General features: G+C 48.8%; 1 protein-coding gene, 1 long non-coding RNA gene and 1 pseudogene across 12 annotated transcripts; all 3 read left to right on the top strand.

Moving 5' to 3' along the window:
• The first annotated feature begins 2,025 nt into the window (after nt 1-2,025).
• Nucleotides 2,026-6,246, top strand: LOC143694448 (uncharacterized). Its single transcript, XR_013182932.1, has 3 exons — nt 2,026-2,296; nt 5,206-5,307; nt 6,045-6,246. It is a non-coding gene; the product is annotated as an uncharacterized LOC143694448 (long non-coding RNA).
• A 73,267-nt stretch (nt 6,247-79,513) lies between these two features.
• HDAC4 (histone deacetylase 4) lies at nt 79,514-263,039 on the top strand. Of its 11 annotated transcripts, none has more exons than XM_077180995.1 (27): nt 79,514-79,648; nt 105,180-105,429; nt 151,660-151,731; nt 175,225-175,469; nt 188,628-188,778; nt 191,684-191,804; nt 196,829-196,950; nt 204,939-205,079; nt 206,923-207,035; nt 210,399-210,515; nt 211,164-211,362; nt 213,872-214,101; nt 220,029-220,286; nt 222,177-222,363; nt 229,673-229,806; nt 231,109-231,229; nt 234,509-234,555; nt 240,314-240,421; nt 240,716-240,771; nt 241,266-241,353; nt 242,218-242,337; nt 244,279-244,376; nt 250,408-250,526; nt 252,097-252,230; nt 255,846-255,930; nt 256,985-257,126; nt 257,574-263,039. In XM_077180995.1, the coding sequence occupies exons 2-27, from the start codon at nt 105,408-105,410 to the stop codon at nt 257,611-257,613; spliced, it is 3,270 nt and encodes a 1,089-aa protein (XP_077037110.1). In that variant the 5' UTR covers nt 79,514-79,648; nt 105,180-105,407; the 3' UTR covers nt 257,614-263,039. The 11 variants fall into 11 exon arrangements, with proteins under 11 accessions (XP_077037110.1, XP_077037111.1, XP_077037112.1 ...); XM_077180996.1 differs by lacking the exon at nt 79,514-79,648 and adding an exon at nt 80,084-80,218; XM_077180997.1 differs by lacking the exons at nt 79,514-79,648; nt 105,180-105,429 and adding an exon at nt 117,803-117,826.
• Nucleotides 261,813-263,114, top strand: LOC129133375 (uncharacterized; annotated as a pseudogene).
• Nucleotides 263,115-283,705: the final 20,591 nt, after the last annotated feature.

Below are 283,705 nucleotides of genomic sequence, written 5' to 3'. Positions count from 1 at the left end.
AGGGTTTGGAGCAACCTGGTCCAGTGGAAGGTGTCCCTGCCCATGGCAGGGAGGAGAATGGGAAGAGTTTTAAGGTACTTTCCAAACCATTCCTTGATTCCAACAACCTTCAGTGCTACTTGGAGCTGTCATTCAGGGGAAATCACTCCATGAATCCATGTGTGGTCTTCCTGGGAATTTGGACTTGGATTCAGACCTTTTTACACAGAGATCACTGGAAATCCTTGACGGTTGAGGGTTTGGGGGTTTTTTTTGTGTATGTGTGTGTGAGAACCTCCCCACTCACAGCACCAACCTGGACTTTCATTTAGAAAGGCCAAAAGAATATCAAAACCCCAAAGCTCTGAACAAATTTTTATTTTTCAAAGCTTAAATGCTTGGTGCCTGCCAAGCACTAAACTGAAAGGTTTGCTGCCAAAATATCCTTTTCCAAAAACCTTCTTTTTAAAGTTCCTGCTTGCGAAAGAAAGAAAGAAAGAAAGAAAGAAAGAAAGAAAGAAAGAAAGAAAGAAAGAAAGAAAAGAAAGGAAATAAAAGAGGGAGTCTTGCTCAAGCAATTTTAGAGGAATAGCTCTAAAATAAGTGGCTTTCCCAGGATCAAAGGCAGAGCCATTTTGCTGAAGGTGAGAATGGAGTGAGCCATGCAAGAGGACAATTCTGGGCACCAACAATCCGATTGCTGATCCTTGAAGTGTGCATGTGCAGCTGGCTTTTGCTTTCCCAGCTGATCCTGCTGAAATTAGGGAAAAGCAGTGCTGGGTTAACAGTTGGACTCAAAGATCTTAGAGGTCTTTTCCAGCCTTAAGGATTCTGTGAATCTTTTGAGCTGAGGAGAGCACCAGGATCTGTTTTAATCCCCAGTGGCCAATGCAGCCCTGGCTGGTGAGGGGAATGTGACACCCGTGCTGCAGATGTCTCAAGGAACTCCTGATGCTGCCTCTCCCTCCCTTCCCAAGCCTGTGGCAGCACCTTTCCTGGGATGTGAGGGAATTTATTTTGGAGGCAGAGAGGAGAGGAAAACTGACTTGTCAGGAAACTTGGCTGGAGTTGTTTGAGTGAGGCTGACTGGAAAACAGCTGTGTGTGCATGGAGCAGAGACTGCACCCCTGCACTGCCAGGGTAGGCTGGCAGGAAAGCCCTTTTGATTTTTCTTTTTGGTTTTGTTTTGTTTGTTTGTTTGTTTTGGAGGGTTTTTTGGTTGTTTTTTAAATTTTTTTTAAGAAACAGAAATACAAGACCTGATTGGTAGCCTGGGAGGAGAAACCTGAGGTATCTGAGGGCCTGGACTCATGGGAGCATCCCAAAACACTCGTCAGGCCCTTGAGGTGTCTGTTACCCCACCAAATGCCAGTCCTCGTGAAGCTGATTCAGAACAAAGCTGCAGAGCAGGTGTTGGAAGGGTCAGGTGAGTAGGGCAGAAGTGACCTGCACTTAAAACCACTCCCCTTTGTTATGAATGTATAAATAAAATGATGTAAACCCAAACTGCCCAGCCACGCCAAGACCTTTGCTTGGCAAAGCCTTTGCCTTACTTTTGATGTTAGATGAACATCTAGTAAGCTTAATTAAAGTTTAATTAGTGTAAGTGGGGTAAATGTGGTAGGTCAGCAGGCACAGCAGATGTTAAGATACTGTTGGCAATAATCAACCTGACCATAAAAAAAAGGGATAATTCCCTTCTTAAAACAATAAATACCTCTAAGTGACTGGTTTAGACATGTCATCTCTCAAGGGTAATTTTTTTTTTTTACTTTCTTTCCCCAGGCAATACTGACCAATCAGTTGAGAGCAAATCCTGTTTCTTCTCATCAGTGAAAAGAAAAAAAAACCCAGTTTTTGTCCTTTACTGTGCTCTGGAATTTCACCCCAAACATTTTCTGGAGTCCAGGCACATGCCACAGGGAGGTGTCTCACTGCTTTCTGCTCTTCTCTTCAGTTGAGAGCCACTCGGTGAGGGCTGTGGCTGCACAGCCCAGCTGAGTTTATTAAAGATCTGATAAAAAAATTTAAAGACTTTCAGTGAAATTCAGGAGTGCATCACCAGTCTGGCTGGCCACTATTGCTTAGGATATCCTTGGCAGCTATGGGTGATGTTTCCTCAACTTTGAAAGGGAATTTGGATGTGATTTGGGTATTTTGGCATGCAAGTATCTGTGTTTATCTGTGGTGATCCCTGTTTTTTGTCTGTTGGGTGCTGGTGGGAGCACAACTGGGCCATCGAGCCCTGCGGATGAACCTTGACCTGTTCTGGGATGTGCTCTTGGATCAGGAACCCCACTCTTGCCACAAGGCTCTGGTAAGCCACAGCATCTCACAGTCAGCTCCAGCAAAGATTCTCCAGCTCCTTTCTTATTTTTATCAGTCTCAATTGGATCATCCCTAAAAATAATCTGCAATGCAAGATACTGCAGTGCTGAATTCCCCAGCGGAGCCAGGGGAACGTGTCCAGAGGCTTCCTTGGATCAAAGCCTCAGAGAGGGACCAGGGGCAAGAGCCAGCCTAAAGTTCAGGGGTATCCTTCAGATCCAGAGGGTAGCAGCATAAAAAAAAGCTGCTGTTCTCCTGAGACTTTGTTGGGCACTGGAAGAAGCTGCAGGGAACGTGGAATTCCCCCCGGGATTGGATCGTGGCTGGGAAAATGGAGAGGAGCAGCAAGAATTTAGGGCAATGGTCTCAGACACAGCAGGCTCAGGTGCTGTGTGTCAGACAAGAATTGCACTGCCCAGAGCCTGCTCCTGGAGCTCCCATGGGTCAGACAAGAATTGCACTGCCCAGAGCCTGCTCCTGGAGCTGCTGGAGCTTCTGTGTGGAGCCACTGGCACTGAGCACTGAAAGCCTGGAAAGATACACCAGCAAACTGCTAATGAGGGTGAATATGTGTTTTTGGTTTGTTAGAGAAGTCTCAAATGAAGGGAAATCTCAGTTCTCAGATACAGAGAAGGGAAGACACTGTTCTGGGCTGGATGGAGATCTTGTCCAAGTTGAGTGGTTCTGTGATTGTATGAAATGGATGGAGGATGGGCTCTGGGCTTTTCCAAAGTGTTCCCAAACCCAAGCACAATGAACTTCTCCTGCCAGCTGGAGCTACAGGGGGATGTGTGCACTCCCACAGCAGTTTCTGAGGAATACCATGGACAGGGAATGGTGGGGAAGCAATGAGCTGGTCTCTGGGGTGCTGCAAGGGCTTCAGAGCAGAATGCAGAGGGGGAGATGAAGCAGAGCCACAATGCAGAGGCTTCTCCTGCAAAACCAGGCCTGGCTCTCCCCTCTGGGCCAGGGCTGCTGTGACTGCAGTGCAGGGCTCACCATGAGCTCCCAGGCACCACAGCAGCCACTTCATGGTGTAGGGGAGAGCAGGACATGGGATCTGGCCCTTCCTCAGCAGGACATTCAGCAGTCCTGGCTGGGACACTTGGCTCCATTTGCTGCCCAGGTATCACCCCCTCTTTCCATTTGGCTGAGGGAACATTTAAGTATTATTATTTTTAAACAGGGCAGTTTTGACAACATGAACTGATGCATCCTTGTGGGCACATGAGCAAGCTGAGGCATTTTCTGTGAACACAGACCATTGCTCTTTTACTGCTGCTTATTGTTGCCACCTGCTTCAAACTCTGATGGGGACAGTGCTTTATTTTTTTCCTTTTTTAAAATGAGCTGTTCAGTCCTCTGATTTCTAAGATTCTAAGAAACTTTAAGCAAAGTTAAAGCTTTGAGGTCAAATTAAACATTTGACTTTGAGCCAAACAAACTTTGTTTTTCAAAATCTAACTAAGGAATAGAAACATTCAGTTTAGGATTAGCCTAAATATTTTTTTTCTTTTTTTTTTCCAGGTGTTTTTTCTTTTCTTCCTCTTTGTAAAAATGATGGGGGAAAGCTCTGCCCTGGGGTAGTGCAGCTCCCTTTCCTGTTGTTCCATCCTGTTGGGATGAGTGTCCTGAGAAAGGAACAGAGCTGGGCAAGGCTCTGGAGCTCAAGGGATAGGACAAGAGGGAATGGCCCCAGGTTTTGCCTGGTGAGGTTTAGAGTGGAAACTGGGGAAAATCTCACCACTGAAAGGTCAGGTATTGGACCAGGCTGCCCAGAGGCACCAATGCTGTAAATGTTCAAAAGGTGTGTGGATGTGGAGCTCAGAGAAATGCTTTTGTGCTCTTGAATTCACAGTTAGACTTGATGATCTTCCCAACCTTAATGATTCTATGATTCTTTTGGTTAAAAGGAGGTGGAAACACAAACAACAAAGGATTAATCTGCTGTTTGCAGTGCTGGGTGTGCTCTGCTTTGGGGACAGCTCTCCCCTCCCCTCCTTCCCCAAATGAAAACTCCAATCTGTGCTTGCCGCATTTTAGTTTTGCTCCATTTTGACCCTAAAAAAGTGTGTTGAAAAGCATTTCTTTGCAGCTAGGGAGCCACTTCCAGATGTGTTTATCCTGAATGTCCTTATCCTGTGTGCCATTTGGTCATGCTGAGCTCAAGAGGGAGCTTGCCCTGGACCCAGCTCAGAGGATATTGCTGCAGGAGCCACTGCTCCAAGCAAAGCGCTGTGAAAACATCCAGGAGATGTCCATTCCTGCCCTAATCCCTGAAATGTGTCCCTCGTAAACACAGCCAAATAATTTGGGTGCTTTCTGTGTGCAGAGTGGAGAGAGCTGCTGTGGGAACTTTGAGAGCTTGAGTGTCTTGTTTTGCATGTAAGTTCTCAGCACTGAAGTGCATAAATAGAGGGCTTTGCATCTCATAATTTATAATTCAGCCCAAGAAATGCACTAATACCCTTATCAGAATTGGGAACGTCGCTCAAAGCACAAAAGCACAAATCACTGAGGAACAGGCAGACATTAAGGGCTGCTGTTCTCCCTATGTCTGGAATAACAGCCAAGAATCAGTGAGATTTTCTCCTAAACAAATGTTTCACTGTTGTGTGTGTGAATAAATACAATTTCTCTCTCTCTTTTTCTTTTCTTTTCTTTTCTTTTCTTTTCTTTTCTTTTCTTTTCTTTTCTTTTCTTTTCTTTTCTTTTCTTTTCTTTTCTTTTCTTTTCTTTTCTTTTCTTTCTTTTCTCTTTTCTTTCTCTTCTCTTCTCTTCTCTTCTCTTCTCTTCTCTTCTCTTCTCTTCTCTTCTCTTCTCTTCTCTTCTCTTCTCTTCTCTTCTCTTCTCTTTTTTCTTTTTTCTTTTTTCTTTTTTCTTTTTTCTTTTCAACAGGCCAGGGAAGGAAAGGAAAAGCTGAAGTGCCTGAGGTGCAGGGAAGCATTTTGCTCTCTTCCCTCCCTTTGCTTAGTGCCACCTGTGTTTCCCCACTGCAGGGTAAGAGCAGGAGGGCTGAGGTTTTGGGATGGGCATGCCTGCAATAGGGGAGGAATTTCTTCACTGCTGTCTCTGGTAGTGGGACCTCTGGTTCTGGTGTAGGTTTGGTGGCCAGGCAGTGAAATCAGGAGGTTTGGGGAGATAAACCCACCTCATCCTGGTGGGAAGGGGCTGGGAGCAACCCAGGCTAGCTGGAACTGGATGGCCTTTAGGGTGCCTTGCAATCCATGAGATTCCTCTGGCAGGGAAAGAGGTGGTGGGGAAGCTTCTCTGTGAGCAGCACATGATGGTTTTGAGTGCCCCCTAAAGCAATTCAGCTCAGAGTGGAAAAGAAAAAAAACCCATTTGGGAATGCTGATGCATTTTCAGGGTTTCTGTAGTCACAATATACCCTGGGAAGCATGGCACTCACCCATGGTTCATTTACAATCCCTGGGTGGTGCAGAAAACAGGAGCTGCCCTTCAGAACCCCACTAATGGACCTTCTCCTCCAGTGCCCCGGTGCTGACACAGCCCAGCTTCACGGGGAAAGCTGTAAAGCTGCTGCCATGATCCCCCTGCTGGAGCCAAAGGCAGCTGGAAGGCACTGGAGAGGCTCTCAGCGACCCCAGGGTGCTGTGAAGTGGGGGCCCAGGCCATTGAACCTCCATGGGGACAGGCAAGGAGAGGGAAAATGCGCGGGAGTAGGACTGCAAGTCCTCACTGAAATTGTTTGTGCTCTTATTCCTAATCTCCAGCATCACTGGACGTGATCCCTCTGGAGGTGCTGCCAGACCATTGAGTGCTCCATCCCTGCCCTCAGACACCCTCTTCCTGGAGGAAAGTCGGCAGCTTTGGGTTTATTCCATCTTTTCACCCATGCCAAAGCCTATTTAATATCAGGTTTGCTGTGGGTTTGTTTGGGTTTGGTCCCACAAACGCCTCTGGGGCAGGTCAATGCATCTCCCAAGCCACCCCTTGGCTGTGCCTTTGGAGTTTGCAAAATCTCTGTTGTTCTGCTTGAATATCCCTCCCCACTTCAGTCCCAAATGGTGGGAAGCATCAGGGAACATTATTGACAAACAGTAGATGTCTGGTGGAGACCCTGGTGATTTTCCTGGTACAAAAGGGTGCTGCATCCTCTGTGATAATTCCCCTTTTTTTTCCCCTCCTTGTTGACTTTGTGGTTTTGTGATTTATTTGTGGGCTGGCAGGCATCCACAGCCCTGCAGGAAATGGATGTCTGCTCTTGTGTTTGGGGGGGCCATATAAATGTGTTATTTTCCCACTACATTAATTACAGACCTTTCTCCCTGACTGGAGCAGCTCCATGGTTCCTGTGCCCTTTTGGTTTGTTCTCCCCAGCCCAGGCTGAGAGTATTTATAGAGAACCCCAGCTCTGACATCCTCAGCTGAGCTGGGGGAAAGTTAAAGAACTTGGCCACAAAAACTGTAGAGGGGAAACTCTGGCCTTTTTTTACTTGACAGTAACTCCAGGACAGCAGCACGGCCGAGTTTTCCCTGGCTATTCCTTCTGCTGACATTTTCCTCAAGGATAAAAGTGGTTTGCCCTAAGAAAACAACCCCTCTTGCTATGGAAAAGAAATTGTAGGGCAATTTACTTTGGAATAGCTGTGCTACCTAATTCCTGGCTCCTGGAGAGAGACCCAGCTAGACTTGGAGCAAAGAAAGGAAACCCGAGGCAAAATTCAGTGTGGTTGAATCAGGTTTTGCTGGAGGAAAGGCTGGACAAGCCTCCCTGGGGCCCTGGCACAGGGTGCCCAGAGAAGCTGTGGCTGCCCTGGATCCCTGAAAGTGTCCAAGGCCAGGCTGGATGGGGTTTGGAGCAGCCTGGGATAGTGGAAGGTGTCACTGGAATGTCAGGGGGTGAAACTGGATGAGCTTTGAGTCCCTTTCAACCCAAACCAGTCTGGGATTCTATGGTCTGGGACAGCAGTGGAGTAAAAAAATCATAATTTCCAGCAGATTGAATGTACCTATGGTGTCCTTTGGCATGTAACGTGGGTTCTCCATGGATTCCTGACAAAACAGGAATGTCCTGCTATGATTTTTCTTGTTTTTATCCTGCCAGAAGTGAGAGTGAAGGATGAGGGATGTCTGCAAGGACAGGACAAAAACCTGAGCCAGCTTGGTGGCATGAAACCAGGAGGGAGATGAGAATCTGTGATGGGGGACATGCAGGGATGCAGAATTCTGGGATGTCACCTCCTGTCTGGAGTCATTGCCTGGTTGTGCTGCTGCTCTGGCTCTGCTGTGACACATCTCATCCTTTCTGGGGCCAGGAATGTTCCACCTACAAAGTTTCTCCCAGGGGTCCCAGCAAACCTTTGAGGTAAATCCATCCAGATCCACATAAAATTAAGCATCTTACTGTGTTTGTCCTGCCTCATCTTCTTTAAGCCTTGAGCACCTTCCATGACCTCTCTCACATTTCACTTTCAGAGCGCAGCCCACGTGTGGGCCACGAGCTGCACGGGTCGGTGTGGGCTTGTGCAGGGCTGTTGTTGCATTCCTGTGGCTGAGGCAGTGGCTTGGGGCTGGGACAGAGCCCTCAGGAGCCAGCTTTTCTTGGGAAAGCACCCACCTGACCATGAGCACAGCGTGGCTGGGCCTGGACATGCAGGCTGCTGTTACCTCTGCACCTGGTCTGGCCTTACTGAGTGGTGGAAACTCTCCTGGTGAGGGAAGGATGCCCTGGTGAAATCTATTTCATAGAATCCCAGAATGGGATTGGCGTGGAAGGGACTTTAAACTCCTCCAGTTCCACCCCCCACCATGGGCAGGGACACCTTCCACTATGCCAAGCTGATCCAAGCCTCATCCAGCCTGGCCTTGGACACTTTCAGGGATCCAGGGGCAGCCACAGCTTCTCTGGGCACTCTGTGCTAGGGCCTCACTGCCTTTATACTAAAGAATTTCCCTCTAAATCACTTCCCCATGACCTGAGTTTAGGCTCTAAACACAAACACCATTAGCAGCAGCAGGCTCTGTGCTCTTCACTCCCTGCCCTGCTCTAAAAGCAGCAGCCCCAGCAGCAAACATCCCTCCCTCCATGCTCCCACTGCTGAGCCAGAGGAGCTGCACCCCCTGCCCTCACACCATGAAAATCTCATCCACTCCCTTTTCCATTTGGCCAGTTTGGGAGTTTATTCACCATTAAAGCCTTTCCTTTCACACGGTTTCACAAGGGTAGGGATTTATTTGGGCACGAATTCACTGCCCTTGTGGGTGACAAGGAGGTGCTGCTGTGATGCTGACACAGCCAAACACCACTCTGGGCCCTGCAGGGGGGAAGGGGATTCAGGACAGGTGTAAAAGTGGGCCAGGAATGACATAAAACAGAGGAGGACAAGTGTGCTCTACTTCCAGAGGCTGAGGGAAGGTGCTGAGCAGGAACTGCAGCAGGACATCAGGGTGGTGGAGGGAGCCAGAGGAACGTCCCATGTTTTGTCTTCTCTGCAGGGAGCTCAGGGCCAGCAGGGATTGGCCAGGAACTGGGTCAGGATGAAGAGGGATGAAGCAAACAGCACTGAAATGCTCCAGCAGGGCCCCTTTGCCCCCTGCCAAGCCTGTGCCCGTGCTCCAGCAGCCTCCTGCCAGCCCCTTGGAGAGCTGGGTGAGGGCACACAGGGCTGTGTGGGGCACAGCTGCACCCTCTGGGCGCTTCCCAGCTGAGTGCCCCACAGTAGCATCTCCATCCTGGCTGGGGCATCCCCTGTGCCCCTCCAGTGTCTTTGGCATTCCCCTTGGCACGGCTGCTGGAGGGGAGGAAACATCCACGTGGCCACCTTGGCTGGGAGATGAGTCAAGAGAGCCCCTCAACCAGAGCTGCTGCTGGTGTTTGGTCACAGCTGCTCTGGGCACCCCATGCCAGGGCCTGCCCACCCTGCCAGGGAACAATTCCTAATTCCCAATATCCCATCCAGCCCTGCCCTCTGGCAGTGGGAGCCATTCCCTGTGTCCTGTCCCTCCATGCCTTGTCCCCAGTCCCTCTACAGCTCTCCTGGAGCCCCTTCAGGGACTCTGAGCTCTCCCTGGAGTCTTCTCCTCTCCAGGTGAGCACCCCCAGCTCTCCCAGCCTGGCTCCCTGAGCATCCTCATGGTCTTCTCTGGACCCTGCTCCAAAGCTGTTGGTACCAGCCACAAAATAGAGGAAATATGGCACTGGATTGCCCGGGGCTCCCATCAGGTCTGGCAATCTGTTCTTTCTTAAGTGGGGGAGAAGAAAAAGAAAGCACACACACACACACTGAGAGCTACATGCTGAAGTGTTTTCCTCCTGAAGAGCCCTTCCTCCCGGGAGCAGAGCAGGAGTCAAGCAGTGCTGTGCCTCCTCCAGCAGGCACTCAGCCCTCCACCTCCATGCTCAAGGGTTCCTGGCAGCCAGGGCTGCTGGGGAGAGCGTGGGGAGGGCACTGCCACCCTCCCAGCCGGGATCAGGGCTGGGCAGCAGAGCTGTCTGTCAGGGGCACGCCCTCCACTCGGAGCCAGAAATGCCATGGAGAATTAGGGCTGGAGGCTTGGAGTGCAATGGGAAGCTACTGCTGTTCCTAGGCAGGCTGTGACTACCCAGCCTTGCTAATCAGATTTCAGGGGATGCTCAGCTGGCTCTTGCTGTAGGGAGCTTGGGGTGTGTTTTGGTGGCAGGGTCTGTGTTCCAGTAGGGAAGGAGGATGCTCCTGATTCAATGCCCAGAGCGCTGGTTTTGTTGGTGGAACGGGTGAAAAGGCCATTTGGAAAGCTGTGCATCCCCACCATGGCTCTCTGCAGGTCATTTGAAGCACTCCAGGCAAGGCTGGGTGCCCTCTGAGGGTGCCCAAAGCCAGCCTTACCCTGGCAGCTCTGCTGGCCAGCCATGGGCACTTGGGCACTCTGAGCCTCAGCCTTGGTGCCAGCAGGAAAACCAACCACATCCAGCACCAGCATTCCATCTTCACCCAGCTGCCTTCAGCCCTGCCCCCCGTTCCCTAAGCACCCTTCTGATCCCAGGAACTGCAGTTCAGGGATCAGTCCTTGAGCTGAGGGAACTGGGGATCCTTCACATCAGGCTTTAATTAGCAAAGGCTCCTGTCATTTTTTTTTTCTTTTTTTTTTTTTTTTGGGTTTTTTGTTGCTGGGTTTGCTCCGTGGCGATTCCAGCGAGGAATAAAAGTTTACTTGCATTCCCCAGCGCTCGGGGAAAGCAGCTTCCGTCAGCACTGCCTGTGCTCTCGGCTGTGCTGGATATGGCAGGGCTATTTTTAGAAGCCAGGGTTGCCATGGCAACCCAGTGTATTTTTTCTGTTAAATATAGCAGCTGTTGCAGGGAACTCTTGTCCTTCTGGATGTAAAGGCTGTGTTTCTGCCCTCTGACAGAGCTCAGGGTATTAGAGGCAGATGAGAGAGGATGATTAAATAAGTGGAAGCCCAGAAGAAACCGTGGATCTGTAATTATATGGAGGGGTTTGGGATGCAGCCGTGTGTGTGTGTGTGTGCAGCTTCTGCATTGAAAATGGTGTGGGGACAGGGATAGGGGAGCTTTTCCTTGTGGGGCTCCGTGAAAGCACCCTGCCTCTCTCTCTCCAGCTGCCCAGCCTGCCTGGCTTTGGCTGGTCTGGTCTCTGCCCCTTCCAGGAGCCAGCCTGGGCCTGGCTGGGAGGAGATGTGGGAGTGCCATACGAGGGGAGGAAGGAGCCTTTTTTGGGGAAAAAACCAGTTTTATTCCTACCTGCACCTCAGGAGCCTGAAGCAGAGGTGTGGGCAGCAGGGTTGGGGCCTGGAGCTGCCTCCATCTCCTGCTGGTGATGGACACCTCAGTGGAAGCAGTGGGAGAGGTGCAGGTCCCATCTCCTGCAGGGCTGGGCCAGGGCTGCAGTGAGGGAATGCTGTGGGACTGTGTTGCATCCTAAAGCAGTAACATTCCCCAGCTTTGGGGTTCAGTGGGGAGCAAGCTGACTCTGCTTCTTTATTTTTTAATTTGCTGGGTCCCTGTAAGGTGCCAACACATCCCATCAAAGGGCTGGTTTCCATCTCCTGGGAGGAGGGAGGAGGAGAGGGGTGGGGAGCTCGATTGCTCCAGAGCCAAGGGCAGTTTGTCAGCTGGGAGATGGAGATTTTTTTTTTTTTAATTAACTAGTCTTTGCCCCATTAAATGAAGAAAGAAACCAGAGCACAGCAGATAAGAGCAGGGGCTTGGGATCACTGAAAGTTTCCTTAAAAAGTGGATGCAATGACAAAGAACCAAATTTAAACCAGCTTGAGTTTAAAGTATCTGCGGAGGTCACTGTGACCAAGGCTTTGAACAGGAATAACACATTCCTGGGAGCCTTATCTGCTCCCTGAGCTATCGTGAGTGGCATCTATTGCTGGGGATGTTATTGCTTTTCTGAATTTAATAGCAGAAGCAGTGCTTAAGCAAGCAGAAAGCTGCAGGGGAAGAGCTGCCTCTGTGGCCATCGGGGGCTGCAGTTCACCCCAGGCCTGGTCCCCTGCAGGGTGGTTTGGAGGGATGGGGCATTTTGAAGAGTCGGGGGTTTAGGAGGATGGAGGATGGAGTCAGATGCTGCCTGTCCCCCTGAGGCTGGAACCTGCTTGAGCATCCTCTAGCCGAGGGCATAAATACAGGGCTCATCCCTGAGGAGGCGCTGCCCGTAACAAAGGAAGGAAAGGCTGCCACATCGCATTTGAACATTTCCTTGCATCCTTCAGGGAATGGGTTGACAGGGGCTTGTGGCCCAGAAAATGTAGCTGGCAGCTGGGAGGGAGGTTCAGGGCAATAATTTCAGATGCTGCTTTGGTTTAAATCCAGCAGGGGTGGAGGGAGGGCAGTGGAGTGAGCACAGCTCCAGAAGCTGTTTGTACATGGAATGGTTTGGGTTGGAAGGGCCTCTAAAGACCACACAGTTCCACCCCCTGGCATGGGCAGGGACACCTCCCTCTATCCCAGGGTGCTCCAAGCCACATTAGCCACATCCCCAGTGTCAGGCAGGTGGGTCACAGGCTCCATCTCCTCTCTGTGCCCACGGGACACCAGTCATCCCACCAGTTCCACTCTGCTGGTGCCAGAGGTGGAGTTTCCCCAGGAATGGGTATTTATTAAAACTCCTGCCACTGCTTATAAGTTCACTTCCCTGTGTATTCAGGGATGATGGGGGTGTTTATGCTCCCTGCTTTCCCTGGGCTGATTTATGGGTTTATTGTCATCCCTGCATTGTGTGGCTGCCTCTCTCCAGGCACCGTGGGGCAGGCAGCAGTCCTGGGAGGGTTTCCCTTTCTCCCTGAGCGTTGGCTGCTCCATCCCTCAGCCATTTGCAGGGGCTTGTGTGAGGGAGGACCATGGCAGCATCACACTCCACCTGGGACAGCGGAAGGGGATTTGAATGAGATGGGATTTAAGGTCTCTTCCAAGCCGAACTGGATTCTGGGATTCTGGGATTCTCTGGTCCTGTGATCCAGCCCTGAAGCACTGAAGGCTGCAGCCAGACACAAAGCTCATCCATGAGGATGAGGAAGGGAGCTTGGAGCAGCCAATGCAGCAAAGAGATGCATCAGCACCTGCTCCCAGCTGCAGGAGAAGGAAGGAGTGCTGGGAGTTCCCTCCCCACAAGTGCAGAGGTAAGAGGAGACAGGATCTCAAAATCTCCAGAAATGTGTCCCAGATCCCCCTGACACCAGGTCTGTACCGAACTGGGAAGAACATAGTGAGGATGATACTCCCACCCACCATCCCTGCCAGAGTCACTGCAAGGGCTCTTCTGGAAGTTCTGTTCTGACATGGGGTTTTTCCATATCATTTTTTCTCCTGGGGAACAAGTGAATACCAGAGGAATCTCTGTTTGTTGTACCCTGGAAGCCGACAGTTCTGCTCTCCCCTTTCCAAGCTCGGCTCGTGTTTTCCAAGCTCAGGGGGTTTGCCAGTCCAGCCTCAGCACCTTGTGCAGCAGTAGCAGATCTGGGGAAACTCTCTCAGAGAGGAGTGTCCATGGTAGTGCTGATTCAAGGGGAAAGTCCACAGTTTCTCTGAGAGAATTTCTGGGCACCAAGGAAACAGGGAGCAAGTCCAGGCTGTGGACTCTCCATCCCTGGCCAGGTTGGATGGGGTTGGAACCATCTGGGATAATGGAAGGTGTGCCTCCCTATGGCAGGGGGTTGGACAAGATGATGTCTTAAGATCCTTTCCAACCTAAACTACTAAACTATTCCATGATTTTATGATTTCCAGTTAGTCCCAAAGGTGTCCATTGTCCCCACAGGAATGTGAGTTTGACCCAAAGCCATGGCAGGAGCTGAGGAAGCAGCAGGATGAGTTTCCTGTAGGATTGTAGCCCTGTTGGCTTTCAACCCACCCTAAACCCCAGGCATGGAGACCCTGTTGTCTGTTGTGCTGCTGCCTCTGGCTTAATTAGGGGTTTCAATTATTTTTATTTTTTAGTTTTAGCCCCCCAAACCTTCCCTGAGCTCCTTCTAGGGGGAGATGCAGGAAATGCATGTTTCCCTTTGCTGCGGTGTGAGCAGCCCCACCAGCCCAGACAGTGCAGGGGCCAAAGGCCAAAACCTCTCCTCCTCCAACCCAGAGCTCCTCCAAGGCAGCTGCACCTCTGGAGGAGAGGCAGGAGCAGCTGGAGCAGAGGCAGGGCCAGCTGAGATGATGCCATGAGGATTATTTCATGTTCCTGTTGAAGGGGAGCCCCTTCCCTCCTTGAGGGGCAGCAGCTCCAAACACTTGCCAGGCCTGGACAGCCCCAGGAAGGACGAGATGTCCCCAAGGAAAGGCCCAAGGAGATAAAACCAGGGGGGGTTGGACTGGAACAGATTTGGCCAAGGGTAGGTGCTACCCCAGGATGGTCTGTTGGGAAGATCAGGATGGATGTGGATAGCAGCATCTCCCCTCCCTGCAGAGAGTTTTCCATGTTCAAAGCAAAACCTGTTGTTTTGTCAGGTTGTTGAAGATTTTTCTGTTTTTTTTTTTTTTGGGGGGGGGGAGTGTTTCTGAAGGAGTTGTTTTATTTTTGAGGGGGTTTTGGGGTGGGGTTTGGTTTCATTTTGCTTTTGTTTGTTTGTTTCTAGAGTTTTGGGGTTTTTTTGTGTTTTGTTTTGGGGGGTTGGGTTTTTTTGTTTCATTTTTTTGGGGGGGGTTTGAGGGTGAGTTTGTTTGGGGATATTTTCAGGGGATTTATTTTTGGAGGTGTTGGTTTTAAATTTTTTTTTTTGGAAGGGCTGAGTTTCTTGGGGGTGATTTGACTGTTTTTAATTTGATTTTTTTTTTTTTTTGCTTGTTCCTTTGCAAGTACTGTATTTTGAGGGGGCTAAAGTTTTGTTTTTTTTTTTTTTTTTTTTGTGGGGGGAGAATTGGGGTTTTTAAAAATTATTTGTTTTGTCTGGAGGAGCAGGCTTTTTGTTTGTTTGTTTGCTTTGGTTGGTTGGTTTGGGTTTGTTTCTCTCCTGATGAATGCAGGCATGCAGCTCTGCCCCTTCAGGCAGTGGGGTTTGGCAGGGATGCAGTGATGGGATATCTCACCCCCTCTCCCTGTGTCTCCAGAGGATCCTTCCCCTCCTGCTCTTTGTTTGCTCCATGTATAAAGGGCTGGGGAAAGGAGGATACCAGGCAGAGGTAATTATTAACTCTAATTATAACTGGGAGAGTGACCCTCTTTGGGCTGGACTGGAAAGGCCCCCAAAACCATCAACCTTTTTTCCTTCTCCTCCCTGGAATTCAGCTCAAGTACCCCTTTCTGTGGTCAGGATGTGCCTCCTCCATGCCATCTTTGGAGTCCCAGGTGCTGTTTGAGCTCCTCCACAGCCTCACCCCTGCATCCATGGGGGACATGGAGAGGAAACCTCAGCTGGGGCAGGATGTGCCTGGGCCATTTCCTTTCTGGCAGCAGTGGGAGAAAAGAGAGCTTCCAAAACCTATAAATCAACCATCTCTGAAATGGTGTGGGATTAAGGAAAAGGTGCAGAATAAAATTGTTACCTCAGGGGAAAGAAGCAGATAATTTCATTTGCCTGGGAAAATGATGTCTCCATCAGTTGTCTTCAGGAGACTCTAAAAAGAATTGAAGGAGGGCTCAGAGTGTGCAGTTATTGTGGAATTTTGGAATCCCACACTGGTTTGGGTGGCAAGGGACCTCAAAGCCTGTCCCATTCCAACTGCTGCCATGGGCAGGGACACCTTCCACTATCCCAGGTTGCTCCAAGCCCCCTTCAACCTGGCCAGGGATCCAGGGGCATCAATGACCAAGTTGGCTTCTCTGGGGTCAGCATGGGTGGAAGAAAGGTCCCAGCTGTGCACTGGCACGGAGGGATCTTTTATTTATCAACAAAGCCATGGGATGTGAATTTCTCCAGTGCCTTCGCTGAGCTGTCACATGGAAATTGAGCTGCTATTAAGCAGCTTTGGGCTGCAGCCAGTTCATTAGAGCAAACTTTCATTCAATTATCATTACTCATATTATTTTTATTATGATGCCTCTCCTGCTCTGTTGTAAATTGGAGGGTTTTCCTGGGGCTCCTGTTGGACTTTTCTGAGTTGTCTCAAAACTGGGTGGCAAATTTCTGTGAGCTCTGAAATGAGGCTGACCTGGAGATGGCCAAAAGCAGGATTTGGCCAAATCTCCAGCACCATGGAGAAACAAGGATGACCATCTCCCTGCACCCTGGAGATGACCCTCCCTCACCCACTGTTTCTTCCTTCTTCATCCCTGTTTTCTTCCATGCCTGACTTCACTACCAGCCCCGATGATATTTCCTGTAAAAGCCCAAAACTCTAATTTGAAGAGTGGGAGAGGGGAAGGCGCAGCCATCCAGCAGAGCTGCAGCGAGCTAGCGCTAAATCGAGCTCTAATTGCTCATTTAAACTAATTAATTTCCCAAACCCGAGGAATTTTGAAAGGGTGCTTAGGAGCCTCGCCCTCCCTTCTCCCAGGCACGCAGTCAGGGCGTGGGGAGCCCCACGACCGCTTTTGGTGCAGCCTCCTCCGAGGTGCTGATGGCAATTCCCCCGGGATGGGAGCATCCCTTTCCCCCCAGCTGGTGGAAAACCAGCGCGCTCAGCGCTGCAGGGCTGGGGCTCCAGGAGGGAGCAAACATCCCCGGTGCTGACACGGCAATAAAACCGGTGCGTCTGCAGGAGAGGAGAGCAGAGCAGAGGAGTCAGCAGCAGATGCGCCCCTGCAGAACTGCTGCCGTGATGAATGCTCTGCCCAGAGTCTGCTAATCCCTTTTTCTCTGGCTCCCAGGCCTCCTTAATTGTGCTGCCTGTGATTAAGGAGCTCTTTGAAGGCAGCGCTGGGAGTTGTTTGCTCCACGTGGGAACAGCTGGCCCTTTGGCTCTGGGCACAGAGGACATGGGGACAGGGGTGTCCAGGGTGCTCTGGTGACCCCAAAAAGGTTCAGGAGGGTCAGGGGGCTTGGTGGAGATCCACCTGGATGATCCCAAGATAGACAAATTCCCAGGGAGCTGCTTCTTTCCTGATGGTGCTTCCTCCCCAAGCCCCTAGGGAAGCACATGGATGTGGGGAGGAGAGGAGTGCCTGCTTGGGTGAGGTGTTGCATCTGACATCTCCCCATGGGCTCAGGGCAGGTGGGTGCTGCTTTCCAGCCTCCATGAGCTGCCCTCAGACGCTTTCTGAAGGATGCTGAAGCCTTGGTCTGCAGGAGGGATGCAAAAACAGCCCCAAGAAGACTTTGAGAGCGTCCGAGGGATTTTGCCAAAGTGCAGATTAGAAGGGGATTTAGAACCATGGAATTACAGACTGGTTTGGGATGGGAGAGACTTGAAAGCCCATCTGGTTCCACCCCTTGCCATGGGCAGGGACACCTTCCACCAGAGCAGGTTGCTCCAAGCCCTGTCCAACCAAGGGCAGGATCCCAGCCCCAGGCTGACAGTCTGTGCCATCCCTGCCCACCCTGGAGCTCGTTCCCAGGTTTCTGGAGGTGGAGGAGCAGGTCCTGTAGATGGAGTGCAGAGATTGCCTGAATATTCATGGATCGGCGGGCAAGCTGCAGCGGGCCCTTGTTACAAACTGCTACCCAAACTGCTTACATCCATCAATGAGGGAAATAAATAAACAGATGCTTGTTAATTGACTTAATTACCCACCAGCAAACAGGAGACTGGGAGCACATCAATTAAAAAAAATGTTTCAAGAAGTGTCTCATAGTAATTCTTTTCCATGTGCAAACCACACTGGTCTCCTCTGCCTGTAATGAACCCTTCCCAAGACAAGGAATGGATTTTCATTATGCAGGAAGGAGGGGTCACATTCTGAAAATGAGGGTTGTGGCTTGAAATGAGCCCTAAATTCATGCCCTCTTCCCAAAACCAGGGCTTTTGCACAAAGCCATGCAAATAACCATCCTTGAGCAAGAGAAATCCAGCAGCTAAGGTAATCCTTGTTTTCCAGCTGGGAGCAGGCATGAAGGAGAAGGAGGTAGGGCTGGGAAACTCTTAGAGATTTTTTTTTTTCCCTTCTCTTTTGTAAAGATCTCCAAGAAGAATGGAAAATTGAAAAACTGAAGACTTGTTCCTCTCACTGCCATGTGGATGTGGGATGACTGATGTCTCCTGACAGGGCTGATGCTCAATATCCACAACTGAGTGTTGAGCCAGCAGGATGGGATGGATAAACAAGAAGGACTGCCCCAGCCAGAGACCTGTGGCCAAATCCATTACTTTTTTGTCCCAGGGTGGATGCAGAAGGTCCTGTGCCAACCCTGGAGCAATCACAGAGGAGTTTGGGTTGGAAGGGACCTTAAAGCTCACCCCATTCCCTGTCCCTGCCATGGAAAGGGGCATCTTCCACTGGACCAGGGTTCTCCAAGCCCAGTGCTGCCACACCTGCAGCCCCTCCAGCCCTGCTCTTGCCCTTTTCCAGCTTCCTTTCCCAGCACTTTGCCCTGTTCTCGCTCTGCCAGGGCGGCTGTTGGGAAAAACCAGTGTGGGCTCCCTTGGGACTGCTGGCAGTCGTTCTGCAGGGCTGTTATCTGTGGATCTTGATTAATGAGAGCCCCCAGGGCAGGCAGGTTGTGAAAGAAGCCCCATGATCGTGGCCCTGGCTGCCTCCCTGACGTCAGTGTGACGCAGGGCACCCAGGGCAGCACGGGCCCTTGGGTGCAACCAAAAAGAAAATAAAGAATGAAGGGGTGGAGTGAGAGGCAATAAGAGATGAAAGGAGATTGTCTTATCAGCCAGAGCTGGCAGCTGGAGTGAATTTCCTCTCCCCAGTGCAGACTCTGCAGTGTGGGTGATGTTCCCTGCATCCAGCCCCTGCCGTGGGCTCCGGGGTGGCTGCAGGAGAAGGGGGCACTGGGCAGGTGCTGCACCAGCTGTGGGGCTCCCCTTGCTCAGACCCGATGGCACGGTGGTTTTAAATCCTGCAGGGATGGTGCTATGCCCTGGACCTTTTATCCCAGCCTCCTGATGTGTCTGGTTGGGTTTTTACTTGGTGCTCGCAGCCACTGCTGAATGCAGGTGACACTGGGGACAAGGCCTCTGAGCAGCACTGCCAAGGTCTCCAAGCAGGACGGGTGGCAGCTGGATTTGGGATCAGCCCCTGCATTAGGCAGCATAGACAGGGATTTACAGGCAGGCTGGATGCTCCTGGCAGGTTGGAGTTGGAGGCTACACTGCAGTTCTTGAGGTGTCCTTCCTTCTCCCGTGCCACAGCCCTTTGCAGCCACAGTGACCACAGCAAGAGGGGAGGGCTGGTGCTCCCCCACCTTCAGCAAAAAAAGTAACATCTTTTAGATCCCTCGGTGATGTTGGGCTCCTTTTGCTGCCCATTTACTTCTGCCTCTTTCCAGAATTAAAAAAAAAAAACAAAAAAAAAAACTTGAAAAAATTAAAAACTCACCAATTTTCCACTGTGCTGCTTTGCAGAAGAGAGGAGGGGAGGGCTGGGAGGGGGAGATGGGACGGAGCTATTTTAGTGCAAACCCATCTGCGTTGCTAATTCTCCATCCAGCCCCAATCATTCCTGGATGTGCCAGGTGGCCCGGCCCAGAGAGCCCCTTCCATGATCCTCCAGCTCCCCATTCCTGCACATCCCTGCTGGCAGTGGGGTGGCTCAGCAGGGCTGTGCCCTGGGGGAGCACACACACGTCCCCCTCCCCGCGGGCACCGCCGGGCCCTCGGCACGTTCCGGAAAGTTCCACGCAATCTGTTTACTCTGGGACATATGCTGTGTGCATGCTGCCTGCAGTCTTGCTGCCTCTAATAACTTTGGGTGTAATTTTCTGCGCTTTGGCGCCTGGGGCGGGCGGTTCTTGACAGCTGTGGGAAGGGGGGTGCAGATGGCCCTGGATGCCACGGAACCGCTCCGGTGCCGCCGGGAAAGGCTCCATAAGGAACTGGAGCGGGGACATGGCTGTTCCACTCTCAGGTGAGCCTGTTTGGGCTGTGATGTTCTGTGTGAGCCAGGTAGGGCTGCCTCCCACAGCAGTGGCTTCTCAGTGTACACATTAGAGCGTATTTACGATGTAAATTAATAAGTGCCATCTGCTTACCTCTGGTGTTATGGGAATGTTGTCTTGTGACTGGCTACAAACAAGACAACATTGAAGAGGTAACACCTGCTGGGACATATTTCTGCCGTTTATTTCCAAACATTGGGAGATTGTTTTGGATGGGAGGGATAGGTACCAGCTCCTCTCGCTGTGTATTAAGTGCTAATGAGTTGTGGGGATTGCCAGGTGACATCCCCCAGGAGCTGGTGAGGATGGAGGAAGCTGCATGCAAGGGCAGAGGGACCTCAGCAAGGACCCTGCACCTCTGCACCTTGTCCTCCACTGATGGAGATTTAAGGAGATGTTTAGCTGGTGAAAATTTGCTGCTTGTCAAATGCAGAGCTCACTACAGGGATATATTGATTCCAGGCAAAAGGGCCCTAGAGGTGAAAAAAAAAAAAAAGAAAAAAAAAAGGAAAGGTCTGTCAAAATATCCCACTTCAGCCTTTGGGGATGGGATGGTCTCAATTTTCATTTCAAAATCACAGCCCACTTTTGAAATGGAAATTATTCTAATGCTGAGGCAGAGATGAAATCTTTCCCTTTTAGCAAAAGAAAATGTTTTGTTTGACTTCAGATACATTTTTTTCCCCCTAGTTTTCCTGGAACAGAAATAAAACCTAATGAAACAGATAACAGAAAAAGAGCTGGGATCCTCAGTGACTGCCAGCTCTCATTTCCACTCAGATGTTCCTGAGCTGACATCCATCCTCCCCTCATCCCTCTTCATTTCCCTCATCCCTTTCTTTTCCTGCAGAACAGCAGCTCACAGGCCTGGGTGTGCAGGATGGGGAGTTCCAATGCAGAGGAAGGATGCTGGTGGGGAAGGAGATCTCCTGCCCAAACCTGCAGAGTTGGAGGAACTCCTCTGGAGATGGAGTCAGGGATTCTTGAGCCTGGGATTTTCCAGAGGAGAGGTGGGAAAAGGAGAATCTGGGTGCAGAGGGGCAGGGGACTCACTGCTGGGGCTGCCAGAGCAAACTGGCAATGGGAAATGTCCAAAACTTTTGTGAAGGCAACCAAAGAGAGGAATAAGTGAATCTGGAGAGGCTTCTGCAGAGAGGTCAAGGCAGGAATGAGTGTCCTGTTCTCCACAGCAAGAGCTTTCCAAGTGACCCTGAAGAGGGGGGTTTGGAGCGTGGAGCAGGCTCCAGGTGCATCCTTGGGGAGGATGGAGAAGCCTAAACAAGCAAGCCACAAGCCACCTCAGGAACATTTCTGCTGGGACACGTTTTCTAACACGTTATTTTTGAGGGTTTTCTTACCAGCTTTGCTAAGCCAGCCTGGCAGCCCCCCTTCCTCAGCCCCAGACCTGCAGGGAGCAGTTTTAACAGGGTGCACCCCAGCAGGGATCTTCTCTCCCCGGGTGCAGGATGGATCACAACCTACCTTGGCTTGGTAGCAGGACTTTCATACTTATTCTGCATTTCCAAAAGGATTTTTTACAAGGAAAAGACAGCGATGGAAATTTTTTTCTGTGTCCCTGTAAGCACAGGGGCAATGGAGGGCTGGGGTGGGGAGACCCTTCAGTGTGGGGCTCCTGTGTTCCTGGGACAGAGCAGAGGAGGCTGGAGCCCTCTAAATGACCCTGCTGCTGTTCAGCTGCCTCTCTGCCCCTTGGCTGCTTTCCACCTCTCCCCAGAATCTGGGGTGCCACGGTCAAGCCCCAACGAGACATCCTGGGTGACTCAGGCTGTTGTCAGTGGCACAGGGCCCAGGGCAGAGCAGCCACCGTGGGTGTTTGCAGTGGGATGGGCAGGGACAGCGGCTCCGGGGGCAGTGCTGGCACATCCCTGCCCCGTGGGATGCCCTGCAGGGATGCTGCTGTGGGGGATGTGGGGGGCAGAGGGACGGTGCCTGGCAGGGAGCTCAGCACGGGGTGGGGTGCTGGAACAGTGGGGTTTGGTGCTCCTCACCCCCAGGGCTGGGCAGCTGCCAGAGGAGCTCTGACCACAGCTGGGTTTCCTGGTAAAAATAACTCCATGGCATGAACCTTGGCAGCAGGAAGAGTGGAGCACATCAGCAAACACCTGCCCAGGCCATGGCAGCACGGAGGGAATGGCTCTGGCTGGCACTGCTAAAACCCTGGGGCGGTTCTGGGGGGCACGGAGTACAATCAGCACTGGGCCGAACTGGTTCCCAGAGGCAACAGCACCAACTGCAGAAGGGGGGAAAGAGGGAAGAGGCCAGGAGCCTTTCCCGAGAGGAGCAGGGGGAGCCGGCCGCTGTGCCCTGGGCAGTGATGCTGTTTGATTTTGTGGTATTTCCTTTGTTTACCCCGAGTCCCAGCAGGATGGGGCCGGGCTGCCTGTGCCGTGTCGCTCGGAGCCCGTTTGCTTTGCCAGGGCGTGGCGGGAGCCAGCCCCGCTCCCCACGGGGCACCGAGGCACTGCTAGCCCCGGCCTGGGACAGGAGGAGCTGCCCGTGCCCTGCTGGTACTTCCACCTCCCCAGCAGGGCTTTTCCTGGGTGCTGCTGGCCGCGCTTCATCTCCCCGCGCTCTCCCAGCTGGAGGATGGAGCCCGGAGCGCTGCAGAGGATGCTCTCCGTGAGGAGGTGACCGCGGAGCGGCCTTGCCAAGCCAGGAGGGGCCGTGCCCACCCTGCCCAGCCAGGGGCACACCCTGCGCACATCCCGGTGCCCCTGGCACAGCCCGGTGCCACCCGCACGCCTCGGGGCGCGGTGGCAGCGCTGGCCGCTCTCGGTGCCCACCGGGCCGTGCCAGGCTCGGTTCCCCGGCCCTGGCAAGGCCCGTGTGGCAGCCCTGGCAGGAGAAGCCGGTAATTTTCCACGATCCCGGCACGGGGAGGCACGGAGCAGGCACTGCAAGCCTGGCCGGGCTCCACGGCGGGTTCACACCTCTCGCTTTCGCAAGACGCGCGCTGATAAAAGCCCGAAAGGCAAAGAAAGGCCATTGCTCTGATTCACCCGGCATGCTGCAAGCTGTCCCGCTTTGTTCCCTCTCCTCTGCCCCATTCCGGGACAGGAGAGGGGGGAATTCACCTTCCCAGGCTGTTCCAGGCGCTGCCACCCTGCTCCTCTCCCAGCGAGCCCAGGAGCTGCACATTGGCTGTGACACCTCCTAAGTGCTCAAGATAGATCACTTAAGAAAGAGTCTTCCATATGGTCCACGGGATTTAATTTTCTTTTTTTTTTTTTTTAACGTATTTTTTTTCTCCCCCTTGCTTCTACAACTGTTACAGGGAGAGATATTTTTCCCCCTGTTTGACATAGATATAATCTTCTTCTGATACACAAATGCCAGATGGCATGGCAAAAAAAAGATAATAAATGTGTCTGCAGCCTCGACAGTTAAGTCTGGGAACCTGGGAAATGGCTGTGGAGGAGCTAGGAGTGGCTGGGCTCAGGGCTGGGTTTTTTTGAGGGGGAGGAGGGGAAGGGGAGGTGGAGCATTTCATGGAAAGTGGTTTGAGGAACCCGGGAATGCTCTGTGACCATCCCGTGCCCAGTCCCTGCCGGGCATCCCGGCCTGGGATTTGAGCTGCTGCCAGTGATGAGCAAACCCAAGGAATCCTGGGTGGTGGAGGGAGGTTGTTCTTAAATTTACCTCTGGGAGGACACTCTGGCACGCAATGAGAAGCAGGGAAGGCAAATTCCATAAACCTGGTGGCCTGATGCAGGACTGTGAGCACAGTCCTGCCTGCTGCAAGGCACTGAGAAGGGTGACAGGGAAAGCCCTTAATTTGGTTAGGAGCACATCACAGCATGTAAATGTCACTTAATGCCACTCTGCACACGTGCTCTTCCTAATTATGGGGATGAGAAATGGCTCTTGTCCTGCCTTGTGCTCTGGGATAACCCTGGAAACATGGCCTGTCACCACAGCGAGGCATTTCCTCCCCAGACCTGTGTTTAATAAACAAATACAAGAGCAGTCAGGTTGGAAAAGGGCAGATGGTTTTTTTTCCCTTTGCTCCAGCTGCTTGGATTTCTCCACACTGGGCTTTGCCTCTTCCCTACTGTCCATGGGGGATGCACACAGGGATCATGCAGGACCTGGAATGGAGTCACCATTCCTTGGAGGGGTTCAAAAAAGGAGTAGATGTGGCACTTGGGGACGTGGTTTATTGGTGAACATGGTGGTGATCGTTCATGGTGGGACTCAAGGCCTTTTCCAACATCAATGGTTCCGTGATCCTGCGGAAGCACACCTGTCACAGGCATCTTTTATGGAAAATCTTTTTTTTAAAGATTTTTTCCTCCTGAGAAGCTGAGAGGCCTCAGGAACAAAATGTAAACATTGGTTATCTGCTGCCGTGGAATGCAACAGGTAGATCTGTGATTGGCCCATGTTAGATGTTTCTAATTAATGGCCAATCACAGCCCAGCTGGCTCAGACAGAGCCAAGCGACAAACCTTTGTTATCATTCTTTGCTATTCTATTCTTAGCCAGCCTTCTGATGAAATCCTTTCTTCTATTCTTTTAGTGTAGTTTTAATGTAATATATATTATAAAATAATAAATCAAGCCTTCTGAAAGATGGAGTCAGATCCTCGTCTCTTCCCCAATCCAAGAACCCTGGTGAGCACTGTCACACACACCCACCATGAACCTGCAGTGTGCACAAACTGGGGACCTCTGAGCCAAAATATCCCCACTGGTGACCCCAAATCCATCATGGAGGGTGGCTCCATGAGTGGTGGGAAAGCCTGTGTGGCTCTGTGTCCATCCTCCACCCATCCATCCAGGAATTGTCCACAGCCTCTGTACGGATAACCAGCCACGCCATCCCCGAGCCAGCTGGGGGCCCGTGCTTGAGGTTGTGCAACTGTTTTTTTTTTTTAAAAGCTTTACCATAAAAATGCAAACTCTGTGAGAGGCCAAAGGGCAAGGGAACCTGCTCCTGCACGAGGAAATCGAGCTGGAATTGCTTTTATGGTGCCTGGTCTGGAATAACTGCCCGTGCTGGCACGCCTCCTTCAGAGCAAGGGCTTGGCCCACGTGTCCCACGGGATGGCTGAGATGGGGACCTGTCCTTTCACCCCCATGCTGGATTTCAGCCTTGGAGGCTCTTGCCCAACAAATGTGAGGGGAAATGGAAATGGGAGTGAAGCACGAGAAGGACACTGCCTGCTTCCCTCCACATTCCTAGTGCCAAGTGCTTTCCTGATCATTTTCCATAAAGCCCTGGGCAGCGCTCAAGCTTTATTTTTAATAGAAAAGGTGGGAGATGGCCACAAATAATAGTTTTCAAGCCTCTGGGCACATAAGCCAGGGAGAAAATATTTTCTGGCTGACCCACAGCTGACAGTGTCTGGGCTTTTCCAGAGGCAGCTGCTGAGGTTTGCCAAGGAGACCTTGGGCAGATGCGCTGCTGACTCAGGACACGTCGGAGCGTGGGTGTTTTATGGGAGCTCTCACAGAGTTAAAGAACAGTGGACACGCAGTGAAAAATGAGTGGCTCTTCTATCAGCTAAGGAGCTGTTGAGACAGCAAAGTGATTATTAGATTTTCCCCCCCAAGGTTTATTAAGTTTGTGCGTGTCTCTGAGATGTTCCTGCTGCTCCTCGCCAGATCTCAGGACATGTCAGCTCTACCAGGGCACTTCCAATTATCCCCTCACCTGCCAGATAAGGGGGTCTCAAACAGGACTTTTAATTTCTTGGGAGGAAAAAAAAAAGCAAAAGGAGAAATGAAGCAGCTCAGCCATTCTGTATTTCAAATGGCCTTTGGATAGCAAAGTGCACAGGAAAGCAGGGGATGCTCCTTCACACCTCACTGCTCTATCCCTGCAGAAAAACAGGAATCAGGAACGCCTGGGACCCTTTCAAGGCTGGGTTTTTTCAGCAATTCTGACAATCTGGAGAAGCTCCCTTCAAAATACACAGGCAGTGGCTCAACAAGTGGCCACCAGCAGTGGGGTTTTGGGGGGAATTCCACTGGGATTTCTCCAGTGTGTGCCCTCCATGCTTCCCCGGGCTTGGTGGCTCTGCCACGTGCAGAAGGGAGCACGGGGAGGTGTGTGCAGCTCTGCTTCATTGACCTGTGTCCAGGGTGACCTGGTGGGCTTCCAGGAGGAGCTCAGGAGTGCCTGAGGCTGGATTTCACACGGCATCTCATTCCTCACAGGAAGGAGGACTCGGTGCCTAACTTCCAGGGAGATCTCCCTAACTGGCCTTGGGTGCCTTTGCAGCCTCTCTGAGCAATCTGGGGGAAAATGTGGCTTTTAACAGCGTGGGGTTTTGCTGCGGGGCAGCTGTGGCTGCTGAGGGGCCGAGACAGATCCAGGTGACTTCAAACATTATCACCCCATCCAGGTGACTTCAAACATTATCACCCCATCCGGGACCAGCCCTGGCAACCTGTCCTGCTCCCACAGCATCAGAGAGCAACACACCGAGGCATCCAAAGGGTTCCCAGCTGGCCTCGGGCTGTGAAAACCCAAAGGATTGATTTTCCTTTGGTTTGCCCTCCTGGTGAATGGAAGCTGTGATGGACTCCGTGGATGTGCAGTGCCATGGGGGTGGGGGCAGCTGGGAGCTGCTGGAGACAAATATTCAGGTGACCACGCATGACAAGAGCGAGAGGGTTTAAATTACAGCAGGAAGGGTTTGGGGCAGACACCAGGAAGGGTTTTTTCCCTGGTAGGAAAAGTGAAGCACCCGTTACAGCTTGGAGCACACTGCTGAAACCAGCAGGCTCTGGAAGGGATGGGGAGGGAGGGGAGGAAGGAGATGGGGATGGATGAGGATGGACACGGGGATGGGGATGGAGGAAAGTGTGGGGATGGAGATAGGGGTGGAGATGGGAAGAGAAAGGGGATGGAGATAGGGATGGGGATAGAGTTGGGGATGGATGGGGAAGTGGAAGAGGATGAAGAATGGGGATGGAGATGAGTTTGGGGATGGAGATAGGGATGGAGATGGAAGTGAATGGGAATGGGGATGAAGATGGAGTTGGGATGGGTGGGGAAGGGGATGAGGATGGAAATAGGAATAGAGATGGGGTTAGGGATGGAGATGGGGACAGATGGGGTTGGGGATGGGGATGGAGATGGAGATGAGGATGGGGTTGGGCTTGATACAGGGCTGGTGGCGGAGATGGGAACAGATGGAGAATGGGGATGTGTGGGCCTGGAGCTGGAAGTGGGCTGGCCATGGGACACAGAAGGGTGGCTGTTGGCCCTGGGGGGAGCCCAGCCCTGCTCCAGCTCCACTGCTCTTCCCACAGGGCCCAAGGCAGCCGCTTCCCTGGCTGGCCAGCCCGGGCCAGCCCCTCCCTGTACACAGGCTGAGTGCTCAGAGCCTGGAGCAAACAAGCCCTACAGAGATATTTGCTATTATTCCTGATTGCGTGGACTCCGGGGCGAGCGATTATCATATTTCCCTGTGATCAAAATGTTAGTGATTATCATAAAGGATGCTTTAGGCTTTGAGACAGATACAGACTCTTTCAACAGCATTTATTTCTGAAGAACCTTCATCTTTGCTCTCTCTCATGACAGCTGGGTTTTGAGTCATGAGCTGGTTGCAATTACTTTGCCTCTGTAATTCCATCTTTCCCACACTCTTCCTGGCTTCAGAGCTGCTGGAGGACGGTCACCTGTGTGGAGCTGTGCATGAAAATTGAATCCCAGCTGCAGGCAAGGCTAGGAGGAAGTGAACGTGGAATATTTCAATTTAAAGTGTGTTTATTGTGCATTCTGTCACTGATTTGATGTAAAAAAAATTTGCATGCAAATGACAGCAGATTTGCATCTCTCCTTTCACTGACTGCAGATGTTGAAAAAAAAATATTTGAGGGTTTTGGTGGTTTTTTTTTTTTTAGTTTTTTATTTTTTTTTTTTTTTTAGTTTTTTTTTTTTTAAGCTTTCAAAACATCTTAGAGGAGATTTTGGTGGCTGCTCTATTGAAGCATCTATGTAAATGTGCTGACCTCTCCTGAAAGGAGCAGGCTGGTGCCAGGGCATGTGCACAGAGACATTTGCTGCAGAACTCTGTGGGCTCTGCCTTTCCAAGATTCCCAGCAGCATTTTGGAGAGATGTGGTGCTGACACCCTTGGACACAGAACAGCGTCTCTCATAAAAAGGGAATTTTCGCATGGAAACATGTGGAAGGATTTTTCTGAGTGGTGGGAGGATTCTGGTTGGGTTTTAGAACAGTTCTAATGGAGTGGAGAGAACTCTGAGCCAGGGTCCAAGGAACGAGGAAGCATCCAGAGAAACTGGGAGGCTTCTTCTTCCATCAGCTGGAGCGGGCACCAAGATCAAGGCAGCCTTGGGCAGCTTTGACTGAAATTGTTCATTTTCCCCTTGAACCAGGCAGGTGCTGGGCACATCTTTGGCAGGACAGGGGTGGGATGGGATGGGATGGGATGGGATGGGATGGGATGGGATGGGATGGGATGGGACCTGCCCACAGGGACCCCAGCTCTGCAGATCTCCCCTGCTTGGAGCAAATGTGCAGCCCCAGCAGGTGGACAGGGCACCATGTGGGTCCTGAAAATCATCCAAGCAGGAGCTGGTTCCATCTCATGATCTCCTGAGAGATGAGATGAGAATTCAGCCTCTTGCTTGACTTGATTTATTCCACTCCTTCCTCTGTGCTCCACGGCATCAAGGACTTGCTTTTTTCCCTTGTCAAGGTATTTTCTGGGCCACGAAAGCCAGAAAAATGACCAAAGGAAAGAGAAACAAACAACACAAGCAGCAAACTCAAACAGGAATCAGGCAGCTAATGAACCAAGCTCTGCTGAGGTTGCTGCAGCTCCACAAAAAATTGGCAAAAAAGTTGCTTTTCCGAAGCTGCCAGATTTAAATAAGATGCTATCTCTGCGTAGGGATTTTTTCTCTTTTTTAAACATTAGCTCTGCATCTGCCTTCAGCTGAGGGCTATAAATAGATTTATACCTCTCTGTGTATATGTACATGGTGTTTTATATAGGTGTGAGTGCCCGGTGAGTGCCTGCACGTGCGTGTGTGTATAAAATATGCACAGGGGCTGGATGGAGCCATCCATCTATCAAGTTATTGGCCTGTCTGGTGCTCATTCGGGAGAGGGTTTAAAAGGAATTGCCTAAATACATAATACATGCTGGCTTTTTTTCCTTTTTAAGAGACGAGTCAAGTCAAATGCTATGGTATAAATTTTTAATACCCCTATGACCTGATTTTTTTCCCCGTCTTGTGCGAGGAAGTTAACAATATGAAATGTCTTTCTGTTGTCTCTAATCATGGGCTGATTTGATAAGCTGTAATTATTATTCATGTTCGAGATCTGCAGCTAGGGAGATGCAGGAGGTGTGGGGACCATTGGGATGTTTAGGTTTATTATTATTTATTACTGCTATGAATAAAAGAATAATGATTTCAGAGATTCTGCCAAGTAGTTCAGGCTGCAAATTTAACTCCTTTAAAAACCCGTTGCAATCCATTTGCATCGATGAGAGCCTCTTTAGCAGGTTTTTTTTGGTTCCTTACTGCTCTGGAGGGGTTGGAAAGCCAGAAAAAATGGAAGGAATTATTTCTGTAGGCCCTACCAAAATGGATTGTGTTTGATGCTTGACCTTGGGCATCCCCCTGCTCACCTTGGCTGGACCCCTTGTGAAATGCCAGCTCATGAATAGAGACCGAGTGCTGGGCACTGGTTTGGACATAAGGGTGTCGGGATGGGTTCTCCTGCACTTCCTCCACATTCAAAATGGGATTTAGCTTGGGGGAGGGAAGGGAAGAGCACTGTGCAGAGAGCTTTGCTGCTTTCAGTCCCAGAACCAGCATGGCACTGTCTGTAGAATAAATCAAATGTGTCTGTGGGCTCCTGACTCATCTTTCCAGTGAGGTAAGGGCTTTGGGCCTTTGGCACCCGTGGGTGGATGGGAGAAAATGCATTGCTTGTTTGTCCCTATTTCCCTCCTGGAATCTGAATTACCTTCAGCCATCACTCTTGCTGCTGTCTCCTTAAGTATAGTCTGCCCTTGAAGGAGGAGTGAACACATTTAAGTAACATCCCTTCAGGAAGAAAAAAAAAAAAAAATTAAAAAGTGGATGGAGGTTCCACGAAAAGATGCTTTCATAAAGCTCATAGTTGTAGGAGCCTCAGCCATGTGATGGCCAGAAATACCAGAAGGAAAAGTTCTGGAGGCCATGGCTTGAAATACACCCAGTCAGGAGCCTGGAATGTCAGGGGGTGAGGGGAGAAGGTCAGGAGCAGCTGCCCACAGCTCCCTGCTGGAACAAAATGCTGAGCACAGCCCTGGCAGGGGCTGGTGTCCTTCACAGAAACCCTGGTGGCCACGTCCTATCCAGAGGTTGGTGGGAATTTTGAAGGTGGGAATAAGGGGCTGGGAGGAGCAGTGAGGCTTTGGGGAGTGGTGTTCCAGAGGGTGGGGACAGTGGTGGCATTTCAGTGCCATTTTCCCTGCTCCCTGTTTCCATTCATTTGCCCATTTCACTGCCATTTTCAGGGGTGGTGTTTCAGTGCCATTTCCCTGCTCCCTGTTTCCATTCAAATGCCCATTTCACTGCCATTTTCCATGGTGGTATTTCAGTGCCATTTCCCTGCTCCCTGTTTCCATTCATTTGCCCATTTCACTGCCATTTTCAGGGGTGGTGTTTCAGTGCCATTTTCCCTGCTCTCTCTTTCCATTCATTTGCCCATTTCACTGCCATTGTCCATGGTAGCATTTCAATGCCATTTCCCTGCTCTCTGTTTCCCTTCAAATGCCCATTTCACTGCCATTTTCCATGGTGGTGTTTCAGTGCCATTTCCCTGCTCTCTCTTTCCATTCATTTGCCCATTTCACTGCCATTTTCCGTGGTGGTGTTTCAGTGCCATTTCCCTGCTCCCTGTTTCCATTCAAATGCCCATTTCACTGCCATTTTCCATGGTAGCATTTCAATGCCATTTCCCTGCTCTCTTTCCATTCATTTGCCCATTTCACTGCCATTTTCCGTGGTGGTGTTTCAGTGCCATTTTCCCTGCTCTCTGTTTCCTGGAGTTGCATCTTCTTTGTAACATACTCAGAGGCAAGGAATGAATCTGAGAACATAAAATTCACAGATCCCTTCCAAACAACCACACAGAGCCCCTGATGCTGCAGCTTTACATCTCCCTGTCTTCAATCACTTTGCACTATAAGGGAGGACTTGAATTTGAGATTGTCCACACCAGCACCACGGATCTCTCCTTTCCAGTGCCAGATTTCACATCTGCCAGCTCTCCAGGCCTCACACATTTTGCCATCCACCTTCTTCTCTGCAACCAGGGCAGAAGTTTGAAGACATGAGCCACAACATATGCCATTGTCTCTTCCCAGAGATGAACAAAGTATATTGTTGTGCTCCAAATGTGATGGTTTTTTCCCCCGTTAAATGTTTTCTAGCTGCATAGACCAACCATCTGTTTCTCTTTCTCCCTTCCATCATTCAATTCTTTGCACATTATTCAAATTAATTATCAATTAAGAACCAGAACGTCTGGATAATCAAATTACAGAATGGTAAGATGGTCAGAGTAACACAGCACCTTATTAAAAGCCTCCAGACAGTTAACAAGACAATAAATTCCTGATCTTTTGTTCTGGAGATGAACCTTCATCCCAGTAAATGAAAACAAAGTGACACGTATCTCTTCTTGGTCATTTATTTATGAATGCAGGGAAGGACTAACCCCCTTCTCATTGCAGATTGCAGATCACAATCTTCTCCTCTCAGATGTCAAACTAACCCAGATAATAAAACAGCTCCAGTCTCGAGACATTCCCCAGGGAGATAAGAAACTTCTCTGTTATTTTTCTTTTTGTGCTAAAGGGAATCTGGTTTAAAAGGCATGAAATTAGCCGTCCTTTAGGCCTGCGGTCCCCCCCAGGGGAGGGGTGCAGTTCTGGGGGTGCAGGCAGGGCAGCAGTGTGGCTGCTGTGCCCTTGGGCAGCTGCAGGAGCAGTTGGGCCGTGGTGCCCCACCCTCTGTGGAGCTGAGGGATAATTTATGAGGCTTGGCAGCAGGGCTGGCACGCAGGGCGAGCCGGGGGAAGAGGAGGGTGGAGGAGAGCTGATTGTGCCCTGTGTGATACCTGAGAGACTCTGGCTCTGGCCATCTGTACAGTCTGATGTGCCTGAGCCTTTCCTGCAGAAATCCCTGTGGCTGCTGGGCCTCCTCTGGCAGGCTGGACCGCGTCGCAAAGGGGGCGGCGCATCCTTAGCCAGGAAAGCAGAGATTACCTGGAATTTAGGCCTGGAAAGCACTGGGAGAATCTGGTTATGAGTCCCAGGGGATGAAGCCCACCTAGCCCACCCCTGGTGACCAGGCTGCCACCTCCAGTCATTGGGCACCTTTCGTTTTCAGCTGTGGTTTCACTCGAGGGCGGGTTTGCAGTGGTACCAAGAGCACAGATGCCCCATCAGCCCTGGAGGAGCGTCCTCAGGGGGCTGCAGCCTTTCTCCCTGAGGCTCTTCATGAACCTCAAGAACTGGAAATTCTTGGCTCAGTGAAGATGGATTTCAGTATAGTATTTAGTCTTCCTGGGTCAAAACAAAACAAGGACAAAATAACAGATGTAACCCCAGATCACATTATATACAGAAATGCCACATCTCGGTGCAATTTCACAGCAAGGATGATCACACTGTCCAACAAGGCTCCATTGCAATTACTGCAAGGAGTCTTTTTCATTGGTGGGGACGGAATTTAGTTGGGCCCCCGGGGCTGAAGCAGCCCAAGGTTGTGCCATTAACACAAACGGGACAGCTCCTGCTGTGACATCTCGTTTTCCTCAGCGCCGTCCCCACCATCCTCTCTCCTCCCTCCTCCAAAGCCCCTGCAGAGAGCATCGTCCCCACGTTGTCCTCGCACGGTCACAAGTAGAGAGGTGGCACATTCCCATGTCAGACCAAACCCCACTGTCCAAGCTGCTGCACCCAGGGAGGGATGCAAATCACGGCGTTGCTGAAAACATATTCCGAGTGGCACGCAGGATCCGTGCCCGCTTTGCCCATTGTGTCAGGAAAACAGAAATGCTTGTCAAAATACCAGCTCGAGTCGGAGCTCGCGGCTTCTGCAGGAATAAAAGAACCATGTTGGCAAGCACAGGACTAGACAGGCAGATGTCCTCCTCTCCACCCACTAGAATTTTATTGGCAATTGAGTTAACAACCTCTTTGCATATGAAAGTAGCGGAGAGGCGCTGCCGCGGCCTCAGCCTCGCTGGCAGGAGACTTGGCTGCAAAACCAGTGAGACATTTGACAAGGAAGCAATATGTTAGCAACATCCCTCCATCCCTGTTATCGGGGCCAAATTGCCATGGCACTTGCAGCCATGTGGAGGCATTAGATGCAAAGTGTTAGACGCCCTGCCATTCTTCCCCGTCATTTTCTCCTTTCTCTTCTCCCTTTTTTTTCAGAGCAGCCTGGTCCTGACACTCCCCTTCGAGTGGCTCTGGAGCCAATCCTGCCTTGTGCTGCTGTATATCCTTGGAAAATAGGCTGCCAGGTGCTGAACACCCACATTTTGAAGGGATGGCTCATGGTAATAAATGGTTCTGTGGGGTTTTTTTGTTTGGTTTCTCTTTGGTTTTTTCCCTTCTTCCCCCCCGCCCCCCCCACCTTTTTAGTTTCCCCCTCCCCTTTTTTAAAATGTGGAAGCAACTGCATTTCCAAGTTTTCCTTTAAGAGGTCGTGTTTCCGAGCTGATGAATGGGAGGAATATACAGACTGGCAAATCTCCTCCCCATATTGAACACTTGGAATTTGTACCCCACAGCAGCTGTCCCCACTCTCTTTTAGATTTACAGGCTCCCAGTCTATCCACAGTGGAAAAACCCTGAGTTTCATGAATCCCTGGTGAAAAGTGCCACCAAATTCCCCATCATTTCCCCAGCTCTGTGCAGTGCCCAGCAGAGCACATAGGTATTTACGTATTTGATGCTGTGTTTGTCTTGTGTTGTCATGGACATTTCCAGCCTGGGATCCAGGAGCACAGGACCAGACATGCACAGCTCGATCCTCCTTTTCTCTGCTGGATAAACTGCAGGCCCTGCCTGGAATCCTCTGTCACCCCTCAGCAAGGGGACACCGAGTCGCTCACTGGGAGGTTTCACACCTGGAGGACCTGGCCTATAGTGTTGTGTCTGCTGTCTCCATATGTTGATTGTTTAAAAGGCTTTTGGGAGCCAGACTGCAGCTCCAAAGTCACACTGGTGGTTTTCAAAATGGCACCTTCCCACTATCCCAGTGTTTTGGAGGAGCTGTGTTAAGAGAAGCTCACTGTCACTCCACCAAGGGGCTTAAACAGTGAGCAACCAAATTCTGGGAATACCAAAAGGTCACTTGGAGCAAGTCTGGCCTAGGAAAAGCATCACCCAGCTGTGGTGCCTCCTGTCATGACCTCAGTTGTCTGCCACGCTGCCTCTCCCAGCATGGAGCACATAAAACACTGGAGCGTTGGGAAGTTTGTGACTTCCCACGACCAGATAAACCTCAGACAAGTTAGTGAACCTCATTTTCCACTTCCCAACCCTTCCTCACAAGCCTGCACACCTCCTCAGGGCCTGCATTCAACCAGAGCCCCCCAGCATCTCCTAGCAAGGGAGTGGCAGCTCTTGGAGAAAAAAGCATAAAAAAGCATTCTGCTCTTTGCTCTCCCCGAGCTCCTCTGCACTCGATTTTCTGTGTGATGATTTATTCCAAGTATCAAAAGGCTCAAGCCTCTCCTGGTAATTCCTTCTGGCCAGGGAATGGGCATCTGCTCCCTTTGATTGTGGGTGGCTCCTCTCGTGCAATGCTCCGTTGGGATGTGCACACCGAGGCCAGAAACGAGGATGAGCTCGTGTTGTTCACCTGAAAAAACCAGCAAGCAGCAGAAAAATAGATAATTACCTGCCTTTTACATGGACAGGGTAATGTGCCTTTTGTAGTGAGTGATTTAATGTAAGGAAGAGTCAACTGCAGCTTTCCAATGAGTGTTAATTGCTCGTTAGTCGTTAGGATGAGACATTTTTGGGTGGTAGGGGATGGAGATACTTGAGGGGAAAATGGCTTATTTGGAAGGGTGGGAAGATTGAAAGTGTGGAAAGAGAAGGGTGAATATGGTGTGATTGGAGCACCAAAAGGGATCATTCCACCCAAAATAAAGCACCTGATTATCAACAATCTTTGCGCGGATCCTTGCTGGAGAACAGCTTTGCACGAACATCTGCTGCCTTCAAAAGGCTCTGAGGTGACACAGCAAAGTCCTGTGGCTTTTGGGGGATGGAAACTTGAAGAATCATTGCTTGCCCTGGAAATCATCCCACACATCCTGATGTGTTCCCTAGGCAGAGCCTTTTCTCTCCTGCTTTTGGGCTTTCACCTCTGCAAACCGTTCCACAGCGGCTTCCAACGCCGAGTGTCCCCCTCTGGAAAAGCACATGCCAGGCTTCTTTTTCTGGGTCAAATCAGCAGGAATCCTCCCGGGGAAGCAATTCCCTCCGTGACATTTGTAAAGGGGAATTCTGCCCTGCAGGAAGGGCTGGCAGGGCGAGCTCTGCACGGCCCAGAGCAGTGAGCCACGGTGGACAGGCCCATCCCAGCTTGGAGATCCAACCCATCCCACCAGGCAGGGGAAGAAGGCATTTCTGCAATAATTGTCTTTTTGTGAAAAATGCCAGTCACTTGGTTTTAAAATTTTGAAAGTTTAATAGTAATAAAATGGTTATAAAAATAGCAATATAAATAGAATAATAAAAGTTTTGGACGATTTGAATTAGGACAATATGAGACAATAGAAACAAAGAGTTACAGATGTCCGGGTACCTTTTTCTGGGTAAAATAAGCCTGAAAAAGGACCCACGTTAACAGAGGACTTACCCTTAAAAACAACAGCCTGTTGCACATTCATACACCTCATCCATGATGCATAAATTCCATTCAAACACAGGATTCTGTCTGGTCAGTGTCATCTTCTTCCTCTGAATCCTGACAGCATTGTCCTGCCCGAGCAAGGTGGGAAGAAGTTCGTTTCTCCTGATAATGGGGCAATAAATTCTCTTTCTCTGAAAGATTTATGTGTCCTGTGGCTGCTATCTCTGTGCAAGTCCTCTCTTTAGAAAAAAAGTATCCTACACAGCATAGTTTCTATTTTAAAATTTGTTATAACCTAAAACTATATTTAACAACACCACTTAAGAGAATTAATACAGCATCACTTCCTAACAGAACACATATAATATTCATTTGAATATTTGTGAAAAGCCAATAATAAAATACGCATTTTTCACATCTTTCAATGCACTTTCCCTCTCTGATGGAGCTCTGGGCCGAGCTCCGTCCCCTTCCATGAGGATCCTGGAGGGAATATGGGGAATGCGCTCCCACCCGGAGCACACACCCAGCACACACCAGAGGCTGCTCAGGAGCTGCCCCAGTGCTTCCCTCTCCTTCCTGACCGACACTGGAGGCTCCATCTCCCTGTCCCAGCCATGATTCAAGAGGAAGGATAGGCCAGGCCTGCACTGGTGTCTCCCATGTGCAGGGAATTGCCCGGAGGTTTGGGGCAATCCCTGGGATCAATAGGATTTGTGGGAGGAAGGGATTGAGAGCACCTGGAGAGGAGAGGGCTCAGAGCCCCTGGCAGGGCCTAAAGGGGCTCCAGGAGAGCTGGAGAGGGACTGGGGACAAGGGATGGAGGGACAGGACACAGGGAATGGCTCCCACTGCCAGAGGGCAGGGCTGGATGGGATATTGGGAATTAGGAATTGTTCCCTGGCAGGGTGGGCAGGCCCTGGCACTGCCCAGAGCAGCTGTGGCTGCCCCTGGATCCCTGGAAGTGCCCAAGGCCAGGCTGGATGCAGCTTGGAGCCACCTGGGACAGTGGAAGGTGTCCCTGCCCACGGCAGGGGTGGCCCTGGATGGGCTTTGAGGTCCCTTCCAACCCAGACCATTCTGTGTTTCTGTGGTTCAGCCTCCATCCATGCTTTTGGTCCCCAAACTGTTTTAAGGCTGAAGCAAACTCTGGCTTGTGGAGTCAGCTTTGCATGTCCTGCATGCTGCAGGGTTGAGAAAGGAGAAAACTCCTCCTCAGATTGTGTCATCCCAGCTCTGGGGCAGCAGCCAGCTGCAGAGACAGGTCATAGATCCTCTCTGCTCAGATAAAACATTAAATGCATTTTTCATCAGGGGAGTGCGTGTGCCCTGCAGCAGGGGGGTGCAGGCTGCTGGGGAGGGGCTGCCCTGCTCCCCCAGCCCTGGGATCCCCCTGTGGGAGCAGAGGCACCCCAGAGCATCCCCAGGCTGCCACCCATCCCTGGGGCAGATCTCCTTCCTGCTGCTTTGATCTCCCCCTGACCTCTGCTGTGGCAGCATGGAAAGCTGATCCTATCGATTGGACGTGGGTTATGATTTTCTGTGGATTGCCCCAAAAGCTGCTAATTGTGCACACAGCTATTTATAGCACCCCAGAGCAGGAGTCAGAAGGCTTTGATGGCATGAGGGGTTTATCTGCACACCCAGCCCCAGAGCTGACACTTCAGCATTTTCTTTTAAGTGATGGCAAGAGGCATTTCAAAGTAGACATTTTCTGCTTGCTTTGAAAGGCCTCTGAAATTTCCCACCTCCTTTCAAAAGGCAAGAGCTCATTTGCTGCTGACCTTCTGGAATTTCTTGCTGTGTGTTTGGGGGGTGGGGGCTGAAGGATAATTTGGGGTCAGACCTGCTCCCGGCTGGGGTTGGGGACACCACATGTTCTGTCCCTCTCCTCATCATGGGCACATAGGAAAAGGTGTCAGGGCTGAAAGGGGAGGTTTGGCAGCTGCTGTGTGACCAATCCCACCCTCCTGCATCCCCAGCCCGGCTTCGGGACATCTGTGCCTGCAGCAGGTGCTGAAGCAGTTGGGGATCAGTGGAGAGAGCCCTGAGCAGGATGCTCCTGCAGCCCAGGTTCCTTTGGTGCCCTCACCATCTCTGCTGGCTCCCAGCAGTGTGGCTGGAATGCAGGTGCCAAACCAACCAGCTAATGTTGCATCTTCTGCTAAAAAACCCATTTGTGCCTCTGCATTTGTTCCTTGCTTGTCCTGTGTGGGGTCCTGTGTCTCCTTGCCTTTGCTGGGAGAGGAAGTCTGTGATTTTAGCTGCTTGGAAAAATAAAAGTCAGTGTTTATTGGAGCTACTGCTGCAGGATTCTGCACCTCCCCGCTCTGGCCCTGGCTGCCTGTGAGCTATCTGTTCCTTTCCTGGCCCTTTTTCTGCCTCTGCTGCAGGTGAAATTAAAAAGGAACTTTGTGACAGTGTTCACAGGGGTTCTTGGATGAGGGAAGAGATGAGAATGTTGACTCCATGTTTCAGGAGGCTTGATTTATTATTTTATGATATATATTACATTAAAAATGGACTAAAAGAATAGGAGAAAAGGTTTCATCAGAAGGCTGGCTAAGAATAGAAAGGAATGATAACAAAAGCTTGTGTCTCGGACAGAGTCTGAGCCAGCTGGGCTGTGATTGGCCATTAATTACAAACATCCACATGAGACCAATCACAGAAACACCTGTTGCCTTCCACAGCAGCAGATAATCAATGTTTACATTTTGTTCCTGAGGCCTCTCAGCTTCTCAGGAGGAAAAATCCTAAGGAAAGGATTTTTCATAAAAGATGTCTGCGACAGAGCACCATCACTTGACTGATGCAGTGTAGCCCTGTGCAGTGTCAGGGGATGTTGCTCCAGCAGCACCAACCCCTCGTGCTGAGCCCCCTGGTTCCAGCATCAGCTCCTGCCTCATCACAGATGCAGCCCACTGACTCCTTCAGTCAAAAGAGAGATTTATTTTTTTCCCTGTGCATTGTATCAAGTGCTTGCTCGCAACAGCCTGGAGCAGTCATTCAGAATATTTTAAGAGTGTCTTTCATGCTGTCTGAAATACCTGGCAGTGCACAAAGGCCCAAAGTGGGAGTAATTGACTGCAGGATTATTCTCTGCTGCCTGAAATAAAAGTGCAGTGTCTGCGAGTGTGACACGGAGCCAGAGCCACGCTGAGAGGCTCGTGGAGCCTTTCGGTGGAAATGAACCAAATTATCCTGGTGCCACCAGGTGCTTCTTGCAGAAATCCCACCTTGGCTGGGACAGCAGGGGCTAGCAGGGGCTTGGAGGCTGGGAGACTGGGATATTCGTAGCAACGTGGCATTTGTCCTGGGGCAGGGGCTCTGGGAGATGGAGCTTTGTTGCAGACATCTTTTTATGAAAAATCCTTTCCTTAGGATTTTTCCTCCTGAGAAGCTGAGAGGCCTCAGGAACAAAATGTAAACATTGATTATCTGCTGCTGTGGAATGCAACAGGTGGATCTGTGATTGGTCCATGTTAGATGTTTCTAATTAATGGCCAATCACAGCCCAGCTGGCTCAGACAGAGAGTCCGAGCCACAAACCTTTGTTATCATTCTTTGCTATTCTATTCTTAGCCAGCCTTCTGATGAAATCCTTTCTTCTATTCTTTTAGGATAGTTTTAATGTAATATATATCATAAAATAATAAATCAAGCCTTCTGAAACATGGAATCAGATCCTTGTCTCTTCCCTCATCCTAAGACCCCTGTGAACACGGTCACAGAGATCTTCACAGGGAAAACCTCCTGGGGGGATCTTGGAGGAGTTCCCATGAACTTCAGAGGCTGCTCTGCCTGTGCCACTCCAGTGGTTGCTGCCTTTCATGCCCAGCATCCTTTAGGACAGTCACCTGCGATCTTCCTGCCCCCTGGAATATGGATCCCAGAGCCCTGGTGCTGTGTCAGGCCATGCCTGTGTCTTGAGGGTACTCAGCCCAGCTTCTCAAACAGCCAGGAGTTGTTTTAGAGGACTCTGTCCTCTCCCAGCCAGATGTGTGTCTCCATCCCTCAGTCACCTCTGAGGATCCTGTTAAATCAGCCCAGGCTCATAAAGGATTACAAAACCCCACTGAAAAGCCAGAGCTCCTTGTAAAATGGGGAAAGGTGCGTGAAAAGGGGTGGGTGTGGTGAGAGAATGAAAGGAGGAGTGTCTGGAGGGGAGAAACCAACACCTCCTCATCAGCAGAGGTGTATCCTTGACCAGGAATCATGGACTGGGCTAGGTTGGAAGGGACAAAAATCTCATCTTGTCCCACCTCTGTGTCCCACACCTTCCACTGGGCCAGGCTGCTCCAAGCCCTGTCCAGCCTGACCTTGTTAGAGTAAAATGTGTCTTTGAACAGTAAAGGGTCAGAGCTGGAGCTGGTGCAGCTGGACATCCATGGGCTCTGCCATTCCACAGGCTCCCAGCTGTGTTTTTTGGGCTCTGCCAGGTTAATTGGCAGATCCAAGGCTCTCCAGGACAATATCCACCAGCACTCATGCAATCAGGACAAGTAAAAGAGTGGGATGAGGGTAAAGAGGGGGGACAATATGGGAGCAGGCATGCCAACCATCCATGGAGATGTTTCCAAGGACAACTCCTTGGGAACAATCTCCACAAGGCACTCTGGAGTTAAAAGTGCATCTGTCAGGTAGCACATCCTTCAGCCTAAGATCCTTCTCTTCTTTTCAGGATTATGCTTTTATTACGTGACTTTAGGGGAAGAAAAATATGTAAATAAGCCAGATGTGACTTCTGTGGCTGGGAAGGAGCCAATACTTGACCCTGTCACTCCATCAAAATGCTTTCACTGATTTTCATTCTGTTCTAGAGGGGGGCACTGATTGCTGCTGCTGACAGATGTGCACAGAAGCTTTCAGCTTCCCTCAGAGCTCCGAGCTCTCCTGAAAGCTGCCCATGAATTATTAAGGCAGGAGATTACCTTAACTGGAATGGATGTGGCTCTTTCCTCAACTGGAATGGATGTGGCTCTTTCCTCCACGCTGAAGTTGGGGCTCACTATGAGGGCCAGGTGGGCTCCCCATGGAGGGTTACAAACCCAAAATGGGAAGGGCTCTCCTTCCTTTTACAGGAAGTTTGCAGCAGCTTTCAGGAGCTTTGGCTCCAGAGTGGATCTGGAGTCTTCGTGCTGCATGTTTCCATTTTTGTGTTTTAAAAAATTCCTCCTTGGCGCTGCTTTTACTTATTTATTTATTTTTCCTTTCCTTAAGGTTCTGGAGTGCCTGTTGATGGATTCCTCCTGGCCATGGCTTTGGGGTTCCTGGGGCAGCACAGCCCCAAAGCATTGCTCCTCCTTGCTCTCCCTGAGTCACAAACCCCTGATCGGAGCAGGGCTGGGATCCTTCTGGCCTCCCTGATGGACCCCTGGAATGAAAGGCAGGAGCAGGGAGGATGGAACAGCAGCAAACCCTGCCAGGGCAGAGTCCAGAATGCATCTCAGAGCCCCCCAGGGCAGCGAAGCCCTCCCTGGTGGGACAGGCAAGGCTCAGCCTGTGCAGGACAGGGACCCATGTGGCTCTGAGGGGCTGGCACTGGCTCAGACCCTGCTGCCCCCTTGCCCCTGGCCAGTGCTGGGGGACATCCACTGCCCCCATCAGCTGCACAGGCTCTGGGGAAATCAGAATGTGTGCTGTGTGCTCCTCTGGGAGCTCTGGAGCTCCCTGCTCACCTTCCAAACCCAAATCCATCACCGGGACAAACATCCGACTGCATTAGGGCAAAGCTGTCCCTTGGGCCTCGTAGGTGCTGATAGGAACATCTCAGCTCCCAGTTTATATTCTCATAAATCTTGAGGAAGGTGATTTTCCTGGTGTGTGGGTTTTTTTTTTTGTTTTTTTTTTTTTTAATCTTCTCTCTGGTTCCCTGCTTTAATTACCAGCCGCAGGCACCGCGCTAACGAGCAGGGCACACTCTCCTTGCCACGGAGCTGCCAGCAGAGCCCAGGCTCAGGGAGCTGCTGAAATTCCTGAAATTCCACTGCAAAGCTTCTCCAGCACCCTGGTTCTGAGCTGCAGGGAGAGCTGAGGGGATGCTAGGCATGCCAGGGTGCTGGGAATTTGTGGAAACCCAGGGCACAGGGAATATTTCTCTGTCTGCTCTGGGGTGCCCTGACCCCCAGGGCAGCACTGACTTTGACCCTCATACATGGAGAAAGTTTCCTAGAGTTCAAGATAGGAACTCTATCACTTTTGGAATTCACAAAAGTGTGAAATAGATTATAGAGAGGAGTGTAGGTGTATCACTTGGTGAGAAATTGAGGTTTTGGGATTTTTAGTATGCTGTGGATGGCAGCAAGATGGAGGGCACAGGGTGTCGTCCTGGGGTTTCTTCTCCATGCTTCTTCTTCCTTCTTCTCCATGGGTTTGGGTGGAATTTTGCAATTGGGCAGAAAAGTCCCCATTGCAGCTCTTTGGGATTGCAGTTATTGGGTTAAAAGGGAAAATAATCCAGTTCTTAATTGGATAGTTTAGTCTTAAAAGACCTTGTAACAAGAGATTGTTGTCCATTTTGTGCCTTCTAATGAAAAGGTGCAGAACTCACAGTACTGAGACTGTTTCACTGATAAGAAATAAGAAACACCTGAGTCTGAACATGAAATACTGTCTCAAGTGCCTTCAATCCAGACCCAGAGAAACCCACAAGTGGAACCCCCACATTCAGCCTTTTTTTGGGCTGTTTTTCTGGATGCTCCCTGTGGGGCCCTTCCAGCCCAGGATATTCTGTGATTCTGTGGTTTCACGTCCCCTGCTGCAGGTGCCTCCTGGGAACTCATCCTCTGGATGCTCCCAGGGATGCAGCTGCTTCCCAAAGCCTGCTTAGGGAGCACTGATAGGCTGAGAAGCACTCTGGGCTGCTTTGCTCTCCATTTAGAGAGGGGGATGTTTGATTGCAAACCCATTTAGGATTTGTTTTCATGGTTTCAGGCTCTTCCTTGGCATTAAAGTGCTCCAAGACTGCAGCCAACCACTAAAATGCAAAAACCACCCATAAGAAAATATACATTAAATGGAGCAAAACAAAAAAACCCCTAAACCCACGACTTGGATAAATTAAGTGAAACACACCATAAAACAATAGGAACTATTATAAATCACACCTAACCAACAAAATCAACATACCAATATCTGGTTTGCCAGCACATACTTCTCTGATAAAAATAAACTGTTCTTGGAATGAACCCCTGCTTTGATTTATATCTCACAGTCCAAGTACACACAAGGAGGATGTAAAATCTGCTAATATAAATACCACTGGTCTCAGGCTTTTATCAGATGCCTTCTACCAGGAAAAAAAAGGCTCTTTTCTTTTCCTGCTCAGGCAATTAGTGTGTTCCTTTGAGCCAAGCTCCCGTGTTTCCTCCTTTTTCAAAGCCATAATCCTGGGTGTGGGCCCCACTGAAAATTACCCCAGCTCTCCGTGCCAGGGAACATCCCTGAGCCCAGCCAGGCTTACAGAGAGGGTGGCAATGAAGCACAGCCACAGCCAGGGGCACAGAGCAGCTGCAGAGGCCCCAGAGGGGGATTGGACCCCCCTTGAAAAGGCTGAACCCCCCAGGGCCGTGCTCAGTCTGTGCCAGCTGGGATTTCTGGGGAGATGCTCGGGAGGCACCTCCTCTCCATAGCCATGGTGGGACCGTGCTGGATGGAAAACCATAATGGAATGGTTTGGCTGGAAGGGACATCAAACCCATCCCATCCCACCCCTACCATGGACAGGGACACCTCCCCCTGTCCCAGGCTGCTCCGAGCCCCAGTGTCCAGCCTGGCCTTGGGCACTGCCAGGGATCCAGGGGCAGCCACAGCTGCTCTGGGCAGTGCCAGGGCCTGCCCACCCTGCCAGGGAACAATTCCTAATTCCCAATATCCAACCTTAACCTCCCTTCAGCTTAAAGCCATTCCCTGTGTCCTGTCACTCCATCCCTGGTCATGGGGGCATGTGGACACACTGCAGGAGACCTCTCCCCATCCCAGTTTTACCCCAGGGCAGGGAATGAGGAGAACATCCTGGAGCTGAGGGTGCCTGTGCTTGCCCCTCACCCTTTGGTGGTGCAGCACAAACGCTGCCTCCTGCAGCTTTCAGAATGCTCCCTCCTTTCCCGCTGATCCTGGGCAAACAACCTGGCATTAATAATTCATTCTGCGGGTTTTGCCTCTGTGGTGCAAATCTAATTATCCCAGCTGTGCACTGGCCAGGCTTTGCAAACAGCACATGGAATAAGCAGGGTTTGATCCCAGAGTTGCCATTTTCCCTTTTCCATTTTCCCTGGGGAGGCAGCTGGGCTGATGGGGCTCTCACCTGCACTGCACAGAGCCAGGCTCCAGCTTCCATTCTCTCTCTGTGCTCACAGTTCTGAACTATTTGTGGAGGGGCCTCAGGGGATAATCTCTGCTCCCAGATGGGAGCTCAGTGGTCAGGAAGGGCTTTGGGCTGGAGCAGTGCTGGAGACCAGGAGAGCCTCGTCCCACAGATACCTCCAGGTGGGATAATTCAGTCTGCAGAGGGCTACACTCACCATGGCATCGTGGATCCGGGAAATAACACACCTGCAGTGCCCTGAAAACCACAGCCCAATGCTGGGGGAGCTGATAGAAAATCCAGCTTTGCCTTCCACTGTCTGCTTGTGCCTTTGGAGGCTGCGCTGCCAGGACATTTGGCATTCCTGTGTCTCCTGAGCTTTCCTCATCCTCCTGCAATTTTGCTGGAGATGCAGCTTTCCTCTACACAAACAAACCAAAAAATATTAATTTTTGTTTGGAAACAAACCAAAAATGTGAATTTTATTCCCTTCCAGCAAATACATTTCTTATTCTAAAGAACACGGGCAACTCGGGGTACACAGGATTCACTTCTCTTTCACCCCTTGCTTACTTGTGCTTGTTTTTCCCGTGGGTTTATGAGCAGCATCCAGCTGTGGCTGGATCAGGGGAAGGGCTGGGATTTACAGCCAGGGAGCGACGTCCCGGGGAAGGACAAACGCCCAGCCCTGCCGGAGGAGGAGGAGGAGGAGGATGGGCCATGGGAGGATCCCTCGCCGGGGTCGGGTTGTTCTGACATTCCTGGGGCAGCGCTCATCCCGCGGCTTTGCTGCCCGAGGAGATGCAGATTTTCCATTTCCCCAGATTTTAATCACTGGCCAACGCTCCAGATCACGATGGCCTGGGACAGACATCTATTTATTTATTTATTTTTCTATTGTTCTGCTGGTTTTTTTGGGTGACCCCCCCTTGTTTGGGGATATTTTGGAGCCCCGTGGTTTTCTGCACAAGATGTACCCCCCGTGCCTGGGTTTGCCAGCGCCAGAGGAGAGGCAAAGCACTGGGGCTGTGTCCAAAAGGAAGAGATGTGAGCACACAAACCCAAACTTCCTGCCACTGCAAAGCTATCAAGAGCCCTTGACTGCTTTGAATCCTGTCCTGATTAGTAATGATGTTTTTAATTGAAATTTCAAGGTTCATTACTGAATGCAGATTAATTAAATTGCAGGGAGAGATAATGAGAAATGTTCCCTTCGGAGCCATAAAGGAGCACACGTGTCCTAGCAGGACTTTCCCAGCCTGATCTACTGCCCATTTCCCCAGAGAGCCTCTCCTGGGGAAGCTGCCATGAGAGGGGCTCCATCCATCCATCCGTCCATCCATCCATCCATCCATCATCCATCATCCATCCATCCATCCATCCATCCATCCATCCATCCATCCATCATCCATCATCCATCCATCCATCCATCCATCCATCCATCCATCATCCATCCATCATCCATCCATCCATCCATCCATCCATCCATCCATCCATCCATCCATCCATTATCCATCATCCACCCATCATCCATCCATCCATCCATCATCTGTCCATCTATCATCCATCCATCATCCATCCATCCATATCCATCCATCCATCCATCATCCATCCATCCATCCATCCATCCATCCATCCATCCATCCATCCATCATCCATCCATCCATCCATCCATCCATCCATCCATCCATCCATCCATCATCCATCCATCAACCATCCATTATCCATCCATCCATCATCCATCCATCCATCCATTATCCATCCATCCATCCATCCATCCATCCATCCATCCATCCATCCATCCATCCCACCATCCATTATCCATTATCCATCCGTCCATCCATCCATCCATCCATCATCCATCCATCATCCATCCATCCATTATCCATCCATCCCTCCATCCATCCATCCATCCACCCATGGACTGAGGGTGCTTGCAGCCCTCAGGTCACCAGGGGGGTGACTCTGCCCCCAATTCCATGGAAGGGGCTTTCTTTTGGGTTTTCCCTTCTGCCTCCTTGGTGAAAAAATCTTGCTGAGCCCTGCTGGGCCTTGGAGAGCTGGATGTCTGCAGGGTTCTTGCTTTCTCAGCCCCAAAAGTTCCAGCCAAATCCTACCATCTGCAAACCTGGCAGGAAAGGTCTGCTGTCCCTCCCTAAAGAACTACAGAGAGCTGGGGAATTTCTTGCCGATGTTTGATGCCCTGGTGGACACCTCTGTGCTCCTGAGGGCAATGGGGGACCTGGAGCAAACCCCAAATCACAGCCAGGCTCGTCAGCATCACCAGAGGAGGGAGTGAGCACCAACAGAGTCTCCATGAGGTCTCCGTGCCTCCTGCACACCACATATCTTCTGGAGAGGTCTGGGAAAATTAGAAAGCTTTAATTGGGCTCATCTGGACCCTGGTGAAATTACTCTCCTGACTGCAGGATGATGGAGCAGATAAAACAGCACTGAAGATATTATTTCCTGGAAGCTTTTCTATTTCTGTCAGCTCTTACTTGCTAGCTCTGCCCTCCCTGGGGGACGAGCTCTGCTTTCACACACTAGTGGGTTTTTATTTTGGCAAAAAAAAAATGTGGGTTTTGGCAGAAAAAAGAGACAGTACATCAATGAAAAGGGGAAACCATTTTTTTTTTCCAAATGCTTCAAAGCTACCAGTTAAGGGTTTCCAAAAAGCTTTGGCGTGGAGAGTAAGTGGATGCTAAAAGAGATGGGAATTGGCTTCTGTCCTGCACAACTTTCATGATTGCTTGAAAAAGCACCCGAGTTTTGTCAGTGTGTTTGTGTAGACCACTCTGCTGGAGACAGGGTTGATTTATCCAGATTTTAACCCAGCAGCTCCTCAGCACTCCTGGGTCCCGCTGGGAGCAGGTTTTGGGGGGAAAAGGCAGGAATCTGTGTGGTTTTGGGTGGGTGAATAGCAGGGTGACCCCATCAGGCCCACGGGCTTTAGGGGAGCTCCACACCCAGCCAGGGATGTGCCAGGGGTTATCTGGCCAAAACCATTTCCCTCCTTCATTCCACATTCTGATTTATTTTTCTGCAGGCTGACTGAGCTCGGGATGCCACAGGGGTGAACTCATCCCCTGGGATGCTGCTGCACCTCCTGCCTGCAGGGAAAACCAAAATCCCAATGTTTCCTGGGTTTTTTCAGCCCCCCTCCAAGCAGCATTTCTTACCTTGCAGGGTTCTGCAGCTGCTCAGTCAATGTTCCAGTGGGAGGGGAATTGGGCAGGGCTGGGGTTTGCCAGCCTGGAGGGGGAGGCTGATTCCTGCCCTGGGAAACCTTGGTGTAAGGTTCCACCTCCCCCATCCAGAAGGAAATTAGGATAGACCCACGTGTGGCAAAGCAAATTCTGGGCAAAAGGCCTGGAAAAGCCCTTCCCAAACCTTGCCTGGGAATAAAAAACTTGCCCAGGTGTCACTGCCCACTGCCACTGGGGGAAAAACCCAAAAGCACCTGGAGCACAGGTGCCAAGGTGTTTTTTTCTGTGTGTTGCCTGAAGAGCTGCAGAGCATCCCTGAATCCTGGGATGCTGCTGAAGCTCCCTGAATCCTGGGATGCTGCTGAAGATGCTGGGATGCTGCTGAAGATGCTGGAAAGCAGGATGCAGCAGGAGCACAGCCTGGGCATGCAAACAGCCAGCCCAGTCCATAACACTTCAGCTGAACAGGAGACTAAATAAAGATGAGCTTGAGAATAAATAAAGATGAAATGGAGGCTAAAATAAAGATGAGCTGGAGGCTGATGCTCCCGTTTGCATTGGGAAAGGTCTTGAGTCTCTTTTAGCTGCCTCATTCAGGGTAAATCCTGCCTCACCAAACCCTGGGCAGTTTTTATCCCCAGGTTTGCCTTGTTTCCAGTAGACCTCCTAATTACAGGGAACAAAAAATTAAATGAGAGGATGGCAGCGAGCAGTGGGTTGGATTTGTCAACAGCTGGCTGTGATGTGGGCTCTAGGACCCAGGGCATTGCTCCAGAAATCATATTTACACTGAAATAAGGACAGGTATAAACTGGGGATAGGGCAAAACCCTGTCTAGCTTGTGTATCCTTAACCCCAAATTTATCAGCCAAGTCTTTTGCTGTTTAAGCAAAGTGGAGTCTTTTCCTGGGGAGGTATTATTGGGATGAAATCCCACTTTATTGGCAAACAGAGTGAAACACCACAGTCCTTCCTTCCACGTGAATTTGGGGTTTGCTTTCTTTAGAAACCCCTGACCTAAATGGTAATTACAGAATTTTGAGAATTGGCTGGAACAAAAAAAAAAAAAAAAAAGAAAAAGGGGAATGTTCTTGCTTGTCCCAGCACATTTTATTTTCCTCCTGAATGCAAGGAAAATGAACGTGGAAAGTCCAAGTCTGGGTTTTGCCTTTTCCCTGTGCCGACATCTGGAAACGCAAATGCACATAAACAATCGATCTCCAAACCCCACAAAACCAGGGCAGATCCCTCACAAATCAACACAGAACATCCTCAGCCTCTGAAAGGAGGGGTTTGGCTTTGAGGGGAGACCCATCCAGTTCCTTTTAAACCTTTTTCTTCCCCCTCTGCCCATGGAAAAGCACTGACACAGGGAGATGTGCAGTGATGGAGAGAGCAGAGAAATTGCCAATTAAATGCTCTTTAAAATTTAATCTGAGCATTAAACCGAGCAGAGAGCTGCACTTAGGGCTCTGCCTGCTGTGAACCTCCTTGTCTGTGGGTCACAGAGGGTCCCAGGGAAGGGTCCCTGCTTTGTAGGGATGGGATGGGATGGTTTGGGATGGGATGGGATGGGATGGGATGGGATGGGATGGGATGGTTTGGGATGGGGTGGATGGGGTGGTTTGGGATGTGATGGTTGGGGATGGGATGGATGGTTGGGATGGATTTGGGTGGGATGGGATGGTTTCCAAGGTCCCTTCCCACCCAAACCACACTGTGATTCCATGGTCCTGTGGAAGCTGCTTTGTGATAACCCAGACACGCCAGGAGGGCAGTCTGGAGACTCGAGCTGGCAGGGAGCAGCTGTGGATATAAAAACAAAGGCTTTTTTTGGAAGCAACAAATCTTCCTTTCCACGAACGTTCTGGGGCAGCCACATCTCATTCATTCCACAACATTCCCAGGAGCTGGGAGCTGCAGGGGTGCGGGCCAGGACACAGCCCCAGCTCCAGGCTGGCAATTCGCTCTTTTCACCCAATTTTTGCGCTGCTGCCTCGGCGGTTTTTAAGCCGCGCCGTTCGCAGTGTTGTTCTCCTGCCATTAGATGTCCCTGTGTCCTACACGGAGCTCAGGCAGGAGGTCACTCCTGGCAGGAGAAGGTCACGGAGCCGGAGCAAGGCAGAGATGTGGTTTAATTGGGGGTGGCAGCTTTTGCCTGCCTGGAAACGCCTTTTCAGCGGGAGAGGCAGCGGAGGAGCCGGGGCACGGATCCTACAGGTGGCTCCACATCCCTGGCACATCCAACAGCAGGAAGGATGGATATCCCAAGCTTTTGGGTTTGCTCTGCTAGAAATGGCTCCCAAAGTATTAAAAAGTCTTTTTTCCCAGCCCACGACTGAAGAAGTCAAGATTTGTCAGTTCTGCTTTTCAAGGTTGTTTGTTTTCTCTTATCTATAAAATTCTTTCTCTGAGATCTGTCCAGCAGGTCAGGTTGTGGCACAGCCACTGCCCTTGGGGTGGTGTTAACTTTTTATACTGAGAACTACGTGTACTTTATTTACAATAATTTTCCAATACCTATCACCTATGTGTCCTGGTTTGAAAAGGAAGTGAGTTTTTTGGTGGTCAAACCAATAGGTGCTGAGATTTGAATATTGGCACCTGGTGTGGCCACTGAGGACATGGATACACCTCTGAGAACACAGGGGGTTAAAAGCAGAGAACCCCCAGGGGAAAGCTCTCTTGGTTCTAGTCTGTGAAAGAGGTCAGACACTATGTTAGACAGTCTGTCTCTGCTCTAAACCAACCCAGAAGTGTCACCATCACAGCAGAAGATGGTGGGCAAGAAGAGGAAGAAGGACAGGACATACCCAGATTTTTTAAATTTTTCTTTATGAACCCCCATTCTAAAGCCCCAAAATTCTACTTTTTCACCCTGTGACAAATTCACTATCATCCTACTCAAACTCTGGTGGCTTGTAAATCTTCACACAAAGTTGGTAATTGTTTCCATGGGCTAAAATTGAAGGTACAGGTGTTTCTGACTCTGTGCCAAGGTCTCTGAGCCTTTTGTTAGGGTCTGGAGTCCTCCAGGGCAGCCAGAGGAATGTCCTGGGTTCTGACACGGAGCTGCAGGTCCTGCCAGCCCACGCCTCTCTGCAGGGCTTTTTTTGATCCACATTTGTAATTGCAGCTTTTTCCCCTTTTGCTTGTTATTAATGTTGTTCGTTTCCTCAAAAATTGCATCTGTTTAGATGTTAATTGAGTTAATTGTTAGCATTCAGCAGCTGGAGCGGCAATTTAGCACCTGCTGATAAAGATGCCGGGTTTGGAGCTGGGTGCCCATGACCGAGCCGGAGGGTGGAGGCTGTGCCAGGAGCGAGGGGATGAGCAGGGAATGGGGCATGGAATGGGGCAGGGGATGAGCAGGGAATGGGGCAGGGGATGGGCAGGGAATGGGGCAGTGATGGGCAGGGAATGGGGCAGGGAATGTGGGAGGGGATGGACTAGGGAATGGGGAGGGGATGGACCAGGGAATGGACCAGGGAATGGGGAGGGGATGGGGCGGGGCAGGGGATGGGGCAGGGAATTGGCAGGGGATGGACCAGGGAATGCTGCAGGCACGGGGCAACTTTAGCACTCAGGGATTGCTGGAGAAGCGCTGGAATTGCAAGAAAAACCCACTGGAGAGAAAATACAGGTGGCCAGCACTGAGTCCATGATGAACACCATCCCTCTCTTAGGGGAGGGAGTGCAGCAGCTTCCCTGTGTTGGGCTGATCGGGTGGAATCAAAAATCTGTCTCGGTGTGGAAAGGCAGGTGCTGCTAAGGAAGGCAGGAGCCTCCCCTGAAATGGAGAATGTAAACCCTCCCCACCCCCCCGAATTGCTATAAATTTGAAATTAAGGGGCTCTCAGGCAAAAAAATATGGGAGCAGAAATAACAGTTCTTTAATAGGGAATAAAATAAAAGGATAAAATAAACAATGCAGTACAGTAGAACAACAGTGACAGAGTCAGAACCCAACCCGACACCCTGTGGGTCAGGGTGTTGGTGGCAGTCCCATTGGAAATGTGGCTGCAGCCCTCCTGCAGTGTCAGGGCTGGTTCTGCTGGAGCAAGGGGGTCCTGTAGAGAAGGATGGATTCTTCCTCTGAAGATCCAGTGGAAGGAGAGGCAGCTGCTGTTCCTCTGGGGAATCCAGTGTAGAAGAAGGAATGGAGCAAAGACAAACTGACAGCACACAGGGGCAGACCTGGTACCAAGGGTTTTCATGTGAGGACTTTTCCACCAGTAAAATTCCCAGGGAATGGAGAGGATGGTGCTGGAGCGCAGCAGCTCAGGGATGAGGGATGGTGATGACCACAGTGAGCAGTATGGCCTGGCTGCAGATTCCCAGATGCTTTTTCCTTCTTTTCTCTCTAAAACCGTGCCATGCCACCGGGCACACGGGGCTCTGGCAGCTGTGGCACCACTCCCTGGTGTTCTGCACCCCATCCCATTGGGTCTGGTGGCCCCAGAGCCACCCAGCAGCTGCCAGAGCACGGCCCCATCCCTCCCCTGCTCTGTTGTCAGGGATGGATTTACAAGAGGGCAGGGAAAACCCTCTCACCCCCAGCAGGAGGGTGAGCACACCCCACCTCACTCCTGCCTGGAAGGGGTTAATCAGGTGCCTCATTACTGACCCAGGCTGTAATCAAATGCCCATGAAAACCTGTTGAATAAAGGTTTAAAGGGAAGGGCAGGGCTGCAGCAAGCCTTTGGGGAGTGTTTTGTGGGGCTGTTAATGCTCCTGGAGCTGCATGAGGCAGAGGTGAGGAGCCCTGTTGGGTTTTAGGATGGAACAGCTCCCTGGGAGGGATGGGACCTGCTGGGGAGGGAGGTGGAGATGGGCTGGTCCAGGGGCTTGCTGGGACAGTGAGGTGTGGGGAGTAGTGTTTGCTCCTTGCTGTCTCAGAGGGTGTTTGCCTGGATCTTGTAATTGGGAACATCCTGCAGTGCTTCTGGGGATTTTTTTGGTTGGTTTTTTTTTTTTTTTTTTTTTTTGGTTGGTTGGTTTGGTTTTGGTGGTTTTTTTTCTTTTTTTCTTTTTTTTGCATTCCAATTAGCTTATTTCTTGGGAATCTGGACTCTGGATCCCTGTACTGTTGCCTGCTGATAGGTGTGGGTGAAATGTGGCTTTCTTGAGGCTTCCAGGAGGCCAAGGAAAAGAGAGCAAGCTCACCCTGGGCCACCATGGTACAACCTCAGCTTTTTTGGTGCCCAGGAGGTGACCCTACAGCCCAGTGCCACGAGGGGTTTGGGTTTTGCTTCCAGGAGCAGGCTGAGCTGCCTTGGCTGTGTTTTCCCACCGAGGGGAAGGCACTGGGCTCCATCTCAGGGCTGGAAGAGCAATTGCTCCTCCCTGGTTCTGTTTCTGGGTGCTGGAACTGGGCATGCTGAGGAGAAGATGGTGGATTTTAATGCTCTGCAGCCCCTGGCATGAAATCCCTGCTTGTGTTTAAATAATCTGTATGTTTGAGGGAAGGATTATGAGTCAGTGGAGGAGGCAGCAGCGCTTTCTGTGTTTCCTGCAGGGAGATGCAGAAGGGAGTCCTTGGGAAAAGCAGCTTGCTGGAGAGCAGGAAGGGCAATGCAGGGATGCTTCCAGCGAGCTCCAAATGTGAGAGAGAGCCAGGAGACAGCTGCTCACAGAGGCAGGGGAAGCAATAATAGCGAGAAATAACATTTAATTACCTCTCATTCCCACCAGTCTGGAGAGGAGAGCTCTGGTGCCTGGTGGAGAAGCGCTCTGGCTGTGCCTGGGTGTTCTCACCCAGGTGCAGAGCCAGCCTGAGGGGCTGGAGCATCCCTGGGCCTGCAGGGTGGGCACTCAGGTCCTGCTGCACCCAGGCACCACCTGAGCAAAGAGGGCTTCAGCGACATCCCTGTCCTGGGGCTTAAAATATTCCAGGAGGGGGGAATGGAGATGGGAAAGTATTGATGGAAGTGTGAGGGATGTATATTCCAGGAGGGGGGAATGGAGATGGGAAAGTACTGATGGAAGTGTGAGGGATGTAACAGGTCTGGCTCCCATGAGGGAGAGGAGGAAACATTCGATTTGCTGGTGCCACCCTGGAGGGCACGGGGCCGGTGTTCAGCCCCAAAATAGAGATTATAAACAGAGATTTTAAACTCCAGGCAGGCTGGATTGACGTGGAACCACAGAATGTCCTGGGTTGGGAAGGACATACAAGGAGCAGGGAGTACCCTGGGTTAGGAAGGGCACAGAAGGAGCAGGGAATGTCCTGGGCTGGGAAGGACACAGAAGGAGCACGGACAGGACACTCAGGTCCCTTGTCCCTGCTCACAGAGCTCCATCAGTGTGTGAGCCTGTGGATGCTGTTCCTTGGGCATCCCACACGGCTCAGCCCCCATTCCCGCTGCTGTCCCTGCCCGGGGGCTGCGGAGGAGCCTTTGGAAGGCTGTGGAGGAGCTTTGGAAGGCTCCTGGCACTCCCTTGTCCTCGGCTGACTCCTGTTCAGCTCATTAGCACCTTGACATTTGCACAGCCTGGATGTTGGGGAGGAACAGAAGGCACATCTGTCTGCGTGCGCCGCTCCGAGGGGAGGAACGCGGCTCCGCGCTGTTTAGAGCAGGCAGATGGGGGAGGAATTAATTTACAAAATTTTTTTTTGAATGAAAACAATTCCAATAGCTCGAGTGCCCTCTCCCTCCCACGTCAGCTGTTTACAAACTGTCGAGTGGAATCTGTCCCACATGTCCCTTGAACCCTACCCAGTAACGCAGGGAAACAGAATTGAAATGCATCATGAAAAACTGATTTTGAAGGGGGGGGAAAAAAGAGAAATAATCCTGCCCACGGAGTTCAAACAACTTGTCTTGCTTCAGCTTATACCAATTTTCATGTGCTTAGACAAATGTCACCAGCGGCAGACTTAATTGACTTCATTTTGATCTTTATCCTCATTAAAGAGGAGCGCCGTTGTTCCTCGATGTTTCTGCACCCGCCCCACCCCGGGAAGGTGCTTGGTGCGAGGCACTGATTAACTCGATTTGTTAAAGACCTGCCGAGTCTGAGGCCATCCAAATGTCACGGTGGGGATAGGGAATCTCCACCATCCTTCCCAGGGCAGCACACTTGGGATCATGGGATGGTTTGGGTTGGAAGTGACCTCGCAGCTCTTCCAGGCAGGGACACATCCACTATCCCAGGGCGCTCCAAGCCCCATTCAGCTGCTGTGGAACACCCATTTGCTCAGGCTTGCCTGGAATTTCTGATCTCTCATTCCTTCTTTTAAATGGAGGGAAGCTAATTGAAGAGAAAGGGCTGCAATTAATATGGTTTCTTGTAATTTTTAATTTTTTTTTTTTATCTTGAGGACATCTCTGGCTCATTAGGGTTGTGTAAGTGTCACTTGCACGATGTCCCTTGAAGCTTTCCAGACTCGGAGTTAACTCTGCCCTCTGGAATTTGGAGATCTGCTGTAGCCAAGCCACATGGTGAAGCACGGAGGAAAAATTTACTTCCCCAGCCCTCCATGCAAGGAGGACAAAGGACAGGCAAACCACTATCCCTGCCCAAAAAATAAATGGGCCAAACTGATGGAGAACCATTTCTATAGGGAGCTGAGGGATTGCATGTGATGGGCACAAACCCTTCTGAGCATGGCAGGGGGTACCTGTAACATCCAATTTCAGGATGCTGCACAACCCTGAAGAGTCTTTGATGGGTTTTGAATGTGTTTGAGGTGGAGCCCATGAAGGTCTCATGGTAGTGACAGGTCAAGGCCACCCCACATGCAGAACGAGCCTTCTCTGAAAGCAGACCCTGGGTGACAAAGCTGCTCCTGTGTCCCCGGGGCAGCTGCAAAGGCCCCTTTCACCCCAGGCTGTTCCAGGGTCACAGGAAAATGCCCAGGGATGGAGATCTCCACTGCATCCCAAGGATGGAGGCACAGGCAGGGCTGCTGGGGCTGACCATGGATCAGTACTGAGCTTCTCCCTCTCCTCAGCATTCTCCTCAGCCAAGCTGCCGGCAGGGCTTGGCTGAGGAGAATGCTTTGATCCCGGGTGAAAGGAGCAGAGCTGAGGGCAGGAACAGCAGCACAGCGAGGAGATGACTTTGGAAGGCTCTGGGATGGCTCCTCTCCGCTTCCCTCTTGCCAGCTGCTCCTGGGCGGTGCCCACAGCAACTGGTGCGGGCCAGGCTGGAGAGACCCTGCAGGCATCCCTGCTGGACTGTGCCAGGCATCCCCATCCCCGCCAGACCATGCCAGGCATCCCCATCCCTGCTGGGCATCCCTGCTGGGCATCCCCATCCCTGCCGTGCTGGGCATTGTGACCACGTTCACAGGGGTTTTCGGACTGGGGAAGAGATGAGGATCTGACTCCATGTTTCAGAAGGCTTGATTTATTATTTTATGATATATATTACATTAAAAATATACTAGAAGAATAGAAGAAAAAGTTTCATCAGAAGGCCAGCTAAGAATAGAATAGCAAAGAATGATAACAAAAGCTTCTGTCTTGGACAGAGAGTCCAAGCCAGCTGGACTGTGATTGGCCATTAACTAGAAACAGCTCTGTGAGACCAATCACAGATCCACCTGTTGCATTCCACAGCAGCAGATAACCATTGTTTACATTTTGTTCCTGAGGCCTCTCAGCTTCTCAGGAGGAAAAATCCTAAGGAAAGGCTTTTCCATAAAAGATGTCTGTGACAGGGCATCCCCATCCCCTCCGGGCCGGGCACCCAGATCCAGGCTCTGCCCGCCCCCGCCTTCTCCCCGGAGCTGTCTGAGCAGCGCTGGTGCCGAGCATCCCGCCGGGAGGAGGTGAGGGAGTTCTCATGCAGCGGGGATGCTGAATGAGAGCCACACCTCTGCCGCCTGTGAATGCGGCGGATTTACAAACCTTCTCCCTTTTTTATTAGCAGCTTCTCCCCATGTAACCAGTTCCTGTGGGCCGGGGTTGAATGAAGAGAAGCTCCTGTTTTAATTTTTGCTGTCAGGAGTAACGGGTAAGTGTAGGAGGAGGAATATTAATCATCCCCAGCAGGCATTCTTCAAACTTAGAAACAGCATAAGGAAGGAGCCCAAATGGTTTAAACATTGTGGGGACCATTTGTATGGGAGTCTCATGCTTGGAAACGTGCAGGGCACTCTTTTCATTTTTTGCTTTCACCCTGATTTAGCTTAAAGGGGAAGTTGTTGCTTTCTCACCTGCTTCCTGCAGCAGGGACCAGGGCCTGATGTGCCTGCAGAGACCAGGGAGGTGTGCAGGGGTCACCAGTGCTGCTGTTAAATTCTCTGTGGCATCAATTAGCTGCTGCTGTTCCAAATTAATTCACTATGTGGATGCAAAAAGAAAAGGAGAGGGAGTATTTTGGGTCTTGCTGTTCTGAATTTCTGCACTGGTGTTGTAGCAGGTGTAGCACTGCCATAGGAAAATGGAGATTTTTCCTTCTTTGGGGTGATTTGAGGCACCACTGGAGGTTCAGAAGGGACCTGAGTTATGCCCCGTGTGTTTTTATGGGTCCATCACTTGAAGACAGGGTGGCTTTAATCCCCTTCTAGGGCTTTGGGAGACCCCCAGCCCTCATTCCCTGCCACACAGGTGGTGTGCAGGCTTGCTCACATCTTACCTGTGATTGAGGAGCTGCTCTCACTGGGAGAACTGTGACATCCTTATGTGACTCTTTCCCTTCCCTTTTTGCTTTTCTCTACCCTATTTTGCTCTTTTTTTTTTGTTTTGTTTTTTTGTTTTTGTAATACAAGAAGTCCCTGGAGAAGGGCACAGGGTGAGTTTTTGCTTTCCTGGAGGCTGCCTGTGTTTTCTACCAGAGCTGGAGCCTTTGCACCTCCAGCTGAAGGCTGAGAGCTGCCTGAGTGTCCCCACTGCGCTGCCCTGGGGCTGGCAGCCACTAAGGACAAAACCCCCCTCAGGCAGGTGGAGGGGCTCTTCCCTGGGGCAGGACAGGAGGCTTTGGGCCTCACCTGCTCTGCTCTGTTTTGTTCATCCCTGCCAGAAGCCTCTCTGGGGTCGGCAGGACCCAATTCCGGGGAATTGCGTGGAATTGTTTCTCTCTCGCGCTGCTCTGCAGCTGAAATTGGTTAAGAGCCTCTGACTGGGAACCAAATTTCCTCTCCATCTCCTTGAGCACCCAGCAAAGACTGCCTGGCAGCCTTCAGTGTGCCTCAACCGTGGGTAAAGAAAGGAGGGATGAGTTGCTCACCGCAGGGCTGGGATCCTGTGATGGATTTTCCCAAACAAAGCGCGGCGGTGCCGGTGCGGTGCTGAGCCGCCTTGTCTCGCCCAGGGAGCTGCCCCAGGGCACACCTCAGCATGCTGGGCTTTCCCAGCATAGTGGGTTCCTGCTCCTTGTGGGGGCTCATCCAAACAGACGTGGTTTTGGGGCCAAGCTGCGTTCTCCCAGCCCAGCCAGCTTCCCTGCATCACTCCCGGCCCCTTCTGGTGAGGCATCCCGAGAGCGGTGCCTGCGGGAGGCTGCAGCATTCCTGGCTCCCAGAGCTTTGGGGCCTGGTTCCACATGTGCAAAATGAGTTTATTCTTCTGCAGCAGCCCGTGTTCCCTCCCAGCCACACAGGGTTTGTTTGGCTAGGGAGCACATCCACCGAGGATGCTGGGGTGGGAGAGCAGGGCAAAGGGAAGAAAAAGCCCTTGTGTGACTGTGGTCAGGCATGGCCTGGCACCGAGAGCTGAAAGAATTGTGGCACCTGGAGCTGGCAAAACTCCCAGATCCCGTTGTCTTGCCCCAAACCGCTCTGCAGGGGGTCGTGGGCCCCCCTGGCCCACGTTTGGTCCCCCCCTGACAGCATCATTCAGCACAGCAGCACGAAGAGCAGCAAGCTGTAATTTGCCGCTGGGGCCGTGTCCCTCAATGAAAGCTTCCTACGTGTCTCTTGGAAGATTATCCTATCAAATCCCCTCCTGCTCTGAAAGGTACGCATTTAAAGCATGACTAACGCCCAGAGATGCTATTATTCCATTTTATTCCGCAGCTTGTGAGTAATGTCTCATTAGAGATGGGGATGCATTCAGAAAAACATCATCTGCCTGCCGGAGCGTGGGCTGCGCCGCACGGGCGCCTCGCGGCACGGGAGCCAGCACGTGGATGGCTCCGGGAGGGGTGGCAGCACCCTGGGAGCGCTGAGGCAGCCCCGGGCTCTGCCTGCTGCCAGGCTGGGCTGGGGCTCTGCTCTGGAGCCCACAGCATCCCAGTTCCAGCTGGGACAGCGAGCCATGAGCCCAGGTTGCGGAGCCGGCGCTGCTGGGCAAGTGGTAAAGGCAGAGGTGTCCAGCTGTGGAGCCAGCGCTGCTGGGCAAAGGGCAAAGGCAGAGGTGTCTGGCTGTGGAGGGGTTTTGTGACCTCCACAAGGTCTGTGCTTCCCTGCTGAGTGCTGTTCTCAAAGCACAGCTTTTTCTGTGGTTGAATCTCGGGTTGGCTGTTGATATTTGCCGCCCCGAGATGCGCAGGATGTCTCTGCTTCAGCAGAGTCCGGACTCTTCACTTTTTGGTCTTGAGGTTGTTTATTAATTCTTATCTATAAAATTTTCTTTCTGCCCAGCCGAGATCTGAACAGTAGGGCAGCCACAGGCACAGCCACCCCGAGGTGGTGTTGTCCTTTTATACTACAAACTACATATATCATATTTAGCCTTAATTCCCAATACCTATCACCTATGTTAGACAGTGCACTTCTACTCTAAACCAATGCCAAAGTGCCAACATCTCTGCAGAAAATGGAGAAGAAGAAAGAAGAAAGGCAAGACACGCCCTGATTCCTCCATCTTATCCCCATAACCCCCATACCAAAAATCCTAAAATCTACACTATCACCCTGTGAATATTTTATTACTACACCATTCAAACCTGCGTGACTTTCACATCCTCATATAAAGCTGGTAACTTGCTCCAAGGGTCAAAATCAAATCCCCAGGTGTTCTGGGCAGCGTGCCAGGGTCTCCGAGTCCCCTGATGGGGTCCTTGGCAACTCTGGACATCCAGAGGGATGTGCTGAGTTCCAACAGTTGAATATCCCCAAATTCTGGCAAAGTTCATCATAATGGGATGAATGGGATCCCGCCAGCGTTCCTGGCTCCCCAGCTGGGGATGTGGGTCAGTCCAGGCTGTGCTGCTCCTCTTGAGGCCACTCAGGTGTAAAAGCTTCTTGTCTAGGGATAGTCACCATTATCCTGCTCTAAAGGAATCCTGTGTATGTGGGAGCTGGCATCCTCTCTTCCATCCCATGGGAAATGCCTGCTGTCCTCTACTCCCTGTATTCCCACTCCTGTGGTGTCACTTTTGGGATGTTCATCACAAGATCAATGGCTGGTTCCACTGTTGGGTGTTTTTGTGTGGCCCACATGTGGGGTCAGGTGGCGCTGACCTTCCCCCAGGACTGGTGCAGCCCAATCCCCTTTTCCTCTGCTTCTACTTGGCATCCCTGCTCCAGCATCCTCACCATCAGCCATCCATCCTTAATAATTCACTTTTTTAGGAAGAAATCCTTCCCTGTGAGGGGGTGAGGCCCTGGCATAGGCTTGTCCCATCCCTGGCAGTGTCCAAGGCCAGGCTGGACGGGGCTTGGAGCACCCTGGGATAGTGGAAGGTGTCCCTGCCCAGGGCAGGGGGTGGAATGGGATGAGCTTTCAGAACCCTCCCAATCCAAACCATTCTGAGATTTATCTGCCTCGTGCCAAAGAAAATGACATTCAATTATTTATTGATGTATTTTTTTCCCAGGCGTTGTTTTTTCCTTCACCTCCTGCTGCGGAGGCTTTGGGGTGGGGTTTGTTGTTTGTTTTTCCCCCCCTCCCCTTTCCTTTTCAGTTTGTATCGACGGATCATTCCTTTCCCTGCTGTTTTTCTCCGTGCCAGGGGAAGCAGCCCGCGCCCCCTGAGGTGTTGTTAAGCTGAAAGGCTGGGAATTGACTGAGGCACGCTTGCACCTCCCACAGCCCTGCAGCCGCTGATGCACGCCCATCAATGGGGAAGGGATGGATAAACCCAGCTCTGCCATCCCCATGGAAGAGGGGATGGATAAACCCAGCTCTGCCATCCCCATGGAGAGGGGATGGATAAACCCAGCTCTGCTATGGCCATGGAGAAGGGGATGGATAAACCCAGCTCTGCATCCCCATGGAAAAAGGGGATGGATAAACCCAGCTCTGCATCCCCATGGAAAAAGGGGATGGATAAACCCAGCTCTGCATCCCCATGGAAAAAGGGGCTGGATAAACCCAGCTCTGCATCCCCATGGAAAAAGGGGATGGATAAACCCAGCTCTGCATCCCCATGGAAAAAGGGGATGGATAAACCCAGCTCTGCCATTCCCATGAAACAGGGGATGGATAAACCCAGCTCTGCCATCCCCACAGAGAAGGGGATGGATAAACCCAGCTCTGCCATCCCCATGGAGAAGGGGATGGATAAACCCAGCTCTGCCATCCCCTCAAAGAAGGGGAAAGATGGGAGGCTGCTCTAGGCATGCAGTTTTCAGAGCTGTTTTCTCTACAGCCCCGGGGTACCAGAGCACCCCCATCCGTATCCAGGTTCTCTGGCTCGTGGAGCTGCTGCAGGTGTGGCTTTGGTGTCCCTCATCCCACCAGGCTGGGGCTCCAAGCCATGCTGGCCTGGTCCTGGTGGCCTGTGGCTCTCCTCCACTTCTTGCAGAGGCTGGAAGGATGGGAAAGAGGCTCCTGGAGGTTCCAGTCTAAGATGCTGAGCTCAGTAACTCATTTTTTGGCTGCAGTGGTGCTCAATAGCATATCCCAGAGTGGAGGATTCCTCCTCCCCTCAGTGGCATGCCAGCTGAGGTGTGTGATCCTGCCCATGAAATGTGGATGTGCTGGTGATGGTCCCACTGACCTGAGGGACAGGAGGTCAGGAATGCTGAACTCCAGGACTTGTGCACCTCCTGTCTGCCTGAAAGCAGCCCCCAAAAACAGAACAAGGGACAGGAACCCACCTGGGACCCTCCATGCCTTGAAAGGGCTGAGCTGGAATCAGATGCTGGGCTCCAGAGGCTTCCCACAGCACTGAGAGGATCAGGCCCTCCTCCCGCTCCTTGGAGGGTTCTCCAGCCCCAGGAATTCCTCTTTTCTGAGGAGAAAGTAGTTGAAACACTGAACAATTAACCACTGTCACTTAGTTTTTAACTTTTTATTTTCCATTTTGTTTTTTTAAGTCTTTTTCTGCCCTGCTCCTGCCTGTGCATCATTTCCCTGTGTGACCTTGAGCTGCTCCCTGTGGGGCTGGGAGCCGATGTCCCACAGAGTGATGGGCCTGGAGCAGGGTGAGAGGGCAGGAGACCTCCTGCTTCTGGTTCAGATCATGCAGTCCACTCTTCAACAGGGCAGCTCTTCCCTTTGAAAGCCATCAGTCCTTGTTTCCCTTCTCAAGTTCAAGGGGATCCCCTCCTCAGGGGGATCTGGGCCTAAGGAGGGATGGTGGGATCCTTCTCCAACTGCCCTGGATCATGGGCAGGTGATCCAAGAGATCTCCATGTGCAGGAATTCTACCCCAAAGCCAACATTTCCAAAGGAATTGCTGCATATTCAGGATTAATCTGAAGTGTTTCTGTCTTACTGACCTGTCTTGGTTTGGAAAGACAGGAGTCTGCTAAGGAAGGCAGGAGCCTCCCCTGAAATGGAGAATGTAAACCCTCCCCACCCCTCCTAATTGCTATACATTTTAAATTAAGGAGCTTTTAAGGAGCAAAAAAAATATGGGGGCAGGAAATAACAGTTCTTTAATAGGAAAAGGAAGAAATAAAAGGATAAAATAAACAGTGCAGTACAGTAGAACAACACTGACAGAGTCAGAGCCCAACCTGACACCCTGTGGGTCAGGCTGTTGGTGGCAGTCCCATTGGAAATGGGGCTGCAGCCCTCCTGCAGTGTCAGGGCTGGTTCTGTTGGAGCAAGGGGGTCCTGTAGAGAAGGATGGATTCTTCCTCTGAAGATCCAGTGGAAGGAGAGACAGCTGCTGTTCCTCTGGGGAATCCCGTGGAGAAAGCCATGCTGGTGTCTCCAAAACCTCTGGATTATATCCGGGTAGCAATGCTTGGCTCCTCCCTCTGGGCGGAGCATCTCCCAATGGGATGTTCTAGTTCTTATCAGCCATGCAGGGACATTCAATAGTCTGTTATCAGCAATGTCCCCTCCCGAGGGAGGTGTGAATGTGGTCACTCAAAGGCAAACTGCCCACTTGACAAAGGTAATCTGCCATGCAGATGGCAATGGAAAACATCTTGCATTGCAATCTTCAACATTATCCCCTTCCCACCTTGGGCCTGGTAAAGCCCAGTACCCTGCAGCCCACTCCAGGCTGTTCTTGCCATGTTGGCTGCTTCAGGTGTGTAAGCCTGGCAATAGCACCCCCTCTCAGCCCATTCCCTTTGGAAAATCCTGCTTTTCCATCCTTCTCCTGCTTGTAGCAAGTTCTGTGTCTGCTTTGTGCTCACACCCTTTTGCAGCAAGAGCTTCTGTGGGAATTCTGTGGTGCTGGGGAGCTGGGCTCTCTCTGCTGCTCTTTTTCTTCTGGTCCTTTAGCCCACAGAATTTATAGGTGTGGAAAAGAGGAGCAGAAACTTCACAGGCCACTCTTTGTGGAACCACAGAATCACTGAGGTTGGGAAAGACTCCTGGGACCCAGTGCAACCATTAAGCTAACACTGTGTGTTTTTACTGCTAGAACTGGTGTGCTCTTGGAGAGAAGAGCATCCTGAAGATCTGTCTGGGACAGGGATGTCTCCAGGGACCTGTGGAGACAACCTCATCTCAATCAGCTCGTGAGAAACCCTTCAGGTGAACAGTAGTTCTGATGGGGCTGAGGGGGAACCCTCTGGTGCTGATGTGGAAATGTTTTGTGGGCTCATTCTGGCTTCAAGGAACCCAAAGACGTTTCCCTGGATGCCCACCTGCTTTCTCCCTTTCTTCTCCTGACTGCCTGCTGGGCAGAGAGGGGGGAATGGTCCCAGTGTGATCTGGGTGTCCATAAAGATAATTTCCACCCCATTTCTACCATCCAATGACAAGAAAACCACCATTGCCCGCTGGAAGGCTTCCAGTGCTCTGATTGACTGAACTTGTTTTAAACCATTACAGATGGTTTAACCCCATGTGGTGCCCTAAATACCCCCTGAAATGTCAGCATCACTGATGGCAGCCCCATCTCCAGGATGGCTTCATGGCAGCCTCCTGGATATGTTATTTTTCCAAGTGGTTTAAGGTAATAACAGTGTAGGAAGTGTTCTGCTGTCAGTGAAACATCAACACAGGCAGCTCTCAGCAGGTAGCTGGTAATAAAAGAATCAATTGCTGGTGGTTCTAACAATCTATGGATTCACTGCTGAACTGCTAAAACCAAAATGCTAATGTGAAATCTGATTTTTTTTCCCTCCCCATATTTTTAGATAGCAGAGTATCTCGCTGTAGTTTTAATTAATTTTTGGGGGGGAGGGAGTTTTCAGCAGCAAATTGAATCTTAGCAAATTCATCTCTTTATCCTTAAGAGGGAAGTACATGGGGGTCCACACAGGTTTGTGTGTGTGTTTTTCTGCTGCTGGAATGATCTGGAAATTACTTCTTTTTTTTTTTTCTTTTTTTTTTTTTTTCTTTGTTTGAGGTCACAAGTTTTTGTGGCCAGAAGCTCTGGTAGAAAATAGCCAGGGCTGGTGGCTGTGGGTTGAACAGCTCTGCTGAGCAGGAGGGACAATGCTCCCTGGTGACTGCCCTGATTTATCCCTCTGTCCCTCCCAGCTGCTGTGGCCAAGCTCCCTGTGCTGGCTGCCTGAGGAAGGAGCTGAGCAGCCCCAGGCTCTCCTGTAATCCCCTTGCCAGGGAAGGCTGTGCCTCAGCTCCGCTGCCTGGCACTGCTGGAGGAGCCTGGCTTCCCAGGGAAAGCAGGGAACTGTCAAGGAATAACTGATCACAGGAGAATCCCTCTTGAAAAAAGCAGAAGCTGGAAATAAATTAACTGGGAGGGAAGTGCTGCTCTGCAGCTCTCAGCTTCTAAAGAGGTTTCTCTGCCTTGCAGCTCCTGTGAGAGCTGTGATTGCTGCAGCTCTGAGCAGGGATTATTTTCCAGCCTGGCCTTGGGCACTGCCAGGGATCCAGGGGCAGCCACAGCTGCTTTGGGAATTCTATTCCAGCCCCTCTCCACCCTCCCAGGGAACAATTCCTAATTCCCAATATCCCATCCATCCCTGCCCTCTGGCAGTGGGAGCCATTCCCTGTGTCCTGTCCCTCCATGCCTTGTCCCCAGTACCTCTCCAGCTCTCCTGGAGCCCCTTCAGGCACTGGAAGGGGCTCTGAGCTCTCCCTGGAGCCTTCTCCTCTCCCAGCCTGCCAGGTTAAAGTTTTGCAGCTCCTTGGTTTGGTCTCAATCCCATCGAAGGGATTGATTTGACTCCTTGTCCCCAAATTCTCAAGCCCTGTCCCTTCCAGCATCATTTCCTGGATTCCCACAGGCAGTCAGCTGCAGCCACTCTGTGAGGGAATTCTGACTTGAATTAAATTTAGTTTGCTATCTTGTTGAGGATAGAAATGGAGCAATTCTCTCAAGGGTGGACAGCTTTATTTTTAGTTTCTTGGCTCCTGAGGTGTGTGCAGCAGCATCTCACCCTGCGGGCAGGGATCACAGCAATCATCTCATCAGAGCAAAAGGGGCTAGTTTTGGTGTTGGTGGAATGGTACCACCTTTCCATCACAATGAAATACAGTCCTGGGGTTCCCAGCAGAGCCTCCTGGTTGGGAATAACTCAGCTGAGTGCAAACAAATCTACACAATGCTCCCCAACACCAGCTAGCTCTTCAAACAGAACCCAAGGCACAGCAGTCCATCACCAAGATACACTGCAGGTATTAGAGCAGCTTCTCACAGGGCTAAAATCATCTTCTGGGGGCATTTGGCTCTCTTCAGTTCTTGAGGGAAGTGCTCCCCTGGCTGAGATAATTCCAGCTCTGTGATCACTGCAGGCAAATGAAGAAATTGGGTTGTGCGGCAAAACATGGAAGGAAAAGAATCAAATGTTGTGCTCTAAGGGGGCAGAATCTGATCTCACTGCAGGAAGCTGTGGTACCCCAGAAAGGTTTTTTAGGCAAGGACCTAACCTGTGACCCCTCAGAGCCTCCAGTGAAAAAGACTGGAAATGTTTTTGGAAGTCCAGGAAGATCAGAACAACTGATCCAGGTGTCGACTCCCTCTCAGAACCAGCCTGGTTTGGTGAGGCCAAACCTCCCTTTACAGGAAGGATGCAGATTCTCCAGGGCTGTGTCCCTGCTCTTCCATGTGCTCTCTCTTTTTAAATGCAAAATTTGGGAAGAAGAACCAAGCTTAGGGTGACCGCTTACAAGTTCAATTATTTCATCTCTAATTTCCTGTACAGGGCACAAATTACTTTGTTAATGAGAAGTAATTGATTCCAGGGACTTTATTGTTTGTTCTAGCTGTCTAAACTCTTTTCCAGAACACTTTGACACACAAGGTTCTCTCCCTGATTGTCCTCCAGCAAGAAAGTTGTGGGGAAAAAAAAAAAATCCCATTTCTCCACAGATTCCTTTTCTCTACCCCAGCAGTTGCCTTGGAGGTCACACCCCTGAGAAACCCTCCTGCCACCAGGGTGGATTTGGGAGCTCTGTTTGGAGGGGCTGTTTTGGAAGCTCTGGCTGCATTAGGGACGCATGCTGGACATTCTCTCCCAGCCTCCTGCCAAGGTTTCCCTTCCTGCCCCATTAGGGCTGGATCCAGAGTTGATCTGTGGAAATGGGAGCTCTGCTCCCTTCCCCTGCCTGCGGGGGATGCTTGGGGACAGGGGATGTTTAATGGGATAAAATGGGATAAAAGCAGGCCTTGTGCTGGCTCCCAGCACGCTGCAGCCTCACAGCCTCTCTTCTAACTGGGCTTTTCCCCCCTCTCTTTTTGTTTTCTAAATGTTTTCACCTTCCATCATTCTCACTGCCTTTGGAGAGTGCTCGCTTTTCTGGCTTCCACAAGTATACACAGAAGTAAATCCACAGTCTGCATGGGAAAAGGGCTTTCTTTGGGTTTGTACTCTGCATCATTGCAGTGATGTGCAGTGGAGGTGCTGTGGTACTGAGAGAAGGAGCCACCACCACCACACAGCTCCTGATTCCCAAGGGAATGTCCCCTGGGGTGCCAGGACACAGGGAATGGCTCCCACTGCCAGAGGGCAGGGATGGATGGGATATTGGGAATGAGGAATTGTTCCCTGGCAGGGTGGGCAGGCCCTGGCACAGGGTGCCCATGGAAGCTGTGGCTGCCCCTGGATCCCTGGCAGTGCCCAAGGCCAGGTTGGACATTGGAGCTTGGAGCAGCCTGGGACAGTGGAAGGTGTCCCTGCCCATGGCAGAGGCAGGGACTGGATGATTTTAGGGTCCCTTCTGGCCCAATCCATTCCATAATTCTGTGATTTCCTTGTGCTGTCCATCCCTTTGCTCACTGTTTGGCAGTGAACTGGGGGCTCCTTTGGATTCTCTTTCTGCTGTGTGGCAACAACAAAGGGAGGGGCTCTGCTAAGCTCAGCCTGGCTTTGTGTTACTGCACCTGGGGCTCTCTTTTATTGCCAGCTCCCATAGTCCTTTGAAGTTTTTTTCTAATTCTCACTAATTTCTGCTACCTTAAGTAATTATTTTTTTCTTTATCTTCTGCAAATTGTTCCAAATACCCCCTTTCCAGATCCTTTAGGCTCTGAGAACAACACATGCCACAGCCCACATTGCCTGGGGATTCCCCTGGGATTCCCTCTGCTGTGAAAAATAACCATTTTATCCCTACCTGTCCCTTCCTGTTTCCTACCAGTTTGGAACTCACTTGAGAACTTTTCTTCTAGTCCCAGGGGAGATTAATTTCCAAGGTGCCCCTGGTGAGGAAGCTTTTGAGGAACCAGAGTACCTGCTACCAAGTAAATTGCCTCTATTCTGCATGCATTGATGGCCACTAAGGATTCCCCAGGAACCACAATTCCAGCTTCCAAAAGAACAGTTTCCTTCCATCCCAGTTTTCTAATTATCTGTAATGTTGTTACACAGCCTCCACTGCTGTGCTCGGTGTTAAACTCAGTGATAAGTAGCTCAGTTAATTCCTCTTTGGATTTTTTAAAATTGGTTTTATTGTGGTGTTTTGTTATTTTATTTTATTTTATTTTATTTTATTTTATTTTATTTTATTTTATTTTATTTTTTAAACTGGCCACTTCCTTCATTCTGAGGCTGACAGCCGCAGAGCTGATGTCTTCTTTATCCTGGGTCATCCCTCATTTACCCTGGTGATGGAAAAGGTGACACCTGGATGTGAAATTATGCTTTCTGCAATACTGAGGGAGAATATTTGACCTGTGAATACTCCAGGTTTATGAGAATCACACAAAACAAGTGTGTTTGACTGGAGACACTTTGTGGTTTCTGGTGTGAGGAGCTGAGGGTGAGCACCGCGAAGCCCTGTCCCTCCGTCTGTCTGATGCTGTGACATAATTTTTGATTTTTAGAGCTACCTTTGCAGACAAGCTGTAATAACCAGCTTTGTAACCCAAGCTGCCTTTGCAGCCTCCAAGAGCTGCACAGAGGTGCTGTCCCAGGGTCCTTCCTGCTGCAGCATGGGAGCTGTTCCTCTGTCTTGGTTTGGAAAGACAGGAGTCTGCTAAGGAAGGCAGGAGCCTCCCCTGAAATGGAGAATGTAAACCCTCCCCACCCCTCTGAATTGCTATAAATTTTAAATTAAGGGGCTCTCAGGCAAAAAAAAATATGGGAGCAGGAAATAACAGTTCTTTAATTGGGAAAGGGAAAATAAAAGGATAAAATAAACAATGCAGTACAGTAGAACAACACTGACAGAGTCAGAGCCCAACCTGACACCCTGTGGGTCAGGGTGTTGGTGGCAGTCCCATTGGAAATGTGGCTGCAGCCCTCCTGCAGTGTCAGGGCTGGTTCTGCTGGAGCAAGGGGGTCCTGTAGAGAAGGATGGATTCTTCCTCTGAAGATCCAGCGGAAGGAGAGGCAGCTGCTGTTCCTCTGGGGAATCCCATGGAGAAAGCCATGCTGGTGTCTCCAAAACCTCTGGATTATATCCGGGTAGCAATGCTTGGCTCCTCCCTCTGGGCGGAGCATCTCCCAATGGGATGTTCTAGTTCTTATCAGCCATGCAGGGACATTCAATAGCTGTTATCAGCAATGTCCCCTCCCAAGGGAGGTATGAATGTGGTCACTCAAAGGCAAACTGCCCACTTGACAAAGGTAATCGGCCATACAGATGGCAATGGAAAACAACTTGCATTGCAATCTTCAACATCCTCTCCCACCAGGAATGGCTTTCAGAGCACACTCTGGCCTGGCTCTGCAAACCCAAATAAGCTGGCCCTGTTCAGAGGTGATTTTTTCCCAGGGCAGTGCAGGAATGCTGTTCAGGTTGCTGAGCTATCTCAGCTTGAGGAGCTGAGTTCTCCTTCAGCCTGCAGCAGGCAGCCTGCCAGGCATTTTGCTTATAAATATTTTCAGCATTTCTTTGTAACCACATATTTTGGGGTGGTTTCCACCCCCCTCTCCTTATTCCCATTGTGTCCCCCACCTCTTTTTCCTTTTTTCCCCCCCATGGAGGACATCTTTTGGTTTCAGGAGAGATCCCACCGAGGGCTACAGCCCAGGAATTCCTGCAATCCTGAGCCACTCTCTTGAGTGTTCCCAGGGCTGGATTCAATTGACAAGAGGCTCTGCAGCCAACCCCCTTGGACTGCACATGTATTTATTTAAATGTCAGTGGCCCACACAAGCTGAATACCTATTAGCTGCAGCATGCCTCAAATCCAAAGCAGAGCTCCAGTTCATATTTATTGTTCAAAGTACAGATCCCTTTATTGTTGTCATTTCAGTCCCCTCGTATTTATGGAATTATTCAGGCAGCTCTGAGAAGTTAACTAGCACTTTGCAGTGTTTCTTTACTGCCAGGGTATAATATCTGTCTGTAATAAATATATAGGTAAGGGATTTCAGAAACAAAACAAAACAGCAACAACATATTGCATGTGAAAACTTTCCTAAGCAAATAAAACATTCCCTGCCAGAGATGCAGAAAAAACACCAGCAAGCTGGTACCATCTGAAGTCAGTTAATGAGCAGGAGATGGGTAATTCCACTCTATTCTTTTAACTGTTGTTCTCTGCCATTCTCCAGGGTTCCTCTGCAAAGCACCCGGGCAGAATGGAAATAAATTGCTAAGGGTTGTAACGAGAGGTTTTTTTAAGGGCTGGTGGGAACTGAGGGTTCTGTAAATCCCTGACAGGAGGGAGCAGCCAGGTGGGACTCAGGTTACAGGAGACAGGACAAGAGGGAACGACCTCAGGTTGTGCCAGAGGAGGTTTGGAGTGGATATAAGGGAATGTTTCTTCATGGGAAGGGTTGCAAAGAGCTGGCACAGGGCAGTGGTGGAGCCACCACTCCTGGAAGTGTTCAGCAGCTGCGTGGATGTGTTCTAGTGGAGAATGTGGTGGTGGTGCTGGGTGGACAGCTGGACTCAGTGATCCCAAATGTCTTTTACAACCTAAATGGTTCTTTTGTGAGCTCAAGGCAGCCAGGCAGGGTGTAAGGGCTGCTCTTCTGGTCTTGGGACTTTCTGGGCATGAATAATATTGGAAATGGCAGTACCTGGTAAAAGCAGTGACAGGGAGGGTTTGCTTCTGCCAGCAAAGCTCATGGTGGCCCTGGGAACAAAGGGAGCAGCTGTGGATAATAGGTGTTTTGGGCATGGTCACCCCTCCACGACATGAGGAGCTTCAGTAGCCTCATTTCTCTAGGCTTGGTTTATCTCTTCTGAAGGAGGAATGTAGACAGAAAACATCTTTTGACTTGATAGCCTAAAAACCTGCCCCACTTCAGTTCTAACAGTTGGCTCAGTGAAGAGGCATCCAGCAAAAACAACTAAAAAAAAAAACAAAAAAAAACAACCAAACAAAAAAATACTCTCTGTAAAAGCAAAGCTGTCTTAAGTCAGTTTTTAATTTCACTGGCACCATTCACCTGTGATCTTTCTTAGTCTGGAATGAGGAGAACGCTTACGTTTGATTTGAGAGAATAACAGTTTAATTAAGGGGAAAGAAAAAAGAAGAACTTTCTGTTTGGCTGGGGCAGTTCTGCTGACGTGAATGAGAGTTACTCCAAGCGGGATTTTGGGCTCAAGTCCAGAAGAGCAAAAATGCTTCTTTAAACCCAACTGTAAGGCTGCTGTTCTGTAAGGGGCTGTCCTGCTGGCTCATTAAAACCCAGGGAAGAGGATGCCTTGGGAGCAGGGATCATTTCCCTGTTGGGCTCAGTCCCATCCAGGCTGGCAGTGAGGGGAAGCTGCCAAGCTCCTGTGGCTCCCTAGTGGCCTGGCCCCTGCTCCCGGTGCTCAGGTGTGTGCATCCCAAAACCAGCCCTTCACCTGGCAGCCTCACCACCAGCCCCAGCACTCTGAGCCCACTGACTCCAGGGAACAACCCTAAAATTCTGGGATGAAGCCTTGAAGCTGCTGCTGAGAAGGGCTGGCAGGGCAGCTGGCTTTGGGGCAGCAGAGGAAATCCAATGGCCAGGGCTGTGGGCTTGGCACCTTGGATGAGTGTCTTGGTTTGGAAAGGCAGGAGTCTGCTAAGGAAGGCAGGAGCCTCCCCTGAAATGGAGAATGTAAACCCTCCCCACCCCTCTGAATTGCTATAAATTCTAAATTAAGGAGCTTTTAGGCAAAAATATGGGAGCAGAAAATAACAGTTCTTCAATAGGAAAGAAAATAAAAGGATAAAATAAACAATGCAGTACAGTAGAACAACACTGACAGAGTCAGAGCCCAACCTGACACCCTGTGGGTCAGGCTGTTGGTGGCAGTCCCATTGGAAATGTGGCTGCAGCCCTCCTGCAGTGTCAGGGCTGGTTCTGCTGGAGCAAGGGGGTCCTGTAGAGAAGGATGGATTCTTCCTCTGAAGATCCAGTGGAAGGAGAGGCAGCTGCTGTTCCTCTGGGGAATCCCGTGGAGAAAGCCATGCTGGTGTCTCCCAAACCTCTGGATTATATCCGGGTAGCAATGCTTGGCTCCTCCCTGTGGGCGGAGCATCTCCCAATGGGATGTTCTAGTTCTTATCAGCCATGCAGGGACATTCAATAGTCTGTTATCAGCAATGTCCCCTCCCAAGGGAGGTGTGAGTGTGGTCACTCAAAGGCAAACTGCCCACTTGACAAAGGTAATCTGCCATACAGATGGGAATGGAAAACAACTTGCATTGCAATCTGGAACAATGAGTGAGGGATTCAGGTCTTGGAAAGTCCATTCCCAAGGGAAAGTTGCCTTGCAGACAGACATGTGAGGAAGTGCAGGGATCACTGCCCCTGGAAGTGTTTAAGCTGTGGCACCTGGAGGATGTGGGTTGGTGGTGTGCTTGCAGTGCTGGGTTCAGGCTTGGACCCAATGATCCTGGAGCTCTTCTCCAACCTTCCTGATCCCATCCTTCCAGGAGCTGCAGGTGCATATCCTGCCAAAGGTGTGACCTCACACTCTGTATTGATTGCATGCTAAAGACTGAGGATGCCTTTGAAAAGGTTTCCAAGTCTGACTTTATGTATGAGGAGAAACCTCAGGAGAGGTTTTTGGGGTGACTTCAGAGATGGATTTACAGACAGTCAGTAACTGAGGCACCCCAAACTGATGGATGCTCTGGGAATTCAACGGGGAAATATGTGAGAGATCTTCAGAGGATTTCTTCTTTCATGATGGTACAGGAGTCCACCTTCCAAAATCCTCAGTCTTGTGGCAAGATCCCTGTGGCCAAGCACGGGAGAATGTGTCAGATCCCTGTCACATCCAAACTATATTTTTGTACCTGTGTTGGACACAGCTCCTTCCTCTGCTCTGATAATTGCAGTTCCAAATTAGTTTTCCAACCTCGTAAATTCTTCTTTTGTTGTGTTAAGGCTTATCCAGCTCCATTTTATTTTTGGCTGGCTGTAGAGCACCAGCCTCCAAGCCAAAACTCGATGGTAAATTGTGACAGTCTCTATCAGGAAAAAGGATAATGATGGCACCCAGGAGTTTTATCAGCCACAGCTGTTGCACTGTTTGCTGGAGAAATTGTTCTTTGAAATATACAACCAAAATAAAGAGCTGAGCATCTGCAGCACTGTGGATAATTTAACAAGTAATCTCCCCTGAAAGACTTGTCTGCCTTTACCAACAGCAAGGTGATAAAAAGTGTTCTTTCCTATGGAGGCAGGCTGAGAGTGCTCACCCTGGAGAGAAGGGAGAAGCTTCTGGAGTGAGCTTAGAGCCCATTTTAGCCTAAAAAGGCTCCAGGAGAGAGGGAGAGAGACTTGGGACAAGGGCCTGCAGTGCCAGCACAAGGGGAAACGCTTCCCACTGAAGCAGGATAGATTTTGATTAGACATGAGGAAGAAATTCTTCCCTGTGAGGGTGGTGAGGCCCTGGCACAGGGTGCCCAGAGAAGCTGTGGCTGGCCCATCCCTGGCAATGCCAAGGCCAGGCTTGGAGCACCCTGGGATAGTGGAAGATGTATCCCTGCCCATGGCAGAGGGTGAAATGGGATGGGATTCTATGATTCCTTTGACCAGCAGGGAAAAAAAGCCCCAACACCTTCTGTGTCCTGTGCAGTTACACACAAGCACATCCCAGTTCTCGCCCACCACACTTGCCAACCACATGATTGCTACTCCTTGGTCTCTGTGTATGAGCAGAACACGTCCTGCCCCTCATCCTGATACAGGACAAAGGCTCTGCTGATAACTCAGCCTTTAATGTGCAACAGGCCACCTGGCAAGCAGCTCCTGCTGAGGATGAGTGGAGGTGCCTGTGCCTCATCTCCTCGGATCACAGTGGGAATGAACATCCCAAACCAATCCCACTGCCAGGCTGTGCACACATCCCATTGCAGCATCACCCCTAGAGGAGCCTGTGGAAACCCTTCCTTTCCCACAAGGAGGGCTACACAGCCCTCATTCTGCAGTGTGGCTGTTATTGATCCATCCATCAGCTCCTCACATTCCAGCTCTGGGCTGCTCCCCATGGCCTTGCTGCTTTTTTAAAAACAACTCTTCCATTTGAGTTGCCATCTCATCCTTGTCAGTCCTGTCCTTGGATCTAGTCTGGGAAACCATGGGGTTTCTGTGATCTGCTCTTTTTCAGAATGGGAACTCTGCCTTTTTTTCTTTCTTTTTTCATTGTGGAAGAAAGCTGGAGGGACCTCCTGGTCTTTTAGAAGGCCTTGTGACCCTGGAAGAGGGAAGTAGCTCTCCTTTCAGCCTGTGTTTTAGAGTCACACAGACATTTCTAGGGCCGCAGAGGTTTTTGACTCCTCTGACCTCTCATTCTCATACATTCTAAAACTTTATTTTTATCATTAATGGGCCAGCACTCACTTCTTGCATTTCTATTAAACAACGTATCAGAGCTGGATTCCAGAGTCCCACCCAGCTATTTAACAGGGTTTGAGTGTAACCCTTCAGACTTTTCAGACATTCCTCTCATTATTTTGATGCCACTGGTGCTATTCCGACACTGCTGCTGGCACATCTTGCTCTGCTCTGGATGCTTTTTAAGAACTCGGTGAAGGTGCTCCTAAGGAACACAAATTTTTAAGATATCATATTTAAGGAGCTTGCATTAGGAAAAAATTCCTTGCTCCTTGGTAAGCAGACAGAGAAAATTTGAGGTGTTTTAGTGCTTTAGTGGATTCCAGTCCAAAACTGTGGTTTTGGTTTTGCCATAGGAAAGGGAAGACAGAAGTTTTGTTAGATGCAAAGCACAGGTGATTTTTAATAGATACTGGTATTCAGGAAATGCTGTGACCCACATGAAATGAGATTAAACAATCCTTAGAGCAGCAAAAAAGAGGAGGGAATAATTGGGAATTTGAAAGGTACATGCAATTTTGTCTGCACACATCATCTATCAGTGCTACTTTAGTGTCAAGTGCTTAAAATGGTGAGATTATCTTGGTACCTTGTTATGAAGGCAGCAATCAAGTGGCTTCTGGACTGCCAAGCTCTAAAACACTTTGGTGCTCGCTGCTGGTTCCTTCAGAACCCACCTAAGCTCAGATCGCGGGAAGATGATTTAAAAGGAAATTCTTTAGTACAAGGGCAGTGAGGCCCTAGTACAGGGTGCCCAGAGCAACTGTGGCTGCCCCTGGATCCCTGGCAGTGCCCAAGGCCAGGCTGGACAGGGCTTGGAGCAGCCTGGGACAGTGGGAGGTGTCCCTGCCCATGGAGGAGGAACCTGGCAGGCAGGAGAGGGATGTGCACTTGGATCCCCTGTACTGTGGTGCTGTGCTCTGAACTCCGAGATGCTGCAGGCTCTGGGCATCTCCATGAACACTGCAGGGACTCTAATCCAGGTTCTGAATGGGACAGTGAGCTGTGGCTCCCTGGTGGGTGGCAGAAGCTCCCTGCAGGCCCTGGTGAGAAGCTGTGTTTAAGAATTGCTCCTGTGCTCAGCGTTCCCTGTGGAGCAGCCCCAGGCAGCTGCATCCAGAGCACTCAGAGCTGAAGCAAGGCCACTCCCCGTGCTGGCCACGGTGGATCCCATCCTGCCACATCGTGAACGTGTTTGCAAGTCCCAGAGAGCCCTGGGTTCCCTTCTGGGGGCTGCAATTGGTGGCTTGGCTTTTTATTCCAGATCTGTCCCACAGTAGATTGGATCCGCGACAGGAAAGACTCCAAGCACGAGCTCTGCCAGCTGCTCCTCGTCTGCAAAATCTGAAAGTTGCTGCTCCTGAAGCCAGGCATTTTTATTTGCATGAGAAAGCTGTAGCTGACTGTAAGATAGTCTGTGATCTGATTTTAAAAGAAAAGGATAAAAATAAGTCTAATTGTGTTCTCGTTCTGCCTCAATTTAGCTGCTGGCCGTTCTCTTTTGTGCTCCCCACATTTCTGGAAAGCTGGTTGACACTTATTTAGGTTGGCACAAACTAAATATAACCAAGTGTGTGTGAAAGAGCATGGACTGGGTCACAGCTTCCAGAGCAGCAGAAAGGAGCATTTTGCTTTAAAATACAAAAATCCAGCTCTTTCCGAGACAGCTCAATGAAACACACACAACCTGAACAAAAAGTGAGTGCTCCATTCAACTCCTGAATGCTGCTGAAATTTTTATTTTTTTTATTTTTTTTTTTTTTTGCCAGCTTTTACAGTCCACAGCCTTCTCATTCAATCCTGAATAATAGCTTTGAATCGGGCTGTAAAAGCTTCCGAAGTTTGAAGTCTTTTGACAAGTTAATTTAGCTGTATGGTAAAAAGTTTTTCCCCCAGATAGAATAAAGCCATCATCTCATGAATGTAGTAGTCAGCCAAGGGAAAGAAAACACCATTAGGATTAGAAATGATGGGCTTTCTGGAGATAGTTTGTGGTTTAGTGTAATCTACTATCAATATTTCAGCAGAAAAATATCCTACTCGTCATTCAGCTACAAGTCAGTCTCTTCACGTAAAACCAACACCCAGGGACCAGGCTGCAAATGTTTTTATTTCTCTTTTTCCTCTTTTTTTTTTTTTTTTTTTCCTCCTTGTCATATTTTTCTTACATTTATTTGGATTTTAATTGTTTTTCACCCTGGACAATGTCTTTTTTTTTGCCTGGTTGAAAGAGACAGAATAGAAAAATGGATCAATATTTCCTTAAAGGCTTCCACTATAGAGAGACACACCCCACATTTTTCTCCTAACAGCTGCCATGGATGGAAATAAATATAATAAACTGATACACAATTCCCTTATTTTTAATATTGAGAATGGGAAAATGAGTGCTGATAAATTAAGCATATCCAACAGTTATTTTAGCCTCGACTTCACAAAGATTCCATATTCATTTTAGACTTATTTCTGCTTTTTATCTCAATTTAAGCCTTAATGTGCTACTAAAATTGACTGAACCAAAAAAAAAAACCCAAAAAAACAAAAACAAAAACAAAAAACCAAACCACCCCAAAAAACAGTTGAGGGGGAAAAGAGATTTCTTCCATACTCTTAATTCTTCAGTTTAATTTGGAGAGATGATGACACCCTAAGAACTTTTGGGCAGTGGTTTGTAATGGCCACAGAATAATTTTTCTCTCTGCAGTAGGAATGATGATCTTTGTGGATCCCTTCCAAGTCAGGATATTCCATAACATAGTTGAGAGCATAGCTGCTAAATAAATAGGTAGTTGATAGAAATCCAGAATAATATTGAAAACAAACTTCAACAAGCAGTTTTATTTTAAAGGTGTATTGTACTCAGTCATTGTAAAATGACTGCCATAACAATCCAGTGTATCTCCATCAGCAAAAATAAAGTGTAAATATGAGAAGAAAGCAAACTTTACATTTGTGACCTCCAATTTGAACTTAACTTGCTTGTTTTTCCCTCCAGGCAGGGGACAGGGACTTGATTTTGCCCAAAACAACAGCAATAACTTGTTTCTCAGAGTTTGGTTCTCACTGCTTCAGGATTTCAGCTCTTCAGGCCCTGAGTGCTGCAGACTTGATGAAGTGTGGGGTGTGCAGACAAGCTGGGAAGCGGCTCCTGCAGCCAAGCACAGGCGTGGGGGGCTCAGAAGTGGAGGAGAACCACCTTGTTCTGGCTCTCAGTGAGCTGTGAAGAGAGGAGAGAATGAGGAGTTCCAGCTGAAGCAAAACTCACCAGCATTGAAAAACCACTACCAACAGAACAAAACTCCATGATAAAAGGTATGCTGGGGAGGAAAACACAGAAGGGGGCAATGTAAATGTAACATTCCCTGTCCCATCAGAGCTGTGCCCTGAGCTGTGTGGGTTTGATGGGGGTTTTCCTTTTGATGGCAAAAAGGAGTAAACCAGTGGAACAGATGGAGAACAGGGAGTGGGAGATAAAGCACAGGAGGGTGATGGGGGGACAGGAAAACCAAGGGAGGTCAGTGATGGAGACTGAATGATCAGGAGGAAGAAGAGGGAGCCATCAGCAGGTTGGAAATTTGTGCCTAGGCTTGACTTTTCTGCAAGGACCCAATGGCACTGCCACTTGGAGTAGATCTTTGGTGTCTGGGCTCCAGAGGAAGTTCCTGCTGGCTCTCTTCCTAACTCTCTCCTCCTTTTTTTTTAGCCTGTGGAGTGGCAGGGTTGGAGTGGAAAGCTGAAGCACCCTCTTTTACTTTCAGCAGCTCCCTGTGACTAGCGAGGGAAATTAGCTGGAGTGTTGTGATGGCTGTTTCCTGCTTGAGAACATAAAAAATGGAATCATTCCTGACAAACAAGGAGTTCAGCTAAAGATGAGGTGGAGGTAGGCGGGAAGTTCTGTAATTGCTTTTTATTTAAATCTTTATGAATTAGCTCTGCCAGGGTGTTGGTTTTTATTTTAGATTTTTATTTTTTGCTCCAACAGGCTTCTGAGTAAGTTTTTCAGCCGCAAATACAGTAAAAACAATCTATATACAGCTATAGCCAAGATGTTGGATTTAACATATAGCAAGAAGCCTTTCCCTTGTGAATCTCTGAGGTCTAATTTCCATGAGCAACGACAAAGGTTTAATTTTCTGCCATTATGCACAGGTTAGCCTAGACTGGGTATTAATAGAGACACGTACTCACACCCACAGCCACAGGTACAGCATCAATCAAAACCTGAAGGTAGAACTTCCACTCCATGGCAACTTCCAGGGCACAGTTCTCTCCTCTCGTTTCCTGTTTCCAAACTGCTCCAGCAGTGCAGCAAGGGAGGGCAGCTGGGTTGGTTGTAAGCCATGTTTAAAGGGTTTGGGACAAAATCCCCCCACTGGGCTGGAGCAGAAATGGGGACCACAGGGGAGGGCACACGCTCACCTGGCTGCCACAGCCACTAGCAGCAGAGTTGTTGCCTTGGCAAATATTGCCCTGCCCTGGTAACCCTCTGGTCCTGAAGGTCTTCCACCCACAGGCACTCAAAAATAATTTGGGAGGTTATTGATGCACATGTTCCTCCACCCATCTGAGCTGGCCCCAGTAAAGAGGGCAGAACAACTCTGGGAAACCTCAGCAGCCAAGGAACAACAAACAAGCCCCAGGAGCCCCAAGAAGCTGCAAATGAAACAAAAAGGGCTTTGGCTTCAGGCAGAAGCACTGCTCTTAATGCCAGTGGTGCTCTCAGGTGTGCATTCCAGGGAAATGTCACCATTTCCTGGGAGCCTGTCAACAGCCTGGAAAAAAAACCCCAAAACTTTAAGGATCTGATCAATGTGCCAAGGATTTTTGTAAGGGTGGCCCTTCCAAAGGAAAACACAGGTGGTAAATATGTCCAAAAAAGTAAAAGGGAAAAGGAGTAGTGTTTATATACGACCACATATATGCAGAATTTGAGAGAGGGACAAAGTTGTTAGCAATTCCCATCAGGTCCCAGAATTTATGTAAATCCAGATGGCTGAATGACAGGAGTTCATTTATTTTTTTTAATTTTGTTTTTTTTTTTCTATAAGGGAAATCTGGAAGTTTTAAAAACAATTCAGCAAGAGCCAATTAATCAAACCCACCAGAAGCGTGCTGGGATGGATGCCTGCGAATAAGGAATGTCATGTTTCAACTTGCCTTAGGCAAGGATGGGAAGAAACTCCTTGGAAGCTTAGCAGGAAATCTCCTTTCCACTATCCCAGGCTGCTCCAAGCCCTGTCCAGCCTGGCCTTGGACACTTACAGGGATCCAAGGGCAGCCACAGCTGCTCTGGGAAACAGAAATAATGGGATAGGATAACACATCGCCGATGGGATGTTCCCATGGGATTGTGTCCCACAGGATGAACTTCTTGCACCCAACACTGCAGGATTTTCCTTCCCATCATTGGGAATGTTTGGGAGCAGGACTCGGGGAGTTTCGGGCACTGCGTGAATCAACAAAATACAAGTGAAGCGAGATGTGTTAGTTGAACGGGGTAATTCCAGGTACAACTCAAGAATCAATCAATCGCTGCGAAAGCAGGGATAGAGGGAAGCATTGCCGGAAAACTCCTTTTTATTTCTTTATTTCCTCTCGGTAATTCAGGCAAATATGTTGAATCATGCCCTGCCCTTTCTGTCGTTCACCCCTCGCCTCAGATGTTCAGTGTTACACGCGATACCTGGCGGAAAACACAGACCGGCCCGTGAGGGAGAGGGATCGCGGCTGCGGAAACCTGGGGCGTAAAAACACCCCAAAGTTCCACGTTTTACCGCAATACCGTCTACACGGCACGGATCGCAGTTGCTGTGGGCTCTGGGGCTGGGGGGTGGTCAGGACAACGATCCCGATTCCCGATCCCGATGGGGCCGCGGGCTGAGGGCCAACATGGCGGCCCCTGTCCCGCCCCCCGGTCACCATGGCGACGGGCCGCGCGCCACGGGGCGTGGCCGGGGGCGCGCGGGGCGGGGCCCGATTGGTCCCCTTCCCCCGCGCGGCTATAAATAACCCGCGCCCGCTGATTGGCCGCGGGGAAAAAATGGTCGCACCACGTGACTCCCCATCTAAAAAAATTTCCAAGATGGCGGAACCCGTCACGGGCTGAGTCCGTCGGTGGCGCGCTCCGCGCCTGGGGGGCCATCGCCGCGCAGCGTCCCCGCCTCGCCCGCCGCCCAGGTCAGTACGCGGCGCTCCGTCGCCGCCGAGCCGCGCCGCCCCCGCCGCCGCGCTTAGGCTGCCCTCGGCGCGGGCCCTTTAAGGCCGCTCGCCTCCCCGCCCGGCGGGCTGGCGGCGCGGCGGGGCCGCTCCCGGGGGCCGCTGGTCGCCGCTGCGCCCCGGCCGTAGGAGGGGGAGGTGACGGGCAGCTGACGCGGCCAATGGTAGGCGCCCGCGCGGTGGTGGCGGGCGGATTTGAGCCGCGCGGCGCCCCAGGCCGCGCGCTGATTGGGCGGTGCTCCGGGCGGGGCGGGGCCGCCGCGCGCCATCGGCCCGGCCCGGCCCGAGCGCGGCGGGCGGGGTGGGCGGGGCGCGGGGGGCGTGACGGGCAGCGCCGCCGCCCACTCAGCGCGCGGGACCCGGTTTTTTGTGAATGGGGCGGGCGGGGCCGCCGCCGTCTGCAGCCCCGCCCCCCCGCCCGCTCGCCCCGCCCCTCCCGGGCGGCCGCGGCTCCGCCTCGTCCCCCCGGCGGCGGCGGCGGCGGCGCTCGGTCCGTGCGGGGCGAGGCGAGGCGAGGCGATGCGGGCAGCGGTGAGTGACCGCCGGGGCGAGCGAGCGAGCGGCGGGCCGCGGGCAGCGCCGCACGGGGGCCCGGCCCCGCGGCTCGGCGGGGCGGGCGCGGCCCTGCGGCGGGGGCGACGCCCGCGGCGGGGCCCTGCGGCGCCCGGGCGGGCCGCGGCCCGGGGTCGGTCCTTGCATCCTCTCCCCCCGCGCCTCCTTCCCTCGTCCTCATCCTGGGAATAACGCGGGACTTGCGGAAAGTTTGCGTCCGGGGCTGCCGGGCTCGGGCCCCGCGGCACTCAGCTCCTCCTGCAAGAAAAGCCCCAAAATGGCTTTTTCTGTGCCCGGGAGGAGCAAACCGGGGGTGCTGCTCTCGGGGAGCCCGGCCGTGGCAATGACGGCTCCCAGGCCCAGGGCTGCAGCCTCGGGGGCAGAACTCCGTTTTTGGGGGTTCCAGGGGGGACACACCACGTGTGCCTCGGTGAAACCTGGAGCCTCGGCTTGCTCGGGGCGAAATGAAGCAGAAACAGGCGAGCTCCGGGGCTGGCGGAGCAGCGCGGCGAGAGGGAGGTGTTGCCCGGCAGCCGCGTGTGGGTTTTGCTGCAGGGATTTATCAGGGGAAGATGCTGCGCGCTCCCCCCAAAAATGCTGCCCGCCGGGGTGTCGGTGACAGCTCGGCGGAGCTGATGGATTTACATAACAATAATTGGACGCTGTCAGTGCTGGGCAGCGGCTGGAGGGGAAGGGAACCTGCCCTTGGCTCAAAGCACTTGCGTAATTGTGTTGTGCGCCCACTCCGCGGCAGGGGAAGGCGCTGGTTTTTGGGGGTTTTGCCTGTCGATAAATTGTTTTGGCATAAATCGGGCTCGTCGCTAACGCCCCGTACGGGAGGATTTCGTGTTCCAGCCTTGCCTCATATTCCGGGCTGGATTACAGCTCCGCAAACGCTCCCAAGGAGTGGGGATGTGTGTCGGGAAGGTGTGGGTGGATTGAGGGTGTGAAAATGCCTTGTAAAAGCCTGGGATGGATGGGGCGTGCGGCGAGGCTTTGGCTCCCTCCCGTCCTGCCGCTTCTCTCCCACCAGGCAGCTCCGAGCCCTGCTCCTTTCCCACAGCCGCATCCCCTTGTCCTCGCAGCGCTGCTCGGAGGCCGGGGAGATGGAGCAAGCGCTGTTCTGGACCACAGCGAGCGAATAATCCCCTGGCCAAGGCGTTTGGATTTGCTGGTATTGTGCCCTGTCAATAAATGGGACTCGTGCTGCATTTATTCCCTGCCCTCAAAGTGCTCCGCTCGCTGCCAAATCTACCTGGAGTTAATTATCCGAATCGTGCTTTTTTTTTTTTTCTTGGTTGTTGTTGTTGTTGTCGTTGCAACGGCAACATTTTTAAAAGCTAAAGAGCTCTGAAGTTTATATAATAATCTGGTTCTTGGCCGGGTTTCCTGGTGGGTTTTTTTTCTCTGTGTGTGTGTGTGTGTGTGTGTAATGCGGTCGGTCGCGGCGCTGAGTTTTAATCGTTTCTGATGTTTCCAGCACCACTGTTGAGAGTTCTCAGCCTAAAAAGCTGCCGCCGTCGCTCCGCAGCCTCGCTGGAAAGAGTTGAGGGCATTGAATTAAAGAAAGCTCAGCTGCTTGTATACAAATATACAGCAATTACAAGGCAACAAAGTTATTGCAGAACCCTGCTGTCGCCATGGCAACACGCTCACTCAATTACATTTGGAAATGTAAAATGCCACCCAGTTAGAGTAAGTTTTAGTGACTGCAGATTTTCTGGGTAAAGTGAAATGTGGAAGATGCAGCTTTCCAGGATTCTCTGCTTTTTCCCCCCTCTGTCCTTGGATGGCGTGTTTTAGCATGTGCATCTGACAGATTCCCGGTGTTGATATTAAGCTGTGCCCTTGGTGGTCTAAACTTAGGGGGAAAAAATATCTTTAAATCTTCACCATTTTAACTTTGCCACCCTGTTTTTTTGTTTGTTTGTTTTGCTTCAGGACTTAGCTTTAGCAAGGAGACAGATTAGAGAAAGCATTTTGAAAATCAGCTCAGAACACCAGAAGAATTTGTCATTTGCTCAGCGGGATGGAGGCGTGGAAGGAAGGCATGAAAAGCTTGTGTTCCCTTGGGAGGAGATGTCTGGTGGGCAGCCTGTGTCTGTTTGCTGCCACCTCCTAAAATCTGCTAAATGGACTATCCTAAAGCAGAGGAGAGCTGCCAGGTGTGAGTTACCGAGTTCTTGGGAAGCCCAGGGAGTTTCCAGGGTGGGACATAACAGGTGGAGGAGACACAGGTCCTGGTGTGGGCCTCCGTAGTGGAAATTAGTTTCACTTTCTTCCTTGCCTTTTGATGATGAATCACCAGGAAAATAAAGAAAGGCCAGGTTGGAGAGGGCTTGGAGCAACCTGGGATGGGGGAAGGTGTCCCTGCCCATAGCAGGGGGGTGGAACTGGATCACCTTTAAGGTCCCTTTTCACCCAAACCATTCCAAGAGTAGATGAAAACACTAAGGATAGTTTCTTGCATAATCTTTATGCTGGTGAAGATGCAAGGCTCTGCTGTGCTTATGTTTCACAGGCAATGTCCCAGTAATGCAGAAAAGATAAAAAACAGCAGTGCAGTAACAACAGGAAAAGGTAAATATGAGAATGAGGGGTTTTTCTTAAACCAGTAGTGATGTGTTTAGAGACACCTGGGGACTGATGAACTCCTGAGGAAGTTACCTGGTAGCAGGACATGATAGGAGATATTTAGGTAGGTGCAGATGGCAGTGGCTTCTCTTGCAGAAACCTGTTTTGCCCAAATCTTTAAGGCCTTGAACTCCAGACTGTCTCCTGAGCCCTTAGAGCATCTGGCCTGAGAAGGTTTGCATGTCCCATGGACCTGTGTTAGCTGAGGGATGATTTTTGTTGGGGGCTTTGCCCAGCTTGTCAGGTTGTTGTGCTTTCAGCACCAGCCCGTGCTGTGCCAGCCTTGTGGTTTGCCCACTCCTGGAGAGCAGCAGCTTGAGCAGAGTGACTGCAGCCCCATGGGCAGTGCCTGTTCTTCTCCTGGCCGTACAATCATGGAATGGTTGCGCTTGGGAGGGACCTTGAAGCCCATCCCATCCCACCCCTGCCATGGCAGGGACATGTCCCTAGTGCTGTCCCAGTGCTCCAAGCCCTGTCCAGCCTGGCCTTGGGCACTGCCAGGGATCCAGGGGCAGCCACAGCTGCTCTGGGCACCCTGTGCCAGGGCCTGCCCACCCTCCTAGGGGAGAATTCCTTCCTGCCATGGGCAGAGGTGGAAGCACAGGAGCTGCCTGTTTATAGCCTGCTGAAAATCTGCAGTTGAGTCTTCAACCTTAAACCCGTGGGGCTGCAGGGGTGAGGAGCAGGACTTGTTCAAAACAAAGGTTAAAGTTGCCTGTGGGTTTAGCTCAGTTTGCTCTCTTTATCTCTCAAATGCTTTGTGCTTTCTGGGGAATAGACTTTTTAAAGCCAGCTTAAGGTGAATCTGTGATCCAGAAACTTGCTGCAGCGCCTGGAACTTGTCCTCAAGGTTCATTTGCAGGTTTCAAATCAGGGGAAGCTGCAGACAGTCTATACCTGGAGTGCCCAAACACCTTGCAAACCAAGTGTTGAGGCTAACTTGCCCATAAATACGTAAGATGGGATAAATCAAATATTTCAGGAGTTTTCCTTTATCTTCCAGGGTTCCCCTTGTTCTGGTGTGCCTCTGTAAGGTCCCTGTAACCAGCTGTCACCCTGGGTCACTGTGGGCTAAGTGATGCTCCCTCCAGGGTTTGAGAACCTGAGTGCTCCCTGCCCAGCTGGGCCAGCTTAATCTTGGGGTTAAAACACTTCTTTGGTGTCCTCCTCCAGCCAAAGAAGTGTTTGTGCACTCCTTGGCATTGTGTATTTATATTTATATACAAAAAAAAAAAAATAATGAACCCCTGCTCTTGGGACTGTATTTCACTTGTCTTGTCCCTGTGGTTGAGTATACACAAAGGAGTTTATTTGCTCAGTGGGATCTGTTGCTGGCCTGTTTCAAATGGCAGAGCTTGTCCCAAACCACAAGGAAATATTAATTGAACATTTTATTGGGCCACTGGTAATGACATCTGTTAAATATTTGCCAAGTATTCTTCTTGCTGGCTTCTTCAGTGGTGTCACATTCTACTTCATTGCTCTGCCAGTTCACCTTTAGCTTGTTTCCAGTTTTCCCATCACTTTCCCATCCTCTTTTTCAATCCTGCTAACAAGTCTACATGGGCTTAGATTTTATCAGAGTCCTGCTGGAACCCTGTGAGTTTGTGCTTTTGTAAGGATGTGTTTCAGTGGGCAGAGAAGCCAGTGGGATTTGTCTTGTCACTGAATTCACCATTGCATTTCAGTTTTGAGCCCCCTTCCCTGATGGCCAGCTTCTCCCTTCCATTTGCCTTTGCTTCCAGCTTCCCTAGTCCAAGCATGCCATGAAAGGAAACAGAGCAGTGCAAGGTTCCCCTCACTTGCTGAGCTTGGGGGAAAAAAGCCCCATAAAAATATGTGTGTTTGCCTCAAATAGCTGAAGCTGACAAACAGCAGAAACACTAATGCTGTCTGCTTTAATGATTAGAAATATGGCAATATTGGTGACCAGTAAAAGGGGTAAACAGTCTTTTAATCTTTTAAAATACTAAAGTAAAAGCTGTGTGTGGTGGGGGAGGAAATGGCTGTTAGCGTTTTGGGTCGATTTAGGTTGTCTCAAATATATATGTGTATATATATATATATATATATATATATGTTATTTTTTTTTATATGTATTTGAGGCGACCTAAATCACCCCAAAATGCCTATATATATATATGAATATATATATATATATAAATATAAATATATATTAACACATAAATATATATATATATTTAATATGTATTTGAGGCAACCTAAATCTCCCCAAAATGCCTATATATATATGAATATATAAATATATATAAATAAACAAATAAATAATTTTTTTAATATGTATTTGAGGCAACCTAAATCACCCAAAATACCTATATATATAAATATAAATATATATAAATAAACAAATAAATAATTTTTTAATATGTATTTGAGGCAACATAAATTGCCCCAAAATGCCTATATATATATATGAATATATAAAAAATCTATAAATAAACAAATAAATAATTTTTATTTAAATATATATATATGAATATATATAAATATATAAATAAGCAAATATATATATGTGTGTGTGTGCGTGTATATATATATATATACACACACACATATATATATATATATATATATACACACACACACATATATATATATATATATATATATATATATATATAGCCTATATTGGATCCTTGGATGAGGGAACTCCTCAGAGCCCTCCTGTAATTATTGGCACTTGCATTTTGATTGTGTTATGCACAAGGCCCAAGTGGGCCAGGTTTACTTTCTCCTGCAGTGGACCGTGTTGATAAGGCAATATATAACAGATGATTCATGAAGTGCTGCTTGTCATTGCCAGGGCTGCTTGAATAGCGAGCAGATTTTGGGCAATGCTTCTTCACCGGAAAGATTTGGGCAGTTTAAACTGAGAGGAGGAGGAGGAGGAGAGAAAAATCTGCACTGTATTTCTGGCTGTCTTAAAGGAGCTGCCTCAGAGCATTTAGAAGAAGTTGCTGGGGGGAGAATGGGTGAAATAAAGGGGGGTAGAGAAGCAGGAAAGCACACGGAGGTTGCATAATGATGTTGAAAAAGGGAACAATTAGAAAAGGACTGTAAAATCTCTTGGAAAGCTTCTGTGGTTTTCCCTTTGCAAGGAATTACAGCTTGGCCTTCCCCTCTGAAAATTCAGCCATTCATTACTGGGCACATCTTGATCAGCTCCATGTTTTTTAGCTCATTTTGTGTTGGATATTACCTCAGAGAAGTTTGATTAAAATGTGCCTCCAAGAGCCATCTCCCAGTGCAGAGGAATGTGTGTTGGCTTGTGGGCCTGGGCACACTCAGCCCTCTGCCCCCCTCATCAGTGGCTGAACCTTTGTTCATCACATAAGAAGCATTTAAACCCCAAAAAGTTGCAATTTGAAAACTGGATCTTTGGCTCATGAGAATCCTTTTTTTTTTTTTTTTTTTTAGTTTGGCCAAAATTAGGCTATCTTAATTTAGTTTGGTTTTCTAATAACAAGCCAGTTATTTCATCTATCTGTGTATCTATCTGCTGGAAGAAGAATTGTGTTTCAGGGGGTTTATTTTCTGCCATTACAGGATAAAATAACATTCAAGGGCTGAGCATCCCAGCCTGGGTTTTGGCAGCCCAGCAATGTGTTGTTTTAAATGTCTTTTTAAGCGTGTCACTCCTTCATTCTGGGGAGCAGTGACATCCAGCTGAACTGAACTCCATGTATCTTTCATGAGCAGTGAAAAACCCTGATATTTCACACGTAGGAAATAATTCACTTTATTAATTTTTCTGGAGAAGTGGTGCTTTAATGAGGTGTCTGTCAGCGAGACTTAATTACAGTTAAATTCTGGGAGCATTAGTACACTGTGTCTTGTTCCCTGTGAAATGAACTTCCATTTGTCACGTGAACATTGGTTTGCTGATAGAATTTGTGTTAACTCCACTTGGAGGAATAGCAGTTACTCATAACTGGGCTGTCACATCCTTCTCCTGCCTGGATTTTCCTGATGTGCTCCAACAGCTTATGATGCATTTGCTCAGGGAAAATCATGCTCAAGTTGGTTTTTGGGGTTGTGTTGACAAAATTTCATCTCCAAGAAAAGGGTCCTCAGTGTGAGCCTGAAATAAGGAATTAATCCTGGTGTGTGCTGTTCCCAAGAAATTCTCAGGAGTGTTTTTCAAGGCATTTGGAAGGTTACATTTCCCTCATGGGAGCTACAGTTACCTAGTCCTTGTTACTGTTTGTGGTGGATTCTGGTAAAATCCTCAATACAGGCGGTTCTCCTGGAGAGCCAAAAACATGGGCTGCCTTTTACTGCAGGTCCATGTGTGTGTGGAATGGTGAGGTTTGCTTCTCTGCTCAAATGATGTGCACAAGAGTGAGGAAAAATTGCATTTTTCACACTTTTATAACAACGAGGCTCGTGCAGACTGGAAGAGTCTGTGAGCTTTGGCCTTGGGAGCTCCGGGCAGGGAGAGGTGGGCAGGTAATGGTGAGTACTGGTTTGGAGGGAGGTGGGCTGAGATGGAAGATGGGCTGTTGGCCTTGACTTTGGATGCAGTGGGTCCAACTGCAGACAGACAGGGATGCAAAGATCATGGAATTCCCAGGGAGCCCTGGAAAGGGAAGAGCTGTGTGCAGCCTGTCTGTCAGGATGGGTCCTGAAGGAAGAATTCATAGGTGAGCCTGAGCTTTCCTGCAGGTTGGGTTGTGTTTTACAGCACTGCATATGTGGGGCTCATCTCTTCCAGTGAAGGCAGTTGTTCCTCCAGCCAGCAGAGATTTGCAATGAAAGGAATTGCTGTCCCCAGTGCTGTGGGTGAGCCAGGAGAGGGGACCTGTGCAGGAGCAGCAGGAGCGAGGTCACCAGGGCAGGGACACCGAGCTGGCCTTGTGTGTCCTCCTGGGAAACCTGCCTTATTTCTCCAGCCTGCTTGGGGAAAAAGGGAGCACAGAATAATGCTTCAGAATAACTCAGAGGATACTGGAGCATGTTTCTTGTGGAGGTCTTGCTGGAGGGGATGAAGGCTGGCACGTTTTTAAAGCTGTGGAGAGGGCAAGAGCACAGTGAGGTGCAGCTTCCTGCTGCCATCCCAGGGAGATGGTGCAGTCTGAGTGTGGTTTGGCTGCTGGAGCATCTTCAGGGGCAGGGAAAGAAACAGACCTAGCTAAGTTAATGGCTGGACTCGATGGTCCTAGAGGTTTTTTCCTACCTTATTCATTCCATGAATGTGGGCAGGGTCTCTGTTGGGTTGTCTTTGCTCCCTGTGCAAAGCAGTTCTTCCTCACTACTTGATGCATGGAAAAAAAATAAATAAAATAAATTACTTTCCATGTGGATTCTGTTGTGCATTTCTCCTACCCAAGACAGATTTCCTGTTTGAGTCAAATAGCAGGGCTTTGGTTGGGAGGAAATGTTCTTTACTTATTTATTTCCACAAGTGATACCTGCTGTCAGATCCTGGTGGAGGCTGAAGGATACATTTGAGTCAGGACTGCCTCTCACAAGATATTGACCTGGATGCATGATCAAAGGAGAAGGGAGAGGACAGGAAAGGAGTGTTTATTCTGATTGTACATGGTAGGTACCTACTGCTTCCTTGGGAGCTGTGTTTGCCTCTCCTTGTCAGGCTTTTCTTCATCCCCTTGTTCATCCCTCTTCAGCCTCGGAAGCTTTGAGGATGGGCTTAATCATAACAGTGAATGAAATATTTAACATTAGGAAAAACACTTCCTGCTTGAAGCTTTGCAAAAACCACCAGCTTGTGACAGGGAAAAGCAATCTGAGGTTTTGTGTTATAAATTATCAAACCTGCAGAAAAGCTGGGGACTTCTGGGTCAGTGGGCAAAAAGGCTTGATGTGATTTCAGGGCAAAGTGTGGCTCTGTCACTGGCTGCTTTATGCCTTGGAGAAGATGGCCTTGTCATTGCAGCCTTGTTCAGGGGGACGTTCTGTGAGCTGTTGAGAGTAGAAAAGACTTTTACTGTGCAATTTTCTGAACCACCCCTGCAGATTTTGGGTGGATTACACAGATAACCTGGTTTTGTTCATCTCAGTTGCTGTGTCTGGGTGTCTCTTACTGCTGTTGCCTCTACTAGGTTGTGTTCTGTCAACAGAAAAAGGTGATGGTGATACCTGCTGGATCTGATTCTATTATTTTATAATTGCACTGGAATAACAAGCCATAGTCAAAAGAAGGCAAGTGTTAGTATTTAGAATGTGAAAACCACCTCTGACCCCAGAAAGCTGATGATAAAACTGGGCAGGAGCCTAACTTTGTACATGGGGCACTTCTCCTTGTCTGTATTGGTGGTTAAAGGCTCTATCCAGCATCTGCTGAAGCCAGCAGGGATCTCCCCTTTGCCTTGAGCTGGCTGTGAGCAGTGACCCCAAACTGCAAACACCCATGGGGACCTGCAAGGGGCAAGCTCTGGGCTCTCCTGGGCCAGCACAGCTCTCTGTCTGGACATTTAGGATAGACATCAGGGGAATTTCTTCCCTGAAAGAGCTGTCAGGCTGTGGAAGGAGCTGCCCAGGGAGTGGCAGAGTCACCATCCCTTGTGCCACTGGTGTGTGCAGCTGGGAGAGCCCCCAGGGGCCAGCAGTGGCCCTGGGTGGCAGCCACAGGGTGACAGCAGCCTTGAGTGGCCACCAAAACCAAGTGTCCTCCTGTCAGCTGACAGCATCAGAGTCACAGCTGAATTCTGTTTGGCACTGAAAGTGTGCTGCTTCTGGGCTTTGCTCTAAAAATGCTGGGCTAAAAATAAACTGCTGTGCAGGGATGCTGGAAGCAGGGGAGCAAATGGAGAACTTGAGCACAGAACAACATAAGGCTTGGCTGGCTGCAGGGATGGGGTCCTGGGGCAGCAGCCAGGCCACGGCAGGACAGTTCTGCCCTGGGGAATGAATGGTTCCCTGGGAAGGGGAGGAGGAAGTGAGGGAGCTGAGAGTGGCAGGTAGACATTGAACTCTTGTGGCTGCCCCACTTCAAAGGGAGCGGGCCATAAAAGCCCCAACAGCGGTTGGGTGAGGAAAATTGCACCTCAGATATGAAATCCTGCCCTGCAACAGCCCAGCCAGGCTGGCCTTGTGCAGGTCCTCTCAGAAACAGCAGTTTGGGCTGCTCAGACAGTGCAGCAAAACAAAAAAACCAAACCCACTCGTGTTTAATGGGGTGTTCAGCTCATTTAAAATGGCAGCAAACCCCAGCAATCTGAGCTGGGCAGGAATGAGAGCATCTCCTTGCAGCAGGCTTGTCACCTTCCTGGAATGGGGATACCCAGCCATTGTGCACTTCCCATGCCTGGATCTTCCCAAGTGCCACTATGAATGACATTCCCCACATTCTTTCCTTAGCTGGAAGGAGCTGATCAGGCCCTGAGGTTGGGAGTCATGCTGAAAGCTCAGAGATAGTTCAGGCTGTAGCTCTTGGTCTCTCTCTTCCCTCTTCCTGAGGGTATTCCTGGAGTGGGATGCCCCAGTCCAAGGAGCTGGATATGGACATCTGATCCTCCTTGCTGCCTTTGTGCTCCAGTAGGAAAAATGTTCAGTGCCTGCATTCGCTGGTGGAATGTCTAAGAGGAGCAACTTAGACTGTATTTAAATAAATAAATAAAAAAAAAGCAGCATATTTTTGGCAATAATTTAGACTTTTGCTGTAAACTGTCTACATTCCCTGGGGGATGAGGTCTCCTTTTGAGAAAATCTGTTCTGGATTCAGCATGTTTGACAATTTCTTTGTGTGACTACCTTCAGGTTTTTGTTTTGGTGGGGTAAATGAGCACAATAATGTGTGTGTGCTTCTAAGTGCTCAGCTTGGGGGTTTATTTCTAATTTTTGTTTCTTTAAAATATCAAAACCCTCTCTTCAGGATACCAGGACTGACAAGGTTTGCGTTCCAGTATTGCAACACAAGGTGTTCTCTGTTTCAGACTGTAAATATTTATCTCTTGTCAAAGCAGAGCAGTTACTATTGGGAACTGATCTGGCATGTGAAAAGGTTTTCCTTAAGGAATTTGTTTCCTTTTATTTACAGTGTTATCGTATATTTAAATTCCAGGGCCTCAGCATATAGCTCTGAGGCTCCTTCCCAGCACTGGCAGCTAAAATGGGAATGATGGCAGCCTGGGGATAGGGATAAGGGAGTTCTGAGCACAGGCTGGAGCCAGAATGTGGCTGTGAAACCCAGGCAAAACCAGGGCAGCTCCTGGTGCTCTCCTGCAGGGCACTGCTGGGGCTGGCTGTGATGGATGGAAGGGGCACAGCCTGAGCTCAGGTGTTCCCTGGGCTCTTCCCTTCTCAGCCCTGCCCATGCCTCTGCTTCTCCTCCTGCCAGCAATCCTGCTTTGTCATAACCTTCCTGCTGCACTGGGAGCCCTCTCCAGCCACCTCCTGTTGGATTGCTCTCTGCTGTGCTTGCCACAGGTTTGGGGATGGGTTCCTGCTCCTGGGAATTCCTGACTGCCTGCAGGTCCTGCTCCTGGAGAGCTGGAGCCTGCTTTCATCTCCCTGCAGCGCCTGGCATGGCTGGGGAAATTGTTCCTGTTGTGTTGTGCCACACGTGGGAGGCTTATTCAGCCTGCAGAGGTCTGGGGTTTATTTTTTACATCTCCCTGGCTTCTGTACATGCTTATTTTTTGATGCTGGTGGTTGCTTGACGTTCTGGATACTCTTGCCTGTGTGCTGGAGTCTCGGAAGAGCAGCCAAGGGCTGTTGAGGAGGGCTGCAGGCTGTGCTGTTTTCCCTCTCTCAGGGAACAGCCTCATGCAATGGAATTGGTTATTGAGGCTGAGCTCAGCCCCTGCCGTGGCAGGGCAGAGCTGCTTTTGCTTTTGTTTAGCAATGTGCAAAATGCATACCTCAGACTAGAGCCAGCACTGGCCTTTGAGCTCATCTCACTGATTCAGAGCTGGTAGGCAGATAAAATGGAGTGAAAATAAGAAATGCTTTCTTTGCCTCTGGTGTTTGAATATACAGCTATTTATTTCATATGTATGTATGTACTTGATATCCATGAGAACAAATCATGTCTATATTTAATATTTTCATACATCTGTATTTCTGCCTGGCGTGTCTGTCCAAGCCCAAGGACAACAGATGGATGTCCAGGGAATGCCTTTATCATCTCCTGAGTTTATCATCGCTATCAGGTCACATCAGCTTCAGTCCTTGCTCTGTAATCTGTCTCCAGGGATGCACACTCAGTACACCCTTTCTTTTTCTCCTCTCTGACATCTCGTGTGAAATTTGCAGTTTGTGGCTTTGGGGCAGCAAGCCCTGTCCTGGTTTAGGGAAGGGTTTGTGACTGGGACTGGATGGATGCAGCTTTTCCAGGCTGGTTTATGGCTTTATGTGGAGTTTTTAATAGCACTTCCAAATCAGACTACTAAAAGGTAAATGGCCAAAGTTATTCATAAACACTGTGATAGTCAGAGTGGAGACTGAATAGAAACCTTTGTTCAGGATTTTCTGGAGTGAGAAGTGAAGCTGTCTTGGTCAAAGGGAGCTGCTCTGTGTGGATTCAGTGCCAGGCTTATCTCTCTTGTTTAATGCGATATATTTGAGCAGAATCAAAGTTGGTTCTGAGTGTTACTGGCAGAAATGGCAGCCTATTTGCATATTTACTGGCTTCTGGGAGTCTAGATATGTCAGCAGCCTCTGCTCCTTTTCACTCGATCTTATCTCCCCATTCCATTTCAGGAAAGAATTCCTGCAATCTCCTTCCCCCCGCCCCAGCCCTGAAGTGTGCTTTGCATGCCGAGTGCTCTGAGCTAATGGGACTCTGTTTGCTCTGCAGTGGCCCTGCCGTTTGCTTCAATGGAAAGCTGGTGCTGAAATGGAAATGTTCAGCTGCCTGACATCCCGAGGAGGTGTTTGTCTGTCGGAGTGTGCCGAGGCTGTGCATGGTTTCCCTCGGAAGGGGCTGGAGGTGGCTGCAGGCATTGGCTGTCAGGCCATTTTTTCCCCTCTGCTGTAATGTAGCTTATTAATCATTATGCTCATAGAAACACAGAATCATTTAGATGGAAAAGTTCTGTAAGATCATCAAATCCAACAGTTCCCCCAGCACTGCCATTAACCCATGTCCCGGGTGCCACATCCACATGGCTTTTAAACCCCAGGGATGGGGACTCCACCACTGCCCAAGGACTGACAGCTCTCTCCACGCAGAAATTTTTCTAAATATCCAACATGAACCTCCCCCATTAACAACCTGAGGCTGTTTCCTCCTGTCCTGTCACTTGTTACCAGGGGAAAAGACCAACTCCAGCTCAGTAGAACCTCCTGTCAGGTACAAGATGGATCCAGATTAAGGCTTACACACAGAGTCTTTGGATTTGTGTTGTTTTCACCTTGTATTCTTTCTCGTTCATTTATTTCAGAGTATCCCGAGCAGCAGGTGATAAGGTGGATGAGGTGAGAGGAGATCCTGCAGAGCTTTGGTGACTAATGGCAGCTTATCTTGAAAGCCCAGCAATTCCTCCTGCTGCAGAAGCTGGAGCTGTTAACCAGAAGTTACAGGAGGAGCTTTAGAAACATGCAAAGGTGCAAAATCCCAAGCTCCAGAAAAGACCCCGAAAGTTGGGCTTTGATGTTTTTAAAGGCTGAAGAGAGACAAAAGCAGGTGTAAATTACTTTGCTTCATTCCCACCCCGAAAGAGGAGGCAGTTGCAGGGAGGAGTGTTCTGTCTGTGCTGTTTGGTGTGAAAAGCCATAAAGGGCTTGGAGGTGTTGGTGGATGAGAAGCTCAGCAGGACCCAGCAGAGTGCTCTGCAGCCCAGAAATCCCAAACCCCCAAACCCTGGGCTGCATCCAAAGAACTGTGACCAGCAGGGAAGGGGGGGTTCTGCCCCTCTCAGGTGAGACCCCACCTGCAGAGCTGCCCCAGCCCTGGGGCTCTCCCAGGGAGGAGCTGGAGAGAGCCCAGAGGAGGCTCCAGAGATGCTCTGAGGGCTGGAGCCAGGCTGGGAGAGCTGGGGGTGCTCACCTGGAGAGGAGAAGGCTCCAGGGAGAGCTCAGAGCCCTTCCAGGGCCTAAAGGGACTCCAGGAGAGCTGGAGAGGGACTGGGGACAAGGCATGGAGGGACAGGACACAGGGAATGGCTCCCACTGCCAGAGGGCAGGGCTGGATGGGATATTGGGAATTAGGAATTGTTCCCTGTGAGGGTGGGCAGGCCCTGGCACTGCCCAGAGCAGCTGTGGCTGCCCCTGGATCCCTGGCAGTGCCCAAGGCCAGGTTGGACACTGGGGCTGGGAGCAGCCTGGGACAGTGGAAGGTGCCCCTGCCATGCCAGGGGTGGAATGGGATGGGCTTTAAGGTCCCTTCAAACCCAAACCCTAAGTTAGGGCTCTAAGGCTTCCTTGAGGACCCAGAGTTGAAATCCCTTTCTGACTGGTGACTGACAGTGTTGTAAAACCCACCTTAAAAAGCCCCCATGGCAGGTACTGTGTCAATCCTTGTCAGTAATATGTCCAACCTTTTTATGGCTTTACAGTCCAGTTTTCTTATTGCCAAGAGCAATTCCAGTTTGCCTTGCTGTGTTCACATCAAACAGGCAAAAAGGGCCATATAAAATGTAAATCCTAAAGTAAATGGAGCTCTTCCTTCACACTGAGTTTAAGAACCACTGTGATGTTGGGAGCAGCACCTGGAAAGTCATTTCCCAAAAGTTTGGTGGCCTTTGTCAAGGTAACCTGCAGGTTACCTTCTTTAAAGGGTTTTCCTCCTCTTTGGTTTTGATGGTGTTATAAAAGAGATAAATAGATAATAAACAACCTGAAACCTCCTGGAGCCTGAGAGGTGCCAGTTGCTCCTTCCTTGCCTTTCTTGCTTGTCAGCTTTTAAGACTGCAATATTTGCCTGAAGATTCTAGTTTTCATTAAAGGGTGATGCTGGTCATGAGAAATGTAACCCTGTTCAGAGGGGTAGAGCAGGGGAACTCACAGGTTTGTGGTGACTGACTTGGTTTCCTATCCTGGCTGTGGATGTGGCTGGAAAATGTTAATTGTGCTTTTAAACTGGAAATGGTGGAACTCCCGTGAATATAAAACTAAATATTTATTTCAGCTTCCTGTGGGGATTCCTGCCCCTTCAGTTATCAGCAGTCTGGGGCTTGGGAGTCTCAGGAGCTTTGGCAGAGGAGCCAGGACTGACTGAGCAGATTTCCCAGGACTGCTCTGTGAGCATCCCTGAGGGATGATCCCAGCAGCAGAGGGATGCTGTCAGTGGTTACAGGTTTTCCCAACAAATAAAAGTAAATTATATTGCACTTTAAAGGCAAAGTTGTGAGTTCTTCCTTTGTTTGGTGCATTATCCTTCATGCTTGTATGTAAAATTTAGATTTAGGTAAAGATCCTTTGAGTAAGATACACAAGGCATGTTTATTGGCTGTAGGAAAACAGGCCTTTTAAAAGGAGAAGTGGCAGAGTGGCATCACACATTGGGGTTTGGATGAGATGCCCTTTCCAACCCAAACCATTCTGGGATTCCATGATCCCCTGCAGTTCATTGGGACTGGGGTCTGGCTGCTTGGGTGGCTGTGGGAAGGGGCAGTGTTTTGGTGCCATTATTGGCATTCAGTGCCAGACAGGAAGGACAAAACATGCAGAGATGTAAACTTTGGAGCTTGTGATGAGGTCCCAGAGCTTTTGTGGGTGAGGCTGTGCTGTGCCCCATGAGCTGGGCACCAGGCAGGGTGGAGGGTGCCCACCTGAGCTCGGCACACATTCCTGCACTGTGGGCTGGGAAGCACAGCCTGGGAATGGGGGGCAGAGTTATGGGATACAGGGGGACAGCAGGGACACTGCTGGGGGGATGTCCTCAAACAAAACAGTGTTTCTGGAGGTGGGCAGTGTTGGAGCCAGTGACTGTAATAAACACTGAGCTGGAGTGGCTCCTCCAGAGAGAGTGCCTGGACACGAGGCTCTGTGAGCAGGGACCCCTGTGCTTGGCAGGAAGGTGAGCTCAGGCTGGGGCCACCAGGTGATGGCAGGCAGCCTCTGGAGCAGGGGGACAGTGCAGGGGAGCTGTGCATGGCACCGTGTGGCTCCTGGCTGCTTCGATGTGCTGGCAGAGGCTGCGCTGCAGAGGAGAGCGCACGGGCTGCTGCGGTCTGTGCCTGTGTCACTGGTTTACAGCAGAGGGCTGAATGTCCACTCCACGGTGATGCAACGTGTTTGTGGAGACCTTGGGGCCATGTTTCTTTCCCAGAGCATGCCAAAGGTCAGCACTGCCAAAGCCATGGGGGCAGTAGGTGGGAATGGCAGCAAGGTTAATATGGGGCACTGGAGAGCAGCACGAAGCTTCTGGATCAAAGTGGCCCTTCCAGAAAAGGACTTGAGGAGATGGAAATGTCTCACCAGACAAAAGAACTGCACGAGCTGGGTGGCAGGCTTGCTTGAGTGTTCAGACTAAATTATTTTCTCTTGGTAATCAGATAGCATTCAATTAAAAAAAAAAAAAAAGAGAGAGAGAGAGAGAACTAGGCTGACCTTAAACAATGTTTGTTCTTTAAAAAAAGTCAATATTCTTTTTCCAAGTTAATGAAAGTAATTAACAGTGATTGATGACACATGTACTCAGCTATTTTATGCTGGGAGACCAGATGGGTTAGGCACAGCTAGTGACCAGTTATTCTGATTCTTTGTCAGAAGGAACAAGAAGTTCAGATGTGGCTGGAACAGCTCAAGTGTGTGAAGAGAAAAGGTAAATGTTTTTCTCTCTGCCTTTGCCTACCTGAGGAGCTGAAAAACAACCTCAGTAGAGAATTGCTTTCAGCCAGTGAGGTGAGCTCCTTCTCTGCTGGCCACACAGCCTCTTCCTGGCACTGAAAATGTTGTTGGGGGGATTCTGGTTAAAAATAATGTGGAATTATGGAATTACAGAAGGGTTTGGGTCAGAAGGGACCTGAAAGACCGTCTAGTTCCACCCCCCTGCCATGGGCAGGGCTGCCCCTCACTGGTTCAGGTTCCAACCTGGCCTCGAATATTCCGTTTTTAATCACCTCTCAGTCAAGCATGTAAAAGGAGTTTTGATTTTTCTGCTCCTGAGTAGGGTGTGCAGTGAGGGTGATCTACAAGGCAGGCATGAAGAAACAGGATAAACCCCCAGTCTGCATTCACCTTCTGTCGAGCACTACTTCCAGCTATCTGATTTGGACTCCTTCAAACGTGGAAACAGTAGGGTGAGGGAAAGACATGGAATTGGGAGAGAAGAGGGCCTCAGCAAAAGCCAAGGCAGTAGATTTTTATAGGTGGCTCTGCCCAATTGGTGCCGACTCCTGCGAGGCTCCGGTAGCAGCTGGAACAGGCTCCCGAGGCAGACTTTTATCCTTTCTCCCTCCCACGCGGATCCATCTGTGAGACTGCTTGTTCTTGCTGCTCTTGCTGAGAAACTGGATTGAGCTCAGAAGCATCCTGCTCTTTCAGACCCTCTGCCAGAGTCTTGCTAGTCAAGGAGGGCTCTGTATTCCTGCAGATTTGCACAGTCCCAGGTTTCAAACAGGCGGTTCTGAATCTGCAGCTCTTCCTGCTCGACTCTCAAAAAAAATAATTTCCGAGCTGTTGGCCACTTTAACCTGGGTGAGCATGAGGTGGCATTTCCAGATTTGCTCTGGATCTTTTGTTCAGAGTTTTGGGGGACACTTGGGAGGGTTTAAGTTCACTCCTCATCCACTTGGTTGTTCCCAAAGTGATTCTGCTTCTCTGTGTGTTTGGGATGCCTGCAGTGGTTTTGACATCAATTCTTGTCAAGGTCTAAAAACTGCTCAGAGATGTGCCCAGTGGTATTGCTGTGTAATCTGTGGAAGCAGAAATCATGTGGATACTCCTGTATGTTCCTAGCAAGGAAGGAGAAAGGGTACAAAACTTTGGTGGTTTTGGGGTGTCCACCAGATTATTTTTCTTTCTAGGCTGTGGAGGCACCTTTGGTTTTCAGAGCAGCTGTAAGTGCTGGTCAGGGTGGTGATTTGCAAAAGTGTCTGTGCAAGGTACCACGAGGGATTTCCTCAGTTTGAAACTTTGTGAGGAAAATGCTACCAGGGCCACGCTCAATAATGTCAGTTTTGTGTTAATTTAACATAGAAATGGGCGAAGGGTGTTTTCACTTTCACCAAGATACCATGTTTTCAGTTTGGGCTGTTGTCTCAGTGCTTGGACTTCCACAAGAGATCAGTCTGAGCACCTGACTTTGAGACACAACTGAAAAGAGCTTGGGAAAAGCAGCTTTACTCAGGGAATCTGTGTGATTCCCTGGAAATCAGCTGTGGAGCGTTCCGTGACTATAAGAAGCAAAAGGCTGGGAAACTCTTGAAAACATTTTCCTTGATTATTTTTGTAGACAATTTCTGTTACATGTAATTAGATTAATTATTTCCACCTAGGTTTTCCACCCTTCCATAGCTGTGGATTAGTTCCATGTTAATAAAGCAGCTCATAATTAGTTAATAGTGTCTTGCCATTTGTCGGAAACAAGATGAACAGCCACAAGTGACTTCAGTGCAGGTGTAGCACTGTTTATATTGCAGGGACTTGCTTGTGGAATAATGGCAGGATTGCTTGTGGAACAGTGGCAGGATTGCTCCCAGGTGCTGTCCAGGAAGGCACTGCAGCTCCTGGGTGAGCTGGGAAGTTGGTTAGTCCTGGAATTTGGTGCACACAGAAAACTTGAACATGTAGGACAAACATGCCCAGACATGGAATCCCTGCTGGTGTCACCACACAGAACCTGTCAGGAGGTCGCAGTGTTTGGTGTGAGCAGCACATTTTCACCGTGTGTGTGAGCTGGAGAGTGGAAGTTGCAGGGAGAGGCAGAAGCACAGTGTTTGTTCAGCTCTGGGCTGTCATGTGAGAGCCTCTTGTGATGGCTGGCTGGGAAAAGTCAGCATTTGCTAAACAAATGCACTGGGGCTGATTCCTTGAAGTGCTGCCGTGTTCCTGAGCTGCTCTGGGTGTTTGAATCACCGTGCTGAGCTTTTGATCTCACATGCAGGCACCTCTGTGCTGCTGCTGCTGCAGGGAAACCATGTGTTTGGCCAAGATGGGATGTATGTCCTGGCAAAGAGGGCTGGACTGGTCAGTCTGGATCCTCCTTGCTGGGGCATGTTTGTACCTGGTGTTCCCTTGGAGAGGAGCTCTTAGAGGTAACAGCTCCACTGGGTTGGGTTTCCTGTTTAATTGTCAGTTCCACAGCTCTAACTGCAGCGAAGGCTTCAGTGCTCACACTGCTTGTGCTCTCTGTCCCCCTTCCATGAGGATTCCTGAGTTTTGTGTCAACATTGCCACTTGCCAGTATTTCCCTTAACTTACTGGCTGCAGGTGTAGAAACTGGAAAGAATCTGATACGTGATTTCAGTGCAATATAGGAAGTTTTAAAGAGCAAAAATTACACTTTGGGAGATAGGGCTGTCACATCTGTGTGGGACAATGCAGGGCTGAGTTGGTTTGGTGACTGCAGGTTGGCGTTCAAATGAGATTTTAAGGTTTTTTAAGGTCTTTAAAAGTTCTTCATTGCCATGTTCTGCAGCAGCATCCAAGAGGATGTACTTTGGGAGGCCTTTCACAACAGGACATGTGCATGGTGACACTTCTCAAGCAGTGACTTGTCTCGTGGGTTTCCTGGTCCCCTTCACTTGGTGTTTGTCCTCTTTCGTAACAAATTTGTCCATTTGCTTTTGGAATCCTGGAAAATTTTTGTTTTTTTTCCAGCACCTCGAATCAGTTTCTCAGTGCAGCTAAGGAGGAGCAGATAAATGCAGAGAGCACAGTGCAAATTGTGCTTTTTCCAAATTGTGGACCCTTTCCTTCCTCCTGGGTCCACTCAGCTTCTCACCCAGCAAAAGCAGGGAGAAAAGTTCTAGCTCTGACAGAAATAGATGGAAAGCTGAATGATCAGTGATTTGTCTGTGTTAATCATGATTCTGCATCACTATGATATCTTTAAGTCACCCCTGTCTGGGCTGCAGGTTTGTTATAATCTGCTTCACCTGCATGAGAAATTTGTACCACACCTCTGATGGTTTTCTTGCCCCTCTGAAACTCTTACAGTGCCTACTTGGAAAAGGAAGAGGAGTGTCTAGATCTGACAAAATCCACATGGTTTTGGAGGAACTGGGCTAACGCAGCAGCAAATTTGCTTCTTTATTGTTATTTTTCATTATTCCATGGTAATCCAGTTGCTTTTCTGGCCACAGTTGAGCATTAAGCTGACAGTAGATTTTACACAGTGTCACCTGCTATTCTCACAGTGTGTGTTTAGAGACAGAAAACTGCTTAGAAACTCCAAACTCTTTGAGGAGGGTGTCTGATGGTGTTTGAAGTTTGCAGATACATTTCCTGGAAGAGGTGTGAGTATTGCTGGAAAAGCAGCACTTGTGGGCAGTGCTTGTGCAACCTGCTCTGGTGGGGCAGATCCAGTGAAGCTGCATTCTGCTGGAGAAGCAGGGCTTGAGGGGATCTTGTCTCAGGGCTCTGGGGGTCCTGGGGACTGCTGCCACTCTTTTTGTCACCTTGTAAAGTGGTGGCTGGGAAATGGAGGTCCCTGGAGGGGAGGTGAGCTCAGGAGGCTGTTTCACACTGGCTCTGCTCTAAATAAAGCAGCCTGGCCTGGTGGAAGGTGTCCCTGCCCATGCCAGGGGTTGGGAGTGGGGTGGGCTTTGAGGTCCCTTCCAGCCCAAGCTGTTCCATCACCCTGGATAAAGCTGCAGTAAATCTCCCTGTGGTCACAGTGAATTGTTTCCAGGCACTTCTGAGCCTCTTCCTTCCCTGCTCTTTCTGTGTGTGGATCCTGTATTGGCAGTATTTTATAAACAAACCCTGAGAAGCAAAGGCAGCTTTCCCCCGCTCTGGTTAAAGCGCAGGATCTGTTGTCAAAGGAGAGCTTGAATCGATGGAGCTCTGAGAGAGGCTGTGCCTTCCTTCAGCTCGGTGTGTTTGTCTAAACCCAGGGCTGTTTGCCTCTAAATCCAGCCAGGAAGGTGATTCTGGGGAAAAAAATAACAATCTAGTTGGAATGGATCTGTGCCAAACAGGAGGATCAGTGGGTGATGCCTTTTGGAAGGGGGTGGTGGTGGTGCTGCTTCCATGGGTGTCCCACCCATGGTGGTGGTTGGGGAGCTTTTGGAGAGCAAACCCCAGGGTGCTGGGTGCTGCTGGAGCAGAGGCAGGAGGTGGAATGCTTTTGTTGCACCGAGGGATGCTGGCAGCAGTGCTGCTGTGTCAGAGAGAGCCGGGCACCACAGCTCCTGGTCCCAGCCTGCAAGCCCAGCCCCAGGCCAAGATTCTTATCAGGGCTGGAGAGCAATGAAAGCTCTGAAAAATGGAGCTCTGTAAATCAAGTTCTCTGGTGGCTGTCATTAGTGGTTGCTGCACATCTGGACTTGTGATGGCACAGAAGCACATCTGGAAGGGGCTGGGAGGAGCAAGGTGAATGTTCATGCTGCCACAGAGTCACAGAACCATAAGGGGTTGGAAGGGACCTAAGAGATCACCTTGTTCCACCCCTGCACCTTCCACTATCCCAGGTTGCTCCAAGCCTCATCCAGCCAGGTCCTGAGCAGTGCCAGGGATGCATCCACAAGCTCCCTGGGCAACCTGTGCCAGGGTCTCACCACCCTCACAGTAAAACATTCTTCCAAATACCTAAACTCCTACTCTTTCCAGTGTGAACCCATTATTCCTTGACCCCTCACTGCAGTTCCTGATGCGGAGTCCCTCTTCAGCTTCCTCAGAGCCCCTTCAGATAATGGAATGTTGCTTTGAGGTGACCAACCATGCAACCTTCTCTTCTCCAGGCTGGACAGCCCCAGCTTTCTCAGTCTGTCTTTGACAGTAGGGGTGCTGCTCCAGGCCTCCTATCAACAAATCAGTCTTGGGACAGAACTGTAAAAAAAAAAAAAAAAAAAAAAGCTTTCTGTGGGGGTAAGAGAAGATCTGGAATTACTTTAAACCCAGGGAAGGCGCCTTGCCACGCTTGGTGGTTTGCTGAGGCTCCCAAGCAGGGAGAAATGAGGTGCTTTGAGCCCCTCAGTCTGTCCTGCAGGAACAGAGGCTCATTTGGGGCTGTGACAAGGAGGTGACAGCACTCTCAGACTGTGGCCACCCTCTGATCCAGGGATGTGATGAGGGTACAGCTGCTGATGCACCAGCCCTTGTGGTTTTAGGGAGCCTCTGCTCTCAGGTGTGCCCTGCTAGAAGCAGGCTGAAACAAGCAGGCTTTAAGTGGTTCCTTGTGCTCCTGTTCCTGAGATTTTTAAAAATCCAGCAGTGACCAGACTGTGAAAATTCTCCTGCAAGGCAGGAAGCTGGATGATGCCAGTGCTGGTTAAATACTGTTTGCCAAACCAGTTCTGCTGGGCACTTTCTGCGGTGCCACCCCTGCCCTGTCCGTGGCCGCTCTCCCGAGCCCTTCCTTTGCTCAGTGCCCAGGGATGTGCCAACCCTGGCACGGTCCCCGTGGCCCTGCCAGCCCTGGCACAGTCCCTGTGGCCCTGCTTGCTGTCTGCCAGGCCAGCTCCTGTGGCCAGCAGGTGATCCTGGGGCTGGTGGCACGCTCTGCCTGGCTGTGCCCATCTCAGCTCCCACTGTAGCCTGAAGCGCACCCCAAAATCCAGCTCAAAAGCTTTTGGTGCACCCCAAAATGCAGCAGGGAGCTTTGCTGTGCCCCATCTGGCCCAGGCAGGGCTCTGGGGTGCCTCCTGTGTGCGGGGTGGCAGTGGCAGATGGCCCTGAGCCAGTCCCTGCCCGTGCCTCTGGAACAATGCTTGGGGTGGACTCGCTGTTCCTCGGGACAGAGGTGATTGCCCTTGTCCTGGGAGGCACTGGAGCACAAGTTAAACAAACTCGGGTTTGTTTTTCTTTTTAATCTTATTTTTTTTCCTAAACGAGATAATTTGCTTGGAAAAGCCTCTAGACCTCCCGATACCCGAGGCACAGGGAGAGAGACGGCGTTTCGCTTCTTTTAATTTAAGGGATGTTTTTCTTGAGATGGTGGCAAAAGGACAAATTTACAGAATTTTTGCAGGTGGAGGCCTGGCATTGGTCTGCATGGAGATCAGTGGCAAGGGCCACCTGAAAATTACACTTTTGGGGGAGGTAATTTAAGACAGGACTGCTGTGTCCTGGAGAGAATCATGGAATCACAGAGTGATTGGAAGGGACCTTAAAACCCATCTCATTCCACCCCCTGCCATGGGCAGGGACACCTCCTACTGTCCCACACTGCTCCAAGCCCCTGGCCTTGAACTCTTCCAGGGGTGGGGCAGAAGTAGGAATGGATTAAACTGGTGGTGCTGTTGAATGGTTTTTGGTGCTATTCATTCAGTCCAGCTTCTTTGGGAAACTTTCACTGTTCATGCTCATATTTGCATTCTTGTGCTGGGAAAATGAGGACAGGGAGATCTGGTAACTCCACTCCAAATCCTTCTTGTCTACAGCTGAGATGGCTTATGCTACAACAGTACCTGCTGGTTTTAATGAAAATAAATTATGTTAGTATCTTGCTAATGCCTGGTCTAAGCTGACCCAGCTCTGTTTAACAGGATGTGCTGATTAATGGGACTGGAACATCTTGAACACTCGGGATGGCAGAGACCTGCAGGGATTGGAAATGACATTTAAGTGATTTTCTCTCGAATTTGACGTGTAACATGGAATGCGTTCCAGGTCTCTAAGAATGCAAGATGGGCAGAGAGGAACTTGGAGAGTGGTGATGCTGAGACACTTGGGCTGCAGAGAAACAGCCAATTAAAGGGGGTTTTTAATGAAGCACAGCAAGGAAGGGACTGTGTTCAAGCAGGCATTTTCCTGCACATCAGGGAAGTAACTTTAGAAAGCCCATCCTGAGCAACTGCGTCGATGCTGAAAGTCTCAGACCTGGTTTTGCTTCTTGGAAAGGAACACTCAGATGTGAGTGTGCTAAGAGCTCTTCCAGGAACAGCCAGCAGTGCCTGAAATGCCGTGGCACTGTGGCCAGAGGGTCCTTGTGCAAGGCAGGAGCAGTCCCCATGGCAGCTCCAGCTGCCATCCCCCGCCCCAGCAGTGCTGCAGGGCACCACTCCTTGGGAGCTGCTGCCAGAGCAGTTTGGGGTGAGCAGAGTCAGCTGGATCTGTGGGGAAGGGCTGGAGCTGGCTGCTGCCAGCAGGGTGACCTCACCCCAGCGCTGGGTGATGCCTGGCCGGGCAGGAGGAGCTCCCCTGGGTACCCAGGAGGGCTGGGCTGCTGGTTTTGGGGTGTTCTGTGGTGCAAAGAAGGGAAGTCACCTGTGGCAGTGGGATACTCTGCATGGAGGGCACAGCTGGGTTCAGTCTGGGTCAGGGGTGCTGGCTGGCAGCTCGTGCCAGTGGCACAGCACAATCCCTGAGACAGCCTGCCTGTAAAACAGGGATGCTCAGGAATCCCAGAATGGTTGGGGTGGAAAGGAACCTCAAAGCCCGTCCCATTCCACCCCTGCCATGGGCAGGGACACCTTCCACTATCCCAGGTTTCTCCAAGGCTGGTGCAACCTGACCTTGGACACTTCCAAGGATGGGAAATACTGGATGTCACTTGGTATAGTGCCAAAAACCCCCTGACCCCCCCCCAAAACTGAACTTGAGCAAGTTCCTTTGGTCTAAGGGTGGCTGGTTAGGTCAGCATGGGTCTCAGGGGGATTTCTCCAAACCAGGGCATCTACTGCTTCTGTATTTCCATATTTTGGGGGCTGGGGCCAGAGTTTGCTGACTCTGTGGGTGATTTCCCCTCTGTTCTCTCTCCCTCCCTCTACTACACAGCCTCAAAATAATTGGGAATGGTGGATTTTTTTTCCCCCTGGGGCAGTATGGAGCTGCTTCTTAGTAATCTGCTGGAGGCTTGGGTAGAGTGGGAGTGGAATTGATTGTGTGGGTTTTTTTTCCTTCCTGCTCCAAGACCACTTCTTGGCACTGAGGAATTTTTCTTTAGACTTCTTTGGGGAACAGATGCGTGAAGTACAGTTACCACTCATACATATGGCTTTTAAAATATGGAAGCTGTTGGACTGAAGTGGCTTCATATGGTGCTGTTGGAGGATGAGAATTAACACGGAATTTTGGGTTTCTGAGACATGAATGTGGCGTTGGGAAGTTGTTTAATTGTTTTTTTAAAAAATAATGTTAAGTATTAATTTGCATCTTTATGGTTATTAATCAATGTAACATTTACAACTCTGAAAATTACTCTCTCTGCAGCCCTTAATGCCTAAAATAGCATTGTAGTTTAATCTCAGGGATAAATAGGTTATATAATGTACAATTTAAATGGCTGTTAATCTTCATTTGCTAACGCAGACATCTTTTTCTTTAATTGCAGGTTCCCATTTTAAAAGCTATTGGAAGACACTCTGCCACCCTCTTGGATTACTTCCCATACGACTCAGCATGTCACTGTGCCCTGGATTTTACAAGGTGGCCATGATTTAATCCCCACTTCCCACTCCTATGTATTGGTGAAGCACTGGAGCTCTTTTGAGCTGCTGTTACTCCCGTGGGAACTGATCTGTCTCCAATCCCTTCTCCCAAGGACTAGACATTGCCAGCAATGAGCTCCCAAAGCCATCCAGGTAAGGGTAAGGCCACTTGGAGTCCCAGCAGTGACCCCAAAACACAGTTTGGTGCATGAACACACCTTTTAATTATGCTGAAATGGTCATCCAGACCCCCTCCCTCCCTTTCCTGCTTCATCTGATACCTGGTATGAAGGTGGAAAGTGCTGTTGGTGTTACCGAGAGTTACAAGGAAGTTTTACTGTTTCAGACTTCTGACTGTTGTAAAATTTGGGTTTCTAATGGTTGCATCAGTGAAAATAGGTATTTTCTGAGTCATTAACCAGACACTTAATTTGTTAAATCCGTGCTGATGAGCCCTAATGACATGGAGTGTACTTCCAAGGAATGGGCATGGTTCTGCTGCTGCCTTTATTGATATTTAAGAAACCTGTTGGACTTTTTAACAGGAAGGAATAGTTTTGCTGGAACAAAAGTCAATTGATCCACCTCAATGCTGTCTGGGGGATTATCCCTAATGTGTCTTGTAAATTGAGGCATGATTCATCACTACCAAATTGTGCATTTCTGTCTGTCAGGAGGATCTGTAGCTGCTCAGTTACCTCCTTTCCAGCTTAAAGGTGCCTCACACATTTGTTTTTAGGGAGTCTGGGGCAACTTTTGTGTTAATTAGAGCTTTGTAAGAGGAATTTTAATTGTGCTTGGGCTGTTTCAGTTTATGGTACAGAACTGGCTGCTGGGAAGCAAATAATCCAACAACAACAGGGCACGTGGAAGGACTTATTTCACTCTGCCTCTGAGAGATTACTCTGTGACTTCAGTTTAATCAGGTTGAGGTTAACAATTAAGGCTGAAGTGCTAAAAGCCAGAGAACAGCCCCAAAGATTTAAGGGGGAAGAAATCCTGCAATAAATAGGGGTGCTGGAGTCTACAGGCAGCAGGGGGAGATCTGACCTTCTCCTCACAACTGGAATGAGTTTATGAGTCTCTAAAATCATCAGAATGATCAAAAAGACAAAAACAAACCTGGCCTCTGCTTCCATAATATAGCAGTGTTAGATGATGAAGTTTGTTGGTACTATGAGGAGTTGAGAAATGTGTGTTTGTATGAATGCAGGTGTTTACTGGAGACACAAATGCAGAGTGATGTTTTTCAGGAGCTCTGTTCTTCAGATAACAGATAATTGTTGTTTCAGTGTTTCCATGACTCAGGAGTGAGGCTGGGCAGCTGTGGCCAGCTGCTTTTCTCTCCTTGTGGTGGTGGGACACCTTAAACACCCACCTGCAGTCCAAACCCAGCCATGGGTGTTTCCTGGCTTCTCAAGGAGCTGCTCTCCTGAGGTTTGGGAAGTGGTGATGTCCTCCTGGTTGGGCTACTGGCAGTGGAAGCCTGATGCTGGTATGCCTTGCTTCCTTTCATAATTCATCACTGAACACTTGTTTCTCCTGCCTCTTTCTGCTGCTTTGGCTCAGTGTTCCTGTAGATCCAAAAATCAGCTTGAGCTTTGTTTTTCTAAGGACCCTTTCTAGAATGGTGCTGAGAAGGGTGGTCTGATCAAAAGCCAGGGTGTGGCAGCTGGGCAGGATGCTGCTGGATACCCACCTTGTGCCCTTCCTGGGTGCTGGGTTCTTACTCTGGTTGTACTTCCAAGGGTTGGGTTGGAATTCTGCAGTATTTTGTGGTGGCTTTTCACCCCTCATGTTCTTGCTGCTCGTTTCTCTTTCAAGAGTCAGTTGTATAATAAGGAGCAGAAATATTTCTCAAGACTTGCCAAAGATGACATCTGGACTTCTCATGTCAGTTATCATAGCCATGTTGATTATACAGCTACAGGTAATTATTCCTAATGATGGGCATTGTTTAAGAGAAGGCTCTGGCTTAACTCAAGAGCCCATTAAGCTTTGCTTCAGTGGGTTCAAGCTTTCTTCTCTAATCTTCTCCAAGGCCAGCACTAATGGGATGTTTTAGGAGCTGTGCCATGAAATTGTTGCGGCATAGATGAATGCAAGTGGTTTGGGTTGGGTTTTTTTCTCTGTGCTTTTTCTGATTTTTCATTTCACTCTGCAAAGCTTTTGTGAGAAGTGTTGGGCACCGAGAGCTTCTCGCCGAACAAGGTGGAAAAACACGGAGAAGATTTAAGCTGGCTAAGAAAAGTGTGACTCCTTCCCCCACCACTGCCTCTTCTTTTGTTATGTTTTGGGCTAAGATTCTGTAGGGAATAAGAAATAGCTTTTGGAGAAGAAGAATACCCAGGTGGGAGAAAACTTCCTGGGAGGCATCACGTGGCCTTTGGCTTTTGGCAGAGGAGTCACCGCCTCTTCCAGCGCTGGAACAAAGCTGGAAAAAAAGACGCTGGAATTGTGCTGCGAAGGCTCAAGTTGCTGCAAAGTATAATTAAGACAATTAGGCTAATTAAGATAACATTTAGGATTATGACAAAGCTTGGGGGGGGGCAAGGGAAAGCATGTTTAGTTTCACTCCTTAACCTGTTCACGTTGGCCACAATTTAGGCTTGCCTTACATAACCTGTGGTGCTCACCTTACCCAGGCTGACTGGGTTGGGAGTAGGTGTGGGGTGTTTTTATAGGGGTTTTTAAATATTTTAGGGTTTTTCCCCCTTCTCTTGTTTACCTTAAATGATTCCTTGCAGTTGTCTTCTACCTCCCCCCTTAATTTTCAGTGGCTTGAGTTTCACTATCGTTCTCTTCTTTAATCAGTAAAGATTGTTCTGCTGATACTAGTTATACATAAAGATTAGTTTTAAAAAACCAAAACACTTAAAGTTAATCACTCAACTGATTTGTATTTGTTTAAAGTTCACTTTCCTTTGTAAAAGCTGAAAATCTCCATGTTCAATGAAGCATTTTGTTTATGAAATGTTATCCTGCAGGAATTAACCAGTCTGAATGCAAATGCTCCATCCTTTCTTCAGAGCCACTCTTGCAGAGATGCAAATTTCAGCTACATTTTGCAGTGCTGAATGTTTGATAATTAGGAATATTGAAGTTTTGAGAATGAGCTGCCTGGCTGATAGGATACAATCTGCAGCAGGGATCATTAGGGCTGAGAGGAGCTCCTGGAGGAAGCAGAGGGTTCCGGGATCACACGGCACCGGGAGAACGAGTTGGGGAGTCACGTACTGTGATTTGCTGGGCAGATAAGGACTTCTGTACGGGGCTTTATCTGCAGCCAGCCACTCTGCTGCCCTCCTCCACAGCTCAGTGAGGCATGGAAAGCCATTTCATGCAGCACACACACACACACACACACACATGAGCTCTCCCCATGAGCATCTCCCAACGTTTTGCACCGCACGATAAATATTTGATGCGTTCTCTTTTTAAAGATTAAGAAGTTTCTGTGGAGATGCATTTCAAGGCGGCTTTAAATGACACTGACCTACTTTCTGGCAGCAATGAGGCTGTCTGGGGAAGTTATCTGGGGGCAAGAGCATCATTTCAAATAAACATAGGGACTGGGGGGGGGTGAGCTCCAGCCCTCCTCTAGAAGGGCTGGGCCGTGGTGGGTGCTTGGTGACCGTGGAAGAACACCTGGACAATGGTGTATGATGGAGGCATGGAATGGTTTGGGTGGGATGGGGCTGTGAAGCCCACTCCATCCATGGGCAGGGACACCTTCCACTATCCCAGGCTGCTCCAGGCCCCCTCCAACCTGGCCTTGGACACTTCCAGAGAGCCTTGCTTCCCCTTACCAGGTGCTCTGGTTTTACTGGATTATTCTAGAGTGGGAATTCAGAGGCCGTTCCCCTGAGCAGCCTGGTCCCCCAGTTTTGGGGGGGGACTTTGGGGTTGGCTGTGGGGTAAACTCAGCAATAAGCTCTGGTTAGAACAGCTGGAACCTCCAGCAGATGGAACTGGCCATGTCTCCATTCACTTTTCTTTCTCCAGCCCACGACAGAACACCTTTTCCACCTTCATTCCTGTTCTTACCCATGTGGGAGCTGAGCCTGTCCTGGATTTCCTCTAGGAACGGTGTCATTTTGAGGTCCTTGAAAGTTTTAAGTCTGCTCCCACTAAACCTGTGAAGTTTTCACTTTCTGGAGCTTCAAATAGTTGGGACTTTCTGTGCAAGGGTTTGATTGTACCCTCAAAAGAGAAGAATAGTTTTGTGCTTCAACTTGGGGTTCAAGCTGAAGTTCCTGCTAGGTCAGTGTCCCTGCCAAGTACATTCCTCTCATTTCTGCTTTTTCTTTAAATGCAGTTCTTGCACTTAGGAATTCTTTAAAAGCCTGTTTCTAAAGTAAGTTTTTTAGCCTGTGATGTTTCCTGCAGTGCAAAGATAAGAAGCAGGTACTTGTGATGAGAAGCTGAGAACTCTGGATTATTTTGAATGAAGTACAGGGTAGGGGAAGGATATAAAAAAGGTTGTACTTTTAAAGTCGGGTGATTCTGCAATAATGTTTGAGATAGTCCTTGGGATCTTGTGTCCCATTTGGAAAGGAGACAGACCTTTTTCTACAAGGTTACTGCATTTTTGTTACTCACTTCTGGTCAAGCCCAGTTTGCCCTGTGTCTCATACTTCCCCAAATTCAATCTGCTACCGGAAGAGTGGGCAAACAATTGCAGCAAGGTTTCTTCTTTCACTGCAGTGTTTAGTGTATCTTTTTCATCCTCTGACATCTGCAGAAACTGCCTTTACAGTCAGAGGATAGCTGGGAGCTGGTGAACGTGGAGTAGCAGGTGCCTGACTGGAGAATGAACAATTGTGGAATTGGTAATTCTCCCATCTTTCAGTAAAGGTTTGCCAGTCCCTTCCTCCTCATAGCTTGCCATGTACCAGAAATTCCCCCCCCCCCCCCCCCCCCACTTTTATTTCTTTATTTTATTATTTCTATTTAGGCCATTAAGCAGGGAAAGCCTTGACACCTGCACTGTTTGAGCTGCCAGGTGGAGTGGTCAAACCACTGAGAAGTGGGGCACACAATTTATTCTTCTGCTAAGAAAACAAAAATTAATACATCAGCAGGTCTTTTAAAGGTTTTGTTTCCATAACCAAAATCAAAGTAGTGTTGTTTCATCAGTTACTGGGAAAATCTAAAGATGCTTTACCTGCAGTGCCCTGCCTTGCTTTGAGGTGCTCAGCAGCTCTTGGGGTCCCCCCTGGGGATTGCTGTCACCCTTTGGCTTGATGGACTCATTTGCTCAGGTGTGGAAGCAGGTTTTTAGCCTTTCAGAAGGATGAGGCTGATATTAAACTTCATACCTATTGAAAAGTGAATTCCATATGGGAATAATTCCAGGGGGGCTTTTCTGAGACCCTCCTGTCTCAGCTGGAAGCCACCCCTGGTGGCAGCAGTGCCTGTGGGAGTTCCCAGGAGCTCCTGAGTGTATTTGGGGTTCAGTGGGGCATTGCTGGTCCTGCTTTGAACCCTGGCAGCACAGGCTTTGCCAGGGAATCCACAGGCCAGACTTAATCTTCTCCGTGTTTGTAGCTGCCCTGCTCCACTTTGATGTTGCAAGAAATGTTTTGGAAGCTTGAGTTGCCAAGAGTGAGGAGGTTCTGCCAGGATGGCTGGGCAGGGTCAGCCCGGGGAGACAGGAGCCTGACCACAGCTACCTGTGGATACCTGGGGAAGGGGGGAAGCACAGGCAGGGTTGTGACAACAGCCATTAAATACACCCTCTCAGCCTCTGCTCATGTGTGATGTGGATTTTTGGGGGGGCCGATGGAGTAAATTTTACTTTTATTTGTTGTTTTGTTGTTTCTTGGGGTTTCTTTTCTGTCATTTTGGTTTTACCAAGGGCTGAACAATCCCAGCACTGAAGAACAACTTCTTTTGCTGACTTAGCTGTGAACAGAGCAGAAGCAAAGTGCCTCTCCTCCAGGAGAGCTGCTTGCAGTAGAGGGGACTGCTGGAAACCCCCTGTGCTCTGTGCGAGGGCTGGGATCAGCAGCGCGTTGGAGAAATCGCAGCCGAATTCAAAGAAATCACCTGTTGCTTTTTTTTTAAAAAATCAATCCTGACCCTTTTGCTATTCTGGAAGCCCTTGTGCTGCCAAACCACATAAATAGCTTTATGGGGCAAATGGTGATGGGAGCTGTGAGCTGCCAGCCTTGGCCTCAGGTGTCTGTTTTGTCCTCCTCTGTGATCCCACCAGGATCAAACCACAGAGCGCAGGGCGAGGGGCCGTGGGCTCTGCGTGCTCCCCGTGGGCTGTGCTGTGGATGCTGAGTTTTTCTGGCAGCTGCTGCTGTCCCTGAACTCCCGTGTGGTGACTCTGTGTCCCGTGTGGTGACTCTTTGTGTCACCTGGGATCAATGGCCCTGGATCAATGCTGGGGCTCGGCAAACGGGAGCGGCCGGAGATGGGAAACGCGGCCCCGGCTGGGTGATCTGCTCAGAGATCTGAGAGCAGCTGGATTTTTGTCTGCTGCTGGAAAGGTGGTTTCAGCAGCTCTGATCAATTGACAATTCTTCAGGCAGGAAACCCTTAAAGCCTGGTGGTGATGTTAAAATAATCCCTTGAGAATTGTATTTTGCTCTTCTGTTTCGGCATTCAAAACTTGCACTTTCTACTCAAGCAAGGCTTAACCCTCTCTGTTAACTGTGACCTTTATTTTATGCTGCCTATAAAGAGAAACAGTTTTAAATGTTTTTTTTAACTCCTGATCTAGAAAATGCTTGAGCTGCTCCTGTGGGAAGACATAAAAGCCTGAACTAGACCAACCCTCTCTTTAATGGTCATAAAATCATCCAAAACAGTAAAAAAGATCATACACCAAACTCCACAAGTCCATCCAAGTACTGAATCCTTGACGTCTGTCGCTTCAGGAAAAATCTCTGCAACTTCCCAGAACTTGCTTTATTCTAACTAAGGTGCCAGTGGTCTCACAGAACCTCTGCCAGGGGAAAGCATGTGATCCTCACAGCTTACCAAACCCAGGAGAAGGGCTCTGGCATCTCTTCCCTGCCAGCAGCAAGAATCTGATTGGCATTAGATGGCTTTTTCCCTTCCTTTTTTTCCTTTCCAGCAGGTGCAAGGCCTGTTCTGCAGGCTCGTAACTCTTGACAGGTTTATCATGATGTCTTCTTGGCAGGTAGGGCTGATGCTATTCCTTCAGCCTGCATTAAAGATTCTTTTCTTTTTCATTTTTTCCCTTCAAAGTGGAGCTCTGTGCAGTAACTCTTTCAAGGAGGTGATGGGACTGTTGCCCCTGGTTTCCTTCTTTTTATCTTAACTGCAGCAGGTAGAGCCAACCTGAAGGGTCACTACACCTTCACCACCACCTCCACCTCCCCCAAATAAACTTGAGACAGGTTGATCTGAGCAAACACAGCACCAAGTTGTGTTGACAGATGTTTGGGAAAGGTGTGATTCATTCCTCTCATGTATTTTATTTTTCACAAGGAAAGTTACGCAGGCAGGTTCTGCTCAGGCACCGCCTGATTCCTGAATCCTTCTGAAGAAGCTGCTCTGTGGAAGTTGCCCTTTTAATTTTTTTTCTTCCTTTCCTCTCTTTTCAGCGGTGTTTGTCATGGGAGACCTCAGCCTGTTGTTTTTAGCAGCTCACCAAAGCGCTTAAGAAGAATTCCTCCTCCTCCACTGATTAATTTCTGGCATGGAGCACAAAATAGCTCTTGCGTCAATAAATCGTCACAGCCCTCGCTTGTCTCTGTCAGCGTAAATACTCTTGGACTCCAGCGTGCCCCCAGGCAGGCCAGAGGTCCCAGTTCTGCAGCTACAGGGTGGTCGAGTCCAAGGGTGCAAGGCTGGGCTGGCAGAGCTGCTGCACTTTGTGCTGCCAGCCCCTTCACCCCCCACCTCTCCTTAACTTCTGGAATTCTGCTCCAGTTATAAAGATATGTATTGTTCTGCAGCTTAGAACTTAATGGGTTTGGGTGCATCTGTTTGATTTACTGGGAAAGCAGGAGTGTGTTTGTGGCTGTGAGCAAGGTTCTGCTCAGTGACTCCTAGCCCTCGTTTCACTGCTTCACCTCCCATCACTTGGGAGGCTCCTTCTCAAGCTGCTTGCTCAGACTCTGTTTTTTTTTTAATTATTTTTTTATTTTACTTTTTTAATTTTATCTTTTTTGACTGGTATTTCTGGTGTTTGCTTTTGTTGGAGAAACGGTGGATAGCAGTTGCACAAAAGAACGTGATGTTTTGGGAGTGATTGCCCAAATCATTGGGCAACAGGGACTTGATCTTTAGATGTTCCAGCCACCAGATGAAAGAGACTTTCTGCAAAGCCATTTGCTGGAACAGCTGTTGTGCAAACAGCGTTCTGAATGCTGCTAGAAATGGGGAGGGGGGTGAGAAACCTGGAAACTGGGTCATCCTCCTGCACTAGGGAAGCTTGAGGGAGCTGCTGGAGAGGCTGGGACCATCCATTGGCAGCTGGAAAGTGGGATGGAAACTGCTGGCTGTCTGCAGAGGTTCCTCCTTGCAGAGTGCCTTGGTGGAACTGCTCTCTGGCCTTTCCTGGAGCACATTCCTCCTCCCACTGCCCCCACAGCTGCCCTGCCTCTAAATGGAGCAGTTGAGCAGACTTGAGAACAAGAATGATCTAGAAGCGTTTCTAAAATTTAGATTTTTTTAAAATATTATTTGTTATTCTCTAATCTACATCAAAATACAAACACAAACTGCTGGTGGAGGGGTGGGGGAAAATTCCTCAATATCCCACCTGTGGGTGAAAACTCTTGGCAGGTATTTTTGCCAGTTTTGAGAAATCAGCTGTAGCTGCTCTAAACCAAACTGTTCCATTATAAACTTCTGCAGGTATTCCTTCTGTCCTTTGAAAAACAACCCATTCTGTGCATGCCAATGGATCAACACTGGAAGGGGGGCCTTGATGGGTTTGGAAGAAATCCCAGAGGTAGAACACCTATTTTGGGGAGAACACTGTCTGCTCAAAGGTGACTTGCATTGCCAGGAAGGAGAGCATGGCTAGCTCTCAGCCTCATGTGGGGATTTGATAAACTCTGTGTTTTCCAGGATTTCTCATCTTGTTCCCTTGGCCTTCCTCCTCCTCTCTGGAGCTGCAAACTAATATTCACGGAGAGATTTATGTGTTTTGGCCAAAATGCAGAATGTGTGCAAAAATGTCCCCGCTACCCTTTTCCCCCATAAGAGCTCGAGGTTTGAGAGTGAAAACGCAGGTTTAAAAGCATTTTTCTGATCAGTTTGTTTATTCCTTGGTCTGTGATGTGCAGGGTGGTGTTGGGGGAGCCCCAAGGGGTTGAGGTTGGAGGAAAAGGCAGCGGGGGTTGTGTCACTGGGGCTCTCTGGCAGCTCCCTGCCCTTGCCTGTGTCGGGGTGCAGGCTGCATGGGCTTTTCCTGCTTTTCTCTTTCTTCTTGTCGATGCCAGGGTGGTGTTTTGGCTCTGCAGTGGGCACAGAGCAGCTCCCCTGATGTGGCTGCTGTGTGTTTGTCCAGGCTCCTTCTGTCTGAACTGTTCAGGGTTTATTCCTTAGGGCTGGGCTGGGGCTGGGCTTTTCCACAGCCTGGTGTTGGGTCAGGGTGCTGGAGCCTGCTGATCTCACACACACACACACACACACACACACTCACTCTCATTTTCCCATCTCAGGTGTCTGTGGTGCCTCTGAACAGAGCATCACGTGGCATGCTGTGGGCAGTGAGTGATGCTGGGGTAAACACAGAGCTGCAGTTTGCTGGGTGAAGCTGTGGCAGCTCAGGGTGTGCTTGGCTTTTTCCCCTCCCCTGGATGTGGGTGCTGGAGAGCTGGAGATCCCCTGTCCCCACTAATCAGGCTGGGACATGGGGTAGTTGTTGGTTCTGGGAGCTCTCTGAGATGCCCATCCCACATTGAGGAGTCTCTGAATTCCTTTGTGCTTGAGGTCAATTTTTTTTTCTTGTAAAGCACTGGAACAGGCTGCTCGGTGCAGTGGTGGAGTTGCCATCCCTGGAAGTGTTCAAAAAAACATGTGGACTCTAAAATGAAATATTTCCTTCCTATTTCAGCTTGTGTTTCATGGTTGGGGCTGCTTTCTTCAGGAGAGGCAGGCAGGAGAGTCCCTTCAGGAGCCACCAGTCCCCAGGGCTGGGTTCTGTAGTCGCAGCAGCCCAGCTCTGCTGTGGGATGAACCCTCCCTCCTGGGGAAGGTGAGCTGGGATAAAGGGGTCTGCTTGTGGTGTCTTGTTTGGCTTTTCAGGCTCCTGAATCCAGAGAGCTCTGCAGAAGGAGCTTGTTTTTATTCAGAAATAATGATACAGTAGTTGGTTTAGGCACATAAACATTTGTGGCTTGAGCAGGCAGAGGTATGATACACACTTGTGTTGGGAGATGAGTTCTGCCTCGCTGGAAACTCCTTTTTCCTCTTGCAAGAAACAACTGTGGGACTAATTCCTTTGAACATTAGAGGGTTTTTCACCCCCCAAAATCTTCACCTGGTTTTATTTTGCAGTAAGAAGCAGTAGGTTGTGTTTAGGAACCGTTGTTGGTGAGATTGTATCTGGCAAAGACACCATCTCACCAACAGCTTTCAAAGATTTGGAAGAAGGCAGAATGCTCAGTATTTGCTCCTTTAATATTTTTGCTTACTGTTTCCCACCAAGCCTGTGTTTCCATCGTGTCTGTGAGCTTCACTAGCTTTGTCACATTTGCAAGTTGTTAATAACATCTTGGTTTGTTAATATATTCTCGGTATTGGCAAATTCTCTGTGATTTATCTGCTTAGATCTGCGTTATTTACCCCTCTGCCTCTTCCAAGTTAATGATTTCCCTGACTAAGGATACCTTTGTGCACAGGGAAAGATGCAGGGAGGAAAAATCCGCCTGGGATGTTTCTCCTCCCTCCTTCTCCTCCCTCCTCCTCCCAAACTGGAACTAGTGGAGGCTGCTGGCCACCTTCACTGGTCATCTGCTGAGTCCTTTAATTGAAGCACTTCTGATTCAGAGCTTCCACATCTCCTGGCTCAGGTCTTGGATGCAGGCAGAGCATTTGAGCTGTGCTGCCTCTGGTCCTCAAATTGTAATTTCAGCTCAAGCCCTTTCTTAGGTGTTGGGACAATGAACTGAAGTGTGTGGGGTGTTTTCCCCTCAGCACTGTGGGGCTCACAAAGCGCTGCTGTGGGTGCAGGATGACAAATGCTGCCACATCTAATGAGGGATCACTCTGAGCATCCCATGCCTTGCTGTGTGGCTTCTTGGAGCCGCTGACCTCTGCTTGGTGCCCTTGGCCGTGCCAGCCCAGCCGCGTGCTGGCAGCTGGGAGATGTTTTGTCTGGCAGCAGGGAAAGCTTGGTGCTGGTGAGAAGAGCTGAGAGGGCAGAACACACGGGATGGGATGTGCTGGGTTTGGTGCCTGGCACGGCTGTGGCAGCTCTTCCCTGGTTACCAGACATGCCAGGAGTGCCAAAAGCTCGGGGGGTGCAGCCCAGATGGGACTGGGACTCGCTGGGCACATGTGGCTCTGGATGAATTGTCCTGTGCTCCAAATGAGTGGCTGTACACGGAGCAGGCACGTGGGCACAGCTCTGCTCTCAGCAGGTGAAGCTGCAGCAGGAAAACACCTCAGGCTCAGGAAGACACAATAGCAGAGCGCAGGGAGCCGGGCTGAGGCTGTGAGGGATGTGGGATCCGTGCTACCGGAGGCTCAGAGGCAAAAATAGCATCATTTATAATAGTACAGGGGAAGGCTCCTGCGCGACGCCTTTGCATTCTGCCAGCCTGTAGTGAATGGAGGAGTAGTTTGCTTACAGATGACAAGCAGGGATGAATAAGCACTTAAAATTTTTGGTGCTGGAGAAACAGCTTTTCCATCTTGGCCCCTGAGCTAGTCAGTCTTGCAGTCCCTTTCCTCAGAGTGTCGCTTGCTCCTTGAAATACAGATGTTGAGAGGCACGGAATTAAAACTCTCTCCGCATCTCTTGGCCTCCCTGTGGGCTTCCCTGTTCTGCCCTTGGCATGCTCTAGGATGTGTTTTGACTGGGCTGTGTGCTGATTTTGGAGAGGACCCCTTTACTGCCTGGCTTGCCCCCAACAGCAGTAGGAGATATCCAAAGCACAACCCATGAACTCCTTCACCAGCTATAAACATGGCATCACCACAGACTAAATCCCTGATGGATTTTAGTGGATGGACAACTGGAGGTGAAATGGAAGAATAAACATATTCATTTGGGTGCTTGAAGAAGAGCAGTGAAGTGTGGATAGGTGTAAAGTTACGTCCTGGAGTAAGGAACTGCTGTCCCTTGAGGTCTCAGTGCTGGGGCTGCTGGCTACAGCAGTGTTCCCTCTGCCCCTTGCTCTTGTCCTATGTGCTTAATTTCCATGGAATTTCCATGGGACACCTTAAGTATTTTAGCTGTTGGAATTTTGTAATGGGAGGTAACATTGTTTGGATGGGGTTTTTTTTTAATTTTTTTGTTTTCTTTTTCCCTTCTTTCTTCTCCTAAACTGCTGCTTTGTGGGCTTTCTAAGGACCTAGTCCAGGGTGGAAACAGAGGGAGAAACACCTCGTGGTAAGGAGTGGAATGCACCTAGTGCTGTGTGTTTCTTCGAAGTCAATACTGTTAATTGCTTTCTTGCTGCTTAATGATAAACTTGTTAAGACGTGGCCAGAAGTGGTTCTCTGGCCAGGAAAATGTCCTTTTTTGCTGTTGTGTTTGCCTGAGCTAGCAGTGGAGAGATACCTGTAGTACCTGAGGAACAGGCCTCATGAAAACTGGTATTTTGGAGCATTTTTCCCCTTGCCTGCCCATGACTAATGCCTGCACCATTTCTGGTGTGCCCCTCTCACCACGGCGCGTGGGTGTGTGCAGATTTGTGTGAGGGCAGTGTGAGGAGAAAAGCCAGCCACGGCCTTGGAAACCAGCAGGCATTGCAGCAATGTCCATCAGGGCTTTTATTATTTTCATATTTGGCTCCAGCTGAAATGTCAGTGACCTCCTGCTCGGAGAGGTCCCATCCACAGGGAGCCCTGGCAGGCGTTTCCCAAACACGGCATGGGGATCTTGTACCCTCTTACAGGACACATTTTGCACCCTTGCATTGCAGTTGAGAGAGGGTCCCAGGCTTACTTCCTTCAAGCATAACTTGTGGTGGTGAGGTTGGCAAGTCCTCATGGGAATTGGCCTCTCCTGAAGGTATGAAACCAGCCTCAGGCTGGGTTGTACCTTAGGAAGCTGAATGTCACCCTGAACAAGTGTCCTGCCTTTTGGCCTCTAAGAAGCAAAACAGAGAGCCCAAAATGGGAACAGAATATAGAATCATGTGTGAGATGAGTTTATAATTCTGGCTATTTTGGTGCTTGCTAATTTGGTGCTTTTGCTGGCCCAAAAGGTGAAGATAAAGAAGGCCAGGCTGGCAATTAAATGTGCAGTGAGAAGCTTGGGGGACACTTAAAGTTTGGGGCTACTTGTTGTTTGCGTGAACTGTGGGAAATACTTTGTGAACAAAATTTTCCACTAATATGGGGTTTGTGAATAAATCAAGATTATTGCAGATAAAATTTCAGAGAGAAGCACCGGAGCAGCATGAGCTCCGTGATTTTCCAGCTCTTGGTGCGTTCATTCCTGTGTGCCAGTGTTTTGGGGAGGGAAAGGGGATTCTTTGGGACCTATGCTCAGCTGAGTCAGCTTTATTAGCGCTGCACGACTTCCTGAATTGCTGCCGAGGAAGGATGTGCTGTTGACTCAGAAGAAAGTCTGTGATGTCTGGGGACAAGGTCAGCGAAGTGGATGCCTGAGTTCCAGCGTGCTCTTGAGGCTGTGAATCACTGTGACAGCTGAAGTGAGTGAAAAGTGCCATTTTCTTTAAAAAAAAAAAAAAAAAAACAACCCCAAATGAGAAGGTGGAGGAAGGCCCCAGAGGTCGTGCTTGGTTAGATAACAGGGCAGGATGGAATTTGTGGTTTGCATCATTAAATTTGGCACTGGCTTCAGCCGAGTGTTTCGCCCGGCTGTAAACTCGTGCGTTCCCTGTGGCTCGCTCCTGTAAACTCCGTCTGCACAGCTGCGAGCTGTGCCGTCGTGTGCAGACTCAATTCCTGAACTGGATCGGGACAGCGGAGGATTTTCTGTACAGAATCTTCTATTAAAAACACGCCCACACTCCCCAATCAGCCTTCCTTTTCCTCTGCAAACTGCTCATTTGTCTCCGAGCGCTCTGTCTGCCTCGAACATGCCTGTGTGTGTGTGGCATAGCTTGAATTTTTATGCCGAGGAATGTAAACACCAAATCCGCACAAGACTTGCTGAAGAACTCCGGGGCTCTGGTGCATCATCTGTTTGTTATGTAACCTGATAGAATGGGAGCGAAATAGAAACCAGATGTCAAGGCAGAGCAATTACAATTTTTCATCTGCGAGCGTTACAGTAAATGCACTTTGTGTTCCTTCCCCCCCTCCCCGAATGTGGGGTTTTATTTGGGAAAGTGCTGCGAGGGACCTTGGAGCTCTCAGCATGGCTCTTCCTTAAAGACTTTGTTATTCTGTACTTGTGTTCCTTAATGTAATTAGAGTCTGTGTGCTACTCCAGATCCATGAGCCAGTGTATTCCCAACTGGAAATGAGCTGGACACAAGTGCTGAGTCCCGGGAGAGCCCCTCTGCATGTCCAGCTCTGTGGGTTACGCGGTCAAGCTGCACTAAATTTAGCATTCCTAGGGAAGCTGCTTTGCTTGTCATGTTTAAATTTGGCAAGAGAATCCCCTCAGAACAGGTTTGGTGCGGGCTCTGCCGGGGATTCCAGAGCTGGAGGAACATCTGGGAGGGGAGCAGATGGGAGCTGCAGTTAGCTCGTTTGCTGCCATTCGCCAAACGACGAGGAGGATAAAAGGGAAAATGGATAATCATTGATTCTCTCTGGTGGGGAAATGGATTCTTCCACTGCTAGTTTATCCCAGAGGTTTATCTCTGCTGCCTTCCATTAAATAAGGCAAGCCCTCGGTTGAGAGAGGCATTGATGCACGTCTGTCTTGGTCTTCATGTGCATCTTCACGAGTTGAGGCGTGTGTGTGATCTCACCGAGTAGGAGCCGATGGGAATTTTCCTCTTCCCTTCCCTCGTGTTTTTCATCCTCCTGTGCTGATATTTGTTCTCTTGCTGCTGAAGATTTATTTCCTTCTGTCCAGTTAAGCTTGGAAGCCCTTGGCAGCAGGTCCTTGCTTGTGGAGTTTGGGCTTGAGTAAGGCCACAGGGGCTGGAGATCCAGTTTTTCTGTGGGAGCAGAACCTGTTTTGGGCATCCCTCTGTTAAGTACAGATAACTTCAAGAAACCCTTAAATGAGCTGTACTTTCCAGATGAAGGAAGAATTAAAGCTTCTTGCTCCTCCTAAAAAGCAAGTTTCTTCCCTTAAAACCAGCAAACAAGGAGAAGAGATCAATGTGAGCGCCTGCTGCCAGACATTCCCAGCAGCATCCAATCCGTGCCACCTCTCCGTTCAAGGACAGCATGGAAAGGGGACTTGGGTGCATGATAGGTGGTCACTGCTCAACTCTGCCAACACGCAGTAGTGACTTCTGTATGCTGCCTCTGGAGTCTGAGCTGAAATTGAAGATTTAACCGTTGGAGACACTTTTCCTCCACATGAAGCGTTTACGGAAAACTTTACAACTGCAAGGAAGCAGCAGAGCCTCTTACATCCATGAAGTCCAGAATCAGCTGTTCCCATTTTGGAATTGCTTCCTTTCCAGCGCTCCTTCTGGAGGAGAGGAGACTCAGGGGGGACCTCATCGCTCTCTACAAGTACCTTACAGGAGGTTGTGATGAAGTGGGGGTTAGAGCAGAGCTCTTCTGTGCCTCAAGTGAAAGGATGAGAGGAGGTGGCCTCTCAGGGGAGGTTCAGATTGGATATTGAATATTGGATAAAGAAAAAAAAAATCACTGAAAGGAGGGTGGTGCAGTTAGTTGCCCCACCAGAAGCTAGTGCAATGGAAACATTCCAGAGGCACCTGGGGGTATCACTGAGGGCAATTATGGTGGCACTGTGTTGGTGTTTGGACTGGATGATCTTGAAGGCCTCTCCAGCCTTGAGGATTCTGTGATTTTTTTTCTAAATGGAGACGATGGTGAGCCCAGATGTGGCCACCATGGAGAAGAACATCCCCTCGGGTTGCTCACGGTGGTGGATGTTTGCCCGGCTCTCTTGCACAGGTGCTGATGCTCTTCTCACTGAGCTTGGGGAGACGTGTGCCGAGCTCCGTGTAAGCACCGCCGTGTCACTGACACCGGCCCTGAGAGCCACGGGAGTGCAGAACGGGAATGCTGGCCAGCGGGCAGGAACGACTCCCTTCAGTGTCAGTCACACAGGGCTGCGTTTGAGAAGGAAAACAGGTCCCTCAAGGAAGCTTTGGGCTCAGCTCCTCTGCTGTGCTGGTCCTGAGCAAGCTCTGTGAGGGTATCCCGGCGTGTGCTGGGGACACAAGTGCTGGCAGGGGCCGTCACGTGTGCCCGGCAGCTCCTACTATAAAAACAGCAGCTCGGCCGCCAGCGACCTTCAGCATGGCTCCCAATGTTCCCCGTGTTATTTTTAACCTGTCTGGGTAAATTTCCAATACAAAGGCCAGTGCCAATCTGATGTGCTCGCTTTTCCAAATCCTTATCTTTTGCTTTCTAGTGCACTGACGCATCAGATGGAACAGCAAGTTTCAAGCTTGGGTAAAGCTTTTATTGTATGGCCACAGCACCAGAGAGAAAGAAATATTTCAGCTCTGTTTTACTGCTAAATACATTTATTTTTCAAGAGATTTTTTTTTTTTTTTAAGATGGGTTTTAACAATTTTTTTTTTTTTTTTTTGAAGAAAAATACTTGAACTGTGGTTTAAAAATAGCTGAAGGCTGTACTTTGATTAGGTTGCTGTGGTACTGACGTCAGCGGGTGACATTTATCTCTGTATGGATTTGTCACCCTGTTGACTAAGGCTGTATTTACACAAATGGGGATATTTCTGTCCGCTGTGGGGGGAACCAGCAACAGCTCTGCCCCAGTTGTGTCCTTGCCCTCCGTATTCCTGAACTCTGCCTGTCTCCTGTGCTGCTTCTTTCTGTGGCGCAGTGGGGATTTTTTGAAGTGTTGGAGGGTAGTTTTAGGTATTCAGGTTGCCAGGAAGGTCCAGGGATGATGATGATGATGGCTCAGTGGAGAAGGACGCTGGCAGAGAGATGCTGAACTAGACTTGGACTTGCTAAAGCATCAGGTATGAGCCAGAGTGGGTCCTGGCTGGATAGCTCCATGAATAGACAGGTAATGGATGTTCTCCAAATAGGAATTATAGAAAATAGGTCCTGAACAAGTGAACTAAATGTGAAAAAGGAAGGAAGTGAGCAGTTTCAACCCAGCACGGTTTCGAGTGCAGTGTATTTCTCTGTCACTTACTGAATGTTTTCATCCAGCTGTAATTCACTTTTTTTTAAGCTTTAATTATTGCTCTTGGGGTTTCCTTGGCCCCAAATCCCACTGTTCCAACTGCAACAGAAAGCACTAAGTTTCCTATAAGGACCCTTGTCTAAGATCTGGTTCCTGGAGCATAAGGTTTCCCAAAAGTAACTTTCCATAGAATACCAGAATGGTTTGGGCTGGAAAGGACCTTAAAGCCCATCCAGTTCCCGGGGCAGGGACACCTTCCACTATCCCAGGCTGCTCCAAGCCTTGTCTAGCCTGGCCTTGGACACTTCCAGGGATCCAGGGCTGCTCTGGTCAAGTTTTCTCAAAGCTGTGCCTGTTTTGGGGGGATGCACTTGGAACGCCTTTTAATTTAACCCTGACAGCAAGACAATAATAAAGGGAAACCTCTAGAAACAAACGTAATTAAAGGCTGATACAAATTAACTTGCAGACTGTCTCAATTTGTCACACTATTCCAGTCTGTTTTCCAAGGAATCGTGGGTTTAAATCCGTGAGCCTTGTCAGCTCTGCAGGGAGGAGGCAGCTGATGCTGGCTGGCTTCAGGAAGGCATGAAATGTGTTTGTGTCTTCTGGAGCTGTGAATTAACTGTGGGACTCCTACGTGATGGGCAGCCAATCATGGATTTGGCAGATTAATCACACTGACTTGTGCAGAGCGTTTACCTGGCCCTCATCCCGTGGCAGGAGGGAAAGGAGCACTAATTAACATCCTGGACACAGAGCCTGCAGACACAGGAGTACATTTTGGTGCTGGTTTCAGGCAGCTGGTAATGTATGTGTGGAATAGATTTTCCCCAAATTTCATAGTGGATGAAGCCTGTGGAGTGAAATGCCATTTTCTCTGCTGCTAACCCGTCTGTATTTTGGACTTTTTAACAAAATAGCAATTCTGTGGGCTGCACTCACCTGCAGGTTGGCTGCCGCTGCTGGAGCATGGCACAGAGTATGCTGATTGTTTCACATCTCACCCCAAGGCAGCTGCTCCTCTGTAATCTTCCCTTAAAAAGAGAAGGGAGCTGGGAGGAGCTGCTGTCCGGTGGCGTCCATGCTGGGAGGGAGGCCTTGCTTTCATCCCCTGCCACTGTCCCCCCAAATTCCAGCTTTTCCAGTGTCTTGCCTCATAAATGTCTGGATGAAGACTGTAAGGTCAGCCAATAGTACAAGAGTTTGATAAATGGGAATTTCTACTGGTGTTAGATATGCTTGCATGTCCAAAACACATATTGAATATGGATATTTATGCACAAATGTACCAATGCATATGTGCATTTCCCGTGCAGAAAGCAGCATCTGGGTGACATCCCTGTCTGTGGCAGGGAGTTTGGAATGAGATGATCCTAAAGGTCCTTTCCAACCCACAGCACTGTGTGATTCCATGAGCTTGTCTCCATCCCCAGAGAGGGCCAGCAGCCAGCAGTGAGGACAGTACTGGTTAAACACAATATTTTGCATTCACTTGGCCAGAGTTGACTTGAGCTTGCCTTATTTGTATCTAAAGGAATGAAAAAAGGTCTCCTGTGCACTTCTGGTTAAGATGTGAGGAGGAAAATGCCTTCTCACCTGCTGAGGCTGGAGCAGGATGTGTGTGGAGTGTGATAGCCTGGAGGTGGAAGGGTTTATGACTCTTGGGGAAGGCTCTTGCAGGCTCAGAGGTGTAGTAATGGATATGTAGGGATGGGTGTAGTAATGGGTGTGTAGGGATACCTGTTGGGGTAGGTCTGCTGTTTTGGTGCTGGCTGAACTCCTCTGGGTTTTAAAGCAGCTGCTCAGGTGAAACCTTGGGATCCCTAATGTGATACACTGCTGCCTCAACTGGAAGAGATGAGCTTTCTCTAGCAATGCTCAGCATTAACTTCTGCAGTTGCGACAGAGCTCGGAGCATTGCTCAACAGCCCGGCAGCCCTTTAGGTGAGCGCTGCTTTTGCAATGCACAGCCAGCAGAATTAACCTGGGTACATCACTGGGGGGAAAACAAAGGCTTGCTGGTGGTTTTCCCCCTCTTTTCCAGTGGCTTCTGCTGTAGATGAAAGCGAGTTTCAGGGCCCCGAGCTCTGAGTGTACAGTAAGCAGGCTGCAGCCTTGGCTCTCTCTCCTCCAGTTTGTCATTAAATTTTAAAATGGAAAAGCGATAAGGAATCTCTGTGCAGGGAACATTCCTCATACCATAGAGTTAAACTGCAGCTTTTGGGTCCTGCTCTGAAAATCTGATTAACCTGAAAGAGATGAGGTGTGCCCTGGATGATGCCAGATAAAGGAAAGTGCTCACACGTGTGGTTATTGCTTCTCTGCCTGTTTATAGCTGCTTCCCAGTCTTTATTTGCTCCGATAGAATTGTTGGAGAATGCTGTGGGGCAGGAGCAAATAACTACTGAAATAGAAGGGAATAGCCTTCAGAGAAATTGGACTTTCCCAAAACAGAAGCTGGATACAGAGCTTCCATAGAAATCATCCGAAAGGCTCGTGCAGATAGCTTAAACCAGGATTTATGGTGAGTGAAACGGAGAGAATTGGCTTTAGGCTTTTTTAAACAGCAGAAGAATAGCGTGGAAGGAGATTATGGCTCTCCTCTGCCTGCATCCAGCTGCATGTGACGGCTTTTGCAGCTGTATTTTTGGAACATCTTTCCCGAGCTCACCTAGAATGCCCAGCTCGAGGCGTCGCAGCTGCTGCCAGCTCTGCTGCCTGCGAGCAGCTGCTGTATTGACAGGCATGTTTTTACCCCGGGAGATGCCGGCGGTGTGGAAATGAGCGAGAAACAACTGTTTATATAATCCGCCCGTACAGATCAATTCCTGGGAAAACAAGCTGCTCCCTGTGTGCAGCAGCGGCAGCAGCAGCGGCAGCACACACCTTGAGCTGCTATAAATAGCTCCAGTGCCTCTTCCAAGGGCCAGCTCCAGGGCCTTTGTGTTCTGCTGGGGTGGAAAACTGCTCAGTAAACTGGCAGAGATTCCCACTGCGGAGAAAGCAGGGGCTCAGAGTCTCCCTGCTCCTCAGGGATTTTGATGGGAAAGTGCCCTTTCCCTACCTGGCTCTCTGCTGTACTGAATTTCAGGGAATTATGGAATAGTCTGGGTGGGAAGGGACATTAAAACTTATCCCATTCCTCACCCTGCCATGGGTAGGGACACCTTCCACTGGACCAGGCTGCTCCAAGCCCCATACAACCTGGCCTGGGACAATTCCAGGGATCCAGGGGCAGCCACAGCTTCCATAGGCACCCTGTGCCAGGGCCTGCCCACCCTCACAGGGATGGATTTCTCCCCAGTATCTCATCAAAACCTGCCCTCCTTCAGCTTAAAGCCATCCCCTCTTGTCCTGTCCCTCCATGCCTTGTCCCCAGTCCCTCTCCAGCTCTCCTGGAGCCCCTTTAGGCCCTGGAGAGGGCTTGGAGCTCTCCCTGGAGCCTTCTCCTCTCCAGGTGAGCACCCCCAGCTCTCTCCTTCCCCTAAATGCCAAATTGGTATCCAAGTGATGTAAGTGATTGATCAGCCCAAGCTCTTCAGGCATCATATCCCTGATGTATCTGGAAAGTTCTGTGCAGTTTTACAGTAAATATCTGGACTTGGTGATTCTTTGAGTCCCAGTCAAAGCCCCAGGAGCATGACTGGGGTCAGCTCTGCAGACAGCTCCTCGGTGCTGGCAATGTTTGCTTTATTTGGGTGAACGACATGTTTTTAATCAGCCAGAGCAGCACAAGATGAACAAACAAACCGGTACAGAGCGTTTCAGGCACACACAGCAGAGCAGAGCAGAGCCGAGGCACTGCAGCCTTGAGCCACGGCATTTGTGGTGATCCCTGCCTCATCCCATGTTCCTCTCGTGGTCTGGTCACTCATTACACAGGCAGTGAAGTTCTGTTCCTTGATCATGCCCTCAGCTGGAGTTCCAGCTCCTTGGAGCCAGGGGAAAACTCTGCTCACTGTGTCAAGGACTCTGCTTTTGCTGACCTCCTGTAAATTAGGATTTGTGGTTTTTACCATAATGGAGCTTTTTACCTGAGTGTTTCCATTGGAGGTGGACAGGGGAGTCCTGGGAGGGCTTTGCTGTGCTGCAGGAGAACTTCCTTGGGTGACTTCTCTCTGCAGCAATACTCTGAGAGCTTAGCAAAACCAAATTTTATTTCCACAATCATAATTCCTTACTCTTTCTCTCTTCCTTTTCCTTTCTCTTCTCTAATGCTGGACAAAGGGGCTCAAGCAAAATCTTTTAGGGATTTTGCATTTTTAGTTTTTTTCTGAAGCATTTCAACCAACTCTCCTGCTTAAAATTTCTAAAAGGAGGCAAAAAGCCAACCCATATTTCTGCTGCAGACTTTATAACTGAAAATCACCCACATGAGCTCTTCCAGACGTGTGAGCACAGTTCCTTGGGCCAGTGTCTTTCACCTGGTTTGCAGTTCTGAGATGTCCAGTGTGGGATTAGATCCCTCAGTGCTGCCTTTGCTGTTTAACCACCTCTTAATGTTAATTAAGGTGGTGCTGTGGAACACCCCATAAAAGATCTGTACCCTGAATAGGTTTCTCATATTTACAGAGGACATGATTTATTGTCTGGAATTCTAAAATGTGGCTGTTACATAGACTGGTCCTGTGGAATCCCAGAGTGGTTTGGCTTGGGAGGGACCTTAAAGCTCATCCCATTCCACCTCTGCCATGGGCAGGGACACCTTCCACTGGACCAGGGGGCTCCAAATCCCATCCAGCCTGGCCTTGGACACTTCGAGAGATCCAGAGGCAGCCACAGTTTCCCTGGGAAGCCTGTGCCAGTGCCTCACCACCCAATCCCATTGGGCAGCACGGATCCTGAATTAGCTTGATATTTTTAGGATTTCACACAATCCAAGTCCTATCATTAGAAGAAGCATCTGAATAGATGAAAGATTCTTATAAAAACATTTCTTTAGGGAACATTGTGTTCAGGAAGATTTTAAAAACCATACCAGGTTGAAGGGATGCCTGGCAGGATGAAACATTCGGGAGCTGCTGCTTCCACTTGGAAAATTATGGAAGGATTATTGGGTACCAAACAGCAAACTAGTTCAGTGGCCTAAAGCCATTTAACTTCTAAAACTTTTGGTTTTTCAAAATTCTTTTTAAATGACTTAATTCTTTTTTTAACAGAGTATAATTTGAGGCGATTCTTCATCAATTTGAAGTTTTTGAATGCTTACATCTCAAAGTTTCACACTGTTGAAGAATACAGGATATGTAAAATATTGATAGGCTAAGGGGTTTAAGCTAGAAGAGGTTCAGTTCAGATCAGATATAAAAAAGAAGGGTTTTTTACTTTGAGGCTGGGCAGGCCCTGGCACAGGGTGCCCAGAGCAGCTGTGGCTGCCCCTGGATCCCTGCAAATGCCCAAGGCCAGGTTGGACACTGGGGCTTGGAGCCACCTGGGATAGTGGAAGGTGTCCCTGCCCTGGAATGACATGAGCTTTAAGGTCCCTTCCAACCCAGTCATTCTGGGATTCCATGCAAACAAGCTGGACAGTGGTTATTCTTGATGATGAAAAATCTGTGGCTGTGGTTGTGCACAGTGTGAAAATTCTCATGTGAAATACTAGGAAAAGCTGAAATACAAAGAGGTGATGGAATTGCTTTGAGATAATTTTTTGGTCTCTTTTCTTGAGGTGTCAGTGTGTGCATTAAGCATTCTGTGCAGCTGGGAAAAATGTTTTGTTTTTAATTTTAGCCCTGCTAATAAAGTCTTGTCATGTATGTCAATGAAGCAGAAAGAAAATTACTCCAGAGCTAGCTGTAGGTTGTCATTAAAACTGATTTCCTGCATTAAGCCAAAAAACAAGGCAAGATTTCATTTCTGGACTTCCTAAAGATGTTCATCACATTGACAGTTTCCTAAGCCCCAAACCCTGAGAGCTATAGAAATTCATCCTGTATATGAAAGTATTTGCTCTTGTCTGTCACCTTGTCCTGATCTTCACATGTTGATCTCCTGCTGCCCTCTCTATTTTTAAAATAATTTGCTTCAGCTTCCAGCTGTTGACTCTTGCAGGCAGCTGCTTGTAGGGTTCTGCCTGCAGAATCCCTTTCTGAAATAAGGATAAGAAGTGATCTGTTGTTTGGAGAGCACAGCTGAAGGCACATCCTGCCAGATTCCTGGGCAGCAGTGCCGGGGGGAAAACTCCTGCCATGACTGCATGGGCCCTTCTAAACTCCAGGAGGGTTTTGTTTTTGAGTTGTATTTAGGTTTTTTTTCCAATGATGACTAAGCCAGAACCTGAGGAGGGGTGACAACTGCAGTGCTGTGGGATTAAACTTTGTGTGCTTCAGTCTTTCGTGGTAATGTGTTTCTGAGAAATCTCTCCTTGTGTTCTGCTCCCCCTCCCTCTGTGTTTTCACCCTCAGGAGTTAGTTCTGAAATGCTGGAGCTGATGGAATCACTTCTCCTTAGGCTGCTTCAGCTGCAGCAGTGCAGAGATGCTGAAGGCATTTTTGAACCAGGTGGAAGGGTTGTGTGGCACTGGAAGGAAGCTCTTTTAGGCTTTGCCCTTCATTTAAAATCTCTTCTCTGCAGTGGAGTAGCACTGGTTCCTAGAAGCACAGAATCTCCAGAGCTGGGAGGGACCCCCAAGCATCATCCAGCCCAAGGCCTGAGATGCAAAGCCAAGCCTACTGCAGGGGCAGTGTCCCAGGAGGGGGGTCTGGAGTGCACTGAACAGAGATGTTGGTGTGGATCTACCCTGCCTCTGGTTCTCTCTGCTTGGAGTCTGCTTTCTCCCAGGGTCCTGGAGGCTGCTGCCAGCTTGGTTTAGGGTTTATCTCCATCTAACCACAAGGCAGAAGTGGGTGGAGGTGAGCCTTGTGGAGCTGGGAGGGAGGACACTTCCATCGCTCATCCCTAAGGGAGCTGCTTTCCCTGGGTCACTGTGGGGCAGCTGGGATGAGAGGTGAGGGGCTGGGAAATCCTGGTGGTGCTGGGAGAGGCTTCAAAACACCAGGAGCCAGAGGGCTGTGAGTGATGCATGGATCTGGGCAGCTCTTTGGGAAGCTCAGGTGCAAACATGAACTTGTTCCAGCAAAGCCAGCTCAGAATCCAGAGGCTTTGGATTGCTGTGCTAGCAGAGCTGAAGGCTGAGGACCAGAGGTTTGGTGCAAGCCACTGGGCAGATCTTGATACCATTTTCCACCCCTAATCCATTGAAATCCACTTTTCCACCCCAAGGTGTTCCTTGGATTGATGAGTGGCCTCAGAAGTCATGGATGTTGGAATTTTCTTACCTACAGTCATGTTTGCCTTGAAATGGTTTGTGAGAAAATTAGTATGACACAATGTCTTCAGTTTGTTTGGTGGTGTTGGCAGGAACTTTGTACATTCTCTTTTGTCTCCTAATTGTTTGCAGGAACGTAATGGTGTCATTTTCATGAGTTAATTATGGTAGAAGTTTGTTTGCTGTCTTTGTGTGTGGTGTGAGAGCTGCAGCAGCACAGCACCAGCCTGCTGCTGGTGGCAGGGACCCTCCTGTGGCCCAGCAGCTCTTCCTTCCCCCAATTCCCACTTTTTTCCAGCTAGGAGAACGAGGTGTTTGTGATCCGTGCCGTGTCTCTTTGTGAAAAACGCCAATCACTTGTTTTTGAAATTTTAAAAGTTTAATAGTAATAAAATGGCTATAAAATAGTAATATAATTAGAATAATAAAAATTTGGACTATTAGGATTTAGGACAATATGAGACAATAAGAACAAAGAGTTATGGACAGTCTGGGTACCTTTTTCTGGGCAAAATAAGCCCGAAAAAGGACCCACGTTAACAGAGGATTAACCCTTAAAAGCAACAGCCTGTTGCATATTCATACACCTCATCCATGATGCATAAATTCCATTCAAACACAGGATTCTGTCTGGGCAGTGTCAACTTCTTCCTCTGAATCCTGACAGCATCTTCAGGGCTAAGCAAGGTGGGAAGAAGTTCATTTCTTCTGATAGTGGAGCAATAAATTCTCTTTCTCTGAAAGATTCAGGTGTCCTGTGGCTGCTATCTCGCTGCGAGTCCTTTTTTTAGAAAAGTATCTTACATAGCATAGTTTCTATTTTAACATTATGTTATAACCTAAAACTATATTTAACACTACTAAAAAAATTAATACAGCATCACTTTCTGACATAACACATATAATATTCATTTTCATATTTACAAAAAGCCAATCATAAAATACGCATTTTTCACATCTTGAATTCGTAAATCTTTTAGGAGTGAGATTCACAAAGTATGGCAGGATCCTTACAGTGTGCTCCAGGGTGATCCTGAGATCCCAGCATTACCCACACCCGTGGCTGCCCTGTGCAGAGCTTTGTGAAGTGCAGCCAGCACAAGAGCTGCGGTTCAGGGCTCTTTCTCAAGGCCCCCTTTTAAAATGGGGGAAAACTTTTTTTGTTCCGGCCCCAAAGCAGCCTGGCCCTGCTCTTGAGAAGCTCAGGTGATAGGAAAAGAGGAAGGAAAGTGGGGAGAGAGGGAGTAGGCTGGGCTTGGCCATGGAAAGGTCACACTGCAGGAGTGGGGTGGAGTGTGCCCATGGGTTATCCCTCAGCCCCGCCGGGATTGTGCCGTATTTGACACACCAATCTTCCCTGCCGAGCTGCGGGGAGGTACAGCGAGCTGCTAACTACACATTTGTGTCCCAAGATTTATTACAACCTGGGAAAATGCAGAATGTCTGTGGTGCGAGGGGAGGAAGAGGAGGAATGACGCCTCCCTTCCCTGAGGGGCCCGGTTTGAGCGCGGCCCTGCAGCGCTGAGGGTCGGAGCCATCGGCCAGTTCACCCCGTGCTGGTTTTGTGCTCTGAGGCTCGGAGCCATGGGCCAGTTCAGCCCGTGCTGGTTTTGTGCTCTGAGGGTCGGAGCCATCGGCCAGTTCAGCCCGTGCTGGTTTTGTGCGCTGAGGGTCGGAGCCATCGGCCAGTTCACCCCGTGCTGGTTTTGTGCGCTGAGGGTCGGAGCCATCGGCCAGTTCAGCCCGTGCTGGTTTTGTGCTTTGAGGGTCGGAGCACATCGGAGAGTTCACCCCGTGCTGGTTTTGTGCTTTGAGGGTCGGAGCCATGGGCCAGTTCGGCCCGTGCTGGTTTTGTGCTTTGAGGGTCGGAGCCATGGGCCAGTTTGGCCCGTGCTGGTTTTGTGCTCTGAGGGTCGGAGCACATCGGAGAGTTCACCCCGTGCTTGGTTTTGTGCTCTGAGGATCGGAGCCATCGGCCAGTTCAGCCCGTGCTGGTTTTGTGCTTTGAGGGTCGGAGCCATCGGCCAGTTCAGCCCGTGCTGGTTTTGTGCTTTGAGGGTCGGAGCCATCGGCCAGTTCAGCCCGTGCTGGTTTTGTGCTTTGAGGGTCGGAGCCATCGGCCAGTTCAGCCCGTGCTGGTTTTGTGCTCTGAGGCTCGGAGCACATTGGAGAGTTCACCCCGTGCTGGTTTTGTGCTCTGAGGATCGGAGCACATCGGAGAGTTCACCCCGTGCTTGGTTTTGTGCTCTGAGGATCGGAGCCATCGGCCAGTTCAGCCCGTGCTGCTTTTGTGCTTTGAGGGTCGGAGCACATCGGAGAGTTCACCCCGTGCTGGTTTTGTGCTCTGACAGCGATGAATCACCCGCTCAGCTCCTGATTTGCGTCAATCAAACCACATTTAAGGGCGCCTTTGTTCGCAGCCTGGAACGCCAGGCCGGGGCAGCGCTGCTCCAGCGGCTCCTCTCCGGCAGCCCGGGCTCAGCTCCGGGGACAGAGCCCCTGCTTTAAGGGAGAGGTGGGGACTTGCTGTTCTTTCCCTTCCAGCCCTCTCCCGCTGGATGCTGGGTGTATAAATTCGTCTTGGAATGCATCTTCTCTTCAAGAGGCTGATCCGTGAGCTCCCGGTGTGGAAGCACGGGGCTTCTGCCCAAGGTTGCTGTGATGAGTGTTTTTGTGTGAAGGGATGCAGGTTTATCTTTGTATTTCATTACTTGTGGGTTTCAGTTTCTTGTTTTTTCTTAATAAGAATTTCAGTCGAATTAGAGTTTCTCTAGGAGTGTTTGGACGATGCTCTCAGGCACAGAGTGGGATTCTTGGGGTTGTCCTGTGCAGGGTCAGGCGCCGGACTGGATGATCCCTGCAGGGTGTCTTCCAACTCAATAAATTCTGTGATTGTTACAGAATCCTCTTTCTGACCTAGAAACTGTGACTGCCATGGGATCACGAGCCAGGCAGAGGCAGTGCTGAAATGCAGCTCCCAGCTCCAGGGGGATTGCAAGCCCCGAAATAAATCCCCTTGGCAAACTCAGCCCTGGGGTGGGACACAACTTGGTGCTGCTGCTGCTGTGCAGGAGGGCTTTTGGAGAGGTGCTAAAAACCCCAAAAAACAGCCAAACCCCACAAAAGTCTTATCTGCTCTTCACTTCAAATCTCTGGTACCTTAGAGAGGTCTCCAAGCTGGATACAGAACTGTTCTGGGAGCTGGCTGGGTTTTTCTGGGCTCCCTTTGAGCCTGCCTGGTGAGGGCTGCCTTGGGGAGATGGTGCTTCTCTTGTGGTGTGCAAAGTCCACTGGAAATCCTTCTCCTTTTCCACTTCTAAGTATCCTCTTTCACCCGTAGGTGAGTGTGACCACATTGCCTCCTCTCCTCTTTCCTCCCAGCCTTCAGGGCTGGTAGCTGAGGTCCTGCCCTGCTCCCATGTCCCTGTCCAGGCATTCCCTGCTCTCCCTTGTCCTAAATGCACCCCTGACCCAGTTCATTCCCAAACCATTTCCCTGCCTCTTCCTCTCTCCATGCTTTCAGCCCATTGAAGTCTCTTCTCCTGCTTCCCGTCCCCCTCTGGCACGAGTCCTTGTGCTCATCAAAACATTGATCTCATGGGCTGTAGTCTTGCCAGCATAATAAGGCCACTGCTCTTCCAAGCACTTTTTTTTCCCCTCCCCTTACAAACACAGAAACAATTTTTATTTTTATTTTCTTCGTTCAGCTTGCTCTCACTATTTTTCAGGCTGAAATTAGAGGATTAATTCCTGCTTTCCTGCTGACAGTTGTGAAAACGAGCTAATTTCCAAGTGTCAGGATGCTGATCCTTCTCTCATTCAGTTCCCAAAGAAGGTAATAAAAGAACTATAAGAATAAATCGCTGTAGCAGATGCAGCACATGGGCATATGGTGGTCTATTAATTCCCCATGTTCCACCCAGCTTTTAAAATAAATCAATAAATGTTGATAAAACACTAGAGAGCATGCAGGGTTTTTCCCCTCCACCCATCTTTTCCTGCTCTGGACTCTCCGATCGTTAATTTTGGCAGGTTTTGGACAACCTCAGAGTTTCCCCATGGAAATGAGCACTCACAGGCCTGCCTCCCTCATTCTCCACACTTGGGGATCTTGTTCCCAGCTGGTTTTACTCCTTGGAGGCAATCCCTGGCACAGGCTGTCCACAGGGCAGTGGTGGAGTCCCCATCCCTGGAGGGATTTAAAAGACAAGTGGATGTGGCACCTGGGGACATGATTTAGTGATGGCCTTGGCAATGCTGAGGGAACAGTTGGATTTGATGATCACAGAGGACTTTTGTTGATTTTATGGCTCTATCAAATAGATCTTTTCTCTGTTTGGAATTTTCTACTGATCCTTGTCCCTGTTTAAAGGTGTGTCAGAGGTGTTTAGGAGCCCCTTAGGGAGCTGCCCTTCCTCAGCCTGGCTTCCACAGCTGCTCTGGGCACCCTGTGCCAGGGCCTGCCCACCCTGCCAGGGAACAATTCCTAATTCCCAATATCCCATCCAGCCCTGCCCTCCTCCAGCTTAAGGCTGTTCCCCCCTTGTCCTGTCGCTCTGTGCCCCTGTGAAATTCTCCTTTCCTTGCTGTGGATCCAGAACAAGCTGAAAAGGCAGGAGGGAGAATGCTTTTTCCATCCTCAGCTAAAGGAAGGCTTTTGGCAGAAATGCAGTGGAAATTAAAGTTCAATCTTTCTATTAGCTTGACTTAAGTGGAAATTGTTAAATACTCTGGGATGCTGTCATTCTCGAACTTAGGGCTACACTTGGAAGTTTTCTGGGGACGTTTCTGCTTTTTTCTTTCACCATTTTCTGGGTCCTTGATTTACTCCTCAACTTTTTTAAGCTCTTCACAACAAAAAGTCTTCCTGTTGGGTTTTTCATTATTCTTTCACTCTTCTAAGTGCTACTTGTGAGCTCCAACCTGTCAATATTAACACAGAATCCATAGGCCAGGACCTTCTGTTTTATGCTGGTTTAGTGAGTGATGTTCCCTTTTACTTGAGAACTGCAGATGCTTCAAGAAGCCTTTTACCCTTTGGCAGCAGAGCTGCTGGAGTGCTCTTGGCGGGCAGGCTAGAGCCTGGCTCCTTGCTCTTCCCAGGGATCAGACAGACAAAAACTGGTGAAAAATCAAATGATAAAATCTCAGGATATCCTGAGTTCGAGGGAACCACAAGGATCATCCAGTCCAGCTCCTGGCCCTGCAGAGGACACCCCAACAATCCCACCCTGTGCCTGAGAGTGTTCCCCAAATGCTCCTTGAACTCTGGATAAGGTATGTATGACTAGAATTTCCAGCTGGGATTTTGAGTTGCAATGAAAATGGTTTATTTCTGAGAATCTGTGCAAAGGTTCTCTGTCCTTTGGAAATATAAAGTCAGCTTTCACTGACTTGTTCCTGGTACTTAAAAATATGGCTTTTAATTTGTATTAGATTAGGTGGAGGGGGTTGTTTATTATTATTACTATTTTGTTTTAATTAATACTTTTGCTGGCCTGCAGGCACAGTTGTTTTGCTTCAATCAGAAAGTTACTGCAGAGGCAGAAATGAGATGCAGGAGCAAGATGGGGAAGGGAAGGCTTCTGACAAGAGAGCTGGAGAGGGACTTCTCACAAAGCCATGGAGTGATGGGATGGGGGGGATTGGCCTTAAGCTGAAGGAGGGCTGGTTTTGATGAGATATTGAGGAGAAATCCTTCCTTGTGAGGGTGGGCAGGCCCTGGCACAGGGTGCCCAGAGCAGCTGTGGCTGCCTCTGGATCCCTGGAAATGTCCAAGGCCAGTTAGATGGGGCTTGGAGCAGCCTGGGACAGTGGAAGGTGTCCCTTCCAGTGGGTGGAACACCAGCTCCACACTGGTGCTGTGTCTCCTTAAGAGGGAAGATCCCTAAACTGTGGGTAAACAAGAGCTCCTTGGATCTGTGTGTTTCCAAACTGCAGGTTCAAAGTCCTTTGTGGTGGTTTTATACAGCATCTACTTCTGAGGAGAGATGATGATTTTGTGTGTGCAGAATAAAACCAACCAGTTTGTGTTTCTAATGGTGTCCACAGAGGAAAACCAGCTTTGCCTCAGGTGCTTTTGCTCATGGTTTTTGATGTGTGTTTAGGGAACCTGGCCTAAGGTGCTGCCCCAGGTGGGGGCTGGCTCAGCTCCCCCTCTCTGGGAGCCACACTGGAATCCTGGGGTCACTTCTGAACCCCTCGTGACAAGAGGGACACTGAGGGGCTGGAGCATGTCCAGGGCAGGGAACAGAGCTGGGGAAGGGGCTGGAGCCCCAGGAGGGGCTGAAGGAGCTGGGAAGGGGCTCAGCCTGGAGCAAAGGAGGCTCAGGGGGCCCTTGTGGCTCTGCACAGCTCCTGCCAGGAGGGGACAGCTGGGGGGTCGGGCTGTGCTCCAGGGAACAGGGACAGGAGCAGACGGAACGGCCTCAGGCTGGGCCAGAGGAGGTTTAGGATATTGGAAATTAGGAGAAATTTCTTCCCTGAAAGGGTGATCAGGTTTCCCAGGGCAGTGATGGAGTCACCATGCCTGGGAGTGAGAGGGTGTGTGGATGTGGCACTTGGGGGCATGTTTTGGGGCCTGTTCTGAAAACCCCCATTTCTGTGCCCCCATCCTGGTGCCTTTTTTGCTCTGCCTTTCCCCCACTAGCTGAGGCACAGTGCAGGGCTGGTGTCCCCAGCACCTGTGGCCATGGAGCTGCCTGTGCAGTCACAGCTCCACGTCCTGCAAAGCTCATCCTACCCATGAACAGCCAGGGCTTGTTTGAGTAGAAATGAAGTGAATCAAGGAGAGACCAGGCTGGAGGACACCAAAGAAACTCAAAACAGCCCCCCAAACTCCCCTCTCTTCTCCATCTCCTTCCAAGCGTGGAGGGAACAATTCCAACTGTCTGAACTAATCTCTAATCCCACACATCTCTTTGGAACTCCACTTAGCCCCAGATGATGGAATTTGTGGTGGTAATCACAATTTAAAAAGCAGGACAATAGCCTGGCAGCCTGTTGATAGTTTGTTCTCTTCTTGGCACACTACAGTTTTTAATTTCTTGAGGTGAAAAAATCAGCCATCCTTTCAAGACTTCAAGGTGCTGCTTCTGCTTCCTGCTGTGTTTTTTCAGGACTGAGAGAACTGTGTGCACAGCATATCCCAAACTGCTGGAGAAAGCCCCATGCCCTATTCTGCTGCCTGGTTTTTGGAAGGACAGGGGAAAGCAGGAGCAGCTGGTCCCTGGGTGATCCCCCCTCTGGTGGGACAAAGCTCTGCTGGTGGCTCTCACTTCTTTGGCTGCTTTGCTCAAAGCCTGTGGGTACTGTGAAGTCTCCCTTTCACAGGCAGAGCTTCCCAAGCCAAGCTGAAACCCCGAAGCAGGACTAGGAAGATGTTGTTTTAACCAGCTGTGTCCCATTTTCTTACTTTTTTTTCACCTTTCCTAAAGTTTGTGCTGCCCATCTCCCTACTCACGGTAATTCCACATCCTCTGCCCTGGGAGCTGCCTCTTTTGCAGTCAGTTCTCAATTCCTTATCCTCTTTTTACCTTTCCTGCTGGGTTTTGGTGGCTAACACTGATCAATGGATTTTATTGATGGTGGACAAGACAGATGGAGTGTGCATAGCAGGAGTATTCTAGGAAATAAAATTGCTAAAAGCAGAGGAGATGCTTCTGATCTGTAACAGTCTGGTACAAGCACATTGGTGTCTTGTGCTGGAAATGTCAAAAGGTGATGAAATAGAAAATATTTTGGATCTCAGCCATTCATTATAAATGGCAGATGAATTTGTTTTGAGGCAAAGTTATTCCAGACTGTGCATGTGGCACTTGGGGACATGGTTTAGTGGTAGAGTTGGCAGCGTTAGGGGAATGGTTGGGCTTGGTCTTAGAGGTTTTTTTCCAGCTTCAATGATTCCATGATTTGGTCGGAGACCAGTGACTGGCAGGGTGGCAGGTCTGGGGTAGGAGGTCTGGAAAAGTGGCTTGGGGATTGCTGCCATTCCTTGAACTCAGCCTTTCCTCTTGGTGCCCGTTATTTTCCATGTTAAAAATGAGACACATCAGAAGGGGGAATTTGGGCACGGGTGTTCTGTGGCACTGAAGGGCATTTAGGACTGAGGAAGCCAAAGTCTGTGGTACCTTCACGAGCCAAGGAATTCAAACACAAATGAGGACGATCATTGTTATCCAGAGCTGGTCATCCTCATCCAAGAGCCTGTTTCTGCTCTCATATGGTCTCATAGGATGGGAGTGCTGGCAAATCACAGAATCATGGGATGGTTTTGGTTGGGAGGGACCTTAAAACTCTTCCAGGTCCACCATCTTCCACTATCCCAGGCTGCTCCAAGCCCCAAAGTCCAACCTGGCCTTGGACACTTCCAGGGATTCAGGGGCAGCCACAGCTGCTCTGGGCACCCTGTGCCAGGGCCTGCCCACCCTGCCAGGGAACAATTCCTAATTCCCAATCTCCCATCCATCCCTGTCTCTGGCAGTGGGAGCCATTCCCTGTGTCCACTCCCTCCAAGCCTTGTTAAAATCCAGAGCTTTGGGGTTTGTGCCTGTGTTGTAAGTGGTGGATGTGTTAGGAAAAGCGTGCCTGCCTCCCTCTGGGGGCTGGATGGGAGAGGAGGATCTGCTCCAGGCTGGGCTTCCCACAGCCTGGGAACACACTGAGGCTCTGTGTGGAGCTGAGACAGCTGGGTGGAAGGGATCCACATAAATCAAGGATACCAGGAGAACAAGCACGGCATCTGCAGCACAAAGGGAAGGCAGAAGCATGAGGCTGGATATGTGGTGGGACACTTTTGGAAGTGCCTGGCTTTCCTTCCTTCAGTTGGAAATCCAGCTGCTGGGCTGCATTTTTTTTTCCTGCTGCATTCTTCATTTGGAGCATTGTTTGTGCTACCCTTGAACAGTGACTGCCGAAGCTTCTTCACTTGTGTGGGCAGCCCTGGAAGTCTGTTTTCCATCTTTCAGAAGATTCCAGCTAGTTAGGGTTCCTTTGTCAATCAATTTTCTCTTGTTTACCAGGGTATTAGGAAGCTGGAATAGAAGCAGTGTGTGTTTTGCCTTAGGAAACATCAGCAGCCCAGTCACCATTCCAGAAATTCCTCTCAACTCTTTTTTTTTTTCCCTGTCTGTAGCAAAGCTCACAAGGATTGTGAACGCTGTAAATGTAAATTTGAAAAGGTCAAACCTCATGTATGCTGGAGACAGGAGTAGAGGACGACAGCGATGCAGGGGTACAGTGAATTTCAAACTGTGGCTTGAGAACAAGATGTTCAAAAAAACCTGTCCAAGGACATGCCTTGGGTATCGAGGAGGAGTTTGAGGGAAAGCAGTCAGGATTTATTTGTGTTACTTGGTGGCTTCCTAACATGCAGCAGAGAGGGATCAAACCACAGGGTGAGGCTGGAAATCAGGAAAAGGTTCTTTCCCCAGAGGGTGCTGGCACTGCCCAGGCTCCCCAGGGAATGGGCACAGCCCTGGGGCTGACAGAGCTCTTAGGGGTGCACAGGGTGGAACTGTTGGGGGGTCTGTGCAGGACTAGGGGTGGACTCCATGGTCCTTGTGGGTTCCTTTCAGGATGTCCTCTGGCTCTTTGAAAGGCTTTGGATTGGAGAGTCTTTGTGTAGAGCTGCAGCTCTGCCTTGATGCATTTCCAATACCAGGAGTGAACACCCCTAGCCAGCGCCGAGGGAATCTTATCTGCATTGACAAATGTCAAGTGTTTTCAGCTGCTCCTTTGCTCGTGGTGCACAAAGGATGAACGATTCCTGCTGGCTGGGTGTTGGGGGGGGGTGAGGGGATTGAAATGTGGGCCAGGATTGATTTTTTTTGGGGGAGGCCATTGATTGGCACTGCTGGCTTGATGGGAATGTCAGCACAGCAGTGCCTGCGGCCAGCAAAAGGCAGGGGATGGATTCTCCATCAGTGGCTGGAGGAAGGCAACCCAGAAGTAGCTGTTGGTGTAAAACACTGGAGGATGCAGCCAAAACTAATGGAGGTATTTGCTATTTAGCACATTTGTAGTCACTGTGGTTTCTTATTTTAAACAACATCCAGATAGGACAATATGTTCAGGCTCACAATGTGCACTGATTCTAGGGAATGGGAAAACTGAGCCTCCTTTTCTCCAGGTCCAGCACATTTGGGTTTATTATGTGGAGCCCATATTCCCTGTTTGCTGATCATATTTTCAATGTTTTTCCCCTCCCATGATAAGCAGGGACCTCTTGGCTGCAGAAGCTCTAAAGGAATTCTGATGGATTTCTGGGAGTTGCCAGCTGAATTTTGGTTGGGGCACACAGAGGGCTATGGAAAGCATGGCTTTAAGGTGAGAAATGGGAGATAAATAAAACCAGATTAAGAAAAAAAGCCCTGAAAACAAAACCCAAAATCATCCCTTTTTTGCCTGACTACTTCTGACTAAATGGTGCCTTAAGGAGTAACTGAAGTAGTAAACCCAAGTGTCTTAATTTAGACTTTTCTACTTGCAGTGATGAAGCAAAACCCAACATAATGACACAAAAATGAGTTCAAATGAACTGGAACAACCTGGGCTAGTGGAAGGTGTCCCTGCCCATGGCAGGGAGGTTGGAACTGGATGAGCTTTCATGTCCCTCCCAGCCCAAACCACCTACTCACAATTACATCTGGAGACCTCTGCTGAGTACTTTTTAGAACATCTATTTCCTTTTGTAACACACAAAAAGTATTTCATCATGCTGATTGTTCACTCAGAGGGATCCTCAGGGACTCAGAGGTCCCCTGGGTGTTGCAGCTCCTGAGGTTCCTGATTCCCTGTGAAGGCTGTCTCCAGACAGACCTGGAGTGATCCACTTGTGGAAGTGAAGCTCATGAGGTGGTTTGGTGCTGTTCAGCCCCCTGTGAAGGCTGCACCTTGAGGTTAAAAGTTCTGTGCCCTAAAGGAACAGACAACAATACTCATTAAAATGCCTTTTAGTTTGTTTTCGCCTCTTTGTCACATTATTTTGAACATCAAGTCCAGCGTTGAGGTCGCACTCAGGGATGAGGTTTAGCAGTGGTACTGAGTTGATGGTTGGACTCAATGATCTTGGAGGGTTTTTCCAACCTTTTCTGCAATTCCATGATTTTGGGTTGGCCTTGTGTTAAGACAGACTTGCTTCTCCTTGGCTTGGAAACAGGAGTTGCTCCTCTACGCACCAGGAATTAGAAATATCCATTTTCAAAATGTGCCGTTCTCGTGTTACTGTGTTTAATGCAATTTAAAATGCTTTTACTAAAGCAAATCCATATTACTGGAATTATCTACTATTACTAGATTAGATCGCCATGGAATAATGATCCATTGTGGTAAGGAAAGCCCATTATGCATTGCAGGAGCATTTCAGCTGCTGTGAACCCCTCATGTGCCACAGAACCAGAATAAAGGGAATTGTTGAGTGCGAGGGAGTTGGGGATTGTGCCTTTCTGGTGGCAGTGGTGAGATTTTCCTCTGTTGGAGCTTTCTGCTGCTTTCCATCATCAGGCTGAATCAAGGGAGGTGCTGAGGGTGGGTGCTGGGAGCTGTCCTCTAGCTTGGGATTTGGTGGTCTCCATCCAGAGTTCTCTGTAGAAAGTGTCCAGCTTCTTCTTCATGGCTCTAGTTGAAGGGTAGTAATTCCCACAGAAATACGTAGTTTGTGTATTTTACAGTAAAACAGTGCTTTTGGTGAATGACTCCATGTTCTTATCTTTAGTTAAAAGTCACCCTTGGTGCTTGGAACTTTTGGGGGGTTTGTTTCTTTTGAGGGTGAAGAGCCAGTGGTGAAGTTTGGATTATGGTTGCTCTGGAGATGATTGGTTTTAACTGCATGATCAGTTTAATTGCTGTTTGTGTACTTCCAGGATTGTTGAACTGATGATTTTGATTTTGACCAAGCCCTATCTCCAGTTTTGTTTTGAGCACCCTGAATTAGCATGTTGGGACAGGATTTTGATTTCTGGGTGCCAATAGTTTTTGGTCCAAACTTTGTGCACAAACTTACTCAATTTTTATGTGCACCTGCTTGAAATCTGAGCAAAGCAAGGAGAAAACTTGTCCTCCTCCCTTTTTGAGAGTGAGAGTGGCATTCAAACATGTCATTATTGTCTCTAGCAGGCGTGGGGTGACTTGCAGTTCAGGCTGCTCTAAGCACGGTCATGTGGTATTTTCTAGGGTCCCCCGTGGTTGGAAGGAATGAATTTGACTCTGTATTCTTGAGGGCTAATTTATTGTTTTATGATATGATATGATATGATATGATATGATATGATATGATATGATATGATATTATATTATATTATATTATATTAAAGGATGCTGTACTAAAACTATACTAAAGAACAGAGAAAGGATACTCAGAGAAGGCTACAAAGAATGATAATGAATCTCGAGACTCTCTCCAGAGTCTGACACAGCTTGACTGTGATTGGTCATTAAGTCAAAACAATTCACATGAAGCCTATCAAACAACCACCTGCTGGATAAAAATCTCCAAACCACATTCCAAAGCAGCAAAACACAGGAGAAGCAAATGAGATAATATTGTTTTCCTTTTTCTCTGAGGCTTCTCAGCTTCCCAGGAGAAGAAATCCTGGGCAATGAGGATTTTTCAGAAAATATGACAGTTACACGGTCAGCTGGTCTGTGATCCATAAAAGGTTGGACCAAAAGGATTTTTCTCTGATGAGCCACAGATGTTCTGCTGTTACAGGCTTGGATGTGATATTGTGTGTGAAGATGAGTTTTCCATCTGAAAGATGGTGGGTGTAGCAGAAAGGGTGATGGAGCACTGGGAAAGGTTGGGGCTGAAAGCCTTGGGAGCCTGACAGCCATTGCTCCATCAAACCCAAGGCCTGATCTGTTTGCTGACCATCCTGTTTCCATGTCTCCATATTTATTTTCCTCAATGAAAAATCCCCCCCTTTTTTTCCCTCTGCTCTTTCCAATTCTACCATGTGCTCAGGCAGCTCCCAAGGCCAGAAGGCATCTGCTTAGTCCTGAAATCCTGCATGGTTCCTGTTGCCAGCAGTGTCCAGGGAGGCCTCCAAGCCTCAGTTTCCTTTGCCTCAGTTCTCCCTGCAGTCTCTGCTGCATCCAGGAATTTTTCCTGGGTTAGCATGAGTGTGGTGGGTTGTTGAATAAGTGTCCTCATGTCCCTTTTCTGCACTGGAAAGGATCAGAACCTTTGGATGCAGCCTGCATTTGAAATAGTTCATAGAATCACAGAATCTCCAGAGCTGGAAGGGACCCACAAGGATCACAAAGCCCAACCCCACAGACACCAGCAATCCCACTCTGGGCATCCCTGGGAATGGTGTTCAAACACTCCTGGAGCTCTGGCAGCCTCAGGGCTGTGCCCATTCCCTGGGGAGCCTGGGCAGTGCCAGCACCCTCTGGGGGAAGAACCTTTTCCTGAGGTCCATCCTAAGCCTCCCCAGCATCATCCCTTGTGTGGAACAACCTTATTTAGCTCGTGTGCTAGCCAGGCATGGGGCTGAAGGGCAATCCATGCTCTTTGCTTCCCATCACATACAGTTTGTTCCCTTCTGGAAGGAGGGAAGCCTTTTCTTCCCATGGCATCTCATTAGCTTGAACATCATGTCCTGTGAGCGTGTGGGCAGGAGCTGGAGCCTCATTTGAAGCTGTGGAAGAGCCAGGCTATCTTTCAGCTGGATTTCTTCCTGACAGTTTATTCATCCAGAGAGAAGGGAAAATTAAGCAGGCTACTGAACCTTCTCTCCTGCCTTGAAAATGTGCTTCGCCTCTCTCCCACTGCTGACAATTGCAGATAATTTCAAGGTGTTTTTCCCTACCCCCCTTCTCTTGCTTCATTCTTGTATCAGCAATCAGTTGTGAAAAACCTGCTGGAACATTTGGATCAGAGGGGCATTCTGTCTGTGGATCTGTGGCTCTGCAGTGGGGATCTGTGTGTGCTGAATAGTGGGTGATTGGGGAGTGGCTGGGTGCCAGCAGCACCTCTCCTGCTGAATGCTCAGGGAATCCTGGGGAGTTGGCTTTTTTTACTGTGCTGAAGTTCACAGGACCTGTCTCAGCAGATTAAACACCTCACTTTGATAGTGCTGATCTCCTGGAGAAACATTTAACTGGGAGGGTGGAATCCTGCCTTTATCCTGTTCGCCTCCCAAGAAGGATGGAAAATTTTATCCACTTTTGTTAAAAGGCTGCATTACGAGTTAAAACCAAAAGATCCCAGCACCACACAGGGAACAGGAACATTTTGCAGAATGGCTCTGGAAAGAGCCTGTTGGTTGAACATAATATTCCAGAGTGAAGTTAAATGCTTGGACTATGCTAATTTCTTGAGGACAGTCACCTTTTCAGATGGATTGCACCCTGCAGATGGTGGCAGATTGTGCCCTCCTCCACTCCTGCCAGGAGCGTGTGCTCACTGACAGAATCAAAGCAGCAAAAGGATGAAGCTCTCCAGAAGAGTTGATGAATCTCTTGCCTTTAAAATTGAAGTGCTTTGTGCCAGGGAAAATATCTATGAATATATTTATAGTCATGAACAGCGGAGTCTGGGCTCCTTCGTTGCAAGTGGGAAAATTGCTGTTCCACCAAGTCTGTGAAAGTGGAATCTACTTTTAGATGCTTTGAAATGGGAGTCTGTTTTTTTTTTTAATCTGGGTTTTAAAAATATCTGAAGTCCAAATTTTAGAAATCTGTACATAATTGACATGAAGATGATATATACAGACAATCTAAGCTGGCAGGTGTTATGGAATCACAGAATCCAGAGGGGTGTGGGTGGCAAGGGACCTTAGAGCTTATCCAGTGCCACCCCCTGCCATGGCAGGGACACCTTCCACTGTCCCAGGTGGCTCCAAGCCCCAGTGTCCAGCCTGGCCTTGGGCACTGCCAGGGATTCAGGGGCAGCCACAGCTGCTCTGGGCACCCCGTGCCAGGGCCTGCCCACCCTCCCAGGGAACAATTCCTAATTCCCAATATCCCATCCATCCCTGCCCTCTGGCAGTGGGAGCCATTCCCTGTGTCCTGTCCCTCCATGCCTTGTCCCCAGTCCCTCTCCAGCTCTCCTGGAGCCCCTTTAGGCACTGGAAGTGGCTTTGAGCTCTCCCTGGAGCCTTCTCTTCCTCAGCTCTCCCAGCCTAGCTCCAGAGCAGAGGGGCTCCAGCCCTTGTGATAAGGAAATGATGTCAGGAACAGGTAGATGGGGATGTTTTTCCTGCTGCCTGGTGTGATCCTGGTGGCTCTCTATGGAACAGAGCTGGGATAAAGGGGATGTGATGTGCTGATCCTGCAGGCAGCACCTCACCTGGGACTGATGTGACATCGGGACACGGTGGGTCCTGCACATCCCACCTGGAGTCTCGCAGTGCCTTGGGGAGCCCTGAGCTGTGTGTTGGGGTTTGCCCTGCACTGGGCAGGAGGAGCTGTCACCGTGCACAGGAGAGAGCCTGAAATAGAGCTGGCTCTGGGACACAGCCCCATCCATGCCTGGGAATGGCAGCGGGGGCGGTGCCTGCCGGGGAAAGCGGAGCTCAGCCTTTGCCGGCCCAGGAGAGCGGCCGGGGCTGGAGCGGAGCAGGCAGGGCTGGAGTGCGGCTCTGTCCCTCGGGAATGGTCCGGACTCTGCGCTGCCCCCGCAGCGCTGCCGGACGCTGTGTGCCAGGTGCGTGGGGGCATTCCCTGGGTTCCCCTCCCTCCTGAGCCATCCTCGGTGCCCAGGGTGCCGCAGGTGATCTCTGGGTGTTGTTACCTTTAGGGCTGTGGAAGAAAAAGCTCGGATTTTTCGGATTTGTGTTTGGTTGAGTCCTGTTCGTCCTCCCAGGGCTGCTTAGAGGAGATAGCCAGGATAGTTAGGAGTGTAGGGTTTAATGAGGGTGAGGTTATGGAGAGCAGTGGATTGAAGGGAGTTTTATGACAGTGGATAGGAGGAGGCTAATTCACTAATTTTACCTGGCTTTCCGTAGTTGCTTCCTATGGGCCAAACGAGCCGATTTCAAAACCAGCTACGGTAAAATGGAATGCAAACCAGCATTAAATACGTGGGGGGTTTTTTTCACTTGGAAGAAAAAATAGGCACAAAAAATGTTGCATTCATTCTCTTCCTTTAAGATGTTTTATTTTTCCTTCCCTGCATTCTTTGTTGGGGGGCAGTGGGAAGGCTGGCTGGGGGGGGTTCTGGCTTTCCTTGCCCGAGGGGAAGAGAAGCAAATCTCCTGGAATGGGCAGCTCCTCCTTCTTGCTGTAATGGTGCCAGGGAGCCTTAACCTCTTTGATGGGTTACTTCGAGCCTCTGCTCACTTGCATTTGCATGTCAAGGATTATTTTATTCCCCTGCATTTCCAAAGTGACACATCTCCTCAGTTTTGTGAGGATGAAGTCATCGGAGTCTGCTGAGGAGGCTGAAGATTGTCATGTTTAGGAGGAGTTGCTTTATCCTCCCACTGCAAAGAATTAAGGAAAATAATGGCATAGGAAGTGGAACACAATGCTTCCAGGGTTTAGCATTTGAGAAGTGGTGTCTTGTCATTTGGATATCAGTCTGTCAACGCCTTGAGGACCACAGCTTCCTGTTTAAACACTTCTTAGGTATTTTGGCTTCTAGGATAACTTCCTGGTAATAAATTAAATGTTGCTTTTTGTGTTAACAGCTGCTGAGCATTAGAGTCCCAGGAGAGTTTGGGTTGGAAGGGACCTTCAAGACCATTGCATTTCCAAGCCTCTGCCATGGCCAGGGTGCTACTCACTGGATCAGGTTGCTCAGAGCTCCATCCAGCCTGGCCTTGAACTTTTTTATTTTTCCTTTTATGCTTTTACATTGATACTAACCAAACTGTGACCTGCTGGGTTTATATTTGCAAGGTCCAGGGTAAGAGAGCAGTACCAAACTCTTGTAAATGTTATGCCTGGATATTTTCAGGTTCTTGTGAGGTATTTGTGTGGATTCTAATGGAAAAGAAAGCTTGAACCCCATCCTGGTTCTCTTTAGTGAGGTGCTGGGTGCTGGGGTGGGCTCCTGGCTTTGGTGGAACCCCCCCACTGACATCTGGGCTCTGAAATGTCCCTGGAGCAGTCAGGATTGTCAAGGGCATGAGGGAGGTTTGCTATTCCACATGTACCAGCCTCTTCCAGAACTGAGGAAGCTACCAGCCTGACCTACTTCCTACTCCATCCAAAGCAAGGAGTCAGAATGAAAGCAGATTAAATATATATGCACACCAGACCATCCTGGTGGTGGTGATGCATGATGTCACCCACTGGCTAGGCAAGGTGGCTCACTTCAGTAATAATCCTAATAATGAAAGAATTACCCCATATGAACGGGATTGGATTAACTTTCATCCGAAGGGGTGTTTTGATAACTCAGACAGATCCGTCCCTTTTTCTCTTGTCTCCCCTCCTCCTGTCCCCCATTCTGCCCCTGTGTGGCTGCAGTGGTTTTGATTTCACCATCCACCTTTAAAGCAGGAGTAAATAGTGCTTAAAGCCTGGCTTTGCTGTTTGGAGTTCCAGGGGCTGGGTTTTTACAGCACTCACAGTCGGTTCCAGCTGAAGCCATAATTGGTATTTCGGCCTGAGAGCTGCTGTAAATCTCTGAGAAGGGAAGAGAAGGATGCTCTCATTTTGTTAGGCTGCCTCTCTTTCGGATGCAGAGTGCATCTTCCAGCTCTCTGGGCTAATTAAAATGCCATTACAGTACATGTGGTGCTACAATACAGTCTAGGGAGACTTCCAAAAATAGATCCTTGAGTGCAGACAAATTAGAGAGGAAATATGCACTGAGCATTTTCTCATAGGTTTAAAGAGAAATAATCCATTTGCTGTCCTAATTGCTTTCTTGTAAATGTTGAAAGATTTTTTTCCCCCCTCTGTAAATTTTGAGTGAGCAGACAAATAAATAACGCATCCATGATAATTAGTGTTCTCATTACTAATATTGTAACTTGTCACACACGCTTGATATGCAAGTCAGGATGTTCCAGTGGCCTGTGCTGAACGGTCAGGGGTGGAGATTTTGTATTCCTCAGCCAGCCTGTTTTAGCTGCCTGGTATCCCAAGGCTCCAAGGGCAGTGCATGATCTGGTTTTTAAATTCAGCCAAACACTCGAGCAGAGCCACCCACGGACCCTCCCCAGATCCTGCCAGGAAGTAAGGCAGAGAAATCCTGTTTGCACATTGTCCTTCCCCCCAGCCCAGCTCGGGTACAACATGCAGGGTGCTTTTTATAGCATGCTGTACTGTGGGTACTGAGAGCAAGGGGAAAGAAACCCCACGTTCCTGTGCCTGGAAGAGATTCATGGAATTGCTGTGGGCTGACACGTGTAATGGAGACTGCACAGAGCTGCTGGGCACTGCCAGGACCAGCCAGGAGCTCCTGTGTGCTGCAGCCTGGGCCTCTCTGCCAGCAGCCTGATGCAAAGGGATGAGGCTTGTGCTGGCTTGTAGAATCCCAGAATGATTTGGGGCCTCAAAGCTCATCCCATTCCACCCCCTGCCACTGTCCCAGGCTGCTCCAAGCCCCATCCAGCCTGGCCTTGGGCACTGCCAGGGATCCAGGGGCAGCCACAGCTGCCAGATCTGGGCACCCTGTGCCAGGGCCTGCCCACCCTCTGAGCAAATTCCCTGCCTGCTCAGAAGCCCCTGGTTGCTGTTGTTCAGTGAGGTGCTGTCCAGAATATTTAGGAGCAAAGGAAACAGAAGTTGGTCGAGTGGTCTCAAACTCACAGAAAACTGCCCATCCTGAGAAAAATCTCTGGGCCACTCTGTTGTCTTCCCTTCATGGAGAACAGGCTGATGCTGGCAAAACTAAGTTCTGCAGTCCCTCCGTCTCATTTTTAAAAATCTTCTCTCTGAGGTTTCTCCTTGGTTGCCCACAATTCATCTTCAGGTATTGAAGCTAAAGCTGTGGCCACTGAGGGATCACCTTCCACGTGCCCCTGCTGGCACATCCAGGAGGGAACTAGGATCCTCTGCATCCTCACTGAATGCAGAGTGCTTGGTTTTGGAAAATCCTTTGGCTTTTCCTTCTCCTGCCCTTGCTTGGCCAGGTGTTTCCCATTTGTACTTGTACTTTTTCCTATCATTATCACAGCAGGGAGGTTTTACTCCTTTGTCACTGCATCCCCCATCCTTTTTTTTTTTTAGTTTTAATTCTGCATTTCAAGCTTCAAAGGGACAAATCTGAGTCACTAATGCTGATTTTCTCTGCCTCTTGCTCCTGCCTTTCTCCCTGTCTCTCCTAAAGTTTTACTTCTACACCTCTGTAGAACTTCTCCTCTACTCTGGGTGTCCTTTAAAGATAATTTTTAGTTGCTCATTGCTATGCTCCAGGAATTCAGGTAGGCCAGGGTGATTTGCATCAGGTTGAAAGATCTGAATAAATGGAAAACTATTTAAATAACCTCTTCGTTCCCAGTTCTGCCCTGCATTTTTAAGCTCATCAGAGTTAATTATAGTCAGGCTGCTTGCAGTTTTCTTTAAGACCTCATTGAATGTTTCATCCTTCCATTTCTCTTCATTTCTTGTCTTTTTTAAGTGGAGAGGTTGGATTTCCTGGTCTTCATCTGGTTTGGTTTTGCCCTGGATGGACTTGATGATCTCAGAGGTCTTTTCCAGTCTTGACAATTCTCTGGTTCTGCTGCTTCATCTTTTCTGAGGGTTTTTATCTGTCATGTTTCTGGTTTATTCTGGACTGAACTTATAAATGTTTTGTCCTTTGTTTTGCTATTTTCAACTTCTTTAAAAGCTGCAAACTCAGCTACTTCCAAACCTGTCCTGGCTATATTTTCTGAATAACTTTAAACAACTCTTTGGAACAGATTAAGATAAAAACCAAAGTGTTCAAGTTTCCATCAATGAATTATGGCTTCATCTTGTTAATTAATGACTAGAAATGCCCATCTGGAAACGAAGCTATACAAAATGTTCCCTGACTCGAGCCATGAATCAGCCAGGCTGGTGTCTGCTTCCCTCCAGGCTCTGTGGACAGAGCACTTTGTCGCAGAGTTTTGGGGAAATCATCAGACTGATTCACAGACAACCAATTGGAGAGGATGTTTCCTTGCCAAATCTGTTTAGTAGCTCAGGACCAATTTGGCCAGCAGAGAGCTGAGGAATATTTTGTAGCTTGTCTGGGCTGTCTCAGTACTCAAACCAAGGCTTGTGAGGAGAGTCAAACCCTGACTGCATGGGTTGACCTCTTTGCAGTGCTCCAGCAGCTCCATGTGCTGAGGGAGGACTCCAGAGATTTAGAGCTTTATTTATTTATTTTCTAAAAATTTTATGGAGCTTTATTTGCACAGTGAAGACAGAACCTTAGTCTTGGATAGCTTGGTTTTGCTTCAAGTGTTTCAGGTGTCAGTGCTTTAAAAGATGTTCCTGAATGTTCTGCTGCGATTAATCTAATCCTCATTTTGAAACAAAGATTGCAAAGCATTGGTTTGTGGGTATCATATATTTTTAATGAGTGGAAAAATGAATGCACTTTATTTCTTACAATTAAACAAGTCTTAAAAATCCCCCAAATTGACCTGGATTTGTTTCACAGAGCACCTGGGTGCTGCTACAGGGCTCTGTTTTGTCCATGGGTTCTTCTCCTATGAAGGAACATCTTTATGTGAAACTGCCCAGCAGAGAAGCTGAGAATACTCTGCTCCCCAGGAAAACTGGGAAGTTTCCTGGGCTGTGCTCTCCACTGACTCTGGAGTGCCTGATGGCTTGATCATATTTTAAATAGTGATGTTTTGCTCTTCCCCTTCTGTCTGGGTATGGTCACTGGAGGTGAACCCAGGCAAGACATGGAGAAATCCCCAGCTGTGCTTTCTCTCCAGAAAAACAGAGAAAGCAGGGAGAAGAAAACAAATATTAACATTTTTCTAACACTGTCCTTTGCCTGAGTGAGATGGGGTGGCTTCTTTGATGTCTCCAGACAGGGTTTGGCTTGATCCTATCAGAGCTGCAGCACAGAAAGGGGTTGGAGGGGAAAAGTGAGACAGACTGGCAAAGGTGGAACAAATAGGTTTGAGATAAATTTTCTGTATCCCAGGGTTCGTAATTACACTGAAAACATAATTTAGCATTTTTTGCTTTGGCTTTTCTGGGAGAGGAATGGGTGACTAGAAACTCAGGTGTGGCAGTCTCCAACACTGGTTAACTCTACCTGGATGCAAGATACAATCTTGGAAATATTTTAAATAGGGAACTGCTTCAGCAAGATGGATTTGTGCATCTCATTTACAAAGTATGTTTTTAATGCCTTTCTGAAATCTAAACTTATGCAAAATGGGGCTTGTTATGCATGTCTCTGCATTTTAATCTCCTGCAGTGATTTGTCAGTTTTCCTTAACATCTCCCTGGCATATTCCAGCCATTCCTCAACTTTGCTCCGTGGGGCTGAGTGTCTGTCTTAGCTCAGTTCCCCCAGCAAGGAAGGAGTCACAGTTGTCTCTGGTAAGGTCTGTGTGCTGACATGCCTATTTCCTCAGCCTGGGATCAGCACCAGTCGTGGACTTAAAGACCAGGAAGCCCTGAGTGTAATTTGGGATAGAGTCTTCTTTATTTTCTGCTTTAGCTGTCCTGGGAATGTTCTCATTTCCATTGATTTGTGCTCCTTGTGTTTCTGCTCTGCATCGATAATTGGTTGCTGATTTTTTTTTCCTGCTTGGAATGGCTAAAAATAGCTCAGCTACCCAAAGTGTTGATGTGATTTTATTTTCTTTTTCCCTCCTCTTTCCAGATGGGCTTTCTGGCAGAGACCAGCCAGTGGAGCTGTTGAATCCACCTCGAGTGAACCACATGCCCAGCTCTGGTAAGGAAAAAACCTCCTATTAAAGCTCATTCCTGTTCTGGGGGGGTGCAGGAAAAGGCTCTGCAGCTCTGCCTTGTGAGTAGGAGAGCAGAATGCAAATGCAGAGTGCTGGAACAGAGTCTGTTAGGACTTGCACACCTCTGCTTTCCCAGGCTGGGAGAGTGGGATTTGGGAATGGAGCACAGCAGCCCTGGGAGTCTTGCAGGGGGCTGAGGGGAGCCCAGCCTGGTGGGAGATGCTTGGTTTGCCTTTGAAGGGAGAGGACAGGAGAACAAAGCAGCATCTGAAGGAGTCCCTTCCCAGCCCAGAAGGAGCTTTTGGAGCTGCTGCTCTCATTAGGGAGAAGGAACAGGGAGCCAAGGCCGGGCTGATCAAAGTGTGCCACGCTGGGCTCTGGGCTGTTTGCTGTTCTGCCTCTCCTAATGATCCTGCCACGGCCTCTCCTGGGGCTTGTCCTCCTCCTCCTCATCCTGGCTGCTCCTTGCCCAGCTGGGAGAGCTCTTAGAGCTCAGGGCTGCAGCTCCACAAGTGATGGAAACCAAAGTTCTGCTCCCAGTAGATGGAATTCTGGGGGAAACAATCTGCTGCTGGCTTTTATGTTTCCCCCTTCTCTCTCCCTGGTACAAGCAGATATTCTTACCAGGGGCGATAGGATATAGCAAACATTATCTACTCTTGCAGGGAGCAGCTCAGATCTTCCAAACCCCCAACTTTCCCTTCTCTGTTGCCTTCCAAAATGCCCTCAGGCCCTTTTCTATTAAGGATGAGATCCTGCAGAAGATCTGAGCACTTCTGGTAATGCCAGTTGGAAAGATGTAAACGAAGTTTATTCAAAACAACTTTGGTACACCGGGAGGGGGAGAACAAAAGTGGGCTGTGACCTAACCTAGATTTTTGTGGACTTGAATGCCTGTTTGGAGAAGGAAACCTTCAAGGAGGTACAGTTGTTGCATTGGGGGGAAAAAGGAAGAGATGGTTGTTTACCAGGCACGGGCATTTGGCTTTGGATCCTGAGAAATCCCTTTCTCCCCTCTGTGTGCTCCCAAACGTGTCTGTCAGGTAAGGGAGGTTCTATTTTCCTAACCCTCAGAGGGATTCTCATTTTAAAGTCACTGTGCTAGCACAGGTCAACTTTCAGGTTTTACTGTGCACCTCAGTCGTGAGCCAGGCTGGGTTTTGTGGCTCTGTGGATCATGGGCCAGCATTGTGGAGGGGATGGGTTTGAATCTTCTATCCCTTTATTTTGGGGTTGGTTTTGTTTGCTGGTTAAGTTTAATGTTTCCTTTTGAGGTATTTCAGGCCAAAGGCTGGTGCTGGTTGAGGGCTTGGGGAACTTGATGGTAGAGTCTGTTCTGGCTGCTTTTCCCCAGGTGAAATGAGGCTGTTTGATGGAGCCAAGCAGGATTTAGGGAGTTCTTGCTGTTTGGACTCCATTTTGAGTGTTTTTAATAACTCACCTTTGTGCTTTTGAGGGAAAAATAAGGCAGAGATCCCTGGGGAGCTGTGCTGGTGTGAAGTGGGTGGGATGAGAGATGGGCAGCGCCTCTTTGGCAAATGGTTCTCCCAGTAATTGAGCTGTGGGAATGGAATTCAGGCTGGGAGAGCTGGGGGTGCTCACCTGGAGAGGAGAAAGCTCCAAGGAGAGCTCAGAGTTCCTAAAGGGGCTCCAGGAGAGCTGGAGAGGGACTGGGGACAAGGCATGGAGGGACAGGACACAGGGAATGGCTCCCACTGCCAGAGGGCAGGCATGGATGGGAGATTGGGAATTAGGAATTGTTCCCTGGCAGGGTGGGGAGGGGCTGGGATGGAATTCCCAGATCAGCTGTGGCTGCCCCTGGATCCCTGGCAGTGCCCAAGGCCAGGCTGGACACTGGGGCTTGGAGCAGCCTGGGACAGTGGGAGGTGTCCCTGCCATGGCAGGGGTGGAATGGGATGACCTTGAAGATCCCTTCCCACTGAACCTATTCTGGGATTGCCATATCTGGCTTTTATCATTCTTGTCTTCAGGAGTTTGCTGCAGATCTTTCTGAGAGAAGAGAGGAGAAGTAGCAGCAAGCATTGCTCTGGAAAAACAAGTTGTGTGTGGGATTGTCGGGTGGTGTTCCAAGGCTCAGGCATGACTGAAATCATGGTGTTAAAAACAGCATAAGGAAAAAAAAAATGCTTGATTGTGTCTTGGGATATTTTGTTTAAAACATTCTCCTGCCCTGCTCAGGGTAAGGTTGAATAAACTTGAGTGGTCAATGAGCTTTTATGCTGCATTTCTATTTCAGATAAAATCACTGTGGTGTGCTCATAGGAAACCAAAATGTTTTTCTCTTCACCACGAACCAAGTGAAGGAGAGGTTTGACCCTTGTTAGTTGTTTTTCTCTGATGTGAAATGGTGAGAAAGTTCTAAAAATCCTCCTTGAAATGCAGAGCATTTCAACTGCAAACCAAGAAATACTTACAGCAATTTTATGAAATGGTTTTTAGGAGTGAATTTGCTTGAATAGAACTGAGTTCAGTCATCAGCAGTGAACATTATTTCTATCTTCTTTTCTGTATAAATGAAGGATTAATTGGAGGAAGGGAAACATTTTCCCTTTTCACAGACATATCACCTGTAATTGGTGCTCTGAATTTCTGAGGTGCTCACAGAGATGCAAGGAGACCAAGCCTACCCCCTGCTCTGGAGTGCAAAAATCATCCTTGGAGAGCTCTGCCTGTTCTGCCTTGGGCTCCTGAGGAATAAATTAACTTTATTGAGCAACCTTGCTTCCCTTAATTCTTTATTTTTTTATTAATAATCAGAGCCTAGTGAGGCCCCGGTACAGATTTCCTAGGGAAGCTGTGGCAGCCCCTGGATCCCTGGAAGTGTCCAAGGCCAGGCTGGATGGGGCTTGGAGCAGCCTGGGATAGTGGGAGGTGTCCCTGCCTTTGGAAAGGAGCTGGAAAGGGATGAGGTCCCTTCCAACACAGAGCATTAAGTGGGAGATTTCAGCTCCCTGCTGCTTTTTCTCCATGCTAGATCTGGTTATTCACTCTCACTTCCACAGTCATTCACAAAAATAATAATGTTGATGTATGTAGGAATAAATGGTTTGTATGAGTCTCTGGACTAATATTGTCCCTTGGTTTTGCAGTCAGAGGTTAATCCCTGTCTGTGAGGGAATAATGTGAGGTTTTGTCGTGCCCCAGAAGTAGCTACCCCTCAGAAAGGCTTTCCTTTAGTCTTAAAAATATCCTGATATATAATATGGATCTGTACATGAAGCCCAGGATGGGGGAGAAACCCATCCAAACCCCCCAAATTCTCATCAAAAGTGAGCTCTGGGAAAAATCATTTTGATGTTACAACATACACTGAGCATGTTCAACCCTGTCCTCTTGTGAGGTTATGGCAAAGCTGCTGCTCCTGTGGCCAGCCTTGGTGTGACAGTTTTGCCACCATTTAGATGCTCTGGTAGAAGATAAGATTCCCAGAGCAGCTGTGGCTGCCCCTGGAGCCCTGGAAGTGTCCAAGGCCAGGCTTGGAGCAGCCTGGGACAGTGGGAGGTGTCCCTGCCCATGGCAGGGAATGGCTTTGAGTCCCTTCCCACCCAGACCATTCCATGATTCCAAAGTAGCAGAGAAACTGCAGCTTAAAGCCTTGAGAGTTAAAATCAGCTCAAGGTTATATTTCCTGCAGTACTTATGATTTATTAGTATTTGTCTTTAATTTCCAGCCCTGAGCTAAATGGACAAACCATGGCCCATGCAGTGACAATCTAAGGAATGTTTCACCTGCTGGAGGAAAGCTCCAGAGCCATTCCCCAGCAAGGAGAGCCCTGACAGCCCTTCAGCCAGCTCCCCCATTTCCACAGAGGATTTGCTGAATTGTTGTGCTGCTGTGAGAAGCCCTTTGCAGTCAGTAAATTTGGGGTTATTTCTGCAGGAGAGGGGAGGGAACTGCCACATCTAGAGCAGAGGAGCAGGGAAGTTCAAGCTTCAGAACCTCTTTTCTGGAGTAATGGTGTCCCCAGGCTCATGTTCTGTTGGTCATGGGATGATTTAATGTCCTTCTATCTCTGCTTTAGCACTCTGTGCATGTGCAGGGCTGTATGGAAGAGGGATGAGTTTTTTGGCCACCTCTGTCTCAGCTTCAGCATCCATATTCCACATGGAATTAAACCCCTCCTCTAGCCAAGCTGGGAATCAGAGAAACCACAGACTTGTTTGGGTTGGAAAGCACCTTAAAACCCATCTCGTGCCATGGGGAAGGACACCTTCCACTATCCCAGGTTGCTCCTAGCCCTGTCCAACCTGGCCTTGGGAACTTCCAGGGATGGGCAGTCCTGAACTGACCTGATGCTGGAGGCCAGAATGTGAATATCCTGATCCCTGTGGGTTGGGAAGAGCAGGAGCCCACAGCTCCTCATCTCTGCTTTGTTGTCTCTTGTCTCAGAAAATGTATTTATCTGTCATGATTTATCTGTCTCCTTTCTTACCCATGAGGAAATGGTTATCAATTGGAAGAGCTGGCATGAATTATAAATGATTATCCCTCTTTTAACAGCTGAAAGCAGCACTTAAATGTGAAGCTCTTGAATACAGCACTGGTTTCCTGGATGAAAGGCAGGAAAGTTTGCTCTGCTGCAAGCCCCAACTTGCTGGTTTTCTTTCTTCTGCCCTCACCTTGCTTGGTTCATTAATTCACAGCGATCGGCTCTGGAATTCACTGGATTCCCTTAGTCCTGACTCTTCTCCAAGTGTTACTTTCAAAAATAAGAATTCTTCCCCATTCCCAACCACAGGAAAGGTTGTTTTGTGCTTTTGAGTTATATAAAAGCAGGTGATGAAGGGAAGAGCCTTTGAATGCTAGAACTTTGTGAAGAAAGCTTAGGGAAGGAGGAGATGAGCAGGCGTGGAGGGGCTCCCTTGAATGGTTATTCAGGAGTTTGTTCCCATTGCCTCTGGCTTTGCTGAAAATAACAGTACTGTGTGGTGAATGAAAAGTGATAAATGTTTCATGGAAATAGATCATGGATTGAGGCCTTCCTTGGGGAAAAAATTCCATGTGCCTCAGAGGGCATCTTGGTTGCCGTCTGTGTTTGCAGCCTGGGTGCTTTACCTGGCTTTGCAGCCTCAGAGAGGTAATTGGGGTGAAATCTCTGTTGTTTTGCTTTGATTTCATTCTCAGTCCCTTCACTTTTTGGAGGTGAGGCTCATCCTGGGCCTGCAGTTCCTCTTTTCCATCAGCTTCCCCGCACAGATGGTGCCAGCACTGGCTGCAGGATGAGGATGGACAGCCCCATTATTCCCAGGGGCTGGCTTTCCTTTTGCTGCCTGCCCTTTTCATGGCTGTGCCCTGCACTGCACAGCTCCCCAGGGAGCTTTCTGCCAAAATTAACTGGGCTAGTTTATTGCTGGAGGGGAAAGAGCAGCCACCTGCGCTCCCAGGATTTTAGGAATTCCTCTTCTAGCATGACACGCGTTTATCACGATCCTGGAGGCTCTTCCCCAGTGGATATTGATTTTCAGGGCTATATTTGGCTCTGCTTTTTCTTCAGGCAGTGGAGGGAATATCAGGTGAATGTTTTGTGCAGCGATGCCTAAAATACAGCAGCAGTCTCCAGATACTTCCCCGGGGAATTGCTGATGGTTCATTAAAGAGACCTTTGCTTGTTGCCCAGGGAAGCTGTGGATTCTCCATCCCTGGAAGTGTCCAAGGCCAGGTTGGAGGGGGCTTGGAGCAGCCTGGGATAGTGGAAGGTGTCCCTGCCATGGCAGGGGGCATAATGGGATGGGCTTTAAGGTCCCTTCCAACCCAAACCATTCCATGGTTCTGTGATTAAATATCTCCTCCTTTGGCTTAACTAATATCTTGTGATCTAAACCACTTAATCATCACTACTTTTCCATCTGTTTCTCATTCAAGGAATTGTGTCATATCAGATGATTCATTCATATTTGATTAGAGATTTCATTATAAGCTGGCCTGAAGTTTTTTATGATCTAATGAAAGGCTTTGGAATCACTGATTTGGAACTACAGTTGTAATATGCAGAATAAATCTACTGCACGTTTTGATGATATTTTTCCTGGGTACTTTTTAAAGCTCTGACAGTTCTTGCCAGTGAATTGTGTACATTGAATTTTTGAAAAAAGTTTCTGATGAAATGCAATGATCTTTTCCATTGGAGAGAAGAACTCCCAGTTACTATAGGACTTCTCCAAGTTGCACTGAATAACCAGTGAAATTTAAATGAAAACTTGCCTTTTTTGATCCATTTATAATCCTGGTTGTTGGCAGTCACACCTAATGATGTTAATGAAGCTCTTGAAGATCCTGAGTTGTCCTGCTTAAGTGACATATGGGAAGCTTTTTATTTTCACTGAGGACAGTCACCTACTGCCTGTGTGCAAATTGTTCCTCAGATGAAGTAAATTGCTACATTTTTTTTTCAAAAAACAGAGGTTGCAATAATGTATATTTTAAAATATAGATGGGGCAGAGTTGGAGGTGTTTGCTGGGGAGTGGTGGGACTGGGATGACACAGATCTGGCCAGGCGCAGGTGGCGGTTTGTCTGTCCCTCCCTTTCTGAGCCCCTCCTGTGACAAGCAGAGGGGATTTCTGTTTGTTCCCTGCTGGCAGGAGGGGCTGGGAGGGGCCCTGGGGCTCAGCAGCAGCTTTGGGAAGGTGTTTGTGACGCACTGAGGGGCAAAGGGAGGGCAGCCAGCTCCTGCCCGTGCCCAGCAGTCCTGGGAGCTGCTGTGCCTGTCACTTAGGGGCACCTGCCTTGGGGTGCCATTAGGGTGCATCTGAGGGGTATTGCTGCTAAAACTCAGCTCAGAGAGTGGCAGGAGTTCCCTTCACACACTGTGCTGGTTCTCTTCACCAAGGTGGCTGGCTGAGCCCTGAGCTCCAGCAGCACCCACTTGAGTGGGTCCCTGCAGGGCTCAGGAGTCACAGCATCCAGCAGGGCTCAGGAGTCACAGCATCCAGCAGCACTCTGAGTGGATGGATCCCTGCAGGATTCAGGAATCACAGCATCCAGCAGCACTCTGAGTGGATGGATCCCTGCAGGATTCAGGAATCACAGCATCCAGCAGCACTCTGAGTGGATCCCTGCAGGATTCAGGAATCCCAGCATCCAGCAGCACTCTGAGTGGATGGATCCCTGCAGGATTCAGGAATCACAGCATCCAGCAGCACTCTGTGTGGATCCCTGCAGGATTCAGGAATCCCAGCATCCAGCAGCACTCTGAGTGGATGGATCCCTGCAGGACTCAGGAGTCCCAGCATCCAGCAGCACTCTGAGTGGATGGATCCCTGCAGGATTCAAGAATGCCAGCATCCAGCAGCACTCTGAGTGGATCCCTGCAGGATTCAGGAATCCTAGCATCCAGCAGCACTCTGAGTGGATGGATCCCTGCAGGATTCAGGAATCCTAGCATCCAGCAGCACTCTGAGTGGATGGATCCCTGCAGGATTCAGGAATCCTAGCATCCAGCAGCACTCTGAGTGGATGGATCCCTGCAGGATTCAGGAGTCACAGCATCCACAGGACTCAGGAGTCCCAGCATCCAGCAGCACTCTGAGTGGATGGATCCCTGCAGGATTCAGGACTCACAGCATCCAGCAGCACTCTTGGGTGGATGAATCCCTGCAGGACTCAGGAATCCCAGCATCCAGCAGCACTCTGAGTGGATGGATCCCTGCAGGACTCAGGAGTCACAGCATCCAGCAGCACTCTGAGTGGATTCCTGCAGGATTCAGGAATCCCAGCATCCAGCAGCACTCTGAGTGGATGGATCCCTGCAGGACTCAGGAATCCCAGCATCCAGCAGCACTCTGAGTGGATCCCTGCAGGATTCAGGAATCCCAGCATCCAGCTGCACACTGAGTGGATGGATCCCTGCAGGATTCAGGAGTCACAGCATCCCAGGAGCCTTTGGGTTGGGAGGGATCTCAAAGCTCATCCCATCCCACCCCTGCCATGGGCATGGACACCTTCCCCTATCCCAGGCTGCTCCAAGCCCCCAAGTCCAACCCTTGGGCACTGCCAGGGATGCAGGGGCAGACAGAGATTCTCTGGGAATTCCATCCCAGCCCCTCCCCACCCTCCCAGAGAGGATTTTCTCCCCAGTATCCCATCTGACCCTGCCCCTCTTTCTGCTTAGTGGCTTTGTAGTGGGATCAGGGTCTTGGGAGCAGCTCCCAGCTCTGTCCCTGGAGCTCAGCCAGGCCATGGTGTCCAGGCTGCCACTCCAGTGGAACTGTGTATGTGTGAGTGCATTTAACCTCACAAATCATGTTTTGGGCTTCAAAGCCAGCTCAGATGTTCCAGAGGGAATGGCTCCTTGTCTCCCTGTCCTGCCTTTTGATAGTCTGTAGGATCTGAAAAGCTGCCAGCTTTTCCTTCTGGGAAACACCAGGCCTGACCTTCAACCAAAGGGAGGGCAAATCCAAGTGTTGTGCTGGCAAAGTACAACTGGAATATTATCAAAAAAATACCCCTAACCACACCCTACCATGTTTGGAGGTACCAAACTTTTTTATAGATGGAAAAAATAAAATTCATTTCACATTCCATGTAAATCCCTGATACAGGGATTTGTATATACTTATATATGTACAGATATGTATATATATTTGTATTATGCTTGTATAATCCCTGTCCCAGGGATTTATCATGTCTTGAATTAATGCTAAACAAAACTCAGATCCCTCTCCCCCATCCCTGTAACAGAGCCTCTAAAGCCTCAGGAGTTCAAAGCCCATTGGGTTAGGAGATAACACTGTGGAAAAGGCAGAAGGAAAGGCTGGTACTAAAAAATAAGTAAATAGATTTATAATAAAAAAAAAATATCTTTTGGGACCTTGAGGACTTTACCTTGGTGACCCCACGCTGGCATGGAGTAATCCTTAAAATTGCAGAGAAGGAAATTCTAGAATTTTCTGGAGTTTCCTTTCCAGGATGGCAGGGCAGGGAAAGGTTTGACTTCTGTTTGGGCTCTGGACACACGACCTGGCCATGTCCCAAGGCTGATCAGGGATGGGAGTGACACAGGGAAGGTGCTGGCTGTGTTGACACGAGTATCAGGTGTCCTGGGTGAGCAGCCAGGAAACTTCATCTGATTCCATGTGCAGCCAGACGTGCAGCTTGTCCCTGAGGAGCTGCTCCCCCTCTGTCTGTGCTGCAGGGCATTGGGGAGCCACCAGGAACACTCCTCTTCCTCTTGCTTTGGGAACATGCTGCAGTAAAGCAGCTTCTTCATTCTCATTCTCATTTTGTTCATTCATTCATCTTCAGTTTCTTCATGCAGAAAAAGCCAATTCTTTATTCACAAAGCTGATATTTATAGGAAATATCAGAAGGCACTGTGTTAGACCTAACTGGCTAACAATGCACTGACACTCAGTTTATTGGTCTGTAAATGGCCAGGGTGTGTGTCTGTCAAATCTCTCTATTTTTGGTTAGTTCACATATTTTGTTCACTGATTCCCATGGGACACATTTCTTGTTTATTACAGGTGCAAATGGTTCTCTTACCAGAATACCTTGTTGTGCTAACTGCTTTCATTCTTATGGTTTTTCACAGGGCAGTCACAAGCTAACTGCTAGCTTAGCTGGAGTAGCAGGGCCTAAACCATATTTTATAAGGCCTTTTTTTTATATCTCTACCTGTATGCAACAGGAACACGTGCATTAATCCACCCTGAAGGGGATTTCAGTCATTCAAGACCCCATTCCCCCCTCCCTTTCCCAAATACTTACAGGTGTCAGCTTTTCACTGTCAGGGTCAATAATGTGGGGTTTACTCATATCCCAAACCCCCCATATTTGTTGGATAATCTCTGTTTTCTCTTTAGTTCCAGCAGAAATTGCATTCCTGGGCACAGAGGGGGAGCTTTGGAATGGGGCTGCTGTTTGCTGGGTTGGAAAAGGCTCCTTGCAGCAGAGAAGTGGAAAATGCAGTTACTTGGCAGCTTGTCTCTGTACATCACCGAGCCCCACCAAGTTCCTGCAGCTTGTAAATACTCATATACTCAAATATTCATGGACTTTTGCCAAAAGGCTTAACAGTGTATACTATTCCACGTTGTCTGTATGCTTCTCCTTTGTGTTTTAGTTTCATTATTTCTTCCGTGTTATTTGGAAATCGTTTGGGCTTCAATGCAGAGATTTGGCTACGTGTTCTAACAAAGTTCCTGCTGCTGGTCAGGTTGCTGGTGCAGGAACTACACCAGAGTTCTGTTCCACAAGAGAAAAATGGCTTTTTAAGTGAGGTGCATGAGGGGACAGACAAATGAAAGTTACAGGTGATTTAAAAATCACCATAATATTAAGACAAATTGTAGTCATTTCAAAGCAGCTTTAGCTAGGGTTTGAGACATGACTCTCAAACTTTTAGCTAGGGTTTGAGTCCTGGAGCATGGTGGATATGAGGTTTTTGTGCAGTTTAGAATGCACTTTACTCTTTATCCCACAAAAGATGTTCTTGCACAGGATGGGAATTTCAGCTTCTGAGGAGCTGTTACATAATTCAGGGTGCCATTTACACCTTGGAATTAAATATTATGCTAGTTTCTACCCAAATGCTGCTTTAATCTGAAATCCTGAGCTGTGCATCTCTGGGTGGGTATGGCAGGTATGGAGGACAGGTTTCCTTTCCAACCCAAACCATTCCATGATTCTTTGCAGTGCATCACTCCAGGTTCTCCTTTACCTGTCAACAAATCCAGACTCCCTGGGCAAAGCAGTCTGAAGGAGTGCAGCATTTTACAGGAAGCTGAACTTGTTTATTCTTTAAGCCACTGCAAACCGGATCTCGGCAGAAATGCTAATTTTGAGAGGCTGATCTCCACGAGCAGCAGATATTTAGTCTTACACGCGCCAGATGGGTTTGCTGCTGGCATCACTTGTGAGATTATGGTCAAAACAAGGACAAATCCGCTACAGAATTCCAAGACCTGACTGAATAATTTTGTGTTTGCCTTCCCAAGGATCAGCTGGTTGTCACAGTGCTTTACTTTGTCACTGTCAGTGTGGTAAAGCTCCTTCAGGCATCTGAGATGGGCTGGCAGTGGGAGGAGAGGCCTTGCAGTGAAGGATCTCTCCCTCCTCAAGTTTCATTTACCAATAATTCTTCGTGTCTTTTTTATTTTTTATTAAGGTCATTGTAGAATATTTCCAAACTTTTGGGCCTGCAGGAGAGCTGGAGAGGGACTTTTTACAAGGACACTGAGTGACAGGACAAGGGGGAATGGCTTCCCACTGACTACCCCTAGCTTTTGCTGATCCTTTTCCCATTATCCAGGAGTATTCTGTATTTCCACTGGGATGATACAAAACCAAGCTGCTGCTGGTTCCGACGTCTCCCAATTCGTGTGCAGCGCTGAGGATTTCAGAAACAACGCTTTCCTTGAGCAGAAATCAAGGCAGATGGTAAAACCAAGTGACCTACAAAACATAACAAGTTTTCTCACCAGAAATGTACAGTACAAACAAATGTACTGTCACCTAAAAATACCGAGATGGCATTTCTGACAGAGTGATGATCGTACGGGGAAGTCAAAGTTTGGGTGAGGTCAGGAGTGAATTTTGCATCCTCTAAAAACACACTGGTGATCAAAGTGACTGTAATGTGCTTCAGCCTCTTGTTTCTTCCTCCTTGGGACTTGGTTTGCTTGGGTTTGTCTGGTTCTGTTGGAGCTGTAAAACAAGTTATTATGTGAAACTGCCTCTGCTGATGTGAATGTCTCGGTGTCTTGTGGCCAGCAGCACTGCTCTGGACAGCTTGTGTTATTTTCCTCTGAAAATTGCCCCAACTTCCTTTCTCTTGGTATCTCAGAGATCCATCCTCACACAGCACAGAATTGCAGAACCACTAAAACTGGAAAAGACTTTCTGAGTCCACCTGCTTCCCCAGCACTGCCACCACTAAATCATGTCCCCAAGTGCCACATCCACGCGGCTTTTGAACGCTTCCAGGGGTGGTGGCTCCACCACTGCCCTGGGCAGCCCATTCCAAAGCCTGACCACCATTTCAGGGAAGAAAGTTCTCCTGGTTCCTCCCCTGGCCCAGCCTGAGGCCGTTCCCTCTGCTCCTGTCCCTGTTCCCTGGAGCACAGCCCGACCACCCCTGGCTGTCCCCTCCTGGCAGGAGCTGTGCAGAGCCACAAGGGCCCCCCTGAGCCTCCTTTGCTCCAGGCTGAGCCCCTTCTCAGCTCCCTCAGCCCCTCCTGGGGCTCCATTCCCTTCCCAGCTCTGTTCCCTTCCATGGACACGCTCCAGCCCCTCAGTGTCCAGCTCCTGCAGCTTTGACAGCTCCCTCATTTTTCAAGCATCACTTCTGGACCTCAAGCACCTTGTGCAGGGACAGTGAGGTCCTTAGGAAATCTCCAGAGCTTGGGATCTGTGGCCAGGAGCTGGGGCTGTCTCACGGTCCCCGCCAAGGCAGGGCTCTGCAGTTCAAGGCCACTGCCCTGGGAGAAGCAAACTTGAGGCAAATCAGCTGTGAAGTGGAAACATGGGAATGGAAACAGGAGAAATCAGGGGAGGATTAGGCTGTGGTGATTGAAGGCAGCTTTATTTTGGGCTGGAAGCACTGATGCAGGATTGAACATGCTTGGAGTTTGGCTCCTTATCTCCCTTGTTGAGAGGGGTGGTCTGACACAGACATGTGCAGGAATCCATCTCTTTGCAAGACCTTTCTATATGCAAAAAAATGGTAATAATGGCATTTTGGAAATGCTGTTCCCTGTGTTGGCTCCTTGGGTTGATCAGCTGGGAAAGCAGAGGGGCTTTCATAGGCATCATGTCCTGTGGGCTTCTGGAACTTTGGGAGATGCATAGCCTGGGGTTCACCTAGAAAATATGGATACAGCAACCTGGGCTAGTGCAAGGTGTCCCCTGCCCATGGGACAAGCCCCATCCAACCTTGGACACTTCCAGGGATGGGGCAGCTGCTCTGGGCAGTGTTTTCACTCATGGTATTCTGTTCTATGAATATTTCAGCTGGTCTGGCTTTCCCCAGAAGAATGACTTGTTTCTGTAGTCTTTTGGAGGAATGGGCTCCTCAACCTGAGGGATGACCCTGCAGAGTGCAGAGCTTCATTAAAGCGCCCTGAAAATCAAATACAGTTAATGTAAGGTGTGGTTTGCTCAGTGGAGAAGGGATTAGCTGTGTATCAAGCAGAAGTTTTACCTACAGAACGTTCTGGTGGTGATTATCTGTATTCTTTGGAGCTTCTTTGCACAGTGTTGTGGCCAGGAATGCTGAAGCGAACCTGGATGTCCCATTTCCATCATTTCTTGCTAATACCCAGAGTGTGTAGTACTTCAGGAGGCAGCAGACAAGCCATTGCCATTGCCATCTCTCTCTCACTGAATCAATTTCACCTCCTTAGACTTGCTTTTAAAAGCCTTCCTCTTCAGCTTGCCTCCTGCAGCTGTTCCTCAGCTGCTGCCTGGATGTCCTTTTCATCTCTTTCTCCAACTTCCCAAGTGCCTTTTGTCCGTGGTGTCCTCCTAAGCCTCGCTCAGCTGAATCCCTGAACCCTCTTCAGCTCCTTTCCCGAGTCTTTTATCTTCTCCCAGTGCTCTGAAAAGTGACTCACTGTTATTTTGGGTACATATAGGAGCTCCATCCTTATATAGATATTTTATGTCTCTCACCTTCGGGCTTCTCACAGCATCCTGTTTCTTTTTGTGGAAGGATCAGGCTGCAGTCGACTCCTTGGCAGGGAAGTTTGGTGCCTGAACGTAGCTGGAGCAGAGTTGTAGCCTCCTACTGAAAGAGGCAGCCACCATTTAATTTGCCAGAATCCCTAAACCCTGTATTAGGTCCAAGTTTTGCAGCTGAAGTTGAATTTTTAAGCAAGATAATCCAGAATTTGTCAGAATTTCTGAGGGAGGACCTGCTCCCCTCTTGCTGGGGCTGTAGTAGGTGCAGTGTAGGTGTGTTGTGGTGTGGGAAACTGCTCACCATGCTCAGCAGGAGACCACCCAACTCAGAGCTTTTCATAAAAGAAATGTGAGGTTTCAGTCTGGAAGCTCCCAGGGACAAAATTAAGCTGCTCTCTGTGTTCATTCATGGAGGTGTTTGTTCCTTAGGAAGGCAAGTTTAAATTGAGTTGAAAAACAGCATTTAGAGAATCACAGAATTACAGAATGGTTTGGGTTGGAAGGAACCTTAAAGCTCATCCAGTGCCACCCCACTTCCACTGTCCCAGGCTGCTCCAAGCCTCAGTGTCCAGCCTGGCCTTGGGCACTGCCAGGCATCCAGGGGCAGCCACAGCTGCTCTGGGCACCCTGTGCCAGGACCTTACTGCCCCCAGCCAGGAATTTCATCCATCCCTGCCCTCTGGCAGTGGGAAGCCATTCCCTGTGTCCTGCCCCTCCGTGCCTTGTCCCCAGTCCCTCTCCACCTCTGGAAGGGGCTCAGGGGTCTCTCTGGAGCCTTCTCCTCTCCAGGTGAACATGCCCAGCTCTCCCAGCCTGGCTCCATCCTTTGACACCCTCTGGGCTTGTTCCAGCAGCTTCACATCCTTCTTATGCTGGGGGTTCCACAGCTGGAGGCAGCTCTGCAGGTGGGCTCTCAGCAGAGCAGGGTAGAGATGGAGAATCCCAGTGAGATTCCTTGTGAGAAATAATCCAAAACTCTTTACAACCATACCTGGGTTTAACCTGGTGTGTTGTTGTGTTAAAACTCACCTTCAAGCTGATCCCTGTGTGGCTCTGGCTCTGTTTGAGGAGCAGCACCTGGAAGGAAAATGCCACAGGCTGGGCAGGTTTTCAGCAGAAGCAGCACTGAGTTTTTGTGCCATGTCTGAGAGGCCACCTGGTGTCAGTGGTTTGGGGATAAATGCCAAGGGAGAGGAGCTCACTCTGAGCAGAGCCATCCGTGACGTGGGGAATCCTGGTCATCAGTCCTGATCACTGCTGCCATGGGGAGTGCAGGGAACATCTGCCCTCATCCTGCAGGATTTGGGGAGCAGCTTTCTGGGTTTTCATGTGTTCAGTTCATCTGCTGGGTCTTGGGGAGAAAAAAATGGAAAATGTCTGTTTTTTAAGAGAAATCTTAGCCCAGGTGTGTGTTTTGGTTTGTGTGTCCAGGTAGGGTAACCCCTGCCTGTCCCACCAGAATAAAAAGGTGTTTTAGTGCCATTTCCCTGTGCTCTCCGGGGGTTTGAATGGCTTGAAGTTACTTGAATTTCTCTAGGAAGCTGCCTGTGTTTGACAGTCTCTTAAAAGGCTTTTTTTGGGTATTTTAACATGCATCTTCATTATATTGATTGGACAACAAGCATGATCCTGGTCCTAACACAGCTGGTACCTGACTATATCCATTATTTGGATGTAAAGCCCTTCCAGAGGGGGCTACAGGAAGCTGTGGGCTTCTTGCCCATTTGGGTGGGCTTCTCTTCCACCATGGTCTGGATTTGTACTTAAAATTGCAGCCTTTGAGCTGTCTATGAGTTTTCAAAAGCTGTGGAACAGCATTCCTGTTACAATTTGCTGTTTAGCTGCTCCTTTTCCTGCTTTATTTTTGTTATGACGGAGGAGATGGCGTTGCACATTTTGGTCCTTGTTGGACAGCTGGGAGTCCCTTGGTTGGTGACACAAATGTACTCACTCTCCTGCTAGTAAGAACCATTTATTTGCTGTTTGAAATACAGTGAGACAGGAAATTCATCAGAATTTTATTTCACCTTCTCTTTTGGCAAAGGGTAATGACCTTAGGTTGAGGGAGGGCAGGGATGGATGGGATATTGGGAAGGAATTTTGCCCTGTGAGGGTGGGCAGCCCCTGGCACAGGGTGCCCAGAGCAGCTGTGGCTGCCCCTGGATCCCTGGAAGTGTCCAAGGCCAGGCTGGACATTGGGGTTGGAGCAGCCTGGGATAGTGGGAGGTGTCCCTGCCCATGGCAAGGTGGAATGGGATGGGCTTTAGAACCCAAACCATGCTGTGGTTCACCAGCTCATCACTGGCTTTATTCCTGCCATTGGAGAGCTCACCCCTTGGAAGGCTTCAGGGAAAACTCCAGAGGACCAGTGGGAATGTCCATCTGTTTGTCTAACCCCACCTTCGCTGGGAATTTCTCAACTCCCTCATCCTAACCCAACCAGGTGGAGGTTTTTGTTTTTTTTTTTTTTTTTTTTTCTCATGGGAAGTTTTTAATGTGTAATCTCAGAATGAGACTTTCTGGCTCCTGCTCCATCTCTTCCATGTTTAATTCTCTTCTCCAAAGTGTCATTTTCCCTTGAAGGAAGCTCAGAGTGAGATTAGAGAGAAGCATGTGAGAAATCCATGTGGGTTTGTCTCTACAGAAGTGCAGCTGGGCTTCCTTCAACTCTGCATTTTGTCCTGGGGATCTGCTGAGGGGAGAAGTTTCCTGTTCTGAAAGCAAGACAGATGGATCAAAGAGGTTCAGTTGCTGGGTAATGCCTGAAGCAAAGAGGCAGGTGAAATTACATTCCCAGGAATCACAGAATCCTGGAATGATTTGGGTTGGAAGGAACTTTAAACATCATCCAGTCCCACCCCCTGTCATGGGCAGGGACACCTTCCACTATCCCAGGTGGCTCCAAGCCCTGTCCAGCCTGGCCTTGGACACTTCCAGGGATCCAGGGGCAGCCACAGCTTCCTGAGCCTTTTAAGAAGAGCTGTACATTTGTTTTTGTTGTTTCCTGTTTTATTATTTATTTAGATGGGGATCTTTTTCAATGGAAACTCAAGTGGGTTTTGCTTATCCACTCTATGCAAGGAAACTGCCAGGAAAGGTTTCCCACAATTGTGTGAAATTTGAAATGAGAAATAGTCCAAGCCGACTCCTTTCATTCCATTATCTTTAATTTCACAAAAAGCTCTGGCTCCATTCAAGACACTCATTTGTTAGAGATGTCACTGATGAAACCAGCAAGGAGATAAAGTGGGATAATGGTTGAAGAGGAGGTGGAGAAACTGGAGTGTCTCCCTTTGGAGCTGCTCTGTCCTGCACAGGCTCATCTGTTGGAGACATCTCTGTTGGAGACGCCTGTGCCATCAAGGCTTTGGTGCTGGCCTTGAACTCTCCATGTTTTCATTAAGGAAATACCCCTGGATATTTATCCATGGGAGTTTATAATTTTCCAAACTCTGATGTCCTGCTCTGAGGTGAGAGGGGTTGGAATGAGATCCATTCTAGGCCAAGCCATTCTGAGATTCCTTGCAAATACTGGAAAATGTTACTGGAAAATATTGTTTTCTGTCTTTTGTGGATGTAGCTTGGTGGGTTTTCTTTTTCTTCAAGTGAAGAGACATTTTTTAATGCTTTAAATCTAAGATGGAGACAGTAGGATAAGTGGTCTACTCTTCAAGTTTTGGCTTCCATATCGTCATGAATAAAATTTCTGTGTAGGTTCCTAAGAAATGCTAATGAGGTCTGTTCAGGGCAGGAATTCGGCTCAGGAGAGCTGGATATGTAGAAATCCAGAATTCTGCACCCTGTTTCTGTCTCCAGGTCTCGATAGTAATCAGGGAGAAGTTTCCTTGCAATGAATGAGTGAGTGACATTTAAAGCTCCATCTGTTGCCTGCGGAGTGCTGCCTCACGACGTGTTTCCATGGCTGATGGGATGATTAATTTCAGTTCCCATTCACAGAGCAGGAAATATTCCCTGAGCAGGGAGTGACTCCAGCCCTCGCCGAGCTGCAGCGTGCGTGGAGCTCGTAGGAAACCTCTGCTGCTGTTTACTCCCAGCTTGTGCTCCCAGACAGGATCCAGGCTGCCTTTGCAGCCACCCACCTGGGCTGTCCCAAAATTCCTGAGCACTGCTGGGTGCTGATCTGCCTTTGGCCCAGCTGGGCTGTGGTGCTCAAGCTTGTTGGCTAATTCCAGCCCAGAATACCCTCCCTGGGATTCTGGTCCTTGCAAATGGGGTAACAGAGGTAAGAACTGAGTGAAACAGAAGGAACTGTTTCCTCCCGCTGTCCCATCCAGCAGGGGTTTGGAACCAGATGATCTTTAAGGCTCCTTCCAACTCAGGCCATTCCATAAATCTGTGATAGTTCTTTAATTTGGTGTGGACCCACGGAGGGGCAGGACTGTGCCCTCATCCTGCCCCCACGTCATGCTTGGTGGGATGTTGGTGTCCTGGAGCTGCCCTGCTGTGACCTGCTCCCACCACCTGCTCTTGGACAAGTTTGGGGTTCCTCTAGTCCAGCCTGGCACAATCTTGTCTAGAGAATAAAAATTCAGAATTGAGTGAAGCTGGTAACATGTTGTTCCCCCCTCTCCTATAATTTGTCCTTCTAGGTGGGATGTGTGGAGATGGAGCCAGCCCCGAGGGTGCTGTGCCACGGCTTCGTTCCGCTTCCCCACAAAATCCACTGCTTTTATCCAGCACTGCAGTCAGATACTGCAGCAGCTCAGTGCTATTTATAGCTCTGATCTCACCATCTCGCTGTGTTTTGGGGGGTTTTAGCAATTTGGGGAAGGGGAGCCCCGCTGGAAAAGGATCCCTGGGTCAGAGGGGATCCCGGCACTCCAGGACTGCCAGGAGGGGGGATGGATTTAATTCACAATAATCCAGTGATGCTCGACTGGCACACATCTTCCTGCCACAATAAACTACCTCAAGTGCTCCCTTGGCTGTGCTCAGAGTCAGCAGTAGCTGTTCACCTCCCTTTGCAGGCTGATTCTGAAGGAAAACTGGGGTGATGGGTTATAGGAACGGCATTTGAGGATTCAGAGCCGGCGTCACGCTCCCCATATGCCCAAGGCATTCCTGCCAGCAGCAACTTGGTGTTTAAATGTCTTTCAAAACACAGGGAATTATTTAAAAATCCAAAACTGTTGCTGGACACCAAGGACAACCCTGAGGAATAAAGTCAGGGAATAAACACAGGATTTTTTTGCTTTTCCCTGGGGATGAAAGAGCTGGAAATAATGCTGAGAGGGGGAGATCCATGCTCACACTTCCTCAACATCCCGCTGGGTGGTTCAGCAGGATGGGGATGATCTGATGGCAGCAGCCAAGAGTTTGGGATCCTGAGCACATCCTCTGGCTTTGTGTTTGCTTTTTGTGGGTGCCCAAAGGCTGACGTGCTGCTCCTGGCAGAGCCTGGCCCGAGGGCACGGCTGGCACAGCAGTAATTAAAAAGCAAACTCATTAGCTGGGAAAAAAAGCCCCAGCCAGGAAAGGATGGGATAGAGGGAGAAGCTGAGTCCATGGGCTCTGGAAAGCCCTGGCTGGGGAGTGTCAACCACCAGGAACATTTCATTCCTGGAGGGCAGTGATTTGGGAGGGCACCAGGCACTGGGGAGTCACTAGAAGAGGTTGGAATGCTCTTTTCTTGGGATTTTGGGAATCTTCCAGCCTTGCTCTGTCATGGGCAGGTGGGATGTGTCCTGGGAGCTGATTTTTTCCTCCAGCCTTGAGCAGACTCTGCTTCCCTGGGGTTTTGCAGCAGGTTTGGGGAGGTTGATGGGATTTCTTTCCCTTCTCCAAAGGGAATTGTTGAAGAAAGAGGAGCTGGGAAGGAGCTGTTTGTGTTCAGCGGGACTCGCTCTGTGCCAGAGGGAGAGAGAGCTCAGGGAAAGCATTTCCTGCACTTTCCCTTTGAAGGTGATGTTGGATTTCAAATGTGAGAGGCAGTTTTCTGTGCTGCTTAAATTTAATTAAAAAAAAAAGTATAAGAGCAAAGGAAAAAAAAAAAAAGAAAGGAAAGAGTAATTTTGGCCATAGCATTTGATATAAAAATCCTTCAGTTTTGTGTCTAGTGGAAAGTGTCCCTGCCCATGGCAGGGGGCTGGGATGTGATGGTCTTTAAGGTCTCTTCCAACAAAACCCCTCTGTGATTCTGGGATTCTGTGAATATTTTTTAAATTAACCTTAAGTAAAGGTTATGCTGAAACAAGGTTTGAATTTAAATACTTGTTTGGTGCATCTCATACTGAATTTTTGATTTAACATTTTAATGTGCTTTCAGGACTCAAACCTGTATTTCCATCCTTTAAAGACCAGCATGAAAATGCTGTTACAGAGAAGGGGAAGAAAATTCAATTACTACTGTTAGTTTTTATTGAAAAGTGTATTCACAGGTTTAGAGTGTCACCTTCCCCTAATCCCTTCCAAAACACTTGGGACTTATGGAGAAGGTATTTTCCATTTTGGAGTGTGGGAGAATCTACACATACAAAGTCCCCTGATAATGTCTTACGTGAAATGTAATGTCTTTATGTGAAATGTTTTTAATTTTTCCAGTGGAGCCAGGCTGGGAGAGCTGGGGGTGCTCACCTGGAGAGGAGGAGGCTCCAGGGACACCTCAGAGCCCCTGGCAGGGCCTAAAGGGGCTCCAGGAGAGCTGCAGAGGGACTGGGGACAAGGCATAGAGGGACAGGACACAGGGAATGGCTCCCACTGCCAGAGGGCAGGGCTGGATGGGATATTGGGAATTAGGAATTGTTCCCTGGCAGGGTGGGCAGGCCCTGGCACAGGGTGCCCAGATCTGGCAGCTGTGGCTGCCCCTGGATCCCTGGCAGTGCCCACGTTGGATGGGGCTTGAAGCAGCCTGGGCTAGTGGAAGGTGTCCCTGCCCATGGCAGGGTGTGGAATGGGATGACTTTAAGGCTCCTGCCAAGCCAATCCATCCTGTGATTCCATGATTAAATGCTTTTTGTAGAAAGTTCACTTTGCTTTCAGGTCAGAGATTGTCACTTCATTTCCCTGTGTTTGGGTTATTCCCCTCAGTGTGTTATGGACAAGCTGAGAGATGTCAAATTTCCAACCTCCACCAGCAACTGAGGGGGACTGAAGTGCTTTAGGTCTTCATTAACGTGCAGCGTGCAAGCAGGCTTTGATGTACAGCCATGTTTTATTTATTTGGGAAGGGAAACACCAGCAGAATGGTTCTAACTTGGTATAAAAATCATCGTAACGTGACCATGGAATTAAAATCAGGCTAACTTGACCACAGGAAAAAAATAATTCCCTATATGCCAAGGGGGGGGGGGGGGGGGGGGAAGAAATTTAAAGATTGATGGTTTTCTGTTCCTACAGGGAAGAAATAAAAGCAGGGAGAGACCGTGAGATAGTTTGTTATTCATAATCAGGATCTTGTCTCCTAATTCATGGCTTTGGCATTTCTCATGGCAGCCCTGAATGTCGTCTTTGTGCCTTGGCTCACGTCACGGCTCCGATTGTGCTCGTGCCTTCTGGAGGCAGGGCCTAGAAAAGCAATTTTCGAGTGTCCCATCAAACACTCCTGGAGCACAGGCAGGTTTTTGTTGTGGGGCTGTGTTCATTGAGCAGGGAGGGCTGGCTGGGGCTTGCCAGGGCTCTGGGGTCAGCGGCTCCCGGCGAGGCAAAGAGGGGAATTTTGGAGCCTGAAATAGCCAAGAGTCAGGGATGACGCAGCCTCTGCCGCAGCCCTGAATGGGAATTGTGGTCCTCATCCTTGCAGCTGTGGGGGGATGACTCCTATTGCATGGGAAATGGGAGACTGGGCAAGTTTTCTTAGGATTGTTTTCCATCAGGGGATGGCGATTTAAGGCTCTTTTTTGGGGAGTAAAGTGGGAGGAATGGATCTCAAGGCACAGTCACAAGTGGTAGGGTGTTCCTTCTGCCTGAAACTGGGTTGAGTTTTGCATGCTTGGGAGGGTTGGGGGTGTTCAGCCTGGAGAGGAAAAGGCTCAGGGAGAGCTCAGAGCCCCTTCCAGTGCCTGAAGGGGGTCCAGGTGAACTGGAGAGGGACTGGGGACAAGGCCTGGAGGGACAGGACACAGGGGAACATGTGGGATCCCAGAATGGTTTGGCTTGGAGGGACCTCAAAGCCCATCCAGTCCCCCATGGACAAGGACACCTTCCACAGTCCCAGGTGGCTCCAAGCCCTGTCCAGCCTGGCCTTGGACATTGCCAGGGATCCAAGGGCAGCCACAGCTGCTCTGGGCACCCTGTGCCAGGGCCTGCCCACCCTGCCAGGGAACAATTCCTAATTCCCAATATCCCATCTATCTATGCTCTCTATCAGTTAAAAACCATTCCCCACTGTCCTGTCCCTCCATGCCTTGTCCCAGTCCCTCTCCAGCTCTCCTGGAGCCCCTTTAGGCTCTGGCAGGGGCTCTGAGGTCTCCCCAGAGACCTCAAACACAGTGTTAAGGTGAGTTTGAGTGCTTATCTCTGGGTCAGAGTGTTCTGCTCTCCCCAAAATCCCTGGCTGTGGCTTGGGAATCAATCCATGGCAAAGAATCTCGCTGTGGTCCTGCTGGGGAGAGAGAGGAGCAGAGAAAAGGCCACAGGAAGGAAAACAATAGGGAAGTGGAGGGAAGAGCTTGTGGGTTGAAAAATAGCAACACTTCCAGTAATGTGACCTTTTGCCGAAAATGTTTCCATCAAAAAAAGAAAGTCTCCTCCTCCTCCTCCCTGGCTGAGCTGGGTGCAGGGAGGGGTGAACATGCTCCTGGACCTCTGCTCCATGAGTATTTGGGAAGAAAAACCCTATGAAAACTCTCTCCCTGGGATGGATAAAATTAATGTCCTGACAGAGGATATGGAGAAAAAAATCCCCACTTTTGTTTTCCAGTTTTGCTGAAGCTCAGTGTTTCTGAGGGATTAGCCTTTGTTATCCTGTAAATGATGTTCATTCAAAGCTCTCAGCAGAGTTATTGAGGGATTGCCCCGGAGATAGATAGAGAGAGAGAGAGAGAGAGAGAGAGAGAGAGAGAGAGCAAATGTTGCTAATACAGAATACCCGTGAAAGGCAGAACTGTCACTCAGGTGGAATTCAGAAGATTTTTAGTCATTCATGGCGTGGCAGTAATTTATTTTTTTTTAGGAGAAACAAGCTGTGTTCAGTGATTGCAAAAGGGGGGTTGTGGCTTGTCACTGCCAGAGGGCAGGGATAGGTGGGATATTGGGAAGGAATTGTTCCCTGTGAGGGTGGGCAGGCCCTGGCACAGGGTGCCCAGGGCAGCTGTGGCTGCCCCTGGATCCCTGGCAGTGCCCAAGGCCAGGCTGGATGGGGCTTGGAGCATCCTGGGACAGTGGAAGGTGTCCCTGCCCATGGCAGGGGTGACACTGGAGGAGCTTTGAGGTCCCTCCCAAGGCAAACCAGTTTGGGATTTATTATACAACAACACATCATGGTTTTTGCGAGTTTCTTAAAGGGAGAGTGTCATGTTCCTGAGCACGGCAGTCCATCAGTTCATCCATGACAAGTCAGGATTAATGCTTTCTGTGAAGTCTCAGATTACTCTTTATCCTCCTCATTTCCAGTGGTGCTGGATGAGTGGAACAGAGCTGTGTGTGTTTGGGAGGCACGGATGGGTCACACACGATGCTCTTTGCTTGTCGCAAACACACGGGTTTATAGGAGGTGCTGCCTGGTGGAAAACCTGTTGATCCCTGAATTCCTGTAGTCCCTGGTTCCCCCTAAGGTAATGGTGTGAATTTTATGGTGCTGCTCTTGATGCAGGCCACGGTTGCTCCATCCTTTGCTGGATGAGGAGCATGCTGACCCCGCTCTCGTGCTCTCCCCGCAGTTGACGTGAGCACAGCCCTGCCCTTGCAAGTGGCGCCCAGCTCGGTGCCCATGGACCTGCGGCTGGACCACCAGTTCTCCATGCCGGTGACGGAGCCCACGCTGCGGGAGCAGCAGCTGCAGCAGGAGCTGCTGGCCCTCAAGCAGAAGCAGCAGATCCAGAGGCAGATCCTGATCGCAGAGTTCCAGCGGCAGCACGAGCAGCTCTCGCGGCAGCACGAGGCGCAGCTGCACGAGCACATCAAGGTAAGGGGGGTCGGGGACGAGGGGATTGGGGGATTGTTGAGGTTGGAAAGGCATTCCTGGATCATCCATTCCAACCACCAGCCCAGCAGTGCCATTACGGTCTCCAGGTGCTGTGTCCCACACAACTTCTGAGCAATTCCAGGTGTGGTGAGTCTACCACTGCCCTGGGGAACCTGTTCCAACAGCTGGCCACTGTTTCAGGGAAGATGTTGTCCCTGATCTCCAGTCTAAACTTTCCCTGGCATGGCTTGAGGCTGTTTCCTCTTGTCCTTGCTCTCCACCCTCCTCTCAGGGTGCCAGAAGGTCACCTCTGAGCCTTCTTTTCTCCAGGCTGAGCCCCTTTCCCTGCTCCCTCAGCCTCTCTTGGGGCTGTGTTGCAGCCATCTTTTATGAAAAATCCTTTCCTTAGAATTTTTCCTCCTGAGAAGCTGAGAGGCCTCAAGAACAAAATGTAAACATTGATTATCTGCTGCTGTGGAATGCAACAGGTGGATCTGTGATTGGCCCATGTTGGTTGTTTCTAATTAATGGCCAATCACAGCCCAGCTGGCTCGGACAGAGAGTCTGAGCCACAAACCTTTGTGATCATTCTTTGCTATTCTATTCTTAGCCAGCCTTCTGAGGAAATCCTTTCTTCTCTTCTTTTAGTATAGTTTTAATGTAATATATATAATAAAATAATAAATCAAGCCTTCTGAAACATGGAGTTAGATCCTCGTCACTTCCCTCATCCTGGGACCCCTGTGAACACCATCACAGGACTGCAGCCCTGTCTAGGTTTGAAAAGCCAGGTGTCTGCTAAGGAAGGCAGGAGCCTCCCCTGAAATGGAAAAATATAAACCCCCTCCTTCTGAATTGTTATAAATTTGAAATTAAGGGGCTCTCAGGCAAAATATGGGAGCAAGAATAAGAGTTCTTTATTAGGGAAGAAAATAAAAGGATAAAATAAACAATGCAGTACAGTAGAACAACACTGACAGAGTCAGAACCCAACCTGACACCCTGTGGGTCAGGGTGTTGGTGGCAGTCCCATTGGAAATGTGGCTGCAGCCCTCCTGCAGTGTCAGGGCTGGTTCTGCTAGAGCAGGGATCCTGTAGAAAGGTGCAGTCTCTTCCTCTGCAGATCCAGTGGAAGGAGAGGCAGCTGCTGTTCCTCTGGAAAATCCAGTGCAGAAGCTGTGCTGGTGTTCCAGAATCTCCAGATTATATCCAGGTAGGAATGCTTGGCTCCTCCCTCTGGGCTCACATCTCCCAGTGGGATGCTGTCATTCTTATCAGCCATGCAGTGACATTCAATAGCCTGTTATCAGCAGATATCTCCCCAGAGGGAGGATTGGTTGTGGAAGAGATAAGGAAAACTGCCCATTTAACAGAAGACAGCTGCCATCTGGATGGCAAATAGAATACAATTTGCCTGGCAATCCAGGACAAGCCCCTTCCCAGCTCCATTCCCTTCCCTGGACACAGAAAATGCCTCAATGGATTTGACCCTGGCAGGAAGTTACCTGCTCCTGTGCTCACACATTTTGGGAGTGGTGGCACAGGAACTTCTCGTTGGATGTTTGCCATCAGCACAAGCTGCAGGCTGAGCGTGTGGGCCGTGGTGGGGCTGCAGGAGCAGGGAGTGCAGGGGCAGTGCCTGCAGGTGGGTCTGGACACACTCAGATTTTGGGAGTTAGGCACCAGGCAGGTGCTGTGCCCTGCGTGGGACAGGGAGGAAACACCAGGCAGGGTCAGTGGGCAGTCCAGTGTGAAGGATGGCTGTTGCAAGTGAAAACATGAGACATTATATAAATATTTCCCAGTGCTGGACTATTGCTATGGCAACGTAAGCTTTCCGAATTGGTAATAAGCTTCTTTTTTCAAAGGGGGATTAGTGCTGCACATGGTAAATAGCCTTAATGTAATATTAAAAAGCAACCTCGATTCAACCTTATATAACTTTCATTTCAATACAAGATGCATGTCAGAGTGGGGAAGATGGGATTAAAAGTTAATGGGGTGTTATTTACAGACTTCTTAGTACAGAAAGGAGCTGGGCTTTGTGAGAAGTGTCCCTGTTTGAAGCTGGATTAATAGCAAACATCCCTGTGCCTTGGTGAGTCCTCTGTGCTGTGGCCAGGGCAGAGGTGAGGAGTGCCTGGGTGTGAATATATTTATATATGGATGTACAGTGTGTGCATCTCTGGGTGTGTGTGTGGAACATTTACATATCCCCATGTTTCTGTGGCTGCACATTTGCCCACGGCTGGCACAAGCATTTGGGGTGGGGGAAGAATGGGGAATTCCTGTGACAAATACTTCCATTATTCCCTTGTAATTGTCCATGCCTGTAGTTATTTGTCTATGAAAAATCAGACATGCTTGTTCCCATTTAATGGCCAAGCTCAAAGCAGTGGTGATAGGAACATATTTGCTCTCATTTATGTCAAAGCTTTGACTGACTCTGCTCAAAATCTCTCTAAGGAGGAAGCTGAGCTTGAATTTTGAGATGCCACAGCGTATCCAGCCCTTTAGGTAATGAAGTTCTTCATCTTGTGTGTAAGCTTGGCTAAATCAGAGCCTTAAAATAGGGATGGTATAATCCTGTACCAAAGGGTGGCCTGCAAGGTGATCTCTGAGGGTAGTGAGTGTGTCAGTGGGACCAGAGTTGCTTTAAAAATCAAACAGCCGCTCATTGAAATAAACCCTGTGATGCCTCACAAAGAAAATGTGCCCCACACACACTACCCCAGTGCGTACGGTGGTGCATTTTCTCTGGGAAAACATCCTGCTTGTCTCTATGTGCCAGAATCAGCCCACATTTAGGTGACTCTTAGAACTGGCAACTGTGTTAAGTCCAGTGGCTGTGAGTGCAGGGAAGCAATTATTTTGCCCAGAAAATTAAAATATATAACTTTAAATTTGGACTTAGAGCTGGCCAGCTCATGAAGAAAGCAGGGCGGGGATGTTAAAGCAAATAAAACCCATTTATCTTCTGCAAGTGAAGCACTGGAGCTGTGCAGTTTGATATAGAAACAGTCCTGAGTGAAGATGCAGAAGTCTTTTTGGTGAAATTTATTTGTTTTTTGGTTTGTTTTTTTTTTTTTTAGTACCATGTGCACACCGGCATGAACACCCCATGGCAGGGATTGGGAATCGGTTGAGCTTTGAGGTCCCTCCCAACCCAAACCATTCTGTGATTCTGTGATAATGTTAAACCCAGAATTGCTTTGGAAACTGCTTCAGTGAAGGGGAAAGAATTTCTGCATTTTACTCTGTTCTGTGTATGTCATGCTGTCTAGAATTGATTACTTTGGCTTTTTCCCCTATAGCCTGGCATCCACCATTTTAATCAATCAGTGCAAAGCATTTATTTCATAAAATCTCTGAAAGATTTGGGTTGGCAGGGACGCTAAGGATCATTTAATTCCAACCTCCTGCCATGGCAGGGACATCTTCCACTGTCCCAGGTGGCTCCCAGCCCCAATGTCCAGCCTGGCCTTGGGCACTGCCAGGGATCCAGGGGCAGCCCCAGCTGCTCTGGGCACCCTGTGCCAGGGCCTGCCCACCCTGCCAGGGAACAATTCCTAATTCCCAAGATCCCATCCATCCCTGCCCTCTGGCAGTGGGAGCCATTCCCTGTGTCCTGTCCCTCTATGCCTTGTCCCCAGTCCCTCTGCAGCTCTCCTGGAGCCCCTTTAGGCCCTGCCAGGGGCTCTGAGGTGTCCCTGGAGCTTTCTCCTCTCCAGGTGAGCACCCCCAGCTCTCCCAGCTGATGAAGCTTTCAAACAGCTCCTTTGTTTCCAGTGTTGACTTTTTTGCTAGTACAGGAGAAGTCATGCTTTGGGGTTGTTTTATTTCTTTTACTGCCGTGGTGTTGGTGGGAGCAGAGGAACTGGTCTGACTTGACAGGAACTGAGTAGGGCTGAGCACCCCTCCGTGCCATCCCCCAAACAAAGCAGGAGTGTGAGGAACACTTCAGTGAGTGAAGTTTGGCCTGGAAAATGCTGGCATGATTGACTGTTTTTCTATCCCAGTAGATAACTTTTTCCTATGGAGAGCTGAAGTTTTGGCTTTTTCCAGAGCTTGGAATTGCTTCCATCAGCTCAGTTTTAATCATCTTACCCAGTGCAGGAGGAGAAGGCGATGACTGCCTGAACATGTGATCCTTTCCCCAGCGTGTCCCAGTCCTTGCTTTTATAGACATTGTGTTTTGGCCTTCACATAAAAGTGCCAGATTCCCCAAGATGGTGCAAGGTGGAGAGAGCCAGGAAATGAGTGAAACAATATTTGTGGAAGGGCTCTATAATGGACACAGAGCTTGGCACAGGGGAGGAGTGGGAGAAAACACAGGCATGGAGAGAGAGATGGAAGAAGGGGGGAATGGCTTTGAACTGAAACAGAGTAAGTTTAGATTGGGTATTAGGAAGAAATTAGTGATGAGGCACGGGGCTTGGAGCAAACTGCTCCAGTGGGAGATATCCCTGCTCACAGCAGGGGTTGGAATGGGCCGAGCTTTGAGGTCCCTCCCAACCCAAAGCGTTCTGGGCGATTCTGTGAAAACCCTGACATGTTTGGAGAAAATAAGCCAAGCCTTTAGAAGGCTTCACTGCACAGAGCAGGGCAGGCTGTTCCTATCACAGCTGCAGAGCAGCTCTGCAGATTGCCCAGGCCTGCCTCCAGAAAGAACCGAGGGAGAGGCCGGAGGCTGGAGGCACCCACGCTGCTCTTCTCTCCAGTAGCCACTCACTTTCAGCCAGGTGGATTTTCCACTCTTCCATGCATTCACCAGTTGTGGGACAATATTTATGGCCTTCAAATCTGCCTTCCTGAGCAAAACCAAGATGGAATAAGGGGTCTGGCTCTCGGATGAGACGGTGGAAAGCCTCTCCGCAGGTCCCGCTGAGAGCTTTGCCTGACCTTTGGTCGCGGAGGAGCAGGCAGGGAATTTTTTCCTTTGTGAGTCACTCATTCCCAGCCAAGATCAGCTGGAAGTTACCAAAAGCTTTTCCTTTTGCCCTTCTGGTCAAGGGCTGGATGGAGGAGGCGCAGGATGGGCGCTTTGGCAGGGCCAGAGGCGCCTCGGGTGCCGTGAGCTCACAGGGAGGGAGGGAGGGAGGGAGGGAAGGACGTCGTGGGGAATGTGCTTCATGTGCTGTGTCCCAGCTTGGAGCAGGGCTATTCCCAGCTCCGGCTGTTTTACAGCCACAGCCACAGGAAACTTCTCGGGGATGCTGACGCACGTTGGTGGTGGGATGAGAGCACAGAGAGGCAGCTGAGCCTCTCAGCTGAGCCTCCCAGCTCCTTGTGGGCCTGAAGTCCTCACCTGTGGCTGTGCAATCCCATTCCCAGTTTTCCCACCCTCTGAGAAAGGACTGTGTGCATCCCTAGCACAGGGAGTGCTGGGCTGTATGTCCAGCACAGACAGGATGGACAGGGAAGCAGCAGCAGGGAAAGAAGCTTTGTGAAGATGTTTGCTGTGCAGTGATCCTGAAATTGTTCTTTTTCCCTTGACAGAATGAATTCCTACAATGAGTGAGAGATAGTAACACATCTGAGGGATCAGCCTCTTGTTCAGAGACACGGGGTGAAACTCCCGGGCCATTCCTTTGGTTTCAGGGAGTGAAAATCTTGCAGGAAATCTTCCAGACAGATTTTGCTGTGTTGTAAAGAAATGTAATTCTTTCCCAAAGATGTCTAGACTTGATAGTTGTCATGCTGATGCTGAGGGGAGAAACTGCTCCTTGCTTTCATGTGGAGCCACTGCCCATGGAATGGCAGGTTTGCCTGCAGGATACCCCTGGAGCTTCTCAAGGTCAGGCTGGATGGGGCTGTGGTGAAGGTGTCCCTGCCCATGGCAGGGAGTGGAACTGGATAATCTTTAGGATACCTCCCAGCCCAACTTAACCCAACCCAACCCAATCCAACCCAACCCAACCCAACCCAACCCAACCCATTCCAATCACATTGTCCTTTAGTGGGGCTGCTCTCACCATAGCTCTGCCAGTGCCCAGTGCTTCTCTTTGGTGGCCTCTCCATGTTGAGTCCATGTTGATTCCATGTTGATTCCTGCTCAGCAGGGAAAGCTGGGCATATTTCAGTTTTGCTGCTAGGGTTGGTGTCATCTGCTGATCCCCTGTGGCACCTTCCCCATGTCCCCAGGGATGCTGCCGGCAGCACCATGGCTCCTGCAAAGCACCTGCTTGCCTTGGGCTCTGGAAGGGCCAATTTCCATCCCATCCCTGATATCCCAGCTCCCATTCCTGGGCCTGTCTGCTCTGTGCTGTCTTCCTGCAGCAGATGCTGTGGAGGGGCTCCCTCTGCTCGTTTTTGTGCCGTTGTTCCGCAGCACGCCCGTCCCTCACAGACTGCGTCCCTTTCAAGAGGAACTTGAAAAGCCCAGCGATACCAGGTGTCCGCCTCTGTCTGGATTCTGGGATGACAGGAATTATTCATCTTAGGAAGCTGCAGCTGGGTACAGTCAGTGGTAAAAGACCAGACTGAACATTTTGTGCCTCGTTACTACTCGAACGCCTTGGAGCTCGCGCTATTTCCAGACGGCTTCCTGTTCTTTCTTAGTGACCTTGCCTTGCTTTTCTGGCACACCGAGCCCACTCCAAAACTTACACCTTAGATCCTGCAAAACTTAACTTCTGATGGAAGCAACCCTGGGGAAAACTTTTGGAAGATCAGAGCATTTGCTCCCTTTGAAGGGGGTGGGTGGTGACTTTTTGTCAGCCTCAAAGTCAGGATCTTTTGCAAGAGCGGTGAGGACAAACCTGCACACGGAGGGGTTGGTTCTGTCAACAAATCCATGGAGCAGCTTCTACCCCATCTCTTGGTGGAAGGAGTCCTGCATCAGGCTGGGATAATTCAGGCATCTTACTGCCATCCAAGCACTGCTGGTGGTGTCGGGAGTGAAGCTGGAACGCTCATCCAGGGAAATTTGTCTGCTTTGGGCCTTACAGAGCTACTGGAAATTGGTAGAAGAAATGTTTCCTTTTGGTTTCTTCTGAGATGGGCCATGGTAGGTTGGCTGGAAGGAACACAATGGGAACTCTGGATTTTTCTGGAGTAAAATACGTGTGGGGCACTGTGACTATTTTTTTTGTCAGTTTAGAGTTTCAGAGTAAATGGTGGCGGAAGAGATATTTTGGCAGTTCCCACACCCGAATGTTCAATTCCAATTTTATCTTAATTTTGAACTTATGAAATAATTGGAAGTAATCAAAGAGAACACAGAGAATCAGGGCAGGAATAAAAAAATACACCACTGGATGCTGTTGTTATGCCAGAAATATTGGCCTGTTAATGTACACCACTGCTGATCCATTCATGTCCAGAAATGTGGAATTCCTGTAATACCCAAAACACCCCAAAACAGTTCACAGAGGATGTACCTGCTCCTTCAAGGACCGAGGTCTCATCACTTACTTAGCATCAAACATCTAGGGCTCCTCCTTTACAGGACTTTATGTGGTTTCTTGGTTTACAGGGATTGGTTTAAGTCAAATTTTCTGATTTACTTATTGCCATCCATGCTGGAATGGGCACTCCCTGCTCCTGATTCCCCCCCCCCCCCTTCAGCAATAATCATGTAAAGCCCACCAGAGGCAAACTCAAAGGAGTTTTCCTCACCTTTAAAGGGGAAAATTGGAGGAGGAGCTGAATGTGCTGGATACTACAAATGGAGCTTGCTGCTTTCTGGGAAGGCTGTTGGATATTCTGCTTCTGGAGGAAGGGAAAAGTTAGGCTGGAGTGGGAGTCAGGCAGCAAGAGGCTCACGCAAAAGTGCTGAACCTCTCCCAGTGCTGAACTTTTGCAGGTATTCAGGGCTCAGAGGGCTTCCAGCCTTTTGGGAGAGGTAATGGCATGGAAGGGAGACTAGGGTACAAAATTCCATATCCATATGTAAAGCAGCCAAGGTAAAAACATGGGATCTTGTCATGGCGTGAAGGGAACCTTGCCGTCATTCCCGGTCCTGGAGTCGGTTTAGCCTCATAAACCTGAGCACCAGACGTTCTCAGTAGGATGTGTCTGACTGAGATCACTCTCCTGCCCAGGGAGCTGCTGGCTGGAAGGGATCATTTCCCTGCAGAAAATTCCCTGCCCATGGGAATTTCTGGCATGGGTTTAGCTGGCTCTCAGCTGCCCGGTGGCGGGAAGGGGGCACGTGGGATGCGTATCCCAGAAAAGAGATGAGAGGTGCTCCTTCTCCCAGATCTTTGTGTCTTGGCTGCTGCTGGAAGTCATGATGTTTCGCCCTCCGTGTCTCCAGCACAGCTGATTTATTCTGCCTGGTGCTCCAGGAGATATCCCAAACACGCCGCCACGGAGCCAAGAGAGCAGATCCTGAAACTGGAGCCACAGCCCGAGACTTCAGTAAACAGGATGGGGGAACATGAGGCACAGAGTCCAGCCAGCGTTGGGATCACTGTGAAACAGCCCAACAGAGCAGTGCTCCCAGAAATCCAGCTCCCAGAAATCCCAGCACCTGTGCTTTGCTTCCACCCATAGCCAAGGGTTTTTCAGGGGATGATTTGATGTGTGCTTTCTTGGATAGTTTTTCTTCATCCTCACCTACAATTTGACTTTATTTTTACAGAGCCTGAGCCCAAAGATCATTTTGAATACCTGATTTAAACCCCCAAAACTTTAGAATTTGGCCAGAACAGGTGGCAGAAGGGCTTTTCCCTGATCTCCCCCCGTGCTGGGGCTGAACTCGGGTGTGGATTGAGATGCAGTTGGGAGCTGGACACAGCAACTTTGCATGCCAGGGAGTATCTGTCAGCCAGAAGTGTTCCAACTTCTGTTCACCCAGGCTTGTGCTTATCTCCACAATTATTTTGCTCTCCCTTTCACTAATTGCTGCTATTCAAAATGTCTCTTATAAACACCCAGGAGCCAGTCTGAGCTGGGGGGGCAGGAAGGATCTCTTTGCTTGGCTTCTTGTTTGGCATCTGGAGGAGTGGTTGTGGAAGTCCTAATGCAATGTGTCTCCATGAAATCCATCCTGGTTCTCTCTGGGAAATGGGATCTTGGTGTCAGCACTCCACGCTTCCTGGGAGGGCACTGCAAAGACTAAAGAGAACCATTTTAGCTGCATTTCCTTTAAAAAGAAGTTTCTCTGTGACAGTGTCCATGCTGATAAGGTGTCAGTCCTCCTCCCAGGCAGACAAGCTGGAGCTCTGAAGACAACTGAGGAGTGTGGTGGCAAAATCCTCTGGATAGCTGAGTCCTCATGGTAGGCTGACGGTTGATAAATACCTGGAAATGCTCTGCATCCTCCCTGTTACCTTTATTAATATTAATTTATGCTAAAGGAGCACCAGCAACACTAACTGCAGGTACAGTTGAACATTTGTGCAGTTTTCAGAAATAGTGGGAGCAGTGACATTAAATATATGCAGGAATCCCCATAGTTATGAATATTTACAAATATTGATTTTGGCAAGAGCACCTAATTTGGATGTTCTGAGCTCCCTAATGCAGTGTATGTGTGTCTGTCACACAGTGCTCCTCAGACTCAGGGCTGAGTTAGTCTCAGATTCAGGGATTTCCCTCTGTGAATCACTTTGTAATGAAATTTCAGTGTTTGGGAAATACAGTTGGGGAATAAACCCCCTGCCCCAGCTGCATGTGGTGAACACACAGGGTCTGAGTGGGCAGTGCCTGTTCAAATTTGCCTCTGTTGCTTTAAATGAACCAGTAACTGATGTTTTTCCTGACACCCCAACAATCCCACCCTGTGCATCCCTGAGAGCATTGTCCAAATGCTCCTGCAGCTCTCTCAGCCTGGGCCCATGCCCATTCCCTGGGGAGCTTGGGCAGTGCCCAGCATCCTCTGCGGGTAGAACCTTTTCCTGATCTCCAGCCTAAATTTTTGTCTTCCCATAACATTCCTGGTAAGTGTGGAGAAATAACCCTGAGAAGACACCCGGATCGGTTTTCTGCTTTTGTTTTCCCAGGCTACAGCAGACACCAACAGTGATTTCTTTTCATTCTTCATGGGTACAATCAGAGATGTGGCTTTATTATTTTATTTTTTATTTTTTTTTTTTCAACTTTGAAGCCATTTGAAAAACTATATAAAGAATAGGCTTTGTGGAAACTGGGGTCAAAATGAGCAGAGACAATACATCCCTAATGAAACTTCCCTAAACCATCCAGCGACAAATTGGGCTTTTCATTCCCATTTCACTCCAGATGTCAATGAAAGCACAGCTCCTTCTAAAGCAGCCTAATGTATGTAAACCATCGCAGGAAGCAGAGCCTGCAGAGCCTAGGAGACTGCAGATGGAGAGAAAAGGCTCCTGATTCCATAAAAATAACAAAACCTGTTTTACCATATTGTGCATTAAATATTGTTCATTTGCATACTTTCCATGGCGAGGTTCTCAAAGCCCACCATGTGGTGGACTTGTTGGAAGTCGGGAAAGAGACTCTTTCCCCAAATGGAGACGTGTTAGTAGAAGCTGCTGCTTAATTAGAAAACAAAAATAGCTGGTTTCCTCTATTTTTTTCCTCCTTTTCTAGGTTTTTTTTTTTTTTTCAGTGTGGATTTTTGGTTGTTTACATATAATTCAATAGAATTAGGAGGGGAAGCATAGGTGCAGTCACTGCAAAATAACTGGATTGCTGGTGTTTTACAACAGCCTGCCTGCTTGGAACAGGCAGCAGCAGGGATTCCTCCATGGAGAGTTTCCAGCAGATAGCCAGGCAGATTGTAAATACCTCTTAGATTGTTGGGTTTTTTTCCCATCTTTATATAGAATAGTGTGATTTTATTTGTATTTATTGTGCATTCATTGGGGGGTGCAAAGGTGCAATGCCACAAATTAATCAGAGGAGCCTGGAATATCCAGAGCTGGAAGGGGCTCACGAGGATCATCAAGTCCAACTCCTGGCCCTGCACAGGACACCCAAAGAATCTCAGCTAAAGGGATTAAAAGGAAAATGTGCTCAAGGAGAAGAAAAAACCTTGGAGTGGCAGTCTCATGTACGCAGGAGCTGGCAGGGTTTGGAGAAGGATGGATTGAGATGTTCTTGGAGAGAGCAGATTCCCTGTCTCAACAGCCACGGCTTGGGCCCTGCCCACAGCAGGGGCTTGGAACGGGCTGATGATCTTTAGGGTCCCTTCCAACCCAAAGCATTCCACAATTCCGTGCTCCCGCTCCCTGTGTGCCTCGGGGCCTTGCGGGAGCCGTGGGTGGTATCCGAGCACAGGCCCCCATTAAGCACAGCCCTGGAGAGGCCGGGCCTTTGGGGCTGGAGCCTGCCAGCTCCGATCAATCCCTTGGTTTATGAGCTGCCAACGTAAAGAGTGCGGGGTGGGCGCCCTGCTCCGGAGGCTCCGGAGGCTCCGCTGGGCCCCGCCATTCCAGGCCTGTGGGGGAGGCCCAGGAGTGGCCTGCGCCTCGCTGAGCAGGGTGCAGATCCAACTGCAAGATGGGAAATCATCCTTTGGGCTCTGCTTTTGAAGAAAAAGCAGTTTTTACCCCACAGAGATCCCTTCGTTCCTCTCCCACAGCTGGGATGTGCTGTTTGTACACCTGCTTTTCCACAGCCTCGCAGGACACGGGGTGTGCCCTCACACAGTGCATGAAACTGCTGCCCTCAGTCCCGTGGGAATCCTCCCTCACCCAAACAGGGAGCTCTGCCCTGGGAGAATCCCCCCCTCTGCACCCAAATGGGAATCTCTGCCCTGGGAGAATCCCCTCTGCACCCAGACAGGGAGCTCTGGGCTGGGAGAATCCCCTCTGCACCCAGACAGGGAGCTCTGGGCTGGGAGAATCCCCTCTGCACCCAGACAGGGAGCTCTGGGCTAGGAGAATCCCCTCTGCACCCAAACAGGGAGCTCTGCCCTGGGAGAATCCCCCCCTCTGCACCCAAATGGGAATCTCTGCCCTGGGAGAATCCCCTCTGCACCCAGACAGGGAGCTCTGGGCTGGGAGAATCCCCTCTGCACCCAGACAGGGAGAACTGCCCTGGGAGAATCCCCTCTGCACCCAGACAGGGAGCTCTGGGCTGGGAGAATCCCCTCTGCACCCAAACAGGGAGCTCTGGGCTGGGAGAATCCCCCCCTCTGCACCCAAATGGGAATCTCTGCCCTGGGAGAATCCCCTCTGCACCCAGACAGGGAGCTCTGGGCTGGGAGAATCCCCTCTGCACCCAGACAGGGAGCTCTGCCCTGGGGGAATCCCCTCTGCACCCAGACAGGGAGCTCTGGGCTGGGAGAATCCCCTCTGCACCCAAACAGGGAGCTCTGGGCTGGGAGAATCCCCCCCTCTGCACCCAAATGGGAATCTCTGCCCTGGGAGAATCCCCTCTGCACCCAGACAGGGAGCTCTGCCCTGGGAAAATCCTCTCTGCACCCAAATGGGAATCTCTGGGCTGGGAGAATCCCCTCTGCACCCAGACAGGGAGCTCTGCCCTGGGAGAATCCCCCCCTCTGCACCCAAATGGGAATCTCTGGGCTGGGAGAATCCCCTCTGCAGCCAAACAGGGAATTCTGGGCTGGGGGATGCACCCCAAATTTCCCCAGAGGTTGGTGGGGACACTGACACCTGCCAGCTGCTGGAACTTGGGGAGCCCAGGGGGAATTTGCACTGGGGCTGGAGCATTTGGTGCTTCCAGACTTGCATGTCCCATCTGATGCAAGCTTTGCAAATAATTACCTTAATTAGACATCCATGTCTCCTGATTATTCCCATGAATATGGGTGAGTTGAGAGGGCCAGGGAAAATCCTTCCTGGAGAAATTGTTGGGATAATGATTTCTTTTATCTATTGGAGCAATTATTTTTATAATTAATCATGGAATCTCTGTGTGGTTTGAGTTAGATGGAACATTAAATTCCATCTCGTTCCACCCTGTCATGGGCAGGGACACCTTCCACTTACCCAGGTTGCTCCAAGCCCCATCTAGCCTTGCCTGGAACACTTCCAAGGATGGGGCAGCCACAACTTCTACAATTTCTCTGTGCAACAAATAATTTTGAGGGTGCCCTAGTGGGGTTTTATTTAAAATCAGGGGATGGAGATGAAAGGAGGCCCGTGCTTGTCCTTCATACCCTGAATGAAGCACTGTTACTGTCACCTGCCTGCAGGCTCTGCTTTGCCTCTGGGAAGGCCCATGGTGTTAATCTGCTCCTTTTCCCTGTTCCCTTCTCCGCAGCAGCAGCAGGAGATGCTGGCCATGAAGCATCAGCAGGAGCTCTTGGAGCACCAGAGGAAGTTGGAACAGCACCGGCAGGAGCAGGAGCTGGAGAAGCAGCACCGAGAGCAGAAACTGCAGCAGCTGAAAAACAAAGAGAAAGGGAAAGAGAGTAAGTGGCCAGAGCACCACTGCTTCGGGTGGTGACAGGCAGATGGGGGCATGAAGGAGCCTCAGAAAGCTGGAGGAACCTCCTTGAGGGCACAGGGAATTGAGGGGAAGAGAGAAATGCGTTTCTCTGCTTTATCATCTTCATTTTTGTCTCACTAAATGCCATTTTAGCATTTTTCTAAAGGAAGCGTATCCTCTCTTCCCTTGATTTAACATTTTTTGAAGTATTTTTGGCAGCATTCCTAATGGAGGCAGAATATTAAGCCCATAAAATACACCAGATGCACGCTGCACTCCTTTTCTCTTTCTGCTGCTCTGAATTTCACTCTTTTTAAGACATAGTCGAGTTCACAGCTCTCCCCTTTTTGAAGCATTTCCATTCATGAGGGGATGTTTTTCAGGAGGTTACAGCTTGTGGGTGCCTTCCCCACTCTGTGTCATTATGCACTTGAGGAGATCATTGTGGCCTCACAATGTCCCTTATCAGAGATACTCTGGGCTGCTTGTTTGGGCTTTTTCTGCAAGTGAATGGAGGGAAAAGTACCTCCAAATACCAAAATACCAAGTTGTGCCATCAACTCCTCAGGTCTGGTTTCAGATGGGAAAAGTGGTGGAAGGAAGATGGGATGCTGGCTGGGAACTGGGAATAAGATAAAGCTCCAGGAACTTTTTCAGTAAGATAAAACTGGGGTCTGGGAGACCTTTTTAAGTGCTAGAAAGACCAGAGGTTCAGAATCCCTAAGCATTTCCACTTCCCCCTGCTGCTCCCATCAGCTATTGCTGTTGGACCCATGTTTTGCTGGGCCTCTCCTTGGAACCAATACCTGGCCATTCTCATTAAAGTAATCTGGAAAGAAATTAAAACGCCTGAATCTCTGGAAAATGGAAGCAAAGCATCTTTTGGGTGAAACACAGAGGTGTAGAGGAAAAAACCCAGAATTTGGGGATGTTAAGTTGAAGATCCTGTTCCCATGACTACAGTTTTATTTTTAAGTTACTTTTTATTTAAGAAGTTCTGTGGTGTAGAATCATTATCGCACCTCAGTGCTTAAGGATACTTAAGTTATTTTTCTCACATCACAAAATTTGGCAAAGAGAAGCTAAAATTGTCCTGATCTGAAATATGAAGAGAGTGTGAGAGAGGTGGAGTTTGTTCTGCTTCCTTTTAACACCTCTGCTCTGGAGCCAGGCTGGGAGAGCTGGGGGTGCTCACCTGGAGAGGAGAAAGCTCCAGGGACACCTCAGAGCCCCTGGCAGGGCCTGAAGGGCTCCAGGAGAGCTGCAGAGGGACTGGGGACAAGGCATAGAGGGACAGAACACAGGGAATGGCTCCCACTGCCAGAGGGCAGGGCTGGATCGGATATTGGGAATTAGGAATTGTTCCCTGGGAGGGTGGGCAGGCTCTGGCACAGGGTGCCCAGATCAGCTGTGGCTGCCCCTGGATCCCTGGAAGTGCCCAAGGCCAGGTTGGACATTGGGGCTGGGAGCAGCCTGGGATAGTGGAAGAGTTGAAATTAGATGTCCGTAGGGTTCCTCCCCCTCCAAAGCTCCCTGAGGTTCTATGATATCTTTCAGCTTCCAGTAAAGGAGGTAAACCTTAAACTCTGAAAATACTGAACTTCAAGTCCTCTAAGTAGCAGGTTTATGGCAACCTGACAGAACACAGCCAGGTTTGAGTGTTCTAAGGATGCTAATGGATCAAGGATGACACGTTTTGGAGGGAGAAGGCTTTCAAGCATGGATTTGTCACTCCTTCTACTACTCAGGAATTTATCTCCAGCTCTTCGCTTGAACTTTCCACCAAACTGGTGTTGTGGAGCTGGTGAGAAATGCAGCGCTCCAAAAAAAAGGAATTTTCTCACTTTGGTGTTTGAACCATTTTACAGCTCCAGGCAGAGCCTTGTGGGAATGCTGCAGCTCCCTGCTCTTGGAGAAAGCCCAGGAATTGTTCTCCCAGCATGTCAAACATCACCTCATTGACCAGGGCGCAGGACACGAGAACATGGCAGGGTGATCTTTTAGTTCTTGTTCCTAGCAGAGCCAGCAGCTTCCCTGGCCTTTCCCTTTCCTCCCAGCCCAGATATTTTCCGTTGGAGCTCCTGCCTTACGCCACAGTGGGGATGAACCATCATTTTCCACGTGTCCCCTTGCCAAACTTGGAATGCATTGCTCCGTCAGGAGCTCTGCCTGGGAGTCTGGGCTGTCAACCCGATGATCACTGGGATCCATCATGGCAGGGGAACAGCCTGCTCTCCATTGTGCAGGAAATCATGATTAGGGATTACACAGTTGACATTTTAGCTCTGCAGAATGACTGACTCCCTGTCTTTAAGGTTTTGTTTTTTTTAAATGGTAGGTTTTCTATCTGAAGCCAGAGATCCACGCGCTTGTAAATGAAGCTAAATGTTACGTTGGTCATGGTGTGCACAGAGATTGGGAACAAAGAGGTCCCTGTTTACAGGATTTTCAAGACAAAACCTACACATGAGCCACTGGGATCATTCCCCTTCTGCTTTTAGATGTGACATTTAACAACTTGAGGGTGCACAAGACCCCTTTTCTTAAAAAACCTTGGTTCAAAGAGAGCTGGGATACCCCGGACAAGTGCTTTATTCTGAGTGTGCTTCTCTGCAAGTGTAATATCCTCTTCTGGTGAAATAAACCCAATTTCATCTGTGTTTTCAAACATAACTTGTGAATCTATGCCAAGCTAAAGGGATAAAAAGGGAGAGCTCCTTACTGGAGGTGCTTTGTTCTTCTCTCTTTGAAAGCAAAGTTCTTTTTTTTTTTTTTTTTGGACTGGAAATGAAAGATTTGATTTGGGATCTATTTTAGAAATTTAAAATGCCTTCAAGTACGCGAATTGATTTAACAACCTTTTTTAAATGTTTGTTTTGTAATTGCAGGTGCAGTGGCAAGCACAGAAGTGAAGATGAAGTTGCAGGAATTCGTGTTGAACAAGAAGAAGGCTCTGGCCCACCGGAATCTCAACCACTGCATATCCAGCGACCCTCGCTTCTGGTACGGGTAAGTGGTGCTGGGCTCTCTGCAGGGCTCAGCCAGTGCCACCTTTGTCCCCAGTTCCCTGAGGGAATACACCTGATGTGCTTGTGGGATGAGCCAGAGCAGTGGCAGGATCCCTGTGCATTCCCAAAATGCCTTTTCCAGAGGGTTCCAGTGTGAGTGGTTTTCGTGTCTGCTGTGATGGTGTCACGGTGCTCTGTGTGTAGAGAAAGGTCTTTGTGTCATCTGTAAACCACAATTATTCAAACTCACAAGTCCTACAGTCAGACATCAGCTTTTATAAGTCCTCCAGCTTTTCACCCAGGATTTGATCCCACCTGCTGTTATAAAACTTGAACTTTAGTCAAATGAGATATAGTTTTTTATGTTCAGCAGCTGGAATCTGATGATCTTTGTGGGTCCCTTCCAACTCAGGATATTCTATGATTCAGTGAATTCCTGCAGCTCAGGATACTTAAGCCTTGCATTCTAAAACTTTTAACACTTACTGCTATTCTTAAGCTCTCAGACTTGGAAGTTTTGTTTACTTGGCTCTTACTGGAAACATCCAGTGGATCCAGTCTGTACTTCTAATTACAACTGCCCCAACATCTCTGTTTTCAACTGCAGGTCTCCAGTTTCAATTTCAGAAATCAACTTTTTCATTGTACTAAAGACAGTTAGAAATTTGATGTGACTTGGAAGTTTCCACTGCTATGATTTTGTCACTGTCTTCGTTAAATAAAAAGCCAAAGTGCTTTGGATGTTTGCTTTAGTGACCTCAAAATTCATGAAATTTTGACTTACAAAAGTAATTTCATATTGCCATGAAATTAATGTTCAAGCTGAAGTACTGACAGTGTTTTAAGTCTTAAGAAATGAACGTGTGTAGAGGGAGGATGAGGTCATAGCCAGAAGATGTTTCCAAATTCCAGAAACTGAGCTGCAATGAAATTTGAAAGCTATCCCAGCTCTGAGCCAGGACAGAAATGCTGATGTGGAGTTGGCAGAAGAATTCAGATGTTATTGGAGGCAAAGTGAGATTGAGCAGCTTTAATACATCTCTGAAAATCTAATCTGAGACTTGGGGATTTCATTAAAGGTGGTTGAAGACTCTGAGCCTCCATTTCTTAAAGGGATGGTTAAAATAACAGTTAATGCAGGAGTGGTGCAAGGTCAGTTAGAATTTCAGGGTGCCCAGAGCAGCTGTGGCTGCCTCTGGATCCTTGGAAGTGTCCCAGGCCAGGCTGGACACTGGGGCTTGGAGCAGCCTGGGATAGTGGAGGGTGTCCCTGCCCATGGCAGGGGGAGGAATGAGATGAGCTTTAAATCCCTTCCCTTCCAAACCATCTTGGCATTCTCTGTGATGCAAGGCCAGGGCTGCTGCAGGTTTTTAGCCACATCATGTTTGGTGTTTCAGGACGTTGCCTCAGCTGATGCTGAGAACTTTCTGAGCACCAAAGTGGGGTTTGGGTTTGTTGTGGCACTGAGGCATCCTAACAGCCCTTCCCTGTGAAGCTCCAGGGATGCCAACAGGCAGAGACAACACAAACCACTGCACAAAGATTTCAGGTCATACCATCCCCTCATTTTCCATCTGTTCTGTGGTGGGGTGAGGATTGTTATTCTGGATTCTAACCCAAGATGGACAAAGCCTTGGGGCTTCACAGCTCTTTCTCAGTGCTGAATTGTCCTGCTGAGCCCTCAAGGAGGGCAGATGGCAGCAGCACAGGATTTTTTAAATGCATCCTTCACTCGTTCAGGCAGAAGTTGAGGATTTTTTTCCTTTCCATTCTATTAAAAAAATAATATATTTTTTTTCAAAAGGAGAACCAACCTTTAAATTCCTGCCATATTAGTATTTATTTATATGGCATCTCATAGGTTACCAGCTGAGCTCTGGAGGCACTCCTGTCCCCACATAGCTGTGCTGTGATGCAGTTGGGTGGTGGCTGGGTTGAGCACACACGAGCAGGGCTCACAGGAGATCCACTCCATGCTCCCACTGTGAGCAGGCCAGGCCATTAAGTGCTAACAGATGCTGGGAGAGCCTCTCGAAGCAACAAGCCTGCTTTTAAGCATTTCCCTTGGTCTTATTAAGGTTTGTGAATTCCTTTTGGGTTTTTTTTTTAAATGGAAAGCATTGCTTAGGAAAAAAAACAAAAAGTCTCTTAAGGGTATTGAGCACCATGATGGTCTGACATCAGTGGCTGGGACAGGAAAAATGTTCTGCTGGCATGGAATCACAGAGGTATTAGAGCTGCAAGAGACCTCTAGGATGATGTCCCAGCCCTGGAAATGCTCAAGGCCAGGTTGGACAGGGCTTGGAGCAACCTGGGAAGGTGGAAAGGGGTGAACTCTGTGGTCTTTAACCTCTGTTCCAGCCCAAACCACTCTGGGGTTTTGTGATAGGCAGCAGCAGAGGAGGTTCTTGGGAACTGCATTGTCAGACTGTCCCTGCCCTTGATCCTGAACCCACTGGGCAGCCTGGCTCCCAGGAGTTTCTGCTCTCTGTGATGTCCCTGGGAAGCTGTCAGCAGTGCTTGGGAAGCAGCCACTCCATGTGCTAGCAGCCATGGAAGGGAGTTTAACTGAGTGTTTGCATGGTGTGGAGGTGGAGAGATACAATTGCACTTGAAATTGCACATTAAATTATACATTGAATGATCCCAACATCCACAGGTGTGAACACAAAACATTCCAGCCCAGGTACACATGCCTGAATGTATATTCAGTGCACCTTGCTGAACATGATTGAAGGATGAAATATCAAATCATGGAATTGTTAAAGTTGCAAAAGACTTCCAAGATCATCGCTCCGACCTTTCTGTCTGTGCATGTGGGTGTTTGAAGGAGCTCAGGGAGCAGAGGATGCCTTGGATGAAGGGCTGTGCTTTCAGGAATGTCTGCAGGCTCCATGCAGTGTCCAATTTCCTCTCCTCCCAGAGCTCTGACATTCCTGAAGGGGCATGCAGAGCAGTGCATGCTGCTGGAAGCAGCGTCAGACCCCAGTCCTGGAGCCAGGGAATGTGTTCCTGTTTGCAGAGCTCAATATCTGTCATTCAGCAGCCCTGGAGCACATCTAAACAGGCCCTTTGAATTCCTGCACATTGCCTGACAAAGGGATGAAAATAGCTTCAATGTACTTGATTGTGCTGCTTAGGTCATAATTAAGAAAAAAAAAAAAAAAGAAAAGGAAAGAAAAGGGAGAAAAAAAAAAGTCTGTTGCTCATATAGAGCCAGAAATGTCATTGTGTGACTTGATGGGGCTCAGGGCTCTCAGATCACAGCACCCAGGATTCCTGGGAGTGAAACATCATTCCTGGGAGTGCTGCCTTCCCGTGGAATGAGCAGATCCTGGCAGAAAAAGCTACATCTCTTCCCAGGAGGGATTATTATTTTTTATTTTTCAGTTTGTCTCTGTTTTGATTGCAGGTGAAGATTGAAGTGTGTGTGGGGGCATTCAGGGGTGGGCATGTGGCACAGCATGGGCTGGGTGTGGGAAACACAGCCCTGCAAGAGCCCCAGAAATCATTTTTCTTTATGTGCAGAGAAATCTGGATAATGAAGAGGGAGGGTTGGGAAACCACAGTCATTCATACTTCCATAGAATCCCAGAATGGTTTGGGCTGAAGGGACCCTAAGCCCATCCCATTCCACCCCCTGCCATGGGCAGGGACACCTCCCACTAGAAGGTCTGTGGGAGTAGAAAATGTTGATGTTCAAATAAAATTTGCAGAGGGTTTCTTTTTTTTTTTTTTTTTTGTAATTATGTAGAAAATTCAATGTATTTTCTTAGTATTTTATTAGCCCCTTATTTTTTGAAGGCTTTAACTTGCAGTGGAATTGATGCTCTGGGTCTCAGCAGCCAACTTCTGAGTTGAGCTTGCACTCAAGGGATTAGTGCTGCTCGAGAAATGGCCTGAATTTGTGCAATTTCCACCTGGGAATGGTTCATTTAGGTTCCTTGAAGAACCTTTTGCAGGAGAATATTTTCAGCTTGGTTTTTAGGCAGTACAAAATTTCAAATATTCACTTTTTCTTTTTATTTTTTTTTACAAAATGCTTGCTCTCCATTGTCCTAAATCCTTTAGTATTTAGAAAAAAATATGGAATTTAAATTCTGTTTATTTAAAGTGAAGTTGTGAGAGCCCAGTGAGTGTCACCTGCATGGCTAAATCAGTTGTTCTGCTGATGGAGCTGCTCTGCTGGCTGAAGCCTTCTCCCAGGCTGGTGGAGCTCCTGAGAAACAGCAAAGCTGGGCACAAGTCATTATGCAGGAAAGATGCAGCCAACAAACTGGTAGGAGGCTGAGAAAACTCATTCATTATTTAATATCCTCAGCAAACAGACTGTAATTTACTTCCAGCAGCCTGCTCAAACAAAGCCATAAATTATCAGCTCGGGGAAGTTCAGCTGGAAAGGTGCTGAGTGCTTTGGCCCTGTCTCTGCTGAGCTCCTGGGATGGGAGGACAGGCAGGAGGAAGGGCAGGGGGCCACCTGTGTGCCATGGCTGCTGCTGGCCAGGTGCAATGCTCCAGCCTTGGACTCTCTCTGCTGAGCTGGGGGTTTATTCTGGGGAGGGAAGTGCTTCACTTGTGCTCAAGTTGAGGTCTCACCTGTGCTGAGATTCAGGGAGGTGACTTAGCAAAACCCAGCTCAGGTTACAGTCTTAGAATTTATACTCATGGTATGAGCTAAGCCAAGGTGGAGTCTTACACTGAAAACTAAGTCAATTGCCATTCCTGTATATTGGATTTTAGTGGGTTTTTTTTTGTAGGAGTGCCCAGGAGGAGAAAACCAGGCTTTGGGGATGGTACTTTTGACTGTGCCCTTCCTGGAGGACTCCAAAAGCTGAGCTTAGAAAACTGGATTTACTGAAGGACAGGGCATCCTCTCCTCTCTGCTCCTGGAAAATGGAATCCCTGGGGATTCACAGCTTTTGCCTTTGCCTTTGTCCCCTTCCCCACTCCCTGAGGTGGCAGGCTCGTCCCCTGTGCTTGTCACCAGTGTAAAGCTTGTCCCTTCTTCTCTTTCCTCCTGTGCAGGAAGACCCAGCACAGCTCTCTGGACCAGAGCTCCCCACCCCAAAGCGGCGTCTCCGGCACCTACAACCACCCAGTCCTGGGGATGTACGATTCCAAAGACGACTTCCCACTCAGAAAAACAGGTAGGGCTGCCCTTCCCTGCCCACACTGCCTGTCCCTGCATCATGCTCAGCCCTCTGATCTGATCTTCCTGAAAAAGAAGGGATGCTGCCAAAAGCTGGATTCCAGGCTGTGCTTTGTTTCCCTCGCCATGTGCTCCCCCTTCACCTGTCTCTGTGCTCCCAGTGTTCCAGGGAGCCTGGGGCTGCTCCGGGGTGTGTGAGAGCCACATATTCAAAGTTTGGGAGATGTTTTTCCCAAACCCAAAGCTCTCACAGAGATCTGCGTGTCTCCAGCCCAAGTGTGTTTGCTGAGTGAGAAAAGCCCCAAGAAAAAGTGCATTTCTTGGGGGGATTTGCATTTTATGTGTGAGTTTGTACCTGGGGTATATAAGGGGGTTTGTGCCAGGGCGAGCACCAGGGCTTCCTGCGAGGGTTTGGTTCACACCTAGACAGTTCTCTTTCAGTCTGGCTTCTCCCTGCACGGTGGCTGAGCAGGTCAGTTACTCCTCAAGCCTGTATTATGTAAACCAGGTTGTTTGGCTTGGCTGTGCTCCTCAGCTCTGTAGCACAAGCCTGAGCCAGCACAGCCTGGGCTCCCAACCCGGCCAGTTTAGGGCTGCTGCTGCCTTCGGGGAACAGCTCAGCTGTGAGGGCTCAGCCTTGCTCAGGGAGCACTTCTGCTCACTGGCCCTGCTGGGAATCACTTCAGGACAGCAAAAAAAGCTTCTCTGAAAAGATCACACAATCATTAAGGTTGGAAAAGATCCAAAGATCACCTTCAACTAGCACTGCCAAGGCCGCCTCTAACCCATGGCCCCAAGTGCCACATTCATGGGTTTTTTAAACACTTCCAGTGATGGTGACTGACCACTGCCCTGGACAGCCTGTTCTGATGCCTGACCAGCCTTTCAGTGATGAAGTTTTCCCCTTTTGGAAATGTCTCACTAGGAACTGTAGCACCTGCCCTGCTGGATGGAGTCCCATCTGTGCAGTTGTCTCTGTTCCCCCCTTGGGTTGGTTGCTTGATGAGTAACAAGCACTTCAGCTGCACAGGAACCCAGTCAAAAATTGGCTCCAAGATATGGGTTTTCCCCAGTAAAAGGTGCCCCTGTGGCTTTGGGGCTGTGGCTTTTGGCTGTGCCCTTCCTGGAGGACTCAAAAGCTGAGCTTAGAAAACTGGATTTACTGAAGGACAGGGCATCCTTTCCTCTCTGCTCCTGGAAAATGGAAGAGCTTCCAGGCTGCCCTGGGGCTTCACAGCGTTTCCACACAGGGAAGCATCCCTTGGCACCAAACCTATCACTTAGGGCCTGTGGGCAGCCTGATTCCAAGAGATTTTTAGCTCTTTCCTATGCCTTGTGGTGCCAGGTGATCCCTTCCTACCCTCTTAGCATTACCACAGCAGAAATGGGCTTTGACATGCTCCCAAACTTGCCTGGCTCATCACCTCAGGGCACCTTGTCAGATTGGCTTTGAGCAGCAGTCACCCTTCTTGCTCCCAGTGTCCTGGAAGGGAATTCCTGCAGGAGAAGGAAGACATCTGCACATCTCACCCACCCTGTGCTGCTTCCCAAACTGGGATCTCACCAAAGCTCCTGCTGGGTGAGCTCCTGCTGTCAGACAGGGAGAATTAAGGATGATGAATGGAGCTAATCACATTATTAAAGAGTGCAAGCCACCAAACCCATTGTTGTTTTCCAGCAGGAGGACGTTCAGCTGATTTTTTGGTTTGCCAGAACGCTGGTGCTTGTTCTTTTTGGGCACCAGCACATCAATCTCCTGGGCACTGGTCTGGGATACAAATGAGTTCACTTTTGTGAGGTTCAGGGGAGAATTTTTTTCTATTTTTCATTGTTTTCTTTTATTTTCCTTTCAACGCAACAGCACGTCAGGCTCTGGCACAGCAATATCCTGCAGAATTCCCAGTGCCAAGAATGTTAAGTTGCTTGGAGAAGAAAGGCTCCTGAACAGTCTGGTGTAAACAAAAGGCAGGGAAGGCTGGAGCCCATCCTAAATAAAGTTCTTTATTACGGGTGAGCTTTTCAGATTTTTGGCACCAGCCAAGGCTCTGGCTTTGTGTTGGTAATTTAAAACCGCCATATCGTGTAGTCCAATTTTATTAAATTTGATTAAATATTTGCAGCTCAAATAACAGAACCCATCACAATACAGCTCTGATTACCAGGGCTGGAATCCAACCAGCACCATTGCTGGGGAGAGGGTGGCTTAGGGGGTGGTGGGAAGGCAGTTGGAATTATCATTTCTCCCAGTCTGCAGAGCTGGGAGCGTGTCCTGCAGGTTGAGACATTTTTTGGGAAGAATAAATATTCACCATCCCTAGAAGTGGTCCAGGCCAGGTTGAACAGGGCTTGGAGCACACTGGGATAGAGGAAGGTGTCCCTGCTTGTGGCAAGGGTTGGAACAAGGTGAGCTTTAAGGTCCCTTCAACCCAAACAGTTCCATGATTCCATCAAATTTACCATTTCCCTGCATTTTCGCAACACTCTGTGTCTTTAATCTTATTTCAAGCATCCTGATGGTCACAGGTTATGGGAGAGGGAGGATGTTCAGGAAAGATATCTTCAGAGTGCTTGAAAGCCTTCAGCAGGGGGAAGAGTCAGCTCCTGCAGCGTGCTCCTGATGCCTCCCATGCCCTGAAATCCAGCTCTCTCTCTGGTTTGTTTTCCTAAATTATGCTCCAGTTTCTTGGCTGTTTGTTTTCAGCGTGAAATTGTTTTCCTGGTGCAGTTACTAATTGCTTGAATCCTGTTCTTAGCCTGGCTGGGGGATTGATTTCACTCTGCTCCCTCTCTCTAAGCACTTTGAGGCTCTTCCTTTTTTTCACTGATCTTAGATCAGTTTGGTTGGTGCTGCTGCCTTTGCTGTTAAATACCTGGATTAGCACAAGGATTTTTATTTCCCCTTCTGGGGAGTTTATTTTGTTCTGTGTAGGATTTAATGTCAGAGTTTTATTGACAGTTTTTGAGAGGGGAAATTCTAAGTGACCTCTTCTGCTCCCAGATCAAGGTTGGTGTCTCCCAAACATAATAACATCCATTATGTGCTGCACTGGGATCCTCTAAGGAAAATCTCTGGAGAATCCTTATGGAGTGATTTTAGACTCTGGGTTGGGACAGCCTGTTTTGCTAACCCCAAGAGCTGTTTGTCAACACCTTTCTTGGAGCTGCTGAAGTGGGTTTTAGCAGAGCTTTTCAGTTTTGCATTTCCAAGGAATCCTGTCCTCGTTTTCTCCCCACGAACGAGGTTGTTGATGGCATTCCCTGCTTTCTGAAATTTGAGCAGTGGATGTATTAGAACATGCTGTTACTTAGAAAGCTGACACCACTGCCATCATGAAGATTTAAAGGGAATTATTTCACTTCTTAACATGCTTTTCCTCTTGGACTTGATGATCTTAGAGGGCTTTTCCAACCTAAATGATTCTGTGACTCCATGGTTCTTTTTCCATGCAAAAGAGAGGAGCCTGAGAGAGGAAAGCATCCAGCATCCCATGAGGTTGTTGGTATTGCAGGAAACTGGAGTTGTTTGGGTATTATTTGCAGCTAAGCAGGTGAAATTGGTGTGAACTTGTTGCATTTAGAAAGAAATAAAAGGGAAAATGATAGGATTTGTTAACAATTATAATGCTGCATTTGTCGAGGAAAGCATAATGTCCCTCTGAACTGGTTCTGATTGTTGGAGTGTTTGGAGTGGTTTGTTTTAGGACAAAAGGTTGTTTGGAAGAAAATAGCCTAGTCAGAAACCCTGGTGTAATGTAGGAGTATAATCAGAGGAAATCTTGGAGCTCTGTGTGGCATGGAGTGTCACTGCAGTTCGAGAGCATCTCTGCCTTCCCACCCACATTGTCCTTGCAGCCAGCATGGAAGCCTGGCTTCCCACACACTGAGAGGAGGCCCTGACCCCCAGAGAAATCCCTGCTGGAAAGACTGGAGGATGTCAGTCTGTCTGATCCAAAAATAACACTTAGCTTGGATATTGGGGAAGATTTCTTGCCTGGGAAGGTGCTCAGGCATGGAACAGGCTGCACAGGGCAGGGGTGGAATCACCATCCCTGGAAGTGTTCCAGGATGTGGCACTGGGGGACAGGGTTTGGGGGATGATGGATTGATGGCTGCACTTGGTCATCTCAGAAGTCTTGTCCAGCCGTAACAATTGTGGAATCATGAAGACACCAGAAGAGAAACCTCTTCCAGGAGGAGACCAAACAAAATCTTGTAGTTTAGTGTCACCTTTGGGGGATCCCAGTCACTCAGGGAACCCACCCTCCTCCTCCTTGGTGCTCCCATTCATGGGCAGGGACACCTTCCACTGTCCTAGGCTGCTCCAAGCCCCAGTGTCCAACCTGGCCTTGGGCACTGCCAGGGATGCAGGGGCAGCCACAGCTTCTCAGGGCACCCTGTGCCAGGGCCTGCCCACCCTCACAGGGAACAATTCCTAATTCCCAATATCCCATCTAACCTTTCCCTCCTTCAGCTTAAGTTCCCTCTCTCATTGAGTTTTCTTATGGGTGTTAGAAGGGAGACAAGATAATTCTGTTGGCTTTTACCTGACTATTAAACTTCGGCTGGAACTTAATAATAATAATAATAATAATAATAATAATAATAATAATAATAATAATAAATAACATCCCTTCCCAGTCCCCACCTGCTGAAATGAAGATGTTCAGGGGCTGGGAGCAGGGGTTTCATGCTGCACTGTTTGCTTTTGTTCCACAAATGTAGATGGACAGTGGGAACAAGGCAAACTCTGCCCGGGACTTGGTGGGGTTTTGACTTCCACAGATTTAATGTCCAATTAGTTCAGCAGCTTAGGGGCTGCAATTCTAGGGGAAAAAAACCAATGGGAATGACATAAATATTGGAAGAATTGGATTACATGGGTCCTGCTGCACACAGTGATGTATAAGAGGGGTAACTTGGTTTGGAGCCTGTGAAAACCAGGGAAGCTTTTGGCTTATGTTCTGGTTATTAATTTATTTGGAGGAAAACAAAATATTCTTTGTATAAATCATTATTATAGGCAAAATTAAGTATGTCAGTGCTTAAGAAGTCCCACTGGCTTTGTGGGAGCTGACTCAGATTTGGGCATGGGCTTCATTTGTTTGCTGGAGGGAAATTTTTCTAATTTTATGGCATTTGTTTGAAATACTTCACCTGGAGATGTAGAGGAGCAGTACTTTTTTAACTTAGGTTTGGTAGTTTAGTTTTCAGTTTTTAAATTTACTCCAGTTAGCACGCCTTTTTTTGGGCATATTGCCTGGCAGGGTGAATTTGGGAAGATTTCCAGTGGAATTGGTACTCCTGAGGCAGCATTGAGCCTACATTGACTGTCAGGTATTGGTGCTTTTGTGTTAAATTCCTGTTTTATACTTGTGAAAGATAGCTCTCTTCAGCTTTAAAATATTTTTATTATATAATAGTTTAAAAAACCATGTGAACAAGCCTAAATTATTTTACTATAAAAGAGATTTTATGTAAATTCTGTGAGTTTGAGGCTGTGCTGAATTTTAATTCACCTACTTTGGGCTCTGGAGCACCCAATTAAATCCGTGTAGGGATTATGCTTTCTGAGGTCCTGATGCCATGTTAGATTTGGGATTATATCTGAGGGATAAACAACAGAATCAGAGCAGGCCTTTAAATAGACCTTTTGGTGTTTTGAAACTCAATCCCCTAGCAGAAGGGGAAAACACAGAGTGATTTTGCCTTAAAATAGATTAATCTGACAAATTCCAATACGTTGCTTTGGCAATCACTTACGCTGGAGGTATTTTCTCTTTGAAGGCTGTCATCTTCTATGTTTGTTCACCTCTTTGTTATATGGAAGGAGGTTTTTATTGTGGCTTAAAATATGGGGTGTGTTAGGTCATCTGTGACCCCAAATCTTTTGTTTCCCTGCCCATTTTTAAGGTGTTTCAAACCGATTCCTTCTGTGTTTTTAAAAGCCACCTAATTAATTGTGTGTTCCCAACAGAAACCATCCCTCATCTGAACACCAGGAATAAAATTTGGGCTGAAATACAGTTTTTATTGCCATGTTTTCCTTTGTCAGGGGACAGATCCTTCCATCTGTGTGGCATAGTCTTATATTTCCTTGCTTTAAAAGGGGCATATCAGCATCCAGCTGTGGCACCTTCCCCTTCCACAGAATCCCAGAGTGGTTTTGTTGGAGGGGACCTTAGAGATCATCTTGTTCCAGCCATGAGTGTGGTATCCAGGCAGCTATTAATGCTCAGAAATTGGGACAAATTAAAGCTGGGAAAGTAAGGATGTGGGATGAGGTGTGTACCCAAACACTGCTTTTAAAATCATGCCAACTTCTGTTTTGAAGAGAACTCAGAGAATTTGCTGCTTGGAGCCTGAGCTTGTGTTTGAACTGGTCCAGTCTTTAATATTACCCTGGGAGCAGATTTGCATTCAGTCCCCTGCCATTTTAAATGCAAATTCTCTCTCTGGAAGATAATTCCCCCCTTGCTAATGCACTTCATTCAGCATTTGAAGCATCATCTTGAGGAAGCACTTTTTTTTTTAGCGCTCCCTTTATCTCTTGCTGGTGTTTTTCTGTCCAAAACATTCACAAAAAAGCTCTTTCCTTTCTTTTTAAAATTTTTCTTCCCCTCCAAAATTCCATCAAAGCACTGTGTTGATGGCTTAACTCCAAGCATTTGATCTTGAATTCATCAGCCTTCTGATTTTTCGAGCCCTGCAATTAACGTGGACGGGCTTGATCTTCGACGTGACCCAGTGGTCAAGGGAAACATAGCTGCAGCCAGACTGACTTAATTCAAATCAGTTTGTAAACCCTGTTTTAATTCTCCCAAAGACATGTAGATCATTGGCCCTGGAGTGTGTTGGTTGCTCATGGAGTGAGCACAGGATTTGCTGGTTCAAAGGGATTAAGTGGTGTGGGGCTGTTGAGGAAGGGAAGGGATGGGGCTGCTTCACTCAGCTCTGTCAGGAGCCCTCAAACCCTCCAGCAGGTGTTTCACTTAGGGCTCAGGAGATCAGAAAGCTCCCAGAGGAAATCATCTTGCAGGAGCAGTGTAGAATTAAAGCTTTGTGCCCCTGATGGAGGTTTGATAATGCGTGCGCTGTCACCGCTGTCCTGGCCCCAGGGCTGCTGGGGCTTCCCAGGAGCTCTGCCTTGGCTTTTTGGGAGCTCAGGATTTTTGTTTTGGAGGGAGTCTCTCAAAAGTGTGGTATATACGAGGCTGTGGTCACAGGAAATGCATCCACACCTGCCCTGGGCAGTCTTGAACTTCCCAGGTGTGTGATGTGCTGTTAGATAGGGTTGAACTGTGGGGCTGTGATGATGTAACTCCAAGTTGCTTCCCAAACAAACAAACAAACAAGCCTCCTCCTCCCTGGCTGTGGCTTTCCTTGGCCACACTCTCATGCCCTTTCCCTTGAGTTGACACTGGCTCCAGCTGACACAAGGACCCAGCAGGGAGACAATCACCTGATTTGCTTGTGGGGTTTGATTTTGGTGTTTTCTTTTCCCGTGCCCTGGCGTCCCTCCCTCAGGGGTTGGATGACTCGAGGGTGTGGAGCTGTCTGTTCCAGCAGCACATCAGAGATTACCAACAGCAGCATCTCAGCTGGCTCAGCCATTCCTCTGCTGGATCCCATCAGCTGGGTTTGCCACTGGGTTGGGAGCAGGTTGGGCAGAGGTGGGAAACTGCACTAATCCCGAGTCTGTGTCTTTGCTCAGAGAAGACTTTGCAGGATGATTATTACATTTTTAATTCAAATGCCTGTTGTTGTTATTGTTGTATTCAGATGTTGCATGGGCTGGGACCTGTTTGTTACATTAAAAATCTATGTTAGCAAATGACTTCATTTAATTTAGCTTCCTGCAAATGCTCGACTGCGGCCAACTCAGCTCAGCTCAGCTCAACTCAACTCAACAAAACTCAGCTCAGCTCAGCTGCAGGCTGAGTAAAACTCAGCTGAGACACTCCTAACACTGTTTCCTTTCCTGGGCAGCCTCTGAGCCCAACCTGAAGCTGCGCTCCAGGCTAAAGCAGAAGGTGGCAGAGAGGAGGAGCAGCCCCCTCCTGCGCAGGAAGGACGGGCCCGTGGTGACGGCGCTCAAGAAGCGCCCGCTGGACGTCACAGGTACGGCGGGTAAGTGACAATGCCTCAATCCTTCAGCCCCTTCTCCCTTCCACAAATGTCTCCTTTGTGTGCTTCAGCAGTGCTGGAACCCAGCTGAGGGCACTGGAATTGTCCAGCTGGGGGAGGCTGAGGTCAGGCCTTGTCCCCATCCACAGCTCCCATCTCTGCTCCCTTTGACCTGGGACACACCTGGAGCTGTTTCAGTTAGGATGGAAAATAGGGAAAGGTTCTTGACCCAGGATCTTTATACATACAGCTGGATAAAACTTTTCTTTGATCACTCAACTGACAGTTTCTTGTTGAAAAGTCCTGTCCTTCCAGAACCAAAGTTTGCAAGTGGGATCAGAGCAAAGAACGTGATGAGATTACCATAAAGTTAATTCTTAGCACCATCTAGGGATGTCTCTGTGTAAGTACCACCCAGTGACAGCTTTGCCAGGCTTGTCTGGCTCTGAGACACATGATCATCACTCCATCAAACTCAAAGTGAGCTCTCTTTAGACAAGGGAGTGGGTTTGGGTGACCCTGGGGTGCCTTAGCACTTCTCTGGGTCAGAGCCTCTCTGTTTGCAGAAGGGAAGGAGGATTTCAAGAGCTAAAAGTTGTGGAATCATAAAATATCCCGAGTTGAAAGGCACCCACAAGGATAATCCAGTCCAACCCTAGGCCTGCACAGGACACCCCAAAAATCCCAGCCTGTGCCTGAGAGTGTTTTCCATGAGTTCTGGCAGCCTTTCAGATCCGAAAATCCAATTTCCTTCACTCACACAATGCATATGGCACGTGGCTCCTGGGATAAATCAGCCTTTGCTGGCTGACCATTTTTCCCTGCAATGACTTCAGAAATGGCAGTGGAAGCTCCCATTTCTCACTGGCATGGACACAGTTCAAGAAGCCACCCTGGAGCTTGTTAGAAAAGTATCTGAGTTGTCATGGTAGGAGGGGACTTTTAAATGGAAAATAAGTTTTAAAAACAGTCCCACTTTGGGGAATAGAAATTATGTTTAATCCCTGAAGAACACAGGGGCTTCTGGTGGGACACTTTCCACTTGACCAGGTTGCTCCACCCTGATTTTGAGCACTTCCAGGGATGGGGGCAGCCACAGTTTCTCTGGACACCCTGTGCCAGGGCTTTATCACCCTCAGAAAGAAGAATTCCTTCCTACAATTCCCCTCTAAGCCTGCCCTGTGGCAGTGGGAAGCCATTCCCCCTGTCCTGTCCCTCCAGGCCCTTGTAAAAATGAGCTTTTATTCCTCCTGGAGCAATGAGGAGCCTGCTGCAGCCTCAGCCACTGCAGCTGCTGGGAGATTCTCCTGCTGCAAATGGTTGGGCATGAGGAAAGTTCAAAAGAAAGGGTTTGAATGTTACTAGCCTTCCCAAATACAAGGAGGAACACTTGCAGCTGTGCCATAGAGCAGGTGAGAGACCTTCTGAGGGAGGTCTGATGCAAGGAGGTGTCTTTAGGGTTAGAGAGAAACAGAGTGAGAGAGACACTTCCAGAAGAATGAAGCAGAACAACTCTGACATCCTCCAGTCTGGCCTCTTCAAACCTTCCATGCCTTTTATTATCTTTCAATCATATTTCAAGTTATTAATACACTCTAAGAGAAATCCCCATGGGGAGAAGACTTAAATATGCTGAGTGGGTACTTGGATAAACCATTTGAAAGAGTATAAATACCATTTGTTGGTATTTTAAGAGCCCTGGGAAGATTTAGGGGGAAGAAGGGGAGGAGGAGGAGGAGAAGGGCTGCTTTCATCCAAAACAAAACTTGAGGGGTTGTTATCTGTGTAAATACCATCACAGAGATGGTTTCTAATGTTAAACGTTGGTTTGGGATGTGTTTTTCAGACTCTGCGTGCAACAGCGCTCCTGGATCTGGTCCCAGCTCTCCGAACAACAGCTCCAACAACATCAGCACTGAGAATGGAATTGCAGGATCAGTCACCAGTATCCAGGCAGAGGTACAGAGCCCCCCTTCCCTCTGCTTTGTGACACCCCTCAGCTCTGGGAGAGTTTGAGAACTAAACCACACAAAAGGAAAAGCCCGACTTGTGACTTGGAGCAGACTTTGGGAATTACCTCTCAGCCTGGAGGATGCCTTATCTGTTTATTAAATCTGCTTTGGACCAGCTCACAGGCAGCTTGTGGTAGCTTGCAGTGGTTTTGTAGTGAGGAGAAAGTAAAAATGAAGGGATTCAGCAAGGTCAAATGCAAGTATTTTAGTGTTTGGGGCTTTATTCCTATATATAGGGTGGATTTATTGTGTGCAGTAGGATGGTCTAAATATGCCCAAACCATAATTGGATTAAAGGGGATGGATTTAAACTTTTCCTCCACAACTGGGGATCTGAAAGCTTGGTGCCTTGTGCTGGTTTATAATCCCATAAACTTTCACCATCACTTGAGGCATTGCTGGATGCCCAGGGCAGGGTGAGGTGGGGTTGGATTGAGCACAGCAGCTCCTGTGTTCAGGAATCTGGGAGCCAAGCTTTTCCAAGGGGTCTGGGCCATGTGAGCTGGCTCCCACTACAAACTGTGCCTCTAGAAAACCAGTGTGGTTGTCTGATGTTACTGGTGCATTTCTTTTCATCCAGCTTCCCATTAGCTGTTCCCCCCATGAATAGAGTCTGTCTTAACACCAGGGCTCCAAAAACAGGCTGGGGCTTGTTCTCCACAAATATTCCTTTAGAATTGAAAAGGCCTTCTGATGGTGGAAATGTCAGTCCTTATTGCTTTCTAGTTTTGTACAGATTTGCACTTTATTTCTAATGTAGTGTAACAGTATTTAATAAGGGGAACATGCCTCCTTCTCCACCCTCTGCCCTGCCAAATGATGCAGCACACGTTCCAGCCACTCTAATCTATAGCAAACCTTACAGATTTAGGTAATTAGTGTGAAGATTAAGATGGTGGGAGGTGGGGGCTTCACTTGGCCCAGGAGGATGAGCACTGAGTTTTGGTTTTGCTGATCAGTCTTGTCTGTCCTTAGCAAACTGCAAATTCCCAGTTGCTGCTGATGGAAAAACGAGTGGGTTTGACAATTTTTTGGTGACATAAACAGAGCAGGCAGCTTCCCAAAAGTCCCTGCAGGGGATTTGAATCAGGTGGTCTTTAAGGTCCCTTCCAGCCCAAAATATTCCATGAGGTCAGAGTGTGCCTCCTGCAGGGAAATGTAAAGCTGGAGCATCCTCCTCATCCGTTTGATTTTTCAACTTAATAATTAGAGCTGATCATCTGGGACTAGACCACCAACACCTAATCAAATGGACACTGACTACAGGAAAAAGTCTTTCCATCAACTGCTTGTAGTGCAGCTGTAATTTTGTGACTTAGGCTGAGGCACAAGCAGTACAAATGATCTGGAAAAAAACCCCTGTCCTGCCCAAGCCTTTCCCCTTCCCAAATTAAAATAACTCAGCATTCATGTCATGTGATCCCAGCTGATCCACTGGCCTGTATTTGGGGAAAAAAATAAGTGGGGTTTGGTGCCTTTAAAATCCTCTTCCTCAGTAGGAATTGTATGACCTGGGGGCTCAGGTGTTGGAGATTCTATAATACCAAAATGGACCAAGACTTCCCAAGTTCTCACCATTAAATGTTTGGAAATATATGAGTGTTTCTGAAAAGATAAGGTTGTGTTTTGTTCTTAGCTTCATGTTTCATTTTAAATGAGAAGTATATCTCACTGCTTCTTAGTTTGCTGCATCAGCCCTTGAACCTGGTGTGTTGGAAGATGGTGCCCAAGTTCATTATTTGAGTGCCTTCAGTGGGGAAAGACTGCAGCCCTGCTTCCTTTAAAGCAGACACTTTCTGGTTTGAAATACTGTTTTTAAAGGTTTTTCCCTCTCTGAAAGGCACACAGCATTCCCTGCCATTGCAATTGGTACAAGGCTATAAAAACTCCTGGAGTACAGCTGCAGACTGTGCATTCAAAAATGGCTGTGTGCAATTCAGCCCAGAGATGGGAGCTGTGTGTTTAAAGTGGTGATAATGCTGCCAAATCCCATATGCTCAGAGCATCAAGCTGCTGTGTTCTTCTCTCCTCTGTTTTCTATATCAAATCCCCAGGAGAGGCTTTGAGGCACAACTCCAGAGTATTGATTGTTCAAAGGGAAAATGAATGTAGTTTTGTTTCATTTATGATATCAGTAAAATATTTCATTCCTCTGCTGACAATAAGTATCTTATTTTCAATGGCACACTGACATTATGTAATTTAAATTAAAGCAAAATTGCCAGGAGTGTTCAAAAATCACTTGGAAAGAGAAGTGTGTGGGTACAAATAATCACATGGAGAGTCACTTTAGATTAGAGAGAAAAACGAAGTTTTTTTACAATGAGTCTGTTAAAAATAAGGCACAGGCTGCCCAGAGAAGCTGTGGCTGCCTCATCCCTGGAAGTGTCCACAGTCAGGCTGGATTTTGGGCTTGGAGAACCCTGAGATAGTGGAAGGTGTCGCTGCCCATTGCAGGGGGTGGAACAGCCTGGCCTTGAACAATTCCAGGGGTGGGACAGCCACGACTTAGGTACAGATTGCCCCTTAACAGAATATTGAGTTAAACAAAATCCACTTTTTCACAGCAGCACCTGAGTTTAACAGGCTTCTGCAGAAGTCTTCTCAAAATCTGAATTCTATTTACGTTGGAAAATCACCTGCAGAGACCTCAGGGTGATCAGAACCCTGGTTTCCTAACAGGAAAATTGGGCACGTTATTGTAATTTTTATAATGGGCTTTCTAGTGCGTATTTCAAATCAGTCTTGTTTAGAAATTAAAGGTATTTTTGCTAAAGTGTTCTTGCTTCAAATGCCTGTAAGATAACTGAGCAAATCTTGCATTTCACCCTGAAAATCAGGAAATAGCTCCATAAATGCAACCTTGAGGCTTTTGCATGGGCTTTTGAAGTCTGATTTATGCTAACACACGCTAGTAAATAACATAAATTGTCTGTTATTTGCTAAAGAGAAAAACACCAATTGTAAAGCTTTTTTTTTTTTAAGATAATTGGTTTTACCTTTAAAAATGCTTGAGAAGGGCAAGTACCAAGGGAGTAGCATGTAGCTGTTCCAGGGGAGGTAGATCAGGTTCTTCTCCCAGAGGGTGCTGGCACTGCCAGGCTCCCCAGGGAATGGGCACAGCCCTGAGGCTGCCAGAGCTCCAGGAGTGTATGGACACTGCTCCTAGGGATGCCCATTGCTGGGGTGTCTGTGCACTTCTGGAGACTCTGTGTCCCCTCCTGCTGCCCTGTCCTGGTGAGTGCTGTGCCCTGGGGATGGGGATGGGCTCTGGGATGGGCTCTCACCAGGTTCTCCCTCTCCTTTCCAGACCAGCCTGGCTCACAGGCTCGTCAACCGTGAGGGCTCCGTGACGCAGCTCCCGCTCTACACCTCGCCCTCCCTGCCCAACATCACCCTGGGACTGCCTGCCACGGGACCCTCCAGCGTGAGTGGGGCTGGGTCAGGGGCTGGGATGGCAGGGATCAGCCTCTGGGATGGCACTGGGGCTGGGTCAGGGGCTGGGATGGCAGGGATCAGCGTCTGGGATGGCAGGGATCAGCCTCTGGGATGTCAGTGGGGCTGGGATCAGCCTCTGGGATGGCAGGGATCAGCCTCTGGGATGGCAGCAGGGCTGGGATCAGCCTCTGGGGTGGCACTGGGGCTGGGATCAGCCTCTGGGATGGCAGGGATCAGCCTCTGGGATGTCAGTGGGGCTGGGATCAGCCTCTGGGATGTCACTGGCGTTGAGATCAGCCTCTGGGATGGCTGGGATCAGCCTCTGGGATGTCAGTGGGGCTGGGATCAGCCTCTGGGATGTCAGTGGGGCTGGGATCAGCCTCTGGGATGGCAGGGATCAGCCTCTGGGATGTCAGTGGGGCTGGGATCAGCCTCTGGGATGGCAGGGATCAGCCTCTGGGATGGCATTGGGGCTGGGATCAGCCTCTGGGGTGGCATTGGGGCTGGGATCAGCCTCTGGGATGTCACTGGCGTTGAGATCAGCCTCTGGGATGGCTGGGATCAGCCTCTGGGATGTCAGTGGGGCTGGGATCAGCCTCTGGGATGTCTCCTAACCCCTGTGGCTGTGCGTTTGCAGGCGGGCCAAGCGCAGCAGGACGCAGAGAGGCTCGCAATCCCAGCCTTACAGCAGCGGATCTCCTTATTCCCTGGAACTCACCTCACTCCCTACCTGAGCACTACAACGTTGGAGAGGGATGGGGGAACTGCACACAACCCTCTCCTGCAGCACATGGTCCTACTGGAACAGCCAACTGCACAAACGCCTCTGGTCACAGGTGAGCGCTCCAGGGGCAGCACTCAGGCACCTGGAAAAGAGAGGAAACCAGCAGGGATCTGTTGGGCTGTTGTCAAGGCAGCCTCTAGGCCCTGCATCACCTGTACACCCTGCAGGTAGAACATAAAACCTTGGTTTATTGATTCATTAATTAGTGGTGATTTTTCCAAAATCAGATCTCCCACCTCATTTTGGTGAGATGAAAATAAATCCTGTTATTCCATCAGGACAGCAAAGGTTGGTTGGTAAAAGTTGAGAACTCTGTTTTGTTTAGAGTTCTGACTAGTTCAGATCAAAGTGAGGGCAAAACCATTGCATCTTAACAACTCCTGTTTTCCATGGATGGTTTTTATTCCATGAAAATACGAAAGCACGCACTTAGAAAATCACAGGTTCAAACACTTCCTTAGAAAATTAAAGTTTTCCTTAGAAAATCACAGGTTAAAGCACTTCCTTAGAATTCCTTAGAAAATTAAATTTTTCCTTAGAAAATCACAGGTTAAAACACTTCCTTAGAAAATTAAAATTTTCCTTAGAAAATCACAGGTTAAAACACTTCCTTTCCATCATTAATATAAACAGCAGAGCCATGGCACAGGCAGCTGCCTGCCAGCAGATTGTATTTGTTTGTGTGCATTCCCTTTGCAGGATGTTAATGGCCGTGAGTCACTCCCGGTGCTGCCTTTTCAGAATGAGCTACCTGTGGGAAGGCCTGTAGCTATAAATAAGCTGGATTCAAAGCAATAATTCCCACTGGGATGTGTTCCTGGTTTCCTGTGTGTGGTGCTGGGACAAAGGATGTTCTGCCTCAGTTACTGATGCGTTGGTTTTCCTTCCCTTCCTTCCATTTCTGTTGGAAGTTCTTGGGAGGTGTCAGCTCCTGCAGCTCATTGCAGCTCATTGCTGGTTGTACTTCCAAACCCCAGGAATATCCACAGGGTTGGGATAAGCTTGGGAGCACACAGATATGGGGAGGCTGCTGCAGAGAGGTGTGGTGTTTGCTTCCCTCAGTTTCCAGCATTCTGTGTTTGTTTCCAAGCAAATTCCTTCTACTCCACCTGCTCCGTGCAGGGCTTCCTGAGCGAGTACGACGTGTTACAGCCCAGCACTCAGGAGAAAGAGTCAGCACAGGGAAACAGGGACAAACACACGTTCCAGAGGCAGCAGCTGAGAGGCAGCGAGCTCACACGTACTCCCCAAAGCCTTGAGTGCACTGGCTGCCAAGCTGCAGCTAAGATTTGGAAACTCCTTGGAAATAAAGTGGAGTTTATTAGGATTGTGCTGGAGAGCCTTGAGCTCTGGAGATAGTCCCCTGAGAGCTGCAGAATTAGCTGTGATGGCTCTCTTTGGGCTGGAAGGTAGACATGGCCAGTTTGGGAAGCTGCACTAGAATTCCTTAGCTGTGCCATTCCTCTTGAGAATGGTTACTCCAGATAGTATCCTCCATGTTCTGGTACATGTTCTGATGTTCCTTATTCCTGATGGAGCATACTCAGGGCTTGGAGCAGCCTGGGATAGTGGAAGGTGTCCCTGCCCATGGGAGAGGGTGGAATGAGATGAGTTTTAAGGTTCCTCCCAAGCCCAACTGTTCCAGGATTCTGTGAACATGGTGTCTCCTGGAAAGCTTTCCCCAGGAGCAACTTGGCCATTGCCTTGGAGGAAGGTAGTCTTCCAAAATATCCTCTGCAAGCTCTGTTGTCTGATTGGAACTTCTGGGAGGAGGAGCTATGCTCTCAAGCAAGAGGAACACATCTTTCCCAATTATCTGTGTGTTCATACACAGACCTGAGTGTGTGCACACCGACCCCTGCAGGAACATGCATTTATAAAATCAAATACCCTTTCACATGATCCCTTTCAGAAAAAGCAGAAAGTGGGAAAAACTCTCTAAGTCTACCAAGAAAAGAGGCTTTCCCATGAGTCAGCTCCTTCCACTAGGGCAGTTTTGTGAATTGGTGAGAAAGGAGGTCACATCCTGGGACACAACTGCCGAGGTGTTTATAATGCTGAGCATCCAGCTGGCTGCTGACTTCTGGGCAGCTTCTCCCTCTCCTAAACCAAAGCCTGAGGAGAGCAAAGGGCTTCTTGCCCAAAGGTGACTGCAGCCCTAGCCATGCTAGGGAAGCAGCTGGTTTGTGCAGCTTGAATTGAACCTGGGATCAGCCCCTAAACCAAGGTGAGCTGGGAGGTTTAAACTGCAGACCAATGTGGTCTCCTGTAGCGACAGAAAGGTCAGTAAGGTGTTGCTGGTTTCAAGAAACGAGATGTTTCCAGAGGGTCTCTGAGTCACCCAGCAGATCCAGAACTCAAACCAAGCAAAACATTGCTGTGTGCAGTGGTGATTAATTTATCTGCTCTCTCTCAAGGCAGCTCCAGCTGTAGATGGCGAGGTGGCTGGGTTTGACGTGGTATCACTGTCACCGTCAGCGTTACTCAACAGCCGTTTTCTCCCTTCCTTTCTTCTTCCTTTCGTTTCTCCTCTGCTGTTTTTTCCTCCATATTATCTTCAGACTGGTATCTTTCAGGACTGCCCCTGCATGCACAGCCCCTGGTGGGTGGAGACAGGGTCTCCCCTTCGATCCACAAGCTGCGGCAGCACCGCCCGCTGGGGCGCACCCAGTCTGCTCCCCTGCCCCAGAACGCCCAGGCCCTCCAGCAGCTGGTGATCCAGCAGCAGCACCAGCAGTTCCTGGAGAAACACAAACAGCAGTTCCAGCAGCAGCAGCTGCACATCAACAAGGTGGGCACAGAGCTTTCAATGCCTTTTTTCCTCCACAGCAGCCTCAAGCGTGCCATTTCGGGGTCTCTGCTGCAGGTGTGTTTTTGGGCTCTACTTCCAACGTCCCTGGGACTGTCATCCTTGGACCTCTCTCAGGCATGACAACACCAGGATGTATTTGTGAGGGAAGTTACTCAGATACACTGAAACATTTGCTGAAAGGCTGAGAGACTTAGGGGGGTTCACCTGGAGAAGAGAAGGCTCCAGGGAGAGCTCAGAGCCCTTCCAGAGCCCAAAGGCGCTCCAGGAAAGCTGGAGGACTGGGGACAAGGGATGGAGGGACAGGACATAGGGAATGGCTTCCCACTGCCAGAGAGCAGGGATGGATGGGAGATTGGGAAGGAATTGTTCCCTGTGAGGGTGGTGAGGTCCTACACAGGGTGCCCAGAGCAGCTGTGGCTGCCCCTGGATCCTTGTGAGTGTCCAAGGCCAGGTTGGATGGGGCTTGGAGCAACCTGGGATAGTGGCAGGTGTCCCTGCCCATGGCAGGGGGTAGAACTGCATCATCTCTAAGATCCCACCCAAACTGTTCTGGGATTTGTTCTGGTTTGAGGCTTTCTAAACACTCCTCCCAAGGAGTTCCAGTGGAGGCTCTCCTTAGGACAGCAGCAATTCCAGCAGCAGCTCTGTGGCTCAGGACAAGCCCGTGGCAGGCGGCCGTTCAGATCGCTGCTGTTCCATATGCAGCAGAGGTGCCTCCAAATATTTCCACCGTTCCAGTCCTGTGAGAAAACACAACTGCCAAGGGCTGGATCAAAGAGTGGAAGAAGCCACAACCCCCCACCCACACACACCACCCCCAAACCCTTGTTTGTGGCCCGGGCTGAGGCAGGATGGTTACACAAGTCACTGACGTCAATGCTGTCCTCCTGGAGCGCTGCCACCACGGGTGCCAGCCCTGGCCCCAGCTCAGCCCCGCACATGGGGCCCTGGGGAGCTGCTGCTCCACAGGCATCCCATTTCCTCCCCCTCCAAACACTCCCTGGGACCAGGGCCATGGGGTGTGGGGCAGGGAGCTGGGGTTCTTTGTTCAGGGAAGTTGTCAGCTGGAGGGATTTTTTGCGTGAAGGATTTTAAAGCTTTTCCAAAGCCTTGGATGTGACGTATCCACTGAGCTCATTCAGACTTTCTTCTGGACCTCCCAGGAGCTGGAGAGCCACTGGAGCACTCAGACTTCCAGCTTTGTCCATTGCTCTCCACAGCAAAATCAGGCAGAGAGGGTTCAATTAAACTGATTTCCCTGTGTTTGATTTATAGGAGTCATGAGTTAAAATCACTTCAGTGCTAGTGCTGCGTGCGTGTGGCAGATTTATCCCATGGGATAGCATCCAAGTGCTGACACGGGAAAAGACTTTTCCCAGATTGGGGATATTTTAGGGCCCTCGTGTGTGTAGGAGAGTTAAGGGCAGGACTAAAAATAAAATAAAAGATTATTTCATTCTTAACCAGGACTGCTAGCACTGCCTGTTAATTTTTTTATTTGCGGATTTCCCGTAAATAATACTCCTGAAGTATTTTATATGTTTATATACTCATAAATCAGGCTTTTCTTAATTCCATGTGATTTTCCAAATGTTGAGATTTTGGCCCTAAACGTTCCCTGCTAGGTGTCTGCAGCAGATGAAATTTCTGAGGGGACTGCAGCCAAAACAAGTCTTGCTGTTTCCAGGAAGGCAACTAAGGAAAAACTTGTTGTTTTACATGAAAATATTAAGAATGATCATCCGAGTAGCTGTGGCTGCCCCTGGATCCCTGGAAGTCTCCCAGGCCAGGCTGGATGGGGCTTGGAGCAACCTGGGAGAGTGGAAGGTGTCCCTGGAATGGCAGGGGTGGAATGGGATGGACTTTAAGATCCCTTCTAACCCAGACCATTCTGTGATTCTCATTGAGCTGATATTCCACCATCAGCCTGTGCTTCTGTTTCCCACCTTTTTTGCATGTTTAGTGTTCGACAGGGAAGTGCCAGGGGAGATTCAGTTTGGAAAAGATCAGAAAAAATTTCTGCATTGAAGGGGTGCTCAGGCAGTGGCACAGGCTGCCCAGGCAGTCACCATCCCTGGAAGTGTTCAGACAGCCTGTGGATGTGGCACTTGGGGACAGGGTTTTGGGCTGGCTTTGGCAGTGCTGGGAGAACAGTTGGACTCGATTGTGTGAGAGGGCTTTTTGAACCTTAAGGATTCTGTGATTTGTAATATCAGAAGAAGATTTGCTCCAAGCCCCATCCAGCCTTGCAGGTGGGTTGTTCCCTCTCCTCCAAGCACAAAAGCTCCACAGTCTCCTGGTCCTTCCAGCTGTAGGGCTGAGCCCGCCTCAGACAGTTGTTTTTCCCCTGCTGTCGCATCACTGCAGGGGGAAAAAAAACCAAACAAATCAAGAGATTTCTGTAGGCTTTGGCTGCTGCAAAAGGCTGTGCCAGGTACTCTGGTGCCCAAGTCAGCCTCTCCCCATCATCCCTTATCATCTCTTTTTTCTCCTTAGTCCATAAAAGTTAAAAATCAGAACCCAAAGGGAACATGGGAAGAGCCATGTCGAGTTGAACGAGTTCAGCCTTTTTGCTGTGTTTTACTCATTTTCATCAAATCTATGTCTCCAGCTGTCCAAGAGTTGTTCTGTTTCTTCCTTGAGTTCATCCTTCACCTCCAGAGGGAGGAAAGGGAGGGTTCTGTTGGCTTCTGCACATCCTGGCATGGTCAGGGCTGAGCTGACATCCTCCTTTGCTTCCTGGCTCCTCTCTTCCTCTGGCTTTCTGACCCCTGGTGCCACCCCATTGATGGGGATCAGGGTCCCATCCAGCCCAAACCATTCTGGGGTTCCATGATTTTTCTGCTGGGAACTCCTCCTTGATCTCTGATCTGTAAATAGATGTCTCTAAGCTGTTGGTAGGACTTTCAAGGTCGTCAGTGCCCCAGGAATTTGCCACTGTGGAGAAAGGTGTCCTGGAGAGGATGGTATGGAGTGATGGGCATGGCGATGGTCAGAGGTTGGATTTGATGGTCTTGGAGATCTTCTCCATCCTTAATGACTCTGTGGTTCTATTTATCACATCTACTGGACAAACCCAATGCTAGCTGAAATGTCACTAGTGAAAAATATAGCTTTTCTTCCCCTCATGAAATGTTCCACAGAAAAATGATGAACTCTTTGGTTTCCCCTGTATTTATGACCTGACTTCGCTCTGTGGGGTTTTTTTTCTTTTTTGCTGTGGTGTTTTTTTGTTTCTTTTTTTGGTTTTTTGGGGTTTTTTTTGGACTTTGGTTTTGGGGTTTATTTTTTTGTTCTTTTGGGTTTGTTTTTTTTTTTTTTTTTGTTGCTGTTGTGTTTTGGTGGGGTTTTTTTGTTTGTTTGTTTGGTTTTCGTTTGGTTTGGGTTTTTTTTGGTTTTTTTGTTTTTTTTTTTTTTAATTTCTGTTCTTTGTATTTCAAAGCTGTGGAGGAGAAATCTTGCCAGCTGCATGGAGCCTTTTAAAAATGCTTGTGACTAGAGAGCTGTAATTTATTCCGGAGTGAAGTCGTTGTCTGCCCGGGGCTGGAGAGGCAGTGCCTTTACCAGAGGTTTATGGTGGCAGCTTGTGACAGCCAGAGGCCACTGGGTATGAAAACAGAGGAGTAACCTCGTGGCAGAGGAAGCCAGACAGCTAATTAAGGGATGGAGAGGTTATTTATGGTGCTTTGTGCTTACTATTTCAGATATATTTACAAGCATTCTCAGTGCTACCATTCCAGCCAGCCCCTCGCACTTTTATTCCCTCGGATTTTAAATGGCACGAGCACGTGCTCGTAAAACTGCACACATGGAAGGTTTTTAGGGAGTTTGGATGGGCCTGGCATGCAGATACTGAGTGTTTTATGTGGAATTTGTTGTAAGAAAGTGTCTTCTGTGCAAAATCTTCCTTTGCAACAACTGGAACTAGTGGCAGGTCAGGAGATTCCCTTTGCAGACAGAATGTCTGAAATGTCCTTGCCATTGACCACTTGGTCTTCTCAGCCTTCACCGTGGCTGTCATTTAATTCCTACATTTTTAAGGAGTAGGAATAATTTAAAACTTCCAGGGAACTACACTGCCTCTCATTCCCATTAGGTATGACAGTGGCACTGTAAGTTATTTTTCCCAGCAATTACCTCGTGCAGTTCAGAAGTTCAAAAGGCATTAAGTTCAAAAGCTTGAGACCTTCGATCCAAGCAGGGAAAAAAAAAAAACCAAAACAAGCAGCAGATGCTTTATGATAATTTAATTATCTTTAAAACAGATAATATTCATCAAGCCTAAGAGGGCTTAAAGAAAATTGGTAGAAGAACTTTTAGCTTAATGTGGTTTGGTTATTCAGTGTGTGTTATAAGGAATTAAACTGGGGGGGGGGCAGGGGAACCTCACAAAAATCCTTGAGGGGTTTTGATCCCTGAATCTTTGCAGGGACCTCCTGAGGTCACTGAGGGCAATGTCCTCCCTCTAACAGGTTGCCCAAGGATCTCCAAGGATGGAGATTCCAAAACCTCTATGAAGAACCTGTTCAAGTGTTTGACCAACCTCACAGGGGAAAAAAAAAAAAGTTTTATTGTGTTCAGAAAGAATTTTATGAGTTTTAATTTGTGCCCATGGCCTTCTGTCCCATCACCTGTGAGTGCAACCTATGAGAGTCCCATGGACTTAAGGATATCCAGGTCTTTTAAGTGGTAATTCCTTCACCAAGGGAAGTTTTCCTCGTTCAAGACTTTTCCTCTGGTGTCAGAGTTTCAGAGATTCCTGAAGGATTGTCTTAAAAAAGGCATTAATTCTATCTCATGTGCCACCAGGTGCCTTCCCTCATTCAGCAGTGGCACCAGGATCTCCTTAGCCTTCCTCTTTTCTTTCTTCATGTCCCTTGCCAGATTGAACTCCATTCCTGCCCCTCTGCCTTGGTTATATGGCAGAGCCTTCTTTCCTGCTTTTGGGGGAGAAAAAGGCTTAGCTCCAGATTGGAGCCACTGTTCTTCAAAGAGCAAGTTACTGACAAATAGTCCCTCCTCCTGCATGTGTTCAATAACCATGTTTTGATTTAGCTTTATTAGATTTAAAATCAATATTGCTTACCATACCGATGACCTAATCCTCATTAAACCTTGCCCTGACAACTTTCAAAGTGCAGCAGTTTCTTTATAAGCCTGTGAAACAGGGGCAGCCTGAGCTCTTTGAAAGGGAGGAAATGGATTGGTTTTCCTACTCTGGAGTTGAAAACAGGTCACATTTGGGGTTTTTTTTTATATCCCAAATAAAAATCGTAAGCAGTCTGAGACACAGAACTGTGAATTTTATCTTGCCAAAGAACTTACAAAAAGCCTGAGTGAATTACAGTGAAAATTAAATTGTTCCTTTAGGTTTAGGAGCTCTTCTCTGAGATGTTTACTGTGTCTGCTTAGGAAGGTCAGGTTAGAACAATGCTGCTCTTGAGGTTTGCTCTCAGCTGCATGTCCTGACCTTCCTCTTAACCAGCTCCATAAGAGTACAGAATTTCAAGTAATCATTATTTCAGACTCACAGAAAAAATTCAGGGAGTGATTTGAGGTGATGTTGAGCAAACAGGCAGCAAAAGCCCCTTTGGAGGGTTTGTGTCCCCCGTATTCTTTCAGAATTTAATTGCCAAACATCTCGATGGCTGCTCTGTGGGTTTGTGAATGGAGTAGCATCTGGAGATGTGCAGGAACAAGAGGCTCTTATTCCTTCAAAGAGAGGATGAAGTGGAAAATAAGGGGGTGTCATCACTCGGGACAAGGGATTTGGGAGCCCTCGATGCCAGGGTTACCCTGACCTTAATACACAATAACTCAGAGCTGCTCCTTCCCGCCAGCCTGGAGAGCAGAGCGCGCTTTCCCCGCGGTGGGAGGCAGCTCTGATGAGTTTGTGCCTCTTTCAGATCATCTCCAAGCCCGCCGAGCCGGCGCGGCAGCACGAGAGCCACCCCGAGGAGACGGAGGAGGAGCTGCGCGAGCACCAGGCGCTGCTGGAGGAGCCCTACGGCGAGCGGGCCGCGGGCCACAAGGAGCCCCCAGCGCTGGCCAGCCTGGTGCAGGTCAAACAGGAGCCCATCGAGAGCGACGAGGAGGAGGCAGAGCCCCAGCAGGAGCTGGAGGCCGGGCAGAGGCAGGCGGAGCAGGAGCTGCTCTTCCGCCAGGTCTGGCGCTTGTGTGGTTGGGAGACGCGGGTTTGGGCTTGGAAGTCACCTCGTGGTGCTCTGAGGGGAAACAGCTCCTGAGGGCTGGCTGGTTACAGGAACCCCATGTAAAATCAGCTGATTCCTTCCCTGGAGTTACCTGCCAGGAGGGTTGGCTGGTTACAGGAACCCCATGTAAAATCAAGTGATTCCTTCCCTGGAGTCACCTACCAGGAACCCCATGCATGTAAAATCAAGTGATTCCTTCCCTGGACTCACCTACCAGGAACCCCATGTAAAATCAAGTGATTCCTTCCCTGGAGTCACCTACCAGGAGGGTTGGTTGGCTGGTTACAGGCCCATGTAAAATCAGCTGATTCCTTCCCTGGAGTCACCTGCCAGGAGGATTAGTTGGTTACAGGAACCCCATGTAAATTCAGGTGATACCTTCCCTGGACTCACCTACCAGGAACCCCATGCATGTAAAATCAGCTGATTCCTTCCCTGGAGTCACCTGCCAGGAGGGTTGGTTGGTTACAGGAACCCCATGTAAAATCCCAGGGGACTGTATTTTGGTTTAATGATTTAAAACTAATTTCTCCAGACAAAGACTGTGGTGGTGTTTGCAGGGGTCCCAGGATGAGGGAAGAGACAAGAATGTCGACTCCATGTTTCAGAAGGCTGATTTATTATTTTATGATATATATTAAAACTCTACTAAAAGAATAGAAGAAAGGATTTCATCAGAAGGCCAGCTAAGAATAGAATAGGAAAGAATGATAACAAAGGCTTGTGACTGACTGAGACAGTCCAAGTCAGCTGGGCTGTGATTGGCCATTAATTAGAAACAACCACATAAGACCAGTCACAGATCCACCTGTTGCATTCCACAGCAGCAGATACTCATTTTTACATTTTGTTTCTGAGGCCTCACAGTTTCTCAGGAGAAAAAAATCCTAAAGAAAGGATTTTCATGAAACATGTCTGTGACAAAACACTGCACATAAGGGAACAGGGGACAAGTAGAGGGTGTTCCTGCTTCAGAATTAGAGAACCTGGAGCCTCCAACCAGGCTCACTTTTGAGGGAAAACACCTGAGGCTTGTGGATTGCAGGTGATAAATCCAATAACAAGGGAGCACAGTGTAGTGGAGCTGGTCTATTTCCTCCAGGAATGTCATTGGGATGTTGCTCAGGAAATACACTTGCCCAGGAAAGCTGTGCCACCTCATCCCTGGAAGTGTCCAAGGCCAGGTTGGATGGGGCTTGGAGAAACCTGGGATAGTGGAAGGTGTCCCTGCCCATGGCAGAGATGAGCTTTAAGGCCCAAACCATCCTGGGATTTTCTAATTCTGAGTTGGTGATGATGGACCATTATTTGTGATACCATTCCTCTGAAGGTGAAGCCTCTCCACCTTAATCCTGAATCCATGGTCACACCTCAGAAGTCTTTAAAATAGTATCTCCTTTGCCACTGTTTTGCCTCAGAGCAGGAGGGAATTTACAGAGGGAATGGGATGGAACAGCCATCCCTTCTGACCAGGAGGCTGTCCAGCTGATGGTGTGGCTGCAGAGAGAACCAGCTCAGTTCAGAGCTCCCTGTCCAGCCTGGGATCCAGTTCAGTGGGACTCGTTCCATGGCCTGGACTGTTTCACTGTTAGATGTCCCAGAGCAGTGGGGTGGGAGCACAGGGGGAGGAAGAGGAGGGAGCTGTGGGGCAGGATGGAGCTGCCCCTGGCAGTGACCCTGCCAGTGTGCAGCAGGCTCAGGCTGGGGCTCCGTGTGTTGTGCCTGTCTGAAACGTCACATCTTCCTTTGCTGCACGTGAGGGAAAGGAGTCCAAGCCTGGGAGCCTTCACAAACCCTTTTGGGAAGGCCCTTTCAGCAACTGCCTGCTTCTCTTGCCCACAGCAAGCCCTGCTCCTGGAGCAGCAGCGGATTCACCAGCTGAGGAACTACCAGGCGTCGCTGGAGGCAGCCGGCATGCCCGTGTCCTTCGGGGGACACCGGCCCCTGTCCCGGGCACAGTCCTCCCCTGCCTCAGCCACCTTCCCCATGTCCGTGCAGGAGCCTCCCACTAAGCCAAGGTTCACAACAGGTGAGCTTTTGGGGGGCTCTGGGCTGGGGGGGGCTCTGCTCATTGGTTTGTTTTATGCTGAGCTGTTCTGTGAGGGCACGGAAAAGAGGGAATGGCTTTAGGCTGGGAGTTGTGGTAGGTGGGATATTGGAAGGAAATCCTTCCCTGTCAGGTTGCCCAGAACACTTCCAGGCAGCCCATCCCTGGAAGTGTCCAAGGCCAGGTTGGACAGGGCTTGGAGCCCCCTGGGATAGTGGAAAGTGTGCCTGCCCTACCCTCGAGGTGAGCTTTAAGGTCTCTTCCAACCCAAACCATTCCACGGAGATGATTCTGTGATTTTCTTCCCCGTCCCTGCAAATCCGTAAGCATGAGCATCTCATCCCCATTTGGGTACTCCATAACATCCTGCCTTCCTCAAGGAGCACACTGAGTCATCCCTCTTGTCCTGCTTGTCCCTTCCTCTGAGCTAAAATACCCTGCACACACAGACACAGCAAAAATACCCTGCACACACACAGCAGCAGCACAGCAAAAATACCCTGCACACACAAACAAAGCATCAAGACAGCAAAAATACCCTGCACACACACACAGAGCAGCACAGCAAAAATACCCTGCACACACACACAGAGCAAAAATACCCTGCACACACACAGAGCAGCACAGCAAAAATACCCTGCACACACACACACACAGCAGAAGCACAGCAAAAATACCCTGTACACACACACAGACAGAAAAAATACCCTGCACACACACAGAGCACAGCAAAAGTACCCTGCACACACACACACAGCAGCAGCACAGCCCTGCAGCTGTGTCTCAGGCACACAGAGCGAGTCCCAGGCTGGGACAGAGCTGATTTAGAGGCAAGGCAGAGAGAGCCAGTGCTCCTCAAGGACAGAGTGCCAATTGCAATGCTGCCTCTGTTTCCCCCACCTTCTCCAGTCACTCCATAATCTCGTGCCATCAGTGTGATGGCACTCCAGGCTCCCTGCCAGCCTCCCCTCCTCCTGTCACACAGGTTGGGACAAGCCAGGTGAGCTGGTGATTTCAACTTGTCTTCAGGACACAGAGAGACCAAAGGGTGTTTGCTTACATGTGGAGGAAAATGATGAGTACAATCCTGTGTTTGTCTGGTGGAAAGCACAAGTGCAAAATAGGTGTTGATCCCCATCCTTTGGAAGTGTTCACAGCCAGGATGGAGCAGCCTGGGGTAGTGGAAGGTGTCCCTGCCTGTGACAAGGGGTGGAACAAGATGGGCTTTAAGGTCCCTCCCAGCCCAAACCACCCTGGGATTCTGTGATCTCCCCACCAAGATTTAAAACAAAAAAACTTAATTGTTCTTCCTGTATCCTGACAGCAACTTTTCTACTCCAAAATCCTTTCTGTTTCTTCAATGCCCTTAGCAACAGCTGAAAGTTGATTTTCCCTGCAACTCCTCAAGCCCTGTGCTGGGTGATGAGGACTGATTTCAAAGTCCGCCTTCTTCCCCAAATGTCAGGCTCTTACTTTGTGAATGAACAGTTTGCAACGTGATGTGTTCCCTGGGAAAAGGAAAAGAAGGGGGGGGGAAATCCACAACGCCCAAATAAGAGCGACTCATGATGTTATTTCCCTTTCACTTCTGCTTTTATTCCATTTTTAACCTACACTTCTTGCATCACTCGGCTCAGTGCTGTGAATCGGGTTTATTTTCAGGCCCTGGTGGTGTAGTAATAGTGGCATGTTCTGTGTTCCTCAGCTCCTGGCTGCAGGCAGGGTGGGAAGCATGTGCTGGCAGTTCTGGAAAAACCCAAGTAATGGCTCAAGTTTTGCAAATCAGCCCTTTAAAGTCCCAGTTTGCTGTTAACGTTTAACCCAGAATTTCAGCAGAACTGCATTTCAAATGCAGTCAGTTCTGGCCAGATTAAAAGATTTTGGCTTTTGCCAAAGGTGCAAGGAAAAGTCCCCTGGCTCAGGTCAGAGCAGATGAAACTTGAGCTTCTAATACACTTAACCCCAAACCTTGGGGCTTTAAAAACAAGAAAGCCTGGCCCTGTTTGAAGGGATTATTCATTCCTTTTCTTGCTTCCCTCCTCCTCCTCTCCCGGTAATGAAGCTGCCCAATCAATCACATGCAAGACTCTGAACATAGAAGTAAATAACATTTCCTAGCAGAGGATCTGTGTTTGACTCAGATCTGTGCCTCTGAATTTCACTCAAAATTGCAGGCAGCAGTAAGAGTGCAGATTTGAGAGCTGTGCTGCTTGGAAAAGATGCTGTTCCAGTATCAGGATTTATTTTCCTCAGAGGCAGGGTTTGAAAAACTAAAAAAGTGGCTTAAAATAAGGAGCGGAATATCACACTGCTTTTATCCAGCACTGCACAGGGTGATGAGGTGCAGAATGCTTCAGGTAGTTCACCTGTAAAATACCATTTTCACAACATTTATCCTCATTAAGATTCCAAAGACTTGACTTTTCTTTTTCCTTCAATCTCTGCATTTATGCTGGGTGAATGGAGAAGGAAAAACACAATAAAATCAGGCATTCACTGGCACTAATTAAGGTGCAAAGCATAAAGGTGAGGCCTCTGTACTAGTCCTAAAACTAGTCCTAGGTCTGGTTTAATTAACCTGCACTGTCTGCATAAGAGAAGCAGGGACAAAAGCCCACTGCCACGGGCATGGAAGCAGGAGAAAGGGGAGGAAAGGCATTTCAGCTGCTGAGCATGTGTGAGTTAAATTGCCTCATGTTTTGTTGGAGTTGTCCACAGTGGCGTGTCGGAGATTGTGTTTCTGGAGGTGGATGCTAAAGCTTAATCACCAGGATTGAGCTATTCTGTGGAAAGCAGGAAATTAAAGTCTTGGGTGTTTTTCAAAAGCAAGCAGTGCTGAAGTGCATCAGGCTTCTTTTTCCTGAGGAAAATCCATCTGGCTGATAAGTGCTTTGGAGACTGATCCTGAGGCAGAGGAATGAGGATTGGAATTGGTGTGAGGGTTTGGTGAGAGGGCTGCAGGAAGCAAACTTCATTGCATGGCCCTAATTAAGCCAACCGCAATCGCTCCGGATGGGAACACGGCCCTTGAGAGAGCAGCCATTGTCCAACAGACAAAGGAATTATTCCTCCTTTTCATGTTTGGTATATTGTACAGAAATAACACAGAGAGCTGGTGCTCTCCCTGGACTGAGTTAGCTGCAGACAGCTGGAACTTCTGGGGTTGATGTGTATTTGATTTTCCTGTCTCTCTCGGTGGCCAGCACCTGAGACTTCAAAGGTCTGGGGCAAAGAGCCGCATCCTGCAGCTCTCAAACATGATGTCCATTACTCCACATCAAAGGGAGAGCCGTGCCCTTCCTGGATCCTTCCAGCCATCAGTTTGATGTCCTGAAGCATGACATTTAATTTTCCTTCCTCCCAGAAAGCAGGTCCTTGAACTCGCCCTCTCTAGCTCCAGCAGCCCCTGTGACTTTAATGAACACTTGTGCCTGCCCTGTTCTATGCACTTGAATAAGGATCCTCAGGTTAGGCCATTAATTTGCATAGCTCCAATTATCCAGTCTCTGATCTCCTGCAAAAATGGGTCCACAAATTATTCTGATGTTCTGCATTAAAGGGTTTTTCCTTTCTGATGAAGGCATTTATTCTCTTCTGTGCAGAGCAATATAATTATCTGAACCTCAGATCATATGTTTGTTCTGCCAAGAAAAGCCAGTTGGTTTTGCTTTAGTGCTGACCTTTAAAAATTATTGTTCTTATGTCTGAAAAGAGTCTTGCTTCCAGCACCACTTCAATTAACTTGTAACAGCCAGTGTAGTTTTGTATTTTGAGCTTAAATTGCCGAGCTTCCCTTTGTGTGAGTGTGTGTGTGTGTCTGCAGCTGAGTGTCCCCAGCCACAGGAAGCAACTGGGATCAGCTCCCTTTACAACTGGGCTGGTTTCTAGGAAAGAGAAATTATGAGTGATTGATGCTGCTGTTATCAGTGAAGCCCTGGGAAAGGAGGGACCACTGATGAAGCAAGGTCTGTGAGCACCAGATTTGGGGTGGGATAGATTCCTTGAGTAGTTTGGGTTGGAAGGGACCTTGCAAATGATCCAGTTCGATGGGCAGAGACTCCTCACAGTGTCCCAGGCTTCTCCAAGCCCTGTCCAGCCTGACCTTGGACACTTCCAGGGATGAGACAGGCAGGGTCTCACCACCCTTACAGGGAAGAATTTCTTCCATGAATCCACTCTAAATTTCTTTTCGTTTAAGACCTTGCACTAGCTCAGTTAAACTCAGACTGGGGTGAAAGCTTTTCCTCAGGTGAACTCCAAGCTTGCCTTGGCCCAGCAGCTCCTGGTGGTGTTTGATGCTGTGAATCAAATACAAGAGACCTTGAGAGAGCTTTGCAGCACAACCTCCTCCAAGTGAACTTGGGCTGACCTGAGGGCAGCCAATTACCAGGGCTCTGTTCTCTCCCTGGAACCCATCCTAGTTTGGCTTTTGGGGGGGTGTTTTTTCCCTCTGCACTCACCTACAGCAGAGCAGGGAGCTGCCAGACACCTCCCCTGAGGCTGCAGAGCTGCAAGAGCTGGAGCAGGGAGCCAAGATTCCCAGTGGCACAGCGTGCCCACGCCCAGCCAGGAGGTGGGACTGCAGCTGCAGCCAGGCCTGGGAGCCTGCAGGAGCACAGCCCCAGCTCCAGCTGCTCTCAGGGATCCCTGGGAGCTCCCAGGTTGTGCTGTGTGTCCATGCTAGGAGCACGGATCCAGCTGTGGGTGTGCTCACCTGGGATTCCCCCAAATGCTCTCAGCTGCGCTGCACATCCTTGGACATCAGGGGCTGGGACTGCCTCCTGCCACTGCTGCCTTCAGAGGCTCTGGATTCTCATCTAGACCTTTGCATTCCATAGAAATCATGGAAAACCTTGGGGTGGAAAGGACCTGAAAGGTTATCTGGTTTTAAGTCTCTGCCATGGGCAGGGACACCTTCCACTAGCCCAGGCTGCTCCAGCCTGGGCTTGGGCACTGCCAGGGATCCAGGGCCTGCCCACCCTCACAGGGAACAATTCCTAATTCCCGATATCGCATCCATCCTCCCAGGGAACAATTCCTAATTCCCAATATCCCATCCATGCCTGCCCTCTGGCAGTGGGAGCCATTCCCTGTCCCCAGTCCCTCTCCAGCTCTCCTGGAGCCCCTTTAGGCCTCTGAGGTGTCCCTGGAGCCTTCTCCTCTCCAGGTGAGCACCCCCAGCTCTCCCAGCAGAGGGGCTCCAGCCCTTGGACCAACTCATACAGATACTTCCTGCAAGAAACCCTTTTCTTGGGGAAAAAAACCCCAAACGAACCAATTTTTATTCTGTTTTCTGGAGCTTCCACCTGAAGGAAGGACAGATGGATTTCAACGTTTGACTTCATGTCTTCTGCTCAAGAGAAATTATTAAATCTCTTCTGTCACTGGGAGGGACCTGCTGTTGGCTATGGAATCCCAACTTCCCCTCCAAAATTGTAGCCAGGCAACTCTGGGGTGTGAATCAGAGCCTCCTGTGCTGCTGTCATGCTGCAAATCCCTGGGAATGCAGGGGGATTGAGCTGCCCCAGCCCCCCCCCTCGTTTGGCTGAGCACCTCCCTGCAGTTATACTAGGACAAGACAGGGAATGTTTGTACTGATTCTAAGTGTGCAAATGGGGTGATAGATGCATTTGGGAAATTAGGGGAAGAAAGAGGTTTATTAACGTGCAGGGGAAAGATGTTAGCTCCTGAGAGCTTAATTTCTGGCCTATTGGAGATGGCGAACTGTTGTCTTATATAGCACAAGTTCTATTATCATTATAGTGCAAGGATTCCATACCACCAGAGTTTTTATGCCTCCTCGAGGTTTCTCACAGGCAGCTCCTCTAAGCACTGACTCTTCTTGGTCCTTGCAGTAGTCATCATCTGACTCCAGTTCCCACTAATCCACTCTTTTATACCACTGTTCTTATTAGCTACAGGTGTGGCCTGTTCCTAATCTTTAGTAATTGGTTCAGCTGCAACTCATTGGGGGAATAAGATTACATTCTATACCACCTTCATTTACCCATACCGTATCCCCCTGCAATTCCTCATTTTTCTTTTAACCACAGAGTTGCAGTGTTTCCAGAAGTACATATTCAAAGAAATTAACATTATGACATATTTGTACATTTCATTTAGAACTAAGAGTTATACAAGTATTCAAACAGCATATTATAGTACAGACATATATATATATTTCTAAATGTTACTTCAGTTCTATAGCTTTTCCCAGTTTACAAGGCACTTATCTTCAAGGTCTTTTACACTCTTATTTAACAAACACCAATAGCTGTAATTGATATATTTTGCCAATAGTTTAGTACTCAAATCCTGCTTCCCTGAATCCATGGGGCAATAGAATTTAGCCCTGAATCCTTTTTCTCCCAAATCATGTCAGAGTCACCATTTTTTGTCTTATATATCAAGAGTTCTATTATCATTATAGTGCAAGGGCTCCACACCACCAGAGTTTTCGTGCCTCCTTGATGTTTCTCATAGGCAGCTCCTCTAAGCACTGACTCTTCTTAGTCCTTACAGTGGGTGTCTGACTCCTGAGCCCACCAATCCACTCTTTTATAACACTGTTCTTATTGGCTACAGGTGTGGCCTGTTAAGATCAGGCCTGTTCCTAATCTTTAGTAATTGGTCCAGCTGCAACTCGTTGGGGGAATAAGATTACATTCTATACCACCTTCATTTACCCATACTGTATCCCCCTACAGTGAACTTACCAAAAAAGTTAGCAATAATACGCATCAAGGCAGGGTGGGGGAGGTGATAGAAAAATAGGCTGATGAAGAAGCTGGGAAAGCTGCATTGTTGCCAAAAATCTCTGAGATGCTCCCTTTGCTCCCAGTAACTGCACCACTGCCAGAGAAACTGTCTTTGCCACCAGAGGAACCTGCCCAGGTGGGTGCTAAAGGCCGCAATTAGCAAATAGGGCACGAGCTGCGTGTGAAACACAGCCAGGAGGAATGCCTTGGTCCTTCTGGGTGTGATCCCAAGCCCTGGAGGTGTTTTGGCAGCCAGGGGAAAAGCCCCAGATCCCATTCCTGGGTGTCATATAGGTGTCACCTCCCCCTGGTGTTTCATTTCACATCTTGGTGCTGATTTTGCTTCTCCTGTCCCTTGAGGATTTCCATGGGAAGGGGAGGGTGCAGCTTTGGGCTTTCAGTTCTCTGACACAGTTCTGGCCTAGAACCGTTGACTCCACAGTGCAAAATGCCTTTTTTTTCCTCCCTCAAACTGGTAATTTTTTGGTGGTTTTTTTTTTAACCCAAGAGCAATTCTGTCCCCTGTGCTGCAGGCCTTGTGTATGACACCTTGATGCTGAAGCACCAGTGCACCTGTGGAAACACCAACAGCCACCCTGAGCACGCAGGCAGGATCCAGAGCATCTGGTCCAGGCTCCAGGAGACGGGGCTGAGGGGCAAGTGTGAGGTAAGGGAAATACCAGAACAGGCCACATGGCTGCTTTTAGTAGTGTTATTAATATTATTACAACATTATTATTATTAGTAGTATTATATTACTATTCTATTACTGTTATGCCAAAGAAAAGAGCAAGATATGATGTAACCCTCTCATTTGTTATCCCTTCCAATTATTCCAGCAAAAGCAACAGCTTTTCTGTGCTTTAATAACTTTTTTTTTTGTATTCTTTAATAAGTAATGGTCAAGCTATGCTGTAAAAAGAGTTGGGGGTAGGAGGAAGGCACTGAGCACCATTCCATCACAAGAGGTTAAATTAGATTTATTTGATGTATTTTAAGAGCAGGTAAATGGAGAGAAAAGCTTAGTTATTAAACAGAAAGAATGAAGATTAATAATAAAAATTAACGAATGGTTATTAGTTCCAAATAACAGCAGTGGTGATAAATGGGGTTATAAGTGTGTGTTCATCAATTCTTTGAGCACCTGAGAGGGCTGAATCCCAGAGCATAAATATTCCAGCAATGTCAGGATGGGGCTGGGAATGTTCCCGAGCCATCAGATAAGACATCCACGTGGTGGCAGCATTGCCATTGCCTAAATTTCCCTGTCCTGCCCTCCTTTATCCCTTTCAAACCTGTCTCTGTCTGTGGATACCCATTTAATCGAATTTTGGGATTATTTGGGACCAAATGAACCTCATTGCTAATTGCCTGGCCTCCTCAGTGGGTGTTAGAGATGTTCTCCAATGTATTAAGTTTGTGACTGTAAGATCCCAGGCAATATTATTGTCCTTAATTTCCTGTTGATTTCCTTAAAGAAAATTTATTTTCCTTAATTTCTGTGCTTACCTTGGTGCTTTTGGTTGCTCTCACCATGGGAGCTGTTGATCTTCACCTGCTTTCCAGCTGTTTCCCTCCTGACCACTGGTGACTGTCAGCCTCACCCGACTCTTCTTTTTTTCCAAAAACAGTAAATTTCTGCCATAATTCCCTGCTGGCTTTCTTCAAGCTCTGCCCTGCCATTTCCAGGATGCACTCCCTTGTTTCTCTGGTCACCTTTCCTTTACCCCCACCACCTCCTGCCAGCACCTGTCTCCAAGTTTCCTTCTTTATCTTGACTGGATCTGAAGATGACTTTCCATGTCAAGCAGATAAATGTTGCGAGTAAGGGATTTACCCCAAACCTGAATTTCTCCACTTCAGGACCCATTTTGGCGTTTTGCTGTCTGTCTTGGTGGCTTGCTGAGGGGACAGAAAAGGAGCCAAGCCCTCAGCAGTGATTTCAGCAGCCTTTTCCTTCCCCTTGCAGTGCATCCGTGGCAGGAAGGCGACGCTGGAGGAGCTGCAGACGGTTCACTCGGAAGCGCACACGCTGCTCTACGGCACAAACCCTCTGAACAGGCAGAAACTGGACAGCAAGAAGCTTCTAGGTACCATTCCCTGGGGGGACACACCCCTTCCTGACCCCTGGCTGAGGTGCTGGGCTCCATCCTTAGCCCTGTGCATCTCCAAGAGGATTGTTTCCAGCTCCGTGCATAGGATCTATCTCCCTCTCTTCAGGCAGACCCCTAAACCCTAGAGAGCTTAAACCTCCTTTCTTTGATGTCTTCAGAACATAAATGGATGTTTTCCTGAAGAGGAAAGATAGTTCAGGCAGTTTGTTTCATCCTTGGGCACTCTGGGTGTTAGCTAGTTCTCCATGGCTAGGGAAGGAACTGGAGCACACTCCCAAGGATTTGGATCTGCAGCCCCCAGCCAGCTGCACAGGCATCAACAAACCCCTGGCAGCTTTGGACAGTCAGCAAGAGAGATGCAGGGGCCTCAGCATTTGTTTAATGTGGACTGGGATTGTTTATCCCTTTCACTGGAGACCAAATCTTCCTGAAACAGGGCCGTGTCTGTTGGAAAATACAGACAAAAAAAAAAAAAAAAAAAAAAAACCAAAAAAAACCAAACCTATATTTTCCCAGCAGAAATTCTAAGGGATGCATATTCAGATAGCCAAACAACATGGATTTTAGCACCTCTGTGGAGTCATCATCACCTCCCTTTACTTCCTGCCTTTTTGCAGCAGCAGGCTGGAGGGACAATTTAGGAAGTTGCCACGTGGGGATCTGAGAAAAAAAAAAACAACAAAAAGAACAGAAAAACCAACCTAAAAAACGGTTTCTGGAACGTTGAGATGTTGAGAAAGTTTATTTTGGGATTAGCCTGATTTTGGATGATGTAAAAAGAGGTTTAACTCAGTGGCCTTTGAAATGTAGTGGTCACAGCAAAGGAGCTGGAAAGATTTTGCTCAGTGTGTCCATGAGCTCCCAGAGAGGGAAGCCATTAGGCAGTGGTTAAACACACAATTAGCACGGTATTTATAGCTCACTTCCCACCTCTTTAAGGCCAGAGAACCCAAAAGTAGACACCTCCAGCTGAATGATAGCTCCATTAGGATGTAAACTTTCAGGAATTTATGATGTCATATGCTCGGGAGTGGAAAACCCACAGCCTGAAGGAGCTTTGGTCAATCTTCCCTGGGATATCTGAGAAAATCCTCTTGGGATACTTTTCCACTTCCTCTTTGGCTCTGGGCAGGATCTGTCTCAGCAGTGCCACAGATGCCTTTGGAGATAGAGTTGATTTGGAATGCATTTTTGGGGGGACACCCAAACTGCTGAACCATTCCTGATGGTTTCTGTAGAGAACCTGTGGGGGAAGCAGCCCTTGCTCTGCCTCTGCTCCTGTAGTTCTGTGCCCACCATGGTTTCCATCACTCCTTTTAGAGTGTCTGCAGAGGTCAACTTTAATCCTATAGAGAAGAGAAATTCCAAGGGCTTTCCAGCACAGAACATTCCCTGTTTGGATACAACTTGCAGAAGAGCCCCGAAGCTGCGGGAGGTCAGGTCCTCAAGGGTCTCCAGTAGGAGGGGATGTGCAGTAGCTCTTAACTGGGCTTAGAGCTGCTTTCCTAAGCCCACCTGGCACCATCCTAGCCTGGAGATGCTGACAGTGGCACTGGCTGCCAGCCCACATCACCCCCTTCCTCTCCCGGTGGCTTCCACAGGGCAGGACCTGAGCAAGGAGCTCATGTGGAGAGGGGAATGTGCCTGTTAGAAGCCCCTCCTTCAGCTGTTCTCTCCCGTTGGGGGTTTAAAAGGCTTTCAAATTTACAAACCAGCTTCGTGGGGTTCTTTGAAACGCCTTAGAGGGTGGGTTTAGGGCGGGTTTGAACGCTGAGGGCAAAGCTTTGTGTGAGGTTTAGGGATGCAAATGGGAGTTTGTTAGGGCTGAGTGTCTTGGCAGGTGTCTGATGACTCCGTGTAAACTCTTGGCCTTTGATACCTCTGTGAAGAAGAAAAAAGCCTGAGAAACCTCAGCCTGAAAGGGAAAAGGCTTTTCAGGACACAGGATGTTTCTTGTTAAGCTTCTGCAAATGAAGAGGGGCATGTGCCTTCATGGAATCACAGAATCCCAGAACGGTTTGGGTGGGAAGGGAGCTTAAAACTCATCCAGTGCCACCCCTGCCATGGGCAGGGACACCTTTCACTATCCCAGGCTGCTCCAAGCCCCATCCAGCCTGGCCTTGGGCACTTCCAGGGATCCAGGGGCAGCCACAGTTGCTCTGGGCACCCTGTGCCAGGGCCTCACTGCCCTCCCAGGGAACAATTCCTTCCCAATATCCCATCCATCCCTACCTTCTTTTAGTTTAAATCCATTCCCCCTTGTCCTGTCAAGGATACAAAGGACAAACCCAAGTCTCCCTGGACAATGGAAACACTTGGAACCTGTTGGACAAGTTAAAACTTAGGCAAATAAGGCTGCTTTTAATTTGTGGGGAGCAATCCTAAATTGTTGTCAAGAAGACAAATAGGGAAATAATGGGTGGATTAGCAGTGAGAGATGTGACAGGAGGCAGGATGATCTAAGAACTTCCATGTGGATCTAATCAAGGAGGGCATCTCACTTGGAGCTCAGATGAGTCCAGATGCATGAACTCCTCTCTCAGGAACAGAATCCCAAAGGTTTGAGTGGGAATGGACCTTAAAGCCCATCCCATTCCACCTCCTGCCATGGGCAGGAACACCTTCCACCAGACCAGGTTGCTCAGGGCCCCACAGAATTTGTTCACACACCACCCAATAATTTGCTTACACACAAGCCCAGAGAGCGATGCTACATTTCCTACAGATTCAAAATTAGCCCTGCAGATGGTTTTCTCAATTTTTCTCACATTCTCCTTGTTGGTTTTGCTATTTCAGTCAAAACACATGTTTTTTCTTTGCTTGCCACTGGTTTATTTTTCTGTCTTCCTCTTTTATGAAGCCCTTGCTCTCCAAAGTCATCTAGTAACTGCAGATGAGTGACAATTGGGGTGTTTTTATCATTTCCTGCCCTCCCTCAGTGGGAAAGGGTTAAAGTGCACATCTGAGAAGACACACTGAGTGATTGTTGGTGGCATCTTCCTCGTGTATAGTCTCAAAATATCAGACAACACCCACACCTTGCTTAAAAACGAGTGGTTTATAGACAGCTTTTGCAGGAGCCTAAGTGTGTACATTGTGTGTGTATGTGTTGTAACAGGGCTGGGTGAAAATGGGAAGAAAACCCCCAGGAAGAAATGTGTGAGTTTGTGTGCTTGAAAAGATTGCAGAGTTGCCACAAAGTTGGCCCCAGAGTCTGGTGACCTTTGTGCCTCACAGGTTTCTTGTCCCCCCCAGGTTCCTTAACGTCGATGTTTGTCAGGCTGCCTTGCGGTGGTGTCGGGGTGAGTACCTCCCTTTAATGTGTAAATAATGTCCTGTTTGTTCTCCTCCTGCTCCCCTCAGCACCAAAAATTGCTGCTCTGCATTCCAGGGTGGGTAATTGCAGCCAGATGCTGCCCCTGAGCAGGGGCTGCCACGGCCTCACGTGCCTTTCTTCAAAAGCTGCCGCAACATTTTGGGGCTGCTCCAGAGAGCCCAAGCATGAGGGACACTCAGAGGCATGGTCAGGAGGAAAAACCTCATTTCCCGGCCTGGGATGTTCACTGGTGAAGCAGCCCTTGCATCCCAAAGTGCTTTTTTTCCTGTGGAAAGCAAGACATGCTAGTGCTCCATCCTCAGTCTCGGGGCTCCGCAGCAGGTGGGAAACGTGGCCATGAAATAGGATAATATTTGGGAATGTACTTGTTCCTGTGAATAGCAGGTTTGCTGTTTCTCTGCCCTGGAATGAAACAGCATTTGGCATCTTTTATTCTCCAGCTCCAGGATAATCCACGTGGATTCTCCAGGAGGTGACGAAAATGCCCCTCCATCCCTCATGGAAAAGCTGAGTGTTACTTTTCAGCTGTCAAATTTCCATATAATCAGGCTTTTTGCTGTTGTTTGTTCCCATAAAGCTGAAAAAAACCCAAACCCCAAATACCTTGTTTTGAAGGTTTTCTTGTTTTCCTTTGAAGCCTGAAAGCTTAAAAGTTTCCCTTTCAAGTCAGACTTTCTGCTCCAGAGTTTCTGTGGAGGGTGACTGGACAGAAAATCGTGGAGAACAGGAAGGGGAAAAGAATGAGAAGAGACAATAAAAGGCATTGTGTTTGAAAATTCACAGTGGTAGTTCTGCTGCATAATTGTAGCTCATGAGGTTGAATTTTCAAGGTCTGGATTCTGTTATGGAAATGAAACAAAATTGTTTTCTTCCTGAGTCTTTGCAAAATCGCTGCTTTGAAAATTATCCCGTCAGAAAAAAAAAAAAAAAAAGAATAATCGTCGTTTATTCGTACCGCCACTCGTGGAGATATTTTATTTTGTATTGTAAATATGCTGCAGTCGCCTAATTCATGGCAAATTTTTGGCCAGAGCTTAAAAGGTTTGGATTTACTCTGCCCTGCAGTCAGGCATGCCATTCAAAGCAAAAAAAAAAAATTATCATTTGCAAATGAAGACTGAATGGTAACAAGTAGAGACAGTGTCTGAGCCCAGCACGGGCCCAGCAGTCTTGCATTAAATCCCAAATCAGGGCAGGAAACGCCTCGGTGCTGGTATTCCTGATATGCTCTCAATAAAGATGCTGCTTGGTTGTCTCCACAGACCCCTGATATTGAATATTTGCTGACTCTGGTGCAGAGTTTTAGCAATCCTATCAGCAAAACCTGTGCCAGGGCCTCCCCACCCTCCCAGGGAACAATTCCTCCCCAATATCCCACCTCACCCTGCCCTCTCTCAGTGGGAAGCCATTCCCCATTGTTTGCCAGATATTTTTCAGAGGGCAAACATGATGTCATCAAGTCAAAAGGAAAGGAAAAGAAAATGAAGAATCAGTAGAATGATGTGGAACAGGGCCTTCTTTGGATTTATACTGGAGCAGGATAAAGCAGAATGATGGCTGATGATTGGAATTCAGGAGCTGAGGGTGTTGTATGAAATAACGGGCTGGAAAGATTTGAAACCAGGCTCTTTTCCTGCAAGCAATCAAGTGTGGCTCTCTTCCTTTGGGGATGTTGTGTAGATGAAAAGGAAGGATGGGTTTGGAGAGGGATGCAGGGCAGTTTTGGGGGGCAGAAGCCCCTGGAGGGCTGTTTTGCCTCAGGATAGAGGGTGGAGCTTGGGCAGCCCTGAGTTCTCCTCAGCAATGAGTGGAATGAAGGACAGGCAAGAGAGTGAATCATAGAATATCCAGAGCTGAAAGCATCCACAGGTATCATTGACCCAACCCCTGGCCCTGCACAGACACCCCAGCAGTCCCACCCTGTGCATCCCTGAGAGCTTTGTCCAAACCCTCCTGGAGCTCTGGGAGTGAAGCAGCAGCAAGGAAACAGTTCAGAGCAAATCCCTTCATCTCGTAACACCTTTCAGACTCTCTCTTTTATTAAAAACTCAGTCTTGGTGAATTGAAGTCAAAGAGAGAAAAGAGCAAATTTGTTCCCAGGTGCTTGGAAACTCTTTTTCCTTGTTGCTTTATCCCATGGCTGACAAGCCTCCTCCCTTCTGCAGCCTTCTGGTCCTAGCAGGAGAGAAAGAAAGCAAGCACAGAAGCTCTGAAATCAACAGGTGTGAGCTCTGAGTGAAACATCACTCATTTATTTCTGCTGATCACTTGAGAATTGTGCTCAGCTTCGTTCCTCTGCAGCTCACACCCCTTTTTCCACGTCCCACTTCCATGCACCACGGCCTTCCCTCATCCAGGATGATTAGAGGAAGGTTTCGGGATGTTGGGAAGGATGAAAGTTTGACAAGAAAGTCTCACAGATATGTGTGTGCTTGGCAGAAAGATTTTTGAATGTAGAATCTGAAGAAGGAATAGATATGAAAGCAAGTTTTGATATAGAAGAAAAGAATTGCTGAGCCAGTCTTACTGGCTAACCAAGGAGGCAAAGGCTGTGTTAGTTAGAAGGGGTTTTATGCCTTAGAGCAAAGGACAAACCCACCTCAAACAAGAAGATGTTTTTACCAAGCAGAAAGAGAGCACAGGCAAACAAGGCAGCAAAGTTGCAAGTAGAAAAAAGGTCTCACAATTTTCCACTGCAAGAAAACTGAAAAACAACTTCCAGCTGAAACTGTGATGTACTGACTTTTAGTGATTGGAGAACAGTAACATGAATATGGTAATTATAGTAGTTATGATAGGCTAGAGATAAGAGTTAAGGTATTCATTGGTTCTACTGTATTAAGATGCTCAGCAAAGAAAAGTCTATAATGCATTGTAACCAAAAGAAAAGTATATAATGCATTGTGACCAAAAGAAAAGTGTATAATGCATTGTAACTAAAAGAAAATTGTATAATGCATTGTAACCAAAAGAAAAGTATATAATGCATTGTAACCTAAACTAAGGGTCTCCAGGCCTGCCTGCAGCTGGGGCTGACAGCTGTAGGCACAGCTCTGTCACCCAGAACCCTGGACTGCTGTAACCTCTTGGATACAATAAACTGCATTTTGGAGAGCCCCTGGAGTCCCACAACTCTAATTTAGGCTCTTACTTTGGGAGAAAGGAGTTTAAGCTTGGAAAATCTGCAAGATCATCCCAGCACACTTGCATCCAGATTCTTCAAAACACTCAAAGGCTTGATTTAAGGAGAGCTGATGAATTTGTTTTCTTTCCTGTGTAGCGTTTTGCTGCGCACATTCTAAAAATATCTGAAGATCTGCATCATTTTTCTGCACGTGTTCTAAAAACTCCAGAGGTGTTTGTGTTGTTGATCTTCTCCAGAGCAGGTGATTCTATTTTTGGGTTTTTCAAGGGCTTTGATTAGAGCATATCAACAATTGTAACTGTGCAAGCAAAGTAAGTTCTTGCAGAGCAGAGAGCACGGAAAGGACTTCAGTGGAATGGAAATGAGGAGGAACTAATTAGGGAGTCAGAGGAACAGAATGTGAGAATTATTTAATTGAGAGCAGGAGGAGACACGGTGGGGTGTCTTCCTCTGTGAGGGAAGAGCAGAACTCCTTCACTTTGCAGGGTCTGGAGCTCTGGTACAACCTGTGTCAACCTGTCCTGGTGCTTGATTTCTTACCTGTGGATTTTTTCAGTAGAATTTTACTGTATTTTTATTCAGTAGAATAATTTCAGTGCATTTTTATTCAGTAGAATAATGAAATCTTTTGTGAGGTGCTCATTTAATTCTGAGATAGCTGCACATTAGTGAATAGGAAAATTTACAGTGTGAGTAGGAGGAATTTACAGTGTGAGTAGGAGCCTCATCATGGATATTAATAAAAAAACCTTGGGTTTTCCTTAAAGGCAGGAAATAATTGTAAGGAAATAGTAATTTGGAAATAATTGCAAGGAAATAATTGTAAGGAAATAGTAATTTTTATTATGAGGAAGGAAAAACTCTTTGGGTTTCATTTTGGACATTCTTCCTGGAATGTTCCTGGCAGGAGCCTGGTTTCTGCTGGGGCCTGGACGTGCCAGAGTTTGGCTCTGGCACTGAAGAATCCTATCTTTTTTTATGGGAAAAGCTGACCCCAGCAGCCATCTGAGGGTCTGTGGGCCCCTTAGGACAGGCAAATTTGGTTATTTTGTATTTCCATTCCTCTGGTGCCTCACAGGGAATGAAGAGGGCCCATGGAAGGAGCCCTGAGCTTGCTATGTCCAGGCAGGAAGGGAAGTTCTTCCCTGCTGGTGTCCTGAGTACAGCAAAGACAAGAAAAATGGGTTAAGTTTGCTGGAAGATGGGTTGGCTGTGCCCAGAGATGGGGTAGATGCACTCCTTGGGGGTCAGATCCAGAGACAGGACCCTCACAGAGCACCAGTGCACTGGGCAGTGGGGAGGAGCAGCACCTTGGGCTTCTTCCCACCTCTTTAGGGGCTTTTGGAGAGACCTGGTGAGGTCAGGCCCATCTTCTGCATGGGTGCAGTCCTGATCCAGGATTCCTGGAGCTGTCATGTGTAATTCAGACTTTATCCTGCTGCTGTTCCCATCTTACTGCCCAAATTTACAGGGGTCCAGAGGAGCCCTAAGACCACAAATAGTCACTGCAGGGCTCTTCCACAATGCAGTGGCATTCCCCAGAGGCTTTTTGGTGTTCTCCAAGTGCTTTCCTAGTTATTGTGGCATCCAGAGCATCCTTGGGTGGATGCTACCAGAAACCATCCATGATCAGAGAGCTGGAATCGCTTCCAATGGCAGCTTCAGCACAGCTGGGAAGGAGGTGGATCAGTCCTTTGTGGGGCCACTTGTGTCTCCTCGCTGCTCAGTGAGTCAGGCACAACAAATGATCCCTTTCTTCCCATCTCTGCTTTTTGCCATTGTTTCCATAGATACACTCAGGGCAGAGTAATATGTGAAAAATAGCTGGTGGTACTTCCTGGTGAGGAATGTCCCCTTCATCTGGTGACACAGTCTGGAATAACAGCAGTGGGCATGCCTGCAGGATGCCTTGCCTTCCCTGTGGCCTGTTTCCACATTTTCAGAGGGGAAATCTGGTGATTCTGTGGAATATTTAGCATTGAGGCAAATCTGTGTGGTCAGCACAGGATGCTGAAGGTCTTTGTTAGGGTGGGTGAGCTCATGGCTCCCCAGGGAAGCTGCTGTCACTCCTGGGCAGTCTTCTTTTAAATGCCCAACACTGAACATCCCCTTTATTGTGGATTTTTTTTTTTATTTTAAAGAATCGTTGAATCATTTAGTAAACCTTTTTATTTCATCTTGGATCAGCAGCAATTATAGAGAAATGCTGATTCCATGGTCACGGAGTCCCAGAATCACGGAATAGTTTGGGTTGGAAAGGACCTTAAAGACCATTTCAGTCCATCCCCTGCCATAGGCAGGGTCACCTTCCACTAGCCCAGGTTGCTCCAGCCTGGCATTGGACAATTCCAGGCATCCAGGGGCAGTTGCAGCTTCTCTGGGCACCCTGTGCCCGGGCCTCAATGCCCTTACAGGGAACAATTCCTTCCCAGTATCTGAAAGAAACCCCCTCCCTTTCAGTTTAAATCCATTCCCCTTGTCCTATCCCCCCATGTGAGTGATGTCTTCATAAGACAGGGGTCTCCTGATGCCTGGCTGCCCTCCTTGCTCCTAACCTGGCTCCTGTGTGTCCCCTCAGGTCGACAGTGACACCATTTGGAACGAGGTGCACTCGTCGGGCGCCGCTCGCCTGGCCGTGGGCTGTGTCATCGAGCTGGTGTTCAAAGTGGCCACAGGAGAGCTGAAGGTGAGGGAACAGCCCTGAAGGTATGGGAACAGCCCTCAGCTGTGCTCTGGGCAGGCTCTGCTCAGGGCTCTGCTCAGGGCTCTACTCAGGGCTTTACTCAGGGCTCTGAGCAGCACCTCCAGTTCTTTTTCCCTCTCCACAATGAGGGAAAGCATCGTCCACTGCTGTGACCTTGTGAGGAATCCATCAAGAGCAACTCCAGAGTTCCCAAGCAGGATTAAAGCTTCTGGCTGCAACCCCTGTGTGCATCCTTGTCCCTCTGACCTTTTCCTTTCCCTGTTTTTTTGTGTGCAGAATGGGTTTGCTGTTGTCCGGCCCCCGGGTCACCACGCGGAGGAGAGCACACCCATGTGAGTATGGCCTTCACTGACTGCATCCAGGGCTCCTTTGCTGGGGGATCCACAGCTGGCAATTCCAGAGGAATTCTGTTAGGTTATCACTGTGGAATTTCTGTTTATTGCTAGATGAGATGTGTGGTGTTCAGAGCTCCCCAGATTCTCTGCAGCAGGGTAAGAGCCTGCTTATTGCTTTTGGGGGAGGTGTTTCCTAGCAAGGATCAGCAGTGGGTTTAGGCAAGTGTGGGACAGACATTCCATGTTTCCCTAGAGCCTGCTGCTGGAATTCAGCACTTCCAATGGGAAATAGATCTAGTGGAAGGTGTCCCTGCCCATGGAACGAGATGAACTTCAAGGTCCCTCCCAACACAAGCCTTTCCATGTTTCCAGAGAGGAAAGGAGAGCAGAAGAAACTCCTGCCTCCTGTGTTCTGTCTAGGTGATGGGTGCAGTGGGACCATGGGAAGCTGTAATTAACACCTCTCTTTTCCTCTTGTCTCCCCTCTCCAGGGGTTTCTGCTATTTTAACTCCGTGGCAATCGCAGCCAAGCTGCTCCAGCAAAGGCTCAACGTGAGCAAAATCCTCATCGTGGACTGGGTGAGTAAATGCCCCTTCTTTCCCCTTGGGAGAGCAGGTGGAAATTATCCTGGGTGGGTTTCTTCTTGCAAGAGCAAGCTCTGTAAGTCAATGAAAAACTTCTTGCCTGTTGTCTGCAAGCCAAAATTTGGAGGTTTAATTGAATAAAAGTGTTCTAATCAGAGAAAAAAAATCTTAAAGGGACCAGAATTTTCAAATAAAGAGAAAGGGCTTCTTTGGGATTCTGCTGTGGCAATGTTAAGACATTTATTTTTTAATAGATTTTATGTGCCTGGGAAGGTATAGGAGTGACTGGGGATCAGCCAAAAGTTTTGGCTCTGTTGCCACAAATCACCCACAAGTTAAAATGCATTTATTTGTCTTTTGGACTTACTGGATGGATGTTTCTTTCCTCACTTCCCACCTGTTTTTCATGTCAGAGAGGGGCATTTGAAATAGCTGTCCTGTCACAGGCTGTGTTTGTGCACCACACAGTAGCTCAATAGGGGAGCTCTCATGGATTGTGTTGTTTAACTTGGATTCAACAGAAATTTATTTGTATCAGTACTCACCCCATAGATCTGGGGCAACAAATAGCCCAGTATCTCCATCTGCCAAAATTGGTGTGAATCCAGTTCTTTCCATCCAGGTAAATGAGTACTCAGTTTGATAGACATTTGGGATTGTGTTTATCCCATGTGTTAAACAAGGAGAGTAATCTCAAACTAGGTGTGCCAAACAAGTTATTCCCATTCCCCAAAACCTGCTTCTTCAGAGCCAGGCTGGAGAAAACAAAGCTCAACAGCAAGGAAAACTCCTCCAAATCCTGAAGTGAGGCCTTTAATCCATGTTTTTAGTGAAAGACTAACCTCCCTGTCCCTGCAGGATGTCCACCATGGGAATGGTACTCAGCAGGCCTTCTACAACGACCCCAACGTCCTCTATATCTCACTCCATCGCTACGACGACGGCAACTTCTTCCCAGGCAGCGGCGCTCCAGATGAGGTGAGCACATGGATCCCAGAGCCTTGGCACTCACAGGAGCTCCTGCCACCTCCAGAGCTCCTCAGGGTTTTGTGTTCCCATCCAAGGACACACCAGGTCCCTGTGATCCAGCAGCCATGGGCCTGGTGTCCTGGCTGGAGCTGGTGGGATGGCAGCAAAGGAGTCACTGCAATTGAGCTCTCCAGGAGAGCCCTTGGGGGACAGCCTGCTCCAGAGGAGCCCTCTGCCAGCTGTCCCAGCACTCCCTGTCCTGGGCAGGATTTCTCCTTCCTCAGCAGAAGTTGTTTCTTAGATGCTGAAGGAACAGCTTGTCCATGGCTGCACCACCCACACTCGGTTTTCCTGGCACAGCCATGGAGCCTGTCCATCTCTCCTCCTTCTCTCCTTCTCCTTCTCCTCCTTCTCTCCTTCTCCTTCTCCTCCTTCTCTCCTTCTCCTCCTTCTCTCCTTCTCCTCCTTCTCTCCTTCTCCTCCTTCTCTCCTTCTCCTCCCTTTCTCCTTCTCCCTTTCTCCTTCTCCCTTTCTCCTTCTCCCCCTCTCCTTCTCCCCCTCTCCTTCTCCCCCTCTCCTTCTCCCCCTCTCCTTCTCCCCCTCTCCTTCTCCCCCTCTCCTTCTCCCCCTCTCCTTCTCCCCCTCTCCTTCTCCCCCTCTCCTTCTCCACCTCTCCTTCTTTCTCCTGGCCCTGCCCAGGCATTGCTCACCACCACCAAGGCTGCACCTCCACCCCAAATTTGTGGGATTTGAGGGCCAGCCACGATGCTGCTGGAGCAAATCCCCCTTTCCTGGTGGTGTCCTCAGAGCCTGCAGCAGGAGGGCTGGGCCAGTGGAGCTGAGAGCTGAGCTCTGGATGGATCCATCCTTCCTTTCCCTCTGGGCTGGCAGGAAATAGGGTCCTTCGGAGGGATTTAGCAAAGGGAAATTCTTTGGAATACTTATAGTGCTCCAGGTGACATCTGAAAACTTCTTCCCCTGTCAATTTTACGTTTTCTGCTTGAGAAAACATCAATGTTTCCATTTCAACCTCTAAAGAAACTTAAATGTGACATGATGCTGCTGACTGTTGTAGTGAATGAACAGCAGCCCTTTGTATCAGGCTTTAATTCCTGCTTTTTAGCAATCTGCTTTACAAAAGGAATCATTTTTGGACGTGTCATTTTAGATCAAATAAAAGAAAGGATACAAAACAAGTTTCATTTAAGCCAATGATGGATAAATAACCCACCGTGGGTATATGAACACCCACCCCTGTGTTTTTCTAGCAAAAATATTTGCATCAGTATGAGGAATAATGTGCAATAAAAGCCATGCAGTTTTATCCAGCTGTGCAACACATTGATTTTCACTTTTTAATTATTTTTTTTTCATATGCAAAGACCTTCTTGGCAAAAAAATAAAAAAAGCTGGAAAAGCCTGGTTTATTTTTCAGTTTTCCTCTCTCTCAGGTAGTTGCAGGCAGGGCAGATGGGGACATTGCAGTACAAGCAAGGAGAGGGATGTATTTACATCTCCCACCCACGTGTCCCTCAAGCAGCCAAAATCCCTTCTCTGTGAATCCTGTTTTTCTCCAGCAGAGGGGGAGCTCACTCTAATTAAAATGCACTTTTTCCCCAGTTGCAACTGTAGTGAAATACAAAATATGCTCCTGAATCAAGCTTAAAATGATTTATGGAAAGGTACTACATGCAGCACACTCTGCTGCAGAAAAATCAAGAGGGTTCAGTTGATGTTGGGGTGTTTTTTTGGGTGAGCAGCAGTCAAACACCACTGGTCCTCAGCTCCCATAAAGATCTGAGCATGGAGGAGCTTTATTTTCCCTCTTGTTTCAGGAACCAGGGACTAATGGACCTCACTACTGGATCCAAATTCCACTGGGGGAACATCAAAAGAGCAAAGAAGTGTTGCCAGAATTTGCTAATTGAGAGTCCCATTTGCCTTTTGCAGGTTGGCACAGGAGCAGGAGTTGGTTTCAATGTTAACATGGCATTTACTGGTGGTCTGGACCCGCCCATGGGAGACACGGAATATTTAACTGCTTTCAGGTACTACTGAGTTTTCCCTCTCACAAATATGTTTTTCACCTCAGCTGGGTTTCTTTCTCCTTGTGCCATCCTCTGTGATTTTGCTTTTGATAAGCTTTAAAATTTTGATATTATTCATCCCAGAGAGGCTCTGGCACAGGGTGCCCAGAGCAGCTGTGGCTGCCCCTGGATCCCTGGAAGTGTCCAAGGCCAGGTTGGACACTGGGGCTTGGAGCAGCCTGGGACAGTGGAAGGTGTCCCTGCCCATGGCAGGGGTGGCACTGGATGAGCTTTAAGCCTCCTTCCCACTCAAACCATTCCATGATTTTTCTTGGACACTGTCCTGTGCCACCCACTGGCTCCCCTGTGCCATGGGTCCATCTGGCCTCTCCTTTAACAATCTGAAGCTTTTCTGTCCTCACACCTCTGGTGGCCTAAATTCATGCAGACACAGACTTGCCAGAAGACAGGGTGTGAATTTCTGGGATATCACCTTTGTGGAACAGCATTAAATCCAGGAACATTATTTCCTGCTCTTCCCTGTTATATCCCCTTAGGCTGAGCAAAAAGCACCTTTTCCCCCCTCTTCATTCTGCCATCATGAAGCCCTCAGAGAACACCCACGATTTCAAATGACACCAAATCCCTGCCATTTGTGTCACTCCTGGCTCAGGAAGGCAGCACATTGCTCCAGAGTGGAAGCCTGGCTATCCCAGGATGGATCTTTTTGTTAGCCAGGGCACCTGGAGCTGGGGACATTGAATATTAATTGAGTGTCCAGGCTCCTGGAAAAGGCTCAGGGCTGCACAGTGAGGCCTTTGCCAGCCACTCCTGGGGTCTGCTTGCCTGGTCACTGCAGCTATTTAGGGAACAGCCTTTGGAGTGGGTCACAGTCTTGATTTTGGGGAGTTTTGGGGGATGCTCCTCCCAGAGCCTGCACACCTTCAGTTTAACCATAAGTTAAACGAGAAGCATTTTTTTCATCCTATGCCAAGTTTGGCCATGATAGTACATTATCAAGTGACCTTTTTAAATCTTAACCAGCTCTTTTGAAAAACATTTTTTCCCCCCACCCCCCGAATCTTTCTATTGATTTTAATGTAAAATAACTCTTTGAAGTTTGCAATTTATAGTCCCCTGAGAGTTGGAAAGTGAAGGGAATGGGTCATATATCCTATTTTTTCCCCCTTCTTTTCTTGCTTTAGCCCCTTGAGACAATACATGCCTTCAAGGCAGCACCTTGTTATTCCACCCCGTCGAATGCCACGTTGCATTTGCTGGGGATCAAACCAAAGATGAAGAAAAGATAAGAAAATTGGCCATAATGAACTCCAGAAGCAGGAGGCATTTTCACCATGAACTTGGAAACTCACAGTGGAGAACTGAGCTTTAATTCAAACCAGTCCAAATGCCAAACTGTGAGGCTTTGAAGTCTGGAGAGGAATCAGTGGAAATCCTTTGAGCTAGGCAAAGATACTGATAGACTTTTTTTTTTTTTTTTTTTTAAGCCTTAACTCTTCACATGCCTGTCTGTTTCTAGGGGGAAAAAAGTCCTTTTTCTGTGTAAAAGGAGCAGATTTAAATAAGCAACGTGCTCCTCATTTTTTGTTGCTTTGTTTCAGGAAAAGCCAGTGTGTGTGAGTTTGAGAAATGAAAATGACTGAGATAATTGTCCTTCTGAACGAGAGAAATGAGGGAATAAATAAATGCCAGTGAAACCACTCATCCCCAAACTGAAAACCTGTTTCAGACTGGGTTTGCTCCATGCAAGAAAGAGATAGGAACTCACATCAGTGATTTTCATTCTCTCTCCAAATATTATTAAATTATTACTTTTGGGATGCCCAAGCTCTCCTGACCTCTGGATGGTCCTTAATGCCATCGATACATATCAGAATTGAGAAAAAGAGTTAAAAATGAGCCTTCCCCTGCACTTTGTCACTTGTTGCCTTCCTAACCTGGGGCTGAAATCACTGCCTGCCCCAGCTCCAGGTTGGGGTGCCTATTTTTGGGGGGATGGGGGGTGATGGTGCTCAGAAGGGATCTGGGGAGTTTTTTGGCCGCCTGGAACTCCTTCACCCTGTGGTAGCTGTGGCTGTGCCAGAGTCAGCTCCACATCCCGTGTCTGAGCTCACCCCTGAGCATGTGGGCAGTCCCAGACTGCACAGATCAGGCAGAAATGGGATCAGTTTATGCAGGGAACTATGCAGGGAACAATGCAGGGCACGTCCTTCCCAAAGTCCTGAACTCCCAGAACGTTCCCGCTGCCTCCGCTGTTGTTCCGTAGTTACAGAAACAAACAAGTTGTAAAATTCAGAGGGGTTTTTTGGACCAGGATTTGTTGTTCCCTTACATTTTACATCAGCTGAAATTCTGGTTTGCCTCTCTCAATCCTCCTGATCCAGGTGCAAACCCAGCTAAGAGACCTGCAGGAAAAATGGGAAGGCTTTGGCTGGTTTTCTTTATGACACGGGAACAGCAATTAGTGAAATTAAAAATGTTTTATCCACAGGAGTTTCCCTCTGAATTTACTGCAATGAAGTTGTCCTGATGATGCCAGCAGTTGTGTTGTGTCTGAGAATTCCTTCCCCTATCCCAGTAATTCCACCATAATAATTCCAGCCATAATTCCACGTCCAGCTCGATTCCACATTTGACTTCATTTAAAACACCTCAGCCAGAAGGAAAAAGCCAGGACTGTGCTTCCCCCTCCTCCTGCTGCCTTCAAAAAGCATTAAACAAGTTCAGAAACCAATTTTAGGGGCATTTGGGTTTTTCCCTCGATCCATAAACCATTTGAGGAGCGAGGAAGAGGATGGGGGGGGAAGAGATGATACTGTTTTGCCTGGAATGGTGGTCGCTGTATTTTCAATTTCATGCTTTCCCCACACTGATTTCATCCCCAAATTCCTAATCCCTTTGGACACAGTAAATGACCATGGAGAAGCAAAGACTGGAATTTTCAGGAAGCTGGTTAGCCTGAGGAGCAGTGGATAACATTTTTAGTTTATATATATAAAATATATGACGTGTATAAAACCATAAATAGAAATTTACACATGATATATATGAAATACAAAATATAGCAATAGATAAATATATGCATAATATAAATATATACACTTAACAGATATAAATTTATACATAGCACATATAAAAATATATATAAAACATAGATATGGCCAAGAATGGGAAAAAGTCTCTAAAAAAGTGTTCAGCCTTCTAAGTTTCACCAATTTACTCGCTGCAATTGAGCATTTAAAGCTCAAAATAATCCTCTGTAGGATGGTTTCAATTACCTATCATTTATTAGGCATTTAATTGTGGAATTGGCTAATGCCAGGCTAAAAATTGTTCATTCAGCCTTCTGGAAAATAGATCTAAAATTGCATTTATTTTTTTTCCTCTCTCCCAAGCAATTGCAGAACACAATGGGGAGGCTTTGCTCGTTGCAGCCATCAGTTTGCTCTCGTGTAGAGCTGTTCAGCTCAGCTGTAACCAGGCAAATAAAAAGATTTCATTTATTTTAAGCTAGCAAAACAAGCTTCTGAAATTAGGGAAATTTCGGTTTCCTTGTTTTTTAAAAAATTCTACACGGATTGAATGAATATTCAGTGTTAGGAATATTCATTCCTCAGTGAAAAACTTTACAGCCACCTCAGCCATTCCTTAAAAGACCAAATTCCAGGCAGAACTGCTTATCTCCTAGGTAATAATTCAAATTTCTGGCTTTTTTAGAGTCTCATCAGCAGGGCAAAGCCATGGGGTTGTTTCCAGTTTAATCCTTGTTTCCCCTGAAGGGTCTGGCTTTACTGGGGTGCATCTGAATGAAGGGGCTGGTTTTATCTGTGGACAAGGGAAAAGGAAAAAGCAAAAAGCTGAAAGAGATGTGTCCAAAACGTTGTCCACAGATGGAATCTGGGAAACTCTCTGGATTTTTGTCATTTTTTCTTACAATTGAAAACACAAAATCAGGGAGGTCTGGCTTTGACCCTCCTGCATCAAGTTTTACATCCATGGAGAGCATCAGACAGAGTTTGATGTGGCTTTGGGGTATCACACTGGAATTAGGAGAAAGGCTTTTTCTCTCCCAAAACTGCCCCTGGCAGGGCTCAGGGTCAGCCCTGGGGGCTGTGTGGCTGTGCTGGAGGAGTCACTGTGCCACTGTCACCCAGAGCCACCTCCAGCTGAGGGTCCCCAGCTGCCCCATCCATCTGTGCCTCTGTGCTTGGCAGCACTGGACACCCCTGCCAGGGTTGGAATGAGGTGGTGCTCGAGGTCCTTCCCAGCCATGCTGTGCTCCATGAGCTGTCCCATGGCTCAGAATCCCCATGGATCTGTGATCCCATGGGTTGCTCAGTGCTGATGGAGCATCCCCAGCCCTTGGGGTGCAGCTTTGGGCTGGCTCTGGTGATCCCACACTTCCACTGAGATCCCAGCAGCTCCCACAGCGTCATAACTAGGGGAGGGGGGGAAATAAATCTGATTCTTTGAGCAGTTTTCCTTGGGTTAGGAATGAAAAAGCTCAGGGAAAATAAACCCTTGGCTGCTGCACTTGCTCTGGAATTGCTGCTTCAGGCCATGGTGAGGTTTCTCCTAAAAATTTCTGTGAGTTCCACCAAACTGTAAACTCACCAAGCAGAGCTGTGCTGTTGTCTTCCTCACAGAATCATCCCCCAAGGACAAAATGGAGAGAGGCAATCACATCCTCAGAGGAGAAAATTCAAATTCCTTGTTGGGATTTTGTGTGTTTTAAGGGAAAATGAAATCCCTCTGTTCTCACAGAGGTCTCTGTGCCTGCACACGGAGATCAGCGATACTGCAGAAGCCTCTGGGGTTGCTGTGGCAAATAGCTGGGAAAAAAATAAAGCTGGGAGATGTGTGGGGAGGTTTTTTTGGTGTCTGGGTGTCTGTTCCTGCTCCCTGGTGGCAGTGGAGACTGGGGAGTGAGTTTGCTCAGTGCCTGGCAGAGGCTGATGCCCCATTCTGCAGAGGGGCACGAGCTCAGCTGGATGTCACGAGCTGCTGACTCTGGCAGATGTCTCCTGGCTGTTTAATATCCTTGTGGCAAAAGCTGGGAGCTTTTATGAGTGTTCTGATAGCACTTGAGCCATCTCAGCATGGAACAGCCCCCCTGGGCTCTGTTTTTAGAGCATCACATAAAGACTCGACTCAATAAAGTGTGAGGTTCTCGTGTGTGCCAAGATTTACAGGTCCATGCTTTGGGATGTGGGTAAAATAACCTCAGTTCCTGCTCCAGAAAGTTGTCCTGGCTGGTGGCTGTTCCTAGGATGGGAAATGGGAAAATCACAGGTCAGGTTGCCCTAGGGACACATCCAGTAGGTGCAGTTACAATGGAAAAAACATAATTTGGGAAGTGTGTCTTGATATGAGGATGGGATGTTTGCAACCTCCTGTAGGTTTTGAGGAGAAATTGTGGAGTTTGGAGAGAGAGAAAGCAGAGGGAAAAAAGTTCTTTTGGTGAGAAACCACAGGAACAGACCCCTTGTTTCATTTAAATACAACTTCAGCAATCAGTAGGATGGGGATGCTGAACAATTTCACCCATATTTTATTAAACAAAACATCAGAGGATGGGGAACTGGCATTGGGAGAGGTGGATTTGGGTGGGGTATTTGCATTCTAAAGCTGTTCTGCCCCGTGGGATACTCCAGCCTTTTGCTGTGGGAAATGAGAAGTGCAGCAAGGGAGGAAGGAATCACTTGGCAAAGCTTAAGGAGGTGTTTTGAGGGAGGACTTGGAGATAATGCCTTGGGGTGAGGTTTCCCAGGTAGTTTTGCAGCCTGTGCCAGATGCCCTCTTCTTTTACCCTTATTCCCATGTATGTAAATCAGGATGTGATCCCAAATGGGAATCACAAGGGGTGACAGCTCATTTCCCTGCTCAAACCACGAGCTGGAGAAAATCCCAGGGAGTGCGAGGAGCTCTTCCACCAGGCTCTCAGGGTTTGGTGAGAGGGTTGAAGCAGCCCTGCCTTGCTGAGGAGCCCCCCTGACTGACATGTGTGTGCTGTGGATATTCTGTGTTGCAGGACAGTAGTGATGCCCATTGCCAACGAGTTTGCCCCAGATGTTGTGCTGGTGTCATCTGGTTTCGATGCTGTGGAAGGGCACCCCACACCCCTGGGAGGATATAACCTGTCAGCAAAATGTAAGTGGGGGCTTTGCTTCTGCTGCTGTCCTATGGATTGAAGGACAATGTGTTCCTAGATTTTACTTTGCGGGGTCTAGTTCAGATCTTTCATTTCAAAGGCAAAACTTCCATCTTTCTTCTTTGAATTTTCATGGCATTTATCTTTTTATAATGCATATTTTGGCCTGGCTGAAGCCTTAATTTTGTTGGGGTTTTTTTTTGAAACATTGCATATTTCAACTTTGGAATATTCAGTATGTAATATTGTGTAATTTATTTGTAGTCACATCTCTGCTGAATTAGAGAGTTATGCTGGCATTAATATAAAATTGCAGAAAAAGGCCATACCAGCTGTAAACACTCTCATTGCTACCAAGAAATCCATTTCTTCCTCCAGGACACCTTATTAAAATTTTGAGCTGAATGTTTTTGCTCTCCACCTTTGAATTAATTACAGACACCCACAAACCCTCCTTTTTGCTTCGGGTCTGGGATGTTTTTGGGAGATGCACTGAAATTTTCTCCCCCTCCAGGTTATGTGGAGTTTACCTGGCACTGTTTCCTTCAAATTTATCCAGAGGACAGTTTTTCTTGCAAAAAGGCTTTTACTATTATTTTTTAAGAGTTTGTTCCAGCCAGGAAAGTTGTTCTCTACAGTGAACTTTAAAACCTCGTAAGGGAGCTGAACCTGTAAACTTTATATAAGAATAAAGTGAAATAGGTTTACAAGAGGCAAGTTCCTTGAGATATCCAGAAACACTTTGGAAAGGAAAGGTCTTGTTTACCTGCTGCTTAAATTTGCCATGCTCTGCTCCTCTCACAAAACCAGTTGTGGGCTCTGCAGTGGATGCTTTTCTCTGCCTGTTAATTTGTTAATTTGCAAAGGGGTTCACTCCAAAGCAGAAAGCTGGCAGTGGGGATGGAAGGTAGAAATTCCCTGGCTTCTCCTTTGTTTGGCTTTTTGATTTTTTTTTAATTTTTTTTTTTCTCCTGGAGGGGGAAGGTTGCTTTGAGGACACGTTTTTTAAATCCTCGCCGCTTGGTTCTGTTTTGTTTAAAGGGGGCAGAAATGTATTGTGTGTCATCTGATCAAAGTGCCGGGTGCCCCTGGAATTTTTATAGCATATTATGGACGGGAAGAGCTGTCTGCTGAGAACGAGATGTCAAACCTAAATCTCTCTGGGGCACTGCACTGCTGCTATCCCAACCCAAACTGGGCCGATTCCCCTTCCTCCTCCCTCCCCCAAAGCAGCATCCAGCAGAAATCCGCCCCTTTCCCTGCTCCCAAAGGCAATGTTGGCTGCTGGCTTTAATTTGGGGTGCTGAGGGGTGGCAGGGGGAGGCTGGTGATGCTCTCAGCCGGCGTGGTGCTGCTGGGGGACACAGGGATCCATCCCTGGAAGCCGCAGCTGGAACCGCGCGTCCAAGCCCAACCTGGCTCGCGTTACGCGCCGAGCCTTTGCAAATCCCCGCTGGGTTTTTAATATGATGTAATTCCTCTCCCTAATTCTTTGATCCTCCGCCAGGAGCCCCATTCCAGCCGCCACCTTTGCCCTTGTGCTGCATTTCCTCTGTTCCCTCCTTGCAGGCTTCGGGTACCTGACGAAGCAGCTGATGGGGCTGGCCGGGGGCCGCGTGGTGCTGGCCCTCGAGGGCGGCCACGACCTCACGGCCATCTGCGACGCCTCGGAGGCCTGCGTGTCTGCCCTGCTGGGAAACGAGGTACAGGCACCCCCAAACACACTCCCCCCCTCGGGTTTGGGCGTCTCATCCTCCTGGCTGCCAAGTTTGTGTCCTTGTTTGGTGTCCTTCTGACACTCGCTGTTTGTTTAGTGCTTAAAAACCACCTGTGCTTTGTAGTCCGTGCAATGAGTGAAACAGCTAAGAATGATTTTTGGGTTTGTTCTTTCTCCAAATAATTTGCTTCGTGCTCTTTGAAAAACAACTCTTTTAATTAATTTCTGAATTCATTGTGCAAGTCTTCCCTTCTCTTTGCTCCCCTCTCTAGTCCTACAGACTGTGCCTGCTACATGGGGCAGCTTGCTTGACATGGTCTGCAGCAGGATTTTTTCCTAGGAGTTACATTTTCTATTTTCTGCACGTTGCTGTGTAGGAGAAGCCTTGACTGTGTCAGAAAAATTGGCCAGAAAGGTTAGGGGGGTGATTGCAAGATAAGAACCAGACAGAGAAATACAGCAAGATGTTGGATTCTGAAGAGCTATGGGTATTTTCCTACAGAGAAAATTTCAGATACTCCATCTTTTCTGCTTTCCCCCCCCCCCCAGCTTTTAGTGTCAGTGGGATGAAAGAAGGAACACTACATCTACACATCTTTGAAATCCTTGCAGGGGTGTTGACTCCACCACTGCCCTGGGCAGCCTGACTGAATGCCTGAGCATGCTTCTAGTGAAGGAATTTTCCCTAATATCCAACCTAAACCTCCTCTGGTGCAGCTTGAAACCATACTTGAGGACTTTTGAGTACAGATACTTTGGGCTGAGGTGCAGCACCAGAGGAGCTGAGCAGTGGGTCTGTCTCCAGTGGGAGCTGATTTCTGGGGAGGGTTGTAGTTCAGTGACCATCAGGTGTCTGGAAAGATGGAGAGGGAGCTTGGATCTGCATGGAGGTGTGGAGCAGTTTGACCTCCAGCGTGTTGGAGAAGTGTTCTGTCTTGGAGTATCCACACTCAGCGTTAGGTGGGAGGCTGGAGGAGCCAGGCCAGGAGATAAACTAGCTGGGATTCATCAGAAGCACCTGCTTCCATCATCCAGCATCCCAGCTCCAGTGCCCAGAGAGCATCCTGCTCCTTGTGCTGGGCCAGGCAGTTCTGAGAAGGCTCTGGGCACAGGGAATGGCTCCAGCCTGCACTCAGCCCTCGGGACAGCTGAAAACTCAGGAGGCAGCTGCCACACCAACATGGAAACAGGGGGCTTCCAGTGGTGGGGCACTGGCACAGGTTTCATAGAGAAGCTGTGACTACCCCTGGATCCCTGCAAGTGTCCAAGGCCAGGTTGGATGAGGTTTGGAGCAGCCTGGGATGGTGGAAGGTGTCCCTGTCCCAGGCAGGGGTTGGGACTGGATGAGCTCTAAGGTCCCTTGTAAGCCAGACCTTCCGGGGTTCTGTGAGGTGTTTATTGCAGCACTTATATGTTTTAAGTGGTCACTACAGACAATTCTTCTGGCTCCAGCCACCTTTGGGTGAAGGATGCACTTTGAAAGGGAAGCAGTGGGAATAACACCTGAAGGATGTGGTTCCTCCTGCTCAGTGTGCTCCTAGGATCACAGGAGGCTGACTGCAACCACAAGCAGTAAATAAGTGCTTCACCCAAGCCATGGGTGTGTTTGGGAGTGTGAGGCTGTGGGGAGAGCTCAGCACTCAGGATACCTTGGATGTTGTGAGCTGCCTGAGTGATTTCATTGAGCAGAAGAAATATTGATCCTTAAAGATAAAAAACATTGATTATTTTAATCATGGCTACAAGGACACTTAAAACACAGACCTGCTCTCACTTGTCCTAGGTGGGCTGTGCAGATAGGGTAATATTCCCTGGCTTAGGCACACATCAGAAAGCAGGAAACACTCATTTTATCCAGGTCTTTCCTGGAACCTTTTGAAGGCAGGGCAGTCGGGGGGAGCGCTGCAGCTCTGCGCTGCGGCGCTTTGATGCGGTTTGATCTACAGCGTGTCAGAGCAGCCTGCTGCACACACATGGACAGGCAGCTGTGGCCAGGCCGGGCTGCAGGGAGCTGGGCTGGCTCAGGAGCCAAACTGGAGCTCCACTGGGGCTTCTGGGAAATGAGGGGAGCAGTGCCAGTCCCCCCGAGCATGGCGTCCACCGGCCGAGATCAAAACTCCCGCGTCAGAGAAGCAGCTCCTTCCCAAGCTGCCAGGAAATGAACCCAGAGCTGGGGCTGGGCAGCTGATTGCTGCACTGGGGAGGGGGTCAGGGCTGGGAAATGGGCCTGCACTGCTGGGCAATGCTCACAGGGCTTCAGTGGAAATCAGGGATGGGAAATCAGAGAGAGACTTTGATACAGTCTGAGAGAGTTTGGGTTGTTCCACCTGGAGAAGGCTCCTGGGAGAAGTCTTCCAGTGCCTAAAGTGACTTCAAGAGAGCTTGACAGGAGTTTTAGACAAGGGTCTGATGGGACAGGAAAAGGGGGAATGGTTTTAATCCATTTTAATCCAGAGGGCAGGGTTAGGTGGGATATTGGGAATTAGGAATTGTTCCCTGAGAGGGTGGGCAGGCCCTGGCACAGGGTGCCCAGAGCAGCTGTGGCTGCCCTTGGATCCCTGGCAATGTCCAAGGCCAGGCTGGACAGGGCTTGGAGCAACCTGGGACAGTGGAAGGTGTCCCTGCCCATGGCAGGGGGTGAGATGAGATGAGTTTTAAGATCCCTTCACCCCCCAGCATTCTGTGATTCCATGATTTTGAGATCTGCTGATGGCAGTCCACACCAGTTAGCCACCATTCCTCTCCCATTACTCTGCAGAGCTGCTCAGTCCATTGTGGGCATCTCCAGCCTCTGCCCTTCAAACAGGAAGGTGTGACAACCAGGTGCCTCATGCCCAGAGGTTTTTTGCTCCCTTTTTCCACAGGCTGAGGTTCTTTGTGAGTGTTATTTCAGGAGGAGGAGTGAGCTCTGGAATCTGGAACATGCTTTGTCTCAGTGTCAACCAAGAGGCCCTGGAATGCTCTTGCTCAAAGACTTATCCAGGAATTGCTTTTGCCTTCACTTTAATGTCATACAGAAACCAGTTCGGAGCAGAACTATTTTTAGAGTGGGGAATTAATAAAAAGTGCAATCCATAATTACTGAATCTGGAATGCACCATCCCATGAAGTACCTATGGAATGGCTACCATGTGCTCATAAGAGCAGTCTTGGCTGCAGCTTCTCTTGGCTTTGAGGGAAGTTAAACTTTGCCATAGATATTTTTAACTGTTGAACTCTGGCTGTTCTTTGCTGGGGAACATCCCTGGTTGGGTTGTTTTCAGCACAGTTAACAGCAGTGGACATCTCTTGTTTTGGACAGCCCACCTTGGAGGTTTGGGATGAATTCATTCATTAGTGGAGAACCTGGGAGGGCAGAGGTGTCTCCTCTTCTTGAGTTTTTCTAAAGGAAATCAAATAAATCCTAAAACTTTCCTCCAGCAGTGCTTGTCAGGCCTTTCCCTGGGCTGGCACAGGCATATTCCCACTGCAGAACAACTAGTGGAAGGTGTCCCTGACCATGCCAGGCATGGAGTGGGATGAGCTTTAATGTCCCTTCCCACCAGAACCTTTCTGGGATTCAATGGTAACATTCCTCTGGTGTTCCTCTCTCTCTCTCCAGCTTGACCCTCTTCCAGAGAAGGTTTTCCAGCAGAGAGCAAATGCTAACGCCGTGCATTCCATGGAGAAGGTCATCGAGATCCACAGTGAGTCCAGCCCCACTGACCCAGCTGGGTCCCTGGGGACACCCCTTGGGCTTCCCCACCATTCTGCCAGCTCCATGCTCCCATTTCTCACTTTTCTGGTGGTCACTGCACCCTGAGCTGGGCTTGTGCAGTGACAAAGCCCAGCAGGGCTTTAGCCTTTAGGGGGAATTACAGAATCAGAGCACAGGTTCAGTAGGAAAAGACCTTCAGGAGGATCCAGTCTAGCTATTAACCCAACAAAAATTAAAAGCTCTAAAATCTCTGTAAAGGACAGACTGTCCTACCATTAGAGGGTGCTCTTACTTCTTGGAAAGCAATTAAGTATCTCCAAATAACACAAGTCTTGTTGGGGGTTGTGGCACCCATTAATTAGGAGTAGATAGGCATGGAAGTGAAGCAGGCTCTCAGGCACAGGCTGGGATTCTTGGGATGTCCTGTGCAGGGCCAGGAGTTGGATTCAATGATCTCTCCCAAGGGATGATCCCTTCCAAGGATATTCTATGAGTTTTGCTGGCAGTTGTTGATATTTTAGGTTTATTTAGCTAAGCAGTTTAAAATCATTACACTGAACCTCGTCTGGAGAAATTCTTGGCAATTCTTTCCTCTGGAGCCTTCCCAGTGCTCTTCTCCATGCAAAAGGGTGTCAAACTGCCGACATAAAAAATACTTTGGAGGTTGAAGCTTGGACTTGGTGGTCTTGGAGGTCTTTTCCAACGTTAAGGGTTCTAAATACATATTGGACTTCTTTAGTCTTCAGGGATTTGCCCACTGAAAGTACGTGGCAGTCAGCAGGTGGATCCAGACCTGGACTGCATCCTTCCCTCTCCTGGGTTTTTTTTGTAGAGAGACATCTCCAGACACATTTGTCCTTAGGTCTAGAAGTTTCTGAGGTATTTGAAGTGGAAAAGGGAACTGTTTTTTGAGCACCTAAGGCCCTTAAAGTGAGAGTAGGGATCGGATAAGTGTTCCTGGGCAGTTCCAAGCTGGCAGCTGGGTTTGGGAAAGCAGGAGCTGGAATGGTGCCCTGATGGCCCTGTTGTCACCTCTCCCCCAGGCAAGTACTGGCATTCCCTCCAGCGTTTCGCCTCCACGGTGGGATATTCCCTGGTGGAGGCCCAGAAGTGTGAGAACGAGGAGGCGGAAACAGTGACGGCCATGGCATCGCTGTCGGTGGGTGTGAAGCCGGCGGAGAAGAGGTCAGTGGTTTCCCATCACATTTCCAGTCTGTGCAGCCAGGAGGAGCAGCTTTGCAGGTTATTCCTCTCCTTTCTGCCACTGCTGCTGTGTTCCCCACGTCCCCTGTCCTCCATGGGTTCCCAGAGGACCTTCCAGGCTGTAGGAAAGCAGCAGAGCCATGAGCTCTGTGCGTGCACCCTGTGCCTGAGCCTTCTGCTCCGAGTGTGGCTTTGGACCACACAAAGGAATTTATTTTGCTGGGGAAAATCTTAATGTTGCCCAAGTGAGATGATCCAAAAACCCTTCTTGGTGACAAGTTCAATTCAGGTGATCCCAGCTGGCTGGGTGGGAAGGTGATGGGAACATAAGGGGTGAGACTTGGCACCACAAATCCAGCTATGTCATGGCAAACCCTCTTTTCTCTCTCCCCTCCCTGTTCCACCCTGCCTGGCTGTGCAATCCCTCAGACCTGAGGACGAACCCATGGAAGAGGAGCCTCCCCTGTAGCAGCCACCTTCGAGCTGGAGTTCTCCTGTCTGTTCGTCTTCGTCTTGAAGCTCTGCCAAGAAGCTTTCTCTTGTTACTCCTGCGTCCTGTCGCGGTTATTTCCCGAACACGGAAGGACAGCCAGGTGTAAAGCAAAGCAAGCGACACAAAAAACAAATCTCTCCGCATCTTTGAGTCTCTTTTTGCTGAACAAAACCGCTGGTGAAGAGCAGCAAAGGACTGACACGTTGGGCACTCACGTTCCTCTGGTCCTCACCGCGAGCAGAAAGAGGAACGATGCCCGGGAAGTCTTTGGCAGAGTTGCCAAACAAAAAAAAAAACAAAAACGAAACGCGAGAATAATAAAGAAATCAAAGATTCAACAACACAAATCAAACAAACCTTAACGTAAAACTGGTGCTTACAAAGTTGATCACCCACAACTGAGCAATCTCCGCTTGAACCACTCAACCCATCGTGTACTTTCATTTCTTGGATATTTGGAAATGGCTCTTGCCTGCCTGTGAGTCACGACAGCTCTTGTCAGAACTGGAACGTTGGGAGATGATGGTGGATTTTTAACGGGGAGGGACAGGGAACGAGGACTCACCTGACACCTAAAGGAAAGGGAAGCAGAAGGGGGGGAACGGTAGCCCAGATGGAGTCGGCTTTATTGTCTCCAAAGCCATCTGAAGATGAGTTTGTGCCTTTTTTTTTAATTGATGGATTTGGTGCAGCTGGATTTTCTGAAGTTTGAGGAACAATGCCTTAAGTAAAAATTAATTAAAAAAAACAAAACACACATGAAAAAAAAAACAAAACAAAAAAAAACCAAAAAAAAAGAAAAAAAAAAAAAAAGAACACAGCAGTTCCTGAATATTTTTCCTCTGGTTGGGAAAGCCAAGGACTGCCATCAGGAAGGAAGACTTTTTGGCTTGTGCTGGCATGATGGTGGGAAGCAGGCATCAGCTGAACAGAGCGTCTCCAAAAACTGTCGACAAGTTTGGATTTGTTTTGTTTTCTTTCATTGCTGTTTCAGAGAAAAGGAAAAAAGAAAAAAAAAATTAAGGTAGTTGCCAAAAAAGTGGCAAATACTGTTGGGTCTTTGAAATTCAACCATTTTTAACAACCAATTTTCAAATGTTTTCTCTCTCTTCTACATTATCTAGTAATTGAACTTACCAATTTGGTTGTTGAAGCATGTATTAGACACAAATGCAGGTTTTAAGACTGGAATGCTTTTTATTAAAAGCAACTAGCATGAGATATTGCTTAAATTGTTAGGTATAAATATATATATGTGTATAATGTATATTCCAAATGTATTCCAAGCTTAGAAACCGGATTCCTATGAATTATTGAGAAAAATATTTATGATGCATTTATAGAAAAAAGAAAAAAAATATATGTAATAAATGCATACTCTAACAGTAGCCATTGGAAGCTCCCTAGGGACAGATTTGGGAATTGGAACGTCAAAGGTGCTTTTGGAGAAGGATCCAGGTTGAAACTCGAGGACTTGTCAGGCGACAGGTTGGGAAGTTTTTCAGAAAGCCAACACTTTAGCCACTGGGCAACTACCCTAAACATTTGTATTTTAATTTAAGGTTTTTAGTTGTGATCCTTTTCTAACAAACACGAGAAAAAAAAAGAGTTTTTTATAGCAAAGACACTGAATTTGCTGTTAATTTTTATATGGATATTTCCCGAAACCCTCCGGAAGCCTTGTTTGTGTGACTCTGACATTTCTTTTCCATTTGGCAGGTTTCCTTTCTGAACGGCAATAGCATCTAAACCTTTCTTCCTCCCTCTTTTCTTGCTTACAATACATGGATTTTCCTTTCTTTTTTTTTCCTTCTTTTAATTTTTTTTTTTCTTTTTTTAATTTTCTGTATTGTTTTCTCTCCTTATCCTCAACTCTTTTGTACAGTGTGCAGCTTTCTGCAGGTGTAAGGAACTGTGGGCAGACCAACAGAGTTTGTTTTTTTCTGGGAAAGGGCGCATTTTACCGAGGAGGAGGAGGAGGAGGAGGAGGATGAGGGACCGCGATGGGCTCCTTTGTTGTACCGATTCCGCCAACTGTATATTTCCTCAGCTCTCTTGTAGTAGCTCTGTAAAGAAAATAAGGAATTTTCTTGCCTGGTAGTGTTCAGTGGGCAATGCCTTTGTCCTGCCCGCGGCTCCTGGCGCTGCCTGCCCTCGGGAAGGCTCCTTGGATACTCCGGGACCGCCGGCCTTTTCTCTCTGCCGGACATGCCCGCAAACTCCCCACCTCCTCTCTCCCTCTTTTTCTCTTCTCTTCTTCTTCTTCCTGATGCTGGGAGGGGTTTTGGAGGCTTTTTTTTTGTTTGCCCCCCACCCCGAGGAGGGAATCCTCCCGGGAATGCCGGGTGGGAGAGGCCATGAGCCCTGCCACGGAGAGCAGAGCGTCCTGGCGGAGACGGCGCTCCCCGCGTGCCTTCCTCCAGCAGTGTAGGACAGCACATCCCTCTTCCCAGCACAGCTTCTCCTTAACCACCCTTCCTTCTTTTATCCTTTCTTCCCATGGTGACTGCTGGGGTTGCTTCCAGTAACTTCTCTTCTTTCCAGTTCTCGAAGCAGCCGCTTTTGTTCTGTTCAGGACTCGCTGGTGGGAGGAATCGGGCGCGTGACCCCACGCTGGAGGCTTTTGTTTCCTTCCTCGATTTCTAGTGCAGTTTCAGAACCAGACACTACAGTATTTGAGTTGTGCAGACCCAAGTACGTCCTAAAACCCCAAAAAGCCCCAGCGGCAAGGCCTGTCCTCGGCATATCCTAAAACTCCCCCCATGTGAGAGCACCGCGTTCCTGGGGATGTTGTGGTTTGGGGTTTTCTTCCATCTGACCACGCTGCTGCTGTGATCTCAAATCCATCCCACTGCCAGATCTGGTGACTGACGTGGGGTTTGCTCCCTGTGCCGTGGGCAGTGCCTGTGTTCACACCTCCCTTTGTCTCGTCAGCTCTTCCCCGGAAGGTTTTTGACATTTCTGCTCCCGGTCGTGGCAAAGCTTTTTCCTTCCTTTTTGCTCTCCCGGGAGCCGCCGGCTGACTGTGCTGAGCCGGTTCCTTTGGAAAATCCGGAGGAGCTTGTTGGGATGCCACCTTCCTTCCTTCCTCCCTTCCTTCCTTTCCATCCTTTCCCTCAGCTTTTTGCCGGGACGGGAAGATTTTTCCCGAGAGGACAGAGCTCGTCTCCTCCAAACTCCCGGTGATGTGGATTTGTTTGCAGCATCCCCCTTTTCCCTGGGAACGCTCTTCCCTGGGCTGTGACCTCCCCTGGGGATGCTCTTCCCCGGGGATGCTTTCCGGGGCCAGTGCAGGCACGGAGAGGAGGGAGGGAGCCCTCGTTTTGAGGCTCTCCAGGGGGATTTTTCACCTTTTTGAGCCATTAAGCTTCTTCATTTCAGATGACTTTGCCACGGGGCGGCCGTGCCAGCGGGGTGGGAGCCGGGGATGCTCCCACATCCCGGCATGTGCTGCCCAGGGCATCCTTTGTACCTGCTTGGGAAGAAAAGGAACATCTTTCAATCCTCTTTACAGTGAAGTGAGGCCCAGTTTGCAGTACACAAGTAACCATTGGGGGTTTTTTGGTTGGTTTCTTTTTTTTTGGTTGGTTGGTTTTTTTGTTGGGTTTTTCTTTTTTTTTTACTTTCAATACAAAACATTCCTTTTTTTTATTAGTCACGGTCATGTACTCATTCCATTCTTCCTTTTGTAAACTTTTTTGGGCCCATGTTCTTTTACGGGCATTGATATATATAAATATATATATAAATATATATGAATATATTTTTTTAAGTTTCCTACACCTTGAGGTTGCATGGTCTGTAAGGTTGGCATGTCTTTATATTGTATACAGATTTTGCACGCCAAACTTGGCAGCTTTGAAAACGATAACGAGAAAAAGAAAACAAAAACAAAAAAAAAGAGGTGGTTTGGGGTTTCTTTGGGTTGGTTTTTGTTTTGTTTTGCTTTTATATTGGTTTTTTGTTGGGTTTTTTTTTTTTTTTTTTTTGCTCTCGTGGCATTTGTGGAGACTAAAGGTTGGGATGTTGTTGTCACACACACTCACTCACCCACACAGCTACACACCAAGGAAGGAGAGTGGGAATTCCTTTTTTTTTTTCTTTTGGAGTCTTACTGAACTTAATAAGAAGAAATTGTGCTTTTTATTGTTAAAAAGAGTAAATAAATAAAAAAAAACAAACAAAAAGGACTACTTAAACATTTCTCATTTTAAGAAGAAAAGAAAAAAAACTAAGACGTTTATCTAGCACTTGTGACTTACCAATAATAGAGTTTATTGTATTTATGTGGAAACAGTGTTTTTAGGGAAACTACGCCGAACACACCAAGTAAACTGCCTGTGTCATTATTATTATTATTGTTATTATTATTATTATTTTCCTTTGGGTTGGCGTTTTTGCTTTGATTTCTCGGCTGGGTGGGGAGGTTGGATGCAACCCTTGTGTCAACACACACAGAGTCGTTCATTCCGAGGAGCCGGACGGACGGACGGACGGACGGATGGATGAGGAGGACTTTAAAGAGTTAACTCTTCAGCACAGCTGCGTTAACTTTTTTAAGAAATTACTTTTACATGATGTATTTTTGCTCGGTTTCACTTTAAGCAGTCGTGTACTGTGCAACACTGTGGTTTAAAAACGAGACTTTACAGCAAAAGGCAAAACGTGTTTCTTCATTGTCATGAAGTTGGGCTCGTTCTCAGCTCATCTTCACTTTGTCTTTGATATTGATGATGAAAAAGAAAAAAAAAAAGTATCCTATTGAAAGAAAATAAATTAACACTTTTTCTGTGCTCCATAGTGGAGGCGCTATTTTCCAATTTATGAGGATGACAAACTTATATATATAATATATATATAAAAGTGGGGGCGGGGAGGGGGGGGAAGGGGTTGAAACATTATTCACCCGAGAGCTTATTACAGATATGTAGTATCAAAAAGTTGTAACTATATTATATTCTACTTTATACCTATACATGCTCAGTATGACGTCACCATTGGTAGCAGCTACCGGTTTACGCTGTAATTTAGACACAATTTCACTCTTCCTGTAGGGACCCTCCTTTCAGTGATGGTAGCATTCTTTGTGCTCGACTTTCCGACGGTCCTTTCTTTTCAATTGGTGGAGTTGGAATATTTTTTCTCATTCTTGGTTTTTGTTTTTCTTTTCTTTCTTTGTTTTTATTTTATTTTTATTTTATTTTTCTCTTTTCTCTTTATTTTATTTGGGTTTTTTTGTTTGTTTGTTTTTTTCTTTTTTTTTTTTTTAACTGGCCAATGGTGTCTTTCTCTGACAGTACCGACTTCAATTTCAACTTTATTAGGAGTCCAGTATTTTGTACCACATTATGACAACTTGTTATTCTTGTGGTGTAAATAAAAGAAAAAAGTTAATTATAGTACCACCCGGGTTTCTGCTGCTGATCTTCTTTCCTTCCTTTGCTGGGATGGGATGGTTTCATCTGCTGGGTTCTTGATGTGTCCTGTGGAAGGGAGTCTTGGTGCCAGAGAGGGTTTTTGGGCAAAATATACCCATGTCTACATTGAGGTGTTCATGGAATAGCTCCTGGAGCTTCCCAGTTTCCTTGTGGCTCACAGGTCCACGTTGACAAGTGCCTGCAAAAAACCCAATTGAGTTTCCAGGTGAAGCAGCTCCAGCTTTATGCCTTTCACAACCTTTTTCATATGTGTTTTCCCTCTGGTTGGCTTCCTGCTTGTCTCTGGAGCCCCCTGAACCATCCAAAATCCATCTGCTCTGTGTGTGTCACCTGGAATTGTCCCCTGCTCGCAGGGGATGAGGCCACACTTCAGTTCTGGGCTCCTTGCAGTGACTCCCTGGAGCAGCAGCAGGTTGGTGCTCACCAAAGGCTCCTGCTGGGAGGGGTGGGGAGAGCTCACAGGGACAGCTTGGGGTGCTCCCAATTCCCTCAGCAGTGAAACATCCCCTGCTGCTTCTGCCTGATGCATGGAATCGTGGAGGGGTTTGGGTTGGAAGGATCTGGGAGGTCCCCTCTCATCCCACCCCTGCCATGGGCAGGGACACCTTCCACTATCCCAGGCTGCTCCAAGCCCCAGTGTCCAACCTGGCCTTGGGCACTGCCAGGGATCCAGGGACAGCCACAGCTGCTCTGGGCAGTGCCAGGGCCTGCCCACCCTGCCAGGGAACAATTCCTAATTCCCAATATCCCATCCAGCCCTGCCCTCTGGCAGTGGGAGCCATTCCCTGTGTCCTGTCCCTCCATGCCTTGTCCCCAGTCCCTCTCCAGCTCTCCTGGAGCCCCTTCAGGCCCTGCAAGGGGCTCTGAGGTGTCCCTGGATCCTGTATTTGTGTGCAGAGTGTGGGTGTGGTGATTGCTTTGGGACCATGATCTGGGGAGGGCACCTGCAGCTCCCAGGAGCTCATTTCTGATTTCTGGGAGTGAAATCCAATTGCTGGCTGACCCAGCTGAGGCACAGCCCTTGCTTAGAGGGGTGGGGGCTGTTTCAGACACCATCCCAGCCCCTGTGCCAGGCACCATCTCACCTGCCATGCCCTGAGCTCACCGTGGCACAGGGACAGGAACCTGAGGGGAGGGCTGAGCTCAGTGCTGTGGCACCACCCTCTGCTTTAGCCATGGGGGAGTTTTTACAGCCCGAGATCTGCAGATCCCAAAGGAAATGGGCTCCATTCGAAGGAATTGTGCTGCAGTGGATGTGATCCAGCAGATTTTGAGGTGCTTCCCTCATGGCTCCTCCTCTGGTGTGTGCCCGTGGCTGGGTGTGAGGGATGGGTGCTGGCACACCCTACCCAGAGCCCCCACTGAGTTTAATTTTATTAATTTCACTTGTTTTGCTAATATTTTTAAAGGAGGAAGAGGCTGTTTCTGCCTCTGGGCTTTGTGCTTTAGATGCCTGCCTGTGGAAGTGGGAGCACTGCAGGGGGAGGAAAAGGCTCCAATATTAAATGTACAACCTGAGCATCCCGGGGGCAGGAGCTCATTCTGTGCCAGCAAAACGTCCTGGATTTATGATGGGATTTGGATCATCATCATTTCTGGAGCAGGAACTTTCTCCTAGGGCTGGGTTGATCTCTTAGGGAATTCACTGAAGCTCACTCAGGGTCCTGAGAGTTCATTTGTTGTCCCTGCCTGGGTGTGATGTGTGGGTGTGACCTGCAGAGCTGCCCTGGGATAGAGAAAATGATGGGAAAAATAACATGGGCCAAGGCTGGAGAAGGATCATGGCCAGAGGAACCTGGAGGGGCTGGACCTCTGGAGGTGCATGGAAAACCAGGGCTCCAGGGAATACATTTTAAAAATGGTGGTAAAAAACACAGCTCCCCAGGCTGTGGGAAGGCACAATCTGCCTTTTTTCCATCAGCACAAGCTGGCAAATCCAGCTCCTGCTGAGGATGGGGAATATACTCCCATCTCTCACAGACATCTTTTATGGAAAATCCTTTCCTTAGGATTTTTCCTCCTGAGAAGCTGAGAGGCCTCAGGAACAAAATGTAAACAATGGTTATCTGCTGCTGTGGAATGCAACAGGTGGATCTGTGATTGGCCCATGTTGGTTGTTTCTAATTAATGCCCAATCACAGTCAGCTGGCTTGGACTCTCTCTCCGAGCCACAAACCTTTGTTATCATTCTTTGCTATTCTATTCTTAGCAAGCCTTCTGAGGAAATCCTTTCTTCTATTATTTTAGTATAGTTTTAATGTAATATATATCATAAAATAATAAATCAAGCCTGCTGAACCATGGAGTCAGATCCTCCTCTCTTCCCTCATCCTGGGACCCCTGTGAGCACCATCACACCCATCCCACAGCTGTGCTCATGGAAGGCATCAGCAGGAACAGAGCAAATCCCAGCCTCAGTGAGGGAAAGGACTCCTGGCTGGGGGACACAGAGAGGGGCCAGGTGTCTTCTGGATGCCCACAAGGGAAAAGCAAACCTCTGCCCACGTTTACAGCAAGTTAAATGGTTCAGTAGCAGAAGGAAACGTTTGGGGTTGAAACAAAACCACCCCAAAATCTCACTGCTGCACAGCAGAAGTGGGGAAAACATTTCCTGTGTGGATTGGATCACACAGCCAGAGCAGCAGTGTGCACTAGCCACAGACAGGTGCCCTTTATCTGATTTATTACAGGCCCTTTTGAGTCTTTTCCATCTATTTCTTTATTCATTCGTTCCCCTGCCCCACGGTGGGAAGGTTTAGAATCCCAGAAAGGGACTGTCTTGAAAGGACCATCTTGTTCCAGTCCCCTGCCATGGCCAGGGACTCCAAATTCACTGCAATTAAAGGAACAATAAAAGGGGGTTTACTGTATCTAGAAGGATGAGGGTGCAGATAGAATTGTGCAATTATCCAATGGTCAACAGCCTCAGAGTGCCTGCAGGAACAAGAAACCTGTTTCCCATTAAACCAGGAAGGGAACGGGGAGCAATTCCCGGGCTTTAAAGGTGATTAAAGAGTCCTTGAGCAAGTTTTCAGAATTTCACTCTTCAATTACACGTGTGAGTTTGAAAGGGGGGAAAAAATAATAAAACCTAAAAATCCCTCCTTCCCCACCAGCAGAGAGCAATTCCTGCAATCCCCCCCAATCCCCGTGGATAATGCAGCCAGCACAGGCTTAGCAGCTGCCTTTGAGCCGGTTGGGTTCAGCCACTGGGGAGCGCTGGGAATCCCTGGAGCTGGTTTATCCTGGAGCCAGTTTATCTGGAGCTGGTTTACCCTGGACCTGGTTTATCTGGAGCCGGTTTATCCTGGAGCCGGTTTATCCTGGAGCCGGTTTATCTGGAGCCGGTTTATCCTGGAGCTGGTTTATCCAGGTGGAGTCGATTTATCCAGGAAGAGCCAATTTATCCTGGAGCTGACTCATCCTGGAGCTGATTTATCCCAGAGCCAGTTTATCCTGGAGCCAGTTTATCCAGGAGGAGCAGATTTATCCTGGAGCCAGTTTATCCAAGAGCCGGTTTATCCTGGAGGTGGTTTATCTCAGAGCCAGTTTATCCCAGAGCCAGTTTATCCTGGAGCCAGTTTATCTGGAGCCAGTTTATACAGGAGGAGCTGATTTATCCTGGAGCCAGTTTATCCTGGAGCTGATTTATCTGGAGCCAGTTTATCCTGGAACCAATTTATCCAGGAGGAGCTGATTTATCCCGTAGCCAGTTTATCTGGAGCTGATTTATCCTGGAGCTGGTTTATCCCATAGCCGATTTATCCTGGAGCCGGCTTATCCCAGAGCTGGTTTATTTATCCAGGAGGAGCCGGTTTATCCTGGAGCTGGTTTATTTATCCAGGAGGAGCCGGTTTATCCTGGAGCCGGTTTATTTATCCAGGAGGAGCTCCTGGCGCTGCTGAGGGTCCCCAGCCCTGGCAGGGTGGCCTTGGAGCTGCTCCCAAACCCTCCCGTGCTGGGCTCAAGCAGGAGGAAAACCGGGACCAAAAGGGATGAAATCCTTTGGGCTCTGGGAAAGGGGCCGAGAGCTCCTGGAGCAGAGATGGGGAAAACCTCTGGGAGCATCCCGAGCCCATCCCGAGCCCATCCTGAACCCATTCCGAGCCCATCTCAAGCCCATCCCGAGCCCATCCCAGCCCTGCCAAGGCTGGGGATTATTGCATTTGTGGGGACCCCCGTGGCAGGCAGGAATGATGCATCTGACTCCATGTTCTCAGAAGGCTGATTTATTACTTTATAATACTATATTATATTAAAGAATACTATACTATACTAAAGAATAAAAAAAGGATACTTACTGAATGCTAAAAAAATAATAATGGAAACTCCTGACTCTTTCCAGAGTCTCTTTTCCAGAGTCTCAACCCTGATTGGCCAAAGAGCCAAAACAACTCCCAGCAGAATCCAATGGAACAATCACCTGTGGGTAAACAATCTCCAAACACATTCCACATGAGCACAACACAGGAGAAGCAAATGAGAGAAGAATTATTTTCCTTTTCTCTGAGGCTTCTCAGCTTCCCGGGAGGAAAATCCTGGGCGAATGGATTCTATCAGAGGATGTGAATAGGACAGGGGAGCCAAGGGAGCAGGGGCTGCACCCCCACTCCTAGCTGTTTTTAGGGAATGTCCACAGCCAAGTGCCCAAACCCACTCTGGGGGATGCAGCTGGGGAGGAGGAAGAAGAAGAAAGAAGAAGGAGAAGAAAAAGAAAAAGAAGAAGGAGGAGAAGAAGGAGGAGAAGAAGGAGAAGAAGAAGAAGGAGAAGAAAAAGAAAAAGAAAAAGGAGGAGAAGAAAAAGGTGAAGGAGAAGAAGGAGAAGAAAAAGGAGAAGAAGGAGAAGAAGGAGAAGAAAAAGGAGAAGGAGAAGAAGGAGAAGAAAAAGGAGAAGAAGGAGAAGGAGAAGAAGGAGAAGAAAAAGGAGAAGAAGGAGAAGGAGAAGAAGGAGAAGAAAAAGGAGAAGAAGGAGAAGAAAAAGGAGAAGAAGGAGAAGGAGAAGAAAAAGGAGAAGAAGAAGGAGAAGAAAAAGAAAAAGGAGAAGGAGGAGAAGGAGAAGAAAAAGGAGAAGAAGGAGAAGAAAAAGGAGAAGGAGAAGAAGGAGAAGAAAAAGGAGAAGAAGGAGAAGAAAAAGGAGAAGGAGAAGAAGGAGAAGAAAAAGGAGAAGGAGAAGAAGGAGAAGAAAAAGGAGAAGAAGGAGAAGGAGAAGAAGGAGAAGAAAAAGGAGAAGGAGAAGAAAAAGGAGAAGAAGGAGAAGAAAAAGGAGAAGGAGAAGAAGGAGAAGAAAAAGGAGAAGAAGGAGAAGAAAAAGGAGAAGGAGAAGAAGGAGAAGAAAAAGGAGAAGAAGGAGAAGAAAAAGGAGAAGGAGAAGAAGGAGAAGAAAAAGGAGAAGAAGGAGAAGGAGAAGGAGAAGAAGGAGAAGAAAAAGGAGAAGAAGGAGAAGAAAAAGGAGAAGGAGAAGAAGGAGAAGAAAAAGGAGAAGAAGGAGAAGAAAAAGGAGAAGAAGGAGAAGAAAAAGGAGAAGAAGGAGAAGAAAAAGGAGAAGAAGGAGAAGGAGAAGAAGAAGGAGAAGGAAAAGAAAAAGGAGAAGGAGGAGAAGGAGAAGGAGGAGAAGAAAAAGGAGAAGAAAAAGGAGAAGAAGAAGGAGAAGAAAAAGAAAAAGGAGAAGGAGGAGAAGGAGAAGGAGGAGAAGGAGAAGGAGGAGAAGAAAAAGGAGAAGAAGGAGAAGAAAAAGGAGAAGAAGAAGGAGAAGAAAAAGAAAAAGGAGAAGGAGGAGAAGGAGAAGAAGGAGAAGAAAAAGGAGAAGGAGAAGAAGGAGAAGGAGAAGAAAAAGGAGAAGAAGAAGGAGAAGAAAAAGAAAAAGGAGAAGGAGGAGAAGGAGAAGAAGGAGAAGAAGAAGGAGAAGGAGAAGAAGGAGAAGGAGAAGAAGAAGGAGAAGAAAAAGGAGAAGAAGAAGGAGAAGAAGAAGGAGAAGAAAAAGGAGAAGGAGAAGAAGGAGAAGGAGAAGAAGGAGAAGGAGAAGAAAAAGGAGAAGGAGAAGAAGGAGAAGGAGAAGAAAAAGGAGAAGGAGAAGAAGGAGAAGGAGAAGAAAAAGGAGAAGGAGAAGAAGGAGAAGGAGAAGAAAAAGGAGAAGGAGAAGAAGGAGAAGGAGAAGAAGAAGGAGAAGAAAAAGAAGGAGAAGAAGGAGAAGGAGAAGAAAAAGAAGAAGGAGAAGGAGAAGAAAAAGAACAAAAAGAAGAAGGAGAAGAAAAAGAACAAAAAGAAGAAGGACAAGGAGAAGCAGCAGCAGCTGTGGAACAGCTGCACACCCAAAGCACAGAGCAGCTTCCCACAGCTCCAGCTGGAAGCTGGGCAGGGCTGCCTGGCTCCCCTGGGCCGGTGGATGATGGCCCTGACTCGCTGGGATGCTCCCCCTCCTTTCAGGGCACAGGGAATGCTCAGCCTGGGGCTGCTGGAGCAGCTCCGTGCTGGGATAACAAAGTGCTGAAAGTGGGACTGGGACTGAGTTATCCCACAGGGGCTGCAGGATAATTCCTCTGTCATCCAAAGCCTTCTCATATCTGACCTCTCTCCCCCTTATCTGCCACGGGAAATTTGATTTGCGCTGTTATTCCAAAACAATTCCTCTCCGTTCCCTTTGTGAGCAGAGAGAGGCAGGGCTGAGGGCCTGAAGGTCCAGGGCTGCTCCCAGCCATGCTTGGAGAGGCATGGAGGCAGATGATGGGAAGAGGAATCCAGGCAGGGAAGTGTCTGCAGATCCCACCAGGGCTGGAATCTGCTCTGGGAGGCAGCTGGATCAGGCCCCCCCTTCCCAAGGATCCTGGCTCACCTGCCCATGCTGCAGGTGCCACATCCACAGGGCTTCTAAATCCCTCCAGGAATGGGGACTCCACCCTGCCCTGGGCAGCTGTGCCAGGGCCTGGCCTCCCTTTCAGGGAAGAAATTTTCCCTAATACCCAACTTTAGCCTTCCCTGAGGGCCTGGAGGGAATCCCATTCTGGAATTCTCTGGTTCCCCTGAGCAGAACTGAACCATGTGGACAACCTGGAGGAGGATTAAAGGTACTTCTGGAGACTTCCAGGGGAGCTTTTTGCTCTTCCCCCTTGTCCTGCTGTAGGACAGATTTCTTCTCCTCCCTTGTCCTGCCTGAAAGAGTTTTTGCCTGTGTCATCCTCAGCTTTGGGACTTTGGGGAGCTGAGGATTCACAGCAGAGCAACGTCCAAGATCAGGAAATGAGAACTCACAGAAAAAAAAAAACCCTGAAAGATGCATTGGCTGCCTGCTCAGGAGCAGCTCTCAGAGCAATTTCTCTCTAAAGAAACTTAAAAATAATCTCCCAGCTTTGCTTTGGGTTGGGTGCTGGGTTTTTTCCCCCCTTGGGCACAAATCCCTGAGCTCAAAGGAGCCCTGGTGGCTGGAAAAGTCCAGTGGGATGGGAAGGGACGCCCTGGCTGCCACCAAACCCATCTGAGCTGCATCCCCCTTGTCCTGCTGGGTGCTTGGGCAGAGCCAATTTTGAGGCTCAAGGGCTTTCCCAACTTCCAGCTGGATTTTCTTCTTTTCCAGACAACTTGGATTTCGCTTGGAACCTGTCTGGCAGCCTTTGGCTTCCTGCCTGCTTGGAGCCAGGGCCTGTGGAGATTAATGACATGGAAAATGAGGAATGCTGGCCGTAAAACTCTGAAATTGTGGGAAAAAGGCAGCTCAGAGAGGCAGCCTCTGGTGAGGAGGTGTGTGGCTGCCTCGGGGGTGGGGTTTGGGAAGGCCAAGGCTCTGGCAGGATGATTTTCCCCATCCCTGGAAGTGTCCCAGGCCAGGTTGAGGTTTGGAGCAGCCTGGGATAGTGGAAGGTGTCCCTGCCCCTGGCAGGGTTGGAATGAGATGAGTTTTAAGGTCCTTTCTAACCCAAACCATTCTGGGATTCTGAAATCTGAAAGAAAAGTTATCTCACAGAGGGGCTGGAGTGCCTTAGGTTCAACAAAACCCTCCCTTTCCCCTCCTGATGGAAAGGTGAAAATCCCCTGGGTCAGGGGTGCCTCCCTCCAGCAGGCAGGGATGGCTCATTCCCAGCAGGGGAGACGAAACCCAAAATTTATTGTTTATTAATTATACCCAAAATTTATTATTTATTAATTATACCCAAAATTTATTATTTATTAATTATACCCCAAATTTTCCATGAGCCTCCCTGCACCCTGGGGCAGCCCCTTCACCCCAGGGTGTGCATGGGCTTCACCTCCTCCTGGATCCTGGCTGCATTCCACGCACAATGGGAATTCTCAGCTATGCAATGGGGAAAGGAACCAGGAAACCCCAAACCAATGGGGATGGGCTGTTCCTCAGCAATCTGTGCCTGGAATTGGCATCCCAAAGCCTCCAGGCAGCAGAGGCAAGGCCAGCACCCCCTGAACCCCTGCCAGAGCTCTGCTAAACAAGGGCATAGAGCCCTGCAAGAGCAGCTGTGCCAGGAGCTTTTATTAATTACAAAATTCACCCAGAAACGTTTTAATCCTCACAAAATTCACCTGGAAACATTTTAATCCTCACAAAATTCACCTGGCAACGCGTTTGAGGCTTTGTTGTCCTCAGAGAAGGGGCCTGGTGACCTCTGGGCTGGAGCAGGGCAGCTTGGCCACGGCCAGGGAAGGAGGATTTGGGGATTTGGGGTGGGTGCAGCAAGGCTGGAGGAGCTCAGCAGGGATTTGGGATGCTGGGGCATGTCCCTCTCTGATCATGACCCTGTGAAGGTGTGGGAGGAGGGATGGGGCTGTTTGAAGTCCCCAGCCACCCAGCTTCCCTTTCCATACCAGAGCTGAACCTGATTAAATCAGCATTTCCTGGCTGGAAGTGGGCTGAGGACGGGCTCAGTGCTGCTGTGGCACCCCCAGAGAGCAGCACCAGGCAGCATCCCACCCCTGGAGGGGATGGATGTGGGGCTTTGGCCCCGGAATGTTTTCTTTAGCCCAAACTCAACCAACAGAACAAAACCCTGGTGGGTGGGAAAGATGAGGGTGAATGAATCTTTGGATGGGAAAAGGTGGAAATCACCTGGAAAGAAGAAATATATATATTTATATATACATACATATATATATATATTTTTTTTTTTTAATATGCATAAATATATATAAAATCTGACCCAGCCCTGAACTTTTCTGGCAGGGAAGTGAAATTCATGAGGAAATACAGCCCAGGCTGCAACTCCTCATTATATCAGTGGGAGCCACCTTAGTGGGGCCAGTAAATCTGCCAGATGGCAACAGGGGGATTGGGTGGGAAGGGAAGGTGGGACCCTCAGGAGGGTGCTGGGGCTGCCCTCCCCCAGCCCTGAGCACCCCCTGCATCCTCATTAAGGAATGTTAATCACCACGGCTCCCAGAAAGCTCCCAGGGGTTTGTTTATAATAAAATCTTTATGGTGCTCAGAGGTTTGGAGGTTTGTTGGTTTTTTTTCCCCCTTTCCCTGTTGCATGGGAAGGGTTGGGAGGGGTGGACACAAGCAGAATATTGACCTGTTCCCTAGTGGACAAAAAAATATACTCCTGGGAGAAGCCCCCAGTTTTCCCATTTCCACAAAAATATCAAATGAATGGGATAACTCTGCCTCCCCAGCACATTTCTGCAAAGGGAACTGTTAAATTTGGTTTATATCTTAATATTGTAGCTCTTTAGCAATGGCCTCGCTGTGGGCTGGGAAGTCAGGGCAGTAAAATGTCAAATGTAAAATGTAAAATGCCAAATGTAAAATGCAAAATGTAGGTTTCCCCAATGGCAAAAGCAGAAAAATCCCTGGTGTCCCTGGCACTAAATTCCCTGCACATAATGTACATCTCCACCATCCCCAGCATTTCCTGGTGACTTGTGCTTGGGCTGGCTTGGACACACTGAGGCACACCCTGAATTATTTGGAGAGCAGAAATAAAAAGCACCTCAAAGGCTTCCAGACTGAAGGGGGGGAAAAAAAATAAAAATTCAGCCTTTTCTCCATGGAAAATGGAGATGGAAATTTGCTCTGATCAGCACAAGCCTTTTATTGAGGGTTCATCTGAACCCTTTTATTGATTTATTTCTGTGATGCCAACAGGACAAGGAGGCCAAGCCCTGCCTGAGGGAGCACACTGGGCCAAACCTGGCTTGGTGAATCCCATGGTCAGAGGAGCTCTTGGGTGACCCTGTGGCTTTATGTCCCCTCTGAGGAGGGACCATGGAGACCCTGAGGGAGCCAGGATGGACCCCAGTGAGCTCTGTGGTGCCCACAACAATTTCCACACCCCACTCCGTGCTGAAGGTTGCTCCAGCATCCTGCTGGTGCCCTGGGGTGATGGGGAAAACCTCCTCACGTGGGTGGATGCTGTGAATTTTGGGTGTGGTGGGCACCCAGAGCTAAGGAACACACAACCAACTCCTCAACTCGTTACCTTCCACTCCCCTCTAGTGGTTATGGAGCCCGTGGGAGGCTGAGAGGAGCTGGGCGTGCAGGGAAGTGGCTTTTTATTCACCCCTGATGCCATCTGAAGGGCACAGAGGGGTTCCTGCTCGGGGCCAGAGAGATGTGAACCTGTGTGACACACCCCAGGCTGAGCCAGGGTGCTGGAGATGGGGGTCACACCCTGCACCTTCTTTTCTTTAAAAAAAAAAAAAAAGAAATAATAAATTTAAAAAATAGAAAGAAAGAAATAAAATGAAAATAACCTAATTCTCTTCTCTCCTTAAAGAGAGAAACTAGAAAAATGTAGTTACAATTGGCTCCAGGGCATGAGCCCCGCTGTCCCCAGCTCTGTCCCCAGCCATGACATCCTCAGGGCTGGTTTGGTTCCTGGGCTGAGCCAACTCCAGCGTGGGGCCACGAGCCTGGAGAAGGAAGATGCTGTTAATCTGCTGCTCTGGCCTCAGTTCCTGCTGCTGTCAGCTGCCCAGAGAGCTGAAAACGAGAGGATGAGAGCGGAGCTGAGATGGGACAATAAACATCAGGCAAGGAAGGACCCCCCTCAGTCTCTCCACTGTCATCCCAAGAGGTTCTCCTGGAGCTGATCCTGGCTGAGCAAACACCTCTGTGCTTGTGCCTCTCCCTGGCTGAGCACCCCCTGAGTCTCAGGGCTCACCTGAGCCTCCTCATTGGGGCTCTGGCTCTGTTTTCCCCTCTGTGATCCAGCAAACCTTGATCTGAGGCACCCCAGAGCTGGGGGGCTCCATCGCAGACCCTTCAGCTGGTTCAGGTGGTGGTGGTGGAGGGACACGGAGTGATCCTGCCCCACTCTTGCACCAGCTGGCAGCAGCTTTTTGGGTGCATTTCCACTGAGCATCTCTGCTGGGATGGCAGATCCCTGCCCCAGGGGTGGCACAAGGAGCCCTGGAGAGGCGCCCACAGCTGTCACCCCCATCCTCCCCATCCTCCTTGGGGACATCTCCTCTGCCAGCCCTCCTGGGGACCACCCCATCCAAGGCCACCTCGCTGCCACCACGCTGTCCCCAGCCTTTGTCCCAGCACGGGGCTGAGGGTCCAGGGACCTTCATGTTCGCTTGAGAACTGAGATTCCTCTTTTTTTTTCTTTCCCATTTTCCCCCTTTGGAAGTTGGGAAGTTTCCAGCATGAGTCACTGCCCGCCTTCCCTCCGTAATTAGCGCGCTGGGAGTTGCAGGATGACTTTGGGGTGGGCTCCTAGAATTAATCAAAGCATCTTCCACATTTCAGTGCAGTAAAACCATCATCCGGCCAAATCCCTCCTGACTGGCACAGCCCTGTCCCAGCCCCTTCTCCCTCTGCCCTTTCCTCCTCTTTCTTTTTTATTCTTGGTCTCTTTTATCCTTCCCTCTCTTGGCGGCATTTCCCACAAATTCCTCGTAACCTCTTTTCCCCTTCAGCTCGGCGGAGCCCTTCTCGGGGAGGTTTGTTTGTTTTGTGCTTGCAGCCCTTTTCCTGGTGTCCATCAATGTGTCGCTGCGGTCGGGAAGTTTGGGCTTTGTTTTGTTTGGTTCACAGGCTTTTGACATGTTAAATAACAGGGATGGTTTCACCGTTTGACAGCAGGGAAAAAAAAAATAAAATACCCCGGCGACCCCACCCCGCTGCTGCTTTCAACTCCCCATTTAAAGCCTCTGTGGTTTTAGTTGCTTTCAGGATTAAACAAACGTTATAAGGAGCAAAAAAAAAAAAAAGAAAAAAAAAGAAAAAAAAAAGTGATTTTGAGCATTTTCGCCCCCCTCTGTTGGTCACCTTGTTCTGTAAGAGCAGTGTGGGTGGAAGACCTCAGGTTGCTTTGTTGATGGGAGCTCCATGAGTCCCAAATGGTTTGGGATGGAAGGGACCTTACAGCTCAGGGACACCTTCCACTGGTCCAGGTTGCTCCAAGCCTCATCCAACCTGGCCTTGAACACTTCCAGGGATGGGGCAGGAGAGAGGGAATGAGACAGACCTGATGGGGGAGGTTCACCAAATAAATTTGTTTGACCCTTGCCTTGCCGAGCTAAAAGCTTTGGGTTTAATTCCCATGAAATCCAGCATTGCCTCTCCTCTGGAATCTGCATTTGAGGGCAGTGCTGCTGAGATAAAAGGCACACTGCAGGAAAGGCTGGATTTTGGGATTTAGCAGTGCAGGTAGGAATGCTGGAAGCTTGGAGGGGGCTGGTTGTCATCTGGTGTATTTCCTTGTGATGATGAAATGTGTCTTTCCTGGAAGCAGAGCACAGATCCCATGTCTTTTGATAGCTGTGGTATCTTGAATTCCTCCTGGATGACTGGCAAGTTCTTAAAGACAAACTTGAGAGTCGGAATTTTGTGTTCCCTCTTCATTTATCCAGCTCTGTTTTCAGTTCTCAGGGTGTACTTAGATACACAAGCCTTGACTTTCCTAGCAGCAAAGCTCCAAAAACTTTAAATAAAGATTTGGGGTGAAAAATGAAATGATGGAAAAATGATGAAATGATGGTTCTGGCAAACCAAAACTGAAAAAAAAAATAAAGAAGAGAAAGAGGAGACATTATTTGTAAAGAGGTATTTCAGTCAGCCTGAAGTTAAATATTTCACTTGAACAGTGGTTTATATCGTAAAATTTCTTTTTAAATCAGAATTTTCACTTAGAGGCACTTCAAATATGCCTTCTTAGTTTTTCTTCCCGATTTTGCTGTTGTTAAACACTCCATGAAATTTCTGCAGTTGTTGTGATTTTAAAATCCTGCTTTCAAGAAAGCATCACCCACCTCTTCTTGCCCCAGGCTTTTCACATCTTCCCAAATCCCCACGAAGCATTCACCAAATAAAGAGCTGCTCCCTGCAATCCAGGAGCTGCACATCTGCAAACCAAATTTCACCCGCAGGTGAACAAAGCCAAGGACAGAATCAGAGAGTCGAGGAGTTAATGAAGATGATTTTTGGCACCAATTTGGGCAAACCTCTCCGTCCAGCAGCCTGTAACATGTGCTCAGACACAAGTGTACACCTAAATCCTCTCTGGCACGTGCTGGAAGCACTCTGCTGAGCTGAGGCCTTGAGTTTTAGCCTCCTAAAAAGTCTTGGCAAGCCATGAAATGTGCTTAAAGGCCAGAAATGAAAACACGTCCTCGCTGGCAAAAACCTCTCGGTTCTGAGGGATGTTCTTTTTATAGGTCAAAGACAGATGGGAAAAATTCCTACATTTCCCAAATAACAATGGGAAGGAACCATTTAATCTGAAACAGCACTGTGGGGCTGGGTCCTTCATAGATTTTGGATGCAGGTGCTGCTAAACCTGGCTGGGATGGGGCAGCAGCTCGCTGGGAATGCCCTGATGTGCTGGAGATGCTCTGATGGATCCCTGGAGATCCAGGGGGATCCCACCTGCACCTGCAGGTGCTGCAGCCCAGTGAGAGCCAGCACAGAGCCACTGAGGGCTGGTGGCTGAGCCCTGGCCACCTGGGGCATCCTTTGTGCCCCTTCCAGAGCCATCCTGGCAGAGCCAGCAGGACTTGGAGGGGAAATCACTCTGCCAAGTGCTCTGCAAACACCTTGGCAGTGGGAATCTGGGGGGGAGAGCCAAGAACATGACAGGGCTGGACAGTGCAGGGGTGGGAGGGAGGCTGGGCAGGGCCTGGGCAGGGCCCTCAGGGAATCCCTGCCCTCCCTGTGGGACCAAGCTCATCCCCACATCAATGTGTCCCAAGGAGTGGGAGCAGGCTGCTCTCCATCACAGCCCATGGGGATTGGGAAGGAGCTCAGTGGAGTTCAGGGCTCCACTCTGCAGGATAATGGGAACATCCCAGCCAGCAGGGCTTGGTTTGGGATTTTGACCACCCAAAGGAAACCCCAGGCTCCTGATCTGTTCTCCCCCCTGCTTGTCATTTGGCTCCGCTTCAGCTCCAGGCTGTAAAAAGCAGTGGAAAAATGACAAGAAGGAGCCTGGATGCTCATCCACTGTGTCAGCTGACCCCAGAGTGGCAGGGCCCTGTGGACCCTTTATTTTTATCCTGGGCTGGGATTGCTCCTCAGTTTTGCAAGAGCTGGAGGCTGGGGACTCTGTGACTTCCAGGGCAGGATGCGAGCCCAGAGTGCAGAGCACACCCTCTGCCAGGGGCCAGAATCCACAGCCTGATTCTCCTGCAGGCCCAGGAGTGTGTGTGTGCTGCTTCACCAGACAGTCCTGGAGAGCCTGGAGGGGATGACACTGGCAGGTCTTGTGCTCCAGCCCTGTTTCCAGCAGGAAAGCAGAGTAAGGTACAGTGGTTTCAGCTTCTGGGCCTTTGGCAGGGATCTAAATCTCAACCACTGCTGCTTTCCTTAGGGAAAACTCCCTCTGGGATCTGCTGTGGCACCAGGAGATGCTGTAGGGTGCAAGTGGGGCAGGTGGTTTATCCTTCTGCTGATTTATTTATTTATTCACCTGCTGGAGGAAGCAGCACCTAAACCCACTGGTATCTCTGGGAGGGAACCTGGTTTAGATCCAGACTTGGACAATGCCAGGTTTGTCCTTTTCCCAGTGTTCTGCCTCCTCCTCCTCCTCCTCCTCTTGGTTGCAGCTGTATCCACACGATGGCACCAACCCCCAGGCACTGTCCTTCAGGCTGGGCTGGGAGGGGGAGCTGGGGATGACCCAGTGAGGGGGGAAAAGTTTCCTGGACAGCAAACCAGGAGGGCTGGGAAAGCAGAGACGAAGCAGCAGCGTGTTCCCTGGCCAAGGTGATGCAGGAACATCACAGAATGGCTGGGGGTGGCTTGGAAGGGACCTCAAATCCCATCTCATTCCACCCCTGCCATGGGCAGGGACACCTTCCACCATCCCAGGGTGCTCCAAGCCCTGTCCAAGCTGAACCTGAACATGAACTTCACAGCTCAGAAACCACCCCCTGGCTGGATTTGAGTAGCCAAATCTCTTAACAAACAGTTCTGAGGTTATCTAAATCACCAAATTCTTTCCTCACACCAGCTGAGCTCTGAAACCTCCCTGGAAGGAGGAGGGCAGAGCCCTGAGAACCACTGCTGGAGAAGTTCTGTAAGAGATTTCAGGACCAGAACAAACAATGTCAGGGCTGAACTTTTTGGTGGTCTCAGAGAAATCCACAGAAACAAAGGGGTCCAGGATAAGGAGAAGCACAGGTGATGCTTTGCACTCTGTCCTGGACAGTTTGGGTTGCTCTGTTCTGGGGCATGAAGGAGTGCAGGTCTGGAAGCCAGCTGCATCTCCTGCTCTTTTTCCCTTGTTTTTTCTCCAAAGCAAAGCAAGCACATGTCTTTCAGACAGTGGGGTTTGGTTTTGCACTTTCCAGCCCCTGGCACCTCAAACAGGGCCCTGATCCTGTGGGAACACAGGTGGCAGAGCCATTAAAACCAGGAAGTGGGACCAAGAGACAACTGTGGGGTTTTACCTCTCTGCCACCTTTATTTCTCTAGCACTGGTAAGTTGAGGCATGGGGCAGGATCCTGGCCAAAATTCCCCAAAATCTTGGGACCTGGGGCAAGAAGGAGCTGGTTTTGGGGAATGAAATATGCCTCTTGTTAAAGAGATTGTAGAGTAGGGGAGGAATCATCTTGGTGGCACTAAATGAAAATTTATAACGAGAAGGAGGAGGAGTTTTGTTTAGAAGTGAAATCATCAGCTCCCAGCCTGACCTTTGGCTCTGCCCAGCCCCAGCACTGATGAAGGGGAAAGGGTCCGGCTGTTCAAACATGTCACAGTGTGAGGTCACAGAGCTGTGCCAGAGCTGGCTGGACGTGCCCATCCCACCCCTGACAGGGCTGGGCTGTGTCCTGCACCCACCCCTCACCTCTGAGCTGCTGCCTTCGTGCTCTGCTCATCCCAGACCCCTGTGGAGCGTGTGGAGTGAAAGCCCCATGGGTCTGATGGACATTTTAAGGAATGTTGGGGAGTCTGGCCAGGGAAGCTGTGGTTGCACCATCCCTGGAAGTGTCCCAGGCCAGGTTGGATGGGGCTTGGAGCAACCATGGAAGGTGGGTGGAACTCAATGAGCTTTGATGTCCCTTCCCACCTAAACTGTGCTGTGATTCTGTGAATTTCTGGCAGGAAAGAGCAGCTTCCAACAACACAAAATCCCTTCTCACCAGCACGGTACTCCTGCAGTGTTTGCCACAAAGATGTTGATTTTTTATTTAATTCTATTTTAGAGCAGTGCTAACAAACACGGGCTTAGCAAGGCACTGCTGAAGTCCTGGTGCAGAGCAGCAGAGTTGAGCAGGGATGAAATGCTCACCTGACATGTGGATCCATGGGATCTCAGGGCCTCTAGGAGCCATCCATCTCCACCCTGAGCTCTGCAGGTAAAGAGCAGGCCTTTGCCTTCCCTCCTGTCTGTACTTCATCCTAATCGTCTTCTTCCTCTGCACCTCTCTCTTCCTTCCCACTCCTGCTTCCTTTTCTTTTTGTTGTGGTGTGACTCCAGGAGGGACAAACCTCGCCTCAGCCCTTTTGTGAGAAGGTTGGGGCTCAAGATTTGGTGGATATTAATTCCTCTGCTGGCATTTACCTGGTCCAAGTTGCCCAGGCAGCTCTGTCTCCTCAGACCAGGATGTTCTGTGGTGGCAACTGGCAAATGAAGTACAAGCCCCTCAGGCCATGGCAGGAGGAGCCCATGGACCACCAGCTGCTCCAGTGTCCCCAGAGGTGCTGGTGGCACGCAGGATGCTTGGGTGTCACTGCTGGTGATGAGGCTGCCTGCAGGGACAGTGACCAGGCAGGAACTCACGGGAACATGCTCATGCTCCAGACAGCTCCTCTGACTCCCTGCACCCCAGGGCAAAAAAAGAGAAAGGAGAAATAAAACCCAGCTGACAGAATCCCACATGAGGGGCTTGGGATGCCACCAGGAGCCAGGAGACCACTTTGGGTGGATCCAAAGGGTGGCCAAGGTTGGCTCGGGTGTGGCTGACCCTGGGTGTGGCTGACCCTGTCCCCATGTCCAGCCCCATGGGGGGACTCTGCCAGCTTTGGCACTGCTGCGGTGTCCCAGGAATGCCTCTGTGGCTGCCCCTGGATCCCTGGAAGTGCCCACGGCCAGGCTGGATGTGGCTTGGAGCAGCCTGGGACAGTGGAAGGTGTCCCTGCCCATGGCATTGGTGGCACCGAATGACCTCTAAGATCCCTTCCAACCCAAACCATTCCACGATTTCTTCTGTGGCCAGGGAGGTTCCTGCCCAGCATTTTGGGTCCCTCACCCTGCCAGGGCTGCCCTGCCTGATGCTGGGATGGACATGTCCCACCATGAGCTGCTGTGCCATGCCAGCTGGTCCCTGGCCCAGCTCCCGCTGAGCTCCCACCCAATCACTAATTTGGGAAAGCAAGCCACGGTCTGGCAGGGCCCCTCTCTAGCGAGGGCTTCTGCCGTGAGGGATGTTAGGAAATTCCATTATGGCTCTCCCGGCCATGTGGGAAGCAGGAATGGGGTGGTTTTTTTTCCAGCTAAGTGCCCGGACAGCTCCAAAGACGTGATGAACTGCAAACGACCCGCGGAGCCCATTGTCTGCAGGAGCTGGTGACAAAGCCACAGCGAGCAGGCAAGGGATGTCACACCCGGCTGGAAAACAATGATGCTGGAAGTGGTGGCGTGAGGCCGGCAATGGGGACAGTCCCCTTCGGGAATGGGGACAATTCCCTTCGGGAATGGGGTCAGTTCCCTTCCAGAGCAGGAAGAAGGCACCGGTGACAGTGAGGGGAACCCCAGAGTGAGTTTTTGCATGGAGCAATTCCACAGGCCTCAACTGGAAGCACATGCTGCAGCCGTATCCATCACCCAGGCCAGAGCAGGGATGAGGGAGGAGAAGCCTTTTGTAAGTGTTGGCCGGGGGAAATATGACTTATCTTGGAGAAATGAATCGTGTTTCAGCCAATGCTTCCTGCAGAAATATTTTTCTCACAGCCTTTGTTCGGGGTTCTTGGCAGATCTGGAGTTTGCTGGCGTTAGCAAAAGCCATCCCTGCCGCCCACTGCTCCTGGGGCTGCAGTAGGAAATAAGGAATAAAGGCAGAGGGGACGTGGAAGGAGAAATCCATCAGCACTGCTGCTCTGTGCTGCAGCAGGATGTGGAGCTTAGAGGGGAATTTCAAAGGAGATCCCCGGATAAAGCCCAGCGGAGGGAGCCCAGGGCTTGGCTGCTCTTGTGCAGGTACCTGAGCTGGGCATTCTGACACTTGGAATTCTGACACTTGGGCAAATCCCTGTCAGGTGCTGGGGCTTGCTGGAAATCAGCCCTCAGCTCCTCCTTTCTCTCCTGGAAACCAGCATTTTGGGAGGGGGGAAAGGGCAGTGTCTCCTGTTACCGTGTGTGGTTAACCCCAGAAAATGAAAAGAAAATGAGAGAAAAATCCGTGTTTTGACGTGCAAATCAATCCTGAGCTCCTCTTCTCCTTCTCCAAAGGCTTTGAGAGGGATCCTGTCTGCCTTCCCACCATTCCCAAACATTGCTCTGGGTCACAACTCGGGAGGGGAGGGAGGAAAAATGTCCATCTTGCTTCTGGAGAACTTCAAGGATTTTTCTTCCCAGTGGTAGGGAAGTTTTCCTGGGAAGGCAATTTCATTCCTGGGCCTGGTAGGCTCCCTGATCATTTTAAAACAGACCCCTGAGGGGGAATAAGGCCTTTAAAAGCTCCATTTGCTCCCAGTCATTTTACACAGTAACCCAAGCTGAAGTGAAGGGTCTTTATTTAAATATGAATTAAGCCCCAACCTTCCCCTTTACTGCGTTATTTTCCTTTGAGGTTTACTTTGATATTATTTCAAAGTCTTGGAGCTAACAAAATGCTGGCCCATATTTAAAATGACAGGAGAGTTCTGGAAAAAGATTTAGGAGGCAACTAAAGTCTTTCAGTGCAGGGCTCCGAAACAGGACAGGAAATCATAAAAGGGCTGAGTGCACTTTACCAAGCTCCAGACAAATCCTGAGACTACAAAGGCGAGGGGAATGGCACCGAGACCACAAAGAGCACCAAGGTGCAGCTGAAAAACCTGGAATTATTGCCTTAAAACACGGGCAGGATGCTGGCAACAATGGAATCATGGAACCATGGAATGGAAGGGTTGGCAGGGTGCTTGAAAATCACCCCATCCCACCCCCTGCCATGGGCAGGGAACATCTTCCACCATCCCAGGCTCCTCCAAGCCCCAAAGTGCAACCTGGCCTGGGACACTTGTAGGGATTCCAGCCACAGTTCCTCTGCCAGGGCCTCAGTCTGAGGTGTTTGCTTCCTTTTGTGGTTTAGGTGAGCAGCTTTTGCCCAGCTTTGGGGCTGCACATGGGAGGAAGGTTTAAAGATGAGACATAAATGTGTGATTTTCAATGTAAAGCAAAGAGGACATGTCTGAGTCACAAAGAAGGGGCTGTGTCCTGCTGGGACTGACCTCTCCTTTTGCTTCCCATCCTTCCCAGCCATCCATCTGCTGCTGGAGCAGCTTTTGTCTGCCTGAAGCATCACAGAATCCTGAAGGCTGGACAAGCCCTCTAAGAGCAGAGTTCATCCATTTCCCCAGCACTGCCAAGGCCACCAATAATTCCTGTCCCCAAGCAGCACATCCAAGTGGGTTTTAAATCCCCCCAGGGCTGGGGAGTTACTTTCACATCGCTCCTGATCTCAGTTTTTATCTTTCTGCCCCAGCCTGATTCAGGTCCCTTTGTCAGTGCACTTCCCAAGAGCAGGAAGCAGAGGATTTATCCTTGTCCTGAGCAGCTGCACGTGGGTCCTCCCTGCTCTCCCAGGTTTGTGTGGGATGCAGCTCCCCCAGCCAAGATCTCTGTGCTGAGGTGACACTGACCTCTCTTTGCTGTCACCCTGCAGGGGGGGGAGCTGCATTTGCCATCCCAGAAACGGTGCCTGGGTGGTCCCAGCACTTCCAAGTTTCCAAGGATCCCTGGGAAAAATCCTCAGGGCTCCCCCCTTTCCCCATCCCTCCCTGCTGTCAGCACTCCTTGGTTTTGTGTGGAAACGGGGTGGCCTTGGGGAGAGCAGACATCCCAAGGGGTGGGACTTGGGGGTTGGATTTGTTTGGGGTTTTGTTAATAGTTATTATTTTTTCATGTGGACTTTGGCTGAAAATGCAAAAACCTTTCTTTCCCCCCTTTTAGAAATGGAGGGGTCAGAGGTGCTAAGCTGAGCTGGGATTGAGTAAAAAATTATTTAAAAAAAAAATCCCAGATCAGTGAGTTTTACATCCTCA

The sequence above is a fragment of the Agelaius phoeniceus genome, chromosome 7 (genome assembly GCF_051311805.1).
Source record: "Agelaius phoeniceus isolate bAgePho1 chromosome 7, bAgePho1.hap1, whole genome shotgun sequence".
Classification (NCBI taxonomy): domain Eukaryota; kingdom Metazoa; phylum Chordata; class Aves; order Passeriformes; family Icteridae; genus Agelaius; species Agelaius phoeniceus.
Note: the sequence above shows the minus strand (reverse complement) of the source record. Positions and strands in the feature narration are given on the sequence as shown.

What these genes read in the sequence shown, in the direction of transcription:
- HDAC4 (XM_077180986.1), top strand. Translation starts at nt 145,539, where the DNA reads ATGGTCCGGACTCTGCGCTGCCCCCGCAGCGCTGCCGGACGCTGTGTG. An exon ending in TGGCCACAGGAGAGCTGAAG is followed by an intron (nt 240,422 to 240,715) that starts GTGAGGGAACAG and finishes TTTTGTGTGCAG; the next exon opens with AATGGGTTTGCTGTTGTCCG. An exon ending in GCGGAGGAGAGCACACCCAT is followed by an intron (nt 240,772 to 241,265) that starts GTGAGTATGGCC and finishes TCCCCTCTCCAG; the next exon opens with GGGTTTCTGCTATTTTAACT.